The sequence below is a fragment of the Solea solea genome, chromosome 21 (genome assembly GCF_958295425.1).
Source record: "Solea solea chromosome 21, fSolSol10.1, whole genome shotgun sequence".
In the NCBI taxonomy this organism is placed as follows: Eukaryota; Metazoa; Chordata; class Actinopteri; order Pleuronectiformes; family Soleidae; genus Solea; species Solea solea.
Window position 1 is genome coordinate 2,135,733 of NC_081154.1, and position 279,421 is coordinate 2,415,153.

Sequence of the window (279,421 nt, forward strand, 5' to 3'; positions counted from 1 at the left end):
CAGCTCTCGATGTTTTTCTTAAATAGAATCACACATAGTTTCATCGCCATAAAGAGAGATGGTAGGAATGGGTTTGAGAATTTAAAAAAGTGACAATAAAGTACAAATTCTGCTTTTCTGATGTATAAATAAAGTTGTAAAAAGAGGAATATCCATAAAAAATGATCCAAATTTACCAAGAAAATTCAATAATACAAGAGAGAATGCCTAATAAGTGTGACTTTTTCCTTTAAAATGTATGCACGCTCCTTGATTTCTTCAACTGCAACTAAAGAACTGAATCCTGTGTGTACACTGTTCACACTTGTACATATATAAACGTTTTTATTCAGTGCGTCGTGCAGTTTCCTGTCCCCAAATGACGCTGTGAAGTCGAGGCCAAACGAGCGTCCGTCTCCTGTCGTGATCTGCGTGAAAATCAAAAGCTCTAAACACACAATAATGCGACGTTAAATCTTTGTTCTGTGCTAATCAAACACAACGAGCACTCTTTCCTGACAGTGGAAAGCACAGCAAAGCTATTGCAGACATTTCAACAAGGTCCAGAGGACAGATGATAATCTGTCTCTGCTGCAGACATCCTGTCTTTATTAAGGCACACAAAAAAGACACTTGACTTCAAAACCTAACCTAACATAACATTACATTAAAACACTGGTTCATGGCAACAAGGCCAAAGAAACAACGTCATTTCTCCACAAATGTGACGGATAAAGTACCTGTGGTGACATACGTACCAGCTTCGGTGTGTCACAGTTTGGACAGACGGCCGTACACCGTGTACTCTGTCCACTTCAGGCTGCTCTGCAGATCAGAATCAGAACGGCGAGTCCGCAGAGTACATTTCACCCAAATCAGCAGCGTATATAATTAGCCCTATGCAATATCAAGCACTTTTTTTTTTTTTTGCACAGAGCCCTACACTTAGCCTACCTACCATTTAAGCATCTTCATTTATGTAGATATAAATAGAGCAGCTCTGTCTACTGGACACATTTTTTTGACCAACTGCTTTGACTGCTTCGCACACAGTGTCCATTACATCGTTCTATGCATCATATTTCCAGCCGGTGGAGGTATATAAGCTGGGCAGTGTGACCGAGGAGGTTCACTGCAGTGAGTAAATCCATTTGAACAAATCGTCTCTCTCTAGTCCTAGAGATCACCCCCAAAAAGGTGAGTGTGACTGGAGAGCCGCAGACCTTTAGACGAGTGTCTTGGGGCTTTAACTTCATGCAGTGGGACACAGATGGAGGAAAGGGCCAGATTCTGAACATCAGAGTTTAATTTCGGGATCCGACCGAGGAACTAAATGGGGGAAAAAAATGATCTCTTTGTCAACCGACAAGAGCTGCAAAGGATTTTTTGATCTTTTAGCCTTGGAGGAAAAAAAAAAATTGGACTACCTTTTCTGATCCTTTGGAATACTCAAATCAAAGAGGATCTGTGAAACTCAGTGTTCATGTAGCTTTGTAGTGTTTGGTTGTTATGCAAAGTTAAAAAGATTTGCTGCACGTGAAATGATGATCTGACGACTTGTCCTCTGCTCTCCTCCCTCAGGCAAAAATGGCAATGGTAAAACTTCTGGGTGAGGCTAACATCACTGCAGCCCTTGATGCTTGCAAAGGTAAACAAAACTACACAACTGCTGCTGTTTTCACTCAAGAGATCTTAGCTGTGTGTGTGTACAAGACCATCTGCTGAGAAAGACGAGGACTTTAGGTGTCTCCTCCACTCCAGAGGCTCTCTGGCTAAATGTGCTGCTGCAGGATGAAGGTGTTGATGCAGTGTCACCACATTAAGAGTGTAGTGTATCACAGCCGGTGAGAAGGTGTCTCCTCCTGCATCTTCACCGCAGCAAGGTCACAGACACAGAATGTGATTCAGAAGTCACTTAAGAGACTTAAGAGACAAACAAAGAGTGAGCTGTCCCTTTAGAAACATACATTTGAAAAGACAGGAAGACATTTCTCTTTGTGTATGTGTGTATGTGTGTGTGTGACATGCTCTCTGTCTCCTCTCAGCTGAAGGCTCCTTCACACACACAGCCTTCTTTTCCAAGATCGGCCTGTCTGGCAAGTCTGACAAAGACATCAGTGAGGCTTTCGGCATCATTGACCAGGACCAGAGTGGCTTCATTGAGGAGGAGGAGCTCAAGTAGGCATCCTTTATCTATTTCTCTCTCTCTTCACACTGGGATTAACTTCGTCCCTCACTGGGGATTCAGAATGATATCAGTGAATCTGAGTGTGCCGGGGACTGCCGGGCATCACTTCTCTCTCTGCTCTCTCTTCCCTTGTTCTAATATTTTATTTGTATATACGCATATATTGGATTTGAGAGTGAGGACTCAAACATGAGCTTTCATGATATGCAGACGACATGCTACTCTTACTTGAAGTCCAGCTACTTCCTCACCAGACTTCTTTGCGCTATTTAAAATCTTCTGTCTATTTTCCGGAGGCATAACTTCACTTGACCATTTTAGCTATCCTGGTATAGGTGTCACAAGAGAATTGAAACACCTATTTAATTGCTTTCGTTAACAAACTAAGGTTATCTAAGTGATAAAGCCAGAGTATTTAAGCTGCTTTTTGTCTATATTACTATGTTAGGCTCCGAGAGTGTGCAATATAGAGCGTCTTATACCCTCACCCAACTATATAAACACACCTGAGCCAAGAAAAAGTACTGGGGAGTTGAATACCAATGAAAAGATTGTAAGTAATGATGAAAGTTGAAACGCGATCTCAAAGCATGATGAACCTCGGGTACCTTTAGGGTGTTGCTCAGTCATCTTCTACTTTTATTTGGAGGTCAAACTCTTTAGTTAAACCTCACTCAAAGCACACAAATCAGTTTTTACAGACCCGTGTTTCTCATTCTAACTTATTTCACATTTAAAAAAGTGTTGTGTGGCATGTTGCTGCACTTCCACAGCAGACGATATTCATCGGCCTAAATCTTCTCTCTCCCTCGCTCTTCCTCTCCAGACTGTTCCTGCAGAACTTTTGCGCCAGTGCCAGAGTTCTGAACGATGCTGAGACCAAGGCTTTCCTCACAGCCGGTGACAGCGATGGTGATGGCAAGATCGGAATCGATGGTGAGTTGTTGTTTTTTTTGTGTCCCCTCATTCAACCGGAAAAAAACAGCATTCATCACCTTAAGTGAAAAAAAGTGCAGGTTTTTATTCTGCTTTGAGTTGATATTTCCAAATATTTGGCTGCTTTGTCCTGGTTCAGGGTACAAAGCAGACCCAGATGACCTTAGTGGTCTGGATGGTTCATCGTGAGCCACTGGGTTTAGAAAGTGTGTTTTCGGGCCTAAACCATTGATCCTTATTTACTATCAGTGATAGTTTAAAATCAGTTCCTTGGCAGAACTTACATGAGGGAGTGGCTGTTGATCTAACTCCTTGTCTCCTTGTCTCCTTGTCTCCTTGTCTCCTCGTCTCCTCGTCGTGCAGAGTTCACCGCCCTGATCAAGCACTGAATGAACTGACCAACATCTTACTTCACTACTCTAACGGAACAACAACATGAGCCAAGACGTACTCTTCTAATCTCTTCTTCCCACCTACTCTCTCTCTCTCTAAACTCTCCACACTACTTTTATACAATTGACGCTTCACCTCCCCCGATGAACATAGACACCCTGACTCTCCCCCCTTCTCCTCCCCCACCTCCCTCCCCTCCCTCCCCCCCCTCTCTCTCTCTCTGTCTGTGCTCACCCCTTGGCTGTCCACGATGAATGTACCAGACTAAGTGTATAGCATGGTTGACGTTGTGTCTCTCTCTCTCTCTTTTTTTTTTCTCTCTCTCTCTATATCTCTCTCTCTCACTCACTACTGTCATCGTTTTAATTATGTGAGATTTGCTTACTGTGAGATCGGTGATGATGCACTTTTATGGGAAACGGACGGATGATGAGAAAACAATAAAGGTTCTTTTTCAATAACACAAGTCTGGTGTTGGGTTTTTTCACAGAAAAGACATTTACGCTGTTTTTTGGGGTTTTTTAACAGTAAAGAAGCCAAATCTTTTTATCCAAGTGAAGTTGTCTAAATGATCATTTTTGAAAGATCTATGCATTATATCGGTCATTTCGTCTGAGTATAACTTGGATTATACAAGTAAACCAGTTCAGTTACTTTAGTTTTTAAAACCATGTGCACATGTGCACCAAATGAGCAAATCTTAAACTCCGAAATAAAACCAAATCATTTAAGATAATAATATTTAGATATCTGAAGATGTCTAGATTTCTTAAATATGTCAAATCATTGAGATAAGAATGACTAAAACTAGAATTAAAAACATTTATAGTGGTGGTTTTTAACAGTAAAGAAGCCAAATCTTGGGAAAATAAATCAGCTTTTAACCAAGTGAAGTTGTCTAAATCATCATTTTAAAGATCCATGTTCTGTAGTTTCATACTGAAATACTATACTAAAGACGTTGACCAGATTAATGACTTTGCTGTTTAAAAAGATTTATATAATATGTTAAATCATTGAGATAAAAACGACTATAACTAGAATTAGGGACCAGAATTTAAATATGAGAATAAAATCCATCATAAATATTGACTAAAAGTGGTGTTAACAGTTGGTTTGTGTTCATCCAGCTGTTCTCTGTCATCTACAGTGAAGGGTAACAGCCACAAGGTGGCGCCATACAGCTGTCATAGTCGAGGAAGGATGGACATCCTGTATGCTGCTTTTAGTGGATTTAATTCTCATTTCCTACAATTAAATCCTCTAAAATGATATTATTTCTACTTAGATCTTATAGGTGAATGTTAATAAAATGACATAAAATGTCAATTTTAATGGAAAATCATTTTTGCAGAGGTCTCTTTGAAATGTAGTTTTGTGTTTGTATTGAAATGAGAGCAGTGACGCTGGAGGATAATGACATTTATTCCCTTGGTTCTTGTTACAAAAATCGACCCTTAATGTCATTAGTGCTGACTGGATTCACCAGAGACGCACGCTGCTGCTGTGTCAGGTGGCTGTCCTGATTGGACGGTTGTCACGGCGACCGAGTGAAACTTCAACGTCGTCCTCACCTCACACACGCCGCCAGTATCTGCAACCGTTCCACGTGGAACGGCTGCACTTATAATGTGTGGAAATGTCTCTTAAGGCCATGGTTCTCAAACTGCGGTGCGTGAACCACCAGTGGTATGTGGGCTTCCTCTGGTGGTACTAGCCCCAGTTATGTTTATGTTCACCTCAGTCTTCAAGATTATTTATATGCAATACATGGTCCACGATACCAGGAATATCACCATACATAATATATTGCGAGACATCGTGAAATCTGTCTAACTGAAGAAAAACCAAAACGTTAAAAGTTAAAAGTGTACGATTGTTTATTCACAACATTGAGGACAAAGGTCAAAGGTCATAAAGTCTATGTATTGAACGTGGATGGAGCGTTTCTTAACGTAGCTTTTCTCCACAATTTTCGGCTAATTTCGACCATTTACCATGAAACAGGAAGTTCCCTGTAATTTCTTCATACATTTGCCGATCTGCTCTAAATTTTCTTGGTTTTCTAAACGAGTCGTTTGGTCCAGAAAATGTCAAAAATAACGACGTTCTATTGTTCACTTTTCAGGTTGTTGTTTTTTATGATTTCTTTGTGACTTGGAGCGAAGAAACCAAAAATATGAAGCTGGAAAAAACCAACAGCTTGTTTAATTATTTAAAAAACAACAATGAATGAACCACATTTTACTGCAGATATTCATGATCCCCCGAGAATGAATTTGCCATTCAAAAAGAATCTTAGGTGGCAGGAATATAAACAACAAACAAATCCTAATCCATATTTTGACCCACCTCTCTATATGACCTGCTGTTTGCTGTGGTAATCTGAAGTTAGGAGATTACTCAACAAAACCAAAGAGAAACAGAGAGAGAGAGAGGGTGGGTGATTAAATTTGAGCTGTCATGAGTTCTCACAAGCACCTGCAGGGGAGGAGGGAGTGCGAGGTGGAGCAGATGATTGGATATCATCCACCATACACATTTATTACAACACTGAGCACAGGAGACGAGGCAGCAGCAGCAGCAGCAGCAGCAGCAGCAGCAGTGGATTTACACAGTGTAGGTTAATTGGGCAGGTGAACAGGTGAACAGGTGAGACGCAACCTGAGAAGGAGGAGACAGACTGCAGGAAAACTCGATCCTCGCTCGTCTGTCAACGCGTCCAGACCTGAGCATAAAAGACTGAGCAGCTGAGTCTTATCGTCATCATCATCGTCGTCATCTTCACCTGCTGCTGCCGCTGCTCTGGACTTGAACTTGAACTGAGAGGAGACAACATCAGTGGTGAGTCCCACAGCTGCTCCCAGGTGTTGGACAGATGTTCTTCTCCCTGTGGAATCAGACATGAAGCCTTTATTCACTGTTGCATGGATTTAATTATGTTTTATACATGTTTAGCCTTATTTTTACCGCCAAAGTCGTCCATATTATCAACAACTAATTGAGCAGATTTAACCAGATTTAAAAATGTATTATTTGGCTTTTAGGTTTAGGGAACTAATTATCAAAATGTTCACTGTTTAAGTTTAAAAATATTACTTTAATTGTTCACAGTTATATCTTTACTTTAGTTTGAATGAACTTAATTCATTCCGGTGTAATATTTTTAATGTAAATGGAAATTTCTGTTGGTTTATTATTCTTAGTCTTTCTACTTTTGTTATTTTATACTTTGCTCTACAGTTTTTGTTCTAATTTATTCTTGTTTTGTTCTATTTCTATATTTTCGATTGTGTTGTATATCTATTCTCTGTCCTTTAACTGCTACAACGTATGAATTTCCCCAAATCTAATCTAATCTAATCTTTACATTTTTAGAATGTATATATAAAAAAAACTACCAGGCTTTCGGGAATTTATTTTTTATTTTATTGTTTTTGCTCAAACAATGTCTAAGTTTATTGAGTGAAAAGTATGTAAGAAATTATGCTTTTGTTTTACTTAGTTTTTTACACACTTTGTGTCCAAAAAAGATAGTAATAAAAGAAGTGCAAAGAAAAGTGAAATAAAATAAGATATGGTAAAATAAGCCAGGACTAGAAAAGAAAATATAGGAAAAGATAATATATGACTGTAAATATTGTATAACATACAATATTTACAGTCATATACAGTATGTGTATAATAGTGCAAACAGTGCATTGTGTAAACATTAAAATAACAGCCAAGTGTTGAGTGTATGAGCTGCAGCTTGGTTATAATAAAAAATAATGTCACTGTATAGGGGTTGTTGTTTCTCAATGAGGTGGATTATTTTAAATTTTAAAATAATCCACCCCCCCCATTCTCCTCTCCACGCTCAATTAACCGTGTAATCCGGTTAACTCACACAGTTAACCCTATTTAGCCAATTAAACTGCAAAGGCCATGTCATTAATCCATGCCACCGGGGGAAATCTGATCGTGACCACAAGGAATCAAGAATGAATCCTGACATAGTTAATTATTACTGTACAGAAACACGTTTACATGCATCTTTATTTTATTTTGTCCTGAAATAGCCAGTTTATTTACCAGTGAACGTGGACAAAAGAGAGAAAGAAAGTGTGTGTGTGTGTTAATAATAATTCTTTTTTGTATCCCCAGCAGCACCAACATGTCGCTCACCTCCATCCTCTCAGCTGAGGACATTGAAAATGCCATAAAGGAATGTCAAGGTACGACTGTGTTCACTGACCTCTGTGTAGCTCCTAAAATGTGGGACATAATCTCTTGGTGATGAAATCTGATTTTAAAAAGGATTGTTCTTAATCTTGTTGTTTTTTTATATATTGGAGGCATGTGTCTGGTGTCCTTAGAGGAGGATTTTTTTTGTTTTAGAAAATGAGTTGGGAAATCTCCTACCTGGACGTCAGCCACGGGAGAATTTAATCTCCATGAGTGAGTGGAGCCTCACACGTCAACTTAACTGTCTCCCTGTTAGATTTTGAAGGACCAATTAGATTGTTTTGTGATTGGTAGGTGATCACCCACGTGTGTAACATAAAATATCATATATCTGTCAAAACTCATCAAATTTTAATGAAATTTGGTATTTGTATGTAGAATCAGACACTCTACCAACATACTAAATTTCAACCCATTGTCACCTACCATCTCCATTATCCTAACCCTAATCCTGTAAATTTGTCCTACTTTTAGCAACTTCCTGTATTCAGTTTTTGACAAGTCAGTGTGATTTTAGGTGATTGTGATTGGTAGGTGATCACCCAAGTTTGTTCCCGTTACAATTTTGGTAAGAAACTACCCACTGATGACATCACAAAAAATTATACAATTTTCAAAACTCATCAGATTTAAATTAAATTTGGTGTTTGTATGTAGAATCAGACACTCTACCAACATACAAAATTTCACCCTGCCATCACTTACCATCTCCATAAACCGAATCATAATCCTGTAAATTTGTCCTTTGTTAAGTAACGTATGTGATCACCCAAGAATCTACCCACTGATAATCTCGGATTTGAACGAAATTTGGTGTGTGTATGTCTACTGTCGGACTAAATTTCATCCAGATTACAGATTTGGCCGCAATCTTAATGTGACATGGGTCAGTCCATTGAACAACTTCAATGAAAGGATCAGAATGATGACTAGGTGACAAAGTGTTTAACGCAGCATTCTTTTTACGGAACTGGGAACAGGGAGTGACATCATCGCCACATGGAGCCAAACATAGCTCAGACTAGCCGTTGCTAATAATGCTAGTCAATAGCAATGTTTATGGTTCTTAAGTGTACGACAGAAGTTCTATTAACAGATGTTCCTCAGAGTTCTTGAGTTGGAAATCGGTGTGAGGAACATGACCTCCATGATTGGAAATTTTGAGATCTCACTACAAAATGGAACGCATCATATGCCTTGGCGGAGGTGGGCGCTCTCTCTGACTTGTTTCATTCTGCGTTTCCAGCTCCAGACTCGTTCTGCCACAAGAAGTTCTTCCAGCTGTGTGGACTCTCCTCAAAGACGGCCCAGGAGATCAAAGATGTCTTCCAGATCCTTGACGTGGACAACAGTGGCTACATCGAGGAGTCTGAGCTCAAGTGTGTGAACGTGACCCACTTTTCACCAAGAAGCTTTTTGCAAGCCATATTTATTGTACTTAACCTAAAGGAATATTCCTTGTTTCTGCAAAATGGCATTGTGTGTGTGTGTGCGTGTGTGTGTGTGTGTGTGTGTGTGTGTAGGTACTTCCTGCAGCGGTTTGTCCCCGGGGCTCGGACACTGACCGAGGCAGAAACTAAGAAACTCGTCTCAGCAGCTGATGATAACAGTGATGGCAAAATTGGAGCAGAGGGTCAGTATCTGATTTCTCTTATTTCGCAGAAATAATATCCGCGGTTGGATTAAATCTCAGTAGCTTATTGCAGTTTAGGGAACTTTTAGTTCACTGAGGAAAATGATCTGTTGCCGTTGTCATTTATTTATTCAGTCGGACGTCTAAATTCAAACTGTGCAAATAAAGTTGTTTGTTTTGTCAAACATCTTCAAACTATTTGTTTTGGTATAGAAAGAACTTTAAATCCCAAAACCACTTTGTCTTCAACTAAATGCCAGGACTCTTTTTTTCTTGAAGTAAATGAATAAAAACTTAATTTGTGCAGGTTGTTTAAAACATATAGACATAAACCTTAGGTCAAAGTTTGGGAAAATCTTTTGGGGGGGACCCAAAAAATATCTTCTGCGACCCCTGTGTGGACCTCGACCCGGTCTTTGGGCGACACTGCTTTAAATGATATTGTGGTATTGAAAGTATTTTTTTGTTCTTTGATAATAGAAGTCATATTTGTGTGTCCCAGATTAACCCTTCATCCAGTCACCAGTGATTCTGATCTTAACTGTCCCACATAAACAGATGAAGGATTTCAAAGAGATTATATTAGTCTGTGTCTCTTTATTTTCCACTTTTCACTGTGCGTCTTCATTTTGGCTTCTTTTGTCCCCTTAGAATTCCAGGCTATGGTCCTGTCCTGAGTTTTTCCAGCGATTCCTGTCTCCAGGTCTTCAGTCGCTTCCTTGTCTCTGGAGTCCCTGATTCTGATTCCCTGGAGGCAATTTCTACTCAATTCTGTGTGTAAATTCAAAGACAACAGACTTTTAACCTGTTTTTTTCCAAAGTGTTGGTCTGTGTTTTCTTGTCTGTGCACTTCCCACCTCTGACAATGAATGAGATGAATAAACACATGGAAATATACGTGGTCTTTTTCTGCATATCTCTTTATTTGTGATGTAATATTTGAGTCATACCTGAAAATAGAGCTAATGTTTCTGTGGTACATGTAGTATTTTTACATGAAGTTGACATTTGTGTGACATGTGACATTTAGATTTTACTATGACATGAATTCTCGTACAAAATTCTAAATAAACAGCCCAAGTAGAAATAAGGCAAATAATGATTTAAATTAAAATGTTCTTGTTTTCGAAAAATAATGTGCAAATGGGATGAGCAAATTTAACTTGAATATTTAAGATGAGATAAGATAAAAGACTTGGACTGTCAATTTCAAGGAGGAATATTTGGAAAAACTGGCCAAAAACTAGACGAAACTAGGCAAAATTTAAGAAAGTTGTGACAGGATTGTGACAAGTTGTACTTGTCACAATCCTTCTTTATAATTTATACCTCAGAATGTCTTATATCTGCACACACACCATCTGTGATAGTAACTTTTACTTATATACTACTGGTTTTCCTGTAAACCATTGTTTTAGCGTGTCACTGGTAATTTAAAGATTAAAGTATGCTGTAATATCTTACGATTTTTAAAAAAAGATTCTTCTTTTTAGGCAAAATACATTTCAGAATGTTTGTGTTTTATTATTAGATTCAATCCATATCAATACAAACACGTTTATTTTAATATTGAGTGAAAAATCATCATAAATATTATTATTTCGATGTGTTTTTCTAAAAAAAAACTTGAGCGACCCCTTGCTGACCAAACCCCTGACCCCTGAGGGTAAAACTGTTTTAAAGGGACTAGGAACCTTTTGTCAGTTCGGGGACTAGTTTCACCCGAGCACTTGTACTTGTTACACCGCGCTGTCTAAATCAGGAAGTTAAGGATGTAAAGTATGCGGCGTCTCTTCTCATTTATCGCATTTCTTCGTTATTTTTTATTCTTATTTACGCATTTTGCCACGACAAGCCCCGTGACGTGTTAGCGGAGTTTCCTGGCAGGTGAGTGCGTGATAGCGTGGTGTTTTTCTTCCTCTGTATCGTATAGCTAGTTAGCCTGTTAGCTGCTTGTTGACACCGTGAATGACTAGTATTTGCACTCGTGAACGCGCAGAGCCGTGTTTATTTAAATGATTATACATTGAACAGCTGGTTTTACACGAGTCCGCCTCACAGAGACTTCACTAGCTAAATATATAAGGAGGTCAATTGTTTTTTAAAGCTGTAAAGCCATGGTTCTCAAACTGGAGTACGTGTACTACCAGTGGTACTTGAGCTTCCTCTGGTATATTAACTCACATATACCAGGGTATGTGATCAGAGAGGAGCTGAGGAAGTTTGACCAGATGTGTAGAAAATTAAACTAATTACAAATAAATAATAATTAGGGTCATCTAATCTCTTGCTCCATCTCAATCTAATTTAACTTTATCAGTGTGTGAAATATATGTGAGGAACAGGAGGAGGAGGAGGAGGATGATGATGATGATGATGAGAGAGAGCAAATTATCTTATTGAGAATAAATCTGCCTCCTGTAAAAAGTCCATAGCTGATTTTGCTCAGTGTTAAAAGTGTAGTGTTTTTTTTTTGGCATAAGTACAAACCCCATGATTGTATTAACTAGGGTTGAAGTAATGACTCCATTATTAATTGATTACTAAAGTAATCGTCAAATATTTTCATCACAGATTAATTGATGAAATGATTAATTAATTGAAATGTGAACATTTTCTGGCTGTTTTTGCTCCATGTAATAAATAAATCATTAAAACTGAATAACTTTGGTTTGTAGGCAAAGCAAGACATTTGAAAATTTATTCAAATACATACAATAACGTTACTGAGTAGTAGATCGCAGTGTGACAACATATCCTTTTTGTTCAGATGTTCTTATTTTGTTAATTCTAATGTAAAATGCAGAACAACAGATGGTAGAAAAAGGTTTTATTCCTTTTAATTGTATGAGCAATGTTTGTACCATATATGAAGGAGTACATGTACAGAATCAATGACTCCTGAACTCTGTATGTTTCTCCCTGACAAGTTCATGATATCGTGTAAACAGTGGATATTTCCTGCATTGATCTTGGTCTTTGTGTTTTCTCATGTGGCCTTGACTACAACACTAGCTGACTCATCCGTTGCAAGTCAGTATTTCAGATTTGTCACTTCTCGATGTGATTTTTCTTATCGTCTTATTTGTGCAGGAACACGGCATGCTAACCAAACTGTCCTTGGACCAAAGGAAATCCAGACACACGTTACACTAATGCTGATGATAAGGTAAAGACGAGCAAACATCAAGGAGATTGAATATCTTCATCATCATCATCATATCTCTCTTTGTGTCTGATTCAGTCCCAGAATGGCTTCAGGAATGCAAGAGAAACATTACACGCCATGTCTGCTTAATTTTTTCATCTACAATCCTACATTTGGACCGCGAGAAGGAGAGGTGAGCCTGACCATCAAAGCCAAATTATTATATAAGGGTGTTGTGTGTTGCTCATGCAAAGGCTCTCATTATGTTTTAGGAGGAGAAGAAGATTTTATTCTACCACCCCAGTGATGTTGAGAAGAACGAGAAGATCCGAAATGTCGGCCTCTGTGAAGCCATTGTACAGTTTACCAGGTAAAGTTCTCAGTACTGCTGTATTCCCTGCTAATTAACAAGGTAATCATACTGTTAATTACCTTGAGCTCAAAAGTGGTGTAAATATTGTTCATGTAGCTAAATTTGAATGTTTGTCTCTTTGCCTTTTTTCTTCCAGAACATTCTGTCCGACCAAACCGGCAGAATCCTTGCACACACAGAAGAACCGTCAGTTTTTCTTTGAGCCCGAGGACAATTTCTGGATAGTCATGGTATCTGAACAGTGTATTCTGATTTTTCAGCACAACCACATGCAGTTAAAGTGCTGCAACTAACAATAGCAAGAACCTGTGGAAAAATCTCAATTAATTCTGCTGCTGCTTCTTTATTTGTTCGGAAGGTGGTTCGGAACCCAATGATAGAGAAACCAAACAAAGACGGTAAACCCCCCACAGTAGAATATCAGGAGGAGGAAGTACTTGTGAGTACTGCTTCAAAGTCATGCTTCAAAATGCCTTCTTTTTTTCTGCTGATGAGATTGTTTACCATGTCCTCTTTCTCTCTGTAGGACACTGTTTACGGTGCAGTTGTAAGACAATGCTACAGTATGTACAAGGTCAGTTCCTGTGTGTTATAAAATGCTATCAGCTGCTATGTTTTTAAATGTAAATGAAGTGAGGAGGTGTTTTGAATAGATCAATGTTTGTAGGGGTGCTTGAATGTGTTTTAATTTTAATGTTGTGGTTTACCAGTTTGAAAAGTGCTTGGATTTTGAATAAAGCACTTAAAAATACCTGAATAAATTACTGTATTCCCTTAGCAACAAGTAGCCATCTGATTTAATAGTTTGCTCATTAGATGGAAGAATAAAATAAGCTGAAGAGACCTTGAAAGTGCTTGAAAAGTGCTTGTATTTGACCTTGAAGCTGTTTGAACCTGAAAGTCACCCTTTTTACAAACCATATAGTGTTTCTGATAATAATCCCTTTTTAACATGATTTTTGTCGTAGCTCTTCAATGGCACGTTTGGCAGAGCAATGGAAGCCGGCGGAGTGGAGCTGCTCATTCAGAAGCTGGAAAAGTTCTTTTACAGGGTAAAAAAAAACAGTTGGGAAAAGAATCATCTGCAGTCATGCCTGATTTTTTCCACATTAGCCTTCTTCATTTCATGTCACTTTGCTGGAACAGCACACTACAGCTGTCAAGAAATTAATTTCAGATGAGGGAATGCCCTTCTTAAGTGAACACAGGCTTCCCTCACCGCCATGTAACTCAAAGACAGTGAGAAAGAGAGAGGCTGCGGGGACTGAATGTCACCCGACTGAGTGAGTGAGTGAGGCGAGCGTCTGTGCAGGGGCATCAATCACAGAGTTTCTCATTCCACTTTCCTTATTGCTGTGTAAGGAGGCACTCAGTAAACTAATCCCTCGCTCCTGTCTTTGTGTGTGTGTGTTGTGGTTTCCAGTATCTGCAGACTCTCCACTTGCAGTCCTGCGACCTGCTGGATGTATTTGGGGGCATCAGCTTCTTCCCACTGGATAAGATGACCTACCTGAAGATCCAATCCTTTGTCAACAGAGTGGAGGAGAGTCTCAGCCTGATCAAATACACGGCCTTCCTCTACAACGACCAGCTTATCTGGTACGATTGATTAATTATTGAGCATTTCTCTCTCAACTGTGTGTCCATTTCGCCAACAACCACTATTTGTAAGATTTAATGGCTACTACAGTGTCAGGCTACATCTGTTCTACTTTGTTTTCAGCCGTCCACATTACCCAGGTTATTTAGAGTCCAAAAATAACAGGAGTTTGAAGACATTGCTGGCTTGTTTTGAAAATTGCACGTCTGTGTTCTTGTCCAGAAAGGCAAAAACATAGAACTTTGGAAACAATGACACAGGTGTCCACATTTTACTTCCGGGTTGGCTGTTTCTAGCCATCATCAGTTCTTACTGAGACTAAGTAGAAACAACAGCAGAGGAGAGAAGAGCTTCCTGTTCACTTCAGCATGCGCAGGCCCAGTTAACCAGTGTGCTTAATCGTGATTACACACAAAAATCAAACCAACGATACGGGGTCTCAAGACATATGATCAGATTGGATCACACATTTGTGCATCAGTTCATTCTGAAACTTAATAAGAAACTTTAATCTGAATCAAATACACAGTGAAATGATAGCTGCAGTGTCATGCTACTGTATAAACGGGTGGCTTCATACATCACGTGTAATCCTCTCATTGACATGTCATTTTAACAGCCCAGTGAACACACACACACACACAGGGATTACGTAATGAATGAGAGCTGTGTGATGTTTCATTTCAAACTAATTACTGTCCATTTTAAGTGGCTGCATCGTGTGCTTTCACACTCTGCTCTGGAGTATTCACTGAAGCATGTTTACGAGCACTGTTCACCTTTAATTAGCGTCCAGCGACACTTGGTTGAACATCCAGGAGCTCACAGATCATAATGATACAGAAATACTCACTCACACATTAATGTTTTACTTTGGTTTTTGCCCGCAGGAGTGGACTGGAACAAGAGGACATGCGTATCCTGTACAAGTACCTGACCACTTCACTGTTCCCCAGACATTCTGAACCTGAGGTGAGCAGATAACTTACTGTCGTTTTCTACGTCAAACATACAGAAGGTTTTATATACAATTCTTATGGCTCTACTTTGCTTGTCTTGAATAAGAGTGTCATTTCTAGTGCAGTGTCCCACGTTCTCACTCGAAACCTTCTGTCTTTCTCGTTGCGTTTGTCCCCTGATAGTTGGCCGGCAGGGACTCTCCTCTGAGACCAGAGGTTGCTGGGAATTTGTTGCACTATGGAAGGTAAGTCACAGTATCAGTATATCTTGCTCTCCACAGGATAGTATCAAAAATAAAAATAGAATCCTTGATTTTAGTAGAAGATCAACCACTGAAAGTTGCATTTTAGACTGTTTCTGACCACTGCTCTCTACCAAACTCAATTTAAGACTTTAATCGATTTGTTTTCCTGCTTAAAAATACTATTAACTACTGCTTGTGGCAGTGCACAGTTAAGTAACATGCTCTTGATATGTGCTCAAACATTTACATAAGGCGTGTGTTCAAGGACTTTTGTATGTAGCCAATCAAGTGTGATGTGGAGGTTACTCCCTTGGCTAACACAGGAGCTCAAGAGTTTGAGTGTCAATATGTAACATGTCAAAGTTTGCTGCTGCTGCTGCTGCTGCTGATGATGATGATGAAGAAGTATCTGCTCTGTGTGGCTCAGGACTTAAAAAAAGCCCTGTTTGCATTGTTTGCACTATTTCCCTGACATTTAATTTCAATTCAGTTAATTAACGAGTAAATATACTAAAAAGTTATCAAATTCATTGAAATTGAGTTTGTTTTGTTTTTTTACAAATATCCTCATTTCCTTTTTGCCCAAAAAGCTCCTTTAAGACACCTAAAGTGCAAACATTGACATACTTAACGTGACAATAATTACATACTGATGCTTTATGGGTATAATATTCACCCTGTTCGTCTTGTTTTTGAGTAAAAATTGTAATTTCCATGGTTGAACTAGACGTCATTGAGAGTCATCCCTTCAGGGCCACAACAAATGCCTGGAAACCGATCCAACTAATGTTAAGAAATTTTATTTTAAATCACAATTTTTTATCCTTTTGAAAGATTCACATTTTCTGCTCTCAAGTGGATAAACTGAAGTTTTTAATCACCACACTGTGGCCGCTTCCTCCGGTCATGTCATCATTTAAATTATGATCATTATTATGATCATAATTATTGAATATTTCCTCCGCACTCCATACCTGTTTTTTCCAGGTTTTTGACGGGACCGAACAACCTCAAAGATCCTGAGGCCAAATTCAGATTTCCCAAAATCTTTGTCAGCACACAAGACGGCTACGAGGAGCTGCATCTGATAGTTTATAAGGTATGAACGAGTGAAAGTGAATGAGAATGAATCCCTTCACTCACTCATAATGTATTAAAACAGGGGGGAGGTGTTTTACTGCTTTATTGAAGGATATGGATTTATTTTGGGGATTAAACAGCTGAGTTTTAAAATGATGAAAATCTCCCACGTATGTTTATCATCACTTTGAAGTGTGACCTTTAACCTGCGCTGATCTGCTCTTTTCCAGGCGATGAGCGCCGCCGCTTGTTTTATGATCAGTGGTGAGTGACTTCCCCACCTGCTTTTATCATGAAGTCACTTTTATTGTTTTTATTCATTGTAATTATTATTGGGGGCTGAATGATTATTTTCACAAGTAATTCATTTGTCGATGATTTCTTTAGATATTCAGTATTTTAAACGTCATATTTGTCCATTTTGCTGCGCATATAAAGCTAAATCATAAACATTTGCTGTGATATTTATTCTTATTATTATCATATTCTTGTTTCTTGTCTTTTCAGCGTCTGTGGAGATGACGAGAGACTTCTGTGAGCAGCTGGACGGTTTGGTGGGACCTCAGCTCACGCTGCTGGCGTCTGACATATGTGAACAGTTCACCGTTAACCGCAGGATATCTGGGTCAGTTTCAAAACGTGGGAATAGTCTATTTTTAATTTCATAGACAATTATTAGTGCTTTTAGAGTGTTTTTTTCCTTTTCCTGTCCCACCCATAGGTGGTGCTCTAATTGAGAGTCATTAAGATATAAATTGGCCAAAAAATCTAATCAAATGAAGCACATAGAAGACAACAAATATTATCATAAATGACAAGCTTTATACCTTTATGAAAATTTTGGATATAAGGCCGAAACATTCGATTAATCAATTATTTACAAAAAAAAGAATCTTCAAGATTAAAGGGTTTGAGTGTTTTTTTTAAAGAATTAAAACAAGATTCTATGATTTTTCAGCTTCTTAAATGTGAATATATTTTCTGGTTTCTTTGCTCCATAACAAACAAAGAACAAATAAATCCTTTAAAATGAATACATTTTGGTTTGTGGACATAATTTACAGGTTTGGTCATCACTGACCAACATTTTCTGCACCAAACAAGTCCTCGATTAATCAAGAGAATGACAGATTCATCGATTATTTCCCATAATAATGATTGTTCTGTCTCAGCTCACTGTGGTTCATTCATCTTGTGGTGTGTGTTCCCTTCAGGCCAGAGAAGGAGCCTCAGTTTAAGTTCATCTACTTCAACCACATGAACCTGGCGGAGAAGAGCACCATCCACATGAGGAAGACGGCCAGCGTCTGTCTCACCTCCGTCCATCCAGACCTCATGAAGATCCTGGGAGACATCAATTGTGACTTTGCCAGGTACAGCGGAGAGGAGTTCAGCGTCATCTTTGTTTTGTTTTTTTTTGATATTTGAGTTAGTGTGGTGTTATAGATCAGTGTTGTTTCACTTCACGTCAGTGCTGAGTGAGGCTTGTTATCTTATCTTTGGCTCTTTGTTTTAAAGCAGTCATGACAATCTGATCATGTCATGTAACACTGACATTTACATTGAAACTAATGTCAACATGAGTTCCTGTTGATGTGCAGATGGTGTAGGAGCTGCATGTCATCACATCTTATCACTTTGAACCCATCCCTATCTATACCTTTATCTATATCTCCCTATGTCTCTATATCTATCTATACCTATATCTATATCTCTCTATCTATATCTCTATCTATTCATAAATGTGAATATTTTCACAGTTTTGTTTTTTTTTGCTCTGTTTTGCTAATTAATTGAGAAAATACTCAACAGATTTATAGATTATGAAAAACAATATTGTATATACACTTAAATACCAGCTCTAAATGTATTATTTTCCTTTTCCCAGGGTTGATGAAGATGAAGAGATTATTGTCAAAGCGATGACAGATTACTGGGTCGTTGGCAAGAAGTCTGACCAGAGAGAACTGTATGTGATCCTGAATCAGAAGAACGCCAATCTGATCGAAGTCAATGGTGCGTTTCCTCTAAATCTGACAAAATCTGCCTCTGTATTTAATCCGCACTTCATCCTCTTTTATCTTTGTCTCTTTGTTTTGTTTTTTTTAAACAGAGGAGGTTAAGAAGCTTTGTGCAACGCAGTTCAACAACATTTTTTTCCTGGACTGAAGAAGCAGAGACTTTTCCACTTTCAGTGATATCATCAGCGTAATGCAATAAAAAAAGAAAAGAAAAAGCATTATGATGTTTTTTTAATTTGATCTACAAAATATCATTTTGTAATTATAATGTAATTATGTTTTTTTTGTTGTACATACATGTTTATTTGGATTTCTTTCTTTCTAATAAAAAAAATGTATTCATGCATTTTTTTTAATGATCACGCTAATTTAAAAAAACTGACATTTTTTTTTAAAGTTTTCTCTATTCTTGGTCATCGGCACGGCAGTGGTTTTCAAGATGTCATTATATCTTAAGTATTATGTTTGTAAAAAAGAAATAAACAACTAACTTTAAATAAATTATAAGAATGAATTTTACCCAGTGTGTCTTTGATTTCTACTGTCTCTAATTCATAATTCATGATTGTTTGTATCATAAATCTGAAGGACAAGTATTTCATGTATTATTATCTATTTTGATCATTGGTTTGAGGTTTGTTTTTTAAGAAAACAAGTTTTCTTCAAAGTTTCAGCGCCTTAAATGTGAATATTTTCAGGTGTCTTTGCTCCATATAATAAAAAAATCGTTAACATGTATTTTGTTGCAACCCCTCAACAAATGTTCATGTCACAAAAACTAAAATGGACACTGACGGAGACGTCAACTTTACCATTTTATGTCAAGGATCAATCAAGTGTGGCTTATCTGATGCTGGGAATTTACATAATCTTTCATGTAAAATGGTTTCAGACAAGAAGTCATTTTACAATTAACTAATAAAGAGCAAGAAAAGTCAATTAATTACTAATAATTAGCATTTTAGAAGCCCAATTGTATCACTGCCAGTGAATCCCTAAGCTTGTGATTCACTTTTAATGATTGGTAATCAATAACAGGTAAATAAATAAATTAAAAAAATACAAGAGTAAAATTTACCTCCTGTGTCGCAGGCCAAAGACGGCTGATTTGAATCTGGACAGTTCTCTCTTTTGCCCCAAAAAGTAAAATATAGTGTGTTTAAAAACTAAGAATTTAAAAAGCACAGCTTTGTTAAAACAAAAGGAAATAAAAGAAAAGGTGACACTAATAATTTCTAAAACTGTTAACAAGATTTTTATCAATGTATTTTCTTCATTATAAATGAATATTAAAGACATATATACTGTATATATGTATGTATATAAATATATATATGTATATATATATATATATGTATACCTATATAGATGGAGCATATAGATGGAGCACTCACATAATTATGCAGTTAACAAAAAATTGTGTTAAACAAACCAGAATATGTTTTTATATTTTGGATTTTCAGTCTTTTCCTGTATTTGTAGTAAAAAAGTACCGCCTCCACACCAGTGTGTGGCAGTAGTGCACCGAACGTACTCAGTCTGTCGGAAAATCATTTAAAGTTGTTGGTTGGACGTGTTAAATGTGACATTGTGCGCAGTTTTGTTTACTTTAACTTTTTTTTTTTTTTTTTTTTAAACTTGCTGATTTACAAAAAAACCCGCTGTCACGCGCTGACTTTTATCATGTTATACTCCAGAGCAGTAGGTGGCGATACATCTTAGGTAGCGATTAAGATGAGCCAAAGAAGAAGAAAATGAAAATAACCAATCAGAGCTCACGTTTGAATCTGACCAGCAGCCAATCAGCGTCACCGTAGATGTATTTTAAAACAAGTCGCCCGCCATTATTGTTGATGTGTTTTCGTCTAGATGGAGTCTTTCCGTTGTGTTTAGTTTTTAGTTTTTTCCACAATAACGTCTCAAAAGTGGGTTTTTGTACTGGTGCTGATTAAAAAAAACAAAAACAAGATAAGGTAAGACATTAATGTCATAGCAAACTGTGGGAATTGCAGTTTGTTACGCATTTAGTTGCTAATCAGTTACATTATTTCGTGGCTACGTGACTTCGTGTTGCTAACTCTGGGAGCTAACGCCTTAAAATGCTTTTCATGGACCTTAGAAGTGTGTGTGTGTCGTGATTTATTAGAATCATTTTAGCTCAACTTAAACTAATCTTAGCTTAACTTTTGTTCCACTTCATTAAGCGAATTAAATGTTGTTTGTGTTGGTGCGTTGTTGGCATGTCTCGTTAGCTAAATGTCACAATTCTTCTTCTTGCTTTTGCGGTTTATTTTACTATTTTCATTGACACAGTCGTATTTTCCCCTTTTTGTTTTTAAATTGGGTGGATATTTAGCAAGCAGATGGTTAAGTGTTGTTTGGAATGATCCAGGCTTTACTGGTTTATTATAATCAACTTATTTTGTAAATTTTCAATATTATTTCTCCTACTATACCTGACAATATATTTGTTTATATACACTGTTGCACTGATTTACGTTGTGTTGAATTCAATCCTAAAAGTTTGGATTAACACCTATGATCACATTTATATTTGCCCTGAAACTAAAGAGTTTAATCAAATGTACTTAAACTATTCAATTTAAACATGTGTTCCACTTTTTTAATGTTTGAAACACCTTTTTGTAATATCCAAAAGATATTTTTTTAGTTTTGGATTGATTGTGCTATAGCAGACAATTAAAACAACATTGTATAGTGTGTAAATGTATAGTGAAGTAAAATAAATAAATACGGTAAAACATTTACACAGCTGTACAAAAATACAATTTTAAGTGTGCAATCAGAACATACACTATAGCAATAGAGAGCAAAGGAAGAAGAATTTGAATAATTTGAGCAATGTAAGTGAATAATCTAGGCTTTCAAGAATGAATCCCTAGTTGCTCATATGTTGCTTTTACATAACAAGCGGTTTAATTTTTCAGTATCTTAAATCTGAATATGTTCTGGTTTCTTTGGTCCATAAAACAAATAAATCATTAAAACTGATTTTTTTTTGTTTGACATAACAAGACATTTGAGAAAATCATAATTTTACATCTAGGTAACGCTGAACATTTAGTTTGACATTTTATACATGCATCCCCTTTGTCATTATTCCAGAAAAAAAAATGGACACTCGATTTGCTCACCTGCGCCAGCGGGACACCAGTGTGTCCATGCTGAGGGTAAAGATGTCCCGCAGAAGGTCTCAGTCCCAGAAGGAGAATCGTGACCGGGTCGTGAACACGCGCAGACAGCTGGACAAACTCCCAGAGATGGACGCCTCCATCGCGATGGCCAACTTGTCCACCATTAGGGAGAAGACGCAGAACAATGCACAGCCTGCTAAAAGTAAAAACCTGGCCTCAAATGTATTCCCTGTGCTTTAGTAGGACACAGTGTCAAGACTTCTGTGGTCACCAGGCTGCCCTGACTATTTTTTTGTGGTTCAGGTACAGCTGTAGAAGAAAGGTTGAAACAACTGGAGCGCTGGAAGGAGCGTAAAGCTCTTGAGAAGGAGAAAGAAAAGCGAGACAAGGAGCACAAAGGCGTTTTTAAGACCGGCTTGTATCATCCTAAGGACGCCTTTATTGTCCCCGCTCTGCCTGTGGTCCCTGCTGCCACAAAAAGATCCAAGGAGGTGAGTGAAGGCTCGACAGTGGACATTTTAGCTATATGTGAATGTAAATTATTCCTTAACTTTGCTCTTTTTATTGGTTGTGAGTAAATGAGTTGGTGTCGGTACGATGATGAATGACTTGTCTTTCAGACAAAAATGAACACGACTTTATCCCAGAGCACCAGAGTGACTCGCTCAATGAAACAGCAGCAGCAAGTGCAGCAGGTGCTTCATTCACTCCTTAACCTTGAACGTGTTTTTCACAAAATGAAAAATATTTTCCCCCACTTTAATGCCTAATTTTTCCCCCCAAATTCTCTACAGCCTCTGAAGACACGCGACCACAATGCTCTGGCAAAGAAAGGTAAAGCAAATGCAAAAATCTTATTCATTCAAAAAGATCCTTTTTGAATAAATGCCTGAGTGCCTGAGGCAGATTTCCACAATGACTCATTTGCACCATTTACTTTTTAAAAAGTAAACGGTAGTATAAGGCATGAAAAATAATATAACTGACATTCAAATATTAATAGTTAGGGGCATTAAAGGTTAGATTAACCTTAAATGATCTCACATAAGGGAAATTCATGTGCAGGTAGAATGAGGTAAGCTGTCAAATAAATAGTGAAAATAAGAATATTAGAGAAACATTTATTTACTTTGTGTATACAACATACACGTTTTGATACGGGATTATTGCACAGATTAATACAGTAATACTTGTAATTTACGAAAATTGACACAGACCCATGAATCAGGCTGATATTTGCTGTTTTATAACAATTAGCCAATGGAAATGTTTTTCTACCAAAAGTTTATCTGTAAAGTTTAGTTTTTTAATGACCTTTTTCATGGTGCTTAATCCTTAGTTTAATACTATTTTATTTAAAACCGCAGATTGTGGAGACAGTCCAGAAGAAGTGTTGTTCATTTTATTTTTATTGTGGTGATGCAGTTTTGTGAATCATTGGTTGGTATAAAAGTAAGTTTCATCAGATGGAGGAAAGTTGTCCAAAATCAAAATCAGAAAAAAAACAAAAACTTACTGTTTGAACTCTACTGAGTGGTAATTTCACAGCTGTGCTCTTGCTCCTCCTTTCAGCTCCACCCGCCGTGGAAAGATCAACCAGGACCCGCGTCGCTCCAGTGAAACTGACACCAGCTCCGACCAAAGTCTGCGCCGGTAACTAATGAGGAAAAATAAATCTGTGCACGTGCACTCACTGGAGCTTTCAGACGAGACCGCTATCATGTTGGTTTTGACCCTCTTGTGTTTCCTCACTGGCATCTCGCTCTGTGTCTCTCTGTGTCTCTCTGTGTCTCTCTGTGTCTCTCTGTGTCTCTCTGTAGTGGAGCCCGTCGTCGCCAACAGGCCTCCTGTTACAGCAGCGCCCGCCGTGAAAGACAAACCCAAGCACAAAGCTGCAGGTACAATCTGAGCCAAGGCCACAGTTTAACCTGGCTTTTTATTCTCTTTTATGCTGCTGTTGTACTGGTGTTCATTACGATGCCACGACTACTGAAGCAACACTTGTATGTTTTGGTGGTAGAGTTATTGTTTTAGGAGGGGGAAAAAAATCATGATTTTAAAATGCCTTACTTTTACAGCAAAAAGATGAAAACCACTAAATATTTCTCCTAAACCTCTTCAGATGTCAGGAGCACAAGAAGTAGAGGCATTGCCAACCCTGTGGCGCCCCCTACTGTCAAAGAGAGTAACTGCAATGGTATTTTTTTTAAATACACTACATTTTAAAGCTGCTGGTCTTCTTAAAACTGTTTCATCTTACTTTTCTAGTGTGAAAATGAGCCATTAAAGAAATTGTTTGTGTTTTTTAATGTTGCAGCGACTGTGGACATCACAGCTGAGCCTCCTGTCCCCACGGTACGCACTTCTTTTTCATTTCTTCATTTTATTTTCACTCGTCATGTCCGGGTTGATCACGTATTATTGATGTTTCTGTCTTGTGAAGGAGCCAGAGCAAAAGGAGGTGGAAGACATGGTGGTGGACCACGAGTCAGCTGACTCCATCCCTGCTGTGGAGGCGTCTTCATTTGCTCCACAGAATTTTGTCTTCCAGGCTCCCGTTGGTCTGTCGGACTTCAAGTTTGATCCTCTCACTCCTCGCTCGGCAGACGCCTTCCTCACTCCAACGTATGTCTGCTCTTTTTTTATTATTATTATTTTTTGTTTACATAACATAAATTTGTGGTTTCAAAAAAAACAAACTTGGTGCAAGATCTTAAAGAAAGATTATAATCTATATTCTGTGTTCTCCAGCTTCAGTCTTCCACCAGTTCCTTTGTTCAACATTGAGCCTCTGACTGAACTAAGTGAACCTTCTCCAGCCAAGTCTCCCCGCCGCTCTCCACCTCCTCCATCTCTCACTGTGGCTCGTCAAACTCCAGGCAGCCCCGCGGAACCAAAGCATGACGTACTGTACTTCAGGTGCGCTTTTTTTGTAACTTCCTTAATGTCTGATGTGGTTTATGTTTGCTAAATTCACCATTTCTCTTTTTAGATCAGAGATTGTGAATGAGACAGACCATCTTTCGACTCTGTGCGTCCAGTGGGAGTCTAAAGTGGAGGATGAGTCCATTCCAGAAGAGAGTGAGTGATTTACAGCGGAGTATAAAATGCAGCTTTTCCAGACAGAATGACTTAAATTCAGTGTCTCCCTTTGTGTGAGACAGTGAGGGACCGCATGCGCACCGCTGTCGGTCAAGCCAGGCTGTTGATGAAAGAGCGTTTCCACCAGTTCAGTGGTCTGGTGGACGACTGCGAGCTCGGCCGTGGGGAGAAGATCACCACCTGCACTGACCTGCAGGGATTCTGGGACATGGTTTATTACCAGGTGAGGAACAGTGCACAGTGTTTCAGTCGCTAAAGAAATAACTAAAGAAATGTACGCAGATGTTTTATTTAATAATAAAAAAAAAACTCTTTTCAGGTAGAGGATGTCAAGAAGAAGTTTGAGGCTCTCAGAGAGGCAGAGGGTCGAGGCTGGGTGGAGGAACACAAGCCTCCACCACGACAGAGGAAAGTAGTGAAGGTAAAAAATAAATAAATAAAATAACCGTAAATTTATTTTACTGACACCGTCGTGGCAACATTTTGTTTTAGTATACTTGATTAAGTTTCTATAAAATCTTTTACTCTGAAGGTTAAAAGTTGGCTCAAAATAAATGGGAGCTGTACGAATTTTAGGTCAACTTATTTGTGTATAGTTTATGTGCACTGTGATGTTTTTTATTGAGTTGCATTGTCATGTATCTGTAGTTCTTTTAATCATGTAATTTACATATAAAAGCCCAAATAATGTCTTGGGGCTACATTTTGTTTATGTGAATTTGATTTGACTGTTGAGCACAGTAAAGTGATTTAGAAATTAAGTATTAGTAGAATATGTTAAACTGCTTTCTATTCATTCATTCATTAAATAAATACATCTATATATTCAAGTGCATAACATAACACTTCCTACACTATAATAAATAACAATATTCCAGAAATGACCCATTTCACAGCTACATTTTCTCCTTTTTTTTTTAATGCCTTTTATACAGTAAATATTGAGCACGTGTTCATCAGTGGTTGTATTTTTCCCATCAGAAGACAGTAACTGCTCCTGCAAAGCCAGCAGCTACCAAAGCGGGAGGAGCCAAGTCTCGCCTGGCTGCGGCCAAAGCAGCGATGAAAGCCCGACATCAGGCGGCCGAGGCAGAGAGAGCTGCAGAAGATGTCGTATGTAGAAGTGAGGATGTTCCCACCCTGGACGCTCAGGATCCACAGCCTCAGGCAGACGCTCCAAACACGGACACCGTGGTTTTCGACGGAGGCTTCTTCCAGGTGGAGAGTCCAGCCAAAGGATCAGGTACGAAACATGCAGGACAATATGGAAACATAGGACTGGAAACAAAAGTTCCACATCCTCGGAAGTTGGAACGTATCTCAAGTAAATATCTCTGATAAATACAAGTACTATGTGTACGACTGAGCCCAAAATTCAAATATCCCTTTGTATTTAGAGGGTAAGTTTGAAGCCTAGCCTGGCCTGCATCTATGTCCTCTTTGACAACAGAGATGTGATGTCCTTTTACTGCGACTATCGTGGACACAAGCTGAACTGTCCTGTCGAGACACAAAAGTGACATCTGGAAGTATTCTGCTGAGTCAGTTAACAGTGTGTGCTCATATTGTGAGTTTATTCATAATTATTTTGTGAAAATCTGGACTCTGACTAGCTGAGCACTAAGTTTGTCTTCTGTATTGTTGTCTCCGTAGGTTCAGTGAGGAGGTCCAGTCGTCTGAGTGTTGCCGCGCCGCCTCCGGCGTCCCCCACGTCCAACTATCTCACACCGAGGAGGATGACGCGGCGGTCCCTGGCTCTGGCACAGACCCCGGTCCAGAGCGCTCCCTCTCCCGCTCGCTCCGCCCTCACTCCCGCCGCCCTGCGCCTCACCCTCGATGACGCTCCAGAGTCTCGGCAGGAGAGAGAGCCCGCTGTAAATGTCTCTCTGTGTTTCTCACCCGTCAAAGAAGTGACCTCAGAAGACGGAAGTCCAGAACCACAGACGGAAACAAGCCCGGCCTCTGCTCCTGAACCAAGCACAGACAAACCCGTTCATTCAATTCCATCCATCTGTGTTGTGGAGGATGAAGACCAACCAGATGAGGAGGCCGACCTTGTCCTGCCCGGCTCTCGGAGACTGTCCCTCTCCCCGTGCAAATCGCCCTCAATGAGTTTCACACTGTCGCCCTGTGTGAGTCCCAGTGAGCCTCCCACCACCTCCTCGTCTCCTCCTGCTGCTCCTGCTGAGCAGAGCCTCACTGAGGCCACGCCCTCGAGGTGTCAAACACCAGAAAACTCAGCTATTGAGGTAAAACTCACTTTCAGACTTCATTAGACTCGAAGGTCCAGTGTTTAACAGAAACTTAAAATATAACCAATAATTCCCCACTGGTCAAAGAAACAGTTTAAATCCAAATGTAAACAATCTGCAGTCTCACCACTAGATGTCACTACTTGTTACACACTGAACCGGATGTTAATGTTTTGAACTTGACATTAAAAACCTATCGTGTAACTTCAGGAAATCCCCGGGTTGGACTTTGAGCGTTACTTCCAGCCGTCGCAGAGGTGCAGCCTGTCACCGCCGCGGGAGACAGTCGCCATGGAGACGACGTCTTTGTTATCGTCACCCGTGGCAGTGGACATCGACATGGAGAGTCCCACAGGTCTGTGTCGATCTGTTTATGTCACTGTGGAAGCACAACACTCTGGGGTTCACGTGGGCTGTTACTTTAAATCAATTAAAGCTGCAGTAGGTGTTTTTCGGGGTTGGGATCCAAAAATAACAAAGTCTTGTCCATTTGTTTATTTTAGCATCTACACATGGATTACTATATGAATCAACTATTTTGATTATCGATTTGTTGCTTGTGTGCATTTTTCTTATATGATTAACTGAAATGATCAGGTTTTTCAGCTCTTTAAATGCGTTACAGTTTCTTTGCTCTTTTTACTGATAAAACAAGACATTTAATTACAACAATTTTGTTTGACATTTAATGGACCAAATAACTCCTCCACTAACAAATAAATGTTAAATACAGGGTTAATTATTAACCAAAACAATATGAAGATATAGGTGCTGTCGCCGTATTATATTCACCCCAACCCTAAATCAACGTGTACTGAATTAGATTTTTGTGGAAGGAAAGAATTAAGAAAACTCAAAGGTTTTGAGCTTGAGTCTCAAACTTGCCTACTGCATCTTTAATTAGAAAGCGCTGTGACGACACTTGAGGTTTCATTTTCATTCCGGCTGATGTTCAACTATCTAACTACTCGTGTCACGCTTGTATGGTTTATTGTCTCACTGTCACAGCACTGCCAGCGGTGTCTTCAGTCTTAACGCTTCACTCACCACAGGTTTACTGCTTTATTTTTTCACTTTATAAAGAACAACAATTATCTTAACTTGTACTTTTAGGTCTTTCTCTTCACTAATCATTATTCCCGTCTTTATCTTATTTTTTTTAAGATCCGGACAGCCGAGTGTGACCTGCTTCTCTTCACCCCGGACCTGAAGGACAGAATACGTCAGTCCGTTTGTCCAAATGACCTCATGGTCTTCACTCCTCCCACTTAATATGTAAACAAACACCTTTCTCCTTGTATTTTATATATATATATGTTTTATTATAACACGTTTTGTACCACTGTTCTTTTAGAGAGAGTGAAAAAAAGTGTCAGATTTTGAACTTGTATTTTTAGGGGAATGGAAAATAGTTTTGTCTTATACAACGTGATTTAATTAAAGATTTGAGTTAATACAAGGAAAAATATCTCACCACTCATTTACTCAGAGGCACAAATCAGTGATGTATAAATGTTTTTTATTACTTTACTGTACATGGATATTTTTTAGACTTTATATAAAAACCTGACAGTCTTGTAGTTTCCTTCTGATTCCAACCATGAAATAAGAATGAATATCAGAATTTTGCACAAATTTAAGTGCAATAACAAAATAAAGCACATACACAACCAGGGCTGCAACTAAATTAATCACCAACTAGATTAAATTATGATTTTATTTTTTTCTTGCTCCATATAACATTAAATATATAATTAAAGGTGAATAATTTCAAGAATTAACTAAATTATTGGTTTAAAAATGTATGATTGGATATCAGCAGACATGCTGCTACCTCCTTGACTATTTTACACAGTGAAGAAAATGCTATATCTACATCTGCTGCTACATAAATATGTTAATATGCCTAATACAGACCTAAGTGTTTAAAAAAAACAAACAACATACTTTAAAAGTACAATTAAGCTTTTTTTGTTTTTTTTAATGAAATACATCAAAGTACAAAAAAACCTACTCTAAATATTGCGATATTTCACAACTATTTTGTTTTTTGTCTTTGGATCACGTAGAACATGGACCATAAAGTCAACATTTTCACACAAGTTATTTCTATGATTTTAGATGATTAAGATTAGATCTTTGGTTGTAACAAAACAAGACATTTGAGAACATCGTTTCCAAACACTGATCGACATTTTGCAGACCAAACAAGAATCAATTATGAAAATAATGGTTAGTTGCAGCCCTGTAGTTGACAACATTTAAAAAAATAATGACACTTTACATAGAAAGTAATGCAGTAAACGCAGCCTTTCCTTGAGTGTTGTGCTTCACTGAGGCCCACTGCTGCTCTTCCTCTCCCTCGTCACCTTCTCCTCCTCCATGAACGCAGTGATGGACTGATAATGGTCCACAGCAGGGAAGAAAACCTGGTTGAAGAACTCGTGTAGAGCCTGGACTTTAGCATCTGGTGCCCTCTCTTGTTCTTCGTTGTCTTCTACGAGAAACGGTTTTTGTTTTAGTTTTTTTTACACGACACATTGTGTTTGACGTGGAAGGTAAAAAAACAGAAAACAAACCTGCAGACTGACTTCGACGTCTGACTTGAGTCCTGACGTTGCGTCGACTCTTGCCCACGACCGTTGTTCGGGGAACCCTTGGCGAGTTGCTCGGTTTCCTTTCCTAATGCGAGAGGAAGATTTCATCAGAACAGAACAGTGTACTGATTAAAATGTGGAATATTTGATATCTTTGATTCGTTTTATACAGGTATTACCATGACTGCACCAATTACTCAATTGGTGCAATTTCTTTTTAAATTAAAACACTTTTCTGAGTTTCTTAAATGTGAACATTTTATGGTTCCTTTACTCATTGAACAAAAAAGTATATTTTAAAACTGAATCATTTTGGTTTATTACATATTAGAGGACATCATTATTTGTGATGTGGTGTGTGTCTCACCTTGGACTGGTCTCTGGTCTCAGAGTCCGATCTGGACAGTAAGCGCTTCTTCCTCTGACATTTGACCTCGGCACAGCACAGGAGAACCTCGTAAAACTCCAGGAAGGAAATCTGCAGCAAGGAACATGGCACATGTGAAGCAGAAAAGGTAAATGAACACGCAGAAGAGTTTAGGGTTCATGAACGAATGAACGTGTGAACTGCTGTGACCCCGGGGCTGACCTCCATCTTCAGGCAGGCCATGTCGCTGGGGTCTAAGCTCTCTGCAGTGATGAACTTCATTAACCACACGCTTGTCAGCTTGTTGTCCAACAGGTGGAGATCCTGCAGGAGTTTAGCAAAAAGAATCAACGGAACGTTAATATAGTGGAGAACATAAGTGTCGTTTGATGCCCAAATATCGTCAGTACCCACTTTACTGGTCAAACTGCCGATTTAACTGCAATATCTCACTGTTACGACCCAAGACTTGTGTAATTTCACTCTCTCACACCAAAGTCCATGAAGAAATCAGCGATTTTTACATCACAGCACATGTAACAAGTTAATCCACAGCCATGACAAAAAGCTCCTGAAGAAGGCATCAGTCGACCAGTACCTCCTGTGTCCCCGTCAGCTAAAAACACACATTTTCTCTATGGACTTTGGTGTGGAGGATTGAGCGGTTTACAAACTTAGATTTTTAAGGTGTCGTAGATGTGGATTTGATTAGTTGAGTCTTTTTGTGACTAAAATCTATTTTTTTACCACATGTTTAATACACATGAAATCTTGTTGTACCTTGAACATCCACAGCAGCTGTCTGTAGGTCATGCTCTTCTCCTCCTCCTCCTCCTCCTCCTCGTCGTCGGTGGGAGCTGAATGGACCCTACAGAACATCCGATAGGCTTCCCAGCTCCTCTGAATATAGATCATAGCCACGGCTGAAAGCCCAGACTGTCCAAACAGGAAACCTGGAGAAACACGGCTTATAGTGAGCGGATTTCTGCACTGTTACCTCCTGCAGGTTGGTTGTCTCTGACAAAACATGTTAAAAACTGAGGAAAGAACCTGTTTCGGTACCTTTTACATTCTTGGCGTGAGGAAGGATGTCGCCTGCTAGCAGTTTGGTGACGCAGGCAGCCAGAACGTAGCGCTGTGATCTGTGAAAAGAGAGAAAAGCTCTTGTTTTCTGATGTTTTTTAATTCAAAAATCACTGTCCCGTGTTTGCGATTTGGGTAAAAACGACATCTTTTCTGGTAAGTGAAGGCCACCGTAGTTACCTGACGCACTTGATGAGTCCCCTGATTGTTACAATCATCAATTCTTATTCACTGAAGATTTAATGTTCTTAAAATTAGACGTTTAACTGCAACGTGTAACTTTTGTTGTCATCAACACATTATTCTGCCTCCGTTTAGTCTTCGTTAACAGACACAATAAAACATAGTTGCTCTGTCAGGCAAATCTATCAGACCTGACTGAGGGAGCGCTTGTGTGTATACAGCAATAGCGCAGGGGCGGGTGGAGACATGAAGAATGCATATACTGTTATAAACTGCTGCAAGAAAATGTTTTCTGGACACTTTCTGGATGTGTTTTCAGTGTTTGCGGTCGCCTGGCTTTACTTACGCAATGTTGCTGTTGCCTCCGTCTTTTTTGTAATGACTTAAGTTTGTTTGTTTTATTCCTTACTGCATGTCTTGACTGTAGATGTGATAGGCCACGATGACGAGGCAACTCAAGAGTCCACACAGAGGAATGGAGGAGAAAGGTGAGAGACTCTCTGTCGTGGTGGTATGACCTGAGACGCACAAAGACATCCAGTAATACTGTGGTCATACTGCGGTCATACTGTGGGCATACTGTGGTCATACTGTGGTCATACTGTGGGCATACTGCGGTCATACTGCGGTGATACTGTGGTGATACTGTGGTCATACTGTGGTCATACTGCGGTCATACTGTGGGCATACTGTGGTCATACTGTGGTGATACTGTGGTCATACTGTGGGCATACTGTGGTCATACTGTGGTCATACTGTGGTCATACTGTGGTGATACAGTCGGTGGAACGTTCCACTCACCTTTGATGAAATGGTTGATCTGTGTCAGAGTGACGTGGTGGTGGTGGAGGTAACAGTCTTTGAGCAGACGCCACAGCTGCAGGCGCGACAGCAGGTAGATGTTGTCTAGAGAGCCGGCGGAGCCGAGTCTGCTGTAGAAGCTGTAGATAGAGCGCAGCTCTGCGTTGTTCCTCAACAGCGCAAATTCCACCTGGAAGGAAACAAGGGAAGAACGTCAGGATGCAGAATAAAAAAAAAAAATCTTGTGAAAGGGTTTTTATGGCAGTGATTCCAAAGCTTTCTATATTTAAAGATGGCAAACTATTCCCCAATTCTCCAACCTTGTCTTTTCCTCGAAGCCCCTCTTGCTAGCGTCTTAAGACAAAACAAACCAAAACCCCGGTCCACAAAAACTGTCCTGTGCTTCCATCAAATCAAAACCAAGGTAACATGTTTTCTCTTTGGTACTTTTTTATGTTTCTCAGACATTAGATTTTGTTCTGACGACAGAACAAACAGCCGCTAACTGACATGTTGAGACTAGTAAACTATTTAACTAGTTCATTAAAACTAAAAGGTGGTGCATGTTATTTAAATCTTGATTTAAAAAGGTTGGGGTGGTAGACTTTATACCTGCTTGCGCTCAATGTTTCGCCTTTTCTCAGGAAATAAATCCAGAAGACTGTCAATGTTCAAGGCCAAGTCTGGTCCTAAGATGGAGGACGGGGCACTTCCTGACAGAAGACACACGCCTGTGACGGGAGACAAAAAATGGTAAGATTGTTTCTGTGGTTTTACTTTTATACGAGTTAAACGACTAAGACGTAGTAGAGTAAAGCCAGAGCAATGACTTATGACATAATGCTGTAAACATCTGCTACAGAAGATTCTGCACAACCATCTTGGCATGTCGAAGGTTTCAGCTTGGTGGGTGCCACAGTTTGTGACCAGACTGCTTGTGTCACAGGAGAACTTGAAGCAGATCTGGATGAGGGCTTCTATACCAAGAGCATCCACCAGTGGTAGATGGACTACGTTGAAATTCAACCGTTGCATCACAGTCAGCCTACACATTTCCCAGCCCACCCTCGTACATGGATCTAATGTATCGTAGGTGTTTACCACACAGAGGAGTGAGAGATCTGTTCCCAAACACATCGGGTGTTATCATCTGATCGTCCTTGAACTCTCCTTCAACGACATGCCCGTCCTTAAAGGTGAATTTCCCCTATGAAACACAGTCAGTCACTATACGTCGTCTTGTGTTGACATAGTGAAGAAAACGTTTGTTACTGGTTGTCTTTGATTTTACCTTCCCATGTTTCTTATTGCTCCTCCATTCCCCTTCATAGGTGGCGCCGCCGGCGTAGAAGAACGTTCCCTGTCCGTGTCTCTGACCCTGAACGAAATCCCCCGTGTACCGGTTGCTTCTGCAATATTGGGATATATCCGTCCGCCTCAGGATCCACACGTGAGTTCCTTTTCCGTGCTGCCAAAGAAATCATGTGATTCACAAACAAGTTGAAGTTTAAAGGAGAATGTTCTTGAAATCATTTAAAAACGTTTGTTGATGACAATTATCTGGGACAAAACAACAGCTACTACTACTACTGTGTACTGTACGCCGCTTTCCATTTACTTTGGATGTCAGAATTGGGAGTTAGGTCACCTCCAAGTTGACCGTGTTTTAGTTCAGAAGTTGGGGGAAGAAAAATCACAATGGAGGAAATCCCTTTTATTCCTACTCAGTTTGTGGCTCTCTGTCTTGACAAGACGTCAATGGACCGAAACACATGGGACATGCAAGGGTTTTTCTGTCGCCCCAAATCAGTCATTTTACTCTGGTACCCCAAGGTTGGGGTTATTTTGGTTTGTACCAAATGTAAAATGAACCAAACCAAAACCAAACTGTTCCACTCGATGGAAACACAGGTAATGCCTCACCCTCAAACATGTCTTCATACCTGGATTCCATCCTGCCATGTCCCAACATACTCCTGGCCCAGATTCAGCCACTTCATGGAGCCTTCTCCGTGCTTCAGGTTGTCCTTCCACTCCCCAAAGTAAACGTTACCAGAGGGGTAGCTGTAATATAGTTCATTTAGTGAATTATAAATCTAAGTCAGGCTTACATGATGACGCTGTACATACCGCCTCACTCCATATCCCACTCTGTTGTTCTTCTCCCAGTCTCCTTTGTACCACGAGGTCTTATCCTCATTAAAATACATCACACCCTAACAGGAGGACAACCGATTAAAATACTGTCGCAGAATTAATATATGTGTAAATAAATATACACACACATGTGTACACCTCACAATAAATGTGGTGTTTGGTACCTGTCCGTGCCTCTTGCTGTAATTCCACTGCCCCGTGTACTTGACACCGTTGTCGGCACATTGGTACGTTCCAATTCCGTGTCGTATTGCCTTGTAAATCTCTCCCGTGTAGGAGCTGCCACTTGGCCACGTGATGGTGCCATAGCCGCTGGGGAGGTTGTTGACAAAGTCTCCCTGTTGATTTAACTCAAATTCAACTTTACTCACATAAAAAAACACCAATCAACCCGTTACCAGATTTCTTTTTTCCATCATCATACAGTTTAACTTTAACTTGACTTGAATCAAATTTGAAGTAAATAAAACACATTTCTATCAATTATCTTATAAACGATGTGTATAATAATAAAACCGTGTTAGTTATAGTCACAGTATCGTTGTTGTACCTCATATTTCATTCCGTCAGCCCATGTGAAGATACCACGTCCGTGCATTACTCCTTTGGTAAACGTGCCCTTCACAAAAGCAAATGATGGTATTACGTAGTCTTATTAATTCTGCTTTAAATTTGAATTTTGTTTTTAGTGGTGTAGGTTTATTTAGTGCTGCACCTTGTACGTGTGATCTCCTTCAAAACAAGCCTCTCCTTCTCCATGGTAGAGATCTTTTAATGTTTCTCCTTCGTGGCTGTCAACAAGATGGCAAAAAAAGAAATGCAGAAGTGGTAGAATATTCCAAAACCCATAAATGTTAAATGTACAAATCAAAATCCTAAAGTAGCTCAATGTTTTTTTGAGACCAGAACGGTTGAAATTAGACAAACGCTTACCTCCATTCATTTTCAATGGCAAAAAAAAGCTAAAAAAAAAGCTTAATATTTCAAAACCTATAAATCCAAATAAATGTTCTAAACCAGCTAAATATTTTGGTTGAAATTAAACCAAAGTCTGTAAAATATGAACCAAACCCATGGGCGACGGCTCCCTCCATTCATTATCAATGGCAAAAAGACAGAAAAAGTTGAATATTTCATAACCTATAAATGTTCAACATACAAAAGAAAAGTCCTAAACTAGCTGAACGTTTTAATACCAGAATGGTTGAAATTGGACAAAGTGTGCAGAAATAGCTAAAAGACATAAATGACATCCCACCTCCATTCATGATCAATGGCAAAAAAATATGCTGAAAAAGTTGAATATTTCAAAATCTGTTCAACATACAAATCAAAGTCCTAAACTAGCTGAACATTTTAATACCAGAATGGTTGACATTGGGTAAAGTGTGCAGAATAAGCTACACATGAAAAGACGTACCTTTAAAACCTGTAAACAACGCCCACCTCCATTCATTATTAACGGCAAAAGGTAAATATACCATATACATATACACATATATGTATATGTATATGTATATACATACATATACATATATGTGTATATGTATATATGTATATATATATATATATATATATATATATATATATATATATATATATACCTCAATGGCTTGTGATTTGGACGTTTTGATTCCAGAATGGTTGAACAATTGCAAAAAAGGCAGAAAAACCCCCACAAAGATGGACACAAATATACAGTAGTTGGTAATGACATAAAAGTTAAGAGTGATGCTTTTTACCTCTCTATAGTTAATCTCATTAATGTTGGTAGATGACATTCTTCATCGTCGCGGACACGACGGCGTTTGCGTTTGCTTTGACTGTTCTTCACATTTTCGGCAGAATTTTCCGCGAAACCGTTGATTGACGGGTTATCGTCTCCGTCTTCTTCCGCCTCAGACATGTCACTGATGTCGCTTGTTACCGTACGTTCCTCCGTGTCTTGGTGTTTTGTTTTCGTTCGTCTTCTTTGCTCTGCTACGTCCCTTTTTTCCGTGTTTGGGGTCACGCGACATCAAAGGATGAGTGTGGTTCGTTAACCTGCTGCAGGTGTGCGAATGTTTCTGCTCAGCAAACTTCACTGGGGCGCAAACATGACCTTATCACCATGGCAACGGCATAAAGGACAACTACGGCAGCCTCACTCAGTCAAAAAAGCCTAAAGTAGCTTCTAGAAAGGTATGGAATCCGCCACACTAGCACTAGCAAGAACAATCATTTTTTGCTTAATCATATTCTTTCAACTTGCGATAGTTTATTGTTCTTACATTAAACAACAAACAATAATCTTGTCAAGTTACTGTATATAGCAAAACATACGTGTATTGTTTGGACAATGCACTCCATTTCACGTTATTATACGATATACTTTTTGCGTTATTATGCATAGTGTATATTGATTTAGCAAAAGCTATGACATTATAACACAACATATATTGCTTTAACAACTTATAACGTGAAACATATATTGTTCTAACAATAAACTATCAAGTTATAACGTGAAGCGTATTATTGTTTATCAATAAACTATACTTTTCGCGTTATGTGTTTATTAAGACAATTAACCATTGCTATTACAATATATACGTATACTGTTTTAATGTAACGTAATTTAAGTGAAAAATTAAAAGGTCACTCAAGAAAAAACACAGATCAAATGTATTTTCTTTATTTCCTACAAGAATAAAAAAACATACGAATATAAAAACACAAACAATCAACATCTACAATCTGAACTGTACAAATATCAACTGAAACGATAGTGTCGTAGATTAAGTGTCTCCAGTGTGTCTCTGTTTGCTGCTTCTTTGCTCTGATTAATCTGGTGAGATGATGTCCAGGTTGGCGAGGTGTCTCATGGTGGGCCTGCCGTGGGGACAGTTCCACGGATGCTCGATTTCGCCCATATGACCCACCAGCTTCTTCATCTCGCCGACGCTGAGTGCCGTGCCGATCATCACCTGAACATCAGACAGACGCAAAAACAATCCATCATCTATAATAATAATCTCAATTCAGCAGAACGGTTCTTCATTTGATGCAATCTGATCAGTTGTAGTCTGACCTCTGGTGGTCAAAGTAATGACGACAGTATAAACTCACAGATTTCCGACAAGCTCTGGAGGCAAACATCTGTCTGACTCTGGACGGTCGACACATGACACCCGGACTGTCGCTCAACATGAAGATCAGCTCCTCGATATCAGCTGGACCGAACGTCCAGTTCTTACTCGTGGGCAGAGAAACCAGCTTCACCCTCTCCATCATCTGAGCTACAATCACGATTAAACATAAATAAATAAATAAATGAATAAATAAAATAGATAGTGTATGTCGTAACCTAACCCATTTAAGTGATAATAGAAAAGTAAAAGTTTGTACCTTCCTCGTCGATCAGAAATTCAAAGCCGTTTTTCCTGAAAATCTCAATGTTCTCCATGAGGACGTTCTCACTGACAGCAGTGAGGTGAAGTTTCTGTGGGCTGTCAACATAAAGAAAAACAACAAACAATTGAAAGCGATACATTGCAACTTATTACCTTTTTCAACTAGGTATGTGGTAAGTAGATCAATCAAGAAAATAGTCATTAGTTTAGATTCTTACACGATGAGTTTCTGTCCCTGAAGCGCCGAGTGCTGCTGCAGCATCTCAAAGTTGTACTTCTCATCTGTGGCGTGTTGGTCGATCATGAAGATGTCCGAGTTGAGTTTGGTGATGATGAAGCCCAGGTTGAACTGACCGATGATCTCCATCTCTTTGAACATGTCTTTACTGTAAAAGATCGACATTAAGGACATTTGAAACTGCTAATTTCAGCCGGGATTATTACGAGTATGATTATTACGAGAACTCTACCTGATCTCCTTCTTCAGCTCTTCCTCCGCACTCTGGTTTTCTCCAGGGTTGATCTTGGCCCTGAAACGTCTGAAGAGTAACTCGTCACTGGGCTTCTGTTGCTCCTTCAACCTCCTCATTTTCCCTTCCAGCTCTTGTAAGGAGAACTTCAGAGTCACTGTCCTCTTCTGTAAGGAAACTGGAGCATCTACTTTAGTGGAAGATGATCCATCAGAATTATTTAAGAAAGAATAAGATTTGTGTTCTGTGGGGAGATGTGGATAATCTTTCCTGGCCCGTTTGGCGTCTGGACTCATGCTCCCGTCCTCTTTTGTAGTGCATGGTTCAGCTTTTATCTCTGGCACTTCAGGAACAGTCTGACTATAGTCTGATGTTTCTTCAAACTCTTCATCTTTTACTCTTTGGGTGTCAGTGACTGGTTGAGGAGAACTTATCTCCACACGATCTGGATCTGTATCATCACACGACTCATTTCTGTATTTGAATCCATCCAACACAGATTTTCCCACTGGGGAACATTTAGCGAGGTCTTTCCCACATTTCAGAGGTGATTTACTGCTCGAGTTGGAGGCAGAAGATTTGTCAGAACCCTTAAAAAAGGACTGCAGTGTCTTCTGTGCTGGACCATTGCTGCTGCTACCCACAGCCTTTGATGAGCCTGATTTGCTCCCAAGACCAGAGCTGTTCTGACTTGAGAAGGCAGCTTTTAGACCGGCCAAGTTCAGTGAGATCTTTGGGCTCTGCATCGTTGCTGGTTCCACAGCGTCTCCAGGTTCTGGCATGTTCTTACTGGACGGGACAACCCGACACGTGACACCTAAAGACAGAAATGTCAACTTAAGAGCACTGTAATGGAAAATTATGAGTAGAAAATCTCTAAAAACTGCAGTGTGTAACTTTTACTGATTATTATGATGGACATAAGACATTTAAATCTTGATGAAACTGATATGGAAGCTAAATATAACGCGTGTCCTTACTGGAGGTTGCCATATGCATATAGTTCAGGCTGATTTTATTGACTCCAGCCTCGTACATGCTGATGAGCGAGGTCTTCAGAGTAGCAAGCAAGAGTTTCTCCTCCTGAAGTAAAATCTGTCGTTTGTCCGGGGTCACGTTCACATCAACACAGTCTGAGACAAAAAAAACAAAATCATGATGTAAACAAAGCCAATTGTGTATTTCATGTACATAATTCTACATAATTCATTTTTCTCACCTGATGCGACAGCTATGTTCAAAGCAACAAATGGATACTGGTGTCTGTTGTACATGTGATACACTTCGTTTACAATTTTGGTTACCTGCAGGTTAGAGGTCAGAGGTCAGATTATTACGTTATTATTATCAGCTTTAAATCCTCTGCACGTGTTTGACCTTGAGTGGATCACATGGTCGGTTGTTGATGAAAAAGAACTGTCTGTCCGTGGCACTTCTCCCCACACCGTGATCCGAGCGTGACACAAAACCTGTGATACTGCAAAACACCGTTTTTAAGACCAAAAAAAAGTAATTGACTTATTGTGCAGAAAGGAGAATATAGAGAGTGACACTTACGTGAAAAGCTGTTTGGGCAGATCAGTGTCATTCAGTCCGTACTCTTCAATGATACTGCCTGAAGGGGAGACTTGTTGAAAAGGCAGGAGGCTCTGTAGCTGCAAGAGAAACCGTCCCAGAAAATGGTTCCAGAAACCCTTTAACTGTGTAAGGTTCTTCAAAATAGATTCCAACCTGTTTTGGGCCAAATATGGCTCCGATGTTGTCTCTCATACTCTGGCTGCCATTGGTGCCGAGGACCGTGCTGCGCTTTCCCTTCTCATTTTGGTTTGAGCAGGTGATTCTCACGCCGGTAGAGATGATACAGTACGCCTGCAGGACGTGGAGCATTTTGGTGTATTCCTGAAAATACAAAACAATAATTTAATACAACACATATCTGTCTCTGAACTGTTGAAATCAAACAATAACAAAGGAAAATACCAGAAAAAGACCTACACATATGACTGCAAGTGATATTTTGAGAATTTTGTAAAGTTTGTATGTACATACATGTACCTTTACCGTTATCTTTTTTTCCGACAAAAGTTTCCCCCCCACACACGCTCTACTTCTGATGGACCTGTTAAAAGACTGACCTTCTTTATGTTGCGTTGGAACTCTTTGTGTCTCACAGGCAGAGTGGAGAAGAGCTGCTGCAGACTGACTGTGGTGCCCTGCTGACGGGGATGAGGTGACCGCTGCACCATGTGACCTCTGTGGTCAAACACCAGCTTGGTGCCCACCTGACTGGACTCATGACAGGTCACCACGCTCAGGTCACTGGGAAAAGGAGATGAGGTACAAATGAAGTGGCGGGTGATTTGAGTTTGAAGTGCGTTGAAGTTTTTAATTTTTTACCTCAGAGCACATAAAGAACTGAGTGCTTCACCTCTGAAGCCAAACGTTTCCACGTGGGTGAGATCGGAGAACTCTCTGAGCTTTGACGTGTGATGCTTGAGTGCTTTGGAGCAAACAAACAGACCAGGCTTTACTTTTACTTTACCAAAACAATCATATATGGCCCTGCGTTGTCTAACCGAGCGTATTCACTGACCACAGACACTTACTCAGTCCTTCAAAGTTGGCCTCATCGACACCTTTGCCGTTGTCTGACACTTCCACAAGCTCAACTCCACATTCCTTCAGCTTCACATCTGCAACATTAAGTAACGTTATGTCACACATGACCAGATTTAAAAGTGGAATCCAGGAAGTAGGACAGAAATTAGTAGTATTTCACCATTTAAATGTCATTTCTATGTCATATTCTTCTTTTTGTTGCATTAGTGGCAGGCTACATTGTGTCACACTGGTATGGCATCCATATAAACTGTAAATATAAAACAGATGTAGCCTTCCAGCAGGGCTGTAACTTGCAATATTTTTTTCAAACTGTATCAATTGTTTGTTTCAGAAAATGCAAAAAAAAGAAAGAAAGAATGGAATGATGTAGTAGCAATTAGCCTCCGGGGGAGAGTGTGCTGGTTTTAACCGCTAATTCCAGCTCTTCTTCAATAGAACATGATGTCTATTTTGTAAATTAGGTTCCTATTTAGAGGAAAATAGACAATAATATGAGTGGACACCAGTAGAACTGTGAGATTCTGGTTGCAAAAACTGACATAGCGCTGGTCAAATTACAAATATCGCAGCTCAGTAATGAAATCAACAGGTCATTTTAATATACGGTCTATGTGTGTAACACAGCACGGATGAGCAATCTTATGCAGATAGATCATTTAAAGTCATTAGATGAGGTCTTGTCTGCCACTTACCAATGTTGGTGGCTCCTGCGTCAATGCCGTTCTCCACCAGCTCTTTGACAGCTGTGGATAAAGTCAGCACCACCTGTCCTGAGCAGATCTGATGCACTGAGGTCTTGTCAATGGCCTTGATGGCTCCTGCAGGTTCATAACTACAGAGAACGAAACAAAAAAAACAAGGCACTATATGTTGATTTATATGTTATTAACAACAATAATAATAATGATAATGTCACTTTTGCTGCATAAATACAGCAGAAACAAAATGTACCCTGCACTCTTTAAGCTGTGTATGAGGCCTTTGGAATTTATCTGAAGGCTCTGGTCAATTTGAACTAGTGCTGCAAAGATTCATTATTAATTGATTAATAAATCAATCCTCAACTATTTTAATAATCTATTTTAATCATTAAAACTTCTTACATGTGAAGCACTTCCGGTTTCTTTGTGATCAAAACTGATTAATTTGGGGTTTGGGAAACTGATCAACATTTCTGACATTTTGTGCACCACTTGATTAATCCAGAAAATAATCGACAGATTCATTTTTGTATTTTATTTTTTTTAATCGATATTTTCGGACAAGGCTTAAGGGCTTTTCTAAAAAAAATATTCGAATATCTGATGGTACTATTCTTAAATTCTGATAACAAAAAAAACACGTAATCATGGATTGTGTGTTGTGTTTTTTAATTGCACGACAAGGAAAGGAAATAAGTAAATAACTTAAAGAAACATTTGCATGGCATTTACATGCCATATTTACATATAAATACAAAATATAATGGTAGGTAAACGTACCAGGGGTCGGACATCTTCAAAGCCCGAGAAACGCCAGGAGGAATTAAATCAAATAACTCCGTATGACTTAATCTACAGTGGAGACATTAAAAGACGCGAACGACTATGTTGTCATTTGTGCAAAGTATAAAACTTTCTCTTATGAAGTGTGAGAGATAAACGCTGTTCCACCATCGTGTTTTGGGTCGTAGATACTGAAGTTGAGGCTGTACCGCGCAGTCCGGACAGAGTGTTCGCGAGCGTCACTTCTGCGCAAAACTGCGCAATTTTCTTCCAAATGAATCATATAAAAATATTTTTTGTGTGGTTGTTTTTTTTTTTTTTGTTTTGTTTTTTTAAAGCAACCCCACGCAATACAGCTGAGAAAATTAGAACCGGTGTACACGAACGAATATTATCGAACCGTTTCCCCAAAATGTGAAGGATTTCATCACCGAACCCTCCGTGAACTATAACCCTTATGTGACGTTAGGGCGCGTGTGCAAATACCTCATGTTGTAACAAAACGAATAATTTGCTTTTATGTTGGCGAGTCATTGTCAGTATTGTAAGTGTGTGGACTTCCTTTACTACCAAAACGTAACATTAATGATTATGTGACGCTGAAAATACAATTATTAGGATATCTTGTGTTTTATTGACAGTGCGGGTTACGCGCATGAATTTTCAGACGAGCCCTATGCGTCTGCATAATCCTGTAACGTCCTCTTATGGCATGGTGAAGGGACTTTAGGGATGGTTTGGCTCATGTTGTGACAGCTGCTTAAGCTGGGGCGTTTTTAATTGGACTTTTAAAACATCTCATTGCAAATATGGGTTAGCCCCTGTGCGATGTTTCCGACTAAAACAATTTTAATTCAGGCGAAGTCATCGTTATTGGCGTACGAAACATGTACAATACGTCATGTAACAGCGGTGTGCTGCGGTCGGAGGAATGTTCCAGTGATGTTAGTAGTAACATTTGGCACTTCAACAACCTTAAATCCACCAGGAGGCACGAGGCTAGTTCTAGCCTGCTAAGTTTAGCCACTGAGGACGACGAGGATGTCCATTTTGACAGTAAGCAGCTTTTAACTCTCCTCGTGTTTCTTTAAAGTTGCTGCCGATCGTTGCGTCACTGCTCTCTCATTCACATTGTGTAAACACAATAGTGTTAACATAATTTGAGGCATTTCTTCCTGTAGCAAAGCATCTGGTGTTACATTTAAAGCGGTATTTTTTGATCAGGCAGGGCCCTGGTTACACATAATGTAAACACCCATCTACAGCCCATCATGCCGTTACTGTACATACTTTACACAGCAACAAGTTAGACAGGGATTGAGCCAATACGTTAATATGAGTGTCAGTATCGGTCCGATACTGGTGGCTAATGCTAGATTTGTATATTGTATAAAGAAAAATGTAGTAGACAACATTTTAACTGAAGTATGTCATGGGTTGTTTGTTACATATTCGAGAAATTATGTTTTTGAGCAGGCTAGCATATATTACATGTTACCTATTGGTTAGCGTATATACTTACTGTACATGGGACTCACACAAACACTGCTACTTTTACTGTCAGTAGGCCTTCTGTCTTATTTGTTTCAAAATGCAAAACCCAAGTCCATTTGTCCCCCATTTGTGTGTCACGATGGCGGCCTCCATAAAGCAAGACCCTTATCCCTGAAAAGTTACATTTGCAAACTACTTTGCTTGTGAACTAAAACCCTCAACACTAAGAATTTGTTAACTTATTGGTTAGAGAGTGGGGTTCTTGGTGGCGGTTAGTAAATGTGACTGTTGAACTGCACAGTCTGGTAGTTTATTGCTAAATGTCGTATGAATATGGTGAAAAGTAAGTGTTGGGTCACACAGTTCCCACGTTTCCTTCTTCGTCCAATAGGCTGATCCCTAAGAGGCTCAATGCTCCCCTCTACAGTTCAAAATATCCAATCACGTTTTGAATTCGGTAATCACAGTTCCCCCACGTTTCTTGAAGGAAACATAATCATGGATGTTGACATTGTGACACTTGTCATTCATGATTCCACCCCATCTCCCACATGTCACATTTGGGTCAAATAAGTGAAACTGGAAAAAAAGTGATCTGAAAATGAAAAAATACCTGAAAGTGAAAAAAATAAAATAGGAAATTCAATATTGAAGAAAAAAAACACTTTTCAAGCACTTTATATTCAAAGTTGGCCCAAGTCACGTGTTTACTACTGTAGGTGGAGGAGGCGGGTGTCCACTGGACCAGGCAGATAAGCATTACTGATGGCCTCGCCCCCTTATGTAAAATGAAGATGAGCTTATTTTGTATCTTGGAGGTGAATAGGATTAAGATTATTTCAGCTCCAAGTGCTTAACATTGAAACAAAAGGGTTTTTTAATACAGAAAAATGGAACTACGAGAAAAAAGCATTGTTGAAATGATTGCAAAAGTAATTGAAGAAGGTAAGACTGTTGTAATTATTGACACATCTAAACCTTGACTGTATTCAAATTTTGACAAAATCGTATCTAACAAAAAAATTTTTTGTGCTATTTTATTCAGTTTGAGCCTTGTAAAGGACCAGTGTGTAACATTTGGGAGGCTCTATTGGCAGAAATCGAATGTGCTGTTTTAATTCTGTACATACAATTATTGTTGACATTCTTGAACTACATTATATGTAATATGTCCAATTTTTTGTGCTATTTTATTCAGTTCGGGCGTTTTTAAACGTCCAGTGTGTAACCTTTGGGAGACTTTATTGGCAGAAATTGAAAGTACTGTTGTAATTTTGTATCTAAAATTATTGTTGACATGTCTAAACTTGATTATATTTGAATTTTAAGAAAATCATATCTAATACAAATCATTTTTTGTGCTATTTTATTCAGTTTGGGCCTTTTTAAAGGTCCAGTGTGTAACATTTGGAAGGCTTTTGTTGGCAGACTGTTGTCTGTTGTTGTACGGTTGTAATTCTATACAATAATTATTGTTGACATACTTCAACTACATTATATGTAACGTATCAATTTTTCTGTGCTAATTTATTCAGTTTGGGCCTTTTAAATGTCCAGTGTGTATCATTTAGGAGGATTTATTGGCAGAAGCACAAGCTTTAAAAGCAAATGAAGACGAATGACAGCGTTTGTGGTATGCGAAGGCCACCGTAGTTCCACTGTAGTTTGTGGCTATCTGCAGTCTCACCATTAGATGTCACTAATTCTCACACACTTGATCTTTAAGGGGTTGATTTTCTTTTTTTTTCTTTTCTTGTCTGCTCAGCCTCGGACTCAGATAATAACCATGAGCTGTTAATGGCAAGTAGACATTACCCATCCATCCAGGAGTTTGCCTCAGCCATTCCCAACCACCTGCTCCTGGGGTCACTGCTGGAGCACCTATGCTTCGTCTACGAGAGTAACCCGGCACGTGCACATGTGCTGTTTAAAGGTAATCACTACGATGGATCATGTTAAGTATCTCTAGAGTGGTGTTTGTCGAGAATTAAACGTAGTGTTGTCGTCCCTCTGACAGTCATTGGCCAGCGTTTAGCAGCCATGAACCTCCTCTCACCGCTGGCCATAAGTGATGAGTTCAGCACCGTCAGACTGCAGCACAACCGGGCCTTCACAGAGCTGCTCAACGCTGCCACCTCCTCATTGTACCCACAGGTAAATAAATTAATTTTTTCATGTAAAATTAAATAAAATATCAAAAAAGTATTATTTTCGTAAATAAGAGCAGCTTACTGTTTTGGAAAGAAGGTAATGGTTTTTGTTACATAACTAGGGGCTTGAATTCTCTCTTGTTTTTGCTTTGATTGTTATTTTGTTCTTTTACAAGAAGTTTATTTCTGTAGCACATTTAAAAATGACCTCAGTTAATACAAATAACAGAAATTATTCAGAACTAAGATAAATAATGAAAACATTAAAAATAGAAAAACAACACACAGAAGTGCCTATTCAGGGACTTGATATTCTCAATCCAAGAGGAGGTCAGGCATTTTGAATTTTGTTTTCAGTTTGTATAAAAGGCTGAAGAGGAAGTAGTTCCATCTTCCTCATCATCCGATTTCCTTTGGTTGTCGCAGTACATGGCCACATTGGTCACCACCATAATCAGAATTGGGTTTATTGCCAGTTACACAATAGGAGGAATTTGTTCTTGTCATTCTGCAAAAAAAGTGCAAAAGACAAATAAAAAAGGGAAATAAAGAGTCCAGTGCAATTGTTTACAAAAGAAAATCCAGTGTGTGCACCCTGACAAATCTTACAGCTTTAATTTGTGATAATACCTTGTTCCTCTGCTTTATTTAGTTTTAATTGTTATATCCACCCTTTATTCACCCTTTAATCCACCCTTCTCTTTTGCAGAGTCTTAGCACAAACGCACACAATCCTTCTGTAAGGTAAGGTACACTTATTATTTCTTATTTCTAAGGAAGGAAGAGGATTTTGGTTTTATTTTTATTTATAAATTAAAATGTCTTTTACCTCCCCACAGGCCTAAGGAGGGACTTTTTCAGGCGCAGACGTCACGGTATCTCAGCGAGTTTGAAGAAACCTGCCGACTTGGGAAAGGATCATATGGGAACGTTTTTAAGGTATTTACCCTTTTTTCGAATCCTGTCTATGTCCTGTCCATGACGACATGTCTCAGTCATGTGATTGTGTCGATGTTGCAGGTTATGAATAAACTTGACGGACAGTATTACGCCGTGAAGAAGATTCTCATCAAAAAAGTCTCAAAGGACGACTGTATGAAGGTAGGCCGTGCCTGTGTGTTACATCGTTAGATCCTTTAAAGGCCCAGTTACGGAAATATATGGACTAATTCGCCTTTTTTTTTTTGCTCCAGGTCCTCAGAGAAGTGAAAGTGTTGTCCAGCCTGCAGCATGTTAATGTTGTGGGATATCACACTGCATGGATGGAACATGTTCAGCCAGTGTCATGTGAGTATTTAAATACATCTTTGTCTGTGAGCTTTATCTAGCCGTGTTTACACCAAGGCGAAAGGTTTGGTTTGGTAGTATGGTATGGTATTTTTGGTACTAGTACCAAAATAATTACCAACCATTCAGTTATTTGGCACCCTTCCCTTGAGATGTGATGGGATGATACAATCAGCTGATTGGGCAACAGAAAAGCCTTGAGATTGGTGTAGATATCCCATGGAAGTTGAGGCAAATGCCCGCAGTCTATTATCGTACAACGCTTGACGTCTTTGGCGAGACAAACAAAGCTACAAACAAAAGTTCTGTACCCAACCGTACAATACCAAGATGGAAACACAGCATAATACACTACTATAAATTATTACAGACCCTACAGAGCCTCTACTTCCTGCACTGAAGTCACCTGGACAACTGGACAGGTAAGATCATACAAAGACAGTCAAAGTATCTCCTTCTATGCCGATGACTCTTTGAAATATGTGTCCAATAATTGTATTTTTGCAGTTCTGATGAGAGTTCCAACAGCAGCAACCACAGCTCCTCCATCATCTTTCAAAGCCTCAGTCAAGAAGCAGCTGCATGTGTCAAAGACTCTCCAAAAGAGGACCAGTCCGTCAAAGCTTTAGTTCCAGCTCAAGACATGGGCCAGGCAATGTGTCCCAAGAGCATGCATCGCATCCCTGAGAACTATGTTCCCTGCGTGTTCCTGGGACAGCGGCTTACCCCAAATGGCTCCAAATGTCCTGCCATGGGTTTGGACAGCTCGGTTCTGTTTGAGGATGGGTCCAGCGGGAGCAGCATTGAGCTGAACAACAACTTCTGTATCGACAAAGAGTGTAAGCCGTGGACGGATAAACACACAACAAATTCTTCTAAAGAGGTACATCCTTCAGGCTCATACACACGAGAGAACAGGTTAAGGAGAATCTGCAAAAAATAACTTTTATCTTATTGGCTTTTTATCCATATGGAACTGGCTTTTTGGGAGCTTTTCCTTCTTTGTACACAATTTGCTAGCTTTGTGGACATGCTCCACGTCTTCCTCTCCATTTTTGGTGTATTTTTGTGGCAGCACTACAGTGCCACATACAGTCTGACATTAATACTACAGTTTTTAACTCACACTATACATAGATGAATCTTGATTTAGCTCGGTTTTATCTCTCTCTCTTTAGTTGTTAAATTTCTTGTTCTTCTTTTTCATCATCTGTCATTTTCCTGTTTGGTTTTCACCAGCCTACTTCTCTGTTGATTTGGATCTAATCTGGGCCATGTCTTTAAATATTCCACAGTTAGCAACTGTGAATCACCCACTGATTTGGGGCAAATAGCTATAACTTAACAAATGTTGCTGGCAGGCGGATTATCTGCATGAAATATAAACATTTCTTTATACTCCAGTACAAATATCTATCAAAAGAAGAAGTGTGATGTGCAGTGAAAACATTTCAGTCCCACTTCCTGTGTTTGTGCAGGTTCAGTTTCACCTGATGCTCTACATCCAGATGCAGCTGTGTGAGCGTTCACTGAAGGACTGGATCACAGAGAGAAACGCCAAGCCCAGAGATGAACAAACTTCAAAAGGTAAACTAGTCACAGGATTTCCTTGAAATCCTTGAAAATTTGTGAATTTGAAGAACCATTTTCAAGGCCCTTAAAAGTTTTTGAAAATCATCATAAATAGACAGAATTTTCTTCAAGAAAGAAGTTAAGCTGACATTTTTCCGCTGTTGACATGAGCAATGAGTGAGTAACGTTAATAAGGAAGCGAAAGCAAATGACGACGTGATGCCTGCGAAATGAAAATTCCAAGATCTCTGTCTCACCAAAGAAAATTACAAAGACTGACTTTGACCAAGATCCCAAGGACAATCACTTGTCCAGTTGCAGAGCTTGCTGCAAATCAATAAAAATGGACAACATTCTGGCCTTGAATCTGAGGGAATTGGTCCTGGGAAATCCTTAAAAAGCCCTTGATTTTTATTTCAACCAAGGTGTGGGAACTCTGTGGTTAACACACCAAACAGTACATAAAAAAAATATAAAATTATATTCCAGCACAGCCTTCGCTGTGGATCCCCAGTGTTTTTAAAAGAACACACAGTCAGCCACTCAACTGGGTCCAAAATAAAGAATATTTATTCCCAAATGATGACATAATAATGCATTTTGACTAGCAGCTGGTAAAATGTGCAATGTTGAGAGTTTGTCATAGTTAGAACAAGATAATCATACTGTATATTTGTAACACTGTTAAAGGATAACTGAACATCTCTCTTTGAACAATACATTATTCTTTGTTGTCGGATATCCAATCCAGTGACTTTAACCAATATCGGAACAATACTGATACTGAAGTTGTGTCAAATCTTTTAACACTCCTGGGATCCACTTGCAGGTCCGTATGGATGTGTTGATGTCGAACACACACTCAGACTGTTGAGAAACATACTTGAAGGGGTGGACTACATTCACTCCAGAGGAATCATGCATCGAGACCTGAAGGTAACAGACGCTGCCCTTACATAGTATTTGGTTAGTTTGTGTCGTATCTGAGGTCTCAGCTCGGAGTACCTTCAAATATGTGACTCAAAGAGTCTTGTTCATCTTCACTCACAAAGGAGATGTCGTGAATGTTCTCCCAGCAGGTGAAGACAAAGTCATACAGCCTCTCTGGCAGCATTTCTTTCAACTCCCCTCCCTCATCTCGGACATGTTTCAGATAAATATGTCTCTTACAAATATCCTGAAGTCTCCGCGGCTGCTGGCTGAGCTTCAGTAGCTGCTCTCGCTGCTTGAAGAAACAGGGCAGTGTCAGTGTTGACGGCAGGTGACCGTTGTGGTTGTAGAGGGTGAGCGGAGATGTCAGGCTGAGGAGTTTGACCAGCAGCGAGCTGTTGCTCACGTTAGGCCTGTGGTTCAGGAACAGAAACAGACAGTTCTCCCCCGCACGGCTGGGCTTATCGATGTTGGCTCCGTATCTGAGCAGCAGGTCCACCAGCTCCTTGTTGCCCATGCTGCACACCTCGTGTACGGGTGTAAGCCCGGCCTTGTTCTCGGTGTTGGGCTCGGCTCCGTGTTCCAGCAGCGCAGAGATACAGCTGTTGTCGTTTTCCAGTGTGTTGGTGGTTTTCATAGCTGTGGCCACAGCAGCAAGGTGCAGGGCAGTGTTTCCAGTGTGCTCCACTGCCTTAAAAAAACAGACAGATTTACATTAAAGATGTAACAAAATTAAACATTAGATATTGGCTGAAAAACGCACCTTTTGTGTGTAAAATCTAAATTTGCATGGAATATTTAAGCATTTTTTTATGGCAAGATAGTCTTTAAAACAGAAAATATATGCCAATTTATTTAATAATTTAAGTGTTAATTTATCTAATTGTGAAAATACAAGCAATATCATACTTCATACTTATTAGTTTTTATTTGTTTTATTGGATTTATGGTGTTTTTTCATATTGATTAAATTTTATAGCTGTTTTTTAAGCACATTTTGATACTTCATGTGATGATTTTGTTTAAATTTAACTTACCTGGGTTTAATTATTATGTTAAACACTTGGTAACATTGTTTGAAAAAAAGTGCTTTATCAATTAAGTTTATTATTAGTGTATTGTTATAGGAAAAAATACCTTGTTGATGTCTGCTCCCTGCTTGATTAAGCTGCCTATAATGTCCTTATGGAGGGTCCCGGCGGCCATATGCAGGGGCGTCATCCCACTCTTGTCCACCGCGTTGACATTGGCACCGTAGCTGGTGAGAATCTGGACGGCAGACTGTGCGGCGCAACGTACTGAGAGGTGGAGAGCCGTCTCCTCGCGATTTCCCTCCACCTGAAGGGATCAACGAAAAGAAGCCACCCTTTAGATAGAAAGTGGCTAAAAAAACAGTGGCTCCCAAACAGTGGGTCGGGACCCACAGATGAGTCGCAGGAGATCTTTTTTTGGGTCCCCAAACAAATTTCCCCCAACCTTTTTTGTTAAGATTTATATGTACATGTTTTAAATAACGTGTATAAACTTGAGTTTCTATAGGAAATAATGGACCAATTCAAAATGATATTTGGTGTTACATATATGGCTGTAAATTTCACCCTATAGAAAGTTTGGGAAATGCTGGACTAGAGGGTTTGTGCTCTCTGGGTGCTTTCGCTATGACTTCTCTCTTCACACACAGCAGTACAACTTTCTTGTTAAACATTGGTCGCCTGTAATGTAACAGAGTTAAAAACTCTGGCCTTTCACCTTTGCGCTGATGTCGACACCATGTTCACAGAGGAGCCGTAAACAGGCCTCCGCATTCCCATGCATGGTGTTGATCGCAGCGGGCTGCAACTTGGAATGCGGTTTGGGCGAAGTCTTGGGGATCCTCGGCCAGCTGGTGATCACCAGGTGTAACGTGGTTCGACCAAGCTGGTCCCTGTGTCAGAGACATAGAGTTAAACTGGATTTAAAAAAAAACAAAAAACAGTGGCAGTGACGGGTATATAGTCAGTTTGTGTTAAGTGAGCGAACCACGCCAGCTGCTGTATAATTAATTGTCCTATGTTCTGTTTTCCGGGTAAAGAATAGTAACTCATACATGTTGGGAACTGTTCATATCTTTTGAATCTTCTCATGTCTTCTCAGTAGTTCATATTTTGATGGTGTCCATGTGTTTTAATTGGATTTATTTACTCCAAATTGTTCAGCCATAGTTTGCACGAGTTGAATTTAAGGTCCAGTGTGTAAGAATGAGTGACATCTAATGGTGAGATTGCAGATTGCGACTCCTGCGCTCACCGCTCCATGTGAAGTGGGAAGTACGGTGGCCTTTTGCATACCATAAAAGATGAGTTTGTCGTTAATGTCCGCTGTAATTGCATAACCTATTTTGTCCATTTGACGCTGTTTTCCCCAAGCATGTCAGGGAACTACGGTGGCCTTCACGCACCAGAAAGGATGTCATTCTTCTATATTTGCTAGGTTAGCTTTCCTCTTTAAAATGCATGCTCTGGATAGTTTGTCCATTCAGGTTCAGAAACCTGAATGGCCCTTGCCTCAAGTGGATGTAAGAGGCCACATAACAGTATTTTATTTTAAAGCGATTAAACATTCTCCTGAGTAGTATAACCTTCAGCTAACTTCCTGAGTTACAGCCTGCTGTAAGCATTTCCCTCCCTCTGTCGCCTCACGATCATGTTTGGCAAAGGAGGTGGGGCATTTCCTCACCAAGACACTGCTTAACCTCACAAGCAGTGAGCTCCGCCCCTTTGAGGTTTTTCTGGCTCCTGAACAAATAAAGACTGAGACGCTTGTATAATGTAATAATGTCATAAATTTACTTTTTAACTGGTGTTTGTCACTTACAGCTGCTTTAAGTCGCCATAATACGAAACTACTGTTTCACAAGTGACAGGGTTGAGTCACAAGTGACTCAAGTTCTCTCATTCAACAAAAAAAAACATGCAACCCTGTGGTTTCTGATATTGCTTGTGATGCTACATGTAGGTGTGTTAGTGTTGAGCCATATTAGTAAGAGTATCAGTGTGTGTGTACTTGTTTATCTGTCTTTGTGGGGTCATTTTGTCTGGGCCCCACAACTTTAAAGGGGCTTTTTCAGGGTTAAGACCTGGTTTTAGTGGTTAGAATTAGGGTTAGTTGTGATGCTTAAGGTTAGGGAACGCTTCATGTCAATGATCAAGTTTGTGTGTGTGTGTGTGTGTGTGTGTGCGCATGTGTTTGCGCACACCTCACTTCAGGGTCGGCTCCTGATGACAGGAGGCTCTGCATGCTCTTCACTTGTCGGTAACAGGCAGCCAGGTGAAGAGGGAGGATCTTCAGGCCCTGGGGCAAGACAAGTCAGGACAAACTGAAGAACTGACAAATATTTTTACACGGCTCCTTCTGTGCATTTATTGTGGTACAATATACAAGATGCTGCATTTATTTTATTTATTTATTTAAAACACAAGTTTTAACATAATGCAACTCAGTATTTTTAAGACTTTTGCATCACTGCGTTGTTACCTTGAAAAAAATCCTCCCGCGTGCTCCGCGTCGTACCTGGATGCAAATGTTGCTCCCATGCTTTTCTGACAGATCCTCGATACGCTCCAAGTCCTCGTCCATGATGGCACTATAGAACTCATCGTCAAAGTGAATATGGTTATCGCTCCTGTTGTCATGTTCTTCCTGCTCCTCCAGCATGACAGGACATCATCACAGCTTCTCCCTGCTGCTCTGTGTGTGTGTGTGTGTGTGTGTGTGTGTATATTTGGTTTTACCAGGCAGGGGAGTGGTTCACAGTTTCTGGTTATTCAAGTTTTTGTCTTGCACAGGAATTATATCTCAAACCGATCACTTCCAGTCGGTTCATTTGAACACAAGACAGAATTTTGACGACTTCCCTTTTCCCCCACACCCGTGTGCATGTTTGGTGTTTTCAGGGGTTACTTCTGGTTTCCTGTGTTAGGTGTTTTTTAATTCTGTGCGCGATTTCATCATCTTAGGTTTTGAGTTGCGTGTCTAAATTTGGTGTGCAGCCTTCCTGCCACAGCTGATAACTTGTTGCGTACGGGGGGCGTATGACAGGGACCAGTAGGTAACTGGTTTCTCCAGTGTTTGTGGCACTTAAATGTTTTACTTTAAACAAACAAAGAATTTTGTCTATGTAAAAGGCTGCAGGACATTCCATCCATCCATCCCTGCCCCCTCTCCCCTTTGCAGTGCAGAGCTACACAGTGAATTTTTAGTGAAGCAGTTTTTTTTGTGCTGAATCACTTCCCATTTCTATAACGGATTAGATTTAAGATTATTACTGTCATGGCAGTTAGACAAGTACAAACGTTAGAAAAATGTGTTGCTATGCTCCCTTTTTAGATGGAAAACCAAAAAAATATACAGATATGGCATGTACATGTTGCACATGTTATTGTACATGTAGCATACAACAAACAGACAAGTTATTAGAAGAAATAAAACACAACATAATAAAAAACAATAAAATGAATGTAAAAGAATGATCAGAAGTCTTAGGTAATAAAGAATAATAAATAATAAAATAGAAATAAAATAGATTAAGAACTTAAGTAAAACTAAGAATATGTTATGGATATAGGTTTTCTGATTTTTTTAAGCTTCTTAAATGTGTAAATTATCTGGTTTCTTTGCTCCATAATAATCATTAGTTGCAGCCCTAATATAAACTATTTACACAATTTTCTCACCAGAGCCATTTTGGACAAAAAGTAGATTTATTTTAATCATGCCTTCAATGATTTTTAAGAAACACTGTGTTAAAATTCTTTGTAATTTATTTGTTTTTCAAACAGCCAAGGAACATTTTCCTCCACGCTCAGGATTGTCACGTTCGAATCGGAGACTTTGGTTTGGCCTGTAGCAAAATAATCACAGAAGGTCATAAAAGCACCACATCTCCCATCAGTGGTAAATAACCAGTCATACTATATTTTAATGAATGACCTGATAGAACCAGTAGATGGTGCTGTTTCCTCATTGTTTTATGTTGTTTGCTTTTGCAGATTCCTCACTCACCACTGGTGTTGGAACATTTGTGTATGCTGCCCCGGAACAAATGAACGGCTCCCATTACGATTCGAAGGTTAATACTTATACTTGTTTTTTTTTTTTTTTGCAACTTGTATCATCATAGTCTTAACTTTGTGTTGTTGTTGTTCCTCCAGTCGGACATGTATAGCGTCGGAGTGCTGGCTCTGGAGCTGTTCCAGCCCTTTGGGACGGAGATGGAGCGAGTGCGGACGCTCGGAGACGTGAAAGACGGGAAAATCCCTGACTCGTTCTGCCAAAGGTGGCCGGTCCTGGCAAAATACATCACGAGGCTCACGAGTAAAGATCCAAGTGTTCGTCCAACAGCCGGGCAGCTTCTACAGAGCAAACTGTTCTGCAGCAAAGACACGGTACGCACTGTTTTTATTAAGTGGCGTAAAAGTTTTGTTGACAACGCTCGTATTAACAAGAATAATTATTTTCCTGCCCTGCAGGTGATCCATGGTTTGCAGAGGAAGGTTGAAGAGCAGGAGGAGGAGATCATGCAGCTGAGGCGACAGATCAGTCAGCTCCAGACCTCACAAGTCACAGTTCATTTCTCAGACTCGGACAAAACCTGAGCCTCACAGACCTTAAAAATCTGGGACTGTTAAAACTTGCCTTATTCAAGTGTGTGTGGTGTATGCGTGCGTGTGTGTAAACATTTAGGTGTGTCTTATACACCTGGATGTGAAGGTGCATTTATTTATCTTCAAAATAAAACCACGTTGTCCAGTGGGATCTGTTAAGAATCTGTATGTAGTTCTAATTTACTTCAACAAGGAACCACGTCCTTGTGTTTGTTTGTTAGTAACTCAAAAAGAAAAGGATGGATTTTTGAGAAACTTTCTTGTGATGTAGGTTATGGCCAATACAATTAATAATTAAAAAAATGTGTGTGCATTGGTTAAATAAATAAATAAATAAATAATAAGTAATAATATGCGATTATATTAGGTTGGATCTGGGTTGGAAATACCCACTACATTGCTATTACATAGGTATTAAATTGGAAATAAGAAATAAGAAAATCCTATGTTCTTATTATGTTAGTTACTACTGAACTGTTAAAAACTCTTATAACTGTGAACGTAAGTTTCAATTTGACACATCGTAGTAACTGATAAAATAATATCCTGTTTTTCTAGATGAGGGTTTTTTAAGGTGGGGGAAGCGTGTAATGTGTCTACTATGGCCATAGTAGAGGAAATATTTTGTCATCAAGCCTAAACTTTCTTATTTTCCCCTTCATTTTACTTTTATTTTGTGATTGTCTCATTTTTTGCCTCACAATACTTTTATATTCATTCTGTTGACTCATTTATTTTTTTTGCAGTGTCTATTATTAGTACCATGTTTGTATATATGAATATGTTTTTACCATTTGAAAAGAAAGACGTTTCAACATAAGAACACACAGTTCTTCGAAACACGTTCCTCGCAAAGGAACGGCCCGCCCGAGCCAATCAGAGAGCTCGTTTCATTGCAGGTACCCGGATGTACCCGTGGGGCAATTAGCTACGTCATTGTTCACCGCCGGACACCCGCTGGATATGAGGAATGGATTTACAGTCCATATTAACGTGTTCGTAACAGATTACAGGTGAGTGCGCTGTTACTATTGTGATCAGGGGACACTTTATCTGTGCCGCGGCGGCATTTCGGTGGCCCTAAACCGCTGGGATTTGCTGTATTAGCCGTACACCGGTCCTCTGTCATGTCGGGAGTGAGGGGCGCAATGAGCACACACAACCGCCGGTGTCGAGCCCCTCCTTTCTCTGCGAGCTGGACGGACCGTTATTCGGACTTACATATACTCATTCATAATGTAACCGAATTATTTCGAAGTGGGAGCAGAAGGCTGCTGTTATGAGTTTAAAGGAAATGGCTGCGTTTGTCTCCGCCATGTCGGAGAGCGTCTGCCGCGCCGAGCGAGCTAGCAGCGTTAGCAGGCGCCGCCGCCGCACGAGTAATGCCGCCGCACGTAAGCCACGGAGTCCGTGCCCTGTCGTCACTTTTCCCGCTCTTTATTCGGCTTACACTCTGTGCTGATGGAGGTTGGGAGTTTTATATTGGCGTGTTCCGTCTTCTATCAGGGTCAACGGAACCCTTTCTGTGTGTTTTGTTGGAGTTTAGCGGTGCTGCGTGTGAAAGGCCTAGCCGCCGTTGGTTAGCTAACGTAAGCCAGTGTGTGCTGCCCGCTGTCGGAGGAGCAGGTGGGAGGGAACAGCTGCTGCTTTTAAAAAACGTGCTTCCGACCAGGAAATTCTCTCCGCTGGGCTTTTAAACAGAAATATCACGTTAAAACTGCTGATATTTTTTATTTTTTTACGAGGTGCTCGTGGATTTATAGTCGTTCAAAGTGCAAATGAATGTCTTTGGCAGGGTTTCCGATGTTTGTGTTATACCACTGAATACTCGTTACCAAGGCGACTGAATGTGACGAACGCGCTACTATTGAATCTTACAACGAGGAGTACAACTAACTTAGATTTCCCTAACCGATTAATGTGCGTATGATTATACATTTTATTTAACTAGGGTAAAAAACACATTGAGATTAAAATACGTTATTTTTCAATACGTTATTTTTCAAGTGTGTCCTGGCCAGGACAGGACAGACAGCAGTAACAAGCCAGACGTACTATACAAACAATAATCAAATGTGCAATTGTGCAAAATGTGCAAAAACCCATAAGTCAGTAATAAAATATGCAGTTAGACGTGTCTGCCTCCAAGTCGTCCAGCATTCTCCTAAAAACATTAATCCATTTTAAGGTACATTTGTCAGAAAAAGGTGGAAAGTATTGATTTGTTGTCCCAGATCTTTAAATGGCCACCTTCGTTACTGTCGACCCAAAGCAAAGAAACCAGAGATTATTCACATTTAAGAATATGAATCACCTATCTTAAGTTTTTTTATTTCTTAATAACACCCAAAAGACAAATTTCATGTTAAAGAATATTGTTATATTTCATCAATTCGTAACAGCCCTTTTCTTTTAACAACCTGAGTTTAGGTATGTTGTTGGTGTGAATGCTGAATCAACATCCACACTGTTATTTTCAGTTCTATATTTTTCAATTTTGTCCCTTCAAGTATTGACATTTTTCCTTTGTCTAGAAGCCGTTTGAAAATTCTCTAAGTTCTTCTCTGGTGTTTTACGGCAGGCAGCAGTCATAATGTTTCTGTACTGCTTCCTCTGTCCTTTTCTTTATCGTATTTTATCCACACAGAAACAGCATTTTGGGAGTCCTGAAACGGCACTTGCATTCACAAATGTCGGTTGTGTTTGAAGATTGTTTGGTCTTTTTCGCAAAAGCGTTTAGAGTTCTTTTTCATAGTGATAAACATATGGTTTATGTTTTGTTCTGTTTCTGTTGGATAGGGCCTAAATCATCCTTTTCTGATAGTAATCTCTGGCAGGCTGTACACCAAGATGTGCAATGGTGCCCTCTACACTTCATAGTTCTTCATCCCAGTTCAAAGTTCTTTATCCTTCTTAAATCTATTCCTCTCATCGTCAGCCTTTGATCTGACATGGTAGGGAATTTTTAACTGCCTTTGATTTGCGCAAGTGTTCAACAGACTGTTTCAACATTCACCCGAAGTGATAGCGACTGAGTAGATGCTAGAGGATGGTAGAAATGAAGAGCTGGAATCCCGGAGGCAGAAATGTAACTCTACGGATTCTACCTGCCGTAAAACGCCACCACCAAGTGTCCAGCCAACAAATGCTGCATAAATGTAGAGGTCTTTTGTTGTGTGTTGTAGGACATCCCTTAAAACTGTGAGTTAACCCAGGTTCGTACTGAGAGATTAATTCATCACATATATTATGGATTCTGACTGCTATTTAATACCACAAAGTAACCCCTTACCTTACTCACTAGTGCCTGATGAGATGAGATAAAAGCAAAAACTAATATTCATTGGGCTTCTTCTTCCTCTTCCACCAGAATTTTGCTGCGAAACTTGTCCCGCAGTTTTGAGAAAACTGCCCACACGTCATACATCATTATGTGCAGGTTTGACTGGGAATGGTGTGCTATGGCTTTTCTAAGCATTTTGCACAACCGTGGTGAAGAAAATCCTGAAAACCTGCACAAAACAAATCCAAAACAATGAAGGCAGATGAAATTCCATTTCCCCGGTGACCCTCTTGCACAGATCAAATGATGTGCACCAAATCAGCAGGCATGTTTAGCATTTCTCATGAGAATTTTTTGTAGTATTAACAGGCTGCATCCACACTACTACTTTTTCGTAGTACTACAACAAATACCTGCTGTCCATATTATTCTGGTATTCTAAAGCCCCCTGAAATGGCAAAGCTTAAAAATGCTGCTTCATCTGAAAACTCCCGGACTCTGTTTTAGCATAGACGGACAAAAACAGAGACTGCTGGATGTTGGTGAACAAACAAGCTTGAAAACAAAAACACTTTCAGTTTCACTTCGTTGTCGTCTCATAAGATAAATCCATTTTACTTCTTTTCATTTTGCCATCGTTGTTTCTCATAAGTAATTGTCTCTGAAACTAAAGAAAACAACAACTTCCTGTTTACACCTGCATTTACCTAAATAGTCACATTAGCTAATGCTAGTCTTGACACGGATCCCTTTTAAATGAAAACGTAGTAGTATTGATGTAGCCTACGGTTGTTAGCGGTAGATGACAGCAAAATGTTAATTTAAGGGTTTGTTGTGCTTTGGCTGTAGTTTGCTTTTGCTAATCTGTGAAACAGTGATACTTGGCGGTTAGAGTTTTTATGATTTCCATGGCATTTATTGTAAGTGGGTCCATGAACCGTGCACTGTGTGTTCCACTCTTTGTATCCTCTTAATAAGACATTTAAGATGTGTCATGATCATCTAAAGCAACAAAACGGATCAATATCATCTTGTGCTGGTGTTTTAAATCAATAAATGTCTACATATATGTAGAGAGAGAGAGTCTCCGCTGCTCCTAACGTATTCTTGCGTTTCTGCCTCTCCCTCACAGCAATGAACAATGACCATAGTTGACAGAGCTTCAGAGAAGTCTGACCACGAGTCAGTCGGGTGTAAGCGAACCCCGTTCAACAGTGGAGACGCGGGGATGGACGGCAGCTGTTCCAGCAGCTGGGCAGTGGGCTCCACCATGTCCACTGACTCTCAGAGGCTGAAAGCTCCAGCCGGTTGTCTGGGCCCGACGCCTGGAGCTGCTGTCTACAACAGTTCTCCCTCCTCTGTGGAGCGGCAAAAGGAGCAAAGTAAGGAGCAAACACACACACAAACACAAATACAGTACATAATTTAGTCAAGTATGGGATAACATATCTAACACTAACCCAGAAAACTATTATCCATAAATAATACACAAGCAGTACAACATTCAAGTGTAACATGGTCTATTATTAAGTGTGACCCAACTGCTTTTGTGGGTGTTTTGATGCTGCTTCCACTTACTTTTCATTCATTCACTCACCCAGTTGCATAATCAGGCCAGTTTTAAAAGCAAGAACATGTTGGGTATTTTGATATTTAGAGCAGCAGCCTGAATTGCTTAGTGTAAACAAACAAACACAGGATTGTCATTCTTCCACCTATGACAATAAAGGCTCCCTTTACTGTTTTTCAGCGTATGCCTATTTATACATGTATTTCATATAAGGACACACATGGTCCATTTTCTAACAATTCTTACTCCTCAATAAGATCTTTATTCATTTTATTCATTCATTTCTTTTTTCATCATACTGTATGTTGTGTGTGATGTCTAAGCTACTGGACCTTGAATTTCCCCTTGGGGATCAATAAAGTTTTTTGAATTGAATTTAAATTATCATGGTGTTCTCTCCTTGACTCCTCTCTTATATTAGTTAGAATCATAGCTTAAATGAAATCATATTTAGACTTGTAGAATGTAGTTGCTAGACTTCTTACAGAAACAAAAAAGACTGTACATCGCTTTTTTTTAAATGGATGAATCAGATACAGAATTAACATCAAAATTTGATATTTGTCTTCAAATCTCTTCATGTTAGTTCATTTCCTCCTAACCCCATAGTGAGCTCCTGGACAACAGCAGTTCCTGTTAGTCCTAATCTTGTTTAAAACCCAAAGATGATGGATGCTTCTAAGCTTTGGAGTAGTCCCACAGAAAGTTGTCTCTGACGCTGATGTTTTCAAATCCAATTAAAAGTCTTACCTTCTCAGGTTCGCTTCTGATTGTATGTTATTGCTGTTGATTTTGTTGCTATATTAATACATTTAACTTGACTTAACCCTCCCCCCCCCCCCCCGTATGCTCAGTGATAAACAGTGGCGATGGCATTGAGTCACCCCAGAGGGTCCTGTTTCCTCTGGAGAAGCTCAACCTGAAATGGACCCAGGTCCACCGCGCCGGTGCCGGCCTTCAGAATATGGGGAACACCTGCTTCCTCAACTCAGCCCTGCAGTGTCTCACCTACATCCCACCGTTTACCAACTACATGCTGACACGGGAGCATTCAAAAACATGTGAGCGAGTGGTTGATGTTTTCATGTTATTTGTCTTTGTTGTAATATGTGTCACGTCCATCATTTTCATCTTTTTGCCCATCTCTCTGCCACAGGTCGTGAGCCGGGTTTCTGTATGATGTGCACCATGCAAAACCACATCATTCAAGTTTTCGCCAACTCTGGGAACGTCATTAAGCCGATCGGTGTGCTCAATGAGCTCAAAAGTAAGGGAATGGACACTGAAATTTTGCCTGTATACAAATGCATTTACCTAAAGTGAAGGACAGGGGGCGCTGTGTGACTGTTTACCCTTTCATTTTGGAGGGAAAAAACTTCTGTTGTTAAATCTGTTGTTGGATATATATAGCATGCTTGTCTTATGGCTTTGTCTGTGTGCTTATTTTCCTTACACAGGAATAGCAAAGCACTTCCGCTATGGAAGCCAAGAGGATGCCCACGAGTTCCTACGGTACACAGTGGATGCTATGCAAAAGTCCTGCTTGCCTGGACCTAAGTAAGTTCACTTATATTTTCATCACTTTTAAAATCTCTTCTCTCTTCAAATATTTATTTGATAAAAGTGAGATGCATGGCTTCAGCAGGAAACTTGACATATTGAAGTATTCCTTTATATGACTGAAATATATGAATTTAATGCAGAGCTATGAATCCTCCATATATTCTGAGCTGTAAAATAAGGGAAGGTCTTATTTAATAGATTCATCACTGGCCATGAATCTCAGGAGATACTTAAAAAGTAATTTCAAATTAAGTTGGTTCTTATTTTGTACCACTAGGTGGCCTCTTAACTCTTGCTCAAATCCACTCCTTCTCTATGGGACTGTCATATTTCAGTCAATCGCTGTTTACTGTATGAATAAGGCAGATATAATGGTTCATAATATTTTATTTATTCCTGACAGGTTGGACAGGCAAACACAGGCAACCACTTTCATCCATCAAGTGTTCGGCGGGTACCTGAGGTCCAGAGGTAATTGATCCATTTTGGTTTTTTTGACTTTCCTCTTTAAACCTCTTTGTGTCATGTTTTTCCATCTACTCAAGCTAATGTTTTTTTATGTTGTTGTATTTTTCAGTTAAATGTTTAAACTGCAAAGCAGTCTCGGACACATTTGACCCTTTTCTGGACATTGCTCTGGAAATCAAGGTAATGAAACAGAAAGTAAAAGTCTCTTGTGAGTTTGAAATGTCATGTTGTTTTACTGCAATTTTTACAGGTACAGGAATATTTTATTTCAGTTTTGCAGCATGACTTATTTAAATAAATATGGAGCTTGTTCATGAAGCCCTATTTTCAAAAATGCTAATTTGTTTTTCTCAGGTCTTAAGTGTTTCTAAGGTTTTTAGTATTGTATGTGTTGTAGTAATTAGAGTTTTATGCTGAAATGTGAATAAAAATAATATATAGTGTCGGCACATGTGTCTAGATCAATAGTTTAAATTACTTAAGAAATTGCTTTTAATGTTTCAAAAAGAAAATCAACTTTTTTATGCCCTTTTTGAAATCTTTGAATCCATAATTCTGTGAGAATGACTCTTGTTTTTGTCCACACAGACGGTTCCGAGCGTCTCTAAGGCTCTAGAGCAGTTTGTTGAGCCAGAGGAGCTGGATGGTGAAAATGCCTACAAATGCACCAAGTGAGTCGTCGTCATCGTCGTTTTTTTTAAATATGACAAGTTGATTTATTTGGTTTATTTACTTTTTTAGGTCAGTTTGTTCTAACTGCTGAACATCTTGTTCCCCCTTAGGTGCAAAAAAATGGTCACGGCCTCAAAGAGATTCACCATCCACCGCAACCCTAACGTGCTCACCCTCTCACTCAAACGCTTCGCAAACTTCACCGGAGGCAAGATTACAAAGGTACTGTGTCTTGGACAAAACTTTAAACTGCGCTGTAAAGTAGAAATGTTGATTCTGCTTCAGTACTAATCCGTTGTTCTGTGGCCAAACAGGATGTGAAATATGCAGAATATCTCGACCTGCGGCCGTTCATGTCTCAGTCTCAAGGAGAGTCCCAGGTTTACGCGCTGTGTGCTGTGCTGGTCCACTCTGGATTCAGCTGTCACGCTGGACACTACTTCTGCTATATTAAGGTACTGAGACTGCTGCAGTTGTCACGATAGTGTTTTCCTAATATGTCTTCAAACCTCGTTTTTAATTGAAGCTTTTGGGAATATTTCATTTGCAGAGACTTTGAGTGTTATAATGTGTTTACTTTTACTTTTCACTTTATTTAAATCAACTGCTTGTTTGCTTGTGAATTAGTTTTGTTTTACTACTTCTGGTTAAGCATTGTATTTAGCTTACTTGGTTTTAATGCAGAGGCCAAGATCTTAACACAGGAAAAAAAAATTATATTATGATTTTATACTTTCAGTGCTTACAAAATCATACATTAAAATATTCTGTTCTGTTGTAATATGTCTCACAGCACATTTTATATATGTTATTTACTTACTATATTTAAGAGATCCTACCAAGTAAAGTTCTGATGTAGTGCAGACAAAAGCTATTGTGTCAAACCTGCTAAGTGTTGTGTTGTGTGTGACAGGCAAGTAGTGGTCAGTGGTATCAGATGAACGACTCCTCCGTGTCTGTCAGCGACATCAGGTCTGTTCTGAACTGTTCTGAGCAGGCCTACGTCCTTTTCTACGTCAGGTGAGTAAATACAAGTTCAAATACAATTACCTTTATCATTTAATGTTGTAAAACTGGGCCCTTGTTCACACACAAGCAGATAAAGAAATGTGTCTTTCGCTTAAATGTTTCTGTTTTACAAATTGACCTTCTCTTTTTTGCATCCTCAGGTCCAGTGATGTGAAAAAAACAGGGGACTACGGTCACGTGAACCATAACCCTGGAGTTCCCGGTCACTCGTCTCCACGACCTGTGGTGACACCACGCATCAACACCACCGTCCACCACAACAACAACAACAACGCCGGCTTCATAGGTCCACAGCTGCCCCCACACATGACCAAGGTACTGCACACGTGATTAAAGCTGTAGAAAGTAACTTCTGTTGCCCGGGTAACTACTCCTTCTTGCCTCTGAAAGTCGTGACATAAAATGAATCACTTCCTGTGTGCAGCATGGGCAGCTGCGTTAATATAACATTGTTTTTTTTATTTAAAAGTTACACACTGCTGCTTTAAATGTAACTCCCGGTGGTTAATGTATTTTCATGTTAATAATTAAGTTTGACTTAAAGACTTGACACGTTCTTCCCTTTATCTCAGAGCGCTCTCCATGTCAATGGGAATGGATCTCTGAGGGACTATCCTACAAGCTCCAAGCCCAGTAACAGCAGCAGTGTTGCGGGGAAATCTAGCCATGGCCTGGCCTCTTCCTCTTCCTCTTCCATCTCCCACTCAATGAGCCGGCCCACAGTGATCCCTGACCAAGACAAACGCCAGAAGCTTTCATTCTTTATTGGACAGAACAAACAGAACCGCCCATCATCCTCTTCTTCTTCCTCCTCCTCTTCCTCCTCTTCGTCCTCTTACAGCCAACCGCCCTCAGCCAGCAGCAGCAGCAGCTCCTCCTCCTCCTCCTCCTCCTCCAGCTCTTTATCCTCCTCACAGTCTACCTCAGATGTCCGGTTTGTTCCACGCCAGCTGAACCGCGTTAACGGCATGTCTTGCAGTAACGGGGGTCACTACGCCGGCGGCAACGGAGCAGCTTCGTTCCTGGTGCCGTACGGCCAAGAGTCTTCGGAGGAGTCGGATCAGGAGAACAGCGGAACCTTGGACAACGGATGCTCGGGCAAGTCTCACCTCAACGGAAATGACAGGACGGCAGGAATCTGTGAAAAGTCCTCGCAGGCCATAAACGGAGAGTCAGGGGTGCATCATAATGGAAACGGGATGAACGGTTCAACCAATGGCGTCTCCAAAGCAGGCCAAAATGGACACCATTATGGGCAACAAAAAGTCAACGGACACAGCACCTCAGAAAAGGTAAATTATGTCCTTTTGTGTTTTTTCTTTCCAGGTAAATTATATTTGTAATTAGTGAGACATTGTAATGTTGTGTGCTTTTTCAGATCTCTGGCAGCAATAATGTATGTTCAGCTTCAGCGGCTCCTGTCGCTTCTAACGGACTAGACGGTGATCACAGTGAACCAAGGTAAGGCAGAATTTTAAACTAGAGCTGAAAAACAACATGTTATAGTTGGACAATATTTATTTAAGTAGAGTCCAAACAATCACATCACCCCCCTTTCTTTGAAAGGTCGAAGGCTGTCTGAAGGCAAAGTTTTAGGGCCCATGCTTTGAGTGTAACTGGTGTCTCAGTTTTATGAATTATGTGAACATCAAACCTCCACTTCTTCACCTGTGCCGTAGAGAGCCAGGAGGAGGGTTTGTTTTTTTCCGACAGCTCAGACAGGTCAAAGTGGCGTTGCATTGCACACGCCACGATGTTCCCATAACACAGCTGTTCAATGACTCAGCATCTGTGTGAAGCCACACCCACACATGAGCATGAGAGCAGAGAAGAAGAAAGGGAGGGGGTGAGAGAAAGGATAGTGAATCATGAAAGGCTGAAATCAGGCATTTTTGGTGATTTTGATGACCTGTTTCATGTATTTATACATTACTCTCATTAAAAATGAAATGGTTACTGAAGTTTTTATATTATTTGTTATCATTAAACATTTATCTAAATATTTGGCAGTAAAATAGGTCATCCTCTACTCTAGTTTTAAGTGTTTTACGTGGTTGTCTTCTACAAAGGTAATTGAATCAGTAGCTACTGGACATTCTTGATGACGTGTTTGTCTCTTTTTCTTTTGTTCCAGTAACGAGGCACACAATTCAGCCTCGTCTCAGAGCAGTTCCTCTCAGAACACCCACCCCGCTGCAGAGGAAAGCCAGCAACCCTCCACTCTCAACACAAGGGCTAAAACCGTGTCTGAACCGCTGCCTCAGCATACAGCATCCTCCGCTGCTAGCATTCCACCTCCAGCTACTGCTGCAAACACCCATCCTGTCCCGACTGCTTCCTCTTCAGCAGACAACGGCAACTCTGCGGCCTTATCCACCCCACCTGACTGCCGAGACTCCCACAGCAGAGGCGAGGCGTCTCCCACTGCTCCACAAATGGTTGGCGTATGTGGGGATGAAGCCAAGGATCTACCACAGAAGAATGGACCATCAGCGGGGACTGATGCACACACAGATGCTAAGGAGCAGCACCAGTCCAAGCCCAGTTCTAGAGGCAGCGAGAGACAATATTCCCGAGAGAGGGACAGAGATGGGGACAGACTGCACTCTGACAGGAGCAGAGACAGAGACAGACACTACAGGGACAGGAGTTACGACAGAGAAAGTGACAGTGATCGTCACCGGTACAGGCGGGACTCCCGGGATCACCGCCACCACCATCGCTCATACAGGGATCACGACAGGTACTACAGGGACTCGGAGCATCGCTACGAGCGGACTCTCTACCACCCCAGGGAGCGTGATCGCGACAGGTGCGCTCACCATTACCACCACCATCACCGGTCCAGAGACAACTGGGACAGTGAGCGGAGTGGACGTGGTTATTCCTACCGCGAGGACTCTCGCAGTCGCTGGCGGTGGCAGCAGGACAGTAGAGAGTCCCGGGCGGCAAGGGACCGCAGCAACGGCAGGGAGAGGAACTCTTACCCTTCAAAAGAAGAGACTTCTTTTTCTGCCACGGCACCGGAAGGATCCGCAAAGACTTCTCCCTCTGCGTCCAGGTCAGCGCCAAACATGGAGGATGAGAATCACAAGAGGACTCATCTGAGCAAGGAGAGAGAAGACAGTTCAGAGACTCGTCACTCCAAAAAACACAAGAAGAGCAAGAAAAAGAAGTCAAAGGATAAAGACAGACACCGTGACAGCGGGTGAGTGATTCTACTAATGATCCATCTATTGTTTTATCAATATTAAGTTGTAAAAAAGTACTCACATTTTTTACTTATTTTGTCAGACCGATACTGAAACTGATCGAACCTCTTTACTCAAGTCAAAGTAAGAAACTACAGTTTTCGAAATGTGCTGAAGTACTCAAGCACGTAAAAGTAAAAAGTAAACATGGATTTTTAACTTCTGTAATACACAATATCTATAAATGCTTGGAACTTCTGTCTCTTAATCACGTAGCTGTCCAATGTTTTCGAGGCTTCAAACACTGAAATATTAAAATGTGAAATGACTATTGCACTAGTCTCTTTTGAGGGCTCTCGGTAGCAGAATATTTATTTATGAACAACCTGCTGTTTCAGTGTTGTTGGCTTCAGTGTGTTCATCCATGTCACTCTGCCTTCTCCCTCTCTGCGTTACATCTTGTTGTCTCTAAAATGTGCTATCAGATATCGGCAAACAAATATCCTCTGATATGACTAAAAAGAGTAGGCTGAATAAGCTCCTACATCCTTGACTTCTATGCTTGCTTCTTTGGCAACTTTCTTTTTTTAATGTTTATTTTTGCATTCCCAGTCTTGATGTGTAGGTGGCATGAAGAGACCTTCCCCCCTCACATGTGTTAACATTACAAGCCTGTTAAAATGTAAGGAGTTTCAAAAAAAATACAGATATTTGTGTGAAAAAGGTGTAAACTTGTTTAACACTGAAGTAAAATACAGTTAACTGAAAAATTGACTCAACTTTCTGACAGTAAATAAACATGTGTCCTCAGTTTTTACAGTTTACAAGTTTTATGATAAATTATTCATTGATCTCCAACTGTTTTGATGACACATTAATCATCTTTAGTGTTTATTTTATAATTAAAACAAGTTTCTCTGATTTTAAATATATATTTGTTGACAAAACTAAATGTTTGACAACATAATCAATGTTTTTTCAACATTTTCTGACATTTTATGGACCAAAGAACTAATTGATGATGAAAAGAATCATTTGTTGCAGCCCTAAAAGTGACTAAGATGTGTTCCAACATTATCAGTCTTCAGCTGATGACAGAGTCTGCCATTACCGTGTGTTTTCTGCTTCCCCAAAGCAGCTCTGACGTCGATTCAGACAAAGCTACTGCGGTGAAAAAGAAGAAGAAAAGCAGCAGACAGCGAGACAGCGACAGTCCGCGAGGTGATCACAAGAACAGGAGCAGCGAGGAGAGGGAGGGTGGCAAGAGACGTTACCATGATAACAGTGACACTAAACACAACTACGGTTTTTCACCGGCTAAACGGCGGCACACGGACTACACTGATGACGGCGCTGACCATCTACCCGCCTCCCATCACACATTACTAACAAACAGTTCAAGTCACCGCCATCTCAATGGATACACAGGTATGACACACACACACATTCAGAGTCAGCACTGCTGTTGTAGATTCAGTAGGTTAACGGCTCTTCTCCTGTTTTGTAGGAAACGGTTACAGTCGGACTAACGGTGACTCCCACGGAATCTCCAGTGGACTGAAACACTGACTCTGAGTGGGTGGGTGTCAATTCAAATGTTTCTTTGCGGAGAGTTAACGTGTGTGTGTGCTGACCAACATTCATGGTAACTGTTTAGTACTTACATTTTGTCCACACTGGAGCTTTTACTGACACAGTGAAAGTGCTCAGAAAGACCAAGGTGTTTTTTTTAACATTTTTATATATAATCCAATACCAATAACAAAATCATCCGTCCATCTAGACATCCATGTAGCTGGCTAGCAGCCGTTTATCTATCTATTCATCTGTCTATCTAGTTAGCTAGCTTACCTTGGTATCTATCTTGCGGTGTCCAGCTATTTTGCTCTCTAGCTATTTATCCATCTAGCAATCCAAATATCTGTCTTGCTGTCTAGCTAGCCAAATAGCTGTCTAGCTACCAAACTATTTATCTAACTATCCAAATATCTGTCTAGCTTTCCAACTAGCTTTCCAAATATCTGTCTAGCTATCCAACTTTCTGGCTATCCAACTAGCTATTGAGGTATCCAACTATCTGTCTAGATATCTAGCTATCCAAATATCTGTCTAGTTATCCAACTAGCTATTGAGCTATGCTATGCTACTATCTAGCTATCCAATTAGCTGTCTTACTGTATATCTTGACATCTTGCTATCTAGCTAGCCAGCCTCCTATTTTTTTTCTATCTATATATATATATATATATTTTTTTTTATATATCTATCTAAACAGAAACAACTGAAACCATTTCACCAGAGCATTGAAATTGAAATGTTGCAGGATTTGTGGAGCTATAATTATAAATAAATGTCATTTTACCATCAGTGGTTTTAATAAACAGCAGCCGCTGATCTTTCAGTTCATACTTTAAAAGCAAAACTGAATAAATTCTTCTTTGTCATTTCAGGCTTTTTCAATACCATTTTAACAGCAGCAGAGGAATGAGATCAACTTTTTTGACATGGTGCTTCTCCATTGGGAATATATTGTGTTTTTATCGCAAGTGAAGTGTTTTAATAATGTTCTTTTTTTTTTTTTTTTTTTTTTCCCCTTTCAAAGGCGATTTATTTGCCCGTAACTCTCTTAACTATGGTTATACAAAAGAAACTGTCACCTTGTTGAACATTTATGGTAAAAAAAAGAAAAGAAAGAATAAAAATTAATATATATATATACTTGTAATGAACACAAACAAAAAAGCCTGGAGCTTAAAACATCTCAGCTGCTGCTCAGTGGAACTCAGGACTCGAAGAACTTGTTAAAAACAAAACACATCCATCACAGATTTCCACCTGCTTTCAGACCAGAGAGAAAACAAAGAAGGGAAACTGAAAGTTGAATAGTTTTTACTCCCATCTCACGGAGGAGGAGGAGGAGGAGGTGGTGGTGGAGGAGGACATTCATGGATGAGGCTTAGCTGACTGATACCTCCACTTTAACCCTGGACAGACTTGAGGACATTTTTTCAACTTATCTTCTTTTTACTCCGTTTGTCTGTTTCCGTTTTTGCTCCGAAGCCTAAGATTCACACTCAGTCATTTAAAAAAAAAAAAATTTCCTCTCCATCTCACCCTTCTCTCTCTCTCTCTCTCTCTCTCTCTCTCTCTCCCCCTCTCTCTCTTTCGCTCTCGTTCTCCTCACAACATTCTTTTTTTATTTTAAATGTTCAAAAAGGAAAAAAAGAAACAAAAACATCAAGCATTTATCATAGCTGTGGACCATTTGTGTTTTTGCTTTTTAAAGAGCAAGAAGAAAAAAAACAGTTTGTCTTCTAGCATCATAAAAAATACTGTGAATTTAATTTTTGAACTGTACTATCAGTTATTTTTTATATGTAAAACTCCTGTATCAGGATCAGCAGTAGGTGTTTGTTCTTTTTTTCGTTTTGCTTTCTTTGTTTTTTCTTTTTTCTTTAAGGAAAACACTCGATGATTTTGACCATACTCTCGGGGGGGCGACGACGAGTACGGTTGTTTTTGTTGTTTTTGTTTTGTTTTTCAACTTTAGACAGACGTTGGAAGACTGCTGTTCTACTTTTTAGTTTAGCATGTGAGAATTTATACATTGTATAAGGTTTAAGAAAAACAAACAAAAAAAGCCTTAAAATACATTTGTTAACGTCGGCAATTGTAACTTGTTGTTGGTCTTTGACGTTGTTTACAGGCCGGGGGACGAGACGCCAGAGTCAACACTCCCTCCCCTCTCCGTCCGCCTTTTACGTGGTAACACACACACACACGCGCAGTCAGAGCGGAAAAACATGAAGATATAAATACAGCGAGAATGAACTGACACTGATGACACTGCTCCTCATTCAGGTTTCATTAAAGGTCCAGTACATAAGAAAAATAGTGACATCTAATGGCGAGACTGCACATTTCCACTCCCCCAAGCACATCAGGGAACTACGGTGGCCTTTGCATACCAGAAAGGATGTCATTCTTTGTGTCGTAACCTTTTGCTCAATCAATCCGTCAATTAATCTGCATCACCTTATTGTTATGTATTACGAACTACGTATTCTCAGAAAGCCGCTAAAATTATAGTTTTTTTTTCATCTGGAAGTAATTTTTATTTAGGGTTTTATTTAGAACCTGTTTCATGTGGTTTGTTGTTTTTTAAGTATATTATTTTTTGCTTGGAAATATTGTATATTATTGCGCTGCAGTGACGACATGAACGTATATGTCGCAGAGACACGGCATTAGTGTTGATCAATAACTGATCAAAATGGAGAAAAACAAGAAAAGCTTTTGTCCATAGAAAAACCCATATCAGACCTTTACTTTAAAATGTTGTGGTGGGTTTGTCCATTTAGGATCCTGGAGAAAAGTACATATGTTGCTGTAAAGTACATGTGCTGGCTTATGTCTTAGCAGACATGGTAAAGCCTGATTGAATCACAGCTCTTAGCTGCTGATTTGATTCATACTGCAGTTATTTTCCTTCGTTACACACTGGCCATTTAAATATCACCTCATGTATTCTTAATTCACACACACTCCGATCAACTTGTACGTTTTTATTCAAAGTATTCAGGAGCAGTTCCCCCCCCCCCCCAAAAAAAAACCACTACCAAACCAAAAAAAACGTCTGACGTCTTGTCCATTCAATCGGGATGCTTCCACAGATTCCAGTCACATGATTTAAGTTAATTTTCCTGGGTGCTCTCTCAGCCAATAATGTCACGTCATCTGATCCTCGAGTGAAAACGTGGCGCGAGGATGTCTCGCCGCTCGACACCAGGTTGTCCTTCATTCCCCTGGATTGTAAACGGTGGTTCGTGAACGGGTAAAAAAAGAAAAGAAGCTATGGTTGTTATGATTTACATGCTACATTAACACAACAAATAAAAATAAACAAACTTATGTACATTATATAATATTATACATGCATAATGTAAGTCGTGGGGGGGAGGGGCTGCCTCTTTTAACAATAAGCAAATAAATACAAAAGAACTGACTTTAAATCACAGATGTGGATCTTCAATACACAACAGTACAAAACAAATATATATATATATATATATATATATAATGCATGTATGGTGTATGATTGTAGCTTAAAAGGGTCAAACCACTAAATATGTTTGGCTTTATTTCACCAAACAAGTTAAAATAAGAAGTGTTTGCATATACAGATAAAGTCATTAATAATCAGACCAGCTGATTTAAATAATTAAAAATGAGGTTTTTCTGCAGTTAGAGGACAGAACATAGCAACTGTTGAAGGACATGATGTTGAAATGAAAGGAAATGCCATACGAGCAGAGAGATTGGTTTCCCTGTCAAATTTTGTAGTGCCCCACTTTTAATTCTTCGTGTATCCAGCAGAGGGCAGCATTGCCTCAGTCACAGTTTACCAAAAAGAAACGTCCTCTAAGTTCCAGTCATGGCTGCTCATCCTGTCGTCCGTAGACGGAGCGGTTTCATCCTCTTCTCCTCTGTTCCACGTCACAGTTTCAAAGTCTTCACATTCACATCATCAGGCGTCCACAAAAAACTTCACACGTAGAAAACAAAACTCCGTCCATGACAACCTGCTCGTCACGGAAACTCGAGTGTGGATGAAGACGTCAAATCACTTTTTATTTGCTATCCTCCTCTTCCTGGTGGCCAGCATGTCATAGAAGGGGTCTCTGCTGATGCTCGCTCTGTGGACAGACACACGGACAGGAAGGAGAACATCAGTGAAGGTTCGTGATCCTACTCACAACTCTTTAAGTTTTTATTTGTGATGCGACTATTGTGTCCAAAACTGGCCCTGATTAATGCGATTAAAAAATATCTCCATGACTTTGTCACCCCCATGGGAAAATGTGTTACGAAACCACTTAGCCAAATTTGAATGATTAAAAATGACTACTGATATCACAACCTCGAGTACATAAATTATTTTACACCCTCTACTACAAACTACAAAGCTGTTAAAAACACATTTGAGCTGATTCATTTACCACCTGCAGTCTTTTCAAGCTTTTTCCAAGTCTTAATTTCCCGACTGTGTGACAAATATCCTTCCCCCAGGCTGTTTATTTTCATATTCAATGAATCTCTCGATTAATCTAGTACGTGTTTGGTCCGTAAAATTTTAGAAGATGTTGAAAAATGTTGATCATTGTTTGGCAAACCTAGAAAAGATATTGATTTATTTGTCAAAGGGAGCAAAGAAACCAAAAAAAATTCACATTTAAAAGCTGAAAAATCAGAGAAACTTGTTTTAATTAGGAGAAATATGCAGCCCACAACATGACTCAGCTAAAAATGCTGTTGCTGTTTTTATTTACATTATTATAATACTCCATAAAGAAGCATGCAAGTTTTTGCGTTGCGATTACATTTTCTATAACCCAGTACAGCAATTTTGACCTGTATTGGACTAATACCGATACTATCAACTCATTCCTGTAAAATTCAGCATATTTAAAAAAACATCCAGTCCTACTCTCTTGCTCTCTGAGGAGTTTTAAATAAAGTAGCAGAGCTTCCCTGCGTATTATTGCATTAGAAACCCATTTTCAGACATTCAGACACATAGCTGCTCTACTACAAAAGCGTTTCTCAAACTTCCAATATGGGGAACCACAGTTTAAAATTGACAAAACTGTTGTGACCCAAAATCGCACTATAATTCATCTAAATCTATAATTGTTTTCGCAGAATGTAGCGACTAATTTACAGCCATATCTGTAACGATTCATTTCACTACCCTAACCCAAATGAATTAAAACTTGATTTTCTCAGTGTTATTTAAAACAATTACATGACACGAAGTTAGGGGACCTAAAATAAATCTACCGTGACCCATCTATGGGTCACCACCCAGTCTTTGGGAACAGCTTAAAAACCCAAAGGACAGGGAGGAGTGAGACCTTTACTACTTGACTTCTGTTTGTTGCAGTCTCACCATTAGATGTCACTTATTTTTAGTCTCCTTTTGGTTTCCATGAAATACAAAATAAAAAAAAGACATTTAAAACACTTCCTTGACCTGAAGGAGGTGAATTTGTTTGTCCTATTGACAGGAAGAGGCTGAGTAATCTGCTCTCTTCCCAGCAGCAGCAGCAGCAGCAGCAGCAGCAGGGCAGTGGACGTGCTGAGACGTCTTGTCCCACACACACGTGTCTGTTTTCACAGAAATCTCACCACAAGACCATTTTTCCAGCCTGCGGATGAGTCAGGTGTGGATGTCATATGTGTGCGTTTGTGTGTTTGTGTGAATCTGCTGACCACAGGACAGACTGCTGAGTCAGGTGAGGGTGTGAATGTGGACCAACACTTCTCACTCTGTCTCTGATGCATGAAAACTGTTGTAGAATTGTTCTACTTTAGCTGCTTAAGTCAGTCAGAGAAGCTTGTTAATTCTACACTGTTGCTCTTATGGTAAAGGAATCATGTCACATGAGCGTCGCTAACCAGCCGTGGTGACGCCATGGCAGATTAGAACCAATCTACAAGTATACATGGGTAACGTGTCCACACTGAGGCTACGTCCACAAAAAAAAAACTGCCTAAAAACGTTCAGTATATCACAAACCAGACGTGTGCTCATATAAACTGAAAGTGATTGTGAACAGAGTTTTTTTGTAAGCACTTGAGAGTAAAGTTGCGGTCGATATTAATCAATCAGGAAGTTTCTAGCTGCGTTATATTGTTTCCTGAAGGGCTCAGTTTTTGCCAGTTCACACATTAATGCAGCCCTGCAGTATTCAAACAAAAACAAAGAAAGTAGCGTTTTAGAACTCAGTTTTGGGGATGTTGAAACACAGGCTAGTGTGGACGGCAGGTGTATCCAAAGCAGAGATAATGTATTTTCTAAAAGAAAACACAGTAGTGTGGACATAGCCTAAATAAAAGGCAGGCAGTGCAGCAGTTTTCAAACTAAAAAGAAGGCAGCATTATTTTCAAACTTCTACATTTTCTGAGAACTAAAAAATTAGAATTTTCTAAGTATTGTCGTGGAGGAGGAGGAGCTGCATAGTAGTGTGGATGAGGGCTGTTGCTTTTTTTCATTCCAAATTAGGATATCTGAAAGCTCAAACTATCCTTGTTCAGACCTGAACATGTGACAGCTCTAGTGTGGACGTAGCCATCATCATTTTAACGATCATATGAGGAAAAAAAGCCTTGTTTTCACTCTGTAGAATGAACGCCGTCCAGGAGAAACACAATCTCCTCTCTTCTCCTTCGTCCGATCACTTTAACGGCTTAGAAGGAGCAACTGAGCTTTCACTTTCTTTTAACAGCCACACATCCATCCACACTGAGTGGATTTTTAATATCATTACAGCGCTGAAGGAGTGTGTAATGTGATTTATTTCTGCTCAGATATTGATCGTATTTGCCAGTGAGTGGATAATAACCAGTCACCTGATCAATAACCCAACGGGGCCAATTTAGCGCAGCACCTTCAGTCTCCTCACTGGATCATACGCCCGCGTTTGGGTTTGATAAATTGGGTGAAACGTCGGCCAAAACATTCTTAAAGAGACAGTGTCTGCGTAAAGACTCTTTCACACTAAAATTAACAGGTAAATGTGGGTTTTTTAAAGCTGAGTTAAGGTGATAAATGTTTTGTAGTTTCAGTCTCGCTGTAAATGTAATCATTAACTTAAGGGGTTAATCTCAAATGAGCTCAGGGGCATATCTCACCGAATTTCAAAGTAAAAGTGTTTCTTTTGATATGGAATTGAGTGTACTTGCAAAATTAATCTTTTAATGTCAAAAACAAAGAAAAAGACTAAACAAGCTTGAAGTTACTATTATGAAAATATTGCTGTATATTTAGCTCTGCTTTGGCCAAATGTGCTGTGTTTTAAAGGAAGAGGACCATGTTTTTATTATTGTAACATGATATTAACGGGTGGGCCGCATGATTTAGATGAAATAAATGATATTTAGTGCTGTTACAAGTTTTAAATGGTAAGAAGTGCGACAAAATGAATGGTAACAGACAAAATACTGAATGCATGTTGTAGCTTTGCGTCTTAAATTAAGCGTAGCTGGCAAAGATAAAAGACGAACAAAACAAAACAAAAAATGTTTAATTCTGAGTTTCAATGGTTAAAAAAAGCCCTATTTAAACCTTGGTTTAATCTGTTTTTTCCCCAGTGAGAATGTGTGTGTTATTCTTTGCTCAGCACTAATCAAGAGGAAGTGAGATTATCCAGCAGAGTAGAGCTCACCTCTGAGGGTTATCTGTATGGAAGTGTGAGAAACACACTCACATTTAGTCACCAGTGTGTGTGGAAGTGTGTGTCGGTTTCTCACAGTCAAGGTCAGACATGAGAACGTCCCACATGGGACCGGGCCAGCGTTGGCTAAGTGCCCTCTCGGTGTAAATGGATCCACGCTAACTTAACGAGCGGACGCCTCTTACTTGATGGATTTGATCCACTCCTCCTTCTCCTCCGGCGTGGGGGCTGATATCCTGTACACGACGTGGTTGCCCTCGACGACTCTTCCGTCCGCCTCCGTCTTGCAGGCCTTGATCACCTGACCTTTGTGGTTTGGGTTGTAGAGCTCAAAGCAGTTCTGGGGAAAGAAAATACATAAGGAAATATAAATATCATTTTTATCTGGAGTCTTTGTTAGATGATGACAGGGTTCCCACACCTTTGGTTGACATTAAATTCAAGGACCAATTCCCCTCACAGTTCAAGGACAGAATATGCTGACACAGCGTAAGATGGGAGGGCGACTTCGCCCATGATCGCCTGCAAGTGATTGTCCTTGGGATCTCCCTTTTTTTTAACGTTATTTGCTTGTTCTGCGTTAAATCTCACGTCAACAACAGATAGACAGTGTACAGTAATTATGAATCAATGTTGGTAGGTGGCGTCTTTAACAGACAAGGGAGACCTTGTCTAAATATCAACTTAACTTCTTTCTTGTGCAAAATTCAATTCAAGCATTTTCAATGACCCATGTTTTTCTAGGATTTCAAGGACCTGTGGGAACCCTGTGACGATGTATGGATAAGACAGTGTCAGGAGTTTCTTCTTACAGGTTTCCTGGGCTCGTCCACTTCTCTGATGCTGAGGTTCTCCAGAGGAATAATCCCACGAGGCTCTTTGTCCTGGAGACACACAGGTGAAGACACAAAACCCCAGCGTCAACATACTGTGTCAGAACATATACTGTACACATGTCTTTACCTGAAAACCTCCAGAAGCTCCATGCGTCATGTAATTAGCACCAGGAAATAAGGTTGAGTATTTTAACTTTTTATTAATTGTAATCGCATAAAATTGTCGTTGTGTGAGGAACTGACACATAATCGGTTAGTGTGCAGGAAATGGAAGTTAGTAAACAGCTCATGCTTCCACACCAAAGTCCATAGAGAAAATCAGCGTTTTGATCTCACTGGGCCACATTAGCTGCTGTTTTACTGCTGCCTTGTTAAGGCCCGTTTGTGCCACTTAGCTACGTCCCAACTGAGTATTTAAAACACAGAATTCAAAGAAATCGCCCATTTAAACTTATTCATGGAGGCAGCGGTGGATCGTCCTCCCCCTGTGTGTTGTGATGTAAAATCGCTGATTTTCTCTATGGAGTTTGGTGTGTGGAGTGACCGGTTTACAACGTGACACAGTCTAATGGGGGAGATAAAGCAGCACAACATGTTCCTAATATGTCGCAGACTTTAGCAAAAGCAGATTTTATGAGAGGAGTGTTTTGTTTTTGATTCCTGGCTACAGCGGCACGCAAGTTGAAATCAGCTGTGATCATGTGTCAGAACTTTACACAACTACATTTTTAAAAAACAAACAAACCCTGAACTATCCCTTTTTATTCATCCTGGTCATGTAGGGGACAACACCCGGGGGAGACACAACCCTGCTCTCTCCCCGTCCTCCAGCAACTGCTCTTGTGTTTGTGGGGCCAGATGTGAAGTGTGTGTGTGTGTGTTGGAGGGGGGAGAGACCTTGAGGAACAGCCTCATGTCCTGCTTGTCATCTTCCTCCTAACGAGGTGAGTGCAGCAGGGGGAGGAAGTGCTCATAGACGACTGCTCACAGCTGGCCCTGTGTGTGTGTGTGTGTGTGTGTGTGTGTGTGTGTGTGTGTGTGTGTGTGTGTGTGTGTGTGTGTGTGTGTGTGTGTGTGTGTGTGTGTGTGTGTGTGTGTGTGTGTGTGTGTGTGTGTGTGTGTGTGTGTGTGTGTGTGTGTGTGTGTGTGTGTGTGTGTGTGTGTGTGTGTGTGTGTGTGTGTGTGTGTGTGTGTGTGTGTGTGTGTTCTCAGTATCAGGGATGCCGGGTTGCCGCGGGGTGATGTGTGGGGGTGACTCTCTCAGCACTTGGTTTATGGCATAGCGGCGTCCAGATGTGTGCCATGGCTCTACAGATGTTTCCCATGATGCCTCATGTTAATTGCTGGAGTGAGGATTATTTGAGTCAAAGGGGCGACATCTGTTAAACGCAGAGCTGGAAGGTCTGTGTCTGTAAATCTGCGCGTGTGTGACGATTAAATACGATCACTATTGTACTTTGTCAGTCTATACGAGACTTATTTTAACATTTGGACTGAATAAAGGTCCAGAGTTTAACATTTAGGAAGGTTTATTGTCAGGAATTGAAAATACTACCTCACGTGAGTTTGAATTTAAGAGTATAAATACTTTAGAATTAATATTTTGTATGGTTTTTGTAGCCTAAAGCCTGCCACACGCAAGAGGAATCTACAAATCTGACCTGATTTTAAAAACACGGTTGGTGTAGTGATTAGACCCAGATTGAATTTATGAAATACCTCACAGTTCCCTTGGCTTGTTTTTATGAACAAATATAAAAGAAAAACAGTCTATTTTGTGACTTCTGTACAATTATCACTAACTCCCAGTTTTTCTTTTAAATATGCGATATAAAATGAATCATAACTTTGACTCACCAACACATAAGAAGAGGAAAAAAATGCCTTTTCTAAAGCCTGAAGATGTGATTTTGGTATTTGTGCAACAGAAAACCACACAAAAAAAACCCACACGTGTCAACTTACTGTTGTGTATTCAAAGTAGTAAAGGCAGTTGTCGGTGAGGATGAACCACCGTCTCTTCCACGTCTTCACTCGACCGCCTGCGGAGAGAAAACACAGCACGTTTCATTTCAGAGAGGTGACACCGTGTGTTTGTGCAGGCTGAGGTTTTTTAACCACGTGCCACATCTGGCCCTGATCATCATCTGTCTGCATTATTAGACCCAATCAGAGAGGCTGGATTCTGCCTCCACTAACCGCTCCCAGTCCCCAGAGTTTGACTGATGCCTGCAGGCCGACAAAGAGCAGGAGGAGGAGGAGGAGGAGGAGGAAGAAGCTGAGAAAACAGTTGAACCCAGTGTTACTTTCCAGGAGAAATGCCAGACATGTTCACACCACGTACAGAGTATGTGACGGTGAAGGCCACATCCACACGGAAACGTCACTATCTTTTTGTTTGACGTTTTCGAAAAGTTCCCCGAAAACATGACGTGTTTCAGGAAATATCTCCAATCATAATTGATGCACAAAGAAGCTGGTGATTCAGATTAAGGCTGTAAAGATTAATCAATTACTAAATTAATCTACTAAGTATTTGAGTGTTTTTTTTATCTCCTTATACTTGAATATTTTCTCATTTCTTTGCTCCATATAGGAAAGAAAAACACGAGGACAAAACAAGAACGTCATCATTTCGAGGTTTGGGACATTGTTTTTCAACATTTTCTGACGTTTTATGGCCCGAGAAATGATCGACAGATGCACAGATTATGAAAATACTCAATAGTTGCCACATTTAAACCAATTATTTTGCTGTTAAACTGCTAAAATGTCTCCTCTTGATAGACAAAGTCTGTCCATCTGTTTTAATTATTGGATTATCAGGATTAGGAGATTTTTCCGTTGATTACACCATCGCTGATGTCACATGTTATTTACCATAATAAAAACATAATGTGGATGATGTCATATTACGTGCAGCATAATAAAATAATTTGCTGAGTGAGCAGAACAAGCAGCTGTTACTGTTCTTATCAATAATGTAAAGTTCTCCTGACCCACATTTTCATTCTACACTGCTCACACAAGTCAAATACAACATTTTTTATGACTTTAAATTGCAGCCACTGAATTTTTACCCTTTGAAAGTGGGATTATCATCTAAAATATAGCATATTCTTAATTAATTTAAATATGTTTATTTTGTGTTTATTCAACAAACACAAAATAAACATATTTAATTTAACCAATCAAGCATAAAATTAGCTCTTAATCCATGTTTGCCATAATGTTTATTTTATATGCTCAAAATGCAGATTTGTCTATTTTTCGTGAAGGTTATCGCAGACACCGTTGACCGTTAATTTATAAATTAAAAATAAAAACACTGCTGTTGTCATGGTGACAGCCAGGTTTGGGGAGTAAATAACCACTCGCATGTTAGGCTCGAAGAAGAAGAAGACGAAGCAGTAATTCTTAAAATTGAAATGATGCACAATAAATATTAACAGTACAAGTACGCGTCTCTACACACATTTGAAGTACAGACAAAGGGTTAGTTGGTAATAAATGAGCCTTTATAGAGTTTGTCCATGTGTGTCACGTCTCTTCACTGTGAGAACAGATGACGAACAGAGCGCGCAGTGTTTTTCTGGCTCCTCCCACAGTTAGTAGACACTAGAAAAATATCCCTAACAATGTCTACATTTTATTTTTACCATGCTGGATGATGATGATGATGATAGATTCAGGCACACAGCGGCTCAGGCTCAGTTAGCAGCGTACTGCAGGTTGTTACGAGAGCTGGTGGAGTTTTCACAGCTGTGTGTCAGACTGAAAATCTTCTCCTCATTAAGCAGGTGCTGCCACGATGGAGCTAAAATTAACGTGGGATTCACTAACGAGGGGAATCATTTGAAATCCAAAAATGATCTGGCAAGTGCAGCAAGTGGAATGTAGAGCAGGAAACAAAGAGGGAGGGGTCCATGAAGGTCATAGAGGGGTCAAATATGGAAAAGTGGCATCCTTTATTTGACTGCAGGCCCAGACAACGCAGCGACACGTACATGTATGTATGCATTCAAGCAGCTCATTCACTGAAGCTCGGGCAGGACTAAAGGTTGTGGCAGCAGACGCTGAGTGACACACAGGACTCGTCTCAGATGGGACAGAAAGTGACAGAATTTTTTTTTTCTTTCTTTCTTTGTGTCGTAAATTTCCACCTCAAAACTACTTTGTCCATTTGGGCTACTGTAGAAACACGTGGCACAAGATGGTGGCGTCCGTAAGGCAAGGCCCTTGCCTAAAGAACATGTAAAAGGCTTGAAATAAATATTACATACAAATTTATGGCTAATATGTTAGATTTTTTGCCAATAAACTGTCCTAAATGTTACACACTGGACCTGTAACTTGTTTGGTTAGCATAGCGATGGAGGTACGTGGTTTCCCTGTTTCACAGAGGGTTTGGTCTGGTTTGGTTAAACCAAATGAGACGAGCCCTAAGTGTCATCCAGCCTCCTTTAGAGCCAGAAAATAAGGGAATGCAGCCGGTCCCCATGCCTAACTACTACAGGATCACTGACCTCCAACTCACCTTAGCCTTAAATTGAAATAACTCAGCACCTCATAATGCTGTGACTTATTTGCCCAGTTAACAGGAAACCAATTACAGGAGATGGCTTAACATGTGCCGGGGCCCGGTGTGCTAAAGGGATAATGACTGCCAGAGCCGGGTATGAGGGCAGACTTTGATGGAGCAGAAGGACAGAGGAGGACAGAGGAGGAAGGAGCGTACCTACCTCCTGTGACAGAGAGTTAAGACGGAACAGCCACCACAGAAAAGAACAGAACGACAGAACAAATCACAGGGAGTGAGGAACAAAAAAATAAAGACAGCAAGCAACAAAATTCACCATGACAGAGAGACTTAGACCCCGTTCACACCTGGTTTTTAACATCCGTCCTCTGTGATCCCAACACGGCCGGAGTTCCAGTTGTCGTACGAAGTCGGAATTTCCGAGTTAAGTGGGCGTTCCTTTAACTGAAGTTGGATTTCCAACTCCAATAACGCCCCACATTTTCACAGTAGTGAAAAAAACTCTGCTACTTTTACTGCGAACTGCACTTTTGTCGTATTTGTTTGATATTAAATAAGTCGAGACGATGTTTGTGACTGCGAGATACCGTGTAGCTAGCCCCCGAGTTACCTTTGCGTCCTGGAATGTGGTAAACGCTGTTCAAGTTCCGACTTCTGTCTTCCAATGTAAATGCAACGCACTATAAATGAATGAAATAAATCCTCTAATCCGATCACAGAAACCACATTTGGAGACATTGTTTCGGTGAGGACATTTTTCCTAAAGACGCGTTAGAGACTCCGCCCTCCTCAGCTGACGTCCTCAGGTCAACACTTGTTTCACAAAATACGTTAATTTACTTGTAAACGTTTTGATCTCTTTTCTCTCTCTCTGTCTCATACACAGTCTGGTGTCCATGTCTTCAGAGGACATTAACATGTAGGACATTTCCTTTCTCTAACCTTAACCTTAACTAACACAGGCCTTCACCTCACCCTAACCATACAGCATGTCTTCACCCATAAAATGTAATCATTAACGTATTTGGGACTTGATTATTGAACAGTCAGTGACGTCAGTGTTTATTTGAATCATATGTGATCACAGGAGACGCATCCAGGACACATTTTAATGCCAGATGTGCACAGACACACTTAGACTTAGATCACTGAGGACAGATGTTAACACCAGGTCTGAACAGAGAAGACGCTGAAATCACAAGGAGGAGGAAGAAGACGACAGTTGGGGAAACACTTAAAGAGCAGAGGTTATGAGATGAAGTACGGACGCAAAAATGGGTGTGTATGCTCACACCCATTTTTTTATGTTAGCCAATCATAGCTTTACATGTCTGGTGACATAGCTGTTTCCAGATTATCTTGTTGAATGAATTTATGGCTCAATCTGTGATTTACACTGACAAAATAAAAGGTTTTATTTAAAAGATGCGTCATAAATTCCCAGTAAATGTGTCACGGTTTGGACAAACGAACACATTCTCCATTTATAATCCAGTCACACACACACACACAGCAGTAAAAAAATAGATACAATTTAACATAATCTAGGGTGTCTTTTGTAAGTGAGTGCACATACCGAGCTTCAGGAGCCAGCCCTCTCTGTCGGGGTTAAAGAACGTGTGCGTCAGATCGTTCCCATCATCCTCGGGGATTTTGAAGGGCTCGTTTTTGATGCTGTCGTAAAGGTTCTGCAGACGAGGAGAGGAAACGCATTCATCAAACGCGTGTGTGTGTGTGTGTGTGTGTGTGTGGGGGTAACAAAAAAGGCTTATTGGTATGGAGCGGGTGTAATAGAACGATCACAGAGATCAGTCACACGTGACGGGGAAATCCTTACCCTGAGAAGCTCCTCTGGCAGATCTCCTCCTTCATTAATGCCTCTGTTCATGGAGATAAAGCGCTCCACGGGGGGCTTGTCCCTGACGTTGGGGTTGTGTAGGCTGGTGTTCAGCATGATGATCGCAAATGACAGCACGTAGCAGGTGTCTGAGGGCAACAAGGAGGGAAATTAATCGGTTTTTGAAAGTGTGTGTGTGTCAAGCCACAGACGCATATTAACACCTGGTTTACACCTGGTACTAATACATGCTTTGTATCCGTCTGTACAGCTACGTTACGCTACGTTATCTGTATTTCTACCACAGCTAAACTTCATATATGATGCAGGATACTCTATATTTAGAACAGACAATTTAAGACCAGCTAAAAGTCACTGTTTTATTGTATAACGTTTGTGTAAATATAACAGGATATCATCAGCGTATATGTCGACTTCATTATTGTCTTTGGAACAACAGTTGTTTTGCTACAATATTTCTGTGTTTTAGTCTCAGTTTTACTATTTTTCTATTTCTAGTTGGAGGAGCTGTAATGAAACCCAATTTCCACCCCCAAGGAACAATAAGGTATTTCTGATTCTAATTATGTGTGTTCCTACAGAATAATAAGATATCATCTGCATACATGTTGATTTTATTATCATCTCTTGCATTTCAGGGCCTTGTTTTTGAATAATTTGGTGTATATTTTCCATACATTAATCTCTGCTGTACTACTGTACACACAAGGCTGTTTGTTCTACATTTGTGCAAAGAAAACAACCAAATGTGTGTGTGCATGTGTGCGGGGTGGGGGGTGCAGGAGCGTCCTCACTCTACTGTGTGTTAATGTTCAGACTCACACGGGCCACTGGCTGCCTGTAAATGATTCATTCACTCCACTCTGTCTGTCTGTCTGTCTGTCTGTCTGTCTGCTCACACTGACACACTTTTGTCCTGCTCTAGCTCGATGTCTGCCACACATTTTAAAAAAGAGGAACATGAGGAGGTGATGATGGGGGTGGTAACTGCAAGAAGAACGTCGGTGTCTTTAAGAATTAATGATGTCGATGATTACGGTGAGGGGAAATGGGCGAGTGTGACCCCTGTAATTAAAGAGCTGCGCGATTGTTTTATGTTTTTTATGGGCTCGGCGTAGGATGTGTTACTGTTACACACATGTTCCTGGGCTGACCGTCTGCCCACAACTGTCTCACACGCAAACACACACACACACACACACAGGAAGAGGAAGCACGTTTAACCATAAAACAGTCTGATTCTGACACTACTTTTATACTGGATATACAGTATTAAATGTGTTAGGTTACCCTTCACACAGTAGCATCTAAATTTACTCCCAAATGCAAATAATAATATAAAACATGTACTGTACTGTACGTCCCTATACACAGATTCATATTCCACATCATTTGTCACCTATATGGTGATATATTAGCATCACAGACATGTTTATTCATCGTCTGGATTAAGGCTGAGCCATAAGGTTTTCAATTAATATCTAATATTTGTAGACTAGGTCCAAATATACAAGATATAGCTCGATATAAAGGTGGACACAGGCTGTTTCTCTCTCATGAAACGTGATGCGTGGCAATGCGTAGAAAATAATGATTTAAGATAAAATAAGATAAGATAAGACTTTATTAGTACCACATTGGAGACAGTCAAATTAAAGGTAATAAATTATAATTTTGCCAATTGTTGTTATTATATTTATGTCTTTGGCTGTTTAATGTTTAATGAAGGATATTTATGAGTAAAACACAATAGAATTGCCTCAAAAATGCACATTTTCTGCTATAACACAAATAATGAGGCTTGAAATTGAATTACATTTTCTTATATCATTTTATGTCCATAAATATAACATTTTATTTCAAGTACTTTTAATGTAATGTCATGAACATCATAATATTTGGTTAAAAGTCTCTGCAACAGCTTTTAAAACCAGAATAAGACAATCTAAGATATAATAATATAATATTGATATATTAATTATTATACGTTATTATTATAACGTAAAGGGTTACGCAGATAATCGATGAACTGAATCTCAAAAATCAACATGTGAGCACTCACATTCTGAATAAATCTTGAACAAACACAAAAGGTTTGTTGAATAATTGACAGTCTGATGTATTTGTAGAGACACAAAATCACTTAGTGAATGTCACGTCCTCCTGAATAATAAATGTCTCCATGTTAGTTGGTGGTTGTTCACTGTGGTTTCATGCGGTCGACTGAAATCCTCGTCCAGCCTCACTTACTGTAATTTATGTTTTAATGATTATTTGAAACGCATTAGAACCAAAAAACAGGCCATCACTCAGTTAAAGAGCCTCAGGCAGCATTTACTTACTGTACTGTGTACTGACACACATACTGTACCAGGACACAGAACCAGGAGACCTTCCTGTCTGCTGCTGCTTTATTTGATCTTTTTCTCACTTTTATTCTCTTATTTTAACTTTTAGTTGATTATCTTTATTTATTCTCTGTGAGAGTCTACACAGATATTTCTTCATGTCGTTTGACTTACTGAAAGTTTGACATTTTTACTCTTCTTTTACAACTTACTGTTATTTTAAATGATTTGAATGTGTTTTTATTGTGGTTTGTAGTGTAATCAGTGTTGTTTTACACCTCCATTTATTCTATTCTTTAAAAGAAACATTTTTCAATCATTGTGGATGGATCATGTGGATGCAATGTGTGTTTGTTTTTAACAAAAATGAAGAGGTGTGTGGATACAGCCAGAGAATTGCCAATTAATCTAACCTCAATCCCTCAAGTCTTTTTGTGTGGGATTGTGGGAGAAAACCATAGTTCCTGGAGAAAACCCACACACACACTCACACATGGGCAGAACATGCAAACTCCAAAATAACCCTCTTGCTGTGACTCATTAGTGCTAACTACCATTACAATGTTGAAATAGTTTGATAAAATAATGGGTAAACTATTTAAAAAAAACTTACTGTAATGCGTCAGTTGGTTAAAGATCATAATGTTAAATTTCTGCATTAAAACTTAAAGTAGAAAGTAGAAAATGACAGGAATAATGTTTTGAAAAGTGTACCAAAAGTAGGACTTTTAAATCCATAGAAAGCAGTATTTCTATTCAAGGTAACAGACTGGTTAATATAAAAAATCTGCATAAATAAACTTTTAAATGCTCTAAATGCTCCTCTGTAGTCAATAAAAGTGCTTTTACTTTGAAACGGGAACAGGAAATACTTATATAGGTACGCAATTTTAAAAAGACAGAGAGGATGAGTCACTTCATCAGGAAGTGAGCTGAAGCTCGTGATCATGATTTGTGCAGATCTGTGAGAAACAAAGATGTCTGTAGATCAAGACAATAATTCAGCCAAAATTATATTTTTGCTTTAACAAATATTACGCCTCCTGCAATTTGAACATAGCAGAAGGCTGTATTTGTGATTTGGATACAATTTTTATTAACTGTTGCGGCCCTGGTGTGTACGTGTGGTGTGTTCTTGTCCTTTGTCTCCCTTCCTCTCCTCTCTCCTCCACCATTTTCCCCTTTCACCCCAACCTGTCTAAGCAGATAGCCGCACATCTTTGAGTCTGGTTCTGTTTCTCTTCTCTCTATGATGTTGTGAAAGTTTTTGCCTTCACGATGATCAGTTCCCTGAGATAATGTATGTTGTGTGTGTCTCACCTGTCGACTGGAAAACCCCTGGGTTGCACTGACAGTACCGCGAGGCGAACGCCTCCATCATCCGGTCGATCTTCTGGGCTTCACCTGGTAAACGGAAGCTCCACAGGAACTGCCTACAAGACGGACACACAGAGAGGAAGGAGGAGGAGTCAGTGAGTCAGTGAGGGCGAAGATGGCGGGAATATTTCAGATTTGAGTCACTCTGCTGACCTCAGCGCTTGAACCAGGTTGAGATCGGCGAACTCGTGCAGCTCCACAAACGCCTGCAGAACCTTGATGTTGAAGTCGTCTCTGGTGGTGGGGAAGAAAACAGAAGAATAAGTTTTCCAGTATTGTTCCGTGTCCAGACACTTTTTTATCACTTTTGTTTCTCAAAGAAAATGAAACCTCCCCAGGGTTCCCCTGAACGCAGCGTGAGGCCAGAAGTCAGGGGTGGAGGAAAAAACATATTTCCTCCATGAAAGCATTTTCCTCCACCTGAATTCCTTCTCTTCAGCATTCCTGCCGTGTCTGTGGCCTGAGTCATACCTTCACACACACAGAGCACAGAGTCTGGACTCAATAGACACAGCTGGACAGAGCCGCACTGTGTCTCCAACACAGAACACGAGACGAGGGAGGAAACCGTGTGTTTGACTGATGAGAAACACAAAAAACCTTCAGAGGTTTGTTTGAGAGGAAGAAAGAATCCACAGCTGCTCTGCGGCTGCTGCGGTCGCCGCTCCTCTGATGGAGTTTGTCGTACATCCCCGGATCGCCTCTTTGTTTCGTGTAACTGTTTGCGTAAATCGAACCAGGACTTCTTTCAGACTTAGTGTTTTGTGTTTTGTCCAGAGACGCAGTGGAAACGTTGAGAACAGAGAGAGGGAAACAAACAACAAACTTGTGTTGCAATAACAATCTTGTGTGATCTGAATGACGAATGAGGGATTTTCTTCCTCCACGGAGAGTCTGTGACTGTCCTGTGAGGTTTATGAGGGTTATTGCTGTAGATTAATGTATCACAGAGGAATGTATACGCTTGAGAATGAGGACGGAAGGTGATTGAAGAGACTTTGAATGCACAACCATCTCTAAATTTTGCAGAGAATGGTTTGAAAATTCAATTTAATTCAAATTATAACATAGTCTCAAGGCACTTTGCATTGGCCCCACCCACACGGAAATATAAACAATCTTTTTCTTGGTCATTTTGAAATGGTTTTCCATAAACACAGCATAGTTTCAGTCCACATGAACCAGCCCAAATTGACTCTGAATGCTGTAGTGTCATTATCAGGCCTGTATGTGGCGCTGTGACAGTGCCACACCAAAAACAAGGAGAAGACATTGAACGTGCTTATAAAGCGTATATGGCCAGAGACGATTGAAGTGCTGCTTTTTCAGGATCTGAGATTTAAGGAGCTCCAAACAAGACATGAGGGGGAAGAAAACTCTAATTCGTAGCCACTTTAATCTCAGAATTCTGGGATTAAAGTCAGAGTTCTGAGGAAAAAGTCAAGATTCTGAGAATAACGGAGCCCCAGACATGTGAGAAAAAAAACTAAAGTGTAATACACAGCCTCTAATCTCAGAATTCTGGGATTAAAGTCAATTTCGGAGAAAAAAAAAAATCAGGATTGTGAGATTTACGCAGCCCCAGAGATGACATAGGAGAAAAAAACTCTAATTCGCAACCACTTTAATCTCAGAATTCTGCGTTTCAGTTGATTCCGAGATTTTTTATAAAAAAATCCAAATTCTGAGATTTGAGTCATACTTCTGAGAAAAAACAAAAAAGTGAGAATTCTGTGCAAAAATCAAAAATGAAGCTTTATTGTGTGAGTCCCCAGAATGAATCCATGGGATAGTAATTTGACTCCCAATCTCAATTTCTGGGTGTATTAGTCTGACTTGAGTCTTGAGAAACTCAGTTCAGTGCAGTTTCAGACGTGTGTTTACCTATTTATTAAAAGTCCAGATTTAGTCAGACTAACACTAATATTATATATTTCTAGTTCTAACGTCATGTTGTGTGTGTGTGTGTGTGTGTGTGTGAGTGTGACGACAGTGAACGCACAGTCTGTGCTGAACAGAGCTGAATTATGCAAAATGGCTGCTGCTGGTGTAATTTAAGAGCTCACTCAGCCTCAAACATCTTCCTCTCTATCTGTTTTCCTTTTAGATACTTCCGCTCGCTCACTGTTACCCCTGATCCCACCATCCCCCCAAACACACACACACACACAGCGCTCAGCTCTTAACCACAGGTTCCTGCTCCTTGCATAAGCTTAATTAGTGATGATGAGTGAGTGCAAACCTCCGAGCCCGTGTTTACTGTGATTAACGCAGAATAGGTCGACTCTTTGATGATTCCACATGAATAAAGAGGAGTCCCCCGAGCCGCTGCACCACCACGCCCCCCCCCCCCCCCCAACCTTCATTCAAGCCCTTGTTCTTTGTGCATGTGCAAGCTTCATTGTTTCAGCTACAGTGTCACAATCAGCACAGTCAGCACCTTTACCATAATGTCTTAAAACACCTTAAACTTACTCTGTAATGCTTACAATTCAAGTTATATGTTTTACACTGAATTTTAAATCCTTGTTTTTGAGGAAAAACTAAATAAATTCACCTAATTCTCTAAAACTTTTTTTTTTTTCTTAAATGCCTACATTTTATTTTGAAAAGCATACAATTAAATCAGTTTGTTTTTCACTGAATTTAAATTCTTGTTTTTGAGGGAAAAAACCCTAAATAAAATCACCAAATGTGTTGACTTTCATCACCACCACAAAACAGCTGTGAGCCAAATGTCACTCATGGTTGCTCATATTATGGGAATTCTATTTTTAGTTTTTAATGGTTAGATCGTGTTTGTGAGGAGCTTGTGAGTCAAGGAACAGGGGAAAAAAAGGATTTCCTCAATGAAAATCCATCACTTTTGACAGAAATATTACAATCACTTCCTTTTTAAAACAAAACTCTCTCTTTAAAAGAAACAGAACAGCAAATACAAGGACTGATTAAAGGCTGAAGCATTGAATTGTTTGTAAAATGGATTTACTTTAATTTAACATTTACACCTTTTAGACCAAAATGTATAACCAGACTCCTGTTTTGCCTCATAGTGATTTCATTCACTTTAAAACACATTTTACTCTTCTACCCAGAGTGAGACGATGTTTTTGTGTTTTTTATTGTTTTTATTGTATGACTTGTTTTATACTTGTTTAAGGTTTATTAAGTCTCATGTTTCTATATTTTAATTGTTATATTCATCTCCGATGTACAGCACTTTGTTTCAGCTGTTGTTGGTTGGATCGCACTGATTTAATTGTATTTATTCTTAGTGTTTAAACCTTTTTTCATGTTACTAAGTTTGTTTTGCAGCAAAATCACTCAAATTCATTCTGTGTGAAAACCTTCTTGGTCATAAACCAGATTCTGATTCAGATTCCTGCGCTAGAACCTTTCCATAATCCTGGATTTGACAGAGATGTGAGGAGCTTCCTGACCCTTTTTATTCGCAGCTGGACTCTGACGACTGCCTCAAAGATTCATGTTTGGGAGGGTTTGAAGTTTTGAAATTAATTAATCCAGCCCGTAATTCTCTCTCTCTCTCTCTCTCTCTCTCTAATCACAGAGGAGCTGTAAATCTCACGTGAGGAGGACAACAACGTCCGGGACTCACCGTTCACCTAAGTAGTCCCCGATCACCGTCTTGTTCAGGCCCTCGCCTTTGTAGAGGAACTGTGCGATGTCTTCTGGAGTGTGTTGGAGGAGGTCGTTCTCCAGCAGGAACTGGATTCCCTGGAGACGGAGAAGACAAAAGACGGAGAAAAAAGAGGACGGCTGTTCATCTCAATGGAGGACAAAGTGTCACCGCTAAGTGAGTGATTCATCCCGTTTTCTTTAAGGCTGCAGAGAGAGAGAGAGAGAGAGAAGAATGAATCGTACCTTCTTTGGATCCATGTTGAATTTCTTCCTGCCCATGGCAATCTGTTTGTTTCTCTGGGAGGTTTTACTGGAACACAAATGTAGACTTTTCATTAGGAACTTCATGGATATTAAACAAAAAATGGAATTAGTGATTTGCAAAAGCTGCAGTTTATTGCAAATTCAGCCGTAAGTGAATGACCTACTTATCTCAATGTCACATAATTGTTTACAGCAAGGCCCAACACTTCATTTATTTAAGTTAAGTCATTATTTTACTGCTTATTTTAACGACTTTTGTGATGAATGTTTGATTGTTGCATGTTCTATAGCAATGAAATAAATGCAAATGTTATAAAAAGGCTGATCGGTGTGGGCCGAACAAAGAAATAATGATTTCTTTGTTACACGGAGCAAAGAAACCAGATAATATTCACATTTATGAAGCTGAGAAATCAGAAAACTTTACAAAATAGTTGACAATTAATTACGTAATGGATTAATAATCAAGTAATTGTTAAATGTAAAGTGATAAAAATGATCTCTTCTGACTTTGTCACCCCACCTGACTAACTTTATCATCATTAGAGTGTAAATTACAAATAACAAATCATCAACAAAGTCATTCAGTGTCTAAAAATAAGGTTTAAAATCATGTAAAATTCAAATATGACATGATAAACTTCAGTGTCTCACCTTTCTCCAACGCACGTCAGCTGCTCGATCTCCGTCATGACCTCTGCGATCTCGAACTTTAACCTCTGAGAGAGGAGAAGAACGACACGGTCAGTTTCTGTCTTTAGGTTTCAGCGAAGCTCACAAACATAAACCGTGGGCTCATTTGCATCACTTACATCAGCATGCAAATAGATATGACGTGCTGATAAAAAAATGAACTGCTGTTGCTCCATTTGCATAGATTTCTACGTTTTTAACCTTCAGGTCGTCTTCAAGATGGAGGCAGAAGCGTCAGGTAAACATGTGACTTTTATTCTCAGTCACCAATCAGCATCTCCTTTTTTCCACTATAAATAAATGAACTGCTAACTTCCTTTCACAGAAAGTTTTGCATAAAAAGAACACCAGTGTTTTTCCAGTGTATAATTTGTATATATGTGCAAAGACACACCTCAATGTCATCCAGCAGCTCTCTCTTCCTGCGTCGGATGTTGGACAGCTCGTCCCTCTCCTCCAGGGACAGATCCTCAGGAACTGAAACACGAGAGAGGAAAGAAAACGGCTCACATTCAGAATTTAGATTCAGGTTTATTGCCGAGTAAAGTAAAGTCGCAATACAAGTCTTGTTTGCATCCTGCATAACAAAACCATTGGACAGTTGTGTGATTAACAGATTAACAGATTAACAGATGGGTGACATTTTCTCGCATTGTTACCGATATCTCTTACGTTTCTGGTCCAAACCACATCAAAGTCGGCATTAAACACACCGGCGCTTTTATTAAGCCGCCGAAACCTTTGGACAGTTATGTGACTAACAGAGAGATGTTCACTGAATCCATTTCTCAAAGAGATGCAAAGACAGATTCATCCATTCACATACAGTGAAGTGACACAGTGACGCTGCATTAGGTAATTCATAATTATTCATTCATGTTAAAAGATTAGAAATAAGAAAATGTAAAACATTTTCAAGGATTGTGATAAAAAAAAGTACGTAATTGCGCTAAACATACGTTTTCCGACGTTCGTCGCAGAGAGAATTTACATTTATGAATGAAAGACATGTTTTTTAACAGTTATATCACAAAAATCAGGTCAGTATTATTCAATTCTGCCTCCCCTGCACGTTCACTTTAACTGCAGAGAGAAAGGAGGATCTTAATGATTCCTCTGCAGAGTGTTTCCCTCCTCCTTTATTTGGCTCAGGTGGGGAATTCTATTTAAAAAAAAAAACAAAAAAAACAGTTTTCTTTAATTACATCTGAGTTTAGTGATTTCACTCAGCTCTAATCCCTAATCACATGCAGGAAAGCAGGGATGACTCTCTCTCTCTCTCTCTCCCTCACTCTTGTTTTCCAATCTTTATTAAAATCTCTGTTTCATTCTCCCACACACTCACTTCACATCTTTATTTTCCCGTGCACAGCCTGTGCAGTCCCGTGTCATTAAGCCAGCTTAGAGGCAGAGGCAGAGGGAGCTTGTATCGTCTTCTCCTCCTCTCTATGTGCTGCCAAAGGAGAGAAACTACGTACATACATATATATATATATATATATAAATATATATATATAAAACAGTCATCTCGTTATCTCGCCTCGCAGGAGTGAATGTGCACCAGTTAAAGGAAGAAGACGGTCACTGATGCTCAGGAGGGAAGCGTTCATCCCCCCACTTTGTGCTTCCATAGCTTTCTCAAAGAGTCACGTTCAGGGAAGTTTTGAGTGTTGTTGTACACGTTACTCCAATTAACAATGAGTCAAAAGAAGAAAAAGGAAAAAGCACTTCCTGACCTAGTTATGTAATCTCTGAAACACGGTGTGTTAAACAGCAGGAGCAACAGCTGAGGGATTTGGTTTGTGGGCCCTGGTTTTTCTTTTAATAGACAACAGAGGAGGATATAAAGTATGGAAATAGAGACATTAATTAGTGTTACTCACCCCTGGCTAAATGACAGCACTTCAGCAGTAGTGTTGGGAATGTAGCTTACAAGTCAATTAGAGGCAGTAAAATGTTTTCCATGTTGTTGTTAAAAAAAAACCCTAAGCGATGTTTTGTTCTTCCTTTTTTTGACCTAAAAATTAAACTGACATAGTTTCTCTGATTTTTTTCATCTTCTCAAATGTGAATATTATCAAGTTTCTTTGCTCCAAGCGACAAATAAATCATTAAAACTGAATCATTTTGCTTTGTGGACACTTTACGGCCGAAATAAGTCCTTGATTAATCCACAACGTCGTTTCTAATTTGCATTAGAAAAAGTAGTTTAAAACGATAAAAGTGGCTGTTTTTGAAGGCATTTGCGCTGGTGCTCTTTTTTGTGACGGGTTAGAGTGAGCTGAACTCCACATGCTCCAGCACAGCAGCACACCAGGCATCACAGGACCAGCCCACGGTGGCATGAAACTTTTGAGTGCTTCTCTGTTGCTTGTTGTTATTGACAAGTTTTTATTTCCTTGCAAATAAAAAGGTCCGTCTGCACACTCTCAACAGCCTGACCCACAATCCACAGCGAGTTTAGAGGACAATCTCAGAGCTGAAGATGCTGAGATTTCCAGGGCAGGAGAAGAAATGAGAATATTGGAGGAACAGCTCAGGTTGAACGGTTTGGAGATAACGGAAGAGGTTGAGATGGTTTTGCAAAGCAGGGACAGTGATTGTCTTGGACAAAAGATGCTGAAGATGTAGCTGCCGGGCAGGAGTAAATGAAGAGGAAGACCACGGCTCAGGTTCATGAGGACAAGATAGAGGCAGATGATCTGCTGTGGCGAAGATCCCGTTTCCTTGCCCAGAGGAAGATAAAGAGCATGCAGCAGGAGACAACGTCAGGGTTTTTGTCCTCAGGCCATGCATTAGCTAATCAAGATATACCCGGACTGCAACTGTGTGTGTGCACGATTACAATCTTCATTCATTACTAATCTAATGAGACGATGTAGTCGCACACACTAATAAAAGCCCCTGACGCCGCTAATGGAGACGCATCGCCATCGTCCTCCACCTCCTCCAGCTGAATCATTTACAGAGTGACTTCTTAAAAACGCACATTTTATACATTTAAACACGACTAATGTCTTCTGGTTCTGTGGGTAATCTGGTTTAGTGATGGTGATGGTGGGGGTTCATCTGCAGCGGTGCTCCACCAATTACATTATTAACACACACACACACAGATATCCGTGACCTTTTATGACTGATTCAGGAAACGAGTTTAGTGTCGAGCACAGAGGGAAACACGGCCACGACTTTTAAGACCAAACACGGCCACGCTACGACAACAATAACCCACTCACATCAATTACAGTGTGAGTCACTGCGTCATCGTAAACACATGACCTCAGGTCACACTGTCCAGTAGAGGAGAGGACAAACAACTGTGTTGACACACATTTGAAAGGGATTTAAAGATTTTTTTTGAGTAGGAACTGAGAAGATATTCAAACTGTACGTTAGAGTTTCTTTTCTTTTCTAAACAGAATGCTTACACTTTTCCTAAATAAAAATCCAAAACATTTTTTTTCTAGACCTTGACTTTACGTAGTTTAATGCTTGCGCACTGACTTTTTTGTTGAGATTGTACCTGTTGTGTTTAATAGAAAACACACATATTCAGTACTTTCTGTCAACACCAGCACATTTACTGTTTGTGCCCATGTAGTGAAATCATATCATATATGACAGATTTAAAAATTCCAGACTTTTTCCAGACTTTCACGCAAAATTCCAGTGCGATAATGTTTAAATTGTCTGACGCTACAAACACGTCTATAGTGAGAGAGAATAGAGTTGTGTGTGTTAACAGAGAGTTGTCGTAGTTACATCTACGTCCTTACGTCAACGTTGATGACAAAAACCTGTGGTGAACACAAAATATTTCCACACCAGTGATTTCGGAGAAGCGGGAGGGGGTTAGGGTTCAGTCGATGTGTCGCGCAAATCAGCAGTTGCCATGGTTACTAGTTATTAAATGCACTTATTGTAAGTCGCTTTGGATAAAAGCGTCTGCTAAATGACATGTAATGTAATGTAATGTTATTAGTTGGCAGCAGCTTTGGTTTAGCGGGAGGAGCTAACGTGTAGTCGTGCTACAGCGGCTATAACAACAACACTGTGTGGCCGAGATATTCGATTTACAATCGCGATGGTGACGCCCCCAATAATTCTCCAGATAATTAAAGATGAAGTTTTGCTCCTGAGTGAAAGATGAATGAATTTTGCCTTTTGTTTTTGTTTTTTAGGGAACAATCTCTTCACTGCACATCTCGTTAAGTCTCTCTGAGGAAGACGAGCTGCAGTGCTGCACCATCATGAACTACGGAAGCCCAAGGGCAAGTTAAGGAGAAATCCATTTGCCTAAACAACAAACTGAATTGAATTCCTTAATTAATTACTTAATTAATGAAGTAAATTAGCTGCTCAGCCCTAAGTAGAATCTACCTGCATGTAACTGAAGAGAGAGAGAAAAGAACTGTTCATTCATCGCAGTTGTGCAGGAGAAGCAGCGACACACATGGAGCTCAGAGTGAAAAATCCCACGCTCACTTAACTCTGGCTGCAGACCCACTTTTCACCAGCTGTGTGTGTGTGTGTGTGTGTGAGAGAGGATTTAACGGCTATAATATCTTTTAAAGTGGATGAGCTTTAAGTAGAGCACATGCACGGACACAGGGAGTCAGAACCTTCAGCTGGATCCAGAGTCTAATCTGAGCACTGTCACCTCTGACCCCTCTGACTGTAGATGAAGACACGGCTCTGAATGACAGCTGAGGTCAGACAAACAGGCACACAGAGAGACAGACAGTTGGCTGTAATCCCACGCACTCAGCCCTCACCGCCGCTGTTTAAGCTCAGTGCGAGTGAGACGTATGACAGCGGCATTCAAAAAAAACGCAGGTTTTCACAAGTCTGACTTGAACCTGCTCTGCCTCAGTGATGCTGAGTAAAATCATGTGTGTGAAGTGAACGTGTCCCTTTAATGACATGCAGGGCTGCAACCATTAGGCAATTCATTCAGGAATTAACAGCTATTTCTGAAGGGGGGGGGTCACGATTCTGCAAAATCCACGATTCAATTTGATTCTCCATTCTTTTATCACAGGTGGTTCTGCCATCTTCAGACTAGTTTATTCTAGGAAAAATCCAGGTATTTAAACCTGCGAAAGCTGAAACGAGACAGGTTCTAACAGCTTTCAGAGGCTAAATACCAGGACTTGTACATAAAGTTGTCAAGCTGATGAGGTTTGGAGCTCCGGAATTTGACATATTGTCCAGATTTATCCAGTAAATTTGAGTTATTATAAATGTATTTCAGACACTAGGGGTATCTCTCGCTCTCTCTCTCTCAGACAGGGAGCAGCGTGCGATCATGAGCTTGAGCTGCTTTCCTAATTAATCCAGTAATAAAATAATACAACTGGATTTTAAACTGGTATTGCTCCTAACCTATCAACACTCAGGTCTTCTAGAAAGAGACTTTAGTGTCTGTGGAACAGCATTCATGAAAACCTGAGGGCAGAATAAAGTGTTAAAGGTGTTTATTTACAGTAGTGCCTTAAGATAATGTATGTTATGATTTGGCGCTATACAATTAAATTGAATTGAATTGAATTGACAGTGGTTCTCATCGGTTCAAACTTGATTATGTATCAGGAAAAGGGGAAAAAAGTCCATCCGACACGGATCCTAAGACTGAACTTGGTATATCAGCTAATTCCTAGTTTTATTGAGCTGCTTTTAAATTGTTGGTCTGAATTGAAATAATTGAGGAGCAACAATTTGTCCCTTTGCGTGAGGAGACACTTGAGGGAGTTGATATCGTGTTTAATTATGAACTAACCTCTTGGATCATGAGGAGAATGTGGGGCTCGAGGAGCTGAAGAGCTTTCACACTGATTGCTCTGGTTAATCTGCAGTTTTGAGAGCGAGACCCCCTGCTGTGAGTGCAGTGGTTTGCATCTGAGGTGGTCTCTGCACTCCGTGTCCTAACTCGTACGACACATCTGCTCAGCATCAGCCCTGTGTCAATATTTGATTCAGCATTGCCAGTAGAATCTGCGGGGGGGCGGAGAGAGCCTTCTACTGCCATATGCTGGCAGCCAAAGTAACTATCATCTAATGATTTGATCAGCCTGAGAGTGAACTTCAGGGATGCATCCAGGCAACAATTAGGGGGGTATTTCACAGAGTCAGCGCAGTTTGTTTTTAAATCCTTGTCAAATGAAATCACTACAGCATCATTTGAGATCTCGGCCGACAGGAGTGGAAGAAACAGAGGTGAGAGAAGAATAAATTATTTCCAGACACCTCTGCTGCGCTGCTTCCTGCAGGAGTCAGGTGCTGCTGTATGTGCCTGAATTTCTGTGCTGCAGATTTGTAGCGTGGGAGCCATTTTAAATGTTCAAATTCATGCATGAGAATCAACGAGAGCAAATGAGTCTCTGACAAAAAAAAAAATGTGCAAAAAGCCAGCAGGAAGCAGGAGACTGGAGCGACTGGAGCGACTGTACGACTGTTCGGTGCAGCGCCGGCGCCGCTGTGTGATGGTCTCCATCCTGATGTTTCCAGGATGTTCCTGTGATGCTTGTGCGTCTGCCTGCAATAACAACCCAGTTTGGCACAAAACAATGAATCCCATTCTCATCACACTTGATCAGAAACAACAGCGACGGGAGCCACACACAACGCTTTTGGTCTCTCTCTTCTATTGGTTCCAGGTTCACTAGAGTTCCCTAAAGTTAAATATCAACCTGATCCACGACGACCTGCTGCTGGTTTCAAGACCTTCCATGAAAAGCAGATGGAGTTGTGTTTGAAACAGAAGAGTAGAAATACAAAAAAAGGGGGGGGGGACAGGAAATGAAGCAACAGAGCGCCAGGACGTTTTATGAAGGTGAGAATGAGCTGGGTGTGGGTGTCTTTCTCCATTTGTGTCAAGACAGAAGCCAAGAAATACACGCCTGTAGCCTGCAGCCACTCTGAACCTGTATGGTCAGCTGGAGCCTGTTTGCCGCGCATTACTCCGACGCAGTACGTCTCTGCGATCCTTAACGTCCCTCACAGTTTCCTCCCTGTCTCCCACTCATTTCATTTGTCCGGCCTTTTGTCTCCCATCTGCTCTCCGTCTCACGCTTCGGGATCTTCCCCTCCTGACAGCTCCAAGCTATAACTCCAGGCAAAGCAAAACATTTTATTCACAACAGAGATGTTGTCTCACTAAAAGCTACAATGCCTTGCTTCCCCCCCCCACACACACACACACAAACTGCCATGGAGATGGGAACATGTCGGAAAAGCCTCCTCAGTCTCTCTCCTAATCAAGTCCATATGTAGTCTCTCAACACTCGGGTTTGTTACGAGCTCAGACAAAGCTCTGCTACGAGTCTGTGTTTGTGTGTTTGTCTTGTTGCATGTGGTGGTATAATGTTCCCCACGTTTAATCTTCTAACACTGTGCCACAAAAACCCATAATCTTGGCAGTCAAAATGAATTTGTGCTCCCTCCAGGTCTCCATCTCGAACGCAGCCAGACGACGTTGTAAAAGAGAGAGCACTTTTTTAACACGTAGTTTGGCATCTGTGTCAACACAGGGAAGAGTAATGTGTTTCACCATGAAACACTGCTGACGCTCACTCCACTCTACGAGCATTCAAATAAACCGAGCCCACTCTCCCCTTCCTCTCCCCTGTCCCCCATTTTTCCTTTCACCCCAACCTGTCTAGGCAGATGCCGCACATCTTTGAGTCTGGTTCTTCCAGAGATTTCTTCCAGTATGTTGTGATTTGGCGTTTTACAAATAAAATTGAATTGAATTGCTTTATTTTAACAGAAAATGTGTTCAGTAGCCTGATTGTTCAAGTAAGAATAAATGTTTAAAAATGGTAATTTTAGTAGCTGGTTTCCATTCAAATGTTAGCCGTCAAATATCGATATATCGTCGACCTTCCTCGTGCAATACAATATCGATACACCCTAGCATATATAATATATAACATTATATATAATATATTATATAATAATATAACCATTAAACTGGAATTACCACAGTCAATACCAGTCTTGTATAAAGTCCCTTAAAGGGATAGTTGAGTAAAAGTATGTTAGCAGAAAATGACTTTGGTTGAAGTTGAAGTCACATTTTTATATTACTTAAGTAAAAGTCTTAAAGTTGATGACATTTACTGTACTTAAGTAGCAAAAGAAATATAAAATGTACTTTTTAGTTTCAGAAGTAAAAGTATTTAAAAAGTAAGAAAGATGGTGGCTCAGTGGGAGGACAAGTTGTCTTTCAACTAGACGGTTGTGGGTTCAATTCCTGGCTCTTGTAGTCTATATGTATCCTTGAGCAAGACACCTAATCCCATGTATAAATATAGACCATTACCAATGCTTCCTCTGATTTTATTTGATAGTAACAAAGATAGTTATAGGAAATGTAGTGGAGTAAAAGTACACAATTTTTGTTGTTGTGACTTTTAAAGCTTTGAAGCTTGATTTAAAAAGTAAAATTGTGAATCAAATTGGAATAAACTTGAGGAAAATTAGACTTGAATTGAATATTTTACCCAAATCTCTGAGCCCTACATCAAACACTTAATCAACCATGAAAATGGATGCTGATTAATTCTCTTCTAATCATAAATTAGACTCATTATTTCAGCTCGGATGCGTTTTTTACTCGAGCCATACGTGAAGCACCTCTCCAGAGAGTGACATTAGACAGATGTAGCCTGCAGATGCAGAGAGAGGGAAACAGATGTGTGAGCTCCGTTTCATCGCTGTCCAGCCATTCAGCACCAAACACTTACGTTAATCCAGCCAGACGCCCTGGGAGAAGTACAGAGCTGCAGAGCTGCAGAGCTGCAGAGCTGCAAGCCCATACTTTCCCCAAGTGACTATCTGATGTCCTCCCACACACTCCGCTACAGCCACAACAAAGACCAAACCTTAATCACACCAACTTCCACTTCTTACCAAATAATCCCACTCACTGCTACGAGCCTAGACGTCAAGAAACAATACGTACAGTGAAGGGATTTTTTAAAACAGGTTGGGTTTCATGTCTGGTCTGGTGAATGTGATATGCAATAACACGCTTAAGTCTACGCTTGTACAGGGGCGGAAGATTCCTGGTAAATTTTAGTCTGGGGATTTTAGAAATATTCCATATTGGAAACTTTCCATGGGAAATTTAAAGAAAGTGTGTCATGTACAAATATATTGTTTTGCCCTAATCAGACATTCACGCTGAATGATACAATTAAAAAGCGTGACGCAGATTTATCATGATATTCTCATGATTTTTAAGTCATGATACCATATTATCATATTTAAGTCAGGATACGATATAATCGCAGTACGATATTATCATGATATTTAAGTCAGGATACTATATAGTCACGGTACGATATAATCATGATATTTAAGTCAGGATACGATATAATCGCGGTACGATATTATCATGATATTTAAGTCAGGATACGATATAATCGCGGTACGATATATTCATGATATTTAAGTCAGGATACGATATAATCGCGGTACGATATTATCATGATATTTAAGTCAGGATACGATATAATCGCGGTACGATATATTCATGATATTTAAGTCAGGATACGATATAATTGCGGTACGATATTATCATGATATTTAAGTCAGGATACGATATAATCGCAGTACGATATTATCATGATATTTAAGTCAGGATACTATATAGTCACGGTACGATATAATCATGATATTTAAGTCAGGATACGATATAATCGCGGTACGATATTATCATGATATTTAAGTCAGGATACGATATAATCGCGGTACGATATTATCATGATATTTAAGTCAGGATACGATATAATCGCGGTACGATATTATTATGATATTTAAGTCAGGATACGATATAATCGCGGTACGATATATTCATGATATTTAAGTCAGGATACGATATAATTGCGGTACGATATTATCATGATATTTAAGTCAGGATACCATATTATTGCGATACGATATTATCATGATATTTAAGTCATGATACAATATTATCGCGATATTGCGACATACTGTGTGTCTGCAAAATCATTTGTTGCGATAAACTTGCACAACAGCTTTTGAACTTTTGAAAAGTCCAGGTATTTTGCAACCCCAGTAAACTCAGACGTAAAAATGTTAAGTTTTCCATCATTTCTTTGAAAGGGAGATACTTAGGGTAGACCAGTCAGAGAGCGGAGACGTGTAATCAGTGTTCAGCAAACAGACCCGGACCCTGAACGCACCATTAAAACCTTCTCACAGACAAAACAAAGTCACTAATTGTTGTTTTCGCACACACATTCACACTTACAGTGCGGAGAGAATAGAAGAATGGAAGGAAAGGCCTTTCCCTTTTTTCCCACGGTCAGATAGAGAGAAGAGTGTCGATTGACACGGCGAGGTTATCGTGGCACTCACACAGGAAATGTGCTCCGGGAAACCTCGCAGGGACTCCATGAGCAAACTTTTCTGCACATTTTCATTCACGCTGTTAAGGTGAATTGTATTCGTTTCAACGATTTAATACCCCTGACACTAAAAAACAGCTATTTACTCAGCCCGTTAATCCCTCGACTGGAGCGCCGTGGAGCCGCTCTAAAGAAGAGAAAAACGCCAAAAAAGTCAAGTGTTAAAATTCATGGCCTCCCTCCAGCCATTCAGCGAGGCCGTTTCTGCTTCTGTGTTCTTTCCACTTCTCATTCCAGCGATACAATGACGCTAAAAATAGACACATGACTAATAAAAAAACACTTCTTGGAGCCTGTTGCTGATTCTCAGGCACTCTGAGGTTCAGACTCTGTCTGCGCGAGCAGAGGAGCGCCCACTGTGATTAACGAGCACAGTAAACTCGCACTAATGAATTCCATGCTACAGCTGAGTCCCACAAATAACACACAGTGGCACAGTTTATGTAGAAGGGATGAGCCCATACCATTCTCTGGTGGTCAGCAACCGGCGGCTCGTGGGCCAAAACTGGCCCGCTAGAATTAATATCCAGCCCGCTAGATTAATCCAAAAATGATTGAGTTTTTAAAGATGTATAAAGAAACCTTTTTTGAACCAACACATCTCTTAAATGAACAATTATTGTACAGGATTGAATAGTTTAGATATGAAAAAAATTGGCTCTTGTGCTGAAACTGGCCAAAATCACTTTTGGCCAGATCAGATATCGGAAAAAGAAAAAAGTCAAATCTTATATAATCTGCAAAACTGTAGAGTAAAAGCAGCTTTGAGTGGTCATCAAGACTACAAAAGTTTAATATAAATACGAGGGCCCTATGATTTCTTAATCTCGCAGAATTTGTCAAAATGAGGTTCATGCACAATCTGACTAAGCTTGTACATGCAGGAGAAATCAGATTATGAATCGCCATATCAAGGTATGTTAGTCAGACTAAGACTATAAACCAAATTATTGTCTTATTCTGACTAAAATCGGACTCTTAACATGTAGTATGTACATATATGTAGTATGTAGTATTAAAGAACAATGACAGCTACAGATTCAGGGCGAGAATTTGTCCAGAATTTAAGAAAAAGGGGCCACACGGTTGGTGTAGGAGTGGCCTTTGCAGCAAGAAGACCCTGAGTTTGCAACTCGGTCGGAACAAGGCACTTTCTGCATGGAGTTTGCATGTTCTCTAGTTTCCAAAAAAACAAAAAAACATGCACATTTTCGGGCAAATTGGACACTCACAATTGACTGTAGGTGCGAGAGTGTGATTGGCACCATCGCCCCCTCATGTGGAGGATAAAGCAGTAGAAGATGAGTGAGTTTTTTATAAAGGCTCCACGTTAACCATATTGATTTCCATGGCAGTTCTTAATCTTAGTGTATAATGGCATAATGGTGTGGAGCAAATGAAAGCCTCATCTTTGACCACATGTGGCACACACACACACACACACACTGTACTGTACGCGCAGCCATGAGGTCACTCACGCGGTGATAATGAGCACATGTGTGGGTATGAATGCCGTGAATAGCTTGGACATCATCAGCCTTTCATCCCTCCAGGCCGGTGTTGTGATATCAAGGTGAGCGTGTGAACAATGTTAAGTGATGCGAGCCAGACGTCGCAGGAGTGTGAGAGAGTGTGAACCAGAGCTCGGGCTTGATTGGTTTTTAACATTTATGGTAAGTTATTTTAATGATCCACATTCTGATCAGGTGACGCTCTGACATCCTGTCCCAGGATTCAGTGACGGACAGCGTAGACTCATCGGTGAGGGTGGACGTGCGCTGATTTGTGAGGGGATGACATTTACGGCCAAATACGAGACGTCACGGTTAAAGTTACAGAGTAGATAAAGGTCAAAACCTAAATAACTAAAATGTCCCGCCGCCCTCAAACACGCACGAAGAAGTAGAGGTTTATAGGCATAAAAAGATGACATTTCAGCCACATAAGTGCCCAAAATACAAATGAATTATCATAATTTATATTTAATGTAGTTTAAAACACAATAAAAGTTAAATCTCATGAAGGAAAATGTTAAGTTGAACACAAAAAACTAACAAATATAAGTTAAGCTCAATGAAACAAGACACAATGTCAAGGTTTTGGAAACACTGATCAATATTGTTTAACATTTTCTGAACCACACAACTAAAAATGAATTAAGAAAATAATGGAAAGATGATCGATATAGTATTTTATAGGTTTTTTGTATGTATTTACATATTTTTACTACTTGCTGCTATTACTCTATGATAAAAACAATATATGACATACTATGTAATATAATGCTTATATTTTAAATATATTTAAAAATGATTGATTTGTTTGAATATAATATATTCAAACAAATCAATCATTTTTAAATCGAAATCACAGTTGAAATCAATGCAATTATCAAATCGCAAACGCTGCAGTTGAATTATTCTATATTTGATTGTTCTGTGCCTCCATACAATCTCATACAATATCTTAAAGTAAAGCATCTTTGCATTACAGTATAACAATTCATATTTTTCATGGTGATGATTTGTCACTAAAACAATTATTGCACTCAAATTAAACTAGAAAAATCACACAGAGAGTGGAGGACAAGTAGGACAAGGTGAGGGAGGGTAAAATGTGGAAGTCGAGACGATGAGGGTCTCTGTTCATCTGCAACAGTTTAACTGACAAACTCTTATCAGACCTGTATTTACACACCACACACACACACACACACACACACACACACCACCTTCCAGGTCTTTTGAGTCCACACGGCGGTTTGGATTATCTGGTCAGGAACATGTGTGTGTGTGTCTGTGTGTTCTTGTATATGTTACTTTGTGAGGACCAAAATTGTATATAAACCAGGACATTTTCCATTTTCTTTAAGACTTGGTTTTAGGGTTAGAGTTGGGAATATATTATGTCTATGATGTGTCCTCACTATGAATGAAGTGCAAACATGTGTGTGTGGTCTTGTATTTGTCATCACACGAGGACGTTTTCTGGTGTCAAACACTGACCTTGTCAGGACCTGTAGTCCTCATGGAGACCAAAACCTAATGAGGTCCTAATGAGGCAGAACCTCATTTCTGAGGAACTAAGATTTGAATTGTTGGTTTGATGAAGGTAAAGGTTAATGGTTAAGGTTAGGGATAAGGTTTTGTTTAGTCTGTCCAAATGAATGGAAGTCAGTGAAGTGTCCTTAAAAGGATAGCTATGTGATCCTGTGTGTTTGTGTGTGTGTGCGTTTCACCCACTATCACATGATAATAAACCTGCAGCCACCGTGAGAGCAGTAATCATGGCGGGACATGCAGCTGCTCTGGATCAGTTCATTCACCTTTATCTCAAAACGACACCAACTACAGCCTGTACCTTCACCTACAGTATCACTACACAGTACCATCAGTACTTAGTGCTATTAAATAATAAGTTCAAGTAATGTCTGTGTTATAAATTTGACGAATGAAAGAGCCAATTTAATCCATGAACGTGACAAACGTTTGGTTCTGGACTGAAGATCAGGCAAATAAACAGAACATAAAGATGCCACCTTATACTAAATATAATCTAAATCATCTTAAATGTTACATACTGGACCTTTAATGAACGTACTAGGGGTACTGTGAAGTATTGCGATATTTCACAGTACCCCTAGTACGTTCAATTAAAGCCGAAAAATGACCTTAAATGTTACAAACTGGAGCTTTAAAATCTGAAAACTCGTTTAAATGTTACATACTGGAGCTTTAAAATCTGAAAACTCGTTTAAATGTTACATACTGGAGCTTTAAAATCTGAAAAATCGTTTAAATGTTACATACTGGAGCTTTAAAATCTGAAAACTCGTTTAAATGTTACAAACTGGAGCTTTAAAATCTGAAAAATCGTTTAAATGTTACATACTGGAGCTTTAAAATCTGAAAACTCGTTTAAATGTTACAAACTGGAGCTTTAAAATCTGAAAAATCGTTTAAATGTTACATACTGGAGCTTTAAAATCTGAAAAATCGTTTAAATGTTACATACTGGAGCTTTAAAATCTGAAAACTCGTTTAAATGTTACATACTGGAGCTTTAATGAATGTGCAGACTGTCTCACGTGAGCATAATTACCTGCCTGTTCCTTTATGAACAGGTGTAACCACTGAGTTTACGTTGTTGTGTTGTGTGTTTGTGTGTTACAGTGAGACAACAAAAACAACATGTTGGAGCAGATACACATCCATCTGCTCACATCCATCCACACCGTGTGTTCTCCTCTTCCTCCCATCCATCCATTCATGCACGGGGGACAGGAAAACTGCGTGGCGTGGGTCATAAAAATAACAATAATAATAATAATAATAATAATAATAACAGTCTTACCGTGATTGTCCTCGTCCATCTTCCACGAGAAGGTAAAACCTGTGAAGGTGTTGGTTCTTTTCTTCTTTTTTTTACCCTCCGCTGTCAAATAGACATTCGAAGCCGGTGTTGTGTTGACGGACAGGCGGGTTGAAGGCGCGCGTGTCAGCGGCGGAATTAACGAGCAAAGACACAAATAAAACAGGGGAAGTGTCCGCGTTTTTACACTAGAAGATGGTCAATGAGTGTAGATGTGATATTTGAGTCTGAGGGAGACACAGCAGCGGCTCTTCTCTCCTCCTCTGCTGCTGCCTCCTTCTCCTCCTCCTCCTGCTTTCACATTAGCGACGCCGCTACCGCTGTGACGTCATCAAACCACGCCCACCACACACACACACACAGTTGAACACTGTTTGACAATTCCCCAGCAGCTGCCCACTAGTGGTCCTTAGTGGTATTGCTGCTGGACATCAGGCCTGAGTTTGCCATTTACACAGTATATACTTTGTTTCTATAGAAAATATACTGTATATATACATATATATGTATACAGTATATACATGTATTTGTTTTTTTGTAAAAAAAAAAAAAATATATCATACATATAACAGAAACTAATCTGATCTATATAATAAAATATTTCAAATCTATGATATAAATGTCATAATCTCTGTATAATAATGATATCATATGTTTTTAAAGTAATATTGAACGGCTTTAACTTGGACAGTGAAGTGACTGCTCAGTCCCTGCACCAAAGTCCATAGAGAAAATCACTGACTTTACGTCATGGCACACAGGAGTTGTTGATCCACTGCTGCCTCCATCCTTAAGTTCAAATGTGTTGGGGGTTTTTTTAAATTCGGCATTTATATTTTCTTCATTTGGATTTACCTAAGTGACACACTGGCATCAGTAGACCAGCGTCTCCTATGTCCCCCTGAGCTAAAAACACTGATTTTCTCTATGGAATTTGATCAAGAGAATGAGCAGCTTACAAAATGTCAGAAAAGGCAACATTCCAAACGTAGACTTTATTTTGTTAAGTGGCTTGAATCTGTTTTATCCTTATGCCCTCGCAGGAAATACATACAACCATGCTTTTAAAGACCTGAACTATCCCTTCCCTAACCTTACCTTGACATAACCTTGGTTTATGGGGATGTTTTTGTCCTCCTCAGGAAGAGACGTCTATAATGTAGGCACTTAAAGGCAGTTAGGTCCCCACAACATGAGTAATACCTATAGACCACACACAGTGAATGCAGGCTTGAGGATTCAAAAAATGACTTAATTGATAGCTGGCACTCTGCAATGTTTATAAGAGATTAAAAGTGTAATCTGTAGGTGACAAATGTTCACAAGGTCTTTTTCATGAAGTAAGAGTGGTTACATGAAGCAACCGTGTAAAATATCTGCGTCTGACCTCAAACATCCGCCACACATCATCGTCATTTCACTGATGTCAGCGTGGTCACACCTTTAAAGGCTCATGGCCAACATGGCCCAGCCTTTCCCCGTCTGTCCCCGCCCCATGCCCATGCATGTGCACTCATTAGTCACTGAGGCTTTTCCAGGGAAGAACCCGGCCACACCAAGAGTGATGTACTGACAGGAAGAGCACACAAAAGCAGGACCCAGCATGGAGTCCAGAGTTCAGGAAGGGAGTTGTGTTGAGGGACACTTTGTGTAGCACTACAGGGGGACAATGGAAGAAAGTTACAGCAGAGGAAGTGATGTGATGGCCCACCCACCCTCCATCACCCTCCTTCATCACCCTCCTCCACCCTCACGGTGTTTTGAAATCTGATCCGAACTGTGTCAAGGGTCAGAAATTGGCTTTTGGTCCCTTGTTGACCCCCCACATGCTGCACATGCTTGTTTATCTAACCCATATATACTCCATGTTACAACGTACATGTATTAGGGCCAAACTGAAGAGAAAAAAAATATTGTATTTGTTCAAAAATAAAATCCTGACAGAAAAATGTCATGATATTATAAGAAAAAGTCATAATTTATGAGAAAAAAGTCATAATTTACGAGAATAAAGTCATAACTTTACGATTAAAAAGTCACAATTTTACGAGAATAAGGTCATAATTTTACAAGAGTAAAGTCATCATTTTATGAGATTTTCAAGAACTGTCTCCGTATTTTGTGCCTCAACATTAATAGTTTCATGACACGTTCCAGTTTTAGTCAGAAGTCGGATTTTACAAATGTTCTATTCTATGTAGCTTTGTTGTCCATTGTTTGTCCAACTCTGAGGTGATGTTTCTCTCTACAATAGTAGTATGATGCTAATAAATCTAATAACCATCTGTTTTTACCGATGTTTTCGTAACTGAAATGCTTTAATTTCCATTTGGCAAGTCTTGACTGTACAAAGAGACGGGAAAGCGTCACTACTCTTTGGCCAAAATAGTGTCGTAACTGCAAATTCACACATATTGCAATGTTTCTGACTATTTTACTGCCATCTTTCCCTGCTTTTATATACATTTATTCCCATAAATGTACTAAATGTTACCCTTTTTACTATACTGTGAATTACACAGTTGTTTTTTTTGGGAAAATGTCCAGTTTTTCTTCTCTCCATTAAAACCCCGGCCTTTGATACAGTGAATATGGAAAGCTGTGCAGTTCTCCCGCCCTCAGTTTCCCTTTCATGGCACAAACACAGTACAGTTCTCTTTTACTTTGAAGGCTCACCTGCTGGCCGTGCAGCCAACATGATGTAACACAGACTCTTGTGTCCATTGTCTGAAACGGCAGTAATTACTTCAGTGTTACTGGAAATGACTGAGCACAGATACAAAGGGCAGAAATTAAACACATTTCCAGTCTATGAAACAATGTTAATGAGAAAATAGCACAATCTTTTTTCTTCAGCATTACATTATGAACAATTCAATGCAATAATTCAAATTTTTATTCACAAAAAAATTACTTTATTACTTCTTTTATCATCAAAAAAAGCACATTTCTCCATGTTAATTAAAACTGTATGAGCCTTTTCTAAGCGAAACCTCTTGGTTCCATGCTTAAACTCCCAATACATGTGTCACAACAACTTTCCACTCTGTGCTATAAATAGAAAGTTAATGGTTTCCCTTGTTTTTCCCCCTCAGAGGCTCGAGGCATAAACATTATACTGAATCCACAGCGTTGGCAGTTACAATTAATTTTCAGCATGTTCCCATAGATGCCTCCCCACACTCTCCCAGAGGCTCGTCTGCAGGAAGGAACCCAATATTCTGCATTTCATACAGCGTGATTCTTCACAAAAGACTCAACATGCACCTGGAGTTAAAAGACTTTTGCATCAGGGAAAAGGAAAAAGCCGTCACTGTTGGGAATAATATTGTAAATGCAGACGTCCGGAGCAGCACAGGAAGAGGCTCCATTTCCAGTTTTTATGGCACTAAAATGGAGGAGTCCTGCTCAATTCAATCATTTCCTCCAAATCAATGAAACACTTAAGTTAATTTATCTTTTGCTCATAATGTACATGGTATTTCAGGATTAAAAGCATTTTTCTAAATGAATTGGGTCTTGTTAGAAAACATCTAAAGAGTCTATAGCAGAGGACATCTGATCTCAGTTTCAGCCTCTTTTATTCATCTTTAAAACCATGAAAAATTAGCTCAGGCACAAGGTTATTATAGTTAACGAAACATGAGTATTTTCTCCTTCTTCTCTCTTTATTTTGCTTAGGACGTGCTACATGAACACAGTTTTTGGATTTTAAGCTCGGTACTCTTTTCTTTTCTTTTTCACACATTAAAGCTTCATTCAAACGTCATTCAAAAGCCCTGAACTTTTGTTGCACTCATCAAGGAAACGACCCTGTGCCGAGTGGAACCGGATTCATCCAGTAAATCCTTGGTCACAGTCGTGCGACAGTGAGTAAGCTGCTTCATGACCCATATTGTTTTAATGAGGAACCATTAAACCATGTGAGTTTTTAATTGTTCACTTTAATTAGGACTCACTGGTTAAAATCAAATGTTGTCTGTTCTTGGGTATTACCAGAGGTGGAAAGAGTACTAAAATATTCTACTCAAGTAAAAGTACCAGTATCATAAAATTTGACTTACGTGCAAATACTGCTCTAAAAATGCACTCAAGTTAAAGTAAAAAAGTAGCTTGTTTAAAATGTACTCAGAGTAAAAGTTACTGAATGAATTGTTTTTAATTAAGGGAAAACCTTTACAAAATAAACACGGCTCAAAGGTCAAAAATGCTTTAACTTTCTCACTCACTCAGGGACCTTAATTACTGCCAATTCACTCATTATTCATTTACCTGTCCTCAACATTCATTTACCTGTCCTCAACACTCACCGTTCCTCATCATTCACCGCCAATGTTTCCGATTATTTTATATATGTGTATATATATATATATATATATATATATACATATATATATATATAAATGTTTTACTCAGTAACGGATGTCATTTAAATGTAGCAAAGTACAGTACTTCCAAAAATCTCACTTGAATAAAAGTAACATTACACATTTTTAAAAAATACTTTAAAAGCACAAAAACCTACGCAATTACAGTAACGCAAGTAATATATATAGTATGTATATGTATACATATAAACGCATATATATATATATATATTTGTGTTTGAACCTGGTGACTTTCTTAGAAATTCCTGACGCCTGTGAAAACCATCTGCACCGTGCCATCCCATCCCACACACTCACACACACATTCCTGCTAAGACAAACACACAAGAAATGTGACACACTTCCTGTCTCACACAGGTCAGCAGAAAGTGTGTGGAAAAGAAGAGTGGAGGAAGAGACACACGGAGAGACTTTAAAGAGAGAACACATGGTGGGACAGTGGGACAGTGGGACAGTGGGACATCTTTCCACAGCAGCATGTGACTCAACACTGAATCTGCATCCGGCTGCTGCAGCGATTACTCACGTCGGCCGACTGATTGATAGAGAAAGAGCTTTGTAGGGCAGACATGGACTGTTGACAGAGTGAGGAATTCTTCAAAAGCGCTGTTTATTTACATGTTTATCTCGTACACACACACACACACACACAGTGATGCCCTGGGGGGCGGCAATAAACAAGCTGCACAGATTTGTCTGCATCCTCCTGCTCACAGCTCAGGTTAGGTGGTGGGAGATTTCACAGGCAGTTTGTGGCTTTTAAATTATAAAATAAACATGTTATTATGCGGAATTTTTGTCTGTTCTGCAACCGTGCAATACAGTAAACACTATGTACCAAATTCACATCAGATAAATTCATTTATAAAGCACATTTGAAACAACAGAGTTGCACCAAAGTGCTGTACAGTGTCAAATCTGTACATACATAGTGCGAGCATAAAACATAAAAACATACAATAAAAAAGCTTTAATGAAATCTAATGTGTCAAATATGTAAGCTTTTGTAATATTTGTACAATTCAATTGTTAAAATTGCTAAATATAACCATTGTTTATTCAGGGAAAATTGACTGATTGACTTGTTTTTTTACAGGGTAATACAACACTTGAAACAATGATAAAATGACAAAAAGACAAATATGACAAATATTACAAGGCAATCAAGTCTGAAAAAATGTATACAATAATAATGTGGGATGCAAATTTAAAGAGATTAGGTCTCAAAAATGTACCAGATGACCTGCTGGATGATTCACAGTAACGTCAGTTATCTATAGGATCATGTTACTGCAGCATATATACATATATATATATATGCTCATATTGATCATGTGGGAGCAGAAATAGCAGCAGCTCAAATACAAAAGCCTCAGTTTGACTGGACTTCCTGCTTCTCTGTGAACATTTCAAACTGAATCGATTAAAAATCTCCCCTCATTTTTCATCTTTCACTACGACAAACTCTGTGGACATGCTGTGAACTCTGGTGTGTGTGTGTGTGTGAGACTGTGACTCCAATGCTAATGAGAGCACACGGTGACACGGCTCATTACATCCCTGTGATTATTTAGAGAACTAATGGGTGAACATAATGACGTGGTGAAATGTCTCTGCATGTTTATGGACTGAGGCTGAAGAGGAGATGACTACATTACATTTACAGTGTGGCACATGCAGGACACAGGCTTTCACAGGCTTTTAACAGTGATATTTCACAATAAAATACTGTATTGTGGTGTTTTATTGTGAAATTGAAGCAGATAAATGCAGTAATTATACAGGAAAATATTTAAAAAATCACACTATATGACATAATTACTGTGTGAATTAAAGTAAAAGTAAATAAGCCAGGAAAACCAACAAACACTGTCCAAGTGTCTAGAAAAGAAGAAGCAAAGAACCAGTGGTTGTGTGACTAACTCATTGGAGATACTTTGTACAGTATGTTTTCTGTCTAATGTCTTGTCTCAGTTTGACGTCCTCATGTCCTGCTGTGTGTTTTACAGCCTCCCTGATGTTCCAGCCACACGCCTGTTTATCCTTCATTAATCTCTCTCTGCTGCTTTTACCCTCTCACCCACATAATGGTGCCGTTTATTCTGTTAATATGTTGCTGGCTGGAAAAAAAACCTGCAACATAATCCAAAGTCAAGTCTGCGTGTGTGTGTGTGTGTGTGTGTGTGTGTGTGGTTGCTATGGCGATGAATTGATGAAGAAATAAAACCATTACTGAGATGATGATGAAAGTGTGTGTGTGGGGGGATAGTAATAGTGAAATAAATTCACTATTATACACTGTTACACTACTGCCTCCTTGTGATCAAAGACTGAACTCGAAACAATGAACAATAATTGAACACGAAACAGCCACAGTTTTACCTCAAATATTAAATAAATCACTGCCATAATGTCAGTTATGTTCAACAAGACGACACTAAACAAACAAAAACAAGGAGTATATACATTAAACATATAAACATATAAATGTACACTCTGAGGGTGTAGCAAAGCATATATTTTGTTACGGTATTGAGAATATACATTAATATAACTATAACACCACTAACATTAAGAATAATTATTATCATATCATTATTATTAGTAGTAGAAGTAGTGGTAGTAGTAGTAGTAGTCGTTTTTGTAGTATATTTTTGTAGTAGTAGTAGTTTTAGTTGTAGCAGTAGTAGTAGTAGATTTCCAGTAGTTTTATGGTAATAATAGTACTGTAGTTTTGTAGTCGGGCGTGATTGTAGTTTGTGTGTTGCTGTGGTATCCGTAGTAACCGGTAGAGGGCGCGCCTTTCGGACCGGATATGACGTAAGGGCTCTCGGAGCCGCAGCCTCACAAACTGTGGGCGTTTTTTTTCTTTTTTTTTTAATCTCAATCTTGACCATCTTGACTCCAAAGTTTTTTTCCCCTGACCTGGGTGTTGCCTCCCTGGCTTACGACTCTGGAGCTTCCCGGGAGTGTCGCTCGCTGACAAAAGAGGACGAGTCAAACCGGAATAGTTTGTGAAACGACGCCATTTTTTTGAAGTTAAATTCCTTGTTCCCGTGTATTTGTTCCTGTTTGTGCCATACTTTGAAGGCCACACGGGGCTGGCATTATTTTAGCCGCTGTTAGCTTAGAGCTTAGCTAAGCTAACCGATATCAATCCGCTGTAACGTTGCCAGAGGGAGAGAAGTCCGATGCAGGCCATTAAGTGTGTGGTGGTGGGGGACGGGTGAGTTAAAATGGCTTTTATGTCTTCACTTTTCTGTCGCTTTAAACGGTCGAGTTTGGCTCACACGGCAGCGCTTTAATTGGCAACTCACTCGCGACTGTGCTCGTTGACCCAGTTAGCAACAGTTGGCTAGGCTCTGCTAACATGCTAACGTGAGCGACAGCTGCTGCTGTGGTGTCCCCGCTCCGCAGTCCAGCTGGGTCAGGCACATTTGTCTACGTGCTCCGCTGAGGTGTGACTCAGGCTGCCGTGTCCTCGCAGCCACTTTCGGATAATCCCATTACAATAAAGTTGGGGGGTGAAACTTGAGTTTGTGTTGTGTATGGGTATGGACGGTATGAGCTAAGCGTTCAGGGTGGGAATCACAGCGATTCCCTCTCGATACATGCTCCACACGATGCTAATAATATCGCGGTACAACAATTCCATGATCATCAATATATTGCCAAACAATTATAGAATGATACATCACAATATCTGCGTAACTAAATAAAGCAAAACGTCTGTAAATAGTTAAAAGCGCGGTATTTATTTATTCACAACATAGAGAACAAAGTGCTTAAAGTCTATATATTAAACGTGAATGGGGCTTTAATTCAAGATTTCTTTATTGTCATTCCAACACACATTAAGACATGAGGTCAGTCTCTCCAGAACCCGGTCAGCCCAGCAATAAAAAGAAAGAAAGAAAAGAACCAACAGTTTAACTTAAAAAATATAAATTTAAACTTTAAAACCTCTGGAGGTAAGGTGCTGTGTGATTAAGAAGGTGGTAGTGTATAATAAAGTAAAGTAAAAATAATAAAGTAAAGTAATGTAGCTTTTCTCTGACATTATCCCACTTTAAACTCCCTCTCCAAGTGTCCTTCATTCATTTGAGCAGCACCACCACAAGGAGACATAAAGTAGCAACGCCTGACAAGTGAAATTGGCAGGGTGGGTTTATTTTAGAGCACCTTCATTTATTAGTTGAAATATCGATATTTGACTTGGCATATCGTTAATTGACCCAACCCTACAAAATGTGTATTTGTGATTTAAAAAAACCAAAAAAAAAACTAATTGCAATTTATTTGAAATACAACATTTCATGCTCTAAAAATACAATTGTTCAGTTCTATGTTGTTTTTCCTTTAATCATCCATTCATAGTTTTTAGTTTCATATCTCATCAATTAAGCTCTGTACCATTTGTCTATATAACAGCAATAAAAATCGCCAGTTTGTATAAATATGAAGTGGGAGTATGTAGTCCAAATGTGTTTTATTATCATTGACAAAAATACAGCATTTCCTGGATACATATATACAACATATTCAACTTACCATCAGTAAGTAAATGTAATAAATAACCAAAGCTTTCTTAATTTCATTCACCTTTTATTATTGTTTGACTTTTCCATTATCACATGGAGCAGTGGTTCCCACAGAATGGATCACAGGAGTTTTTTTGAGGTTACCACACACATTTTCAGAATTTTTCCAACTTGTTTAATTACAATTTATGTGTGTATGTTTCAGATAACATGTGTAAAATTGAGTGTTATTTACCAAACGTCTCTTGGAAATGATTTGTTTACCAATTCAAAGTGACATATGGTTGTAAATGAGTCGCTAAATTATGAACAAATATGCTCTTGTCTTTTATATATTTATATATTGTTTGTCCTCGTCTAAAAGTGGTTTCCCCTTTTATAGAACATTTGGTAAACACTGACATGGAGCGCATTATCATTCCAGGAAGAGAATACATTTCAGCTATTGACAGACGGACGACTTTATTGATCCCTTTGGGAGGTTCCCTCGGGGAAATTAACAATTATTTGATTTTTAAAAACAATTAATTGTTTGTGATTTATGGTTATGTCACTTTGAAATATATTTTCAGATACATAAATATACATTCTTATTGGTTTTACTACGAAACGTAAGCATTCAAGTCCTTATTTTCTAACTTGTGATTTAAAACTGCTGCTAAATGACATGTAATGTAAATACTGAAAATGTCCATCAGAACTAGTTTGATATACTGTAGATGACGAGCATTTATACTGACTCATAAAAGGATACAATCAAACACTGTACCAACACCCTTGTGTTATACACCTTTATCTATTTTACTGGAACCTCTTATCTGTTCTAAAACGATTATAAAAATACTCTTAGTTGCCGCTGTAATATAATGGGCCGGAGGAAACCAATGGATCACCTCTATGGCATAAGCACATTATGACGTATGTAATGATAGGTCACAGCTATGTTAAGAATGAAAATGAATGTTTGTTTCCTTGTTGAGGAAAGGTTTCGTCTCGCATGACTTGATAAACCTGTTTGGTGAGACGGGTTATAAATTACAGCACACTCAACATAGTTTTAATATCACAGAAGAATAGTATTCTGTAATTAGTCAAATTGAAAATATATTAGCGATGATCACAGGTTTGTCTTAATTTACTGTCCTGTGTCTTTCCAGAGCTGTGGGTAAAACATGTCTGCTCATCAGCTACACCACCAACGCCTTCCCTGGAGAGTACATCCCCACAGTGTAAGAAACACTCACACACACAGCTCACATGAACTGACACATGTTGAGTGTTTAAAAATCTTTAATTTTGACCTTCATTTCCCACAGCTTCGACAACTACTCTGCCAATGTGATGGTTGATGGGAAACCGGTGAACCTGGGTCTGTGGGACACAGCAGGACAGGAGGACTACGACAGACTCAGGCCTCTGTCCTACCCACAGACGGTATGTACATGATTCTAAAGCGATTAATGCGTTCATTTTTTATTATTGTATTGACTTCCTTTGGTGTTTATTGACATTAAAATGGAATAACAACAACCAGAAACCATGGAAATAAACACAAATCTAAATCCTTTGCAAAAAGGCTGTTTGTGAACATTTTGAAAAGAATTGTGATGTGATTCGTGATATATTTTTACATCATTCGAAAAACATATTTAAAATTATAACGGTGTAATATTTGTGCAGATCTTTGAGCAGATCTTTTGAGTTCTCTACACTCTGTAGAATAAAGATGTGTATAGACAATCATTAATCTAAAATGATATTTTGACAGACATTTTAGCTTACTTTAGCTTAATACTTCCTCTAGAGGGCACTGCCAGGTTGCAGGCATCAACAATCATGACGACTATTGAAGAGGTTATTTATTGAACTCCAACCGAAATAGACAGAAACGCAGGAGGATTTCACCGTCTTGAATGGGAGCTTTTGTCTCATGTAGGCTCTTTGTCTGTTTTCTGACTGATTGGACTAGTGACTCTATACTGCCCCCACAATTTCCTGTGGTATTGCTGAATTTTGCCCGTCTTTGAGTATAAATGGGCCATATTGGACTCAGTGACTCAAACGTTGGGCGTCTGTACTTCCAACAGGCAGTTGATTCAAACAAGCACAGTCTTATAACACTAAGTTTTTATTTATTTCTCTGGATTATTCTCTTGGCTTTTTCATAATCATCTTAAGAGAAACTAGAGGATTTCTCCCACCTCTAATTCACGCAACTAATGGCCGTCTCTGTCCACTGTCCATCAGCCAGACAATGTTAGCATGCACTCTTGTGTCCACTCTGCCAGCACTGATTGGGAGTTATTCACTGCCCTGTAATTCTTAAGACGAGAGTCAGTGCGTTCAGCGGAGTAGAGCGGAGTAGAGCGGAGTAGAGCCATGTATCCACAGTACCTATACACAGTGTCTGAAGCTCGGCTAGAGGAAGTGAAAGGGAGCTTTTGTTTGCCGTCTTTGTCCTCACACCAACAGACTGGTCTCTGTGCCAGAGACTCGCAGGGAGCTGAAAGTAGCTGTGTGTTTAGAAAACCAACCTCAGTGCATAGTGAGATTTGTGGGTCTCGTTTAATTAGTTTATTTATGGGTTTATTTGACATGGACAATGTACATGGCCTGATGTTTTAATTAGCTCCCTGCAAAACAATTGTGTACTTAAAGTTTCAACTTTGAATCTTTGGTAAAACGTTGAACCTTAATAAAAGATGGTCAAGTAAACAATCGGGAGTAATGACGTAACTTAAAAGCACTTAAACAAAATCATCGGCATCTTTTGATAATGTTTAATGTTGTATTGAAAGCTCTTTTGTCTCTCTTTTCCCTCCTCAGGATGTGTTCCTGATTTGCTTTTCACTCGTCAGTCCAGCTTCTTTTGAAAACGTCCGTGCCAAGGTGAGAACTCTTTTTTTTACTTTTGCTTTTAATAGTAATGTTTGTAATGGGTTAGGTTTTGTTGTCTGATTGATTGATTTGCCCTTTTAAACCAACTCCCAATCATTATTTAGGGGGTGGAAATGCACATACCCTCACTTTTTGTTTCACAGAATTTTATACTTTTTTATAATGAATTTTCCGTTGAATACAGTTCAATCAAAATCTAGCTAGTGTCATAAATAAAGGATGACCATCTCATAGTGAATGTCCTGCTATGACCAAGTACACCAACAGTGTTTTATCTTATTTACGAAATGGCTCCTTAGCCTATGATTATTCACTAGCTGTCATCACAAAGTTTACATTTGTGCTGCAGCTAGTGATTGTTTTCATAATTGATTAATCTGTCTATTATTTACGTGATCCCATGAGAAGCCATTTTTCCTTTTTAAGTTGTTTGACAAAATTTCGTCAACTTTCATGTTCTCAAATGACTTGTTTTTGTCCACAAACCATGAGTTTGAGTGTTTTAATTCTTAAACAAAATAGATTTAATTATCAAAATAGACTATTTTAATAATTGATTAATCTTGGCAGCCCTTGTCTACATATTGCACATAAGTTTGCATCACTTATGTCGCACAGTGTGATTTCTTAGAATCAAGATTTCTGAAATCAGTCTGTACGGGGCGTACCAGGATTTCAGTATATCTTGCAAAACTGATTATGAATGAGTTTCTGTTTGACACGCAACTAAGGGACTGTCCACAACCTTTTGTCCAAAGTTTGAAAATAAACAGTCTAGGTCTCGTTGATTTGGACATTTCATTGTGGAAAATGTCATATTTCTTTTTCTTCTTTTTTTGTTTTATATAAATTGAAGAATTGATTGGTTCAGTGTTGGAGAAAGTTTCGTTTCTGAGTTCCTTAACAGCCACATCATGCTGAAGTTGGACAACAACCAGGAAACTGAGAAACAAATCCATTCTTTTGGCAACGCACCCACATTCCACACAGTCTTCCGTGTTCATATCCATCTGCTTCCTGCTGCCGCTCACACAGACACTCACTCTGTCTTCCTCCTCCTTCTCTTTCTGCAGTGGTATCCCGAAGTGAGACACCACTGCCCCAACACGCCCATCATCCTGGTGGGTACCAAGCTGGATCTGAGAGACGACAAGGACACCATCGAGAAGCTGAGGGAAAAGAAACTCGCTCCCATCACCTACCCTCAGGGACTGGCCATGGCCAAAGAAATAAGTCAGTTCAAGCTCATTCACGTATTATTCTTTAATATCTATCTATATAATACATTAGTGTCATCTGTTTAAGTTGTGAGTTGAAAGCCATTTTGGAAGTATTTTGGCATTTTACCTAAGCTACTTACACTCATGACTAGAACTGTTTGGTATGGTATGCATATTTTGCGCTTCCATTAGGAATAGTACCAATATAACCAGCCCCAACTGTTCCATTCTTTTGGTGCCCTTTCCGTTCGGGTACCAGAGTCATGGTACAGTATGGTATAGTATGGGTGGAGCTAGACCCCCGACAGTGATCTGATTGGGCGACAGAAAAAGGTGACTTCCATCAGGCACAGCGCACACCCCGCCTACCAAGTAAAGATAGGGTTCTCAGTCGAGGCGCAGGCCTAACCGAGGGTTTTACTGCTCCATACCATACTGTACAAAACTGAACTATACCATGATGGAAACGTGGTCCACTGGCTAACGCCTAACTAATTGAGTTTCATGCGAATATTTCATTGAAATAGTTTGTTTCAGGAACTTTTTGTGTCTATAGTAACTGAAGTTATGTAATATTTCTGCACAGTATGATCCTGTAATTAAATGTACTACATCTCTGTTTTTCTCTCCTCCTATCACCACCAGGTGCAGTGAAGTATCAGGAGTGCTCAGCTTTGACACAGCGCGGCCTTAAGACAGTGTTCGACGAAGCCATCCGGGCGGTGTTGTGCCCCCTGCCCATGAAGAAGAAGGGCAAGAGGTGCAAATTACTGTAGAGGAGGTTCACAGAGGAACGCTGACACAATTTAAAGATAAATAAATAAATTAACGGTTTCAGTCAGACCTTTCCTACTAAGAGGGGGGAAGGTAGATGGTGGTATTTGGGCTCCCTAAATATCTGCACACTTCATGCTTACAGAGAGAAGCTCTGGTAGCTCAGACTTCCACCTGAAAGAACTGCACAGATTAATGCAGACTACGAGGCTACGTTCAGATTACCAGGCAGATTGTTTTTTATTTTTTAGATCAGATGAGAACACTTAAATAAGAATTCATGCTGCTTGTCGCCTCCACGCATGTGCCCGAGATTTGACGTCATCGACCTGCACCACAGAGTCGTGGGGAAATCAAATGAAAAAAAGAGGAGAGTGTCGTCCTCTAACGCTAAATCTCGCCTCCACTAATCTGCCGGCGACGGCTTCCGTTTTGAGTTTCCTCTACTGGGATCAATAAAGGTACATTCCATCTTATCTTTTCCCGCTGCAACACTACATGGTCGTTTTCTCTGTCATTGTTAATGACGCGTGCAAGAAAGGTTTTAGTGCGACAAATCTGATCTGGTAATCTGAACGTAGTCCCCCGAGTGTCTGTCTGGTCCTTTCAGATTGACAGGAAACACCATAACTTTGCTAAAGCCTTTTTCGGGGGCGGGGGGAATTTTAAGGTTAAAGGGTTTCAGTTTTTTGACATTGTGTCATTTATCGTAGAGAAACACTACTTTAAAATGATAAATAAATAAACGTGAGTTTATCATAGATTTTACTCTTTTTAAAAAAAAAAGAAGAAAACTGAAGGTGGTCTTGCACTGCGCTCTTTCCCTCACTCACACAAAATATTCCTGCTGCCTTGATTCAAATTTAAAACTTTCTTTTCTTTTTTTAGAAGCTCAAATCTCTTTTCTTTTTTTTTTATTGTCAGCTGTTGTTTTGTTTACACGAGTCGTAGTCGCTCCATGAACACTAACCCTCCATCGATGCAGTCCCGGAGAAATGGTATAACACTTAAATCACTGAATTGACTTGTTTTGCAGCAGCTGATGAGTAAAAGAATTAAATAAAAATATCTGATAGTTAAACTGTATAACAGGTAGTTATTATCTCTTTTTTGTTAATTAATCACTTTATCATGCTTTTTTTTGTCACTGTTTTAAATTAATACAGTGTTTTATGACTGTCAGGCGTGTAAAGGTGCAGTGCAGCCAAAGTTGTACTGGCTTTGTCTTTTTTTGTTTTCTTTTAAAGATTTATACCCTTCATTTCAAATTTTTACTCTTTTCTTTCCTCTTTAAAAAAACAAAAGTGCTTTGAATAATCAGGCATTTTATTCAGTATGTGCTACTATTGTTAACAGTATATATAACCATTCAATAATTATTACACCCCCCTTACCCTCTCATCTATTACTGTTTTCTGAAGTCTGCGAGCCAGTGAATGAGTGATTGTAAACTCATTTGTACAATATGACCTTTAGCAGCGACGGTGGATTCTTTGTTTATTTGAAATGAGCGGTGATCAAAAAAATGGCTCCGGTGCTCGGGGGGGTGGGCGGGGGGAAATCACTGTAAATCTGGACTCATGTTTATCAGTGTTTTTCGACGGCACGGAAGAAGTGCGCACACCAATTTCCTGCTAAATGTGGTTTCATTTTCATATAGTAATATGCTGATTTTTTTTTTTTTTTTAAACAAATAAATTCATTGAAAATTCTCCTCATTTCTTTTTTGTATCTTCTGCCCAAACACATAATAGCCTGCAAATATTTATATTATTTAGCGTAGCATGTAAAATACAGTGTATAGCTAAATCACAACATATATTATTTTCATGTGAACATGGGGATACAAAAACTCAGATTAATAATCTGTCCACTTGACTTTATCTTTCAACACATTTGAAAGGTTTAGCTTCACAACAAAGTCTGTAATTATCCATCAACACAAGTAACAATTTACAATGTATTAAAATGAACAAATTTCTATATATTAATCACAACATAAAACACATAATTTAAACACCATGGCTTTGTTTTAGTATGTATCGTACATATTTTACAGCAATTTATAACTTAAACATTTATATTCCAGTCCACCTGCACTGTGGGAATCGTTGCATTAAAGGTTATATGCTGGGGCTGTGCTACATTAGAATGACAGCACTAACTTTAACAAATTGCGAGATTTGTTGCTTGAAGACATGGAACCACTATTGACTTCCACAACACTGTTTCTGATTTAAATCTTAACTTTCTCTCCCTCATCTCTGTCTCGGAGACGTGTCAAATTCATCAGTTTTTTTCTGGTAGCATTTCTCGTTCAGATTGCGTCCAGAAAACTACAGTTTGACAGGAGGAGAACACATTTTCAATATCAAACTATTGTGAGACGCAGAAATTGGGATGTAGATTTATAGTTAGCCATAGAATTGACTTCAAAAACTTTGTCATGGTTTATTGGTGTCTTCAGCCACAGAAGCTGTTTTTTAAGTCTTTAGGTTTAATAGTAGTGACTCCTTAATCTCCTTCTAATCTAATGTGACCTAGTGGTCACACCGAGAAGTGCAGTGTAAAGAAGGGAAGGTCCACACAGCAACCATTTAAATAAACAGGACATTTATTAGTCACAATTGAACACAAGTCAAATTCAAACGCGATTAGTCAATAATTAAACGAATGTCTGTTGTTGTACGTGAAGACAAAGGTCTAAGCTAACATGAACAAACATGCTAACATGAGGCAGTCACAAAAAAACCAACCTGAGATTAAAGGTTACCTTGTGGTTTAGTCATAATGTAACATAAGCTAAATTCAAACATCATAGTCAATAATTAAATGAATGTCAGTTATATGTGAAGACAAAGTTAGAAGCTAACATGAGCAAACTTGCTAACCACTGAAATTAAAGGTTACATTGTGGTTTTACTGTGTTACAATCTAACAAGTCAAATTCAAACATGACTAGTCAATAACTAAACCAATGTCAGTTGCATGTGAGGACAAAATTAGAAGCTAATGTAAACAAAAGTGATCACAGTCCAGTTCATTAAAGCACCTAATGTCACCTGAAATGTGTGTGTTGTAGTAAAAACCTTTTATTGATGTTTTAAAGTGCACCGTGTATATATGAAATCCTTGCAGCTGAATCTATTCTTATCTAAATCATTCTTATGTTATAACAGTTATGTAGTGGCCATAAAAAAGAAGCTGATATTAGAGGCCACTTTGTGGGTTGCTGTTTTTGTCTTTCCATTGATCGAATACAACCTTTGCAGATGCTGCGTCCTCAACTCCCATTCCTGGTTTTAAAAAGACAAATCAATTCAAACTTAAAGAGAAACCCATAAAAAACAATGTTTAATGTACTGAGCTGGAAATATTTCATAGTTCCTGTATGATATGGATTTATAGATCCGGGTAGCTCTTACCAAGGGATTTGAACACAGTCGTCTTCTCTCTCTGTGCAGGTTTAGTCCCATTAATAACTTCTCCAAGCTCTGCAAACACCTCCGCCTGAAAACAATCACAGAAAAATATCTTTGAATTGTGCAGAATTTTCAGTTTTCTTATCATCAAAAGTTGACAGACTGACCCCAGAGAGGATGACATCACCAGACTCCTTCATCGCGCCGTCTCTGCTGTCCACATAGACGACCGACTCCTTCATTAACGCGTCATCCAGCTCCCTCCAGTCCGGCCTGCAGGCTCCTACTGCTGCTCGGCAACAGGAAGAAGGAAACCATGTGACGTCACTGGTTTTATTTACTGACTGAGTCACAACATCCACTCACACTCAGGACATCACATCAGGTTTGGGGCTTTTTGTGTGTGGAGACAATTTCTCTTCAGCCTTGTGTCCAGGATTTGAGTACGGTTTTACTGCCCAAGTGAAGCTCTCACAAGACAATGAATTTGTTTTGGTCATTAGCCGAGAGCAAAAACTGTATGAATGAGAATAAATAAACATAATAAGAAACTTAAGACCACAGTGCAGTTGAAAAGCAGTGTAAAATCTACTTGTCTTTGGTTTGTCTTACCTGGATGTAAAGACACACAGAAAAGCTCTGACACTTGTTAAAATTGCTAAAGACGAGGAAATAAAGTAGAGAAGAAGAACAGACTCCTGTCCGCAGGACTGGCTAAACTGGCTTTGTTTGTTTGTGTACAGTAAACTGGGTTAAAAATGGTGAAAATGTTAATAACATTCTATACACATGCTGCTTAGCAGCTGCTTTGGTCCCCACTTACGGTATATGTGTGTTTTCATCTCCTCCAGTTTGATTTGAAACCCAATATTTAAACACCAAACCACTTTTTTAATTGTTTCAATCTGGCAAGTTGGTTCCTAACACATTTTCATATGGGGTGACAAAATCAGACAACTTTGTTTTTTTTTTAATTTCCCACCTGCTATGTGGGCTCCTGGTTTGACCCACTGACCGAGGAGCACTGGCTCAGTACTCCTGGTCACCGTCACTATGGCGTCCGCTCCCTTCACCGCCTCTTCCACTGAGGCACACACCATCACAGGACCGCAAACGGATCTGCTGAAGATCTCTGCTCTCTCTCTGGACCTGCTCCACACACGCACCTGAGGTGAAGTATGTATTGTTATAACTAAATAACCTGATACTGGATTATTTTCTCCCCTTTGTGAGACCAACACGTGTCTGTATTTACCTCTTTAAAGGAGAATATTTCAGTGAAGACGTTGTAATGACTCAGAGCCTGTTTGCCAGTGCCCAAGATGGTCAGCACCTCTGCATCTGGACGCATCAACAGCTGCACAACAAAAATACTATAAAGGATAAATAACCTGAAAGATTTTGTTTCATTTTTCAGACATGAATAGGAATAATCCACATATGGCTGCTGCGATGTGAAAATATACAGTACCTTGGCAGAGATAGCAGAGACCGCGGCCGTTCTCATGGCTGTGATGGCCTCACCATCCATGACCTGCAGGTTAGAAAAATCATCATTCTGAACCATTTTCATTGTTTGACATAGCTGTAGTTTTCTTGGTAATCCAGCAGGTAGCAGTGTTGAATTATAAATGGCTAGTTTAAGCCTATTCAGTTTTTTATTGTAAAACTGCAAAAATCTGTGACAGAACCCAGACTAAGCTACCTGCCTTAATAAACCTTACCATTGTATAGTGTATGGAAAATATAGCAAATTTTGTGGATTAAAAATTGTGTAATTGCATTTGAAAACTGGCATTTAATGGGTTAAAATGCAAAAAACAAACAAACATTTTTTATATTAAAAATATGCATTTTAATTGAGTGCACATTTTTGGACTTAAGGTGAAGAATGTTACTTTTTTTTGGTATGCACCAGATTTACTTACAGCCTTTACGTTACCATACTCAGGATCCAGCAGCACCACGGTGGCTTGAGTGGCTGGTAAAGTGGAACCAGGCTCTCTGTTGTAGAAACACACCATCTTTGTGCTCAGGACCCCATCGTTCTCCATGTAGGCCGGCATCAGCCCCATGAACCTGGACATGTAAAACAAGGTCAGACGTCAGTGCTATTATCAGACTTTTAAAGCCATTGTTAAGGTTTTTTGACGAGGGCTTGTATGAGGCAGAGTGTTGCTATCGAGAATAAGAGGAACTGCTTATGCTTATTATATGACACACCCATAATAACAAGCTCAGTGCAGTCAGTGCACATTGCAACAGATATGTGTCACAACTGCAATCATCTCATGTGAGTATAACGCGCATCTCTATTTAAGCTACTCTGTTAGGGTGCACGTGTGAAGGTCCCTTCTATGATTAGGGCCTTCTACAAAATATTTCCATCCCCACAGATGAATGTGAAAATGGACAGATGACTCAGCATTTTCTCTGGTGTCCCTTTGTTCCACTTCTTATGTCTCCCTCTCCAAGCTGACAGTGGATTGAACCGTAGTACTCTGAATGAGTTGCGGAGATTTTCCAGTTAAGTCCAACTTCCAATATTTAAGTAAACATGCTTTTTTTTAATTTGGTAACAAAGATAGTTTGTAGGAGTGAGTAAAAGTAAAAGTTGTTGCACTACAACACTGCATGGATTGCACAATAAGTGCCTCATACATGAACCACCCCTTTAAAGAGCACTTCCAGGAGCCTACCTGCTGTGTTTCCAGATTGACACCCAGATATAATAAAATGCTTATATTAGATTTGAATGGAAGTGAGATCAAAAAAATGCAGTTTGAATGGATTTCACTTGTTTGTACACAGTGTATTTTAGCCTTACTGTAGGCACTATACTTAAGTACAGCAACAAAATATTTGTACTTAATTACATTACAACAGCACATGGAGCGCACAATAAGTACCTCATACAACCCCCATCTCAAAACCCCCTGAACTAGTGTACTTCCAGGAGCCTACCCGCGGTGTTTGCTCAGCGGCACTGTGGTGCGCACAGGCTGCAGCACTTCAGCTCTGTCTCCTGCGGAGAATTTAGCCAGAGCTTCTTCCAAACGCGGGATCAGCGCGGTGTAAGTCAGCAGCTCCTCCACTTCAGAGCCCCACAGGAGAACCGGAGGCTCCGCCATGACTCAACCCAGACAAGAGGAGTAGAAAACGGAGTGACGCGTCCAATGGTCGATCCGCAGAGAGAGCGAAAGAGATATGAGAGCGAGAGGGAGAGAAATGGGGAGGAGCGACACAGAAGACACTGAACTTTCTAACTTCAGGCAAAGTGCACGCGAACTTCAGAGCAGACTGAGGTCAACACTCACAACTCAAGTCGTAATCGGTTTTAAGACAAGTGGAATATATTCATCTAAAAAATCTTTTTTCCCCCACATACATCTGACCTAATTATTATGGAAGAGTATTAGGGACACATGTGAAAAAAACACATTTTGAGTGAAAGTAAAAAAAAATTAAACAGCGTATTGTGAGAAAAACGTGAGAATTCTGAGATTAAGAGAAAATTAAGAGAAATTCTGAGATTAGTCAGAATTCTGATTTAAATCGCAGAATTCTGACTTTATTCTCAGAATTCGTGGTTTTATTTATTTTTTCTTTCTTTTAATTTTTCTTTTCATGTGGACCTAATACTCTTGTGTAAATTATTGATATCAAATACAAATTCATTTGGAAAGATTTTAACCCTTTAATTAATTCAATAATTACATAATTCATTCACGTAATAGTATATAATATAATACTGTATATGCCTACATCGTCTTTGGTATAGTGACATGCAATAGGTACTTATCTTTAGTTACCATATATAATATGTTTTTTGTAAAAAGAGGTAAATATATAGGGTATATTTTTATCTTTCAACATTGTGCTGCTGACAAGAATTCCCTAGTTTTGGTTCTAAAATCAATATGTATTTTATTTATTATCAGAAATGTGTGAAACAATAATTTTTCGATAATAAAAATATATAATTTTTTTATATTTTAGAATAAGGTTTAAGTAGATGAATTATGGGTATTAATGTGTTATGTTAGAAACAAAAGGCAACAATCGGGAGAACAATCTCATCAAAACCATGGACCCTCATGTGGAGGATAAAGCGGTAGAAAATGGATGGATGTTTGCTTTATTTCCAGTTTGAGAACTAGTGAAATTAAATTTTAACCAGATAGATTAAACCTTCTTTTTTTTACCATGTTGTTGCCCTGGAAACTTAAAGCATCTTGAGATGAGAAATTACAGGACTACAGAAATGATGAGGTTATTATATACAGTATATTATAAAAAAAGTTTATTTTGAATCAAATGATTCCATTCCAAACAAATTAAAACAGCTTTTTAATTATTTTCCATGCAAAAAAACAAAACAAAACTGTTTTTAATCAAACAGAACATAGAATTATTTTCAAAATGGAATCTGTTGTCTCTTTCCTTTTCCAGGAGACGTTTTGTCACATCAGTGCAGCAAAAACTCACACCAGCAGTCTCTCAATAGCCATCTGCACAGACTGAATCTGCGGCTTGAGCTGAGATCCCTCCTTTATGGTGACAGAGGTAGCGATGACGGGGCGCGACACCCCGCAGGCCCGGCCCAGGGCCTGCTTGGACCGGACAAACACGTACGGCACGTTCTTGTCCTCGCAGAGCAGCGGCAGGTGGAGGATGATCTCCAGAGGCTCAGCGTCTGCGGCCATCACAATGAATTCAGAGATGCCTCTGTTCAGGGTTTTGGTGGCTGGGAAAGAGCGAGAGATGAACATTTTACTACAAATGACAAAGCAGTATGTTGATTTTTGCTGAATTTAACAGCGCAGAAAGATTGATTTTATTAGACACATCAAAACTTTTCAATCATAAAATAGAGGTAAAAGACAGTTACTTCTTTTCCGCTGTTTACTTTTGAGAAAAAATACATTTTAAAACTAATTTAATTTGGTCTGTGGACAAAACAAGGGGACTTTAACATTGAGTAACTTCTTTGGATAATATCAGATCTAGGGCTGCATCTAACAATTGCTTTCCATAACAAAGATGATCTGTTTTTGTCCACAAACAGAAATTACTCAGTTTTAAAAAGAAACCATGAAATATTTACTTTTAAGAAACTGAAAACTTCACGAGGGTTAAATCAAATAAGATTTTAAATAACTTTCCTGATATTTGGATACTAATTCTGCAACTGACAATCATTTTCGTAATCAATTAATCATTTTCTCGATTCATCAGTAATCATTTGATCCATAAAATGTTGTGTTTTGTCCACAAACCAAACATTATTCTTTGTTATATGGAGTAACTGTAAGAACCCAAAAAAAAAATCTGAGAACTACTTTTTAGTTTTTCCAATATTTGACCATCCCTAAACAATAATGACAGACTCGTCACTTTATCAAAATAACGGTTCTTTACCCTCGTTCGCTCCCTTCCTCAGCTGCTTGTAGTTGGACGCTTGTTGCACCAGGTCCAGGATGGTTTTGGTGAGCGTGGCGTCAGCCAGCGGGTAGGCCTTCGGATTCACCTGAGCTTCAGTCTGAACACGGAAACACACAACACACGTTTTAACATCATGAACCAAACACAAAATAAATACTGAAAAACAAAATGCAGCGTAAATGAGGTTATTTTAAAAATAAAAGTAGATTCGCTGCGCAGTCTTTAGCTCGCTAACAGTGAGCTAGCTGGTTAGCGTGTTCAGAACTCACCATTGTGAGCTGTGTTGTGCTATTTCTGACCCTCTCGGCGAAAAGCTTCACGGAGGAGTTCTTCTTCTTCCTTTAGCGAGGTTTGAAAAGAGCAAGAAAATAAGAGCTTTTTTTCTCTTTTTACTCGAAAGTTATACTTTGTTTATCTATTGAGCTGAGTCTCAGAGGGAGAGAACTGTGGAACACGCAGCGAGTCCAAAACGTTTGTAACACGTGTGAGGTTCTGCGCACGCGCAGTCAGTGGGCGGGACAACACAGCTAAAAAAACAACCGGAAATACCGCTTAAAAAAAACCCAACTAAATAAATACATAAAAAAATTAAATAAAATCAAAACTACGGGCCTGTAATCAGAGAATTCTAGGTATGATTAATAAACACTGACTAAAATGCAAATGTATTTACTGAATCAGCCAATAATAAAATATAGTATGTATAAGGATTTAAATGAATTAATGAATTCATTTAAATCAAAAAGACAAATAAAAAAATGGAAAAATACAAGACAAAAATCATTTAAAAAAAGGGATATAAATCAGAAAAACAAACAGATCTAAACTATGTTAAAACAGGAAATATAACAACAAAACACACACAATTCTTCATAATGTGTTATTATATGTAATATATTTAAAAATATGTGATTATAAATTAGAATTCTCTACTATATTGTTGGTATAGTTCAGGGCTACAACGATTATTCGATTATTTATTAACATAAACATTTATGACTAAATGAATCGTCACCTATTTTGATAATCGATTAATCGGTTTTAGAGTTTTTTTTTTTAACAGTTTCAGCTTCTTAAATGTGAATATTTTCTGCTTTCTTTGCTCCATTTGACAACAAAAATAATTATAACTGAAAACATCATGATTTTCAGGTTTGGTAAAGATTACAGATTACTCGATTCTAAAAAATAATCGTTAGTTGCAGCTCTATGATAGTTTGATCCAGTTTACATTACGTATTATGCGTCATTTGAGGTTGTTCCCCTCCGGGCCAGCAGAGGGCGCGCTCTCTCTGCTACGTTTGTCAGACAGGAGGAACACGCACGCTGTGCATTCTGGGTAGGGCACTTTGAGTGGCGGCCATATTGCTTCTCGGCGCTAGTTGAAGGAGAGAGGGTAAAAGATGAAGGGGATCCGGGGAATCAGTCATTTAACAGTAAGATTTCACTACAAATCCACGTTATTCGTGTGTAATTATATGTAGACACATCTTTCGACTCCGCAGCCGCATGTTGTCAGTCTGTTTGTTTAGAAGGAAGGCGTTAATATTCAGGGTAATTTCAGGACAAGACGCGAGAGAAGGAAGCGGTCAAACTGAGTCGTAACTGACGTAACTCTGTGTTTAACCAATATCAACATCAAGCAACATCTAAAATGATTAAATAAAAACACGTCGTCCTAACACTTATAAGAATAGAACACTCATATATGTGTAACCCAGTCTCACTTAATAAACCAGGACCTCACCCATTTGGCTGCTAGTTCAACCTTCAAGCATACATGAGAGCTTAGCTTCTCGTTTTAGCATCCGCTAATGTTGTTCTTTTATCTGACATTTCTATTTATTATCCGTTAAACTCAGCTTTAGTGTGAAACTGAACTTGGACATTTTCATTTACCGTTTTTCAATTAAACAACCATAAGAAAAGCAGTGCTTTCTGTTACAATAGTGAACCGGTGGGGGAAATACAACACCAGAGCTTCGTCATAGCCTTTTGTCATATTTTATAATATATTACTGTATTGTGTTAATTAATTCACCTACAAATACGTATTTACTCCATGTACTAGTATAAACCTTTTAAAAAAAGCAATTTAACTTTGTGCATTTGCTGGAAATGTATTGAGAGCACATCACATAGACTTATCACTATGTAGCTGCTCTGAACATTGATTTTTTCCAATGTATTTCAGGAGTGGATGGTGTGCGTTTTGTTAAGGGCTGCAACTAATGATTATTTTAATTAATTAATTTAATTTATCCACCTGTCGATTATTTTCCAGATGAATTGAGTACTTGTTTGGTCCATACAATGTCAGAAAATGTTGAAAATGTTGTTGTTTTTTCTCAAACCAGGAAACGACGATGTTCCCAAATGTCTTATCAAAAATTATATATATTAACAAGCAAAGAAGCTGAAACGGAAAATATTCACTTTTAAAAAGCTGAAAAATCTGAGAAAGTTGTCTTAATCATTGAATAAACACTGAAACCAATAAATCCATTATCTAAATAGTTCACAATTTACTCGTATATTAGAGCAATAATTAAATAGTCGTTGCCTTAATTGTGTTATCAAAATGAGAAGAATCTTTATTACGTGGTTGGATAATTATGTCTTAGAAATAGGTTGAAATGGCACAAATATTTTGTTAACAGCTTCATTGTTTAAAGGGTCTGACTCATCGATGTCAGCAAAGACTCAAGTTTGTGATGTCAGTATTGGACACAAAAAAATGGTATCATGCCATCCCTAATTAAAATGCACAGTAGTTGTTTAGTGTGAGGATTCCTGAGTTAACTCTGAATGAAGATCAAGTGATGTAACTGAAATCTCCAGAACAGATTGTAAAAGTATTGGTAAAATTATTTTTGTCAGTTGTTTAAACATAAGTCTTAAGTGTGGTTTTCTGTCAAAAGCTATTGCACAATTTCACAATACCCACTGCCTCTGATTTCCTGCTTTCTCTCATTGTCTTTGTACAAGTAAACACCAAGCAACACATAATGTTCCATCTGTCTATATTGTGTGTTTCCCAGACGAGGCTTTATGCTGCCCAGGCTGCCCGTAAGGTGGAATCCACTGGGGCTGCCGGACACGTAAAGTTTCACCCTCAGGATGTGCAGGTCAGTGGTGGTTTACTTGTCTTTCTCCTCCACAGAAACGCTACTATGCGGCTGCCAGAACGGGCCAGTCCCTTGTCCAGCCCTTAGCTGGCCTCAAGCTCTCTCCTGTGGCTGCGCACTCTTACCTGGATGTGCATGTATGTGATGAGAGTCACTGTCTAGTCTAGTTTGGTTTAGGGTGTGGCACTGAAGAGATGACCTATAAACATCTATAATCTTCCTTTGTCTCATATCTTATAATACTAAAAATATAATGTCATTTGAGAAATCTAACTGATCTTAGCAACTCTCTGTCCAGGTGACCAGACTGCCCAGTGGACTGGTGATCGCCTCACTTGAGAACTACTCCCCAGCTTCCAAGATCGGAGTAGTTGTCAGGGCCGGCTGTCGCTATGAGACTCCAGAGAACCAGGGGGTCACTCATCTCCTCCGACTCGCTTCCAACCTGGTATGACACTTACAGAACAGGCCTGTTGTCCTTTTATTGTCCAAAAAACTGTTTGTAGAAATCAAACTACATCATTGTACCTCATTGACAAAAATGGGTGATGTTATTGTTCATCTTGTTATTTTTGCAGACAACCAAAGGAGCTTCAGCGTTTAAGATATGCCGTGGTGTCGAGGCAGTGGGAGGCAGCCTGAGGTCAATAACCATGAGAGAAAGAATGGTCATCACAAAGTGCTGTGAATGAGTGTCTAAATGTTTTCATCTCTCTCTGCAGCGTGACTTCAACCAGAGAGGATATGACGTACACCGTCGACTGCTTGAGAGATGACGTGTAAGTCTTTGTGATGCTACTGTATGGAAATGAATCAGACGTGAGAGAGGCTGGGGCCACACTGGACATCGTCATTTGGTCCGTAAAATCATAAATGTCGAAAAATGTCAATAACTCTTTCTCAAACCTGGAAATGACGGATGTTCTCGAATGTCCTGAACCAAAACTATTCAGTTTTAACTATTTCTTTGCTAAATAGAGCAAATAATCCACACTGCTTTGCTGCCTTTGTTGGCAATAATTTGTGAAAATTATCCTTGACCATAGGTTCTATGTCTGTATCTTTGTAATAGTCACATATATGTCCTGCAGCCCTTTCAAAGTAAAAGCACTTAGGTATTTCAGTTACATGTATTCATTCATTCTTTAAAAAAAAAAAGGCTTTTGTTATGAAATATTTGTATACCCTGTGGATTCACAGCTTCAAACTGTAGAGTGTTGACAGTTGGTTGAGTACAGAGAAGTGTTTAAATGTATGTAATGTATGTAAATGTATATAAATTAAGACAATCTCTACTATAAGTAAAAGTTCAGCTGCTTGTTAATGTGTTTTTTTTTATCTCCTCATCTTTATTATTGATCTGCAGTGACACAGTGATGGAGTATTTGATCAACGTTACGACAGCCCCAGAGTTCCGTCCATGGGAGGTGTCCGACCTCACGCCCAGAGTGAAGCTTGACAAAGCCATCGCTGCCCATAACACTCAGATAGGTAGATGGATATAATGGTTTTATTACTCAACAAAAAAACAGAAAAATGGTTTATGATCATCCCTCATTCTTTCTTTCTTCCAGTTGTGCTCGAAGCTCTGCATGAAGCGGCCTACAAGAACGCCCTGTGCAACTCTCTGTACTGTCCAGACCACATGGTTGGCAAGATCCAGTCTGAACACGTGAGTTGTTTTTCACTGATTCTTCTTGGACTTGTGGCGTTAGCTGTGTTTTTCTAATGTTTTTATTTTTCCTGCAGCTGCACCAGTTTGTCCAGAACAACTTCACAAGTGCACGGATGGCTCTCGTAGGACTCGGTAAGAGGATTATCTTATGGCAGTGGATGATATGAAGTATGCGTGAAAAGATCATGAAGTTGATTTGTTCGTGTTTACTCCAGGTGTTGACCATGCTGTGCTGAAGCAAGTTGGAGAGCAGTTCCTCAACATCCGCAGTGGAGCAGGAACCACAGGAGCCACAGCTCAGTATCGTGGAGGTGAGTTGGACCCGCATCATGAAAAATGTTTATACTATTCTGTGGACCTGCCTGTGAGCAGCATCAGGTTTGGACAGATAAACAAATGTCTCACTTAATAAAATCTTCTCTTATTTCAGTCTCTGCTTTTGCTCGCTGTTAGTCGCTGTTGTCCAGCTTGAAACTAAAGTTTAGAAACCGCTTACTCTCTTGCACCAAAGTCCATAGAGAAAATGTACAATTTCAGTGTATGTGGACACAGGTGTTGCTCATCTACTGCTGCCTCGTTACATCACTTACGTAAATCAGAACAGAGGATTTCAACCATACAAGTCACAAAATAACATTGGAAATTTCTAACAGAGACAGCATTGGATCAATAACAGCCATGTGCTGTGATTTAAAATGTGCTGATTTTCTCTATGGACTTTTGTGTGGGAGTTGGCGGCTTACAAACTTAATTTTTCAGCGGGAAAAGGCCGTCTAACAATGAGAAAAAGCAACAAACATTTTCATGAGATGAGCCTTTATTTGAACGGTTAAACCCGAACTATCCTTTTTAAGCCTTGTTCTCCTCCCGCTCGTCTTCAGGTGAGGCCCGTCTGGCCAGCACCGGCAGCAGCCTGCTCCACTCAGCTGTGGTGAGTCAGTCAGCAGCAGTGGGCAGCAGCGAGGCTCTGGCCTTCAGTGTCCTGCAGCACGTCCTGGGAGCTGGTCCACATGTCAAGAGAGGCTCCAGCACCACCAACAAACTGGTCCAGGGGGTTTCCAAGGCAACCACTGATCCATTTGATGTGAGTGGCTGTCGGTCCATAGTAAAGACTTGCTTTTCCTGGCTCGCTATAGCAGTGTGTGACCATGTTTATCATAAAACATGAAATTGTTTCTTTTTCTCTTTTTTTGCAGGTCAGTGCTTTCAACACGAGCTACTCTGACTCTGGTCTGTTTGGCATTTACACCATTTCCCAGGCTGCAGCTGTTGGTGATGTGAGTTTCCTTCAGTCAGCACATTAACCAGTTGATCACCACAGTTTTAACAAATGACTTCCTCTGTCCAGGTGCTAAAGGCCGCTCTTGCTGAGGTGAAAGCTGTCGCTGATGGTGGAGTCACAGCTGCTGACCTCACTCGAGCCAAGTAAGACTTGTTTCACTTCACACAAAATAGACAAACATCACAGAAACAGTATAAATGATGAATAAACAATGTGATGCATTACTAATTACTACAGACATTTTTGGTGATTTTGGACAACATGAAAATATGACTTTTGTGAGTGATTTTGGACGACATACTAAACTATGACTTTTTTGTCACAATTTGGATGACATGCTATGTCATAATACTATGACATTTTTTTTAGTAAGAGTCAGAACTCTGTATGAAAACTCACCTACACTCGGCTAATAATCTGTAGCAGAACAGTCCATCTCAGACTTGAATCTTTTTCACCTTTCCTTAAATGTTTTCCAATGATTTTCACACCATCGTGTCTTACCGTGAGCATTTCTTTGTCTCTCGTCCAGGGCCCAGCTGAAGGGACAGTTGCTGATGTCTCTGGAGACCCCAGAGGCTTTGCTGGAGGCCATGGCCACTCAGGCACTGACTGCTGGTTCATACACGTCACCAGAGGAAATCACCAAAAACATCGACAATGTCTCCCTGACTGACGTTGCTAACGTAAGACATTTGATTGTTCGAACAAGGGCTGGGAGATATATACTGTAGATATTATCACCTATTTATAGTACTCTCTAATGTATTTTTTTTTTATTTTAACAGATTTAATACAATTGTCTAGATTAGTATTTTTAATCAATACCCAGCCCTTATTTGGTCAATTATTAATTGGATTATTCTTGCAATCCAATTAAAGGTATGCTTTGTAATATTAAATGTTTTACATGTATCTATATATATTTCCAGGCTGCCAGCAAATTTGTGTCCGGAAAAAAGACCATGGCGTCCTGCGGCAACCTCGTGAAGACGCCTTTTGTGGACGAGATCTGAAGCTCCTCCCAATTCTTCTAACTTAAAAAGGGCAAAGCAGATTTTGTCCCTTCCGACATTTTTGTCAAAAAGACACCAGAGATCATCATCATCACCTTTTATCCTATACTTCTTTTCTAAACAAAACAAAGTCATGACACCACTGTGTCTTTATCTGTGTTGTAACAGTGACGCTCCCTCCTGAGACGTCACATCATGACGTTGTGTTCCACTCACATTTACTGTATAGCTGATGTAAAATAATGAATAAAATCTATCAAACTTACACAGTTGTGTTTTGAGTTTTACCTCAAATTGATGCATTATTGACTGTGTCCAAAATTTAACAAAAAAGTCATAGGGTAGTATGTCGTCCAAAACTTGACAAAAGGGTCATAGGTTAGTATTTCGTCCAAAATTTGACAAAAAAATCAGTATAGCATGTCGTCCAAAATATGTCAAAAATATCATAGGTTAGTATGTCGTCCAAAAAAACGTAAAAAAGTCATAGGTTAGTATGTCGTCCAAAATCAGTCAAAAAAGTCATAGGTTAGTATGTCGTCCAAAATCAGTCAAAACAGTCATAGTATAGTATGTGGTCCAAAATCGGTCCAAAACGTCATAGTATAGTATGTGGTCCAAAATCGGTCAAAAACGTCATAGTATAGTATGTCGTCCAAAATCGGTCAAAAACGTCAGTATAGCATGTCGTCCAAAATATGTCAAAAATAGCATTGGTTAGTATTTCGTCCAAAATCAGTCAAAAACGTCATAGTATAGTATGTCGTCCAAAATCGGTCAAAAACGTCAGTATAGCATGTCGTCCAAAATATGTCAAAAATAGCATTGGTTAGTATTTCGTCCAAAATCAGTAAAAAAAGTCATAGGTTAGTATGTCGTCCAAAATCAGTAAAAAAAGTCATAGGTTAGTATGTCGTCCAAAATCGGTCAAAAACGTCATAGTATAGTATGTCGTCCAAAATCGTTCAAAAACGTCATAGTATAGCATGTCGTCCAAAATCGGTCAAAAACGTCATAGTATAGTATGTCGTCCAAAATCGGTCAAAAACGTCATAGTATAGTATGTCGTCCAAAATCGGTCAAAAACGTCATAGTATAGTATGTCGTCCAAAATCGATCAAAAACGTCATAGTATATAGTATGTCGTCCAAAATCGGTCCAAAACGTCATAGTATAGTATGTCGTCCAAAATCGATCAAAAACGTCATAGTATAGTATGTCGTCCAAAATCAGTCAAAAATGTCATAGTATAGCATGTCGTCCAAAATCGGTCAAAAAACGTCATAGTATAGTATGTCGTCCAAAATCGGTCCAAAACGTCATAGTATAGTATGTCGTCCAAAATCGGTCAAAAACGTCATAGTATAGTATGTGGTCCAAAATCGGTCAAAAACGTCATAGTATAGTATGTCGTCCAAAATCGGTCAAAAACGTCATAGTATAGTATGTCGTCCAAAATCGATCAAAAACGTCATAGTATAGTATGTCGTCCCAAAATCGGTCAAAAAACGTCATAGTATAGTATGTGGTCCAAAAACAGTCAAAACAGTCATAGGTTAGTATGTCGTCCAAAAACAGTCAAAAAAGTCATAGTATAGTATGTCGTCCAAAATCAGTCAAAAAAGTCATAGGTTAGTTTGTCGTCCAAAATCAGTCAAAAAAGTCATAGTATAGTATGTCGTCCAAAATCAGTCAAAACAGTCATAGTATAGTATGTCGTCCAAAATCGGTCAAAAACGTCATAGTATAGTATGTCGTCCAAAATCGGTCAAAAACGTCATAGTATAGTATGTCGTCCAAAATTGGTAAAAAAAAGTCAGAGTAAAGTATGTCGTCCAAAATCGGTCCAAAACGTCATAGTATAGTATGTCGTCCAAAATCGTTCAAAAACGTCATAGTATAGCATGTCGTCCAAAATTGGTCGAAAACGTCATAGTATAGTATGTCGTCCAAAATCGGTCAAAAACGTCATAGTATAGTATGTCGTCCCAAAATCGGTCAAAAACGTCATAGTATAGTATGTCGTCCAAAATCGGTCAAAAACGTCATAGTATAGTATGTCGTCCAAAATCGGTCAAAAACGTCATAGTATAGTATGTCATCCAAAAACGGTCAAAAACGTCATAGTATAGTATATCATCCAAAAACGGTCAAAAACGTCATAGTATAGTATGTCATCCAAAAACGGTCAAAAACGTCATAGTATAGTATATCATCCAAAAACGGTCAAAAACGTCATAGTATAGTATGTCGTCCAAAATCGGTCAAAAACGTCATAGTATAGTATGTCGTCCAAAATCGATCAAAAACGTCATAGTATAGTATGTCGTCCGAAAATCAGTCCAAAACATCATAGTATAGAATGTCGTCCAAAATCGGTCCAAAACGTCATAGTATAGTATGTCGTCCAAAATCGATCAAAAACGTCATAGTATAGTATGTCGTCCAAAATCAGTCCAAAACGTCATAGTATAGCATGTCGTCCAAAATTGGTCGAAAACGTCATAGTACAGTATGTCGTCCAAAATCGGTCAAAAACGTCATAGTGTAGTATGTCGTCCAAAATCGGTCCAAAACGTCATAGTATAGTATGTGGTCCAAAATCGGTCCAAAACGTCATAGTATAGTATGTGGTCCAAAATCGGTCCAAAACGTCATAGTATAGTATGTCGTCCAAAAACGGTCAAAAACGTCATAGTATAGTATGTCGTCCAAAATCGGTCAAAAACGTCATAGTATAGTATGTCGTCCAAAAACGGTCAAAAACGTCATAGTATAGTATATCATCCAAAAACGGTCAAAAACGTCATAGTATAGTATGTCGTCCAAAATCGGTCAAAAACATCATAGTATAGTATGTCGTCCAAAATCGATCAAAAACGTCATAGTATAGTATGTCGTCCGAAAATCAGTCCAAAACATCATAGTATAGTATGTCGTCCAAAATCGGTCCAAAACGTCATAGTATAGTATGTCGTCCAAAATCGATCAAAAACGTCATAGTATAGTATGTCGTCCAAAATCAGTCAAAAACGTCATAGTATAGTATGTCGTCCAAAATCGGTCCAAAATGTCATAGTATAGTATGTGGTCCAAAATCGGTCAAAAACGTCATAGTAAAGTATGTCGTCCAAAATCGGTCCAAAACGTCATAGTATAGTATGTCGTCCAAAAACAGTCCAAAACGTCATAGTATAGTATGTGGTCCAAAATCGGTCCAAAACGTCATAGTATAGTATGTGGTCCAAAATCGGTCCAAAACGTCATAGTATAGTATGTCGTCCAAAAACGGTCAAAAACGTCATAGTATAGTATGTCGTCCAAAAACGGTCAAAAACGTCATAGTATAGTATATCATCCAAAAACGGTCAAAAACGTCATAGTATAGTATGTCGTCCAAAATCGGTCAAAAACATCATAGTATAGTATGTCGTCCAAAATCGATCAAAAACGTCATAGTATAGTATGTCGTCCGAAAATCAGTCCAAAACATCATAGTATAGTATGTCGTCCAAAATCGGTCCAAAACGTCATAGTATAGTATGTCGTCCAAAATCGATCAAAAACGTCATAGTATAGTATGTCGTCCAAAATCAGTCAAAAACGTCATAGTATAGTATGTCGTCCAAAATCGGTCCAAAATGTCATAGTATAGTATGTGGTCCAAAATCGGTCAAAAACGTCATAGTAAAGTATGTCGTCCAAAATCGGTCCAAAACGTCATAGTATAGTATGTCGTCCAAAAACAGTCAAAAACGTCATAGTATAGTATGTCGTCCAAAATCGGTCAAAAACGTCATAGTATAGTATGTCTTCCAAAATCGATCAAAAACGTCATAGTATAGTATGTCGTCCAAAATCTATCAAAAACGTCATAGTATAGTATGTCGTCCAAAATCTATCAAAAACGTCACAGTATAGTATGTCGTCCAAAATCGGTCAAAAACGTCATAGTATAGTATGTCGTCCAAAATCGGTCCAAAACGTCATAGTATAGTATGTCATCCAAAAACGGTCAAAAACGTCATAGTATAGTATATCGTCCAAAAACGGTCAAAAACGTCATAGTATAGTATGTCGTCCAAAATCGATCAAAAACGTCATAGTATAGTATGTCGTCCAAAATCGGTCAAAAACGTCATAGTATAGTATGTCGTCCAAAATCGGACCAAAACGTCATAGTATATATAGTATGTGGTCCAAAATCGGTCAAAAACGTCATAGTATAGTATGTCGTCCAAAATCGGTCCAAAACGTCATAGTATAGTATGTCGTCCAAAAACGGTCAAAAACATCATAGTATAGTATGTCGTCCAAAATCGGTCAAAAACGTCATAGTATAGTATGTCGTCCAAAATCGATCAAAAACGTCATAGTATAGTATGTCGTCCAAAATCTATCAAAAACGTCATAGTATAGTATATCATCCAAAAACGGTCAAAAACGTCATAGTATAGTATGTCGTCCAAAATCTATCAAAAACGTCATAGTATAGTATGTCGTCCAAAATCTATCAAAAACGTCACAGTATAGTATGTCGTCCAAAATCGATCAAAAACGTCATAGTATAGTATGTCGTCCAAAATCGGTCCAAAACGTCATAGTATAGTATGTCGTCCAAAATCGGTCAAAAACGTCATAGTATAGTATGTCGTCCAAAATCGGTCCAAAACGTCATAGTATAGTATGTCATCCAAAAACGGTCAAAAACGTCATAGTATAGTATATCATCCAAAAACGGTCAAAAACGTCATAGTATAGTATATCGTCCAAAAACGGTCAAAAACGTCATAGTATAGTATGTCGTCCAAAATCGATCAAAAACGTCATAGTATAGTATGTCGTCCAAAATCAGTCAAAACAGTCATAGGTTAGTATGTCGTCCAAAATCGGTCCAAAACGTCATAGTATAGTATGTCGTCCAAAATCGGTCAAAAACGTCATAGTATAGTATGTCGTCCAAAATCGGTCCAAAACGTCATAGTATAGTATGTCGTCCAAAATCGGTCAAAAACGTCATTGTATAGTATGTTGTCCAAAATCGGTCAAAAACGTCATTGTATAGTATGTCATCCAAAAACGGTCAAAAACGTCATAGTATAGTATATCGTCCAAAAACGGTCAAAAACGTCATAGTATAGTATATCGTCCAAAAACGGTCAAAAACGTCATAGTATAGTATGTCGTCCAAAATCTATCAAAAACGTCATAGTATAGTATGTCGTCCAAAATCTATCAAAAACGTCACAGTATAGTATGTCGTCCAAAATCGATCAAAAACGTCATAGTATAGTATGTCGTCCAAAATCGGTCCAAAACGTCATAGTATAGTATGTCGTCCAAAATCGGTCAAAAACGTCATAGTATAGTATGTCGTCCAAAATCGGTCCAAAACGTCATAGTATAGTTTGTCGTCCAAAATCGGTCAAAAACGTCATTGTATAGTATGTCGTCCAAAATCGGTCCAAAACGTCATAGTATAGTATATCATCCAAAAACGGTCAAAAACGTCATAGTATAGTATGTCGTCCAAAATCGGTCAAAAACGTCATAGTATAGTATGTCGTCCAAAATCGGTCAAAAACGTCATCGTATAGTATGTCGTCCAAAATCGATCAAAAACGTCATAGTATAGTATGTCGTCCAAAATCGATCAAAAACGTCATAGTATAGTATGTCGTCCAAAATCGGTCAAAAACGTCATAGTATAGTATGTCGTCCAAAATCGGTCCAAAACGTCATAGTATAGTATGTCGTCCAAAATCGGTCAAAAACGTCATAGTATAGTATGTCGTCCAAAATCGGTCCAAAACGTCATAGTATAGTATGTCGTCCAAAAACGGTCAAAAACGTCATAGTATAGTATGTCGTCCAAAAACGGTCAAAAACGTCATAGTATAGTATGTCGTCCAAAATCGGTCAAAAACGTCACAGTATAGTATGTCGTCCAAAATCAGTCAAAACAGTCATAGTATAGTATGTCGTCCAAAATCGGTCAAAAACGTCATAGTATAGTATGTCGTCCTAAATCGGTTAAAAACGTCATAGTATAGTATGTCGTCCAAAAACGGTCAAAAACGTCATAGTATAGTATATCGTCCAAAAACGGTCAAAAACGTCATAGTATAGTATGTCGTCCAAAATCGGTCAAAAACGTCATAGTATAGTATGTCGTCCAAAATCGATCAAAAACGTCATAGTATAGTATGTCGTCCGAAAATCAGTCCAAAACATCATAGTATAGTATGTCGTCCAAAATCGGTCCAAAACGTCATAGTATAGTATGTCGTCCAAAATCGATCAAAAACGTCATAGTATAGTATGTCGTCCAAAATCAGTCAAAACAGTCATAGTATAGTATGTCGTCCAAAATCAGTCAAAACAGTCATAGGTTAGTATGTCGTCCAAAATCGATCAAAAAAGTCAAAGGTTAGTATGTCGTCCAAAATCAGTCAAAACAGTCATAGTATAGTATGTCGTCCAAAATCGGTCAAAAAAGGTCATAGTATAGTATGTTGTCCAAAATCGATCAAAAACGTCATAGTATAGTATGTCGTCCAAAATCAGTCCAAAACGTCATAGTATAGTATGTCGTCCAAAATCGGTCACAAAAGTCATAGTATAGCATGTCGTCCAAAATTGGTCGAAAACGTCATAGTATAGTATGTCGTCCAAAATCGGTCAAAAACGTCATAGTATAGTATGTCGTCCCAAAATCAGTCCAAAACGTCATAGTATAGTATGTCGTCCAAAATCGATCAAAAACGTCATAGTATAGTATGTCGTCCAAAATCGGTCCAAAACGTCATAGTATAGTATGTCGTCCAAAATCGATCAAAAACGTCATAGTATAGTATGTCGTCCAAAATCAGTTATAACAGTCATAGTATAGTATGTTGTCCAAAATCAGTTATAACAGTCATAGTATAGTATGTCGTCCAAAATCTATCAAAAACGTCATAGTATAGTATGTCGTCCAAAATCGGTCCAAAACGTCATAGTATAGCATGTCGTCCAAAATCGATCAAAAACATCATAGTATAGTATGTCGTCCAAAATCAGTCCAAAACGTCATAGTATAGTATGTCGTCCAACATCAGTCAAAACAGTCATAGGTTAGTATGTCGTCCAAAATCGATCAAAAAAGTCAAAGGTTAGTATGTCGTCCAAAATCAGTCAAAACAGTCATAGTATAGTATGTCGTCCAAAATCGGTCAAAAACGTCATAGTATAGTATGTCGTCCAAAATCAGTCAAAACAGTCATAGTATTGTATGTCGTCCAAAATCAGTTAAAAAAGTCATAGTATAGTATGTCGTCCAAAATCAGTCAAAACAGTCATAGTATAGTATGTCGTCCAAAATCAGTTATAACAGTCATTGTATAGTATGTTGTCCAAAATCAGTCAAAAAAGTCATAGTATAGCATGTCGTCCAAAATCAGTCAAAAAAGTCATAGTATAGTATGTCGTCCAAAATCAGTCAAAAAAGTCATATTTTAGCATGTCGTTCAAAATAAGGCAAAAAAGTCATAGGTTAGTATGTCGTCCAAAATCAGTCAAAACAGTCATAGTATAGTTTGTTGTCCAAAATCAGTTAAAAAAAGTCATAGGTTAGTATGTTGTCCAAAATCAGTCAAAAAAGTCATAGTATAGCATGTCGTCCAAAATCTGTCAAAAATATCATAGGTTAGTATGTCGTCCAAAATCACGTAAAAAAGTCATAGGTTAGTATGTCGTCCAATATCACATAAAAAAGTCATAGTATAGCATGTCGTCCAAAATCAGTCAAAAAAGTCATAGGTTAGTATGTCGTCCAAAATCAGTCAAAAAAGTCATAGTATAGCATGTCGTCCAAAATCTGTCAAAAATATCATAGGATAGTATGTCGTCCAATATCACATAAAAAAGTCATAGGTTAGTATGTCGTCCAAAATCTGTCAAAAAAGTCATAGGTTAGTATGTCATCCAAAATCAGTCAAAAAGTCATAGTATAGCATGTCGTCCAAAATCAGTCCAAAACATCATAGTATAGTATGTCGTCCAAAATTGGTCCAAAACGTCATAGTATAGTATGTCGTCCAAAATCGATCAAAAACGTCATAGTATAGTATGTCGTCCAAAATCAGTCAAAACAGTCATAGTATAGTATGTCGTCCAAAATCAGTCAAAACAGTCATAGGTTAGTATGTCGTCCAAAATCGATCAAAAAAGTCAAAGGTTAGTATGTCGTCCAAAATCAGTCAAAACAGTCATAGTATAGTATGTCGTCCAAAAACGGTCAAAAACGTCATAGTATAGTATGTCGTCCAAAAACGGTCAAAAACGTCATAGTATAGTATGTCGTCCAAAATCGGTCAAAAACGTCACAGTATAGTATGTCGTCCAAAATCAGTCAAAACAGTCATAGTATAGTATGTCGTCCAAAATCGGTCAAAAACGTCATAGTATAGTATGTCGTCCAAAATCGGTTAAAAACGTCATAGTATAGTATGTCGTCCAAAAACGGTCAAAAACGTCATAGTATAGTATATCGTCCAAAAACGGTCAAAAACGTCATAGTATAGTTTGTCGTCCAAAATCGGTCAAAAACGTCATAGTATAGTATGTCGTCCAAAATCGATCAAAAACGTCATAGTATAGTATGTCGTCCGAAAATCAGTCCAAAACATCATAGTATAGTATGTCGTCCAAAATCGGTCCAAAACGTCATAGTATAGTATGTCGTCCAAAATCGATCAAAAACGTCATAGTATAGTATGTCGTCCAAAATCAGTCAAAACAGTCATAGTATAGTATGTCGTCCAAAATCAGTCAAAACAGTCATAGGTTAGTATGTCGTCCAAAATCGATCAAAAAAGTCAAAGGTTAGTATGTCGTCCAAAATCAGTCAAAACAGTCATAGTATAGTATGTCGTCCAAAATCGGTCAAAAAAGGTCATAGTATAGTATGTCGTCCAAAATCAGTCCAAAACGTCATAGTATAGTATGTCGTCCAAAATCGGTCACAAAAGTCATAGTATAGCATGTCGTCCAAAATTGGTCGAAAACGTCATAGTATAGTATGTCGTCCTAAATCGGTCAAAAACGTCATAGTATAGTATGTCGTCCCAAAATCAGTCCAAAACGTCATAGTATAGTATGTCGTCCAAAATCGATCAAAAACGTCATAGTATAGTATGTCGTCCAAAATCGATCAAAAACGTCATAGTATAGTATGTCGTCCAAAATCGATCAAAAACGTCATAGTATAGTATGTCGTCCAAAATCAGTTATAACAGTCATAGTATAGTATGTTGTCCAAAATCAGTTATAACAGTCATAGTATAGTATGTCGTCCAAAATCGGTCAAAAACGTCATAGTATAGTATGTCGTCCAAAATCGGTCAAAAACTTCATAGTATAGTATGTCGTCCAAAATCGGTCCAAAACGTCATAGTATAGTATGTCGTCCAAAAACGGTCAAAAACGTCATAGTATAGTATGTCGTCCAAAAACGGTCAAAAACGTCATAGTATAGTATGTCGTCCAAAATCGGTCAAAAACGTCACAGTATAGTATGTTGTCCAAAATCAGTCAAAACAGTCATAGTATAGTATGTCGTCCAAAATCGGTCAAAAACGTCATAGTATAGTATGTCGTCCAAAATCGGTTAAAAACGTCATAGTATAGTATGTCGTCCAAAAACGGTCAAAAACTTCATAGTATAGTATATCGTCCAAAAACGGTCAAAAACGTCATAGTATAGTATGTCGTCCAAAATCGGTCGAAAACGTCATAGTATAGTATGTCGTCCAAAATCGGTCAAAAACGTCATAGTATAGTATGTCGTCCCAAAATCAGTCCAAAACGTCATAGTATAGTATGTCGTCCAAAATCGATCAAAAACGTCATAGTATAGTATGTCGTCCAAAATCGATCAAAAACGTCATAGTATAGTATGTCGTCCAAAATCGATCAAAAACGTCATAGTATAGTATGTCGTCCAAAATCAGTTATAACAGTCATAGTATAGTATGTTGTCCAAAATCAGTTATAACAGTCATAGTATAGTATGTCGTCCAAAATCGGTCAAAAACGTCATAGTATAGTATGTCGTCCAAAATCGGTCAAAAACGTCATAGTATAGTATGTCGTCCAAAATCGGTCCAAAACGTCATAGTATAGTATGTCGTCCAAAAACGGTCAAAAACGTCATAGTATAGTATGTCGTCCAAAAACGGTCAAAAACGTCATAGTATAGTATGTCGTCCAAAATCGGTCAAAAACGTCACAGTATAGTATGTTGTCCAAAATCAGTCAAAACAGTCATAGTATAGTATGTCGTCCAAAATCGGTCAAAAACGTCATAGTATAGTATGTCGTCCAAAATCGGTTAAAAACGTCATAGTATAGTATGTCGTCCAAAAACGGTCAAAAACTTCATAGTATAGTATATCGTCCAAAAACGGTCAAAAACGTCATAGTATAGTATGTCGTCCAAAATCGGTCAAAAACGTCATAGTATAGTATGTCGTCCAAAATCGATCAAAAACGTCATAGTATAGTATGTCGTCCGAAAATCAGTCCAAAACATCATAGTATAGTATGTCGTCCAAAATCGGTCCAAAACGTCATAGTATAGTATGTCGTCCAAAATCGATCAAAAACGTCATAGTATAGTATGTTGTCCAAAATCAGTCAAAACAGTCATAGTATAGTATGTCGTCCAAAATCAGTCAAAACAGTCATAGGTTAGTATGTCGTCCAAAATCGATCAAAAAAGTCAAAGGTTAGTATGTCGTCCAAAATCAGTCAAAACAGTCATAGTATAGTATGTCGTCCAAAATCGGTCAAAAAAGGTCATAGTATAGTATGTTGTCCAAAATCGATCAAAAACGTCATAGTATAGTATGTCGTCCAAAATCAGTCCAAAACGTCATAGTATAGTATGTCGTCCAAAATCGGTCACAAAAGTCATAGTATAGCATGTCGTCCAAAATTGGTCGAAAACGTCATAGTATAGTATGTCGTCCAAAATCGGTCAAAAACGTCATAGTATAGTATGTCGTCCCAAAATCAGTCCAAAACGTCATAGTATAGTATGTGGTCCAAAATCGATCAAAAACGTCATAGTATAGTATGTCGTCCAAAATCGGTCCAAAACGTCATAGTATAGTATGTCGTCCAAAATCGATCAAAAACGTCATAGTATAGTATGTCGTCCAAAAACGGTCAAAAACGTCATAGTATAGTATGTCGTCCAAAAACGGTCAAAAACGTCATAGTATAGTATGTCGTCCAAAAACGGTCAAAAACGTCACAGTATAGTATGTCGTCCAAAATCAGTCAAAACAGTCATAGTATAGTATGTCGTCCAAAATCGGTCAAAAACGTCATAGTATAGTATGTCGTCCAAAATCGGTTAAAAACGTCATAGTATAGTATGTCGTCCAAAAACGGTCAAAAACGTCATAGTATAGTATATCGTCCAAAAACGGTCAAAAACGTCATAGTATAGTATGTCGTCCAAAATCGGTCAAAAACGTCATAGTATAGTATGTCGTCCAAAATCGATCAAAAACGTCATAGTATAGTATGTCGTCCGAAAATCAGTCCAAAACATCATAGTATAGTATGTCGTCCAAAATCGGTCCAAAACGTCATAGTATAGTATGTCGTCCAAAATCGGTCAAAAACGTCACAGTATAGTATGTCGTCCAAAATCAGTCAAAACAGTCATAGTATAGTATGTCGTCCAAAATCGGTCAAAAACGTCATAGTATAGTATGTCGTCCAAAATCGGTTAAAAACGTCATAGTATAGTATGTCGTCCAAAAACGGTCAAAAACGTCATAGTATAGTATATCGTCCAAAAACGGTCAAAAACGTCATAGTATAGTATGTCGTCCAAAATCGGTCAAAAACGTCATAGTATAGTATGTCGTCCAAAATCGATCAAAAACGTCATAGTATAGTATGTCGTCCGAAAATCAGTCCAAAACATCATAGTATAGTATGTCGTCCAAAATCGGTCCAAAACGTCATAGTATAGTATGTCGTCCAAAATCGATCAAAAACGTCATAGTATAGTATGTCGTCCAAAATCAGTCAAAACAGTCATAGTATAGTATGTCGTCCAAAATCAGTCAAAACAGTCATAGGTTAGTATGTCGTCCAAAATCGATCAAAAAAGTCAAAGGTTAGTATGTCGTCCAAAATCAGTCAAAACAGTCATAGTATAGTATGTCGTCCAAAATCGGTCAAAAAAGGTCATAGTATAGTATGTTGTCCAAAATCGATCAAAAACGTCAAAGTATAGTATGTCGTCCAAAATCAGTCCAAAACGTCATAGTATAGTATGTCGTCCAAAATCGGTCACAAAAGTCATAGTATAGTATGTCGTCCAAAATCGATCAAAAACGTCATAGTATAGTATGTCGTCCAAAATCGGTCCAAAACGTCATAGTATAGTATGTCGTCCAAAATCGATCAAAAACGTCATAGTATAGTATGTCGTCCAAAATCAGTTATAACAGTCATAGTATAGTATGTTGTCCAAAATCAGTTATAACAGTCATAGTATAGTATGTCGTCCAAAATCTATCAAAAACGTCATAGTATAGTATGTCGTCCAAAATCGGTCCAAAACGTCATAGTATAGCATGTCGTCCAAAATCGATCAAAAACATCATAGTATAGTATGTCGTCCAAAATCAGTCCAAAACGTCATAGTATAGTATGTCGTCCAACATCAGTCAAAACAGTCATAGGTTAGTATGTCGTCCAAAATCGATCAAAAAAGTCAAAGGTTAGTATGTCGTCCAAAATCAGTCAAAACAGTCATAGTATAGTATGTCGTCCAAAATCGGTCAAAAACGTCATAGTATAGTATGTCGTCCAAAATCAGTCAAAACAGTCATAGTATTGTATGTCGTCCAAAATCAGTTAAAAAAGTCATAGTATAGTATGTCGTCCAAAATCAGTCAAAACAGTCATAGTATAGTATGTCGTCCAAAATCAGTTATAACAGTCATTGTATAGTATGTTGTCCAAAATCAGTCAAAAAAGTCATAGTATAGCATGTCGTCCAAAATCAGTCAAAAAAGTCATAGTATAGTATGTCGTCCAAAATCAGTCAAAAAAGTCATATTTTAGCATGTCGTTCAAAATAAGGCAAAAAAGTCATAGGTTAGTATGTCGTCCAAAATCAGTCAAAACAGTCATAGTATAGTTTGTTGTCCAAAATCAGTCAAAAAAGTCATAGGTTAGTATGTTGTCCAAAATCAGTCAAAAAAGTCATAGTATAGCATGTCGTCCAAAATCTGTCAAAAATATCATAGGTTAGTATGTCGTCCAAAATCACGTAAAAAAGTCATAGGTTAGTATGTCGTCCAATATCACATAAAAAAGTCATAGTATAGCATGTCGTCCAAAATCAGTCAAAAAAGTCATAGGTTAGTATGTCGTCCAAAATCAGTCAAAAAAGTCATAGTATAGCATGTCGTCCAAAATCTGTCAAAAATATCATAGGATAGTATGTCGTCCAATATCACATAAAAAAGTCATAGGTTAGTATGTCGTCCAAAATCTGTCAAAAAAGTCATAGGTTAGTATGTCATCCAAAATCAGTCAAAAAGTCATAGTATAGCATGTCGTCCAAAATCAGTCCAAAACATCATAGTATAGTATGTCGTCCAAAATTGGTCCAAAACGTCATAGTATAGTATGTCGTCCAAAATCGATCAAAAACGTCATAGTATAGTATGTCGTCCAAAATCAGTCAAAACAGTCATAGTATAGTATGTCGTCCAAAATCAGTCAAAACAGTCATAGGTTAGTATGTCGTCCAAAATCGATCAAAAAAGTCAAAGGTTAGTATGTCGTCCAAAATCAGTCAAAACAGTCATAGTATAGTATGTCGTCCAAAAACGGTCAAAAACGTCATAGTATAGTATGTCGTCCAAAAACGGTCAAAAACGTCATAGTATAGTATGTCGTCCAAAATCGGTCAAAAACGTCACAGTATAGTATGTCGTCCAAAATCAGTCAAAACAGTCATAGTATAGTATGTCGTCCAAAATCGGTCAAAAACGTCATAGTATAGTATGTCGTCCAAAATCGGTCCAAAACGTCATAGTATAGTATGTCGTCCAAAATCGATCAAAAACGTCATAGTATAGTATGTTGTCCAAAATCAGTCAAAACAGTCATAGTATAGTATGTCGTCCAAAATCAGTCAAAACAGTCATAGGTTAGTATGTCGTCCAAAATCGATCAAAAAAGTCAAAGGTTAGTATGTCGTCCAAAATCAGTCAAAACAGTCATAGTATAGTATGTCGTCCAAAATCGGTCAAAAAAGGTCATAGTATAGTATGTTGTCCAAAATCGATCAAAAACGTCATAGTATAGTATGTCGTCCAAAATCAGTCCAAAACGTCATAGTATAGTATGTCGTCCAAAATCGGTCACAAAAGTCATAGTATAGCATGTCGTCCAAAATTGGTCGAAAACGTCATAGTATAGTATGTCGTCCAAAATCGGTCAAAAACGTCATAGTATAGTATGTCGTCCCAAAATCAGTCCAAAACGTCATAGTATAGTATGTCGTCCAAAATCGATCAAAAACGTCATAGTATAGTATGTCGTCCAAAATCGGTCCAAAACGTCATAGTATAGTATGTCGTCCAAAATCGATCAAAAACGTCATAGTATAGTATGTCGTCCAAAAACGGTCAAAAACGTCATAGTATAGTATGTCGTCCAAAAACGGTCTAAAACGTCATAGTATAGTATGTCGTCCAAAATCGGTCAAAAACGTCACAGTATAGTATGTCGTCCAAAATCAGTCCAAACAGTCATAGTATAGTATGTCGTCCAAAATCGGTCAAAAACGTCATAGTATAGTATGTCGTCCAAAATCGGTTAAAAACGTCATAGTATAGTATGTCGTCCAAAAACGGTCAAAAACGTCATAGTATAGTATATCGTCCAAAAACGGTCAAAAACGTCATAGTATAGTATGTCGTCCAAAATCGGTCAAAAACGTCATAGTATAGTATGTCGTCCAAAATCGATCAAAAACGTCATAGTATAGTATGTCGTCCGAAAATCAGTCCAAAACATCATAGTATAGTATGTCGTCCAAAATCGGTCCAAAACGTCATAGTATAGTATGTCGTCCAAAATCGATCAAAAACGTCATAGTATAGTATGTCGTCCAAAATCAGTCAAAACAGTCATAGTATAGTATGTCGTCCAAAATCAGTCAAAACAGTCATAGGTTAGTATGTCGTCCAAAATCGATCAAAAAAGTCAAAGGTTAGTATGTCGTCCAAAATCAGTCAAAACAGTCATAGTATAGCATGTCGTCCAAAATCTGTCAAAAAAGTCATAGGTTAGTATGTCATCCAAAATCAGTCAAAAAAGTCATAGGTTAGTATGTCGTCCAAAATCAGTGAAAAAAGTCATAGTATAGTATGTCGTCCAAAATCACGTGAAAAAGTCATAGTATAGTATGTCGTCCAAAATCAGTCGAAAAGTCATAGTATAGTATGTCGTCCAAAATCAGTCGAAAAGTCATAGTATAGTATGTCGTCCAAAATCAGTCAAAAAAGTTATAGTATACTAAGTCGTCCAAAATCAGTCCAAAAAGTCATAGGTTAGTATGTTGTCCAAAATCAGTCAAAAAGTCATAGTATAGGATGTGGTCCAAAATCAGTCAAAAAATCATAGTATAGGATGTGGTCCAAAATCAGTCATAGGTAACTATGTCATCCAAAACTTGACAAAAAACTCATACTTTAGTATGTCGTCTAAAATTTGATAAAAAGTCATAGGTTGATGCTGTTAATTGCAATGCAACTTTGGTGCTTCATAATTCAATGGATGCATAGATGTCAGGTTTGTTTATAATTAAAGGTAACTGTTTTAGTATCTTGTAATATACAGTAGGTTAATATTTAATAGGGATGTCCCGATACAACTTTTCATTTCTGATACGATACCGTTATTGCAGCCTGGAGTATTGGCCGCTACCGATATTGATCGAATACCGATATCGGCACGAATCACACATACTTTAATTACATATTATGTAGTGTGGAATGTTAGAATAGGCTTAATCAAGTAATATTACTTAAACAGAGAACAATAGTCAGTAACAGAAGGTATGAGAAAAACTTTTTGGCTGATATAGGAGCGATATCCGATATCAATATCGGATCGGGACATCCCTAGTATTTCATAAATATGTCTATTCAGTTGATCTTGTGTTAAATGATATGTGGAACATAGATGGGAAGCTCTCAATAACTATTTTAAAAATGTTTGATATTCATGCAAAAAAAACAAGTGTTAAAAATCAAATAAAAGGTGTATCCATTTTTTTGGTGTGAATACTTTCCTTCACCAGACACAGTCACGTTTCCAACAATTGACACCATGAGCTGTTATTGTGTTGTGATAATGCTGGATTTCCAATAAGCAGCAGAGTTGTTTTCATACTTGGTATCTCTTTAATGATAAGCATAATAGTCAGAAACACAACAAAATCAAAGTACAAGGGTTTGAAGAGGGACAAATGAAAATGGAACCAGGCAATTATGTTATTAACATATCTACATTTAATACAGTTTCTCAAGCTCTAGGATTTCTCAAGAAAAAGGAAAAAAAGAAACCTATTTTTTGTAAAGAAATAAAATCTGAGATACACAAGCAAACTATTTACAGAGCCTGCACCCCGGACACAAGCCAGACAGGCCCAACTCATCATAGACACACATTCAGCCTAAAGAACCTGTAAACTAATGGGATGGAACGGAAAAAAGCGAACCAGTGTGCACGCAAGTTGGACTGAGGTATGGATAAGATGGTCGTCACTCTTCCAGCATTTTAAATAAGAGGTTAGTACAGTGATGCTAGTGAACCTCGGATCCTTGTAACAGGACATATAAAAAACATACACGAGCAGATACAACCATTGTCTCTAGAACTGTGACACTGAGAGAAGGTGCTTAAACTTGACAGCGAAAAAAAGGTGACGGAAGTGACAACCACCCTCTTTTTTTTTTGCAACCACCCTCTTGGTTTTTTTTTTGCAAAAAAGGGGAAAAGGAAAATTCACCTCATGCTCAATGTAAGCATCCACACTGATCTTCCCGGGGGCAAACTGAAGGAGCAAAAAAAAGCATGGTTTTGTTTCTTTAAAACGACACAGACAGCACAGACCATTCTGCAAACATGTCAACATTATTCAATAATTATCCAGCAACGTTAAAACTACTTTTTTTCTACGCAGCAGTCCGTCCTTGCCATTCTTTTTTTTTTTTTTTTTATTAGATCCCATTCCGAGGCTGCTTTTCGTGAAAATCTCACATCGTTGTGTGTTATTGTTTGTGCATACATTCAGATTATTTTTAATTGTCTGTAAATGGGGTGTGATTGATATGCAAAAGGGGAAATACCATAAGTTTAGTCTTACAGTATGGTGCCATGTTCATGCTAGTCGACTCACAACATGTTAAAATGACCAACGACAAACTTATTGTTGATTATATTTCAATTATAATTGTGTAAAACTAGCATACAGACTAGTCTCCCTTGCTGAAAATAGTGTTTTGGCATTTTTGTTGCCACTTCAGCAAATGTACATTATGAAGTGCTCCTTTCTTCTTCTTCTTCTTCATCAAAAAAAAAAGACTATGAAATACTGGAGTAAACACCACATAAAAGGCCAATGTTTCCATTAATTCCACCAATCGTTCTTCTTTTTTAAATATTGGTGGAATCTGTGAAACACCGGTGTGCAATGCTGATGCTTTCCAAAGATTGTGGCACTCAGAGAAAAAAGGGGACAGATATATAGAGGGCAAGCAGGAAGAGACCTGAGAACATGGCCCCTTGTTTTAAGTTAAAGAGAAGAGTCAGGCCTTTAATACTAGAAACAGCACGGCAGGGAGTGGGGTCGATGTTTACCGAAATGTAGAAAAAACGTTGGATGAATAAGGAGGGCATTAAAGGGAGCAGCAGGCCATGAACACTGAGCCTCAGAGAGTGGGAGCAGGAGGTTTTACAGCAAAGATAAAATGTGGGGAGGAGAGAAGAGGAGAGGAGGGGAGAGGAGAGGAGAGGCAGACCAAGACACATGGCTGCCCTTCGGTAGTCCATGGTGTGGCTTTTCCCACTTGTTTAAAGTACATATCGAGGCAAGGGGGGAGCAATCCGTTCCCTAAAGTCTTGAGTCTTCCAGGTGTTGTGTTGAATAATGGGGGGGTATTTTGGAGTAAAAGGAAGTGGGTGTTTTTCCCTCAGTAGTCCTCCACCCAGCCGTTCTCCTGGATAAAGGCATCGATGACCTCCTTCATGGCCAAGTTTGGGATCAGCTGGTCCTGGGTCAGAGGACTCCTGGTAACGGGGTCAAAGTGACCCACCCGCTGTGCAAAGAGGAAATTAAATGTTTCACTGTTAGCGTCTGCAGATATTTATTCAGAATACAATATTTTATATTTGTGATTTTCTGATGTTGTTGGTGTCATTATTCTGCCTCTGTTTTGGTATGACATATGTGACACAGTGTGATAAATCCAAACAGGTTTTCTGTATTACTCATTTTAATACATATTTCCATAATTAGTGCTTACATCAGATGCTACTGGACAGAAGCATCTATATTAGAAGATTCAGGAGTTATTCATTTTACCTGTAGGTGCTCTTCAATGTCCTTGCGGTCATAGGTGATGCCACTGGGTGTGATGCAGGGCTCTCTCATCAGCTCAAAGCTGATCTTCCCACACAGGTAATCTGGGATCTCCCGCTTCTGAGCAGACAACAAAACACAGCAAGAGTCACACTGATGTACACTTTGTTTTTCTAGTGTTATCTCGCAATCATTTCCACATTAATGTCTCCTTTGTTCCAGAGAGAGCAGCCAGCCTAAGTTTAGATTAAACACTTAAACACTAAAAATATCATTACATTGTTCAGGGTGCATCACTGACTGTATTAAAATAATCTTCAGCTCTAGTGCCAGTTACATGACAACTACCACATTCGCGTCAACAACCATCTATAGGTTGGTTAATTAATCTCTACAAACAGAGACAGTTACCATAGCAACAACCGGGGCTGGAAATAACATGCACATTGATCTTCATAACAGGTGAATGTACAACAGGAATAAAGCCGAGAGAGAGGATTCACTCACACAGAGCAAACTGTTTTTGAGATGCACCTACACATACTGTGCACACGTTAGAAAGTGTGTGTGTGTGTGTGTGTGTGTGTCTATTTCTGTTGTTGCTATGTCAACAGTGATAATGAGAAGTAGGTGTACACTTGTGAGCAGAGTGTGCATTTTAGCTGGTTAAATGTGATGAAAATGTGCCAAGTCTATTTGTCACATTCCATCCACAGCCATGGATGTGATTGACTTGTGACACGTCCAGGCCTTTAGCTCAACGCAGTGATGGGATCATTTCTGGTCCTCTCCAGTGGCGTGAATGAATGAAAGAATGAATGAAAGAATGAAGAAGTGAACGGCAGTAAAATGTCACACATACTTTTCTTTTCTCGTCCACTTGAGAGAAGAGCTCGTCCATGTCCATTAGGTACTTGTCCTGAGCATGAGACATTTCAAAATGTTAATACAGTTTAACATAGAATCCAAATGTTAAGACATTAATTCAAATATACAATTAACGTACATGTTTATTCAATGCACTGTGGCTAAGGTAACGATGTGGAAAAACGTACATGTTTTGATGCAATCTTGGCAGTTTCACCCTCATTTTGATTGTCATCCTGCTTTTCTTTGTATTCTTCAAGTTCACTGCTCAAAAGCATAAAGTTATGAAAATTACAGCACTGTTTAAATCATCATGACAGTTTCTTTTTTACAGCTGATGTAATGTGTATGTGTGACTGCTCCCCTGCTTCCCAGTCTCACCGTTCCTTCTCAGCCAGTATGAGTTTGGTCAAATAAGCGTGCAACTCGTTCTCTTGGTTAATGCGCTTCTCCTCAATGCTGTTCCAGCGTTTCTTCTTGGCAATGCGCAAGGCACTGGGGATGTCGTCTCCGAAATTCAGCCTCTGCTCCTTTGCCAGATTATATGCTGTCAAAGCAGAAACATCATTACAGCACAGCAACAATGGACAGCGTTATAAACTGCTTCCTTTGAACAAGAGACATCTGTCAATGGTGCATGTACAAAACGTCCTGTGCATGATGAAATTACGCCAGCAATGTATACTTTACGTTAATGCAGCTCAACACTGAACTGAAAAGAACTCAGCAGCTTTGATATCACCACAACACATGGAAAGGCTTCACAGTTACTTAGAAAGTCATAATTACCTTTCTGCAGATTGCCAATGGCTTCATCATAGTTCTCCAGCTCCAGGTGACACTGGCCCAAGAAGAAGTGGGCCTTGACTGACTGGCTGTCCAGCTCCAGAGCATGCTTACAATCTGCCAGAGCTTTGTCATGCTGCTGCAGCTTCACATGGCAGAGAGCCCTGTTGGTGTAGTACACTGCCACAGACGGATTACGGTTCTGGGAGACAAAACACGTGCATGGTAACAATCACAGCAGTGGCGACAAGGCTTCACATGTACACATACTGCAGTTATTTATGTAATGCAATGAATAAGGAGTCATCCTATCAATGATATTATTTGAGGTAGAGTGACAGTTACTCACAATTGCTTTGCTGTAGCATGTAGCAGCCTCCTGGTACTTGCGACAGAGGAACAGCCGGTTCCCCTGCTCTTTCAGCTCCTGCGCGGTTGAACTCTTCTCCGGGCTGCCGGCCATTTTCTCCGCCGGCTCCGCGGGGCCCGCCTCGCCCTGCTTCCCTATCCTGTTCCCCGTCTCTTCGGCTGGCTAGCTGACAGGTCCAAGAATGCCCTGTCCCTCCTGGATGGCACGCACTACACCGGAGACAAAGTCCATGTACAATAAAGGCAACGTTCACCCATGTGCATTTGCTGCAATGCAACTGCAATGCGCGTCTGGTGCGAATCCGTTGCGCTTCCCGTTGCCATCCAAACGAGCATCAGACTATAATTCGCTGACTATGCTCACCGCTGTAAAATAAGGCGAGGTGGCCAGACTGCCATCACTTTAACTATTCATGTGACTGACATCAGCTGTATCGACACAGGCAGCAGCAGCACAGCTAGCTCACTAACTAGCTATCCAGCTAACAGGGAAGCGCACACTCTCGCTCTCCGAGAATTTATATAACGACACACAAACACGGCGGCAGTCAAACGCTGTAAACACAGAAAGTCAAAAATATTCTTCGACCACAGAGACAACGCTGACAGCGTCGCTGACTGAGGTTAACAGCGATAAAGAGGGTGGTGGTCAGACATTAGCCATTTAGCTGAGCGAGCGTACTAAGCTACGTTGTCCGTAATCGCTTTTCCATGTGTTCTCCATTAAAAAGAATCTCCGTCTACTCTTTGGTCAAATAACTATGAATATAATCAATTACCCCCTTTAGTGCATATATTAACGAGCTGTAAACAATTGTACAAATGCATTTAAATCAAAGCAGCTAGAACCTCGAACCTAAAACCCCCCACAAAGTGGCTAATGCTAGTTTAGCCTGTTTGCTAAATAGCCTAAAATGTCCTTTCATTTCAACTCGTGTCATAACGGTTTGTTTGTGCGACGCATGGTTTTCAGCGCTTACCTTTTGGAGGGTATGTTACATACAGGTGAAAGGGATTATGAAATACTTCGATGTTAAATCTAAAAACCGATTATTTTTTCCCTTTCATGACAGGTTGTTGTTATGCTGACGTCAATAGCCTATGCGACGTCTACGGAAGCCCGAAAGGACGCGTTTTCTCGACCCTTGGTTATGGTTATGTGACACATGATCCATATTATGACATACATTAATTCACAGTTAAATACCACATGCATGCATACGTGGAACACTTTTAAAATGATGTGATTTTATAGAACTAAAATAAAATAAATAACACCATGCTGAAAGTGTTTGTTTAATGGTTCACTTTTCGTTTTTTGTTATTTTGCACTGATTCAGTCTTCTTGGCAGACATTGATTTTTTAAAATGTATTTTTTTATGTTTAATACTTTTTTTGCACACATTGTCTTCAATTCTATGTTTTATACAATGTTCTGGTGTTATATTATTTTTTTATTTTTAGGTTTTATAATTCCTCCTTTCATTGAGCTTACAATTTTCCTCACTGACAGTTACACTGTTTATGTTTTTTTTTGTTTTTTTTACTGATGATCCTGCACTTGTAGAATAATGTAAGGAACAGAAAATAACAGCCACCAGATGGCGCTCTCTTATCAAAGTTTTCTTCAAACCTCAAAACTGAAACAAGTGCAAATGATCACTCTTCACAGCCTAGATACAGTATGATAGATAGATAGATAGATAGATAGATAGATAGATAGATAGATAGATAGATAGATAGATAGATAGATAGATAGATAGATAGATAGATAGATAGAAATAAACATAAAATAAAACACTGACACTTTGAGACTTTTCTGACTTTTCTGCCTGAAACTCAAGTTGCACAAATATTTTTCCATGTCACTGGTAAGAGTTTTTGGCCTGATACTCTGTGACAATAGTCCTTTCACCGGTGGGAGGCCTTTTTCAGAGAAACATCAGATTATGATCAAGAATTTAGAATATATTACCAGAGCCATCCCACCCACAGAGAAATCCAGCCCCATGTGGATATAAATCCATAGATGACCCCGGAGGCCTTTTAGTAAAAACATTCAAGTTTAGCTGTGGAGGAATTAGTGAGGCTGTGACAGTGGATAGGGTCACTTTCATCCCAGCCTGTTGGGCCTCTGCGAAGGCCCCCGCTCACTGATCAACGTGTGAAGATTAGGGAACATCCCCTGAGCAAACACACTGATAAATGAATGAAGGGGCTACTGAGCTGCAGAGCCACTAGCACTGTGTGTCCCCAGCTGTGTTTACCTATTTCCTCTAGTCTGGTCCTCTGATCCTCTTTGGAACAACCACCCATCCACCCAACCGTCCAACCAACCAGCCCCCAGTCCCATCATGTGAAAGACGACATTTTTGACCACAGATACACACTAATGAGGACACACACCATGCAAAGATGAGGAGGAGCTTAAAGCAGCTTTAGAAACAATGTTTTAACAATTACTTAAGGTCCAGTGTGTGAGCTGTAGATAAATAGGATGTAAAATAATGATACAGATATTTTTCTTCTTGAGTTTACAATAACCTGAATGTATGAATTGTTGTTTTCATGACTACAGAATTAAATCTACATTTTTTTTTTGAATTGGATTGGATTGGAAAATCACACAAAATGCACAAATACACAGAAACATATTCAGAGTACATACATGTATAAAAACATGGCTAAATAAAGGATGATGAAAAAAGTCAGAAAAAAGCAAATGATGGTACAAATGACCCAAATTTAGGTGGAAAGATTAATATTCAGATTAGATTAGATACTTATCATTGTGAGAAAATCCAACAAAATGCAGGTGCACTGTCAGGATATGAACTCAGTACATTATACAATACATTACATAAAATAAATAATAAATATATCCATTCACACGCTCCGACATGCATTCATTTAACCCCACAAACATTCATGTGTGCGTTTGAGAGAGGAATTAATGTTCAAAATATCCATTTCACTTTAAAATAACAATATATTGCACAATAACACTGCAGGTGATGTATTGTCTGGTGTAGGCAGGTTTTTGAGTTGTGGTTCTGGGGCAAAAACTGTTCAGAAATTATTTTTTGCCAGACTATTAAATAAACAACTATGCCGATGAGATTTTAAACTGCAGTATATAGAGACATCATAAAAGTTGGAACAAACCAGGTCTACTGACGTTATCATATCAGTTCATCAACCTGCTGAAAAATCTGAGCAAAAACTATAAATGACTATATTATTAAAAATAATGTAAACTGTGAGGAATTCTGAGACAACGTGGTTTGATGAACCTGTTGCTTACATTTAAACTTCCTCTCCCTCATTCACCAGATCTGTGCCCACTCCTCCTGTCCAGTATCCCGACCGTTATCCCCCTCATTAAATCCAACCGCTGCCCGCAGCACCAGCTGGCTGAGCTTCCAGTCACCTTGGCAACAAGACCAGGAAGTTGCCCGGCTCCTCTGGCACAGCTGAAAAGCTGCCACTTCCTGATTGATTCTGGTCTTTCTCTCTGCCTGTGTAGTCGTTTTCCCATTTGGCAGTGGTCGCCACTGTTCAGCGCCAAAGACCCTGAAAAGTGAAAAAGGGTGGACACACTCCCCTCGGCATTAAGGGATACCTCGGGTTCAAATGGGTGAAACAAAAGCCGTATTTATCCACAGTGGTGGGTATTTGTTTGGAGGCTTTGGACATTTTTAAAGAAGGGGAAAGACTCATAGACTCTCTGCAGTTCGTCCGACAAAGCTCTGAATGAAAAAAGTAAAAAGAAATGTTCTCCTGTTTAAACTGTTATAAAGATGTGGAGCTAAAAAGGACCTGCACACCTACCTACATTTACACACTCTGACGTTATAGCCGTCTCACTGTGACACCATAGAAAACTGCACACACACACACATGCCAAGCTGTCAGTCATAATTGTTCTCCCTTTTCATTCACTCACTCACGCCTCTAATCTGCTCTTGTTCCAGCACAAAATGGTAAACTTAAATGTCCATCATGATTTCATAGCTCCTGGATGCCATATTCAGGGGCCGTCCAGGTGGCTCCGCATTCAGAAATGTATTCTTCTACTAAAATAACTAACATGCAACTAGTCTCTACTTTTCTTCTAGCAATTAACATCACAAAAAGAAATCACTGCCTCAGTTTTCCAAGTTTTTCCAACAGAAATACATGTTAAAATCACAGATGACAAAGGAGGATTAACCTATACCGCCAATGACTTTCATCGTCTTACTTGGAGCCAGTGTCCTGAACTGAATCTTCAGGATTGCACTTTGCACAGGACGCACATACTCTAATCCTTGATGTCGATGTGTTAGACACACGTGGACTTTGTCCAGATAAATGAGAGAAACATTCACTAAAGAAGAAGACGTTGGAGGTCAATGCATGTTACAATGTGAGAAATTATTTATTTTATAAGGTTCTGAAAAGAAAATTAATCTGACCTACTTTTAAAATCCTGTATGTTGTGGGTTTTTTGTGTAAAAGCAGAAATTTCTCAAAATATTACAATATTATAGTAATTAGGTGTAAGAAAGTTAGTAACAGAGGTTATATCGCAATACTGCTGTCCTTCAATCATCTTAAATACCATGAATAGAGAACTGTTCTTCCTCTCATTAAGACTAAGACTTCATCAATCATTTATATCCTCGTGAACAAACGACTGAGTAAATTTGCTTTATGTGCACATGCCTCAGCTCTGTTTTGCCAGAGGGGGATTTCTTGGTTAAGAATTAAATGAGGGACATCCTGACGCTAACCTAAAGGCAAGTAAAGAGAAAAGGCACAGATACCCAAAAAAGGTCATAGGTCACACCCACACCTCTACAAACCCCGATTAAGCTTCCTGACAAAAGGGAGGGGGTGGAATAACTCATCTTTAAATGATGCATCCGTGTTCTTTATTTGGATCTTACACACGCACAAATGGAGCCGACAAAATGTAGACATGAAGTTTAAGCAGTTTCATATAGGATCTTAGGAGATGTTATGATCAGCAGAGGCTAAAATTGCACACGTGCGTTGAGTTATTTATGGGCTGAACGATCTGGGATTAGATTTTATGGTGATTTTTCAAACATTTACGATATAACTACAAATAGAATAATAGCCTTTGTGATTTGCTAAAAACAAATATGACTTTCTCAGCCCTATAAAGTACAGCATGTTCTTCTCAGACTGGGTTCAAATGACAGAACATCTGTTTGACACCAAAGTAGAGCTTGAGTAAACCAAAGTCATGGAGTTTGTTTTCGAAACTTGCCGTGTTAGTCCAGAAATCCTTTACACCCTGGGGGGTTAACAGCACTCTGACTGAGACACCCCCCCCACTTCCCAAAACACACACACACACACACACACCCAGCACAGCACCATGGATTGATGTGTGACGGCTGGGGGTGGACGTGGCTGCTGAGTAGCTTGTGAAAAGTGTTGGGGGAGAAGTTTTACAATGAAGGTTTTGGAGGGAAATCAAAACTCCTGCGTCTTACCAATTCAGAGATTTCGGAGGGAAACTCGTCTTTCCCTCCTTCACCACTTCATCTCCATATATGAGTTAACCATTACCACAACTGACTAGTTACTCCAGATGGAAACCAGTTGTTGAGCGCAGGCCGCATAATAGACGACCCAGTTGTTGTTTTTTTATAATTATAATGAGCTTTGTTTTAATTGCACTGCGTCACATTATCAATTCAAAAGCACTTGTTCTACTGAAGCTCTTGCACTTTGCCAGCATTGACTGATTAGTGTGTTTTTCCACTGAAAACAAATCAATGGGGATCTTCACAGGAGAGAAGTGAACCAGCAGGGGCACCAAGAAGTGACTTTCCCTCCATGGAGTCCGACGCCCCCCATCCCCCCCTGTCACTACTGCTGCTCCCCCAACAACTCCTCGAATGTCCCTGCAGGTCATGCTCTCCAGGGTCAGCGGCCCCCTCCTGCCCTCCCTCCCTCTGCCCCCCCCCAGCACAAGCTACAGGCTAATTGTGTGTGTGTGTTTTGAGTGTTGGCCAGACAGTAATAACAGTCTATAACAATTTCAGACATAATGTGAATGATGGCTCTTCAGCAACATAAAGCAAGCACATGTATAGTGGGTTCAAAGTTGCAAAGTTAACAAACGTGTGAGTGTTGTAGCTGTGCAGAATCATGATCTTTGTGTTTTTGATGAAATAAATCCATGCAAAAAGTTCATCTTAGCAAGAGGAAACATAGGTGATGCTGACTGACAGTTAACAAGCACGCTCTGAGGGAGGGGGAAGGGAGGAAGTTTCCCTGTAGTAAGAAAAAAAAACCCTCCACCAGCTTTAAAGCTTCTATCTGGGTAAATATTCCTGAGTTCTTCTTCTGCCACCATACAGCAAATATTCCTCACATTACCCATATTCAATCTATCAATTCATGATAACTCCATGCGGGGTTAGTTTGTTAAAAATCACAAATATTCAAATTTCAAAACCATATTTACCATATTTGTGTTTATAACACGTTAAAATCAGTTCATATATCTCGTCTTCATTGGTGAGAATATACCAGCTATACTTTTGCCACTACACTGTTCTGGACTTGAATAAATACAGACATACTTTGATGAACACAGACAAGTTCTGTGCGGGATAACATTGAGACATGTTTATTTTGGATGGTTAATCTGCTAATTCATCTCCCTTCACATAATCCTCTAGTGTCTCTGACCCATGATTCAGTGAGAAATGTGGAGATATCTGGGATGGTTTTTGCCCAGTTCTTCCTTCCGTTACCACGGTTGCTAAGACACTGCCTGTCAAAGTTTGAGTTGTTCATCCCAAAGACAAAAATAAATAGTCGTCCTCCACAACAATCCAGCTATTTGTTGTCCGGTAAAGTCGCTGAATGCGGTTTGTCTTGATCCCAAAAGTGTGTAGTCGGCAGATCCTAAATTGGACGGTAATCAGATCAGTGTTTGACAAATGACCAGTGATAAGCGCTGGACCCTGGAGGATGGGCGGGTTTGCCAGAGGTCAAGGCTGAGGGTCAGAGGTGGGCTTTTCAGAACCGCTCAATCGAAGGGCCATTAAATCCCATCTTTGTGTGATTTCTCAGTGAGGCGCGTCGGTTCCATGAGATGTCCCCCCTCGTCTGTGCACTATGTGCCCAGTGAAAGCTACATGTCCTGGGCTCCAGTGGTGAGGGAATGATGAGGCTGACGTGACGCATTCTCCACTGGACCATATGGAGTCAGGGGGAAATTCACCCAGTCCGGGTACATGATGTTAGAAAACCACTAATTATTGTGTTAGTCCCACTTTTAAAACACATGAAAACACGTTTCTGCGACCAAAATTGTACTAAATTGAATTTCTTAAAGTCAGGCTAATGGTACTCAACTACAGCTACATTCAGTTGGATTTAAACTGGCCTGGGCGCTCTGCACATGCTCCAAAGTTGCCCACCCCGGCTAATATGACAAATAATGAAGCAGGTGCATTTTTGGAGGTTCATAATGGAGGAATGGCGCTTGTCATGCTAACAACTAGCTGCTAGCTTGATTTGTTTTGGTCCATGATGTAATAAGTCAACCAGGAAACGCCTAAAGACAGAGAGACGAAGAGTCAATATTCCAATCAGTCAGAATCTGTGGTGTTATCCCGAGAAGCAAGTTGTTGCGGCGGACATATGGAAATACTGAAAATGCAGCTCGTCATCGGCAACACCAACGAGTAATATCCCCCGTTAATGGGATGACTTCCATTTAGTGGTCTAACATTCCAACTCAAAAGACGCACAGAGGTTTGTAGAGTTATGACGGAGATAACGTTTGGAACAGATGGAAAACGGACAAAATTATATATAAAAGAGTATAAATGGAGCTTTATACAAGCTGAAAACGTCATATTGCCACATAATTAAACCTAATCTAAAATAGGATAAATGAAATTTCAAGCTAACTAACTGAACTAACTAACCTTGGGTGTTAGGTATTCAACTGAAGCTTTTTCTAATCTTGTGTCTATACTTTACAAAGTAGCTTTTCTACATCATCCATCATAATCAGCTCCACAGACAAAATCCAAATATTCTCTTATTATTCCAGGAAATTGTCTGAAATGACCGAACTCTCCATCAGTAATATAAATGAGAATGGCTTTGTTGTCCCATTTTAAGATTGTTCTGGGTCTAACTCTTCAGTGTGTGTGTTATCTCATGTGTAAAGTATGTCGTCTCTGGGGCGTCGTGTCTCTCCAGCTTTGTTTTCCTACGCCTGCCGTCCAAATTTCCATCACAAACATCTCACCCTGAGTGACCCTGTGCTTTCTGCCTGTGGAGAGGCCCTGATTAGCCTGCATACATGTGCAGATAGGTCCAAAATCCTTCCACTGTGTATGAATGTGTGTTGTCATGTGTGTGTGTGTGTGTGTGTGTGTGTGTTGCACAGAGGGAAAACCGTATATTTATATATATGTGCTCATGCATGTGTGTGTGTGTGTGTGCAGGCAATACAGAACTCTGCTCCATGCTCTAGTTATTCAGCAAGTTCTCTTGTCTGCTCTTACTCTGGTTTCTCACTCGTCTGCACGACGACACAGTTCACTGCAGAAAGAAACAACCTCCATTGAAGAGCCACTCAGTCCGCGGACAGACTCCGTTTTGTCTGTCCTCCTTGTCCCCCTCTATCAGCTTCCCCCTGTTCACCAGTTGTGGGTCAGATGATGGAAATTAAGCCAGACAACCGCACACAGAGCTGGGAGATAAATGTTTATCGAATCATTCAATATATGCAGACATAAAAGCAATATCTAACTGTCTGAATCATGCCACAAAGATTTTAGAAAAAAGTTGGAATACTGAGATTAAAGTCGAGAAAAAAGTCAGAATTCTGAGATGAAAGAATACAAGAATTCTAGACTTTAATCTTGAATTCTGACTTGAATCTCAGAATTATAATTTTAATCTCAAAAACTCTGACTTTAATCTAAAGAATTCTGACTTCAATCTAAAGAATTCTGACTTTACTCTTAGAATTCTGACTTCAATCTCAGAATTCTAACTTCCAGACTTTAATCTCAGAATTCATGCGGTTTTATTTTCTTTACTTTCTTTGGAAAAATATTTATGGAAAAAGTCAGAAGATTACAGTGAGAATTCTGACTTTAATCCGTTTATAAAATAAAAGTAAAGCTGACAAACAGCCACAGACCTTTTTAAAACATTCATCCCACCTGTTGTGTACATTCAAATACACCTGTTATCATGAGAACATCCAGCCTTGCACACCACTATACCCTAAGGGTTAGGTGATATGATACGCCTGAAGTAGGAGGTGTGTATGTTTGTGTGTGTGTGTGTGTGTGTGTGTGGTGGGGGGGTTTAGAGAAGCTGGGGGGTTGGGGTTTTACTCAATGATGGAGCCAGGGAGACACCCAGTTTTTGGCGGTCCCCTCAAGGGTTTCCCTCCTAACAAAGGCTTCCTCATTTGCAACAGACGTATACGTTTTTAAAAGACAGGTTCCACTGATGAACTGGGGGGGCGGGGGGGGGGACTGAAATCCAGGTGTTGAGAGGGCAAAGGGCTTGCATGCAATTGCAATTTAAAAAAAGACTAGATCAAAACGGGAGCTCGGGGCCAAGCTGCAGGTCACCACTGAGTCTGAATGGAGTCGATGAGAGACGGTGGAGGAGAGAGAAAGAGGCTCTGGGTTTAGATTTGGAGTGTAATTATGGTCCCATTGAGTCTCCATTCAGAGAGTTCAATGGTCATCTGGGGACTGAGATATAAAGATTCTCTCATTAAAGTTTGAAGTTTGATGTTGTAGATTTGAAGTTTATGATGAAGCTGCAGAAGTTTATTCACTCAAAAACACGACCACGTCCTGATTTAAGCTCCTGACTCTTAGTGGTTTGTAGCACAGCTTTGAAACTGTAACACGTTATTAAACCTGATACTCTGAAGCGATGCCGTGTGTCATTTTGACCACAAGCCCCGATTTCACATCGCCACCATAACGGCCAAGACTCAGCACCTGTTAGAAGCTCTTTATTATTATTTCTACAAAAATGATGTGAAATGTGATATGTGTAAAAAAAAAAAAAGTGTAATCTTATCAGTGTCATTATTCTGCTGAGTGAGCCGGGCGGAGGAGGATTTGAGGATGGACAGGGAGTTTTGTGTGCATGGGGGTGATAGCCGAGGGGCTCACAGTATTGGCATGTGTCTATTGTGTGAGCGGCCCATTGTGTGCAGGGGTTTAAAGTTTAAAGTCTCTATGCGTGAGTATGTGTGTAGGCAGACTAATTATATTCTGCACAGCCACGGACGATCAGGCAGAGAAGGAGGAGGTGACTGAATGGAGTCAGTGAGCAAAAAAACCATTTAACTTTGTAGCACTTCAGAGTTTATGTGACTTTAAAAACATGATCAGCAGGAGTTATATTAAGATTAAGTCATTTTTAAGGATTAAGGTTGGATTTTGCATTGAAATGTCATCAGTATGAAATTCTAATGGAAACGAGTCATTTAGTATAGTAGGAATTTATATGAATACATGCAGAATTTGGGCCATATGTAAAAAAAAAAATTGGAAGAAAAAATAAATAAAACAGCATGAATTCTGAGATTAAAGTCAGAATTCTGAGATTGAAGTCGGAATTATGACTTCAGTCAGAAAGTTGGAATTCTGACTTTGATCTCAGAATTCTGACTTTAGTCTTGAATTCTGACTTTAATCTCAGAATTCAGACGTTTTTCATCAGAATTCAGACGTTTTTCATCAGAATTCTTTTTCTCAGACGATACGTTGCATCACTGCAATTCCACAACGGTTTATGCTATCGGAAAAAAAAAATCCAACGGTTTCTGAAAGGTGAGAAGTTGCACGCACATCAAAACCAACGTGTGGTTATTACGAATCAGCCGGCGAATCAGCGTCTTTGTCACCAGAGAGGAGAGAGTTGGAAATAAACCTGTACATGAGTTTCCATTTTTTTAAGAGAGAGACAAAGAAACATTGAGAGGCTCCACAAATGTTATTGTAAATATGTTTTAGTGTTAAAACAGTATTTTAACATGCAGATGTTGGCCATAATTTGGAAGTTATTCTGAAAAAATGGGCAAGAGCACTTAGTTACGGGACATTTTCTGGTGCTTCTATGGTTAAAATAAGATAAAAAAAGAAGTCCTGACATTTTGAGGGTTAAAATTATACCAAAATGGGACTTAGTCTTGAGTTCAAACCTAAACTCTCCACAGCATCAAAAACTACGAGACTTCAAGAACATGGTCCCGACGTCTTGACCACCAACATTATGCATTTGTCTGACCGCCAAAATTTAGCCTCTTTGTACCCCCCCCCCCTCCATTGTATCTAAATAAAGCTATTCAAATGTGGATGTGGTCGAGAGCGGCAACATCTGTCTTTCCTGTGGACATATGTAAAACACTATACCTATTGTCAATTTTGGAGGGATCCTGCTTCTTCTTGTTAAACTTTCCCTCCAAATTGACTCAGCCAATTAGAAGCAGCGCGTGGGGGAGGGAGCGCTGCGGGTAAGACAGACAGCGGAGAACCTCTGTCTGACCTCCAGCTGGGCCCCAACATCACTGTCTATCAAAACTGACCAGCGTTAGCATAGCACCACTGGGCCACTGATAACAATACTCTCATCTGGATTACGAGTAGTGGGACGGGGGAGAAGCAGCTAATTGCACCTATAATGAGAGTCATAAATGTGAAGTGAAAGGGCTTGGAGACGCCGTTTGCCCTCCAAAAAAACCCCAAGACGGGACCAAACCATTCACTGTGGTAATTCCGCTCACATTACCACACTCTAATGAGGGAACGCCGCATTCACGGAGGAGCACGGCACACATGTGTGCCTCAATCTGGCGACAATTAAATGCTGCGGCATCTAAATTTACCCTTAAAGCTCCGTGTACCACATGAAACTTCCTGTGGATTCTGCACAACTGACTGTGACGTGTCTCACTTTTGCAAAATCCCACTGCAAGAAGAAGTACTTTAAAAAAGAGGCCGGCCTGTTTACCCTGCAGCTAAACTGTTCCCTCGTGTGCTTCTGAACAACGGAGGAATGTGAGGATCAACGCAGGAGACACATCAAGGTCGTGTGCACTGTTGACGCTGTCGCTGTGTAAAGTCACTCTCAGTTCAATGACACCGTCATTATCTTCTTTTAAAAACCCAGATAAGAGATAAGACCTAATTGTTCAGTCATTGAAGGAACAGAGTAATTATAAAGCTTTAAGGATGATCAGTACTGAGCAGCACTGTGTCATTTCTGCTGGATCTGCTGTTGCTGTAGCAAACACAACCGATCTTTGATGGAATCTTCTTTATTTGTTTGACTGACCTCAGTTCAGCATTAGTGTTGAACTTGGTGAGCAAAATAAAAGCGATATTTCTAAAAGAATTCGAAAAAAGTACAATTGTTACTTGCAGATGTTTCCAAAATAAAGTAAAAAAGTTTTGCGATAAACTTTTATATCAACATCTAAAAAAAAACCTCATGAGAGCATACATTTTTTTTAGCGATTTTTCGAAATAACCAGTTTTTTAAATTGCGATATTAAGGTTTTGTGCATTTTTAATGGCCCTTTTCCACTACCGGCCCGCTCACCACGGCACGGCACGGCACGGTTTAGGTTGCATTTCCACTACAAAAAAAGTACCTACTCAACGTGGGCGGAGTCATCTCTGCACGGCTGCATGAAACTGCGGTGACTTTGTTTTATACACACACACACACACACACAAACGTGTGACTAGTGACTTATAAAGCAGTTGTTTTCAGTGTAGCTGAATCACTAGAGTCAGTTAATTAAACATATTTGTTAGACTCCGTCTGACACTGGACTGAAATACAGTGGCAGGGTTTGCAGGTTCTAAAAAAAGTACCTGGTACCAGGTATTATGCTAGTGGAAACGGATCTTAACCGTGCCGTGCCGTGGCAAGGTGAGTAGAGCCGGTGGAAACACGCCATAGGGGGAATGGAAACCCAACTACTGACTGCTTTTTTTTATTTTATACCCACTGCATGATGTAATTGTAGTATTTAGAGATGAAGCTTTATGTATAATGACTTTATACAGCGTTGGTAAGTTTAGTGCTTTTTGTTGAGCTAATTACAAGCTTTGAATGAAAAGTAACTTCAGAAATCAAACGTGGTTTCACTACACAGTCATTTAAATTTCACATAATGCATATTTTGATGTTAAAATGTATGTTTTGTTGCAAACACAAAGCACACAATTGCACAAATTGTGTCTTTGAATGGGGACTGGAAAAAGTCTGACTATAATTCACGAGCTGATACAATAGATAGAGAGGTCCATTTAAAACACCTGCAGCCTCTTCCCTCCATTTTTGCTAATGAAACGTCCCCAGGGCTCCCAGCTGTGACCTCTGACTCCAGACACTATAATTAGGTTATATTTGGAGCTGCTGAATGCAACAACAAAAAAAGAGTGAATAGTCCAAGTGTGGAGCCATAAAGAAGAAGAAGAAGAAGACGTCCAAACATCCTCAAAGCACTTAAAAAACAAAATAGAAATGTTTAAAAAAGCGCCGTAAAGACGCGCAAACAGTGACGACAATGACGGACGAGGTAAAACAAGACCACCGCACGAGTGAGTGTGAGATAGAAGAAACTCTCATGACTTTCATTGCGACTCAATCACGAGAGATAACTGCGTGCAAAACGAGAGCACACACATGAGTGTTGTGACAGTGCAGCTAAGTGATCTATTACATGTTTGGAAAAGCCTTAAAGATGCATTCTCATGGCGTCTCTGCGTGTTTTCCAGCTGCGTTTGCTATCAACCCCTCCCTCTCTCTGTTTATCTGGTATAGGGCCTTCTTGTATTCAGTTTCCCACTGGGCTTTACACACACACACACACACACACACACACACACACACACACACTTCACAGACTGAGATGAGAGGCACGGGAGCAGTGAATTTTACTGTCGTACAAACAAACACGCGCACAATCAGGATCCTGAGAAAGTGCAGGGAGAGAGCAGGTGTCAGTTTTCACATGAGCTTCTCATGGGGGCTCGGAGGGTGGACTTTTGCCGAGCTCCCAGAGTTTTTGGTCCCTTCTCACAGACTCCACTGCACCGCCATCCGAGTCGACCCGGGAGCCTCCTCGCCTGCGCGCCGAGGTGGGAAAGCGTCAACGTCACTGCTCTCACCGACTCATCACAACCCAAAACTACACTTTACTGCCTGTGATGCTTTGTGGAGTGCGGCGCTGCACTGTAATTACAGATTATGTGTGAAAATGAAACGTAAAGGACAACAAAACCTTAAGTTTATGCCGCATACCAGCTCACTAATCCAAGCTTGATAAATAAACTAATAGCTGCATATAATAAGGTTTTGTGACCTTGATTCCACAGGTACTCTGACGTGGTTTCCCATGACTCTACGGAAACTAACCAGAAAAACCATCCACAGCACAATCCAGTGGCGGGAAGGTACATAATATGCTTCCCTGAGCGTGTGGGCTGATTATCAGAGTATCCCGTCAAGGTGTGAGATCTCATTACCAGCAGATAGACGACACTGTGCAGGAAAACAAACAAGCAGCGATGTCAGATCAACCCGGATTAGCACAGCCGTGCCATGGGAAGCTCGCGAGAAGAGTCTGGGAACGAGGGTACACCTCCACTTCTCAACCTGGGACCGGGTCATGCTCTGAACACGCAGAAGAACACGCAGCTGCTACACCAAACATGTTTGAATAATGCAGCCTTGTGCTGTACTGTGTGTGGTGTCCGGCTCAGCGACGCCTTCATTCTGCTGCACAATCACAGACCTTGCAGCAGCGACCACAGGGTTTTTAGAAGTGTTTATAAGCCTTGAATTAGGTTTAAATCTAAGATGAATTCAATACTGTATGTTCACATGCGGCGGGGCTAACCCTGTATTTTGACCTTCCTTTTCTGAATTGAGGGCCTTAGAATAAGAATCATTGGTGTAAAGCTCATTTTAGTTCAGGGGCCACACACAGCACAGTTTGATCTTCGAGTTTGTTTCCTTTGTTTTATGTTTAATGAAGTTTCTTTTCTAAAAACAGGACATTTCCCGGGAATAATAAAGTGCAATTTCAACTATTTTATGCTTTATGTAGATCACAGTGGATCTATAAACACACAAACATTTAGTCACAGGTATCTGGAAGTGAAAATTGTAGTATTTTCTATCATGATTAGATACTAATTCATAATTGTGGGCCAGATTGGACCCTCTGTTGAGCCAGTTCTGGCCCGTGTGCATTATGTTTGACACCCCTGGGATAGATAATGCTCCTTCATGTACAGATTTTTAATTCAAATTTGAATTAAAACTGTTTATTTAATCCCGTACTAACAAGATCATGTAAGGAATCTGTATTCAAGAATAACATTTGCATAAAGAGGATTTCCTGAAATTCTCATTACTCACGTAAAACCATGTCAGCACACGTGGTTGGTACGTGTGAACGTTTGAAAAGAGGCTCTTTGTGTTTCTGTAACAGAGACAAGAGAAAACAGTTACACACAGAGTCAAGGTCCAATAAACAGCAGTAACACCACACTGTCACTACATCCTGTCTGTTTGCACACACACACACACACACACACACATAGAGGTATCCAGTACAACAAGTAAATAGACACGGCTCCTGACCGGCGCGTACGCATACAACAGTTTGCACGTGAACACCGGCGCCTCTCCTGGACAGGTCGGCGAGAACGCAGATGGTTGTGGAGGATGAATCTGGTTCAGTATGAGAACAGAGGAGCTGTGTTTGTGCATGGTGACGCACAACAGTGGTTCTCACACTCACACTCACAACAACTGTTTGAATGCAGAGTCAGAATTAGTCACGTTACATTTTATTTCACTTTAATCTAAACACAGTTTCATATGTGGTCACATCATGTGAAGAATGCAATGTGCTACATATACACACTTAAGAAGACACACAAAAAAGTGGCAGCAAGGCCCAACTGCTGCTGTAGCCCAGTTTTGACGTAGTGTGTATTTAAAGAGTTGTTATTTGAGTAGTGCGTTTACATGGGCGTTAAAAGTCCGACATTAGTCGGACTAAGACGATAATTCCGTTTTCTTAATGCAGTGTGACTAAAATCAAGCTAGTACCCGGATAATACGAGTCATAGTCTGACTACTCCTGCGTGTATGTACGCTTAGTCGGACTGGAGTCGGACTTGGCGTTCTGTGTTTGCACCAAACTTTCCTCCCCAGTGTTTGACCCGGAAGTAGATTAACGTACAGAACCACAACATTATCCATCTCACCGTTTGCTGTTTTTCCTCCGTAAGCATTCGGACTCAGCAAGATTGTCTTAGTCAGACTATGGCCTTAGTCTGATTAAACACATTTTAACTCACTCACTGTGAATGCATTATTCTCGTATAAGGTATCTACTTTGTGAAGAGTCCCATAGACTGACTTTCCTTCTTGTGTATGATCTAATGCAGGGGTGTCAAACGTACGGTCCACGGGCCAGAACTGGCCCACCGGTGAGTCCAATCCGGCCCCTGGGATGGATTTGTGAAAATGTTTACATGGTGTTTATGGTTTTTCAGTTACAGGCGCCTGCAAATGCTTAACTTAAACATGATATTGTTATTTTTCTCAAGAAATGTCAGGTTGTTATGTAATATGTTTTTTAAAAAAGATATACTTTAATTTAATGTAAAATAAAGGGAAACATTTTGAGTGCTCGTCTCATATTCCATGAAGTTTGTGGATGACGAAAACTCTCAGTAGGACAAACAATTACAGTCACGCAGACTGAGGCGGGATGAGACTGTGGATCAGGTCAAACCGGGGTCACAATGACTGTGCGCTTTTGTTTTAATGGACACGTGTATGAACACACACACACACACACACACACACACACTGATGGGTTTGACAAAGTGCGTACATTTGAGTGATTTAACCGTGCACACGTGGACGCTGTGACACATTTCTGAAGTAGCTGAGGTTGGTCACTATTATGTATTCATGTTTTTTTACCTTCCACCCACACACACACACACACACACACACACTCCCCTCCTCCTCTGCCTTGTAGAAAACAAAAGTCTGTCCTGCTGCAGACAATATAGCAGCTGGATTTCTGCACATGTGCCTTTGTGTCGGTCTGAGGGCTTGTCATAACTCCATCGGAGACTTTCATCGCGCACACACAGGCTGCAGCACACACGCACACATGCAGAAAAGTCACTGACTCGATGGGGAGATGCATGGCAATGTCAGCACAAAAGAATATTTGATTTGGTTCTAAATACCACGACATGAAAGACAAGCACAGCGGGGTAAAGGTCAGAGGGCGCGACAACCAGAGGAGGTGAGATCTTCGCCATCGTCGTCATCATCACTGTCATACACAGTCTGACCATCACGTTAGCTTTTGTGTCTGTGACCAATGACTTTAGGACTGTGTAACATTTCAGCAGACAGGCTGAAAGCAGCCAACTGATCAAATACTTTTATTTTTATGAGCAAGTTGAGCAGAAATGATGTTGAACGAGGAAATGACAAGTGTGTGAGAAGACAAAGGTGTTTTCTGTGCATGTGTATGATCAACCATGACTTTAAGTGAATGTAAGCGTGAAAGACAACTGTGCTGATACAATCTCCAGGATCACAAAGCAGCAACTGCACTTTAAAACTGTGTCTTTAAAGTTCACCCCCTTAAAGGAAATCCAGTGTTTTGTGTGCACCAGACTTTGTGGTGCAAAGAAAACCAGAAAATATTCACATTTAAGAAGCCACAAAAAAAAGAAAAAACTTTTCTTAAAAATTCTTAAAAAAACCCACACAAAACCGACTAACTCATCAAAATAGTTGATGATGCATTTAGTAATAGCATGATTATACATGTTTTAAGATACCAAAAACCAGTTTGGAAACAAATGCATACTTCATCTATAACAGTTTTGTGTAAACTTGAAATGGAGCCCATTTATTTAAAGTGAGAAATGACTTCACTGCAGTGAACGAGCTGAAATAACCCTGGAAAAAAACATCATGGGGCTTTTAAACTGTTCTCATTAATCACTGATTCCGCTGCAGACATGTGCAACACAAAAGTGTCTGAACTGTCACACACACACACACACACACACAGACACACACCTCCCCCTCCCTCCCTCCCTCCCTCCGCTGAGTGAGTGGTTTAAAGTTTCTCTTGTCGCTCTCTGATTGGCCTGTGAAGTTTTTCTGAGGGCTGGATAAAGTTCAGAGCTGTGCGCTCCTTGACGCACAGCAGCAGCAGCAGCAGCGAGACTGCGCCAAAAACTGTCGCTCCTCTCATCTCACAGCACAGAGTGAAGAGGAAACGCAGCTCTAAAGATGCCCAAAGACAGATCGAGGCTGCTTTTATAAAGGTTTAGGACGACGCGAGTGCGGAATAATCTCCTGACGGTTTTTTTCTGTCTATTTTTGCATCAACCGCAGTTGAAAATGTCTGCGCCGGTTGTTTGGATTAACGCAATTTGGATTTTAATTTTTGCCATTTGTGAAATGGCTCTTTCCAACTATTCTGAGGACCAGTGCAGCTGGAGAGGAAGGCAAGTGTTTCTACTTTAATCTGTGCCGCTTCACACTGTGTATTTGGCTCTACTATTGAAATAGTAGGTTATGTTAAATAAAATAAAATAAAATAAAATAAAATAAGCGCTGAGGGAGGAGTCTATGTTACTTACTGATGTTTCTATTGTGTTTGTTTGCTTGTTTGTTTAAAGAGCGGCTGCTAAAGGTCAGTGATTGTTTGAATGCAACATGTGGAGACTTGTCATTAGGGCGCAATTAAAATGTTTCTGCAGCTCTGCTGCGGCTGCGCCTGCGGGTAAATGTGCAGGAGGCAGAGAGAGATCCAGACAAACAGGAGACACTGATACACGAGGAAACAGAATGAGGTGCAAAGAATATTTTGCAAAAATCTAAAATTGTTTTGGAGCTAATTAAGATTTTTGGCCCCTGCTTCCTCAAAGCAGCCCATAGGGGGCGCCTGCTCTAAATGTGTCCACCACTGGTGGTGTTAGGTTTGAGATGATGGAGGACATGAAGCTGCACAGTGACAGTGAGTGCGTGTTACTCATCGTCTCTTTTCTCCTCCCTGCAGTGGTTTGTCGCAGCAGCAGGGCAGCGTGGAGCAGATCTCCCTCCACTGCTCTGAGGGGACCCTGGACTGGCTGTACCCCAAAGGCGCCCTGCGTCTCACCCTCTCACCTCGCCTCCCCTCTGTGGCCGTGGGGCCCGGCGCCGGCAGCAGCTCGGGCCTCATCACCGCCTGCGTCAAGCCCTCGGAGGAGTTCCACGGGGCCCAGCTCTACCTGGAGAGGGACGGGGTCCTGGAGCTGCTGGTCGGGGACCGCCTCGAGACCTCGCCCCCGCCCAGGGTCCGGTGTTTCAGCCGCTTGCCCGGCGAGAAGGTGGCGCTGTTCCTGCAAGCTACGCCCCACCAGGACATCAGCAGGCGGATCGCGTCCTTCCGCTATGAGCTGAGAGGGGACTGGACCGCCCGCCTGGCACTGGACTCCAACACCATCAGCAGTGAAGGTGAAGCAGCGATTAGACATCTCACTACCAGAGTTTGTTTAGGTTTTATATTCTTCATCATCATCATCATCATCATACCAGGCTCTCCAAGGCCCTGAGTGCAGAGAGGAGGAAGTGGTCAAACTTTCCCTAGAGGCATGCAGGGTTTGGAGTAGGAGTAGGGGGAGCTGTAGAGTGTGGAGGAGGGGAGGAAGGGAGGAGGAGGGGGGGGGGGGGGACAAAAGCACAGTATGTGGGGGCTTTCTCCAGAGTCCAGAGCCCTTTGAATGGGTGCCGCATGAGTATTCTGGGATTACTGCTGTCGCCTAGGAGACGGGGAGGCCTCTGCCCAGCTGAGATGCTCACCTCTTTTGTTGAGCTGCCTCTCTGTGGGGAGACTTGTCTGTAGGAGTGCACCCCCCCCCCCCCTCCCATGTCACACACACACACACACACACACACACACTAGTTTGGAAGGGGGTTTGCTGTGGACTAGAGAGAGGAAGGAATCTCATTTATCAAGGGGTTTCCACTAAAGAAGAGAATGTGTGGGGTGGGCGAGGGGCCTCCAAAGAACCACAAGGAGAACTTTAAAAAATGCCAGGACTTTTTTTTTGTGCCCCTCTCTCACCACAATTCAGTCTCATCAGACAGCGAGGGCCTTGCTGCTTTAGTTTTTTGTTTTTTTTCATCTTCTCGTGACCATCTGTAAATCCTGCTGTGAATTTCACCAAAGTTCTCATTTTTAAAGAACATTTATCAGGACTTGGGTGAAAGGAAGTGGGGACTGCACTTCTTTTGAAGTCTTGTCCCCGCTCCCTTACCCCAGCCCCTTCTTGGTGGCTTTGATGAGGTGTGACTGTAGACACCCTAAACGGCTTTGGAGGGGGGGGGGGGGGTCTTTTTGGCCTTCAGATTGTCCCACCTTAGAGCTCCAGTCCTCCTCTAGCAACTGTAAAAGTAGCAGCTGTCTGTTATAACTCAGCGGCCGCTCTCTCCTTCTCCTTTGTCTATGCATCAAGTTTTTCAGAATTCTCACATTCGTGTGCATGTGATCTCAGTGTAAATGTTAGCATATAGATGTTTCTGAGCAGGTTTTCATGTCACTAACTGACTCTCTCTTCTTGTTTTGTCTCCATGTAGATGCCTGCAGACCCTGCAACAACACCGAGATTCTGATGGCTGTGTGCACCAGTGACTTTGGTAAGTTTTTTTAACCCAAGCCAATCAACAAATAACATCCTTCTGTATAATTATAGGAGCAGATTGTGATAGCACGATGATAGCAGCAGAACAAAATGATTTCTGGCCAGAATCTAACAGATCAGAGTCAGCATCCCCTGAGAATGAGCAGTGAGCTAATCTTCAGAGCTGTAAATGAAACTGATGAGAAGTTCAGCTGGTAACACATGTTAGAGGGATTAGTGAGCAGCCGTCCTTAGCCTTAGAAAAACACAAATGCAGTGTTGAAATGAATCTTTCTTCTTTCTCGGTCCACAGTGGTGCGTGGTAACATCCAGTCGGTGGAGGAAGACGAGAACTTGAAGGCCGCCGTGATCAAAGTCAGCGCCACGCGCGTCTTCCGTCAGAAGTACGCGCTGTTCACCGGCAACAGCCGCCTCACCAGCAAAGGCGAGATCAGGACTCTGCTGCACTGTGGCGTCAAACCGGGACCCGGCAGCTTCCTGTTCACCGGCCGGGTCCACTTTGGCGAGGCGTGGCTGGGCTGCGCGCCGCGCTACAAAGACTTCCAGAGGGCGTACACGATAGCCAAAGCAGCCCAGCAGATTCCCTGTGAACTGCCCATCGACTGAGTGAAATCTGCGCAGGTGTTTATCTGTCACGCAGAGCCAAGTCAAAGTCAGGCCAAACTCAGCCCTGCTCCATGTCCCGGGAAGAAGCCGCGACGCGCGCTCAACTGTCGCCGTGACGCGCGCTCAACTGTCGCCGCGACGCGCGCTCAACTGTCGCCGCGGCGCCACCGACGGAAACTCCCAAAGGACTGCGGAGTGAAATGGTCTCCCCACCCGCCGCCCGCCCCCCCCGACACCATTTCAGTGCAATATGCAGTCACCTGGTCCAGAGGACCGGGCGGAGTCGCAACACGAGGGACGTGGAGATTAAAAGTGTGTGATTTCCAACTGTGATGCCTTCATGCTGCGTTCACAGAAAATCTTATAAAGTCTAGACATGAAATCAGGCCTCGCACACTCATCACTCAGAAACTCAGGAACATTTCAAATCAGCATGTGATATCCTGGTGAGGATACACCAGAAAATCGTGTAGGATCAGTGATGTGTTACGATTAATAAAGTCCTGACAAAAGGAAATGTTAAAGAAATATTTGCACTGATTTACGAGAGACAAAAAAAAAAGGGAATTATCTGGAGAGAGTGACGCTGTAAGCACTGAAAACCAAATATATATATATAAAAAAAGCAACTATATGTAGCATAGTGGAGCGATGAAGTATTTTTAATATATGTACAGACAATGTGAGCACATACAGGAAGTAGTTTTCACGTGCTGCTGCCGGCACTTTCATACTCACGCCAACTCAGAGATTTTTGTGCTTGTGAAAAGCTCATTATTTTGTCGGACTTCATCTTTGTTTCACGTTTAAGTCGCGAGAAAGTATTGCAACTGGACCGCGTTTGGGTCCATAATATTATTTAAAGATTTCAAATTTGGTAGCGGGAGTTTCACCAGAGCAGGCGCAACGTTCCACTCCACTGCTTTCTCCTGAGTTTGTGTTAGAAATGGATTCTAAATGAAAGGTTAAAAGATATTTTTTAAGGTTTTTTTTGGTTGAAACCAGCTACATCGTAACAGAAGTCAGGTGTTATGTAATATTAAATCTACAAACCAAATGACCACGACGTGCTGATGTCTTTAATGCGTACACTGCCATTTTTGTTGCTGTTTGTTGTTGTTTTTCCATGTGAATTTATGTTTATATCAATGTGAATGTAAATAATGTGAATAAGAAAGAAATTCTAGACAAAAAATGCCTATGGAAGAAAGAACTCTTGTCTATGTGCTGTGGATTATTTCTACGTTTGTCTTTGTTATTAAAATGTACTGTTTTTAAAAACACTCCTGCTGTATTTTCTGCTCTTCTTAAAGCCTCATTGTCCTTAAACCTACACTCAGAGTATGTGGCTCCAGTGCTTTCTACCACGGTGAACCTTTCTCAGACATAAGTCACTTCAAGTACCCATGAATCACGTCCCTGAAGGCCCAGAACAAACGCAGCGCCGCAGAGAGCGAGAGGCCTGAAAGGCAACAGAGAGATTTAGGGAGTGTTTAGGACCCTGAGGGCATTCGGATGGGAAGGGAGGTGGAAAACAGCGGCTGGAATTCTGTTGTCCTCGGCCTTCCATGTGCAGGATTCAGGAAGCAATAAATTGCCATTAAGGGAGCGGCGCGGCAGACTCGGTGCCACACAGTCGCTCACTTCATCCTGACCATGTGCACGCGAGGACACAATCAAACTAAATGTGTTTTCCACTGCGCTCGAGCTCACTCACTTTCATTTTCCTTACATGATAGACACTATAGGCAACATTACTGTAGATCACTTGATCTCTATGATAAATTCACCACCTGTTTTTTCTCGTGCGACACAAACACACACCCCGAGAGAAAACCTCCATTTACTACATGCAGTAAATCAGCTGGGGACTTAACATGCGTGTTTGGGGTTAAATGGGAAAAGAATCACGAAAGCAACGACATGCCGCTCATATCTGGACGACACTTTCTTACCCCTGCATGAGCCGTTCATGTAAGTGACTATTTACTGCCTCAGTGCTCCTTTAAAAACATCCCCGAGCTGCTGGACCCTGCACACAGACACTCCTCTGACCCCTCCCCTCTTTTAGGTAAGTGCTGCGGGGCTGATAAGCCCAAACAAAAGAGCACTCAAATTATTCTCCCTCAGCGAATACATCATGTGACATTTAGTGACAAAGCTCGACGTGCGGAATTGTTGTCACGTCTTTGTGACCCCAGTGTGAACCCTGATAAAGTGTAGCATTAAAACTATTGTTGTTGTCCTCCGTCTAAAAATAGGATCTTTATGATCTAAATGAAGGAGCATCACAGCAGCAGATTGACCTTCTGAAAGTTTCAGTCTCACTCTAACCTGTTTGCAGCCGTCTCACTTTACTAACTCCACGTTGCCGGTTACTGTCTTGACATAAAACCAGTCACAAGTACAAATACTTTGTTCATGTATCTGTACTTTTACTCCACTACATTTCCTCTGCACTATCTGTGTTACTACCAAATACAATCAGAGGAAGAAGAGTTGGTATTATGGTCTGTATTTATCTCGAGCTAGTCTCTAGTCTCCATGAGCTGCTTTACACTACAGTTTTCACCCATTCACACCATGGGGTGAAGTGCCTTGCTCAAGGACACATATAGACTAGCAGACCACAGGAATTTAACCCACAACCTACTCGCCCTACTGATCTACAGTGACTCAATCCTAACTCCTCACTTTTTTAAGACTTTTACTTAACACTTAAGTACATTTTATATCAGAAAATGACTTTTAAATACTTAAGTACAGTAAGTGTCATATACTTTAAGACTTTTACTTAAGTGATATAATAAAAAAAGTGACGTCAACTTCTACCAAAGTCATTTTCTGGTAAGACACTTGTACTTTTTACACAAGTATCACCTTAAAGGTACTTTATACCAGACGGGTGCACCAACACAGTCTCTAAACTCCAAACACCGAGCGGTGAGTGAAGGTGATTGTCTGAGTCAGCATTGTGTGAACTCATTTGACCATGGATTGAATGTAACACACTTGTTTTTGTTCAAACGTTACGCACTTGTTATGATGACCCAGCGACACAGTTTCAAAAACCATCACGGACAGAATGAAAAGTTATTCTTAAACAACTTTGCCAATGATCATTTCTATTATACACTGGTAATAAGGCATGTCCTCCTTCATTGCTGAGGGATTTGTCCCTGGTTTGTAGCAAACCCTCCTCCTCCTCCTCCTCCTCCTCCTCCTCCTCCTCCTCCCCCTCCTCCCCCATCCAACCAACAAACTCCTCTCTTTATTCTGTCCTGCTGTGTGGCCGAGGTGAGGTCTGGACACGCCAGAGCAGGAAACACTCAGGAAAGAAAATCCAAAGCAGTGGGACAGAGTCATTAGGTGTGGACTTCCGTCACTCCTGGGGGGGAAGTGACCAGAGACAAAGCTCCAGAGATGAGAGTGAACACAGGGGCAAAGAGCTGCTGGACACTCCCTCGCTCGCAGTGCAGCACAACAACACCCGTGTGTGTGTGTGTGTGTGTGTGTGTGTACTAGTATTGGTCAACTCTTTAGGCCTTTTATGGACGATTTTGTCCCTGTGGAGACAACCTGGTCCTGTACAGCTAAGATTTGAATTGTGGTTAGGTTAAAGTTAGGGTTAGGCATTAACTGGTTATGGTTAAGGTTAGAGATAATGCTCTGCTAAGGTCGTCTGAAAGTCAACAGAGTGTCCTAAGAAGAAGAAGAGCTGCACAGACATGTGTGTGTGTGTGTGTGTGTGTGTGTGTGTTCTTGTATGAGAATGTTTGTGAGGACCAAAAAACTTATAAACCTAAGGAAGTGAGGTCATTTTGGCCGCCCTCTTTTGGTCACCCTTTAAAAGGACTTTATGAGGGTTAAGGCTTGGTTTAAGGGTTAGTGTAAGGGTTAGGCATTCAGTTGTGACAGTTAAGGTTAAGTTAAGGGGCTAGGGAATGCAATTTGTGTCCTCACTACGACTGCTGCACCAACCCGTGTGTGTGTGTGTGTGTGTGTGTGTGTGTGCTCCATTGTCCTGGATGCCTGAAAACCTTTTTGTTAAGGCATGATTTATGTTTTTGTTTTTATCTTGTTATCAGGAAAAAACATTCGGCAATAAAAATGTTTTCACTCTAAATAAAAATGGCTGAGTTTGTCCTGATGGACACAAACCAGCAAAACACAGGAGGCTGCACAAATGTTCTAGTGTCGCTCATCTGGAGGAAAGAAGGTGGAGGGAAAAGTTGTCAGAGCTAATTCTGTTCAACGTGAATGTGATGGAGAGTTGTTCAACATGAGCTTAAATGTGATGTTTAGTAGTTTTAAAGATAACGATATAGTGTGTTAAAGGTTAAAGGCAGGTTATCATTGGTTCCACCTCTACACAGCATTTATCCAAACCATTCATAATGTTTGACCTCATACGAGAACCATGTACACACATGTACGCCTTCAAAGAACTTATAATGTTATGGTCATTTGCAGGGTTGTTTCAAGGAACTCTGAGGGCCCAAGGCAAACTGTTTTTGAGGGGCCCCATATCACACCAAACCCCTGGCATACCGTTATCTCATTATGTCTTTCATATTTAAATATGATCATATTAATATTATTTCAATCTGTCCAACAGCAACTCTGCAGTTTAGTAATCTCTTCATTTCTTCATACTCTACGCTCTCATCTCTCTCACAGCCTCATACACCTGATTCTCTCTCCACTGGAATTGCTTTTTTCTCGCGGCTTCACCATCAAATGTTTCCCACACCACGGTCCACAGCTGCTCACTCAAGTATCGCGCTGTTGTGGAATCAAAACAGTGGTTGCGAAGCTCTGACACACACACACACACACACACAAATTCCAAGTCTCTCACCTTGTGCCAGAAGATACTCAGAGATTATAAATGACTGAATCACCGTAGCTTATTTTTCCCAGCAATCGTCTGGTGAAAAAGAGTTATTTTACATATTTGGTACGTAACTATCTTCATGCACGTCCCAATGTTTTAATTGAAAAGCTGTGACCTGTGCTAATATAAGAAAACGTGAAGATCTATTGATCGTGGGCGTGCATGGGTTGCGACGATGGTTTGTTGTTGCGTGTAAAAAATTTAAGGAAATCTGTCCAGATGAGTATGAAGTCATGTGGAACCAGCTGTGGATCATTATGGGGTTTATTTTCCACATAAACAAGTCCAGTAATCCAACTCTCTGCGACCAAACATTAGTGGTTGTGAATCCTGCTGCTTCTCCATCAGCTTAGCACCAGCTGAGCAAGAGAGAGAGCGTGCATGAGGTTCATGACCACACTCTGGCATCCCAGATTCCCAGCTGACAATATCTTATTCCCATAACACCCTCGCACAGCTGGGAGCGATGACTCCCAAATGGAAACTGTGAATGTTCAGGTTTGAGAACACACTCAGACGAGAGTTCTGACTCTTCCTCGCTGCTAAGAATGAGGAGTAAACTTCGCGTTGGACGCAATTAGTGTAACTGCGATTTATGGAGCAGCGTGACACGGGGGGGGGGCTTTAATGTGGAGTGGGCAGTTTGGGTGGGTTAAGAGGTCAAGGTGGAAAAGAGAACAAGGGTTGAGTGGTGCAAGAGCATGTTTATCTGGCCATGTTATCCCTCTGAAGTAGTGAAGGGTGGAGCGCGAGGAGCCCCCTTTGTTCCTCAAGAGCCTGCAGATGGCTGTAATCCCCTCCAAAATGTGCACTGAAAATCAATCAAGACAGGGTGGACATGGTGTATGAGTGTGCAGGCGGGCAACACTTTTCTCAGGGAGGGGGTCAAACAAGTGTCTTTGGTGCTTTCCCGCCAAAATAAATGTATTGTAAGGAATGAATCGCGGCCCCATTTCAATGAAGGCCTGCACAGCTGCCATCGTCCTCGCGGTGACAGTTCACCTGCAGGGAGGAAGACTCTCCAAACACTGACACTGATACGGCGGCTGTCATGTCCCCGGTGAACTGTCGTCAGAATGTTGGAAAGGTATGATGGGTATCCTGGGGGAGACGGCACTTCATAACAGCATGCACAGCGGGAGGACGGGGGTCGATGGGTGTGTTTATGAAAACTGTATTCAGTTCCACAGGTATCGCTTAATGCAGCGTAAAGCAGGTACATGACAGCTACTGAGACATCCACACATGCAGGGTGAAGGACACGCAGGCTGAACAGACTGGCCACCATCACTATAGTGAAAAGCAAATTAATCTGGCTGTACAAAATGTTATTATAGTTAGCAACCAACCAACATATGACCGAGGATGGCAATTCTGTTTTTAAATGCTTAATATCAATGAAAGATCCAGGGTGTAAGAATTATGGTGCCCTAGTCCCGCCTCAGCATGGCTCGACTCTCAACGTGGGCGGAGTCATCACTGCACGGCTGCATGAAACTGCTGTGACTTTGTTTTGACACACACACACACACTGATGAGTGACTGGTGACTTGTAAAGCAGTTGTTTTCAGTGTAACTGAATCATTAGAATCGGTTCATTTGTTCACATAATCGTTTTAGTACTTCCTGCATGACCGAGCAAAGGCTCCAGAGATTCCAGACATTTCCTTTGCTAAACGTCAGGGATTAACGTTCGTTTTCGGGGATTTTGAAGTCTTTTAAGCTGATTTACAGGTCGGCATCGTTTGCTTTGATTCTTGTGTCGGACGTCGCTCATGACATTTTAGTATCAGTTCAGCTCGCTTGGATCCCGCCAGAGCAGGTACTAAAACTAGTACCAGGTACTATCACTAATGGAAAACCAAAAAAAGCCGTGCCGAGGCGAGCTGGGGCCACGTAGTGGAAAAGCAGCATTAGTGACATCTAATGGTGAGACTCCTCCACCCACTGCACCCTTACCCGAGCACATCAGAGAACTTCAGTGACCTTCACGTACCAGGACACATGTCATTCCTGGGAAAGCTCCTGCTTTGAATCTTCTGTTGGCTTCTGTAAGGCCCTTAAGTCTTAAGTACAAATAAAAAGGCTTATTCTCACCCGTAGAATACACAGGCTTCAAATCTTGGGTGACAAACACCAAACAATGTTTATTTGTATAAACATTGAGGTGAAGTCATTTCCATTGAGCAGAATTTGATAAATGAAGATAAAACAATCATATAATTATGACCCCATTGTATTAATTGTTGTGTTTCATTACCCAGGAGATGTTGGGATATTCAGCTGCAACACGCTGTACCTTTATAAATGTATACACACACATATTATGGGTTATAGATTCAGTTACATACTGAGCCTTTAATATTGTAATAATTGTATTATTACACAGTAGTTTTAGCAGTTTTTCTCACTCTAAAGTGAACTCCTTTTATAAAACATGACATCATCCTTCTGGACACTTAACCTCTCTCTCAGGAGCACATCTGTCCCTGGAAGGGCCCTCGAACCCTCGCTAATGAACCAGCGCAGGATTATGGTTCACTGAAAAAAACAGTCTGATTATCTGCACAAAGGGGAGAAACTTTTCGTCAGATCAGTTCATTTCTTCTCTCACTAAACCTCTCTGTTCCTGCAGTCTAATCCTGCAGCACTGAAGTATTGAAGCACACACACACACACACACACACACACACACACACACACTGCCTCCTCCGCTCTTGTACCTGTTTTGTGTTTCTTCCTTGAACAGGTGGTGTCAGGTTTCGTCCTCAGAGACATATTTGCCAGTTGCGTATTGTTGGGAATGATTATTAATGAAAGGGTTAGGCAGGAACGAAACTGCCACTCACACTGCTTTTTGTTATGTTACTAGTATCTGCTTGCTTTTTTTTTTCTTCTGCTGCATTTTGCACCTTCGGGGTAAATTCAGTCAACAGATACTGCTGTCGTGCTGCGGCGCTGCAGAATGTATGGAAATGTCCAATGTCTTCCTTCATGACTTCCCCAAATTAATTTCATCAATAATCTAGAATAATGGGTTAAATGAAGAACAATGTCTGGTAACCAATAAGCACATCATACACTGATGTATCCTTGTAGTTTTATGACTCTAATGCCCACAAATGTGCTGTCGGTGAAGTTGATTTAAGGTCTGCTGTGTTTTTCCTTGTATAAATGTTGAATATGTAACAAAATGCTGGGTCGACAAATATAATCATTAAAAACTAATAATATTATAACACGATGTCATATTCTCCACGTTTGGAACTAAAGACACACAATCCAAATGTTTTGGATTGTATCAGATTCATCTGTCCGATATCCAATCCAGTGAATTTGACCAACATCTGACCGTATCTGTTTGTCAATGTGGTGTTTAGTTTAGTTGATCTATTTCATTCATTCATTCATTCATTCATTGACAAAAGGAAAGAACATAAATAATTAAATAACATCACATTTGTTTTCCATATTCTGAAGGAACGGGAGCAGAAAGAAGAAGAATCTCACTAAATACTTTACAAAGATAAAATATCTTAAATAAAGATCCTATAACCTTAGCACATTGAATGAGGTATTCCTGACCTGACTTCTCAGGTTAAGGGGAGAAGTTGCTCCCCTTTAACACGGTGGGAATGTTTTAGGTTTTTGGGTTTTTTTCACTTCTACACGTTATGAAATGAAACTTTTCAGTTCAGTCCTGTCAGAATGTGACTGAGCGATGGCTAAGTGGCAGCTAAGAGCACTTTTCATGCTGGATGGACTGAAGGGGGGGGGGGGGGAGTAAACAACAGGAGAAAGTTGGTGAGTTTTCTGTGCGTGTGATGTGCCTGCATGTTTATACTCCAGCAAAGTGCACTCACACACACACACACGCACTGCTGCTGCTGCTGCTGCTGCTGCTGCTGCTGCTGCTGTGGTCCGTCTGATGTGTCAGGGGCTCCCGAGCTTTCCCCTGCGCTCATTCCAGTTGAACATGTGCGCTGGAATTCTCCCCCAATTAAGACAGGGATTAGCCGGGTCCACTGTGGGAACCAGCCGAGTGTGGGAACGCCGAGGGTCTGTCCCTCTCTCCTTCCCTCACGAGCATTCAGCCTCATTTTAAACCCACCCTCGTTCATCAAGCTGCCTCCCTCCTCCCCTGTGTCTTTCTCACCCTTACTGTAACTCTTCCGTCCCTCTTTTCTCACACTATATTCGGCCTTTTCTCCTCACTCCATTTTCATCACTCTTTTTTAACCTCTCAGTATCTCACTCTGTTAACCCTCACCCCAAGATTCCATTTTCCTTTGTTTCCCCATTCATCTTTTATAATTATGCACACTGATCCCCTTTATTTTTTTCTTCTTCTTTTCATTCTATTTTCCCCCTTTTCTCGTAGCCACCCACCATCTCCATAGCTTTCAGTCTTAATTCTTCAAGGTTTTCTGAAGTGCACGGTTCTCCTGCCCCTTCCTCCCTCCTCCCCCCTTAATACCTCTCTCCAGCCTTCACGCTGAAAGCTTGTCTGGAGAGAAGTAGCTGGGGACTCTCACCATGAATAGTCTGAGACTGAGAGCAGGGGAGCGGGAAGACAGCTCATCAGAAAAAGAAAAGACAGGTGTCTCTTACAACGCAGTTACAGTGACAGATTATTCTGGTAACGCTGCATTCACTCATTCATTCATTCATTCATATCCAACACAGGAAAAATGTATTTAAAGACCATATATGTAAAATATGCATAACAGTGTTTGAAAGAGACAGCACAGTTTAATCGAGCTAAGGCAATTGGACAACTTGCTACGCGGAGGAAAGAATTCATTTATTGGCAGTGTACGTTTGACTCCGCCCCCGTAGGTGGCACTGTATCTCTTTATAAGCGAGTGGGTATTGAATCAGTTTCCTGTTGACCTTTATGTCACAGACAACAACCACGGTGACAACAATTACTGCCGTTTATACGTCGTATGCATGCACAGAACGCCGAGTCTGACTCCAGTCCGACTAAGCGTACACACGCAGGAGTAATCAGACTATGAATTGTTAGTCCGACTAAGACTAGCTCGTTTTTAGTTCTAACCAAAATTATTGTCTTAGTCCGACTAAAATCCTGCTTTTAACATACATGTAAACACACGGAGCCACTGCGGTTACCGAAAGTGAAACTGTGTCTGTGTGAGAGATAAGAGGAGACGACAAAGGCCTTATATACGTTAATCTGTTAATCTGTTAATCTGTTAAAACTGATAAATTGTATGAGAGAAACCTTAGAGATAAAGTTCTCTGTCTTTCTTCTCCTCTGGTTGAGACGTTTTTGAGAGAGGTTGGCCGTGGATGACGCAGCAAAAATCACAAATGAAAAAGTACTTTGTGAACAAACTAACTGTTTCCTTCCATTTCTCACATACAGCGTGTGTTTATCTGACGTAATGCAGCGAGTTACATGAGCTAAACATCCATGGGAACATCCTGGCTCTACTTTTTCATGATCACTATTCATGCAGAACTGCAACAGTCCGACCATCACACCAGATTCCTCTCCCACTGCCTGTACATTCCTACCCACTGTCACCTTTTCTTCCTGGTTCCCACTCTCCCTCTGCTTTCCCCTTGTGTTCCCATAAACCTTTGCCTGTGCACTCCTCCACACAAGGCCTGTCTGTTCCAATTATGGCAGGGCCGCCGCGGCCCCGGCTCACACACTCTGCACACACAGCTCGCTCTCATTAAGCCTTTATCAATTAGGCATTAACCTCCTAAAACAAAGGGCCTCTTGACGAGCAGCCCATCGCGGGCCATGTGAGGTACTTCCTCTGCATCGGTCCGCCATGCTTCCCATCCGCAGGGCGACACATTCATCCAGCCCTTTTTTTTTTACCCCACTGTGTCCATCACAAAACAAATCTGAGCCCAAACGCGACAACAAAACACTGAAGAATGAAGAATCTGAACAAGCTTCAAATGTTTACTGGCACTTGTGATGTCGATTAGGTCAAAGGTTCAATGTGTAACTGATGAGTCATTTCATTTAAAGAGACGAGAACAGAATTTAGTTTCAGTCTTTCTGAAATCTATTTTTTTGCTCATATCTGAAATATTATTTCCTTTCGGACATTTCCAGTAGAATCCGATGCGTTCCAAAAATCCTATCTATACAGTAAATATCCTATATCACATGCTTCACTGTGCACAGACTGTAAAAAAAAAGAAAAAGTCAATTAAAATCAGCAAAAAGCATTTTAGCTGAGTCATGTTTTGGGGCTGTTTATTTCTGCTTTTTGAGAGAACAATATTTGTTACACAGTTGGAGAATTGTGTCTTTGAAATGACTCAGCAAAAATGTGTTGTTCACAGGTTCATACGTTCATAAATGGTCTAAAATGACAGTTATCGGACTAATATCGATGTCGGTAGATACTCAAAAGATACTTCAAAAACAACAATTTTTCAGAATGAAAAAGGGAAAAAGGTCCTTAGATTAATATTGTCTTAGTGAAAAATACTGAAAAATAAGGTGAGTTTCTAAAAGGACAAGTTTTACAAAGTTGTAAACTGCCTCATGTGAAAGGAATAACAGCAACTTTGGGTTATTAAAAACAACACTTCAGTATTTCTGAATGATAACATGTCTTTTGTATAAAGAGTAAACAAGTAAATAGATTATACAGAAAGAAAATGAGATGCATAATATATATGGTATGTAAAGACAGAATAATCAATGTTTTACCAACAAACAAAGAGAGTGTGTGTCAGATTGAACTCTTGCTACAGCAAGTGTTTTGTTGTGTTGTGCTTGTAGAGGCAGAAAAATAAAAGTGTCTCCACTTGACAGAGGAGCAGAAAGTTGATAAACTGGTTGGACTGAAGAGATGAAGAGAGGAAAAACAAACTGCTTATCCTTCAAAGTACATATAATGTGTGTTACAATCCTGATTTAGCAGCATGAGCTTATGTTAATAATCCATTATTGCATCATATTATCCATCTTTTTGATTTGGGGATTTGTAGTTAAACATTTGAATCTCACACCCACGACCATTTTAAAGTCTTGTCACAGTTCATTAATATCTTCATCGTGAAATAGTTAAAAGTATGTTTCTGTGGCAGATGAAAGCGACAGAGCGAGGGTTTTGTGATCTTGAAGCAGGACTTCACTGTGCAAACAAAGAACGACAACATCCACCTCCCTGCTATACGAAGGCGGAGACCGTTTACATGCGTGTTAAAAGTCCGATTTTTAGTCGGACTAAGGCAATAATTTGGTTTTCTGAATGTCACATAAACACGTTGTAGTCCGACTAAAATCGAGCTAGTCTTAATCGGACTAACATACCTGGATAATGCGAATCATAGTCCGACATATAAGCGGCAGTATTGTTGCCACATCTTGCCACCACAGCAAGATCCATCTCACCTTTCGTTTTTCTGTGACGTAAAGATCAACAGGAAACACACAGCACCACCTACGGAGGCGGAGTCAGACGTACACAGGTTGTCTTAGTCAGACTACGGCCTTAGCCTGATTATACTGTGCATGTAAACGTACTGACTGTTAGATGTCACTAATTCCTTCACATTAATCTGAAGTGCTCATTGTCATTGTTTTTGTTATTTACATGATAATAGTGACTCCATGGTCCGCGGTCACTGTCTGGTCACAGTGAGTGACCCCAAGTTGAGAAGCAAATCTTTGGCGCTATGCCTTGAGGACCAGCTGTGGTGTAGACGATCTTACACGACACTGCAACGTTAAACTTTCTACCAACTCTTTTTGTTTACTCAGACCACATTTCATTTGTACAAGTTTCCCGGGGCGGGGGAGGGGGGGGAGGGGGGCGTGTCTCTCTCATCTTTGTCGGCGGAGCAGCAAAGAACAACCTGGTTTTGATTTTTCCCACAGATCTGCCGGTGAGAGGAGAGGAGTTCTCCCCAGCACCCGGCGCTTTGGCACAGTGACTATGTTGGCACAGACCCAAGCTGAACACCCCACCACCACAGCCCCCACCCCTTTTCCCAGGGTCCCTGGGAGTGTAATACATTACGAACAAAATCCCACTTCCCATTCCTCTCAGACTTTCACACCCCTGTAACCCCGCCTCCCTCCCATGACTGGCATGCCCCCCTGAAAAGGGGATGGGGGTGACATGCCTATGACTCTTTCCATATCCTCCACTTTTCCCATCGTCCCCCTGAGTATTTTCTTCACTCTTTTTCCAACATAAATTTTGTTTTACTTGTATATTTATACATAGAACACTTACAATAGTGACACTTATAATCAAACTCTTTCATTTTATCCCACATTTAGACTCTCTATTTTTAAAGTTATGTCAGCTGTCGGCTACGGCATGAAACCCAGCTACCAAAACACATTAGGGAAAAACAGCAGAGCCTTACACTGGTTAAAGGGATTGAAAGGGAACAGTTGCCTATTCAAAGCAACACTGAGGTTATAAATATGAACCCTCATCCTGGAGAAAAAGGGCCTGGCTTGTTGTTTGTGCCACAGTTCTCAGCGCGCGGGCAGGCGGCACTGAGGGGGGAAAGTATTCACAGTGTCTGGGTAACATGTAATGACATTATTCTCACCAGGGTGACCCCTCGCTGTCACCGCGCTTTCTTCTCCCCAATCTCGTGAAATTGACATAAGCTTTACAAACATTCCAGGCATTTTTTTCTCAAGGCTGGGGGGAAGGGGAGGGGGGGGGGCTTTCATGGAGACAGAAGCACCAGTGTGAGCAGCACCACCTAGTGCTGGCACTGAACACACCAAGGATTCACACTCGTCATTTATCTCCATGTTAAAATTAGGGTAGGAAGTGGATGTCAGATTTCTCTTTTCTTAAAAACAATCATTTTTCTACATATATTTAAAGTTATTGTTAGTGTAAGTGTGTATATACCTGATGGTGACAGTTGTCTTTCTCCAGCTGGACAATAAAGTTCTAGTCTATTCATGGAGAGCTGAATTAGCGCTTTGGCAACAACGTCCTGCCTCCTTTTTCCCATGCCGTCTGCGCAGATGTGCGATCTCTTGTTTATACCTGTAGGGAATGGTTAAGGTTGTAAGTTGAAAGTAAACACATATCACATGACTCACGCACACTGACGTGACCTCCTGACCTGCCCAGGTGGTTGTCAATGTAGTCCTGCAGCTCTGACACCTGCGCCTCCGCCACCGCTGCCCTGGTGAGGAGAAGCGCTCGCTCCTTCTCGGAGTTCACCTGTGACAAGATTGTAAGAGCATGTAAATAAAGTTCTGCATTTTATAAAAATCCTTTTAAAAGAACATGAAAGTGGAGGAGATGTTTTACTAGTGTCGAGGCTGTGATCTCCTTCAGCTGCGTCCTGATGTTCGAACACGACTCCTCACTCATCTGCTCCAGTTTTGCTGCCGGTCTGTCAACGTGACACATTCTGTACTCACTGCACACTTTACACTTTTGTCATTTGATGAACTATAAAAAAAAAAAAAAGACACCCACTCTTGACCGCTGATATTAGGAACAGGCAACTTTATGGCGGCCACCTGGAATAAACGTATGAAGATACATACACAGATTATGGTCTGATTTTATACAACAGCTGCAACTAGTAATTACAAAATATAAAAGTTTTTATAATCAAATAATTGTATGAATGATTATAAAAAACAGCTTTTCAACTTTTCCACATGCAGCTCTTTTTAATTTTTTTTTATTTTGCATCATAAAAAATTTATTTATTGTGAATCATGTGTCATTGTGCATCAAAACAAACACTTTTATTTTGAAATTAAACCAAAATATTGTCCCAAATGTTGCGATATAAATGCAATACCATGATGGAATACTATGATATAATTTTAAGCTACCCCACAAGGTTGGACTTTTCTTCACTTGAGCGCCCCCTACTGACCAGACTTGACAGCATGTGGCCCCCAGGTCATTTGACATGGAGTCCCCTGCTCTAAGGCTTTCAGTGCCAGTCTATTTTGTCTTGTCTGGAGCAGTTTTTGTGCTTTACTGTTTCTTTATAGAGAAAACTACTAATCCTTTAATCACGGATCACGGATCAATCAAATCAATCAGAAATGAAAGTAATCATTAGTTACACCACTGTTAGTACAAAGAAAGTCAAACTATTAATGTCCTAAAATGTATCTAAAATAAAGAACACTATGTTTAACCTGTTTATATTTAATATAAACACATATCACATCCATCAGTTGCAGTTCGAGGATCCTCCGTTCTCCTCTGCAACAGTTTTTGTTTCTTTCATGTCTCCAGTTCACCACTCACAGAACAAATCATCGACACAAAGAACAATCTCCACAGACCAGAATGAAAGGATTCACCCGACAGAACAAAAGCACATTGATCCACATCAAAACAGTTCCTCTCTCTCTCTCTCCTCTCTCTCTGCTCTCTACCTGCTCCCGGGCGGCCTGCAGCTGAACCTCCAGCCTCGCCTTGTCCTCACGGAGTTGATGAAGCTCCCTCTCAGTTTCATCTCTCAGCTCAATGAGCTCCGGGTTGAAAGAGGCCTCTGGAGGTCCAGGGTCAAAGCTGCTGTCTGCTCTGGACAAGATCTGCTCCCTCTGAACCCTGATATCAGTGTTTATGGATACAGTAGGTGGAGAGGTAGATAGGTTAAGGATTTTTTAAAATCTTTTGTTAACTATAAACTGTCCAGTGCATTTGAAGAAGCAGACTCTAAAACTTCAAGGATTGAAAAAAGAGAAAGCAAACAGAAACCTCCACCCCGGCCTCTCCTATCTCAGAAGGTTAAGAAAGGTTTTAAAATCATCCTTAATCCAGATTACCACTAAAAATCTAATAACTTCTTCAACCTAAATGCCCAGAAAAACAATCCAAACTTCAATCACATTTCCTCAGTTCCATACTTATGTAGAAGTAGGCAGGTTTAGTGAAGCCCAGACATACTCTAAGTGTCACCTGTATGCCATGAGCACAGCCTGATGGGTCCTGGTGATCTTCTGCAGTCTCTTTTTATAGGAGCGAGCCGCAGACGCCAGCTGTTCTTCTCTGACCCTGTAAGACAAACGCACGTCCCGCAGCATGTTTTCCACAGACTCCCTCATCTTAGCTCCTCCTGGAGTTTGACCGTCTCCTAGTCCATCGATGTACAGCTGGATTAAAAATTCACAAATAACGAGTGAGACGCTGAGCTCATTGTATCTTACATTTCAGGTGCATTGTGTCCACATGCTGCTGCTGCTGCTCACAGCTAAGTCCTGGATGTAGCACACCAGTCGTGCACGATACTCCTCGTTTAGCTCTTTGACTTGAAGCTGCAGCTTTGAGTTCTCGTCTTCTACCTCCTTCACTTGGCTCTGAGAGAACATCAGGGCCTATAGGTGGAGATTTATGCTGAGATTTACACATCTGAATAATGGGGGAATCAGAGTCAAAGTTCACACACTGATGTGCACACACTGAGGCTGATTCTGATGCACTCTCTCATTCATACTCACTGATTTCTGCTCAGAGAGTTTCTGTTGGCTCTGACGGATCACGATCCTGCTCTCCTGGTGCTCTTTACCCACCGCCGCCCTGATGACCAAACACAAGCTCAACCACAAGAGAGCAAGCGACCAACAATCCACAGTCAACCACATCACAGGAGGAAGCGGAGAGACCACATCACATGCAGTAAACAAAACCACAGCTCAGAGCCCAAATCAAAGAAGGAACCACAGAGCAGATGCATGTGGGATGAACACTGGGACAAACACAGCTCATCCTAACATGGGTTTGGCTGTTTGATGACTGGAAATGGAAAGATTAACCATGTTTCATGTGAATTAGGCTTGTGCACGAGGGACAGGACAAACATTCGCCGGCCCTCACACTTTCTCCTCCAGTTTCTTCTGCTGCTCCTGGTGAACACGCCTCATTTTCTCCAGCATTTCTTTGATCTCGTCTTGGTTTCCGAGAAGCTACGTGATAAAAGACGAGCGACAGAAGTTACAGTGACGGAAAACGGTGAAAAATGGTCTGTATCCAGTCCAAGTTTATTTAAAAGCACTTTAAAAAACAACAAGATAAAAACACACGAAAAAAAATCTCACATTAAAATAAAAGCCAAGAAAACAGCAAATAGTATAGAAGTGTTACTATCATATTATATATTCAGCCTTTCATTATATATATGTTAAGACTTTCTTTCAATATATTGCATGCCATAATATGTATGTATATGTATATGTATATGTATATGTATATATACATATACATATAAGTTTTACTATGTGATATAGAAATACTCACAGTTTTTTGCTCCTTGTCCAAAGCTGCCAAATCCTCAGGCTGTTCAATCAAACACATACAAGCAGAGAGTCAGCAATAATTCAATAAAATTAAATAAATTTGAAGCACAACAACAACAACAACAACACAAACAAACACTGGCTCACCTTGACCCTGTTCCAGGACATGCGACTAATCAGTGCTCGGACCCTCTCCAGCTCTCCATGAAGGCCCTCTGTGGTGGTGTCGACACTCCGCTGCTGTTCCTTCAGCTGCCTGCGGAGGGCGTCCTGGGCCCGGGCCAGTGCCAGCAGCTCAGCGCCCAGTTGCTCACTCTGGCTCAGCTCTATATTGTGGGCCTCAGCCAGAACCTGGTAGCTCTTCCTCAGAGTGGCGTACTCCTCTGTCAGGTCCTGACCGCTCTTCTCTCCCACCTTCAGACGAGCGTGAGCCGACTGAAGCTCCTGAGATAACTTGTCTCGCTCCATTTCCAGCTCTGTTATCACGCTGTCTTGGTTCAATACCTTACAAAGAAGGAAAGACAGTGAGATGAATACAGACTTGTAGAGAATAGTTGATATGCAAAAGCTTTTTTTTTTTTAATGTGTCTGTTGTAAAAGACACAGAGATTTATCTGCCCCCCCCCCAAAAAAAATCCCCCACAACCTATCTATGCACATCCTGCTGATCTGCTGAGTATTAAACATTTCTGTTATACTGGTCAAATCATTGATTCACCTTGTTTTTCAGCTCAAAGGTCTCTTGTTCAAAGTGCTCTCTCATCTTGTTGCTTTGGATTTTCTCGTCCACAAGCTCCTTCGATATCTGGAGGGTGAGACAGAAAACAGTAAAGACCCTCGGGTGCTATACTGGAAGCCTGACACAGTGAATGTACTCATCAAACCTTGAGTTTGTCCTCTTGGCTGTGGACCAGCCTGCAGGACAGGTCTGTGTTAGAGCTGGCCAGGTGGCCCAGTCTGCCCTCCAGGTAGCCCACTTTGGCAAAGAGGCGTTCATTTCTGTCACACAGTTGAAGCTGAAAGGAGGTAAATCAGTTATTTTCAAACATTCATTTCATATGAGGACGTGTATTCATCCCAGAAATAAACAGTAAAAGTGAGAAGAACGACTGCACTTTAAGATTCTCGTGTGTTTTACTCACATTTTCTTCTTTGAGAGCTTGAAGTCGTGTCTGAGGTGCATCTGAAGTTGGCTGGTGACTCTGAGAGTCCATCTTTATTCAGTGTATTCAGTGGCAGCAGATTTCATTGTGACTCTCACTGTATCCACATAGCAACAACACATTGCTATGGTTAAACAAACACAAACAAACACTCAGTCATCATAAATACTTTTATTTTGTTAACTATTCATCGTTCCATATCAAAACAAACACTTTTAGTTTGAAATTATGTGAAATATCATCATAAATGTTATTTTTATATCTTTTTCTCAAAAAGTTTGACTTTTTTCACTCTTCTGAAGAAACACACCTGATTAAGACAATGTTGTATTTATACATGACTCGACACAAAAGATAAGACGCTTAGATTCATGTCATTAATCACACTTGTGTATCTATTTCATGTAAAAATTGGCAAAATGGAAAAAGGTCTATAGCGCCCTCTTGTGGCAAGCTGATCTCAAATTGACTTGTCAGTCTCTACATTATCGATAAAAATAGCACCAAACATAGTCTTCACTAAAAGGGATACTTGAGTAATAGTACAAGTTTGTTACCAGATGTCTTTGGTATAATATTACTTAAGTAAAAGTCTTAAAGTATATGACATTTATTTCACTTAAGTATCAAATTCTTTCAACTGGAAGGTTGTGGGTTCAATTCCTGGCTCTGCTAGTCTATGTTTCCTTGAGCAAGACACATAGCCCCATGTTGCAGTGTGTGAATGAATGAAAACTGTAGTGTAAAGACTAGAAAAGCTCTATATAAATACAGACCATAATACCAACTCTTCTTCTTCTGCTGATTTTATTTGGTAGTAGCGAGCAACAAAGACAGTTAGAGGAAGTGTAGTGGAGTAAAAGTTGACGTTGCTAGAAATACAAATAACAAAGTGAAGTACAGATACATGAATTTTGTACTGTAACTGTAAGTATTAGTACTTGTGACATTACAACACTATAAAGAAATGTAGTGAATGACATAAAAGAGCTGCAAAAATACTTTGGGTATGACACTAATATTTACAAAGAAGTCATGATTTGAATAAAGCGAAGTGTGGGTAGATTTAAATGTCTAAGGAAACCTGAAAGCACTGACTTAAGTACATTTTATATCAGAAAATGACGTTTAAATACAGTAAATGTTATATACTTTAAGACTTTTACTTAAGTAATATTATAAAAAAAGTGACTTCAACTTCTACCTATTCATTTTCTGGTAACAAACTTGTACTCTTAACTCAAGTATCACGTTTAAGGTACTTTATATTATACTGCTGACTCTACACAACTATGATATTGTGTTTTCTGGTGACATTTCTTATTTTAATCACACGTCCACATTTAGAGTTGCCACCTCTTGCTCCATAGCCACAATAATAATGCACTTTAGCAACTTGGTGGATATGGTGCTTTATCGCCCCCCTGTGGTGTGATTCAGCATTAGCTCAGCCATTCAGAAAAAACCACATTCAGAAGTGACAAACCATGTGGTAGAGAGATAGTTTTTTTTATCGCATTTTTGTTGTTTGACATCATCATGACCATTAAAGATTGTGACCAGGTGATAAGACGCTGCTCTGTTACCTGTAATGTGTCATCCTGGAGCATCCTGGGTACTTTGGCATGTGTCCGTCTAAATGATCAGAACTGTAACAAAAAAAAGTAAGACGTAAGTGAGATTAAATTCCATATTACTGTGGCTTGTTTTTTAATATAAATCAAATCCAATCATGTGCAACAATGCCAGGTATTTGGCATAACTGGTGGTACAGATGGATACAAACAATCAACCATCTTCAAATAGGTTCTGTTACTGGTAGAAATTGTTTAGAATGCCATAGCATAGCATGGACAAGACCTTTACAACTTTTGATAGAAAGATAAATGCATTAATGTAGGTTTGGAAAGTCCCATAATCTTAATATGCCTTAATATGAGGAGCAGTTTTACATATTTATCCACATTATCCACTTCATTTTCTTTAGTCTTTCTCATATATGGTATTTGAACACGCATATCACATCCAGCCAGCCCGTTTTTACACACATCCTGACCGTGTTTTCTCCCACACATCACTTTACTTTACTGCAGAGAAAAGAGAAATGCTCTGTTTACAAGACGAAGAAGGTCTCACTGGCATTTTAATATTCAACAATGCAGACTAAACCTCAGAAAGTGTGGTATTTATAATGAGTACAATGTTTAGTATACGCTTACAGTTTGTATTTTTTACCCCATGTGTCAGTATGTGTGGAAACTATTGTGAAAACTGAGACAAATAAACATAAAGTTTTGTGTTTATCCGGTCAAAACCTACTACGATCCCCATGCACAAGAGCATTCATACAAGTGTAAGCACTAAAACTGAAAACAAGAGCGATGGTATTCTGTATTTCCCCCTTTTTTTTTCCCCTTTCCTTGCTGACGTAAATCTGCCCCCTGTTCCTTTCCTCCATTTCCAAATTTAAGATTCCACAGCCATCTGGTCTCTATTTGCAGCCCGTCCCTCCTCCCCGTTCCTTACTTAGGCTGATACAGATGTGGGCTGTTTATTAAAGTTAAGCAACAGGAAATACCCCAAATCTTTAGGGGCCCCGCTTTAAGAAAGGGAGAACGGAGGCCGAGTGAAGTGAAACAAGAAAGAGAGCCAGACTGTATATGGTGAGAAAAATGTCAACCTTGACAGTGGAAAAAATGCAGAGAGTGTTGCACACACAGAGCGGCGAGATCTAGAGAGCCAGAAAAGGAAAGACAAGAGAAGGGACAGGTCTACATTTGGCCTCTCTTCCCATCCTCTTTTCCTCTCAGGAAACACATCCTGTTGCTGGTCGACTGCGGCGGCCAATATGTTTGTTGCACACGCGAGAGAATGAGAGGGAGAGAGAGGACTTTAGCGAACGCCCCCTGGGCTCCAGACAAAAGAATACACAACGGTGACGTCTGACAGGAGTCTTTTGGACATTCTCTCTCCCACAAACACACTCACACACACACACACATTTGGAGTGTTGGTGGAGGAGGGGGCCGTCTGTTTAAAGCTTGCTGCTGCATGTGTGAACTGATGTCTTGGACGATGACGAACAGCAACTCCCCCACAGTTCAACTCTGACCTCAAGGATTGCAGGGAAAGAGTGAGTGAGAGAGAAGCAGAAGGAGGTGGGCCGGAGGACGTCTCGTTCCAGGCTCTTCAAGTCGAGAGTCAACTGTTCCTGAAGGATCTCTGCTTTCTTTGCATTCGCTGTACTCACTGAGGAGGAAAGTGCCTACACAGAGAGTCCTGATGCACATGCACAAGTCAGACAAGTAAAGAAGTAAAGGAAAAAGAAGAAGAAAAGGTGTGAGATCCCAGGGTCAAGCTGCAGCCAGACAGAGCCAGTGGAATGGACCAAGGTGCCAGTTGGATTAATCCTGGTGTTCCTGCACTGCTATCAGAGGAGGAAGGCTGAGGACCTGCTGCCACGACTGCAAGCCCCTGAATGACGATGAATGGAGATGTTCTTTAGCTAAATCTCAAGGAAAACACTCAAGCACACCTCTGCGTGAGTCAGGGGGGGACACAGGCCAACAGCTGGAGGAGGACGTGGTGGTAGAGGAGGTGGAGGAGAGGAGCCAGGGGGCCCAGAGCACCACTGGTGCCACTGACCCCGAGGAGAGACACGGGAGCGGGCAGGACATTGAGGAGGGACAGGGTCCACAGGAGGGCCCCGAGGGAGAGGGCGAGGTGGCGGGCGGCGGGCGGCGCATGGCCGTGCAGAGGTTGGTGGTGGCGGCGGTGGTAGTGGCCCTGCTGTCCCTGGTCCTGAATAACGTTGCCGCCTTCACCCCCAGCTGGGTCCTGCAAGCGCTGGAGGACGGACGCAAGCGGAGCGTGGGACTGTGGAGGATGTGCCCCACTGGGGTGGAGAGAGGCCGGGATGACCTTCAGGCTGGGAAGAGGGGGCAAGGGACACAGAGGCAGTGTGAAGGTCTGGGATGGGGCTCAGAGTACGCAGGGTACCAGGAGTCCCGCAGCACTGTCAAATGTAAGTTTTGAACTGTAGATTTTAAATGTAACAGTGTCAGACTCATGTGTGTGTCTGTGACTTTGCAGAAGGCTCAGCTGACTGTTGACAAACCGCATTTTCTGCTGCTACAACTTAAATCCGCAGCATAGTTGATGGATTCAACGTCACACAGTCTCAGCCACCAAGTATTTATAGCTTCTAAAATAATCAAGCTTTTTGGCTGCAAACGACTGCCATGGGTCTTCTTCAGGAGGGAGGGGGGTTTCCAACCCCTCTCAGATGGGGCCCCAGGCATGTAGCATCGCCCCCTGTTGGTAAGTGCAGGATACAGCAGCAGTTTGGGGGTATTTCTGTGTCTACTGTCTAGTGTTGTGTCAATTTTTGTGGTTCTACATTTTAAAAATATCCTTATGAGTCACTAGAGAAATAAAGTCTGTATTACAGTGGTGAAAAGGTTAAATATGGGAAACAATGAAGTCACTGGATTATAATTACAACACATTATAATGTGACACCAAAGAAGAAATCTACCCTACTTTAAGTTGACTTTTTCTAAATGTAATAGTATGAACATTATTCCATGGCAGTCTTTTTCAGTAGGCTTAGTGCAGTGCCGGCCCGAGCCTTTAGGGGGTCCTAAGCAGATTTTGATTTGGCCCCCCCCCCCCCGCCACAAAGCGGAGTCAAATTCTGAATCTGGTAGATGTGATTTCCTGTATTCTGGTGCATTTTTGAGATGGCCAGCTGGAGAAGGGCAACACCTAAATGTGTTCAGATTCACAGCCGTTTGCTCTTTGACTTATTGAGGTAGTGACTCAGGCTTCAGGGCCCTAACACTTGACCTCTTGGGCCCAGTCGACTCATTCAGAAATCCATCCTTGCTCACATGCCAAACATGTTTTGGGGCTCCCCTCTAGACGTCTTTGCCCTTGATAGACCCCTGTATTAACACACCAAACCAGACATCTTTTAACCTTAGAGGGCACAGAGTTATTTTAAACTTGAATATTCAAAGTGAAGCACTAAGTGTGGTTTGTAAAAACAAAAACAAAAACCACTAGATTGGGGGCCCCCTGGTGGCCAGGGCCCTGGTTTATTGTAAACTAGTGCGGAAGAACTTTAAGGCACTGTATGTTCTCCATTGAGAAACATTCCCATTCAAGAATAAGTCGAGGAAACGCTGGACGGACGGCAGCTCACCAGCCTCACTTGGCACAATGGGGCAACACTGCCCAGCAAAGATATGCTGCACCATTCATGATAACAAAGCTTTCATGACGATCTTTAATTCATGCTTGTGAATCATAAGTGTATTAAGATCACATGACACTCACATGAAAACTCTTCTCCCGCTCACTCCAGTGCAGTTCGACATGATGCGAGCCTGCAACCTGATGGCGACCGTGGCCCTGACTGCCGGTCAGCTGATCTTCCTCCTCGGCCTGATGGAGCTGCCGTTCATCACGCAGGAATCCCAGTGGTGGGAGGAAGCCATCGCTGCACTCTTCCAGTTAGCCAGTGAGTACCAGTGCTGCCAAAGATCTAAACCATGTTATACTGTTATATATAGATCATTCTAGAGAGAGAGACAAGTCTAAAAGTGTTCAGAGACAAAGAAATGAATCAAGAAAGCAAACAAACTGGGGGGGAGTAGCAAAGTATATGATCTTTGTGGACATGACTTTGTGTTGTCATGGTAACAAAAACCTCTCATTCACACACATCCATCCCACTGTGCCATTTTAAAGATTTGGCCAGCGTGGCCTGTCCCAGTGCCCCCGCTGAGGAAGTGTGTTGTGCTGTACGCTGTGGTCGCTCTGCCACTCGGTGTCTTTGTGTGGCAGAGCAGAATGAAGTAGTGGTCTCTGTTCTGGGTCTAAATTTAGTCCCCGTCCAGAATCCATGGGCCGGAGCAGCAGCAGCGGCGGCAGCAGCAGCAGCAGCAGCAGCAGCAGCAGCGGCAGCAGCAGCAGCAGTGGGCCAGGGAGCGACTGTCAGGCGCCAGGATATCCCTGTGCAGGACGAGGAAATGTCTGTGACTACCTGTTATGCAAACTCCCGAGCTGAAGAAGGAAAAATAAAAAAGGGGGGGGGGGGGGGAATAAACGGGAAAGACAGTTTCGACAGGGACTATGTGTTTGTGTCTGCACTGGCATTATGCTCATGCATGTTTACAGTTTGTTTTAGTAGAGTGTTTCACTGGATTAGCGTTAATGAGAGAGTAGCAGCAAATCATTACACTGCAGCAGGGCTGAGGGGTTTTATTCTTTACTTTAGGCTTCAGGTTTGTCCTGGGTAATAAATCAGTAAATACCTGTTGCATTCTTTGAGACTTTAAATGAAAATAAGTGACTTTAAATCACATTTTAAGTAAGAATAAGTGGGATAAACCTTATTCTTATTCTTTCTTATTCTTATTCTTATTCTACAGTAATGGAAAACCGAGTATATTTGCGCCGAGTTGTGCTACAACTGTATAGTGTAAAAGCGCCAATAGTCAGTGTTGACCTCTGAGACACATACACACCCTCACACTGAGAACATGGCTGCCAGTGGAGACACAAGGAAAAAGTTTAGTCACTTAACTAAAGACTCACCTGATATAAAATGTTTGCCCGCTCAATTTTATGATAGCTTAACTGAACCGTCCTAAACCTGAACTATCCCTTTAATGCTAGCCTACTTAGCTAATGCTAAAGATGCTAACACCAAATGCAGCAAGGATACTGTGTTGATATCTGGTTAAAAATGTTATGACAAAGAGTTCAGACATTTCCTTTCCCTATAGTCTCTAATATTTAGGACTTTAGCCGTTTACCTTTTCTCATATTGAACGTAAGCCGTTCAGTCGGCTAAAACAAACTCAAGTAGCAGGACACTACCTCTGCTACAGGACAAGTCTACCTCGACCCTGCTTCTCCTTTTAATATTTAAATGATCATTAATGGCCTCATTTCCCGGTGTACGTCCAGTCTAATCCACTCTTTTATAACCTTTCCCCGCCTGCTCTGTGAATGAGCTCGTTCTGCATGAATGGAGATATTTTTACCCATCAGCCTCTTTCTCAGGAATGTTTTCATTTTCAGACGTGCCAAAATGTGCAGCTATTGCGAGCAGATTGTGGAATAACAACAATATCCAGTTCAGTTCCATTCAGTAACAGTTCACAGCAGGTTCCAGGACCTAAAACAGTGACCGGTTCAAATGTGGGTTTATATTTTATCGGAGTGCTCACAGCTGCCATTTATTTCATCAGATTATTCTTTTTTACTTTGAGGTATCAGACTTTTTTTTTCCCTCAAATGTCAAGTCAAGATATCAAAATGTATATTTTTAATCCACCACTTTTGGTCTACCACGTCACTAAGGTTGATGGGTTGTCGTGTTATTTGGTTCAGATGAAGGACCTCCGTCATGTCACATTTTTACCCACATTTATCCATTACTTCCTCAAATGTCATCTCCAGATTTTGGGCTAAAGACTCAGAGGTCAACAATTCATTCTAATCAAGTTTGTGCCCTTTAAGAAAGAAGCAGGACATTCATTACTTGAAGGGGGGAAACAAATGAGCTTCATGGATTTCCAAGACGTGGCCTCTACTGTAGATAAGACCTGCCTGGATTTCTTTGTATGTGTCACAGATCATGTCAACTGTCCTGCAAACACTGTATATTAACCTTGAAGGGTTAGGGTGTGGAGATGAGGGAAGGAAGGAAGGATGGAAAGAGGAAGAAAGGGAAGGAAGTTTGGGAGATAAGTCCGCGCCAGAAAAGAGGTTCACACAGCCCACCCTGGTTGGTTGGAACCTGCAACAGATTATTCATTTTCTTGGATAAGGGGCCAGACACGTTAAACATGAAGAGAGTGAGCAAACTGTGTGCAGTGCAGTAGACACGCAAAGATACACAGATACAATTGTTCACATCCTCACTAAGAACAATGACAGCCATCTTGATGTAGAGAGGTAGAGAAAAGAAATATAAATGAACCCGCGCCGCCCGGAGCCACTGACTGCTTCAGGAAACTGACTGATTCATATCCTAAAACAACGACATCCCTGTTCCAGAGATTATTTTTGGGTGCTGTATTTATACTGCCGTGGATGAGCTCACATATGAATTTCTGTGGAACTATCAAACGACTCCAGACTACTCTGGAATGTGGTATATCAGGTGACGTGGACTTGATAATACTTCCATGTACATACAGAAGAGGAAAAGGTGTGCGCGATATGGAGACCCTTATAAAGTTGATAAAACAAATTGCAGATCAAAGAAACAGCATGGAATGGAACGCTGCGTCTTTACAAGTTCTATTTCCTCATTGCGTGAGTCAAAAACGACCAAGAATCAAAGAAACCAGGAGATAAAAGTTCTCCAGTGCTTTTCTGAGCAAAAAAACAGCTACTTAGAACTTTGATCTTGAGATCTTAGATGGTCTTCCTAAGAGGAAACAGATTTTCACAAATTCAAAGACCCCACACGGAGCTACTGTTGGATTATAAAAATGGATGTGTTATTATTTCACAAAGCCACCCAAGTTGTTGTGCTCTAGATCTACTGTACTGGCCCCACAGTCAGCGAGTGTATACTGTGCTTTTAATAGTCACTCTGAAGATCAGAGATGGTGGAAGACAAGTAGAAATATACAGTAGCCTAAAGAAAACCTTAGTCTGCTTTTCTCTGTGACAAAAGCAGCCCCTCAGTTGATTAGGATATCTAAGAAAATATTACATGGAAGACAAAGAAAATGGGGATTTTTTTGACCAATAACTTTTCATCTACCACTTTCTGTGTTATTGGGAACTGGCGTAAGATCTAATAAAACAGCTAATACCTTATCCTCAAATACAATCACACCATCAAGTCTAATTCTTTATTTACCCATTACTTGACTTTATGATCAATAACACTGTCTGTGTTTAGGGCTCTCTGACACATGTTAATCTCTGTTGGTTATTCTTTAAAGGGCAAGTTGGATTAAATTTGACCATTTTTTTTATTTATTTGATTTTTCAGGTCTTTTACTTTTAACATTTGACAGAAACACAGTAAAGAGCAGTGTTTTCTTTGAAGGAAGTGACTCTGACGACTACTTTTTGTCAATTTTATAAATGTTTTACAATTCCAATGTCCACATTTATCTCTGGAAATGAGTTAAAAAACAACATTTGTGTGGCCCTTTAAAGGAATCCTGTACTGATTTGCATTTAGCTTTGTATCACGAGAATAGGGGTCGTATTTGTGGAAAATTGGGCTTCCCAACCTCAGTTTCCCCCGGGACCTCATTCCCAGAATGTAAACAGTGTCTGCCATCTTTGCTAACAGTTACGCTAACAGGACCAAGTGTCACTGGTGGGCACGTAACAATAAAAAAAGAATGAAGATATTTCTCAACTCAGGGGAAACTGATGTTGGGAAGCACAATTTTTTAAAAATACTACCTCTATTCTAGTAATACAAAGCTAAATGCAAATCGGTGAAGTATTCCTTTAAAGAATGATCTTATTTGTTAAAGAATGAAGCGCAAAAGACCAACTTGGTCATCCTTAACTAACACAGACAGCTTCAGCAAATGCACTCTCATGAGTCAGCTGAAACCCTGAGTTTCCATGCACTTCACGTTCACTGATTTGCGCCTCTCTTTGCTCCCGAGCAGGTTTCGTGCTGGTGATTGGACTCGTGACCTTCTACAGGATCGGGCCCTACACGCACCTTTCCTACTCCTGCTACTTGGACATCGCCGCCTGCCTGCTGGCCACGATGGCCGCGGCCATGCTCATCTGGAACATTTTACACCGCCGCGACGACTGCCTCGCACCTCGAGTCATCATCATCAGCCGCTCGCTGGCGTCGCCTTTCCACCCGCGGCTGGACAATGACTATGTGGAGTCGCCATGTTGAGCCGAGTCAGTGAGAAGAGGACACTCCTGTGGACGACATATACCTGCAATTCTATACTTCACAATTCTTCCCACCATAAACCCCGAGATGTCAAACTTGTTTTTGCTGCTTCGTGCCTAAAAGAAAATGTATAAATGTCCTAAATTTACAAACAGATCATATACTATATTAATCCAGAGCTAAACATGGAATTTGGACTTGGACTCTTCCGAAAAGATCAAGCTGGAACTTGACCTACTTTGTTTTACATATGTGAACTTGTTCAATGGCCTCCTGCATCATTATTAATTGGAAATATGAAAGATGTTACCAGAATACCTCATATTTGTTTTTTCTCATTTTAAAGCTTATTACAACTTTAATACATAGTGATGTTAATTATATATATATATATATTGCAAGTAAGGTGGTAAACCAGCAAGGTGAAAGCAGAAGACACCTTTTCATTGGGCTCAGTTCAAATCAGTGGCAATATTTAAATCTAAATAATAGAGTCATCGACTCTATAACTCCCCTCTACCAAAACAGAAAATTCAAAAAAGACAAGCACTATGCTAATTATGGGATGGAATTTGATTTACAAATCTTGAAGCATTGTTTGTTAAACTGGTCATATAATGCATTTCATTTTTCAAAATGGCACATTTGAACACTTGCATGAAATTTTCTTTCCTTATGAATCTCTGCTCGCTTGTGGTACATACTGTATACTTAAATTAATATAACACAGTTGTGTATCATTAGTAGTTTTATTGTTGTTGTTGTGACCATATCATTCTTTCGGCAAAGAAACTCCAGGAGGTCTGTGGGTCTTTCCACACTGCTAAACATAGGGGCACATTAAAATAATAATATATCATATGAAATAAAATTCAATAAATTTATTGGTAAATGTTCAGTGTTGTTGTTGATATTGTTTTGGTGTCAAACATGCATTGTACAGGAAGTCTCCTCTGACTTTGGCATTGAGTTCCACCGAATTTCCCAAAACTTGAAAGATGTTATAGACCAAAACAAAGAAAAAAGTCGACCGTGACCATGGCTTCAACTCAACAGGAAGTCGCCCATTTGGAATTTAACGAAACGTTAAATTCGTTAAACCCAAACAAAAAGTGGTCTGAAGGTTTTGGCGGATTCAAAAGTACGGTCAGGGAACTGCTGCACTAACCCGACTTGCGTGGGACACAAGCGAGGGCCCTATCATGTCTGCGTGCAGTCCTAGTTTTAAATTATAATACTGCCAGTATCCTGTGACGAGATAAAAGGACAACTGTAAATAGTCCCGTGCAGTGAATTGCAAACTTTCCAATGACAAGTGACTTAAACTAATGGCGCATTTCCACCGGCTCTACTCGTCTCGCCACGGCAAGGTTTAAGTACTACTAGCATAGTACTTGCTCAGGCGAGGTTCCAAAAGTGCGCTGAGTAAGTACTATGCGATGATTGGTCAGACTGCCGAACAGCGCCGAACTGTAGATCACTTAAAACTACTTAACAATCCTAAAAATGTGGGTTAATCTCCAACAACTACAGAAGTCTGGTGTAAAGTCACTAGTCACTCGTGTGTGTGTGTGTGTGTGTGTGTGTGTGTGTGTGTGTGTGGCGCATATAAAGCAAAGTCACCGCAGTTCCACTCAGCCGTGCAGTGATGACTCCGCCCACGTCCAGTAGGTAATTTTTTTTTAGTGGAGATGCGACCTAATCGTGTCGTGTCATGCCGTGCCGAGGCGAGTAGAGCCAGTGGAAATACGCCATAAGAGCACTAGGTTGACGTGACTCAGGGAAACATGAAGAAACTACATAAACCATACACTAATCTGGGTTTCATGGTTTACATTTTTGTGTTCCTTACAAAAAAGGGGAAGTTTTTCTGATAAGTGGCAAAATGTGGTGAAGAGAAAGGGAAAGGAGGCCTTCATTCATGTGGACAGACACTAATCCTGCATGTCACTTTAAGTCAAGGACAACAGGATTGAGAGGAAGCAACACAATCTTGATTTTCACACAGAGAAAATGCAACCTTTTTTAAACACAGAACATATTGCTTACTTTCTCCTTTACTCAACTTAATACATGTGTAAAACGTCTCTCATGTCACCTCATAATACTCACACACACCAGACGGGTTTGTCTCCTTGTCTCCAGCCAGTCTCTGACTTAGGTATGGGAACCTTTGTCTACGCCACAAGGACAAGTCCCAGAAGATCCAGGTCACCGCTGCAGGAAATGCACAATTCTGTGGGTGGACATATGTGAGAATCAAGTACAATGTCGCTCTTTAGTAGTAAAAATAGTCATCACCGAGCAACATTAGTAAAGCTGTCATCAGGCCTATTAAAGTCTTTGGAATATCCGGACAGTGGGGTGTGCTGCTTCCCCATTTGCGTAGTGTTTATACAACAGAATTTTACACCCTGAATGTGCCCTGAATCACGTACTCTGCCAAGGGTATTGTCACATCTTTGATTCAGTCTCATATACGCTAAGTTTACACTTAACACATCCTTTTGGTGCACTAATTCAGTGTTCTTTGGAATCAAGCTGGCAGGGCACTTCATACGTGTGTGTGTGTGTGTGTGTGTGTGAGTCACAGTGTGTTTAGAAAAGCACATCCCCTCAGTACACACACATACACACTCACAAAAAAAAAAGTCCCTTATTATGTCCCGTCTTTCTCGTCTCCTTAACTGATCCAGTAAAAGTTCACCATACAACACAAATGTATATTACTGTAAGTGAAGTACTTACGTGAAAAGACGGCGCTCTTGTTTTCTGTGTTGCTGGTTTGGTCTCTGCTACGTCTTGTATAGAAGAAACTTTTTCCAATATAAATTATGATCAACTAAAGTAAAATAATCCTTAATTAGTCCCACAAACCAGGGGATTTTAAGTTATTACGGCAGCCAAGACAGTCAAAAATCATGTATAGTAAATACATTTCAAGTTCTATAAACACATAATATAGAAACTTTAAAAAAATTTAAAAAGACAGTGAATAACCAGAATATATACAGCATTGTCTTAATATTTACAGTGAAAACATTTCATTCCCACCACACAGTAAATGAATGTCTTAACTGTCTGTTCATGAGGTAAAGTATGGATTATGGAAGGGGAATGCTAACAGCAGCAGCTAACAGCTAACGGCAGCAGCTAACAGGAAGTTAGCTGCCAAAATTAGCGACTATGACATTACTGACCTCAGCTTTAAATTGAAATATACAGTAGTTATTCACTGACATGTAAAATGTGTCTTGTTTAAAATGCTAGTAAGATAATGCTAGGTCAGGTGATCAAGTGTCAAGCTTAAGGGAAACTTATGGCAGTTAAGTGCACACAGTAGGTTATTTTTGACCGTGGGGCATCTCTCTCTTAAAACACTAACACAATAAGTAATAAGCTGATGATGTCATGAGTGAGGTGAACTGTTGAATGAGGACACACAGACAATGCTAACGAAGAGTCGCGCTCCATCGCTGTTTTTGTCAAAAGTTCTAAAAGTTCAAAAGAGGGGTTTTCCTGGTTAAAAAGAAGGTTAAATAAATAACGAGACAAAACACTGGCAAGAATAATTAAGGAGAAGGACTGAATATTTCCTTCCTCTTTCTAATGTTAAAGTTTTTGTGTACAAATGTGGTTGCAAATTTATTTACTTTCATTTTATAAGTGGCACAGGATATTTGAGTGTGTGTCATTTAATTAAAATGTTCTATAAAGCCTCCATGGAAGGACAGGAAGAGTGGATGACGTCAATCAAAGGTAACCACAATGAAATCAGTCAGTTACCTTGAATATAAATATGCGTACTTCTATGGATTTTATGGACTTCTATGCCTTCAAAATGTACACAAATACAGACCAAACAGGTAAATGGTTGAAAACATAGGAGAAGGCATTTTGTGGCTTCTCCCTTTCTAGCGGCCGCCACAGCAGAACACCTGCTTTCAAAGTGATCTACGTATTTGACAATGCAGACATTTTTATACAGTGTATACAGAGTACACTGGAAGTGTCCAATTAACCCAGTCAATGGAGGACAAAGGGGTTTAGGTACCATGTTCAGATGTCCCCCAACTTCCCTTTCCACTGAAAGCCACACAGCCTCTTCACACACTTAAATAAAGAAACAACATACATACGGTATAATCTGCTAAATATTTTTAAAAAGATAAATGTAAGACATTTCTTGATAAATCTGTGTATTGTCTTTTTTGTTCCAAAGGGCATACAAAATAAAAAAAAAATAAAAATCAGTAAACATAACAGGCACATCGACAACAAGGTCACATGTAGGCGTCTGATGACCTTGAAGGAAGTAAGGCACATTTCTGCAGTTTACAAAGTATTATTTCTCATTATAGTGGATAGAAATGAAAGAGAATTCATAGATACAGATATAAATATACAGTATGTACATATATTCCCTTTGAACACAAGTACAAATGTACATGCATGTGTGTATATATACATACTTACATAAAACGCTCCCACCTTTAACAACCTGTATTGCAGTTAATGAGATGACAGGGTGAAAAAATAAAAGACTTGTGGTTCTTTCATGCGTTTAGTTTAAAGATAAACATAATATACGGATGTTTAAGGCATGTCTAAATCCTCCTCTACTTCATCCTCCTCCTCCTTCACAATGTGCCTGGTGTCACCTCGCTCTAAGGACACGCCCAAACTCTTCTGCAGGGCTGCGAGACTCGCCTGGCTAATGTAGTACCTAACGTTCTGGGATGGCAGCAGCTTCTGGAGCTCCTCCAGCTTTTTGTAGGCCTGGACAGGAACAAGAATAAAGACAGGTCGGCGTTCAAGAAACTCATTGAGGTTTAGAATCAGATCTCGCTGCAACCACCAACGTGTAGAATATCACTTCAAAATGACAGTTACCAATTGGAAGTTGCCTTGTTGACAGTGGTGTTCCACCAGGAAACCAAACGCATCTCCAATCCTGACAGCGGGGTCTAACTCCGGCTCGTCCAGCAGAGCTTCACATATCTGCACAGCCTCGCCAGGATTCTCCGCGTACAACCTGCAAAAATGACAACGTCAAATTTCAAATGTTCACAGTCAGTCGACGCCAAATCAGAGGACCGTGTGAATGAGCGATACTCCGAACCTGCGTGCATGGACAAACTTCTTGACGAGGACGACCTTATGCTGCAGGTCAGCCAGTCGTACTTCATGCTGTCCTTGTGAGGAGTCCTTTGATTTTGACAGACACTTGGCAGCTTCGGTGAGAGCGTCTAACGCCTTTTCATAGTTCTGGTAATCGTCGATCTCCACCTGAACAAAGGAAACGAGGAAAAAAAGCTCTTAGTGATTCACTGTAGGCCCTTTTCCACTATGGTCTCGCCTCGCCTCGTCTCAGCACGGCACGGTTTAGAGTTAGGTTTTGTTTTCCACTACAAAAAAAGTACCTACTCAACGTGGGCGGAGTCATCACTGCGGTAACTTTGTTTTACACACACACGCGACACACACACACACACACACACACACACACACACACACACACACACACACGCAAATACTTTCACCACAAACTCCCATTTCTCTTGGATTTAAAATGACTGCAATGAAACTGACATACATTTATTCAGTTATTATATTATCACTAATATTCATACCATGCTAAATCACTATATATACTATCAAATGAGAGAGAGTTGGACACATTTTTCCATACCTGAGCACAGGCTTCATAGAAGCCAGCGAGCAGGTCCGGTGCCCTGCCTTTAGTGTAAAAACTAATGATAGTCTTCAAGATTTCTGGATCTTTACGCCAGTCCAGAGACTGCAGATAGTTGGCAGCCATGATGAAAAGCTCCTTCTGACGACAAACGTTGGCAAAGAAGATGATTTTCTCTGTGTCGCCTGACTTCAGGAGTGACCTCATGGCCTGTGAACACAATAAAACCAAGGATTAGCTTCCCGTCTCATAATAAAACACATTCATTGCACTTTTGCCTGACACCTCAGAGATTATCATTACCTTGGGCTTGTTGCCGGCCTGTGTGTACTTCTTGGTAGCCAGGTGGTAATTGCCCTGACGCATGCAGCAGTCAGCGATCCTCTCCAGCAGGTCCTTGCGGGCGTCTTCAGACAAATCCTTTGAATCGGTCACAGTCATTCTCTCGGCCAGCTCCTCTGTGATCGTCAGGTTCTGGGCCACGCACAGCTCCAGGGCTTGAGGGTACTGAGTACATGTGCATGGACAAATTAAATGAAAGGTTTAAGTACATATATAGAGAGATATGTCACCATGTGAATGAGGTAACCGTGTACCTTCTTAGCCGTGACCAGTAACTCCACAGCCTTCTCATACTTTGAATGTGTAATGAAGAAGTCTGAGCAGCGTTCCAGGAGAGCCGGGTCTGCTTTCTCGTTCAGATCCTCGGCGATCGACTGAAGTGCAGCAAACTGTTGTGTGGTGAAGGCCAACTCCAGAGCTTTGGACACATAACCAGCCTGGAGAAGTGGAGAAATGAACACAAACACACATCTGTAACAAAGACACATCAATAAATGGCACAATAGCTCCCCCTGTGGTGGGATGGCACCAAAAACCACTCAGAGGTGACGCACCTTGTGGTAGAGGGCGACAGCTCGGTCCATGTGGGTGCCCTTCTCTTCGTAGTAGCAGGCGGCCTCCATCATGTCCTCTGGGTTACTGAGCAGAGCCAGGTTCATCAGCTGGTCGTCCAGACCGTTCTCCTGCTCACACACACAATACAAGAAGATAGCAGACGCCAGTTAAAGAGAGTGAGAGCGTGAGAGTGAGAGTGAGAGAGAGAGAGAGAAGAAACAGGTCACACATTTAATAGCAGTTATGAGTATTTGCACAGTGCATAAATATATATATATATATATACATACACTGTAAAACAAATGGAAGCATTGCTCTAATTCTAATGAAGATTATAATTATCTCCTTAAGAATAGAAAAGCATGTGTTTCCGTGCCTTTAATTCCATGTATGTTTTACTTTTGTATGTTTTTATGCGTGGCAACAAACTAAATTCTCATTGAGTGAGTATAAATCTGACGTATTATGACGTACAGTTCCTTATCTGCTTTTTAAAAGACTGTAAATGTAAAAATCCATGGTGGATGGCACAAAATCAAATAAATAAATCCACCAAAAAGACATACTGTACAAGTTGTTTACCTTACAAAGCCGGATGGCATTGTTGTACGCCTGTGCTCGTGTGTAGAAGTGGACGGCCTGTTTAATATCATCATGACCCTCGTAGTTTCTGGCCAGGTGGTACGACGCCGCTCTGTCGCCGGTGTTATTAGCGATCTCAGACGCCTGCAAGAGAGATGAAACCACTTTCAAACGTGTAGATTTAACTAAACCATGTGTATGTCTGAGGCTTTCTTTCAGCCCTGTAATTAAAATGAACAAAAACAATAGGTGATACAGTAATAACATGTCATAGCCAGGTAATGACTCAACATTCCTAATTATCATATTATAAAGTTGAAATTCATCCCCTTATGTCCCACACACATGTTCTATTGATATTACCAAGCAACTGCTTTAAATATAAGATGCATTAGTATAATAGTACTTCTCTAACTGCCATATCATTAGCATATAGCTGATAAATACAGTGTCGTCATGAGTCACCTTCTGGATGTTGCCCATGTAGCAGTGGACTCGGACCAGAGAGAGATAATCCTGAGCACATTCATAATAATGCAGCGCTGAGTCCATGTCGGACTGGCTCTCCAAATACTGGGCCCACCACTTGTAGATGCTCCTAGAGTGAAAACAGGGAACTTCATCACGTATGGATGCTATAGATGCTATAGATGCTATAGATGCTACATGACAAACATAACTTCTATGTAGTTCAAATGCCACTGAGGGAAAGTGTCGCCTTACTTGTCTTTCATTTTGTTTACATAAATCTCCAGAGACGACACGTCTTCCTGGAGCATTCTGGGTACTTCAGCCCTGTGTGTGTCTGAATTCTCATAGCTGCAACAACAAGGTAGGAAAGTAAGAGAGAGATTAGATTCCAAATGAATGGACTTTTACACATAAAGTGATTGTATCTTACTATGCAATAGCCAGACTCTTGTTGCCGATGGACTCCAGGTATTTGGCGTAACTGTAGTAGGTGGTGCGCAGGTGGATGCGGTCGTGGATTTCCGCCGTCTCTAGTGCTTTCTGCCACTGACCAGAGGCCTGGTAGAAATTGTTCAGAAGGTCGCAGCGCTGACAGGACTTGTACAACTTTTCAGCGTCTTCCTGTTGGACGACAGGCAAAGACGATGGGACGAAGGTGAAGTGGAAAAGATGTAAACACTTTACAGTAACATACAGTGTCAGGGTCGTATCTCACCAGCATGCCGAGCTGAATGGCCAACATTGCCACTTGTGCTTCTGGCTCAGGCTCAGTCTCCGCCTCCCGTAGTGCTTTTGCTGCCCTGGCGTTTCCCATATTCCCGAGGCACACGTGTGCCACATCCAGTCGGCAGGTTTTCACACACATCCGGGCCATGTTTTCCCATACTGCTTTGCTACAGAAGAAAAAGAGGAAAAAGCACGTGTACCAAGGCTGTAGGAACAATGCCGTCCCTGTGGTCACTCCACGAAAAAGCCACGGTAGAAACTATTGTTACGGTGACAAATATGGACTCTCCTACCTCTTGATGAGCTTGATGGACTTGAAAGCTTCGTCCATGTCTCCGATGGTGAGGTAGAAGCTGAAGTTGAGCATGGCGTCGCGCGTGGCCTTCTCACAGTTCTCCAGGCCCACAAAGTCCCTGAGAGCTCTCCTAGACACCATGTGAGGGGACGACGCCGATCCTCCCTGCGACGGCTGCGTCTGACGCTGAGGTGCTGCAACCTCTGGTTCCCGCTCACCAGGCTGAGCGGATCAGAGCATCGTCGTGTCAGTCACGTATGAAAATCATCACTCAGAGGCAGTAATAAATGAAGAATGTTCTGGAGGAGGGCTCGAAACAATAAAACCAGCACTGAGTCAAACACGGAGCAAAACAAGAAAAATCACAAACTAAATCTATTCATCATAGTTTCATAGCAGCACGAGGCACACAGAATCACGGCTGTTGAAAGTCGGGAGTCACGAATACTTAAGGTTTCTGGACTGAAGGGGACATGTACTTACTTCTGGGAGAAAGACACCAGCCCTCCAAAATAAAAGCTGGAGTGTATTAAACCAAACAGATCAATAAGAACAGGAAAAGAGGGCAGAAAGTGTGTTTTTTGACACTGTGGCAAAGGTTTGTCTTCAAATTTCCACAAAGACCACATGAACAGACACCAGACCACACCCACCCACGCACGACTCTGTCCGTCATGCTCACCTTGCAGCTGAAATAATAGTAAGGCACATCTAGAGCGAGGAAGGCCTGCAGTCCTGCGGGTTTGGGATAGCAGTCCTGAAGGAGCAGCCCATGCTCCTGTGTACAGAAGAGTGTCACCACAGACACGTCCACCTACACAAAACACAATGATGAGGCTCGAGTGAATCACAGGAGACACGCCTCGTCCACAGAGCCGCACGCCGACTGCTTCAAAGCTAAAACACAAGGCGTTACCATATCCACAGAGCTGGGCGATGTCGATTCAGAGCCGACTGGCACCGTTTCACACACAAACAGACGAGGTTCACTCTCGTCCCAGTAATGTGACACGGGGCAGCGGCCGCTGAGCTCCGTCCCCTGGAACAGCTGCCTACAACACCGACAGGGACATCCATGAGTGGGAAGAATATAAACACATACAGGCAAGAGAGAGGTGAAGAAGAGAGGACAGACCACAGAGAAGCTTCATGGATGTTGTGAAGGAGGACATGAGGACAGTTGGTCGAGGAGAAGAGGAGAAGGAGAAGAAGAAGAAGAAAAACCCCAGGTACCTTTCACTGTCTTCGAGATGTGACAGGCCACTCGATGGTCTGCCAGTGAAGAAGTCAAAGTGCGTCACCGTGTCCATTTCTACGTCATAGAAGTACACTTTCTGGTCCGGTCGCCCATTAACCTGAGAATCATAGTCATATGAAAGACAAACCCTCTGGCTTTCACTTCAAATATGAAGAGTTTTTATTCACGAGAGAGACTTTTGTTTCCTCTCACCTGAGAGATTAAGATGCTGACTTGGCTGCCGTTGGCGTTACACTTGACTGACCTCAGTGCACCCAGGTTGGCAATCTGGTCCGCCAGATTCTTAGTGCTGCAGTGAGCTTTGGCATCTCTGTGAAAACACGAAACAATGATCCGGTCTGATCTTTACGCTCATTATCCAACTGAAGTCACAGTCATGTCACACCTGCGCGAGAGGTCAAAGACTCTGATGTGTGCCGTGTCTGTGCCGACCACCAGGTACGACTGGCACACACTCAGCAGCACAGGGTTTCCCTCTGCCTTGGAGAAAGTCAACAGTTGCTTCACGGTGCCCTGAAGAAAACCAAAGAAAAGGAGAGTCCACAATTGACTAAATGTACTGACATGGCAGTTGCAGAGAGGTCTTATGAACACGCAAACATGTCAGTGAATAAGAGTAAAGCAGACCTGTGGAGTGCGGATCTGTACCCGGTTAGGCTCAACAGTGTAGAGGTTCTCGTCGTGTGCAGCCACGACGTGAGAGTCACATGGAAACGATCCTGGGAAAATCAGCCGGAGAAAAGGACTGAGATTACAGGACACAATGTGTGGGTCCTCGTGTTGTGGGTCAGCGCTGTACCTGTGTGGCGTAGCGCCGTCCCTGAAAGCTCATAGACGACGACCTGCTTGCCGCTCCACACCGTCACCGAGTCCTGTTGGTGTGAAACACACGAGCACAAACATGACATCACACTGAGATGGACTCTACACGTCCCCCTCCATTCTTACCTTAGTCACACACACTCCCTTGATGTGTATGTCAGCCTGCAGAGCCAGGTGTGTCCCCGTGGTGAACTGACTGATGCTGAGCTGGGTCGGGGTAAGTTGCACCGCTGCCAGCTGCTGGCTGAAGTGCGCCGACATCACATGCTCGCACAGGATGAGCACCGTGTTGGAGTTGTTGGCGGCCAAGAGATTCAGGCTGGAGCCCCACTGCAACGGAGGACTGCTGTTATATAACGTCGATTTATAAAATAGTACCTGAGTAAATGAGGCAGTACCTGTAACTGAGTGACGTTTCCCTGTATTTCTGTGGGCGTCTGTAGTTTCCACTGGACGCCGGTGTCCCCTCTGGTGCTGCTCGGCTGAGCCACCGTCCTCCACACAGCTATACGTCCACGGCTCGTGCCGGCTGACAGGACCGCTGAGGCCGGGACGTTAAAAACAATCACAATTAGGATTTTTCAGGCTTGAATTTGAGGTATAAAAGGTCCAGTGTGTAACATTGAGGAGGATTTATTGGCAGATAGTATGTTTGTATAAGTGTAGGATCACATAGTTTGGTTTTCGTCGTCTTTGAATGAGCCTTTTAATTTAGGCGAAGGCGTTTTCACTCATTCCACCAGAGAGCTTTGAAAGAACATTTAGTGGAGGTGCAGTCTCGTCATCAGACGTCACTCATTCTTAAAGAATGTGATGAAGTAAACTATATATATATATATATAAACTCAGTTTGTAGTTACCTTTTCCTGCACAGTATGACACACAGTTGATCAGCTCTCCCTTCTCGAACCCCAGCGTTTCGTCCAGGGACAAAACGTAGTTTTCATCTCGCTCCAGGTCCCACAGCCTTAAGAACCACAGGGACAGAACATGGTTTGGGTTTCTTTGTCCATGTTTGTTTGCATGTGTGTACAAAGCGTACATTCAGTAAATACTGTACCTGATGATGTGTTCGCCCGTCGCTGTGACGAGGAGACTGTGATCTGTCCACACGATGTCCACATTCTGTCCAGTCTTGCTGCTCAACTTCACCTGTCATGAAACAAGAGGGAATATTAAATATGAAAGAATGAAAGGCATTAATATCATAAATGAATACTATCAGGCTTTTTATATGTACCACCTCCAATGATAATCTGAATATTTTACCATATTTATTTTTAAACATCTGAAAAGAATTCAAAGAAGTTACAGAGTCAACGATCTTAATATACCTTCATTAACTCCTGGGCTCCTCCCTCAGGTCTCAGGGTGTACTGTGACAGCGTCAGAGTGTCTGTGATCACAGCGAGCGCCTCTTTCTTATCGAGGTAGAACAGTTTCTTGATTGCACCCTCGACACTGAGAAGTGTGCTGGTCTTACAATGCTCATCCACACTGTGGACCGTGCCTACAGAAAAGAATTCAAAGACAGGGTTTTATACATCTATAGTAGTGCTTTACATGCTTTAAAATAACCTTACAGACTCTTACCGTCAATAGTGCTGACGTAAAACCCCAGTCCCTCTTGTGGGCCGATCTTGAGCGGCGCTCCCTTCCAGCTAAACATGTCCAGAGCGTTTTCGTCTCCACTCACTGACAGTCGCGCTAACATTGCTACATCACTGTTAAACAAAGAGAGGGCAACACATCGCTCAGAGTGAAATATAAGCTTCAAAGAGAGAAGAACAGAATAACTGACTACTTACACCCCAGGTGAGACAGGTCTGAAGATGCAGCAGGTTAAAGGTTTGTGGTATTCGTGCTTTACGAGATGGTTTCCTTGAAATCTTCCTCTGGCGTCGACCTTCCATACGGCCAGAGCTCCAGCCTGTCCATAAAATAATGAGACTTCATAATGGACATTTAAATATTCAGAGTGCATCACTCATGTCTATCAGACGTGTGTGGAGCTGATAGTCACCTGACAATGGTTTGATTTGTTTATATGTAATAGTTCATCATCATACAGTTCATGGACGTGCCAGTGTCTCACATACCTGATCCCCGGTCACTAAGCGGCTGCCAAAGCTGCTCCACTCCAGCAGTGTGACGCAGGCTGCGTGAATGCTCGGCAGAACGGTTTGATCTCCTGATGGGTGAGTCAGCAGCAGGACCTCTCCGTTCTCCCAGCCCAGCGCCAACACCGGCTTTGTGGGATGCCAGCGCAGCACCGTGGGCTGGTGTGGACGTTGGACGTGGCAGATCTCCACATGTTCACCCTGCACGTGGACAACAATTACCACACACTGAATATACAGTATATACTGTACACACACACCAGCCTCTTTATTAGCTGTATTCATGGGTTTCTTTCACATTCCCAGGAGAGAATACTGGTCCATACTGACATAAGAGCATCACACAGTTGCTGCAGATTAGTCTGCAAAACCCAGAAATGCTTGTGCATGAAGTCCCTTAGACCAGGGATCCTGAATCCTGGTCCTGAGGACCTGCTGCCCTGCATGTGTTAGATGTTTCCCTGACGCCTGATAACATCCCATGTAGACTTGAATCTGGTGTGTTTGAGCAAGGACACTTTTAAAAAAACCCTGTGATGCTCAGATTGAACTCCAGCAGGTTTGAGTCACCCTGTGATTGACCGATGGGGTTGAAGCATGATCCCTTTCCCTGTGTCACTGCATCTTCACAGGTGTTTACCTGCTGCAGATAGAGGTCTACGTTGCCTCCAGTCGTGGGGCTGCTTGAGGCCACAGCGAGCACAGGAAGAGCCGGGTGCCAGGTCAAGTGAGAGGGCACAGCACTGCTTTCAGGAGCCTCAATGCGGTGGTCAAAATACACCGCCATGTCCTCGGCGCTCCTCTCTAAATGTAAAAGACAATCAGACGTGGTTGTTGTTATTATTATATTATTATTATATTTCACATGTTAGTCATCACTGCACCGATGCTTAGCTTTAGCCGCTAACGTTAGCTGCGCTAGCCCAAAGTTAGCATTCCCTGTTAACCCGTAGAACCGCAGTAAAAGGTTGGCGCTTTCGTTGTATTACACTCACGTCACCGTCGTCTCCTTCACTCTAAGGCTGAGTTCAGTTTTCGGAACCAGAAACACTTTAAAACACCGACCGTAACTTAGAGTGCGGCCATGTAACCAACACCGTAAGCGTAAAGCGTCTCTTTTAGTTGCCCCTGACAACCTCTACGACTGGACAGGAAGAGGGATTACGGAAAACAACGAGCACATGCCGAGTTGTGTCGAAACTCCTGTTGGAACTGAACAAGGCCGAAAACATCTGAAAATGACATTAATATGGTTAATGTTTTCGATTTCTTATTACAATTACAAAAAATATACATTTTGATTCCACAGATACACAATTGTTGTACAAAGTTTGTACTGTGTGCAGATAATTGTTTTCAAGCTTATACCTGACCAACAATTTTGGAGCAGATTAAATGTAATTCTTAATTAATATTTTATACAAGCCGCTCACTGAAAGTAAAACGTGTTTTTATCTATAACTAGGTCATTTAAATCCTCACCTAGATTATTCCTACTTTAAAAAATAAAAAAAGTATAAACAAATGCCTATTTCAAAATGTTCCCGTGCTTGAGAACACACAGGTGAGCACATTCATTTCACAAGAGGAAGCGGTGGTAGTAGTAGTATTTCTGTTATTTCTGGATGCACGTGAACATTCTCAGGATGTCCTTTGCAAACAAACAGAGGGAGAGTTGTGTCAGGACAGGAAAGAGGACAAACGGATATCCTCAATATGTACCATTTTATTTGTGGCATAAAACGGCAACCTATTATCCATTGATTCAATGTTTTAGAAGACACAGATGATCTGTGCCCTGAGCTTAAAGAACACCTTCAGCCCTCCTTCCTGCAAGTATTATTTCCATCGGGGCCCTGAACTCGTCTTCTCAGGCTCTGTGAGTCCCCGTGCAGATGTGGGGTAAGGTGAACCTCCACTAGCATCACAGACACGACAGTGTTTCATTGTTTATTCTTGACGTTGTGATCACGATTCCGGACCAAGCGCTTGTGGATCTTGTAGCTGTTTTTTGAGGCTTTTGTCGAGCAGCACCAGACTCTGCACGGCCAGACTGCGGCAGTCGGCGTCGGGGTCTCCTTCAGCAACATCTGTGAATCCAAACAACACAAAAACACCTTAGTCCTGGCCTTTTCCATAAGAGGTCACTTTTATTCTCAGAGGGGGGGGGGGGAAAATTCAGCTGACGACGAGCCAATCACGTCACGGATGGTCCATGTAGGACAGGACATCCTGGTTCATCGTCTTCTTCCCAGAAATGTCGAGTCCAGCTGTGTGTTTGTGTGTGTGTGGATATGAGTAAGTCAGGGAACATCCTGACCTGATGCAGGTGTGAGTTCCATTTACAAGAATCCTGCCTTTTTGGCTCCATCTATTATTAGTAGCATATACATTTACTTTTTGTTTTATCCATGTACAAATTCTCATGTTTGAAATTGTCATCCTGAAATAAGTGTGCTATACAAGCGCTCTTAAAGCTGCAGTGTGTAACTTTTAGTGTTTTGTACTTTTGTATCTTGAGCAGTAACTTTTTGTGGGTTTCCATTTAGACTCCAGTTTGCTGCTGTTACTCTTTACGCCTTCGTCTTCATAGAAAACAAATCCCTATTTGCAGCGTGGGAATGTTGCTGCAGACACGTTACACTGACACAAACAGAGAGAATCATGTGGAGCTGGTCGACGTGATCAGCATTGTGAGTTGACTTTAACACACATTTGTTTGTATTTCAAAGTTACACACTAACGTGTAAACTTTGAGAGTACAGACTAATGGGCAGCAGTGGATCAGTGGTCTACACAGACTCTTACTGATGTTCCTGCTATTCACTTCAGATTCCATGAAGAAAAGAACAGATTTCTCATCTCATTTTTTTACCTGCCAGCCAAGTTCTGGTCTCAAACAACTGATCACTGAGGTCCGTCAGCATGTTCTGACTGGGCATGCTCAGAAACACACAGCACACAGCGAAGAGGACGCCTCGTCTCACCACCCTTTAAAAACAGACAGTTACACATTCAGACTGAAATAAGAAAACACAACATTTCAACTCTACTGTTATTTCTTTGACTGTGCTCATTTGACATGAAAAGCACCGGGTAAGATATTGTAATATAGACGTGTGTTATATACTCACTGGTCAGTGTGATAACGCACAGCCCACACAAAGTCAAGCAACGCACGACCCATCTGTGCAGCTATCTGAATAAGAAGAAAGTGCACAGGGTTAACAACTGCAATACTATGTTATTATGTTTTTTAAGTTAAATTGCCCTTAAGTTTAATTGGATTCCAATGAGAGATTTTTTAAATTTAATTTAATTTTTTAATGTAAATTGCCCTTAAGTTTAATTGGATTCCAATGAGAGATTTTTTAAATTTAATTTAATTTAATTTTTTAATGTAAATTGCCCTTAAGTTTAATTGGATTCCAATGAGAGATTTTTTAAATTTAATTTAATTTAATTTTTTAAAGTAAATTGCCCTTAAGTTTCCCCTTAACTGCCGACTCCAACCTGAATATACTTAAATGTACACTGATCATACTTTGTACAGAAAACAATTAAAACTTGTTATTTTAAATCACTTTGACAATAGCTGACATTTATGTGTGTGTGTGTGTGACGACTCATTCCTGAAATAGTTCCACACTAATAATATTAGTATCAAGCTCTATATTTAGGTAATTCGATGAGGTCATCAAGGCATGGACAATTACTGGTGCATTGACTGCCAAATGCATGAAGAGGCCCAGGGTGTGGATCATCCTGCCCAGAACCAAGTGGTCACCGCCCAGCAGGTCAAACGTCATTTGAGGCCTAGCAGGAAACAATCGTATTTTAGGAAATAACACAAATGTTTAAATGTTTGGAGTTGGCAGAGAGGAATAAACATACTTGTCATAATTCCTGAGCAGTGGAAAAAAGAAGTGTCCCGCGACAGGTGCAAAGCGGTTAGGGGCGGCTTTAGCTGAAGGTTGAGTGCTGCCCTTTTGAAAGATATAGGAACATGTAAAGGTTCAGGTTTAATCAGAGTTTAGTCAAACACTGAAATGCGAGTCCTGTTTCATTACCTTACTGCGGCGTTTGGTCTTGCTTTGAATCCTTTTGTCCACTACTTGTCGCCAGTGGAGAGGGTTGTCACCAGTCATCAAATCCGTGCTGTCAGCCGCGCACACGGGTGAATCTCTCCTTTCAGCGAGTGGCTTAGAAAGTTCCTGAGCTGCCAGAGCAAGGACCTAATGAAGCAACAAGGAATTGAACGAGATCAAAACAATCACAGACATGATCAAAGGAAATAAAGCGGTTATTTTTACCTCCAACATATCCAGACGCTGGCGAAGACTGTAGTTCAGGGAATAAAACTCTGTCGTCAAATACTGAGTCACCTTTCATCAAGTAGGACGAGATAAAGAAAGAAAGAAAGTGTGATTAGAAACTGAGATGAAAGCATTATGGGTAAACAGTGCAGTAAGTCGAGTGTGTGGTCATACAGGGACGCAGTCACTGGCAGTGAGAGCCACCATAGTCGCCTGTCTGAGACTCAGGAAGCCGGTTATGTTGTATTTATCCTCCATGTGAAGCAGGACTTTGGTGAGCTGGACACTGATCTGGAAATGGCACGATTAATAAATGTGTGATACTGTCTCGTAGAAACGCTGCATTGACAGTAGCGTCAGAAATGTTTCACACCTCTCTGGTCGCAAAGACGTTTTTCCTCACAAGACTCTCTGCCACCTTCAAACTGAGCTCCACACGCACCGAGTCTTCAGACGACATCAGGGCTGGACAAGATGAGAGGGACGGAAACAGAGAATAATTTAAAACAGCTGCAAAAATGATCGTTTGAGTCAAAGACGTTAGATCTGTGAAGCCGTACTTTCCAGACAGTCGCGAAGGTAGCAAGGCGGGGATGCTTGGTTCATCTCTCGATCTCCGGACATATCATACGGAGTCAGCTCATCGTCACTGGGTCAAAAATAATATAAGTTATCCATTCATGACACATAAAAATGAAAAAATACTTAATAAAAAGCAATATCCCCTCACTTATGCAGAACTCACCTATCCAGCTCAGAGTCTGGATCGTTCTGTGGCGACTGAGGTTCCGCTTTAAACGGAGATGATTTATTCTGAGTCCTTTGAGGAGAATCAACTCTGCAAATGACAGAATCCATGAAATATAAAATCAATACCAACAGATACAGGGACTAGAATGTGTTTCTTTGTTTTAACACCCACTCCTTCACAGGCCCAGGTTCCGGTTCGTCACTGCTGTCGACAGGAGTCATGACGGCAAGCAGCTCTCGAGTTTCCTCATCGTGATCATACTACACACAATACAAAGTCAGGTATTATAACAATAATAATAATAATAATAATAATAATAATAATAATGATCATTTACGTCATGAATCCAGTCAAAGTCTGTACCTCAAACTTGAGCTTGGTTCCATTGATATTCATCCGGGTACTCAGGCACTCTCCCACAACCATGCCCACACGCCTTATTTGCACCACGTTGCTGTCCAGGTGACTCTGCATGCCACCGAGCATACACTGAAGCAACTCTGAGAAAACAACACACAACACACAACACAACAATAATGTAGAAAAACACTCATTTCATTTACAGAATGGTTTTACACCAATTTCCTAAAACCATACTAGTGAAAACCCAATAACTGAGCTGCCAGAATCCTACCTGAGCGTAGCCCCTGAAGCTCAGAGTCACTCAGCAGACTCACACTCAACAATAAGGCCTTGCTAACATACAGCTGTTGCTCCAGAGGCGTGTGCTTCACTGCGCTGGGATTAGCCCAGGCCTGGGACACGGAGCGCAGCACCTTAAAAACAACAAACACAACAGAAAACATGTAAAATATTAAAATATTAAAAATATACTTTATTTATATCAGGTTCTTGAACAGATCATGAACTCACCTGCATGAGCAGCGGCCTCCGCTCTCTGTCTGCTGCCAGGTAACCCAGAATAATTCTTAAGACTTGAGTCTGAGGGACAAAACAAACACTTGACTGTATTCACAAGCTGCACATGTGATTTCCTGCAAGTCGTGTCTTACCTTATATTTATACTGTAGCAGGAGCAGTTTATGAGTGATGACAAACTGCGCCTTCTTATTTGTTAACACCAAATTTCCGATAATCCGTCCCAGAGCGTCAGGCCTGAAAAAACCCCACAGAGGAGACTTGAATCACAACAGGCGGTCGAGCTGACAGCTGGAGGTCAGACAACCTGCTGTGAAAAGTCTACAGACACCTTACCCACTGACAGCCTGCACCAGTCCAGTGAGCACACTCTCCATCCAACGCTGCGGAACGTTCCCCAGCATCTTCCAGCAAACCCTCTGCCACACCATGTCTGAGCGCGTGCAGGCAGACAGCTGAGGAGCCACAACGGCCAAGACCACATCTGAGAGGACAAAAGCAAAACGGATTCTCTGCCACTGACACACACACAAAAAACAGTGTTCCCTTTCAATTCCCAGAGAACTAGTGAAAGAAAATGTCTCTTATTTTCTCACTGGTCAAACACATTTTCATGGTAGCAATAAAACAACAGTCATACATTACAATCACAGTTTGCCAGAACTCAACGTGACATCTTCCTGAATGCAAACACAACATAATATAAAGTATAATCTAATAGTTTAGACAAAAACCTAATACACGTTTGCATTGATTGATTATCAAAAATAGCTGGTGATTATCTTTCAGAATAACACACTGTATAAATATCATTTGACTGAAAAACATGATACAGAAAAAAGCTAGTTCAAATGAACATTTGTAGACACATAATAAATAAACTTACCACCGTGTCCATGGATGCACACTTTTCCAAGTATCTGAGCCACAAAAATTGAGGAGCAGTCTGTGCCATCTGTCACCAAACAAACAAATAGATTTATTACAGTTTACCCTGACACATAATCCCGTCATTATTGCTTGGAGTTTATCAGATGTTTCCTCACTCTTGAGGGCCAGACAGGTTCTCTCCAGGGCAGTGAGCATCTCTGTGGCAAGTAACCGATAGTACTGCTGAGGAAGAAAGAGGGGCTTGTTCTTGAGACGTAATCTGTTGGCTGTGAGGTCCGGCAGCGCCACTATACGCCCCAGCAGAGTCTCGCGGAGCTGGGGGGAGTCAGAGGGAGCCGTCTCCAAACAGTGTGACCATAGCAGGTCAGCAAGGCGGCCCCTTTGAAGGAACTTCTCTGTGATGGTGATCAGGTGGTCCAGATTCACGCTGGGTCTGCAAAGAAGAGACGATCACAGTAAACAACTCGTATACAAAATGATTTGAAGCATTGGATCCTTCTTCCAATAGCAGCACCCACCTTAGCGCTCCTATTCCCTCCATTAACACAAGCAGAGCCTGCTCTGGAGGGCCACAGAGGAACAAGCGGTCCCATAACTCTGTGTTCTGTGCTGCTCTCAGGCTGTGCAGCCAATCTGCCTGCACGTTACTGACCAAGAAGTGAAGAGTGCGAGTGTAGTGAGCTCTCTGGAACTCGTCCCGCTGAGCTGAAGTGGTTGTGCTCGCCGGTCCATCGTCCAAGTATGAGTTGAGTGTTTGAAGAACAGCAGTAATGTCTTTGTCATGTGTGGATGTGGTGAGTGTCTGAAAACACTGGGAGACCATTAGACGGACCTCAGTGTTAGGAGTGAGGGACTCCATCTTTATCTCCTAAAAAAAACACAAACAGCAGACAGAACAATCTGAGAGGTTAAAACAATGTGTTATTGTTAAAAAACATGACATTCACCATGCTTATAGCTAAACTGAAGCTGAACTAAACGGCTTTTTACAAAGCCCAGAGATGCACTAAACGCACCAAAAACATAAAGAAACAAACTAGAAGAAGAAGATTTGAAAACAAAGTAAATAAAACCCAAAATAAGAACTGGCAGTTTAATGTAGATGCTAATTTTCATCAACGAAACGTTCACACATGAACACACGCACCGCTACTGGAATTAGCTTAAACTATTCTCCTGTCAAAAATGAAACGCACAAACCTTTCAAAGATGAAATCATGGATGTATGAAAGCATCAAATATGTTTTATAAGTTATTATAATACAGATATGAATGATATTCGCATTCACGTTGAATTAGGTACCGCTGTGTCGCCACATGTCCTCCGTCAAAATACGTCCGTGGTGAGTAACGATGGGACGTTATGGTTCCGGACACATTCGATCCGGCTGTGGTATTCTATAACTTCCGCCATAAGAAAAGAGTCAAACAATAAAGTCTAGTTTTACAATAAGATGAAAAATAATCGTTGAATACCGAGGTGTAAAGTTTAGGTAGGTTAATCGACAAACACTCACTTAGGGACTATCCACATTCCCCGGTTTACAAACGTGACACATTTGAAGGTTTTTACGGTAACGCTTCCGATCCAATGCGTCAAACAGATTTGTAAGGACATCGACATCCGGTTTTCAAAATAAAAACACTGCGCGCACCATTATATTAGAGTGCGCGTTTGAAAGCACATTTATGAATGAGAAAATTATGAAGAACCCTAACCCTCGCAGCTATGTTTCAGAGACCATATAACTAGACTTTCAAAGATGCGCTTTCTAACGTGTACTTTGAAGGCACGGCGTTTAATGTTTTATCTTGTAAACCGGATGTTAATGTCCTTACAAATCGGCCTGGGTCAGTGGATCACAGGCTCTTTATTTTTCTTTTACCGTAAAGGCCGTTGTAAGGAGGACGTTAAAGATTTAGCGTCAGACAGTTTGACCGCAGAAAATAAAAGATGGAGTAAATCTGATAAAAAACAAAACAATATTGTAATATTCGGCATTAATTTAGGGTCAGTGTGTCATGTGATATGGAAAAACAATAATATATATCCATATAAAATACCATTAAGAACCATAAGAACCATTCCCATACAGGAGGCTTGGAGTAATTGAGTCAAATATTACACACAATATGCAAACACGTGGTAAAATAAAGACAAAACACACAATCCTTTTTTATTTCCATTTATTTTTCTAATCTTGATTTCACCGCTTACCTTTAAATGTTCTCTTTTTTACAGTGACTGAAATTCTATTTTCCCCAGATATCAATTATGATTAGGTCATTAGGGGATTTTCCAAAAAATAATATACAGCTGTAAACAATACCATTATAATTTATACATTTATCTCTGAAAATAGGAATTAATTTAAACTCTTATACGTCTCTTTTCTACAATGTTCTCTTTCGATCTTCCCATGTCACGCGAGGGCAAAGCCATGCACTACTCGAGTAGTGACGTCTGTGCCTTGAGCAAACTTTCTTTGGACACACCGCGGAAGTGACCGTGAGAGAGAGGAGGAGGGAAAAGAAAGAAAAAGTACACTCAATTATTTATATTTACAGTTTAGTCTTCATTGTTATAATTTAAACAAACTGACAGTCACGTGGTCAGTGCTGTTGTAAGGGCTCATCATCAGGTAAGTTGGAGGCAAAGTTTGAGACACAGAGGCACAGTGTTTGGACTAGCAGGCAACTTTCCTCCTTATTTTCCGTTTAGGGAACGCTGAGAGTCTTTTTGAGAGTCAATTTGGTGATTTTTGAACAGGAACATGCTCCTAGAAAAGTGTGATGATGGACCCTGACGGATAAAATCAGTATTAGTATTATTAACACTTGTCTTTGGTCATTTTTGAAAGTGGATCTGGTTAGTGCAATCGCCTTCAGCCCCCGCTAGAAGGGAAGGTGTGTTTAGCTCTGTGCTCTCTCATGTGTTAGTCCTCAAACTAAATGTCTAAAAGATGACAATAACAACATGGACCAGGGAGAGGATTACCTCTAATCTAATCTAATCTGCTGTGTTCAGGGGCAAACTTCCAGTTCTACTAAAAGGCAGGATACTGAACTAATAAGCAAACCTGGATACGAGGTTCTCCTTGTTGTACATTATTACGTGTAACAATGCACAACTGATGGATTTTAAAGCAATCAATCAATCAATCAATTTATCAGTCAAAACAGGCCAAAGATCTGAATCAGAGAAGAACAATAATAATAATAATCTATTTCCATGCAGTACCTGACTCCCGGGAAGACAACGGTATAAAATGCAAAAATCTGCCACATATCTGAGGTCACGACCCTGAAGAGGCTCGGTCGCGTCTGCGTCGTGGAAAAGTGTGACCATTTCGAGCAGGTTGACATTCGTCTCTTCATTCAATCAATTCTCTCACTGTGAACTCGTGCTCTCTCTCTCTCTCTCTCTCTCTCTCTCCCTCCCCTCGTGGAATTCAAAAAAATGTACAAATCTATTTTCCAGCAGAACGAATCACCAAAGTGTGAAGTTGTTTGTGTTGAATGACGAATAAATATCTGCATGTGATTTCAAAACAAGAAATAAAAGAGAAAAAAGAAGAGATACTGTACACGCTACATGCTCGAGAAGAATACATCTGACAGCCATCTCTCAGCATAAGACAAGAAAAAGAAATCTTTTTCTTTCCTCGCTATAAAAATACCTAGAATCTAGAGTGAGTGTAGAAAAACTTTTACATGTACAAGTCATTTACATCCAAGGCCATTTTTCCCCATGGAGTGAAGAAGAGAAGTGAGATATATCATTTCAAAGGTGAACAGGGTGAAAAATGACAAAAAAACAACTGGTGTCCATTTTCCCTCAGAAAGACGTGTCCAAAAAGTACTGAGGCTGCACAGCACCGGTACACAGCATCAGTCTTTGAAAATGCAGATGTTTCTTAAGGAGAGCAAATAAAGACCTACTTCCTGCCAGTGTCCACTTTCTTGTCAAGCATTATTGCTGCCAAACGTCTGCCTGTCGTCAATATTGCAGCTCAGGTCTGGAAAACAATAAAACTGATCAACAGTCGGGAGGAAAAGCTCAAAACTCGTGGTCTCATGAAACTTCTCATGGCTATATGGCATTGTTATGGAAACAGTGTTTGTTTTTTCTCTGTACATATGGGTGCTACGTCTACGACGCACCAGTCTGGAGCAACAAATCCGATATACTTTCATCTTCATACGGGGCCTTAAAATATATTCCATTTTTTTTTACATTTGATCCCTTCATAATAAAACAGTTTTATGAACAACAACAAAAAAATGTAGTGCAAAGTACAACCAATCATTTGATTCTTCACAAACAACCTCCCAAATGTCAGCGTTTTTTCAGTCATAAACTCCACTGTTACCGGCAGCAAACAAACAAACAAACAAACAAACAAACAAACATTGATCACCTGAATCAGCTTTGCTCTCCGTCACTTTCACTCAGCGAGAGAACACTCGGGGTCAGGTGGGCCGAGCTTTTCCCACGATCGCTCGTCAGTTTCCCTTCATGCCTAATTCAAGTGTTTACAGAGCGACGAGGTAAAAGTACATATACAGTGTACTTTGTCCGTTACAACCCGGCCCACCTGAGCTCTGGGACCCTGTTTCATTGTAAAAATAAATGAGATGAAGCACATTATGAACCATTTCTGACAAAAACCACTTGGTCATTTAGTGTCACAGAGCAAAAAAAAACAAAAAAACACAAACAAACGCTCAAACACACAATTGACCCTCCGGGCATTTCTTAAAACCCCCGAGAAACGTCCCTCACTTGGGTTCACTGGGAAAAACAGGGCACAGTGTAATTATAGGGACTGTGAGGCAGCACAGCAAGACTTGAACTCTTTAAAGACGACTCCTGACCACAGCTTCATACGAATCTGTCTCAAAGGGATAAAAACACAACTCAGCTTGGATCAGGAGCCGCAGCACACTCTGCAATAATCACCTTTCATTTAAGGCCTTTTAAGGTACAACTGTTCACTGTATCATTGTTGTGTTTCAGCTCAATCGTACACTGACACTGTTTCTACTCTGACCACTTGTTCACAGTCATTCTCAGGTTCCTCTGGCCAAATACATGGGAGTCACCAGAACCCAAGTGTTTAAGGAGGGCACACACACACACACACACACACACACACAACCCGAACAAGCAAGAACACACTTGAGGGATCCCCAACTGAATATAGCTTATGTTTCACTGACGTCCACGGAGTTCATGTTTGTTTGGAGTGTTTGGTGGAAGATTTTGGGTGCGCTGTTGATGTTTTGATTTGATTTTTTAGTTGTTTTTTTTTACATGGTCTCTGGTTAGTTTTCTCCAGTATATGTATGTCTCCAGCCTGGATGAACGGCGTCTATTTGACCTCGAGAATGCAGGGGTTGGACTCCATGATGGCCACTATGATTTTGTCAATGTAGTCCTGGAGTCTGTAGTTGATCTCCTCCTGTTTGTGGACCGCCTCCATGAGCTGGAAACAGGGATGAGTGGAGATATAAAAAACAACAACAACAACAACACACACACAAAACACAGTAAGCCTCGTCAATCCTTTTCCTTTTCTTACCTCTGTGCGAGATACAGAGTTGATCTCAGCTGCCAGGGAGTCTGAGAAAGGGGCCGACATCAGGCTCTTGGCTCCCTGGATGCTCAGGTTGATAATCTGCCCGTTTAACTCGTCGTTCTGCTCTTTCAGGCTGCGGTTGTCCTGAAGGAGTCAAGTAAAATGGATCGTTAAAGACTGAAAACACTTGATCATCCAGTCTTCTGTTCAGGACACCTCACAGTCACAGTGAGAGTAACTCCTCCTCATACGCTGCAACGACATGAAAAACCCTCAGCGCTCTATATTAGCGATTCACCCGTTCACTCGTGAGTCACCTGCACCTGCTCCTTCCTACATCACTGCATTTGGTTTGCTTTATTTAAGATTTATACTTTATTAATCCCCTTAGGGAAATAGTTTCTCTGCATTTGACCCATCCTAGAATTGATCCTCCTAGATGAAGAAATGAAGTCAAAGAAGGTGAGAAAGAAAAGACTGGACTGTGTTTGTGAAACAAGTGTCTGTGTTTATATTCTATACAAACACTAATGACCAGCAACATACACCTCAAGTGTGTATGCATCAGTCAGTGTGTGTGTGTGTGTGTGTGTGTGTGTGTTTACAGGTGGCAGACACGCCTCCAGCGTTTAGAGTTGCTGAATTTTACACAATTTAAAAGCTAATTTTCAACACTGAGAGACTTTGTTAATGACTCACAGTTGTTAAGGGGTTAGTGACACATTTTTCTGTGAGGTAATATATTTGACATTGCTTTGCACACTCGTTAACTACTGCAGGCTAGAGGCTCAACACCGTGTGATCAGAGTGACAGAATGAGAAAGAAAGAAAGAAAGGAGGCAGCGGTACCTGTTTGAGTCGCCTGATCTCCTGCTCCAGCTCGGCTTCACGTGTGCGGGCCTGATACTCCTGCAGTCCCGCTCCGGGTGTGCGTCCTCTCTTCGACTCGGCATCCAACTTGTACAGTTGTAGGTGCTCAAGCTGTTTACGTAGGTCTTCAATGAGCTGAGTGTCAGAAAGCAAACAAGCGACGTCAGTTTATGAAGTCACCGGGTATCGTAGAAAACGAGAGGTTAAAGGGCACAAAACACTTCACCTCCTGCATGCACTCCTTCTCCTTCTGGCTTTGGTGGCGCTCGTGGCTCAGCTTGTCACTCATCTTCCTGCGGGACTCCGTCTCGTCGTTTAGCCTGTCACACATGGCCTCTGTCTCATCTTGCAGCTTCCTCTTTTCCTGGATATGAAAAAGAAGTGAGTATTGTTTTCCAGACCTGAAACCAGACTGAGGAAAGATAAGATACTATTGTTCTGACCTCCTCTAATCTCTCGATGTTTGCTCGTAGACAGGGAACACAGGACCGGAGCTCGCTGTTCTCCTCGTCCAGCTGCTGCAGCCTGAGAAACACCAACAGATACAAAATACTCAACAGAACCAACACAAAGAAACTACTGCTGTAAAGTACACATACACTGCATGCTTGTGTTGGACCAATTAAAATAGCTTATACTCAGTGGCAGATAATGCCAGTAGGTGGCAGTATGGAAGCATTTTCCTGCCAACAAACAATATGTTGGCCACTGAGACTACCTGTGACTATAAAACAAACACACCAAACACCAACTACATGCTGGTTTTGGACATTTTTGCCGTCTAAATGTCTCGTGACGAACACATTTTATACAATAAACACACATTGATTGACACCAAAGACTCACCTGGCCTGCAGGTATTCCAGCTCCATTCCTCTGTCCCTCTCCAGTTTGCTCACGGCCTCTTTGTGGCGCCGCGTCTCCTGCTGCAGCTGTTCATCCGTGTGGACCTCCTGCTCCTTCAGCTGCTCCTCCAGGGCATTGGCCCGGTGCACCAGGTGAAGGTTCTCCTGGCGCAGCCGCGAATGCTGCTCTCCCGAGGCCTCGGACTCCTTCTCCAGCTCTGCCACTCGACGCTCAAGGAGGAGCACCTGGAAGAAAAAAGTGAGCGCGTTATGATTGGCAGAGAAACGATAGAATATGAGACAAAGCTCCGTCCATTACAGGTAAACACTGACAGCTCTAGGAGACACAGGAACGGCACAGGCAGGTGTTTCTGAGTTAACTCTGTCACCTTGTCCGTGATGTCATTGTCAGCCATCTCCAAGATGTCCCGCGTTAGGTCGCTCATGGTGTCCAGAGTCATCGAGCTGTTCTGCAGGAGATGTCTGACACAAGAGCACAGGGAAAAAAACACATGTGACCTCGTGCCAAACACAACTACTGCGTTGGAACTGGCAATATGAGAGAAATCAGAGCGACTGTTTATTTTACCTTGCTACTTTCTTGCTGGACAGCCTCTTGCCAGCACTGGACGAGGAGCAAAAACAACAGGAAAGATGATTAGGAAGAGAAAGAGGACCTTTTATCCACCCCAGTCCCTCCCTCTCTCGTACTGGGTTCTACAGCAACGTTTATACAACGTAAACATACAAAAATACTGATCTGGGATTACGTGAGCTAGATTATTGTTAACTGATTGCATTACAGAAATGCATAACGGACGAAATCGGATTTCAGATTTAAAAAAGTTTTTGTAATAGAGCTACTGGTCAGTAATCCTGGATCAGCAAGTTTGTTCCAAAAGCTTTAAAAAGCTTTACTCCACTACAAGCTGGCAGTTTTACACCTGGAATGAAGCATGGAGGTCATGACATGAAGAAGAGAAACAATACTGAACATCACTCACCTGTGATACCTTTAAAAAAAACAACCATTTTCATACATGCATGGATAAATGATTGAGGGACACATCATGAGTTCAGAAGCAGCCGAACTTCCTTTTCATCTAGAAATGCGATATTCTAACACTGCAACTCACACGCCAATGAAAGAAGAACAGGCAACAATGTGAAGAATGAATGTCTCAAACAAAAAGACACTGTAATGTATGTGCGCTTGCATGTATTCTATAAAACACACACACACACACACACACACACACCATGTTGTTGCTACGCCAACACAGCATGCACACACGAGGAGAACAACGACGACACACTGCAAACTCACTCACACACACACACACGCGCGCGCGTTACCTAGTCATCTCTAGGAAATTGAGACGAGTGGAGAGGTCCTCCAGACGACTTATTTGTTTGTGACACTGGCTACAGAAAAAGTCCAGCGCCTCCTCCCTGAGGAAGCTCTGAAAGCGGTCAGGGAGAGGAGCAGGTGTGCTGGAAAGAGGAGGAGAGGAGGAAGAGGAGGAGGAGGAAGAAGTGGTGAGTGCTGGAGAAGAAAGGGGGGACGTGGGGGTGCACCCGTGTGGGAGAGTAAACTTCTGAGGCCTCTGTTCGCACCTGGTATTAATACACTAATGTGTCTTCAGTGACCTCGTGACTAATTGTGATATTTAGCGCGACTATAGAGCGCCAATCGATGGATGATGTCACGCAATCCCATCATGGAACGTTCCACCACTTTGGCATGAAGCCACAGACCTACGTTACATACCGGGCTAAATGCCAGGGGAGCTTGTCCTTTCACTTGTCTGTTTCCATTAAAAGTGGAAATGGAGGACGGCTGTTGTCCCACGGGAGGACAAAAACAGTCGAGGACGAGCAGACGTTTTTACAGGATTACCAAAGACCCAGAGACACGGCAGAATTGGATCACTGCCGATGGAGAGGTTGGGAAACCCCACGCAATCTCAGGTAGAGAATTCAATACTAATTCACTTTTTCATATCGTGCTCATTTTACAATTTCATTGCCATGTGTAGACGACGTTCTCGGGAGTTTACCTCAGGTCTCCTGGGCAGCATTCTAAGGGTCAGATCAGTTCAGTCTGATTGCTCAATCTGGGCAGATCTTAAGCATGCAGTCGTCTCTGACGGCTCAAAAACCGGCACTGGTGGAGTTCACACACCGAGTCGTGTGACTTGAGATGCAGAGAGCTTCTCTTCTCTTTTATGCATCCCAGACCACATCTGAACGCAGTTCGACTGGGCTGCGTTCACACCTGCACTCAACTAAGGCGGATGTATTAATACCATGTCTAAACAGAGGCTGCAGGTGCACACGGTGTTGGTAGAATCCACAGAGGAGTTTGACACAGTGTGAGTGAAACAGACGTGAAACAGACAGTGTGTGCCAGTGTGGCTGTGGTGTGATTTAAGGACAGTGGAAAGAAACACAACATTCTAAAAAGGGAATGTGTTGATCTCTCTCTTGTGTGCTGATAAGATTCGTTTCCCAGCTTCCAAGCGATCTCGTCTGTTTTATCTTTGCAGACGGCTCAAACAACCTACAGGACTATTTCATTAGATATATATACATTTCCACATTTGTTAGAATAACTGAAAAACCAAAAATCTGTCACATACAGCAAATTAAAATAATTGTATGTAAATGTATGTACATTTAACCTCCACTTACTTGAAGGTCTCATTTACTATTTGCAAATGAGAATCAGAATTAATTAATTAATTATTAAATAATTAAATAATTAATTAATTAATTAATTAATTAATCGTTAGGAGTTTTTTCATGATTAAAACAAGATTTCTGATCGCTTTAGCTTCTTAAATGTGAATATCTTCTGGTTTCTTTGCTCCACATAACAAAGAAATCGTTAAAAACTGAAAGACATTCGAGAATGTCATCATTTCCAGGTTTGACAAACACTGATCAACATTTTTCAGCATTTTATCGACAGATTAATCGATTATGAAAATAATCGTTAGTTGCAGCTCTAATATTCTAGTGTGTTAGTGTCCCTGTAATGATAAAAATGACTCCTACAAAACAGTGAGGCTGTACTCCAATAATCAAGTTATTTCCATATAGTCAACAGACAGAAGTTGGCTGTACAGAACTTCCTGGCACAGCAAATGACAGAAACATCACCCAAGTGGGAATTGCCCATTATTCTGCATTGAGTATCTGATTAAAACAGAGGAGCGGGGAGTAAAGATGATGACGGGGAAAGAATTACACAGGGAACGTGCCACAAAGAGGAGAGAGTGTTGGCCGCGTGCTGTTGTTGGATAGACAGTCTGAGTCTGTACTATCACAAGTCAGGAAAAGCTTCTTTAAACACTCTGCAAAGATATTTGAGCGAATGCAACAAAACATGGACAGCAGTTTTTCTGACGTCAGCACGCCAGTGAGAAAGCCACAGAGATGTACTTCATTTATCTTGCCCTTCACTGAGAAAAGGACGTCCTTCACATAGCTCTTATCATTGCTGACCTCTGTTGCCTTTTGTTAAAAGAGAAACATTTTCTCTGAGCTAACGCAAACAACGGCACTTACAGCCTGGACCACGCAGCTGAGAGTGTAACAGTCGCACACTCTTATCGGGAAGCGTGCGCTGCAGTCTGGAGCAACTCATATTTGTATTCATGTCAATTAAAAGACCTTCAGGCTGTGGAGTTTTGTTAGGAGGGAAAAAAGTCACTTCTGAAATCAAGAGAGCAACATACGAGTGACACGCTCATACCTGGGAGACAGAAGCGAGGAGCCATTGACCTGCTCCAGGGGCTGCACGAGAGGGGAGTCGCCCTCCCCCGCCGTCCCATCCACGCTGCTCTCCAGCAGCAACTCCGATGTGTTACTTTCACCAAAATCCTCAAAGTGCTCCTCCTCTCCTCCGATGACTGTCACCAGGGAGTGGTTGTGGAGCTCAGAGTTCAGGGAAAACCTGAGGGAGGCAAGAATGGATCACACTCTCAGTATGTGTGTTCACTTTTCACAGTAACCTTCAGGACTAAGCCAACCTTTCTAGGTAACAGGCTTTAAAAAGGCTGGCTGAGAGTTGGGCTTTTTGACCTAGAAGCTTTTATATGACAAGTAAATCCCACAGAGGTACAATTAATCTCCCCACCGGAAGAACAGGTGTCTGGACACGTTTCTCACTTGTCTTTAAAAGGTAATCTGTTAATTCATATGAATCCCAAATGCTGCTCTGACAGAAATGAAATATCCATGATGGCAACAAATGTGCCGTTTCTGTGAAGAACTCCAATGATTTGATCTCCATTGAACAGGAAAACTAACTTTTCCTGTTCAATGTCCAACAGGATATATTAGATGTCTTAAGCGCACACACAGGATGAGGATGTTCAAATCAGCAGAAAACTTTTGCTTTCTCAGCTCACAATGACAACGTCCATTCAGTCTGTTTACAAGAAATATGGTTTCCATCGGACTAATCCACGGCTTTAAATTACAACCTGAGAGGCTAAAAAAATCCCTGTCCAAGAAAAATAAGCAATCGCACTTTACACGCCGCCTTATTGAATCAGAGAACATTGCCGTCTCAGCAACAATTACTCTATGTCACGACCAAACTGCTTACAATTCTAGAACAGCCATTTTTGTAGCCACTTACCCTTTAGCTAAGTTCTTACTGCACTGTCCCACACTGACGTCCCTCAAACAGAGCGACGGCGAAGAGCGAGAACGCATCTTGAAACGGCCTCTGCTGCCCTGGCGTACAAGCCGTGGAGCAGCAGGAGTCAAAACCCCAGACAACCAGAGTGGAATCCTGAAGTTTCACCGGTTGCACCAGGTTAAAACAAAAAACCAGACACTCTCTTGGGTACTTGGGTATTAACAAAATGTTTTTTTTGGTCCTAAGGAGCTGCTGATCTGCAAGGCCACATGACTAACGGTCCGCGCCACCCAAAAAGACTCAAGGCAGCACAACAAAGGGTTGACTTGGAGGGGGTTAATCAGATTTGAGGCTAAGCAATGGCCAACAGACAGTCCTGCTGACGCTCCACGAAGCAAATATGTGCGGGCACACGGGTAAGACAGAGGAGGGCGGGGGAACTTAATCCTGTTAGATTCTTAATCCTCACTTCAGTGCATATTCTCCAACATAGACTAACCAGTATGGGGCTACATGTTTTATTTAGCTGAGCAGGCTCTAGGAAAGAAAACTTAGTAAGTTTAGGTGCATTACAACTCACAAGTTGTCTGGCATGATGTTTTTGAAGTGAGAGAACATAAAGGTCAGAGTCATACAGTAAGTGTGTTAGGTTCCAGTCAGCAGCAGACTTAGGAGAGCAATGGCATGACTAACTATAACAAAGGGAGAGGGTCAGATTAGACCATTGCAACAGAAAGGGGGGGGAAACAGGGAAAACAACACAAAAAAAAGTGCCAACTCAACACTTCCTGGAATTCAAGGATCAGTCATGGAATGGGAAGTCCAAACACATCCATGTCGAGCAGACTGCGCCAATCGGTCATCGAGCGGGAGAGACAGGTCACGCAGTCAGCAGATAAGGTTGCTCTGTTCTACGTTTCCTCTCCTGAGTTTGCACTAAAGGCCATTTCGACAAGAACACTCGTGGACCTCATCAGCAGCAGCTGCCATTCAAATCCCCCAAAAGAAGCTCATTTATTTAACTAATCATTTACTCGTTTATTTAATTAATTAATTAATTAATTAATTAATTAAATAAATAAATAAATAAATAAATAAATAAATAAATAATTAATTAATTAATTAATTAATTAAATAAATACATACTGGTACATCAACAGGGTCTGATGTACACTATTAAACCTTTCTGTTCTACCTTTGATAACCATGATAATCAAAACCTACTGTTCACTGTGCTCATAATCACGTCTACAGAGAGTAATTCATACTAAACTAAATATACATGCATAAAGTAAATATAACACCACTTAAAAAGCCTTGACTTCTGGCAATAAGTGGAAAAAAACCCAACTATTTCTGACGTAAAATAGAATAAGTGGCCACTTTCCTTAACAAACCCCAAAGGATCCTAGAAGTCAGTCCAAAGCAAACGTAACCTGAACATCCAGACAAAGTGTGAAGCTCTCAAGTCTCTTTTCAGTCGCTACAAAACAACATCCACTTTGAAACAAAACAAGGAAGAATGGGGGAAGGACTCAGTTTTCAAGGTTTCTCGTGCTTACGCCGTGCACATATCAAGTCTACCCTGAACGAGCGTTCCTGTTCAGCTGCACAGAAAATGTGCCAAGTGTAACCAGGTCCACATTGTGTCTGATTGAATTGTAAATGCATCATTTGTTTCCAAAAGAATTCAAGACACTGGGTCGATAAAGTTGTACCTGTCTGCTGCTTCAGTTTAATCGGCCTGTCTGCTGACCTAAATAGATTTAGAATGATCCAGCCCAGCACACAAGACTAATGAACCATGTGATCTGTGTGAAAGGCCATTTTAGGGCACATACAGTACACGCTACACTTTACGGTAAATTCTGTAGCGAATAGCAACTTCCCGACAGCATTACAGCATTGATCTGGTTCTCATGACGAGTGGATTACAACTGATGAAGTATGACATAGTTAATCCAGGGTCACAAACAAGTCTTTCCCTCACTAAATGTGAGCAGATGACGTACAGTACTGCTCCAAGATGTACGAGCACATTGGTCAAACCTGACAAGAGTCCAGTTTACACGCACCTGTTTCCACCGTCCTCGGGGTCGTGTAGCGTGGCTTCAATGCCGCTGTCCGTCTCCACGTCCTCATGCATCTCGGGGGGTACGAGTGCCCCCGTGTCCTCATCAGTGAAGGTCTCGCACTCACTGTACGTGCTCTCGGAGCCCAGGTACGCGCTGTCAGTCACCTCATTTTGCTGCGGTGACAGAAACAGAAAAATTATAATACACAGAGAGAAGAATGTCCTTCGTGCTGTGACTGTACAATCAATGCTGATTTCAATAGTCCACCAAAGCAGGGCTGCAACTTGTGATTATTTTTTATAATTGATCACACAATTGGTTCATAAATTGTTTTTCTCTAATCTCAGAATGAATCTCAAATGTAAACCAAAATTCATCAGATATAATGATTTTTTTGTCAGACGAAGCAAAGAAAGCAGAAAATATTCACATCTGAGAAGCTGACAAATCAGAGAATATGTTTTAAATATAAAAAACAATCAAACTGATTAAACAATTATCAGAATAGTTGACCATTATTTTAGTAATGACTGATAATTGATTACTCCGCCCTACACCAAAGTAAAAAAAGTACTATATACAAACTATAGTGGCTGCAGTTAGTACTGGATTGTCACATTCAAATAATAACATGGTTTTAAATACATATGCAATAATAATGCAAATAGATGGCGGTGACCTTCAAAGAGTTGTTACCACCACTGTAAAAAACAAACAAGATCATAAACTCAAAGTATACTTTCAAAAAGGTGTCTGAAGAAAGGAGCCATTTTAAAGACGCTCTATTTTCATTCTTCATGTCAGGGCAGCTGGTGGTGATGCCATTGCACCAACCCACAACAACCAAACAGAGCACAGAGCATAAACAGACCTTAGGGACAATCTGTTGTGATTCAGATGGCTGAAGAACCTGCTGTATAAACACCTCCAAGCAACAAGTTCAGATAAAATAAGCACAAAACACCAAATGTTCCAACACAAAGACTTGCCAAAGAACAACATCTCAAGCGATCAGCGACTGGGGACAACGTGTGTTGGACTATAAAGCAGCAGCAGCAGCAGCAAAAAAGACAGGTGAGTCATACTGGAAATCATACCATTATAAATGAAGCAGCAGGAGTTGCAGGGCCCAGCAGGCTGTCCAACATGCCCAGAACCATTCTCTATGTCTGGACTCACTGACAGGAAAGCTGGCCTGTCATGAGAGCCTCCTAATAATGACTACAAATGCTTCCTCACACACAGAGAGAGGGGGAGAGAGAGGGAGAGAGGGAGAGAGAGAGCAAGTGAGGGTATATTGAAAAAGTGAAAAATACTCCCAACACCATGTTTAGCTTCACTGGGTGGTCAGAGGGGTGGAGACACACGAAAAGTCCAAAGAGTAACAAGAAGTCGGCTGTACTGCTCAATCAGCTACTGCCCTTAAAGTTAAAACGGCACACCATCAGCTGAGTAACTGCTTAATCTTTCCTGGCTCCTGGGAGCTCAACGTATAAATCATTAAGCCATCTTCTACATGTCCCCGGCTGCACGGTCAACAAGGCTGCACTGTACATCACAACATCCTGCCATAACTGACACAGACTGTGTGCCAGCAGAGAGCTAACGTGCTGTTATGCTGTAAAACTGTCAGAGTCAGTGCAAGCACATGTTTGACTTTTGGGTAGAACAATAAAAACATTGGTGATAACAAGTGGAGAGGCTGCCGTTACAGGCATTAAGTCTGAGATGAAAATATGAATGTCAGCAAACGGTTGAAAATATTTAACTAAGAGGGGGGGAAAGTGGGCATTGCTTTTCTCTTATGCCTTGCCTCAGCTCCACAGCCTGTCCTCGCCTGTTTTGAAAGCAAACAGGGCTCGAACAGCACAGCCTTTGACAGAGAGGAACCCTTTTCTGCCAGAAAACGCAAAGGGGAAAAACAAGGCAATGGACACAGGTGTGGCAACTACTTCAAACACACTCAAACTTTCCCAAACCGATGTGTATGGGTTCCAGTAAACAGCAGTTACAGCAACTAGACAATAAATAATAAATGTACATTATCTTAGTGGGAAAAAATATAATAAACAAGTTTATGATACTCTTTCTACAATAAACACCTGGAAATGTTGTTTTCTCTCTAGGTTCCAACACCTTTTAACAAGGTCTGCCTTTATGAGCTGCATTTATTAATATGTAGCACAGCACTTACAACCTACACCAAGAGAGGGTGCTAGTGCTGTGCAATGTACCACCCAAAAACAGCAGCAGCAGTAGGCTGATGTACTCTGAGTGCATACAAGTGCTGAGAAGTGCGGAGGCCAGCAACAATGACAGTTTAAAAATACAAGTTTGCGTGCACAAGAGGAGGCAAGAATTCCATATACGCCGACCACAACAAGTCCACACACTCGTGTAAAACTCCAGGCACATTCCAGCTGATCCAATATTTGTGAAAGAACACTCGGAATTGTAGCCTGCCAGATGCTACTCAGTGTCAGCCAAACCAGGGTGTTCAGTCAGTGAAACATTCACAGAGAGGTAATGATAGCTCTGCGAGCCACTCGCTGAATTACAGTGGGAAGAGTTAAGAGTGCACATGGAGTTCAGTCCGTGACCTCCACGCTGTACCGTTGTTTGCACCACTGGGAACTGGAGGCACAACAACTGGGAGAAACACACAACTAAGAGAGGGAGAGAGAGCAAGAGAGTGAAATGTGCCTCACCTCGTCGTATTCCTCGGGACAGCCCACGGCTCCATCCCCTGGACTGTAGTTCACACTGTAGAGCTGTGGCTCCGGACCTGCAGATGTGAAAGAAAGAAGACGGCTTTAGTATTTGCACAATAAACACAAAGCCAAACAGCAAAAGGAGGGAGGCTGAACAAATACACGGCTGGTGTGTCCTATGCAAACAAGCGTCCTCGTTTGAATTTCACAGTCCATTTAACGTTCTTTAAATATCTATTTTAATTATACTTGCATACCTGGTTTTCATTGTTACATTTAACAGTGTAAAATACAAATGTCCATGAACAAATAAACAGAAAGTGAGACAGCTAGGTGAATGATTCAACAAAAATCTATTTCACAGGTACATTTTCAGAGAGATTGGGTTTCTGTTTACTTGTGTGACATTCAACGGATAATAAATAGGTAAATCATTAAAAATGTATGCTTAAAATCAAGTCCTTCATTCTTTATAATGCTTTTTGATGACTACTCATATAAACTGTGGTGAGTGTAGTGTAGAATTTTTAAATTAGATAAACATTTGTTTTTTTGTAATTTCATTTTGCAAATATTCATGTTTGACAAACTGATATATCATTTATGATATAGTCCTGTACAGATATAAAATGTGTCCTAACTGCTGTTTGCCTTGTGCCTTTAAGCAACCTGAGCATGAGGAAACAATAACATTATGTAACCTTTAAACTCAAGGGTTATCACATTCAATTCAAGAAGGAAATGGACAAAATAAAAATATAAAATGTGTCACTGTGCTGACAGCACTTATAGATGAGCAGTGTAACCTGAGACAGGCAAACAAGATGGAGTCCCATCAGCCACCACGGCTCCTGTGTCTAGTAAACAGAGCTGTGAATCGCAGCCCACTGAGAGACTGGAACACAAACAGTGTTCTCCAAAGCTGCCAGTAGACCCAAGGGTTTTTTAATCCCCATGCCCACTGCTATTGTGTCAAAGACACACCGCACGCAAAGGAAAGCTGGCCTCTGTTTGAAGACACACCTGCAGTTTTCTGGCACGCCCACAACATTTAAAAGGACGCATTTTTTCGAGGAGCAATTCTGTTTTTTTGTTCCAGGACATGCCGGAGCCACTACAGGGGACAAGGCATTTCCATAGCTGGCAGGCCTGTTTTTATTAAAATGCTTTCACAGACAAACACGGCCAGAAGGAAAAAAAAATAAGATGAGGGTGCTACCGACAATGAACATCCAGCAATAGAAAACAGCCAGAAGAGTCAAGCAAAAATGTTACACAAACACTGGGCTGGACATGACACCATGGTCACATGATTTGCGCATGAGCCAAACAAGCCACCAAAACAACTTTGCTGACATGATACAAGACTAATGTAGTCATTTATTTCCCGTCTGTGAAGTCACTTCATTTGAGATTGGGCCAATTGTGTTTGCAAGATTGATGGTGTTATGCAGTGCAAGCCTGCTTAGCCTGTTTGACAACACATGATTACGTGTTTTGTTAATTTGATAACAGAGTGTTGAAACTAGTGACCTACAGAGGAAAGAGAGAGGACATGGCAGAGCGAGGACAGTAAATAATTCAGCTGAATAGGACCCTCCGTCCAATCCCATTCCTCCGTCACTCCTACAGTGAAACCTCGCCAATCGGCCCATCTCATGCTTTCCAGTGCATGACTTATTAATGGTCTGAGAAATTGGAGCTGCACAACCCAGAAAGCCTCAGTGAAAGAGTTTCACAAATCAATCATGTCGTAGTGACATCACCACAACCTGTTCAGAATGACAACCCCGCCTCAGCAAAACTATAGATGCGAACACAGAATGTGTTAATGAATAACTGAGGTGTCATGGGTTTACTGGTATAACAATAACAATAAAAAGGTGAGGTTATGTGTGATATACCAAGAAAAATGACACATTTCTTTGTTTTATATAAGTTCATATGATGATTTTACCTCCATTGCTGATTGCAGAAATTCCCCGGTGGAAGTCTTCAAAGCTGATCACGCCCAGGCCACTGGGATCCAGAAACTTGGTCAGATCCTTTACCTGAGAGGATAAAAGAAACACAACAATCAAATCTAATTTCCTCACAGTCACAGGATAAAATAAAATAGGCTTTAGATGACGTAAGGGCAAGTTTTCGTGATGTTTGCATACAGAATAAGGTCATTTAATTCCGGTGACAGTCCCAAGTGTTACATGATGAACTTGAAGGATTTTGATTCGACAGCAAAAGTTCACCAATAAAACACTTCAGCAGAAAAAGAGCTTTTGCAGATGTCAACTGTTTCTTACTTTATTGGATTCAGGGCAATAGTGGGTTTACAAGGGTTTAAAAGTGTATTAGAGGGTAGTGGCGTCTTTATACTTTATACTGTGTGATACAGAAACAGTATGAGGATGAAAAATCCTGAATGCACATTCAGAAATATGGAGCAAATATCACAGAAATGCTGCTGTGCTCAAGTGTTAAACGTGTTACATAAGTACACCTACATATTGTATATTTCTACTGCCAGTAACCTGGCAACAAGATAGTATGGGCTTCAGTAACTGCAGGGAAATTAAGACTGAAAATTGTCTCCTTGTGTTTGTGAAAATATATCCAATCTAATCAGTACACGGAGAGTGTTCACACATTAAGATTCCTTGCATATTATTGCACCAGTTAATGCTTACTATTTTGATAGCTGGCTCTCTTAAGACCTCACCTGTAAAACAAATAACTGTGTGTGTAGCTGCAGAATTACTGGTGACGCCATGCAAACAATTTCTATTTACACAAATAATAGACCGAGTCAAATACCGTCCATCACAATTTTATACTAACCCATTATTACAGTATAATTTCAGGGGTGTGTGTGTAACACAAAAAACTAGCTGGGAGGGATCCTGGGAGTATGTGGGGTGAGGTTTCTGTGGTGTCGGCTCACTTACTCCTTGGGAAAGCAAGCACACAATGCAAACATAGTCATTTTACTGAGACTTGTCTCTCTCTTCTGGACTCCTGTTTATATCGGTAACATGTAAAAACAAGTCAATTTGAATTAAAAATGCCGATCTTCGACTCTGCGAGTTGACTGCGAGAACTGAAACTCCGACTTAACTGAAACTGTGAAAACCCCTGTGAGTTATGATGTGGTGAGATGAGGGGGGAAAAGCTGATGTCACTGAACGGTGGTTAACACTGACATGGTAAGTTTAGCGTGTGGAAACAAGGTACCTCCAACTCCCCACGTATGCCACAGAAAAAGCTCTCTATACGGCCAATGTGTGATAATACTCTATGCTGAAGGAAGACAGAAGTGGAAAGAAATGGGAGGTTTCTGTTCCACAGAGCAGCATAACGGCATACAGGAAATATATTTGTTCCTTGCAGATACTCACAAACACCTCTGCTGAGAGAAGTGAGAAGAAGGAGTGTGAATGAGGAATCAACTGAGCATCTGTGGTCCTGATGATATTTCTACTCCACCGATAATGATAAGCAATAATAATAAGGGTTGCTTAAAACAACACAATGGCGGCAAATTCAATATTTTTCCCTTTTTCCATTAGTTTTATGTTCTATGCCAATTAAAATGCCAAATATAAATGTTGGAAACTGTGTTTCATCGTCATCCTTGCATTAGAGAGATTTACTATTTTGCCAATGTAGCGTGCGAATGCTCTTCTTTTAGATCTATGACGCAGTAGATATTGTACTAGAATCGTGAAAAAAGTGGACAATAAATTCAATAAATCACAGGTACATACTCTGACATCCAAAGACAATCATATCAGTAAAAATCCACTGTACTGTAGAAGCGATCCATGGCCTATATCAGAACTGCTGTACTGTCTGTACAGCAGTGGCAGGCCCTCAGTTCTTGTGAGCAGAGGCTGTTGGCTATTTCTAGGTCTGACCTAAATCTAAAGGTGACTTTAATGTCAGTTGATTCAATTATTTAGCCCCAACAACCCGTAGAAGTGTCAGTTAAACAGCGTGCATAGCTGCTCAACTCACAAACAAAGAAAATGACCCAACACCTGCTGATGCTTTAAGTTTTTACCCTTTTGAGTTTGAAAATACAGCTCAATGTTATCATTGACGATGCACTGTGCAATCATATGCAAAGTTAAACTTAACTGTCAGTTCTTCTGCTTAGCGGAGCAGTGAAGGCACTGTGGTTTTTCTGTTTCCTCTATTTGTGTCTAATTAGTGCCGGGGCACGCCTGACTGCCTCCACACAGACCACTGTTGTGCATCACCCCATGGAGAAGAATACCCTCTGGAGAGGTAGTTTTATCCTGGAGAGAATTTCTCAATTGCTCCTTAACAAAACTCCCATAGCCATGATCATAAACTTGGTGGGTTGGCAAAAAGAGGGCAAGAAAAAAAGACTGGATGATCTTTGAAAATAGGATATTAAATTACACTAAAGTGAACTCGAAAGCTAATCTTTCAGGGAATGGGGCATTCCATTATGGAAGGGCAGTACATGCAAGCAGCGGGTGAGGGGTGAGAGGGTCGACTGACAAGAGAGAGACTGAACCACAATGCAGTTCAGATTAGCTTTTGTGAATCAGGGTCAAAAACCAGCGGTCGTTAGAAAGGGCTTTTCATAACTTTGGTGCAAACCTGCAGGGCATTTCACTTAACATCATAGTCAAGCTTTGGTTGAATCTTGACTACGCTGTTAAATTTCATTACTGCCTTGGTTTCAGCTCGTTAGTATTATTTCTGGCTTAGCATACGGCTAGCTGTTTAGGTATAAAGTAGGTCTTCCTACCATCCACTAAATATCCAGTTCTTTAAGCTGATAGAACATAACATCAGTCACCTTGTCAGTCCAAAAGAATTTACTCAGGCAGAGCACCCAAGCCAGCTTGAGTTGCTGTAGCTGTAGCTCGACTGCCAATCTTATTAAATGGGCAAGCCTGACTTTGAGGAATTTGATTCATTACAATTTTAGCCATGCTAAGATATTTACGTCTGGTTTTAGTCTGACTTTTTTGTTCTTGTGTCATATTAATGACATAGATGACCACCATAGCCACCATGTTGGATGTATACAAAAGCTGCTACTTTTCTGTCGAGACCGCGTCAAGCTCGTCTCTAACACACCAGGTGGCTTCTTTCCCCAAAAAGCCATTATGGTTGCTCTTTGAAATAAAATTCATACACTGCATTTTGTCATATGTGGCCCTGTGACACCGCCTATCGCTCCAATGTCAAGATTTGCATGCTACAAGCACCAGCAAAACATGCAAATTCATCATCTTCAATACTGGTCTCCGACAGGTTTTCTGGGACATTTGCCAGGTGTTAAAGAACAACATGCGTACAAGGCATGCTAATAGCCATATAACATCATAACAATACAAACACAAAGGCTTACTTAGAAATACACAGTGAACACAATCTGCTAACCCTTATATACACATTATATAGTTTACACTCCTACAAGCACAGTCTGACCTGTGGATGTCATTTTAATCATTATAACTTAAATTATAAGTTAAATGAGTGTTTTTTCCACCCACACTGCTAAAATACCACTATGGTCCTTATTAAAATGTCTCTAATCAGAGCCACTCATGCATGAAGGTTATTCAAAACTCTATTATCTCAAGATGCCTGAAACACAAGGACAGATGATGACAACACTTATTCAAATGTGAAAAGCACATTCATGTGTGTGTTCCAAAATGATATGAGAGGAGAAAAGCATTCGCTACCTCAACATTACGGGCAGGCCTCGTTAGATCAGCCCCGATTTTTCCACTGATCCTTGACTGCAGCTAATGGAAGCTAAATCCTCTGAGATGTTATAAGTAGTATTATATAACACTCCAGAAAAATTCTGAAGAACAGACTGACGGCAGCCTTTTCATTTATTGTACTGTAATTTAGAAGAGGACAAAAATCTGAGAAGACATTCCCGTAAGGACACAAATTAGCTTCTACAGTTCCTGTAATCTGATAGCTAAACACAAAGGAACAAGCAGAAGTAATCAATCTGTACAATTTGGTTAACAATTCAAGACACCTTAAAAGAAACTGCTTGAATCTTGACTATTCAGAGGAGAAGTCCACCGGATACCACAGAGCAAATGAATAACAGTAAAACAGACCACACCTACACAACAAAATCTAAACCCAATATCATGTAAATCTACCACTTTCACTGCTGCCTAGCCAAACAACAGGTGGAATTGATTTACATGAAACTAAACATGACAAAAGACACGCTCTCTCCCTCAAAACAAGGTCACGGGCAGTCGGTGGAAGGCACCCAAACCATGAAGTCCCTCTGAGTCAGGGAAATACATTTTACTCTTAATCCCTCAAAATTCCCTGTCTGGGAGCCACAGATATCTATGACCAGACAGTGGACAGATCGGGGGAATAGAGGCGCTTTGAACTGGGGGGAGAGGGGATTAAAAGCATTAGCGGGGCCAGCACCATGCTCTGTGTGTGTGAGAGCGGCAACAAGTACCTATACTTTCAGAGTTTCACACAAATCATTAAATACACAGGTTAATATTTTTCCAAATTCCTTATGTTGACTGAATCTACCTCCCACAGAGATTTAAAAAAGAGATACATAAGTTGTTTATGAATACTTAGGGCTTACTGAAGTAAGAGATAAAAGATATTGAAAAGAATAGGCAAAGCATGCTCTTAGAAGCACAGTTGTCAGCTACACAGCTACGCTTATTTCTTTTTCCAGTTAGGTGACATTATTGTTTGCATCCATTCCTCTATTTGCATAGGGTGTGTTTAAATTGGATGGGAAAAGAAACTACTTTTGACTACTTTTTTGAAGTAAGGGTTTTACAAATTATTAAAATGGCTGATGGCATTATGATGATTATTAGAATATTCTTTTTTATTGTTATTATTATTATTAGTATTATTGATTGCCAGTAAATTTAATTATTTTACAAAACTGCTTCATTGACTCTGAAGCACCGCACCACCCCTTCTCTGTCATCAACACTGATGTCTTAAACAATGTTCTGCCTGCAGCACTTTCTGACTGGTTTCAAGCCAAGCGTAAACGCTGATCAACACTGAAAGCTACTGTGTACACAGGTAAGTATTTGAGAACTTAATGTGACGCAGCTTCAGTGCACGAGCCGAGCACTGAAGCACTATCAAAAATACTCAACTCTGAAGTTTTATTTATTGCCAATACACGTAGGTTAAAACCATTGATTACCAACCCCCTTGATTACTAATAATTAGTGTCACTCTTGAAATTGATTGATCAATGGCCTTTATATATTTAATTTTAAATTTTGGATTTAACTTGGGGTTCAAACCAAGATCTAAATGTGTTGTTTTACATGGGTGAGGGTCACACAGCATCTCACAAAAGATGACCCCCAAAGCACCGGATATGCAAATGTGTTCACATACCTAGTACCAGGCCTAACAGAAAGCTCAATATGCTTGACAGACACTACAGTCTGGCAACCCAAACTCTTGAACACTCACCAAATACAGCTCAGTCAATTCCAGGTATGAATTTGACAGTTTGCAGTTTGTATTAGTCAAATAAATTAAACTAAATGTTCACATTAAGGCAGAATACCTCAAACTCAAACTTTCAGCAAAGTTTAATAAAAAGAAGATACCAATATTGCTTCTCTATATGAAAACTTAAGGCGTTCCACCGTGATCTGTCACTTGAAATTACATTTTGCTAATTTCTGACCGTGTTTTGGGGTTCAAATGGGTTTTAGAATAATGTTATGTACTTCAAAGTGACACCAACCAGATGAATTTCACTTGATTGAATTATTCAGACTCCTTTCAGGGAGCACTCTAAGTTTCAGCAGAAAATCATCTATAAATCATTTACACGTATGGAGCTTTATATGGTTTTACATAGCACTTCACTCAGCATGCATTACGCAGTTACTGCCCACTCTAAAGTAGGAAGGCGAGAAGAAAAGCAAGAGATCTCACCTGATCGGCTCCATAAGCAGCAGCAAACTCCATAAACTCCTCAATCCGAACAAAGCCATCTCCATCTTGGTCTAAAGCGTCGAATACGGCTTTTAGTGGGGAGACATCTTCCTCGCTTGTATTCTCTGCTGAAACCATTGGCAGTGAGTCATCTACCACCATCTTAGAGAGAGAGAGTGTCTCCACATTTTGCTCACTAGTCCATCCAGCCTGCGGAGAACTGTTTAAGTCGTGAACTGAAAATTCAAAAGAGGTTATTTCATGACAGTCTGATCCATCGCGCTGGTTTGTGTCGATCACACTGCTGTCCTCCTCCCTCTGTTCAGCTGCTGAATCAGGAACACTTCCACTTTCTAAATCCTCCTGTGGCTTCAAGTCCCAGGTTCCCTCTTCATTGACCTCATCAGCAGTGAAGCCCAAATCCAAAGCCATCGCCTCATTCTCTTGATGTGTTGCTTCTGAACCAATTCTGTCCTCCATCAAATCCTTAGACGCATTCTCCACAGAGTAACACTCACTGCTGAGATCACCCTGAATAAACACATCTTCAGCCAGAGACACAGTCAGGGATGAGGGTTCAGCAGACAACACCAGAGCAAATGAGTCATTCTCACCTTGATGCTCAGATGTCAGATTTCTACTGACACCACCCTCTGCTTGTTCCACCTCTGATTCCTCTTTTGATAAATGTAAAGATGTACCTGTGGAGTCCACAGAGGCAGGACTGGCTGGGCACAGGCTCGGACTGCTGTCACAATCTGGAACCTCAAAATCCAACAAAGGCACACATCCTGCGTAACACTCCAGTGGTGTGCTCATGTGGTTTTCTTTGAAGCAGCTCTCAGGCAAACTTTGCACAGTAGTGCTACTGGTTACAAGCAGGTCAGTCACTTGATCAGGGAATAAACCTTTGTCTCTGGTTTCAGGTGACCATGTGTCCCTGCTCTGCGAGGGAGGGAGGCCTGCCTGCTCCACTTGTGACAGATCTAACAGCTCCTCAGTGACACCCTGTGGGTCCAACTCACCTGAAGACTCAGTGTTGAGACAAGTGGGTTCATTAGAAAGGAGATCCAGCAACAAAAGAGAATCCCCCGTGTTGGTCTCGGGAGTCTGTACGGAAATCTTGGATGGTGAGGCAGGTTCACTGAGGCTTATTAGGTCACCGTCACCAGTTGTGGCATTTGAGCCCTGAAACAGTTCATCCTGTGTCAAATCTGGGTCCACACAGGCAGAGTTATTTTCAACCACAGGAGTGAGGTTGGGAGAAAATAACCACGATAAGGTACAGTCACTGATTTCATCAGGTTCAGCAGTTTTTTCTATGTAAGACAACTCCTCTAGATGAGTACTATCGAGAGAAGCTTTAGAAAGTGTGGGCTGGTCAGCGTCAAACTGGAAAAATCCATGGGAGAAATCAGAGATATTCATGAAGTTGCCCAACTCAACTGTGTCCTGAGAAACCTTTGCCTCCTCACTCTGATGGGATGTTTGCTCCCGGTCACTGTCTCTAAAATCCAAACCTGTCTGGCCACTCTTGTTTTGACAGAGAACACCTCTGTTGTCTGAATCCAGGGTGTGAAATCCAAGAGGAAATGTCTGCTCTGTCTCCCACTGAGTGTGCCCCAAAGGGCCAGACAGAACTGTCGGCTCCATCTGTCCCTGGTATAAACTTTTGAGAAAAATGATGATGATGTCTTATCTCACGGCTGTTGTCAAGACCCAGCGCTTCACTCTTAATGCCATGTTGTTAAATGGCACTACACCTTTTTGGTGGAATCTTAAAATGAATGTGTGTAAATACTACAGGCATTTTTAAGCACTGATTCTAAAACAGGCTGAAACTTGACAACATTAAGGTATAGTTTGATGTATAATTTCTGATAGAGACACTACCAACGCCAATTAACACGTTGTATTTGTTCTTTTTACCTCAGTGGCTGCCTTCCACATGTCCAAAATCACGTCTAAACACTAAAAGTCAGATGAAGTCGTGACTCACTATGTCCCTCTCTGTCACGGCAGATCCACTCCCGGTTGATGTCAAATGTTTGAGCTTCGCCACATCCAGCGTCAATAACATGCTCCACTCCAGCCTGACTGTTGGGCAAATCATCCAAATAAAATCCCAGAACTGAACTGACAAACACGGACGGCGGCACCTCCGCCACTTAATCCAAATTTACACGGCACAAATTAAAGAGTTTAAGTCGCCGGTGTTTGTCAACATTAGCTTCCTTAGCCGATTATCCCCATCTCATCCGCGGCGAGTTAATTTGACGAGGCGAGGAAAAGCCAGTGTGCTGTGAAACGTCCACCTCCGCGGCTGTAACATGAATGTTTATTCTCTCCTCACAGTGCGGTTACTTAAAATATCACCAAATGTGTCTCCTCGAATTAAATTAAGACCAGCAACCGAGGTTAGCTCCTCCTCTGAGCATCCCACTTCTCCCGTATCATTAGCCTGTTAGGGGAGTCTGCTAACAGGCTAGCTAGCGAAATTAGCCTATTAGCTAGCTAACACCCCCTCCCCTTTTCCAGTCAAATCAAACCGAGCGTTAACGTCACTGCTCCGCCGCTTAAGATGTATTTACACGGACAGTCGCTTCTGTGGTTGTCCAGTGTTGTGTCCTCATTTCGGTGCCGCTTTCCGGCATATAATCCACCTGTGTCAGTGACAGGACAGGCCAGACGGGGGACGACACGAAACGTCAAAATTCCTCCGTTATCCTCTTCTCAAACACGCACCTGTCTCACATCGTCCGCACCCTTTGTGGCGAAGTACGCGGTATTAGATTCGATCGGCAGACTCCATCGTGTTGCAGTTAGTCCACCGCTGTTGATCACAGTCAAGAAAGGCTCTCGCATCAGCATCAGCAGTGACCCATCCTCCTCCTCCTCCTCCCCCTCCCCGTCCTCCTCCTCCACATCATCCGCCTCCTCCTCCTCTTCCAGCCGCATACACTCCACTGACGTCTCACGCAAGCGTACTAAACAGGCCGCAGTATCATTTTCGGTGTCATAGTTGCTAACAGCTGCCTTAGGATGTGTGTTTCCGTGCATATAAACAAAACAACAATATTCTCCCCGTGTTTGTGAGGCAGAGAAACGCAAGGAAGTCATCGAAGTTCAGGCTGAGCTGTGAAATAGATGCATGTGGATGTGGATTCATGTGGGGGGAAAGTTACTTTTGATGTTACATATAAACCGGTGTTATATTTCCCACAGTTCATATGGACAACGGAGAATCAACATTTGTCAGTAAACAGAAATTGTTCCATAGATGAAAGTGTAATGTTTTGGCGCCCCCATCTGACCGGTAATGGTATTGCTTAACCTCAGACTTGAAAATATGGCTCACATTTTACACTTTATTACCCATAGGTTTATGTTTTATTGTCTTTCTTTATCTTATCCATATCACAGGTTATATTTTCACAATTTCACAAGGTAAAAACAAAAGAGGTCAGATGGGTATCGCTGAATTTAAATCAGCTGCTTTATCCAAAGGTACAGGCACAGCCAAATAAAATTGGATGTTCTTATCACCAAACAATACACAATACATTAGTAAAAGAAAAATGACTTTGTAATGCAACAGAACAGGCAAACTCTTCTTCCATCATTGAGTTTTATTAGTTATTGAAAGGCACTTGAATATGCATTTCATATGCAAAGAATGTAGTGTAAAATGATATCATAATACAGTTGTATACTATGTTTATTAGTATTAATAATCTATAATTATCTCAAACATGTAAGTGTGACAAATATATACAAATAAAAGAAATGACAAGGGTGCAAACACTGTCCATGTAGCATATCTGTGCTGCAGCCTGGTCCCCGGAGAACTCCTTTCTTTTCCATATTTACTTGTCTCTTTTCTTTTCAGATGACCAAACACCTGAAAGAAAACAAGAAAAGATAACGCGATAACACAATACTTCATTCTCAGTCATACTGTCTCTCCACATGGACCTCCTCCTACACACCTGGGTCAGGAGGAGAACAGGAGAGCCCATGTTCAGAGTTTAGCAGATTTAGAGGTGGCTATACCCAGCATCATGGAGACGTCATTGGCCGAGGTCAACCAAGACCCGCCGTCAGCCACCAGGATGGCTCCGGTCACATAGGAGGACACCCGGCTGGCGAGGAAGAGCGTGCAGTGGGCCATCTCTGTCTTGTTACCTGCTCGCTGCAAAGGAATGGAGTTGAAGTGACCGGCAGCCTCCCCTCTTGGGCCACCTACGATTTAAAGTGAACAAAAAACAACTCCTTATTTAACGGTCATGCTATAATGTACATCTGTATATGAGCTTCAACTCAACAGTTATAGATTAAAAACCTGACGTACGATTACCACATTAGACAAAATCCCTGCAAAACATGTTCATTCTTTTTTATTAAGGCACATAAAACTCACTTATTAATTGCTCAGCCCTAGTTTGCATTAAGTTAGCATATGTATTATTTACCAGTTTAAATGTCAATGGTTCACCATCGATCAAGTCTATATGAATATATTTCTCTCTATCAGCTATTCCTATGGTATCTGCTTCCATGAGTCATTTATGTATAATCACTTTAGTGAATGATTAAATGTTCATTTTACCCAGTCTGCGGAATCCCTCTGTGCCAGAGACCGGACCTGGAGCCAGCGCATTGACCCTCACACCACTGGGCCCCCACTCCACAGCCAGGTGCTTGGTCATAGCATCTGGAGACGAAGGTCATCGTCAAATACCAAACATTCATTAGCAGCATAAACGTGCTACCTGGGTGTGGTAAAAAGTAGTGTCTCAGGTTTTGTCAACTTGTCTAACGTTAAAAAAAAAAAATGCTCACCATTTGCAGCCTTAGCAGAGCCAGCGTGCACCTGGAGGCCCTGCCCCCGGTATCCAAGGGTTGCAGAGATGTTTACTATGTTGCCACCGTGATCCTGCACAGGGCAAATGAACGCTTTTCAATGTAAATAAATATCCACTACTTTCAAATGGCAACAAAAGCAGTGTTTTGGCAACAGAAGTTACACACAGGAGCTAAAATCACATTCAGGGGATCTTTAGTGCCATCTTTTGGTGATTAAGAGGAACTGCAGAATGTGACTGATCAACACCACAATTCTTTCTCCTGACGGCACAGTGTTGTCATTTATGTGATGAAGAGTGGCAAACAAATGACTTCAAGCTATGTCATGTGACGTTAAGAAAATAAATACCTTGAACCACTTCTCATAAACCACCTTGCTGGTGTTGAATGTACCCATCGTGTCAATCTCCATTACTGTCTTGAAAGCGTTGAAGGAGAGTGCGGAGGCCGGGCAGAGGAAGTTTCCGGCAGCATCTGTCAAAAACAATGTCACTGATGAGCAAAATAAAATAACAACCTCCCAACGCAAGGCACGCACACCAGTTGACATTTTGAATGCATGATTTTTGACGACATTATTATTACGACATGCATTATTTATGAAGTCCATAAATAGAACATCGATTGCCACGCTTTTGATACGACACCTAATCTTCTTGCAGTGATGTAATAGGGAGCAAAGATAGAAGATAAAGAGTCGTGCAGCATCAGAAAAGTTGATGATTAAACCAAAACCCTTCACACTTGACTTTGTTCAAAGTGCATTCCCACATACCCACCGCTATAGACACCACACGGCGTACAGCATGTGCACTTCTGTTAGCGACATGCATCGTAACAGAGGGAACCTACTATTAATAAGGACGTCAATACGACCAAACTCTTTCAGAGTCTCATCCACTGCTGCAGAGATGCTCTCAGGCTGCCTCACGTCGATACAAAGGGGGACACAGCGGCGTCCGGATGCAGCAGAGAGCTTTTGTGCTGCCTAGGAAGACACACACACACACACACACACATTATTGTCATATATTACACAACACAAACATTGAGCTTGTAGGGCTGCAGCCATTAATCCATTACCAAATTAATCAAGCTAAAACAAGCTCTGATTTTGCAGCTTCCGTCTCTGAATGATCTGCTCCATATGACAAAGAAAAGCTGAATCATATCATCATAACATCATTTTGAGTTTATGAATATACTCTCTGAGTGTTGGTTTAACATAAGTCTTTTATGGACGCTGTGCGAGGGGGAATCACCTCTTTCAGCTTGTCCAAGTTCCTACTGGCAATCACTGTGTCACAGCCATGCCTGAGAGATGCAGAGGAAACAAAGTCGACATAATGAAACAAACACTTGCATAGGTTTGTATCTACAGGGAGAGACAGAGTGGAGTTGAGTAATAAGTAGGATAAAGGGTGAGAAAAGGAAACAGAGAACACAAGGTCAAAAAGATGATAGAGGTCAATGTCAAAGTTCACAAATCTGGCTGCCAGTGCTATAAATATCCAGGATACAAGGTCAGGTCAAACATATGGAGAACAATATCGCATGATATCATAATATTAGTCAAATTCACCCACATACAATCCCATGAATATTTTAAAAACAGCACTTATATGTTGAGGAAAAAAACATCATACATTCAACACTCAAGGAGAAACAAACACCTTCTCACCTCATGAAGATTTCAGCAATCCTGAGTCCAATTCCAGATCCACCGCCTGTAATAAAAGCAACTTGATCCCTGAAAATTAGAGTGCATAATCATTCCAGGTGACTTGCAACAGACAGATTATATATTAAAAAAAACAATTATGCACAAAAGCCAACGACACACCGCTGTGTCTTATTAAATAAATCGATAACAGTGAAGGAAAATGCTTCTCTAATGCTCACTTTAGTAAATCTGGACTGAAGACGTGTGTGTATGCAGTCAGGCAGTCATCCATATCCACATCTTCGGGCAGCGGCTCTCCTTTTCTCTGTGGCTCTGCCATCCTGGGAAATCATACATGTCAAATAGATGCCGTTACACACACATATACATATATATATATATATATATATATATATATATAGATTTGGATTTTTAGTTTCTTAAACTCAAATAAAAGCTTGAGTTCAATTATTCTTATTTTATGTTGGTGTTTGTGTGCACATTCTGCAGCAACCAATTCAAAGTAAATCACAGTAACAGTTGGAGAAGCTGTAAATTAACGTGAGCGTTAATGATTGTGTCTACATATACATACATGTTGTGATATACTGAGTGGATGAAAAGAGAATATTAGTCTACATTTGACACTGTTTTATCAACAGTATTTGCTGATAAAAGAATGAGATCAAATCAGAATAAGCAATAATCAGATATCTTTTATTACTATGGATTATGGGTGTTGACAGCATTAGACGTGCACATACAGTGTAATGTAGATGTGTGTCACAGTTAGAGACAGAATGATAAGGGTTTTTATGTTGGTGGCTCATATTTGATGCTGTTTTTATTGCATTTTGGCTAAACTTGCTTCATTTTATCTGCACTGCATGTCAACATATGAATATAGATAATGTATAAACTATTACAGGTCATACAAAATACACTTTTGATTACAACACATTAAGCATACTTGACCGCAGTAATCATTATATTACCAAGTAAAAAAAATCAATCGTCTGATTAATTATATGAAAATCGAATGATGCCGATTATTGATACGTGGCAAAAAACGAACAGTAGTAATCCAGCTGTGCTCCTTGACACATAAACAAACATTGGACTGTTAGGCAGAATAACAGTGGGATTATGTTGTTCATGTACATTTACTGACGTGTCCAGCTGAACATACACAGACACTAATGGTTTAGTAAAGCACCGTCAACAGTGTTTAGTTACTGTGGTACCTCTTTAGCAAACAGCTAGTTTGTTTAATCAGGCTGTTGAAGCTGCAGTGGTCGTGTATCATTACCTGCTGAAGAAAACAAGCTAGGTTTTGTAGTCCTGGATTAAAAGAACCACTGGTCCCGAGACTCGATCTGCACGCGACACAAGTCTAAAGAAAGTGCATTTACGTAGATTTTTCTCGTGTCTTTTGCCTGCAGAGGTGTCAGTGTGTCGCTTCTTGCACCTTGAACCGAACTTGTTTCAACATCGTGCACTGATGCATGATGGGAAATGGAGTATTCATCCAAGGCAACGAGGAAAAGTAGTGTACTGACTGTGTGCGCGTGGCCGAGAGAATAAGTACTAACTTAACCAGTCTATGGCACATTTAGGAGGGTTTATTAATGAAAATGCCACTAGTACCCACAAGTGTCTTTGTTATTATAATTGTTTCATTTTAGCCTTTTATATATACTTAGTGTATATAGACAAACCGACCTTGCTTTATGAAAGCAGCCATCTTGTGCTGCCATTGTTTCTACAGAAGCCCAAAAGGACAAACCAGCCTGACATTTAAAATGAGAAAAACTAAAATAGAATGATATTTTCTCAACAAAATATGTCTTTTGATGAAATTAGTAAATGGAAGAATTATTACAGAAGCTACCAGAAAGCTGTGGAACCACAGTTTATGAAGCACCGTCACATTTAGTTGTATCTTGTACAATGTTTTTTTTTTTTTAAATTAAACCATTGACTTTAATAAACTTTCTCAGTAATTGCAAAAGCAGGTGTTGGTGATGCAGTATTACTTGAAATGTGTATTAGTTATCTCCGGTAACGCCCTGGAGTAACACTTTAAATGAGTAAGACAACGACATACATATTCATTTTATAGCACGATAAAGTTACTGTAAACCCAATCATTGCAAGGCTCCTCTCCAAAACCCATCATCTCCTAGGATGGCGGCAGCAAGGGCCCTCGCCAGTAAACACTGAAATAAAATGAGGCTAATCACTGAACAGTGGAGCAGAGGGTGGCCACTATTGATCGTATTCTGGGATTTAGAGTTGGAAAAAGCCCTATGCAATGGATCCCTGAAAGACTTAGTGGATGGATTTTCTTTTCTCCTCAGCACTTAGAGGCTCCATACGACTGCCAGATACACGCTCCAGAGTATCAGAATTCTAAGATGAGAGCTTTTGTAACCTGATTTGTTTTTTTCAACAGGACAGTGATAGGTGCACATTAAAATAATGCTTTGAAACAGAGTGACCATGCACACCAGCACACCCTACACTCATCATAACCACAAACCACCGTTGCTGGCAATTCTATATTTTGTATTTATTCTGCATGTGAACAGTTACTGGAGCAGAATTGAGCTCCAAGCCTCGACAAATGTATTTTTCCCAAGTTTAAAAAGACAAAAATCAATGTCTTCTCAGATGAAAAACAACAACAACAACTTTTAATGCTTCTCAACTCTCCAGCATTTTGTATTTCAAAGCTCGGCAGCCAGATGGCACGATGCATGTGTGTTCGCGTTTTCCTGCCTCAAACTATAAAAGTCATTCACAGCCGTTGAAATGTGAAACTTCAGTGGAGTAACTGCAAGAACAATGACTCCCACTGTTTATCTTTGTGGACTGAATTTACACATTTTCCTGTTGTCAAGTGTGTGTGAGACGTACTGTCTGTGCTCGTGTAACTGGATTTTGTTTTCGAAGTGAAAAGGCATAAAAAGAGAAGGGTTACTATTTTGTGGATTAACAGTTGCTTCATCTGCAGTTTCATGGTTTTTCTGCCACTTTAAAACAGCCATTTAAAGTGATACTAAAGTACTGAAGATCTGTCTAGTATTAATGATAATAATTCTCACCTTGTTATGTATCTGTTAGTTCTGTAGCTTCATTACAGTGAGCATTTCTTCTAGTGTTGTCCAAATCCAATCAATATCTGCTCTGAGACAAATAAGACACTTTGGAACAGTTTAACTTCACTTACTCATTTTATTTCGTGCACTTCCAGCAGCTCCACGCTGAGCTAAATCACAGCTCATCCTAAAGATACACAAGTCTCAAATCCTGATGCAGGAATATAATGTAGAAGATACTGACATTATAGCGACAAACCAAATTCACAGACTGAAATGGTTAAAGCTGCAGGAGGCAGGATATTTTTGGCATTATCGATTGAACATTTCCATCAAAACTGAAGCAAGCACTTGGAGAGACAGCTACACTGTGATGGGGGAAACTGACCAATCACAGACAGACAGAGAGAGAGAGAGAGAGAGAGAGGGAGAGGGAGGGAGAGAGAGGCTCATCAGATATGTGTCACTTCAGTGGAAAAGTCCCCATTTCCTCAGGTTTTCTCAGGTCAACTGTTATATGAGAATCTAGTGTGTCTGTGCAAGTGTGGGAGGAGCAGCTCAGGACAGTGCACAACATTAGTGCTGCCTCTTTCACACTAAAAACTAGATTTTTGAACCCAGATTCATGTCTTTCCCCTCTCTCAGTTAATTGCTCTGATTGCTGAAATAAATAAAAAAAAAAATACTTAGCACTGTTCAATGTTCTAAAAAATAAGCCAACATAAATTAAGCAGAAGCTAAAGAAATGAGTGCAAACAATCAACCTGCCGTCTGCAGCTCACGTGTTAAATATCCAGTATTCCCTGCTGCGTGAGAGGCCAGAGCAGCAGAACCTACAGCCTCACAGCACTGACTGTTGCTCCTGGGCTATGTCCATGTTTTTGTGCTGGCTCCGTCTGTGCAGCTTTGTTCTGGCCTTCTGCTGGAGCCTCCGACACGCCGGTCTGCCCGTCCTCGTCCAGACCCACCAGCTTGCTGCTGACCTCCCACAGCTTGCGAGCCACCTCCTCGTCCAGAGCCTGGGGCGCCGGTTCCTTTTCTGTCATGACATCATAGTAGTGTCCCGTCACGCCCTCCATCTCCTCAGACACGGTCAGGTAAACGCTGGCCTGGGCCCCGAGCTCTGGGCTCTTCACCAGGAGGGAGAAAAACGGGCCTGAACGGGAGTTTGCGGAGGCGACAGAGAGGTTTAATGGTGTGACGACTATATTCAATTCATTAATGCTGAGGGCAAATTCAAATACTAGTGTTATTGTGTGTGCGATATGACTAATGGAGACACTTCTAGCAACATATTGAGTTATTTTATGATCTTCTCCAGTGTCTGTAAACGATCTGGGTTGTTTATTACCCCAGAGTGCATCATGTAATTACAAATAAACCCTGTGCAGAGCAAAAGAAGCAGTTGCATCATTTTACTTTGGCTTTGATTATTTGTGTTTTATATGTATTTATATAGTAATTAATGCACACGATTGGCTTCACACGTCGACATAATTTCACTTGCATGAAATAATAAATTACAATACATTCCCTTGAAGACAATTCCACTACAGTTTGAGAGATATTTCAAATATACCTAAAGATATTTAGATACCAAAAATAAAACTATAATAACAATGACTCTAAATATGTCACCTTAATACTTATTAAACAAACATATGAAATATCATTAGTATTACTGTAAGTCAAACAGTCTTTTTACTTTTACTATTAAGAACATTTTAACACTTTTAAATGACTTTATAGGACTCTCTGTATACTTCATGACACAGTACACGATTAAGTTTGGAACTTTCTGTATGGGAATATTTCATAAGATAAATTGAATCGATCAGAATGGAGAGAGCATTGGGACTGACTGTTATAATGCATATGAATAAGGTCTATTGATTCCTCTGATACTCACCGAGCACAGAGCTCGAGAACTTTGATTGGTGGAGGTTGGTGTACCTCCCAAGCTGCGTGGCAACAACGCCTGGGTGCACAGCGTTCACTGTGACTCCTGTGCCTGTTACACACACACACACACACATATAATTGTTTAAAAATACATATCAAAATGGCCAATTACAAAGAAGAACACGGACGATGCTCCCGCCCACACATGCCCACATATGCAGCATGCAGTCGACTTGCCTTGCAAACGCTTGGCGAGCTCTCTGGTGAACAGAACGTTGGCAAGCTTGCTCTGACAATACGCCTGCTTGGTATTAAACTTCTTCTTCTCCCAGTGCAAGTCCTCGAAGTCCATCTCTCCAATGATGTGGGCGAGCGAGGCCAGGTTGATAACTCTGCTGGGGGCGGACTCCTTCAACTTATCCAGTAGAAGGTTTGTCAACAAGAAGTGGCCTAGAGGGGGGAGGGGGGGAGACTCTCAGAGTCAGGTAGTGATGGAGTAAGTTATAAGAGTAAAAAATAGTCAGTGTCAGAACTCACCTAAGTGATTAACTCCAAACTGCATGTCAAAGCCATCCTCTGTCTTCCACGCGGGACATCTCATGATGCCTGCGTTGTTGATCAGCACATCCACTCTCTGCTCCTCTACAAAACAAAAACACAAACTGTCACCGGCCTTCACCTGTCGTCACTGTTTCCGTTCCCGATTCTGCACACGATACACATTTTCCTCACCTTGTTTAATCTTCTCCGCAAACTCTCGGATGGATTTCGTTGAGGCCAGATCGAGGTGATGGGCGTACACATGAGGATTCAGCGTATTCCCTCGAATCTCTTTCGCGGCCGCCTCGCACTTCTCCATGTCCCGACATCCCATAATGATCCGTCCCCCTGATGATTTGCGATGGGAAAAAAGGAGTGAGTCATTGTGACTTATTTTCACATGGACTCAGAGTGACATAATGTTTAGTGCACACCTCTCTTGGCCAGCTCTCTGGCCGTCTCTTTGCCGATGCCCGTGTTGGCTCCTGTGATAACCACAGTCTTTCCAGGAATGACAGCTTTACTGGTGCACCGTCCTCCAGTCACATGGTTCCTGCAGGTTGAATTACAGGATTTAACTTAATCTAAGTGAAACATCAGGCACAAGAGCTCAATATCGAATGATATAATGGAATATGAAGGCATTGAAATGTTTGCCATTAGGCTCTTTTCACTGCAGATATTTTGACAGGGACAACATTAACGCGGGCGCTCTGTCCAGTTCATGTCAATTGTGACAGTTTGACAGTGAGCCGGCATGAGCTATGAAAGTCGAATGGCATTCAGCAATCATTACTTTTGACTATTTAAACCTCGGCTTTCACTGCCATGAAAATGGCCCACATTTTCTCTCTCTTCTCTATCAGTGTCAAATAAAATGATCCTTCCGTCTATAATAGAAACACTGGACAATCCAGCCGGCACTCCCACACTTTAATCTCTGCAGTGATTTGCTGGTGAACAAAGATCACAGGATTTCTTTGGGTCCATTCTCTGGGAATATCACAGTGGCAGCAGTTGTGTCTGGAATCATCAAAACATCCAAAACACATCTTTTAAAACACATTTTTACTCTTTGGCTTTTCGACCCAGTATGAGACGTTGGTTTTTATCCTTTTTATATTCTTATTGTATGACTTGTTCATTTGTGTTATATTTATATTTTCTACAGTATTTTATTGTTTAATTGTATGTTTTATTTGTTTTTAGGTCACACATTGTTATATTGTATTTGTTTTATTCATCTCTGACGTACAAGCACTTTGTTTCAGCTGTTTTTTTAAGTGCTTTATAAATAAAGTTGCATTGGATTGGACATTGAAAATCACTTGACTCACACCTTTGTCTCCCTAGTGTGATGCTGTCTTAAACCATGTGTTTAGTCGAGTATTTCTATTAACAATCATTTTAAGAGACGTACCAAAATATTTGGGCCTGTGTGCATCATTAGACTCTGCACTTGACTTTAAGTCAACATAAATGGCTCATGTCTACATAAATCATGTAAATTTAAAGAAAAAAAAACACTAGCACTATTAGATATGAATGGGTGAATAATATCAACAATCAAATAGAATGTTTATAAATGCTGCATTAGAGAAACACATGTTGTTAGCTAGCTGTGATACAGTTAAACAACCTGATAACACATTAATTCATGTTGATAACAACGTTAAACCAGTCCTGGACTATATGAAGTGTAGTATTATTCGTATAAACAGTGAATATAATGTAAAACACAAAGCCACTGACGTATATTTGCACTCACTTCAGTAAAACAGCGCAGCCAAGCACGGTCCCGAACGCAGACACGGGTAAAATATATTTACTCATGAATCCGGAATAATGTCTTAATATAATAACGACTTAATAAACCATGGAAATGTGTAAACAATCGCTTTTCTTCACAGATGACAAGAGAGAAAACTCATGTTCACTCTCTGTTGCACAAGGTGACGCGCGCGTAGTGTTGGCGTCATCAAGTCGTCGAAAAACCCAACGGCATTGTGGGAAATGTAGTCCCAAGTTGAAAACTGCCTTTAATCCGCAACACTTTTGTACTTTTTAGTTTAGTTTCTGCGATATTGTCGCATTGAATTCGAATGTAACATAGTCACACAGAGATCACTACTTTAAAGGGACATTTCAGGTTTTTCTCAAACTGTGGTACATGTACCACCAGCGGTACTACCTACAGTGAACCTCTTGTGATACTTGGAGGAACATCAGAAATGCTGCATAGAAAATGAAACAAATAACAATTAGAGTCACCTTAACTCTAATGTCTCTAACCATCTTAATCTAATGTCACTACACCAGTGTGTGAAGTATATGTGAGGAAGAGGAGGATGATGAGAGAGCCAATTATCAACCTACATATCGACCTCGACCTATTTACACCACTGTATTTTAACACTTAATGTGATAATCAATGTTTTCCCAGGTGGTACCTGGTATACAAAGTTTGAGAACCGCTGTCATAGACCAGATATGGGTCACACATTATAAAAACTGACCTCCCTGAGTGGACTAGGTCTTGGTGGTGGACACGCCCCCTCTCACTGATAACATGGCTGTACCAGCAGGGACAAAGGGAAGACCGTGATTTATGCCATTTAACAAAGAGGCCACTTAACAAAGGTCAGCCTATAAAACAAGATAACAGCATGTTTGCTGCTTTTTTCCTCACTGCTGACCATAGAGAGATGTTGTTATCATGGCACACAGGAGTAGTTAATCCATTGCTGCCTCATTGTTAAGTTCAAATGTGTTGTTTTGAGACTTGAGGGTTTGAAATCTGTAATCTGTAGACCAGCAGCTCCAGTCATGTCCCTCCAAACTACAAACACTGATTATCTCTATAGACTTTGGTTTAGTTGAGTTTAAAAGTATTAAAAAAAATACTTTCTAATGGTGTGAATGTGAGACCAAGTGTAGATTATATTTTCAAGTTATTGTAGAATTCACATGGTGCAGATTTTATTAGGTAGAGCCTTGTTTTAAGTGTAAAAATGTTCTTTCTTTCTTTCTTTCTTTCTTTTTTTCTTTCTTGTGTTAAACCTCAACTGAATTCTGTCATGCAGTCAAAACTAGATTCTTATGTATTATTCTTCGAACTTATTTGGACAATTGCACATTTCTGATTTATCTTTGGTTTCAGAAAATACAAATGTTGACATATAAGTCATTTAAATCATATTCATTTATTTATATCACATGGTTTTTCTTTTATTTGAGTCTCATCAGTCAGAGACCCTGACTGAGTCCCTGTGCATTCGCTCCTTCACTTCAATGACACTGCAGTTTAAGGAGCAGCTGGGATGGAAAGAAACAGAATGAACTCAAGAGCAGTGGGAAAAAAAAACAAGGCCACACTCTTGCAAGAGGAGATAGAAAACTTGAGGTGACACATAAAAAAAAAGTGAAAACTAGGACATGAGCGACGTCTGGAAAAGTTAGCCCCCGCTCTCTCTGTTCACAAGTCAGAGGTTTGTGTCCCTGGAGGGTTTGACCACCGGTGCTCTCGGCTGTCATCTAACAGTGCCTGACCTTCTGCGTGTGATTGATGACAGCTCTGTTCCCACGGTATCCTCCGAGGACATGTGCCGCATCATCGCCTGTTAGTGGAGAAATGTGCAGCGTGACACACCCAGGTGTCTTAGAGGAGCAGGACATGGAGCCATTTAATATCCACCACTGTCTTCTTTGACAATGATATAAAAAAAACACCCAGCAGGTCAAATCCTTTTGTTTCAGAAGACAGAAGGCTCATATTCCTGGTGCTTTCATTCACCCTGTCATCCATATACTGGGGCTGATGGAATAAAAAAAAAAGGCTCAGCTCAGATTTTTATTCTTGTTTCAGGATGGGAACACAGCCATGCCCTTGAATTTTAAGCAGTTTTGTTTAAGCGATTTCCAAATGACTTCACACAATGGTGATTAAGCCTATCAGCTCCACACGACTCACTCCATATTTGTCAGTAATCTCGTGTGGAAATCTCGTGCCTCCCAATGACTTTCATTCCCTGTGCACAGGAAGTGATTTGTTTTATGTGAAGACTGTTGGCACGTGGCTTAAACGTGCACGTTTTTAACTGAAAAACCGGATGTTCTGTTTGACAGGAACACATTATTCTTCCAACTGTGTAGTGGAGGAGAGGGGGTGTTTTGGTTATTACTCAAACGTTACACACAGGAGCTTCAAAGGAGAGAGTTGTAAAATAATTCCCGACCATTAGATGTCACTAATCATCACACGGAATCTTTTAAAAACAGAAATTGCCTCTTCATTCATTCTCTGCTGGTTGACATTAGCGGTCATATCCTGATCCCTCTGTTCATTGAGCTCCACTGGCCGCCCCATAGTCGTCTGCATCAAATTCAAACCACTGACGCTAACGTCATGTTTGAATTTTGAGATATGAGAGGAAACTTCTTCAACTTCTTCAACAAGTCCAAAACACAGCTGTGGGCCCCGCTAACTGAAACTACTCTAGCGCTCCCTTGTTGGCGCACAGACTGGGTCCCCAGCATCTTGGCACGATGTCAGCGAATCAGAGTGAGCCGCACCCAGTTTGGTCCCTCCTTTCCTTTCCAGCGGCAGCTTACATGCTTATTTTCTCGGTTAGTCTTGAGCATAAAGCAAATGTCAGTGTATTTAGAGTGCTAGTGTATAATATATATGTTCCCACACTAGCCTACAAAGTGCTCCATGCATCTGTTCCAACCTACTCAAATGCTCTCCTAAAGGCATGCGTCCCTGTCTGTCTCCAAGAAGCTCTTGAAGACCCAGCTCTTCCAAAAGCATCTTCTGTCCTAGCTCTTACCTTGAATCCACTTCTGCACTCTCACCCTCGGTCAGTCCCCTGTTCCTTGAGACTTAAGTCGCTTTGGATAAATGCGTAAATGTAAATGTCTTAAGTTTGAAGAAGCAGAAAGTACCACAAACCAAGCAGGGATCATCTTCATCTGCTGCTGAGTGCTCAGTGATGATGATGATGATGATGATGATGCTCTAAGGTTATCCCTGTTACGTCAACATCAACTCCTCTTTTTTTTTTGCTCCAATCTGTTCTGGTGGGCGGAGTCGTGTGGCAGGAGTCCTGCTGTCACATGTGTACAGTAAATAGTAGCCGCCATGCAGGACGGTGAATTCATTGAAAATCTCGCCTCGCTGCTGTTACCTCACAGAGAGACAGTTGCTCCATAAGCTGCTGAATTATGCAAAGGAGAGCGGGGGCAGCTCATTCTTTGACCTTTCTTTCTAGTGACCGTTGAATTCTGCCTTAATTCTGATGCAACTGGTTTTAACTGCTTTTACATGAACACGAAACCAAAAATCATCTTTTGAAACCATGAAACTATGTAGTGTGCCACCTAGTGGACAAAAAAAAGCTACAGTATATCTGTGGGGTCAATGTTGGGGTAAGATGGATGTGTGTATGTGGGTGTAACATAATATAGTCTTACCAATCAATTTCCTACAGACCGGGAACACCAAAGATTTGACTAAATTTAACAAACTAAAATTTCAATGAAAGTAATGATCAGTGAGTAACGAGGGGAAGCGTGTGAGATATGCAACTACAGTTTAAAATGGGTGCTGCCATTCCAGGAACCTTGACGAACCTTGAGGAACCTTGAGGAACCTTGAGGAACCAGTCCCTCATGAGCTGAAACTCAAATGACATGGGGGGGCCAATGAGGGTCCAGTCAGGTCATGAGGGGGTCGGTCTGCGTCATGATAACGCAATAAAATACAGAATTTCAAAGTAAAAGTGTTTGTTATGATGATATGAACGATGCAAAGTTCACAGTAAAAAAAACAAAAAAAAACATTTATAATGCAAATTGAATTTAAAAAAAATGAAATTACATATATGGACAACTGTAATAAAAACACTAAACATGCTCATATATAATATATATACTTTAAAAAAATATTGCTCACTGTCCATGACAATAGCCAACAATCATGTTTATTAATATTATATTCTGCCTATAATCTAGCTACAGGGCCAGTTGTCATTATAATGTGATTTAAGGGTCACGCAGGTCCACACGTGTGAGACCTGCGACCTAAACTCAAACATTTCTACACTATAGACATGAACAGACTAAATACAATAATAATGTAAATCAATGAATCATGGTCTTTTTATGACTCCATACGTTTCTTACATGTTAGGTACATTGAGCCTCACAGTATTGATGCCTCATCCACACTGGACCAACAAACACGTATTGACCGGCATTGACAGAGGAGGAGGAGTTAGTTCTCCCTGTGGAACTGTGGCGGACAACCTGTCTTTAAAGCTGAGCTGTAATTTCAGGCAGACTGGAGGAAACCAGGAAAGTTTAAAAAGCATGAATCAAAAGTGTTTTGTGTTTGGATGACGTGGTCACGCGCACAGCGTCCAGGCGCTAGGACCTGGGACACGTGAGCGTATTAGTTCGCCAGAGGGTGGAGACGGTGAACAATGAAGTGGCTGACTGCTGAGACCAGTGCACCCCCCACCCACTAACCCACCACCATCACCACCATCACCTCCATCCCGTCTCCCGTCTCACACAGAGTCCAGCTGGACCGACGGACCAACCCGACTGAGCGCGCACAGAGACTGCAGGACGCAGAGGGAACATGTGGCTTCATGCGCGCAGACTGCACACAGCGGAGCTTTGCTGTGGATGTGAATGAATGAATGGGCTCATCTCAGTGTGTGTGTGTGTGTGTGTGTGTGTGTGAGTGAGTGAGTGTGGTGCTGAAGTGGGTCATGCGGACCGCTGGAGGAGCAGCGAGAGATAAACACGCATGCTCCTCCCGCTGTTTGGCAGGTTGAGCTGGTGGAGGAGGGATTCCTGCCTGTGCCTGTGCCTGCGTCCTCGCCCCAGCCTCCAGCATCAGATGATGCTTCTCATTTAATCCTCCTCCAAAGAAAGTCACAAACTGCGGAGCGCCCTCCAAAAACAAACGCTTCTCCATGCAGGGGTTTTCCTCACCTATGAATCAGTGAGTTTTTCTTTTCTTTTCTTGGAAGGACCCGAGCTGTTTTCCCTCAGCAGCAGCAGCAGCAGCAGCTCATCATCATCACCATCATCATTATTATTATTATTATTGTTAAACTACCTTCAAACGCAGAGAGACAACCTCCAGCAGTTTCCCCTGCTGCAGACCGTTTAGAGCTCCGTGCTGAGCCGCGCGCAGAGGCTCTGCTGCACCGAGCGGATGCAGGACCATGGAGGAGAGAGACAGGTCGCCAGCAGGTGAGCGAGGAACACTTTTGATTCATCCTGGGGTTAAACTGAAACCGGGTCAGATGATGTGTGACCCTGTTAAAATAAAATAAAATAAAAAAGATAATAAACACAGGTAAAAATCTGACGCCTCCTGAGTATAGGGTTGGGCAATCATTCAGTAACAATATGTGTCCCAATATAACTTGAACCCTGTTTATTGTAACAAGAGGTGACATCTGTGTGGACATAATACGTGAATTCACGTGTAGTTCATTTAATACGTGAATTTAACAAGTAGTTAAAAAAAACAGAATTTCTCTGAAAAGCACAAAGCAAAAATCTGTGTTTTTTGCCACCACGTCATCCAACCCTTCAAATATGATCTGTCCAAACTACAACCCACTCTCAGTGAAGGCTGAAGCAACTCAAGCTTTGATTATCCACAAACTGCATTCAACATGTATGTGAGTTTTTGTATTTTCACATTTTCACAGAACCATAATCTCACAGATTATGGATCGATGAAAATATCACAAGTCATCAGAGGCCGTGGCTGTGTTCAATAAATAAAACAATTTCACCAAGAAATTCAACAGTCAAGTGTAAACACTGGGACAGTTGTGTGGTCTTTTACATCTGCTAATTATGCTAATTAAGTCTTCAGATTTGAATTGTTCAGCATAAACATTCATTCATTTTACAAAAAAAAATAAAAAATCAGTGAAAACAGTTTACTTTTCTAATTCAGCCCTTTGCTGAGGGCATCAAGGGCATTCCACCTTTAATGGACCCTTAATAATGTGTCTGGGGCAAACAGGTGATATCTCATCAATAATGCGGTGCCGTTTATCTCATGCATTTAAACGAGCAGCTGATTTCGATGGAGCAAAAACCCCCCGTCCGTAAAAAGCAAGCAAATCCTGGGCGGCTGCTAATGGACTCTGAGGGAAATACAGCAGCAGCAGCACAACACACACACACACACACATTCTATTTGTGGAAAGAAGCAAAAGTGGATCTCTGTCTTGACAGCACTGTGTTTCTTCAAAGGGAAGTCAGTGCTTTGTGCTGCAGAAATGAAATGAACACTGATCACTGTTTATTGTGACAGTGCTTCTGACAAATTCTAGGTCCCTTCTTACACAAAACAATGGGCATGTGCAATTAATAATAACATCTGAAAATACACGAGCAGTTATTAACATTCATATGAAGTGACACTGCTCAGCCTGGATTGAATAAACACGGCCCAGAGAGTTGGAATGACAACGTCTGTTACAGATAAAAACAGCTGCGGTACGAAGGTTTAACGTGAACCACTCCAACAGCTGGTACGCCGACGCCAACTAAGCCCGTCTTTGGTTACACAAAGTGACATCACTGTACTACACTACACTACACTACACTGCACTCAGTGTGACAGTAGTGAGCTCATGCAGGGAAAACAAGGGGGGGAAACAGGCTCAGCAGCCCGGAGTTGGGGCATAATTAAAGAAAACAAACATCGTCAATTAGGACACAAGGAGGACAGAAAAGCATTATTCCTCTCTTTCTCTCTCTCTCCATTTCCGTGACCTGCTGCGTGAAACGTAAAGAAATGACACGTGTGCCCACAGATTACGTGCTAATCTGTCATCATCTCAGCGGGGACAACAGCAGCTTAATGGCACCTTGATCACTCAGTCAGTGTTAGTGCTGCCTTCATGTACAGTACAGGATAGTGAGTCTGCACAAATGTCTATTGTGTGTTGAGTTACTTTCTCTTAATAATTATTAGGACCCGAACCGCTCCTGGCATGAATTTGTGCGAGGAACCTATCGTTATCCTTCAGATTATTATTATATCCGTGGCTTTGCGGCCATTTTTGAGGCGGTTCACCTGCATAAAAACTCTTGAAACTTGGCATATACGTCAGGTCTGGCGAAAATGCGATATTGGCAAAGTTCCTGGACTTGTGTGTTGCTCATGGGCGCTATAGCGCCCCCTGATGTGAAACGTGGATGAAGCACGCCAAGATTAAGTTGCACCCCATTTCCTCCATGTATTTGCGGTCATTTTTGAGGGCGTTAATGTGCATAAAATCTCTTGAATCTTGGCATGGAGGTCGGGTCTGGCGAAAATGCGATATTGGCATAGTTCCCGGACTCGTGCGTTGCTCAAGGGCTGAAGGTGAAAACAGAGGCGAAATTGAGTTCCACCGAATTTCCCCAAACTTGGTGGTAAGATGTCCTAGACCAAGACGAACAAGACAGTCGACCGTAACCATGGCCTCAACTCAACAGGGAGTCGGCCATTTTGAATTTTGGCGTCAATATTTGGCGATTTGCACCCTATGTAAATGAGCTAAAAGTTGTCGAAAGGTTTTGCGGATTCTAAAGTGTGGTCAGGGAACTGCGTGCATCTGGACGCGAGGGCCCTATCTTGACTGTGTGCAGTCCTAGTTTTATTTTAGCTTGTCTGTGGTTCATGTCTTTCACTTGGTCTTGCAATAATGGCTAAATATCTTTTTTATTGCAGCAGAGAGAGAGAGAGAGAGGGCGGGGGGTGTAGGGGTGTGTGTGGCGGGCTGCCTCAGCAATCAACATTAGTGCACTGATTGTAGTCAGAGGCAATTGTGTATATGAGCAGAAGCACAAATCACCATATACTGTTAGCATGCCTGACGTGGGGGGATGAAATGGCTTTGAATGGAAAGAAAAGAGCAAAAAAAAGGGGAAGCAATGTCCCCTTTAGCACTGATGTTACATCACTTAACCACGCCCCCATTTAGACCCCATTTCACTGAGCGGATATTAGAGTCAACACTTCCCCATGTAATTGACTTGAAAGGGATGCAGTCTTGAGTATGTGGTACAAAGGGAGGGGATTTCTTCATCGTTATAGAGTCTCATTGGATTTCCTCAATCCACTTAATGCTTAACATTAACCTCAATTCAAATCTTAGCCCTAAACTGTAACCACTTCTTTTAGAAATGAGGCTCCTGCCTCACCAGGACCAGGTTTTGGTCCACAAGGCAGTTTTGTTTATGCCAGAAAAGGTCCCCGAGTAGGTACTAAATACAAGTGTGCACACACACATGCACACACTATCGGAACTTGAGGCTATTGGATTGTGTCAGAGAGAGAAGGGCAAGGTACAGTATGTTCCCTTGGTAGCTGATTGAAGTGCTATTTCAGAGCTGAATGATTTCTATAGGATGACAATGCAATTGATTAGGTTCAAAGCCCTGTTATTAAACGAAGACATTGATGTCTTTCTTATGTTTGTACACTATGTTATCAAATGTCCTTGTAGTATCATCTCCCGCAACTAATCCCTGCTCTTATCCCGTCATTCTTTGAATCCATTCGACCTTCGCTGTCAGGTCTTAGGTCGTTCCAGCTGTAGTCCAGGGGTTGGCAGTGTTTTCACCGACACACCTTTTAAGAATGACACGAGCTCCATGTGAAATAAAAGTGGAGGGAGAGTGGGATGGTGAGAGGAGTGGAGTGCAGTGGAGAGACAGGTCTGCGATGGTGAGAGGAGTGGAGTGCAGTGGAGAGACAGGTCTGCGATGGTGAGAGGAGTGGAGTGCAGTGGAGAGACAGGTCTGCGATGGTGAGAGGAGTGGAGTGCAGTGGAGAGACAGGTCTGCGATGGTGAGAGGAGTGGAGTGCAGTGGAGAGACAGGTCTGCGATGGTGAGAGGAGTGGAGTGCAGTGGAGAGACAGGTCTGCGATGGTGAGAGGAGTGGAGTGCAGTGGAGAGACAGGTCTGCGATGGTGAGAGGAGTGGAGTGCAGTGGAGAGACAGGTCTGCGATGGTGAGAGGAGTGGAGTGCAGTGGAGAGACAGGTCTGCGATGGTGAGAGGAGTGGAGTGCAGTGGAGAGACAGGTCTGCGATGGTGAGAGGAGTGGAGTGCAGTGGAGAGACAGGTCTGCGATGGTGAGAGGGGTGGAGTGCAGTGGAGAGACAGGTCTGCGATGGGTCACACAGCAGGGATGTGGGCATCCGCGCGCCGGTGTGAGCGGGTGATTTGTCAGAGTGAGTGTCTGTGTCCTGGGCTGCTCGTTCGCCTATCACAGCACAGCGGGAGCTCCCTTCAGCCGTGTGCTGAGGTGTTGCACTAAACCCACCGACCCTGATGTTCCGTGCTGCTGAGGAAGGTGATTTTTAAGGAACAGATTGTCCTCAATGCAAATGAGCCTCACAAAGAAGCATTCATTCATCTTCTGCCCCTTTATCCTCCACAAAGGGGGTCACCTATGGTCAATTTAGAGCAAGGGGCGTCAAACTCAAATGACCGGAGGGCCAATGAGCGTCTAGCTTGACCCTTAGCCTAGAAGAAAGGTTGGTAACAAAACAACAACAAACAATACAAGATTTTATATAACACAATATTCCATATTGATATCACAATTAAGATATTCATGATGACATTGTATAATGTGTTAGCTGTATAAAAAACCCCTCATTTATCATGCAATAATAAATCTATTCATATCAAAAACAGAGAAGTAAATATAAAATTAAGTTAAATCATTTCATGGACAACTGTGTAATTAAAACACCAAATAAGCTTATGTACAGTATACTGTATGTAATTGAGTTTGACACCTCTGGTTTAGAGCATCCAATTTCCCCAAATCCCCAAATCTGCATATTTTTGGATTGTGGGAGGAAACCAGAGAACCCAGAGAGAATGCACACACACACACACACACACACACACACACACAGGGAGAACATGAAAACTCCACACTCCTTGTTCTGACCAGGTTGCAAACCCGGGTCTTCTCGCTGCAAAGGCAAGAGTGCTAACCACGACACCAAGTGTGTGGCCCGAGTCTCAAAGTCAGTTTCCACCAGTCAGAATGTACTGGCCTGGTATTTGCCCTTTTTCTCGCTTCTTCTTTTATTTCCAGGACAAAGCCCAGGGGTGGGAACTGGTGCAGCATGCATAGAGGGCTCAGATCAGCTGGCGTCCGATTGAACGTATAAATGTAATAGTAAATCACATTAATCCGACTTTGAGAAATAGGCTTAAGTAGTCAGACTAAAACTGGGGCCACGGTTGTGTCGTGGTTAGCACTTTTGCTTTTGCAGCAACAATACCTTGGTCGGAACAAAGGCCTTTCTGCGTGGAATTTTCATGTTCTCCGTGTGTGTATTTGTGTGTGTATGGGTTTTCGCTGGTTTACTCCCACAGCGCAAAAATGGGCCTAATCCCCCATGCAGATTTGGGGATTAGGCAAAGTGGACACTCTAAATTGGCCGTAAGAGTGAGAGTGGATGGTCATTTGTCTCTATGTGGCCCTGTGATGGACTGGCGACACCCTCATGTAGAGGATAAAGGGGTAGAAGATGGTAAACACACTGACTGAAACAACAGAAAATACTTTACTTAAATGTTTACCTTTAAGTAAATATACCTTTACCTTATATTAGATGATTTACTTAAGGGCCATGCCCTACTTAAAGTTGTTGAAGAAGAAGAAGAAGAAGAAGAAGAAGAAGTGTTCTCTCTGGGTACTTTGGCGTCCTGCAGTCCAAAAATTGGTGATTAGATCAATTGGACACTTGAAATCGACTGTAGGTGTGAATGTGAGAGCAGATGCTGACTTATTCACTGTGTTCCCCGCCTTTTGCCCCTATATCAGCTGGGATTGGCTATAGCCCCCCTCCCCCGCGCCCCCGCCCGCCCCTGGCACTCTTCATGTGGAGGATAAAGCGTTAGAAAATGAGTGAGTGGGCATTTTGACAGTAAATTGGACACAGGAGATCAGTCTTCATCCGTAATGACTCTTCTGCCGAGAGCAAGGCATCCAGTCCATTAGTATTAGAGACGTGAGGCAGGTTCAGCGATCTATTCATTTCTTTCATTAGCCCCTTGTTTCCATTTTTAGTGACAGTCGAGTGGAAAGCAGGAAGTGAGGAGGACAAACACTGCCTTTTTTTTAATCTCTTATGCTTAGCCTCACCTTCATGGAAGTAACTTTACGATAGAGGCCGTCATTTCAAGTCACTGCTATTGTAGCACAAGTTTGCAAAGAAAGAACCAAAAGCTCAGCTGTTGTCTCACCCCACCATTATATTATAAAACATCCCATATTCTGTGGTAAATATTGAACTGAAAGCTGCACTGCAACATTTGTTCATTCATTTTAAAACTCAAATTACACTTGAAATATCTCAATCAGACAGATTACCATCTTAGATTAGCATAAATTAGCAGGGAAATACAGGATGACGGGAGAGTCGTTAAATGACTCTACCAAATTACGAGGGGAAATTGAAATTCTAATGTGATGATAGGTTGTTTGGAAATGATTGTTGAGGAACCAGGACACGTGTGAGACAAGGAAAAGTCATGCAGGGCTAATCCTAACCTCGTGCAAGGCTGTTCATAGTTAAGATATTTCATTCTGCAGCGACTGGTGCAGTTAGTCGACACTTTGAGCTTCACTCACCTCCCAAGCTCTGAGGCTAGAGGAGGTAACATGGTCAGAGGAGGCCCGAGGCTGGAAAGAGAGTCTGTGTCAGGAGCACTAGATGCCAGTGGCATCACACGCTTCAACCCTGTTCTTAAATGTTTTATAGAAGAGAAGGTCAAATACTTTTGCAGTTTAATCTCGTGCAGACGTAGACTCTTGTTAAAGGCTTCTGAATTTTTAATTAAATGTCAGTAGACTTTCCGTCGCAATTAAGAATGGAATTCACAAATGTTGATGTTTTAACCCTGAAGGTAAATAATGCAACACAGTCAGTGGGCAACACAGTGGGGGGTTGTGACCCACATGTGAAGTGTGTTGATGCACCATAGAGGGCATTTTCACCCTTCATAGATTCATGCGTATAATTTCAATAAATAAATACTATAATCCTCCCCTCTAGCTCCGCCTCTGTCTATAAATGACACTGGCACTGGTGCATCACATGTAAACTCCACCTTCCTGTGTGTCAAATTCAAATTCAAATCAATTCTCAATCCAAATCTGGATCTGTGAAGTGTGTTCCAAAGTCAACTTTGTCATTAGCATGCCTGAGAGGACAGGAGAGGGGGGAGGGGACTATGAAGAATCAGGGTCTCCAGAGGTGAGACGCTCTCTCACAGCTGCTCCCTCTCACTCCGTATCAAAGTGCCACGGTGCGACTCCTCGTACACCTGCCACACACACACACACACACACACACACACTCTCACTCATTTGTGTCTCAGAAACCACAGAAGTTGGTCTCGACACCTCGGAGTTCTACTGCAGCTTGTGGTTCAACCATTTAGTGACGGGTTTCAGCTGGGCCTGATTCTCACTGACAGAGGCATAGAGAAAATTTTTTCTCCCTCTCTGTCTGTGCTTGTCAAATGTTTAGTCACCAAAACCAGAAGCACAGACTTGGTTTGGACAGAGTCCAGCTTTTGTTGGTTGGACTTGCCTCGGGCTGCACAGTGGGCACGCTCTGCATGAGTAGGAGCTACAGGAGTCATCATCGCTTATATAACTCTCTTTATGTTTAGGATAACAATCTGGGAGCATGCAGAGATTCAGAGTACATGATGTGATACACGGGCTCTCTTTCTATTTGCAGTGTTTATTTTTTTAATCCGACCAAAAAAAAACACTGAGCCAAGAACACAAGGCTGCAAATGGCTGCATCCTATTTTAGTTTTTTACAGTCTAACAGCTATATTTATCTCACTCTTCCCACATGATAGCTGAGGAACTTTCAGCGCCTTCACACCGTCGGAAACAAATTGTCCTCTTCCACGTCTTCAGCGGCCGTACATTATCTTTATACATTATCTTTATACATTATCTTTATACATTATCTATGTGAAATCAAGGCAACGCAGACCTTATTTAAAAACCTGTGTTTCCCCGGAAACTGAAGACGGGAGCAGGAGTGGTTGAATGATATATGACAAAGGCCATCAGTGGAATTGTTTTTGCTGATTTGATGCTTATTAGTTTGTGAGGCTGTGCGTGCTGTGCATGATTGGATGATTAAATTTGATTTTGTGTGTGTGTGTGTGTGTGTGTGGTGTGAGGAGGAGGAACTGAATGGAGAGCGAGACAATGGTAGTGATCATTAGTGTGATACGCATCATTTCATCAAAACAGCTATTTTGTTCAACCGATGCAGTGTGTTTCTTTAATGGCAGCCATCATTAGCTCAAACAGTGTAACAGGCAACAGTACATTTAGTGTAACTACAGTCAAAATGTAGGTTTTTTGACCCTTTTCTAAACATATGCTGTCGAAATTCAGCAATTTCAGGAATATGCATTTTTTCTTTCCTTATTTGTTTACAGTTACAACATATTAAACGTTTAGAATGTGGAGGTGAATGACCTTCAAAAGTGGCATTCTAACATTTGGGATGTTTTTAAATCTCTTCTTAAAACTCACCCCTTTTTATTGTGCTTTTGACACTATTTAAGTTGTTGATGTTATTTCCATTTAAGTCTGTTTTTGGTTTTTCTTATTTTATTTGATCTGTTTTTATTATGGTTTCTATCCACATTTCTTTTTTATGTCCTTTAATTTATTTGAGTTGTTTTAGATGCATGTTATAACCTCTTGTGAGCTATTATGCCTTTTATTTATTCTGTGTTTTATTTATTCTTCACTGTGTTCACTGTGGTTGTTTTAAAGGGCTTTACAACATATTAACCCTATGTGCTGTTGTACTTTCAATATCTGGCAGTTATTTACAATTTACTGCAAAAGA

General features: G+C 40.6%; 24 protein-coding genes and 5 long non-coding RNA genes across 44 annotated transcripts in view; 15 read left to right on the plus strand and 14 right to left on the minus strand.

The window, feature by feature from the left end:
• Positions 1 to 1,069: 1,069 nt before the first annotated feature.
• Positions 1,070 to 3,962, plus strand: LOC131448813 (parvalbumin beta-2-like). Its single transcript, XM_058621592.1, has 5 exons — positions 1,070 to 1,176; positions 1,561 to 1,627; positions 2,025 to 2,157; positions 2,994 to 3,103; positions 3,467 to 3,962. The coding sequence occupies exons 2-5, from the start codon at positions 1,567 to 1,569 to the stop codon at positions 3,490 to 3,492; spliced, it is 330 nt and encodes a 109-aa protein (XP_058477575.1). The 5' UTR covers positions 1,070 to 1,176; positions 1,561 to 1,566; the 3' UTR covers positions 3,493 to 3,962.
• A 2,103-nt stretch (positions 3,963 to 6,065) lies between these two features.
• On the plus strand, positions 6,066 to 10,253 carry pvalb9 (parvalbumin 9). 2 transcript variants are annotated; one of them, XM_058621232.1, is made up of 5 exons: positions 6,066 to 6,340; positions 7,643 to 7,713; positions 8,970 to 9,102; positions 9,247 to 9,356; positions 10,008 to 10,253. In XM_058621232.1, the coding sequence occupies exons 2-5, from the start codon at positions 7,653 to 7,655 to the stop codon at positions 10,031 to 10,033; spliced, it is 330 nt and encodes a 109-aa protein (XP_058477215.1). In that variant the 5' UTR covers positions 6,066 to 6,340; positions 7,643 to 7,652; the 3' UTR covers positions 10,034 to 10,253. The 2 variants fall into 2 exon arrangements, with proteins under 2 accessions (XP_058477215.1, XP_058477216.1); XM_058621233.1 differs by having other exon boundaries at positions 7,646 to 7,713.
• Positions 10,254 to 11,080: 827 nt separating this feature from the next.
• On the plus strand, positions 11,081 to 19,296 carry ccz1 (CCZ1 homolog, vacuolar protein trafficking and biogenesis associated). The gene is made up of 17 exons (XM_058620195.1): positions 11,081 to 11,243; positions 12,450 to 12,525; positions 12,601 to 12,697; positions 12,777 to 12,874; positions 13,014 to 13,107; positions 13,236 to 13,316; positions 13,404 to 13,451; positions 13,846 to 13,929; positions 14,301 to 14,476; positions 15,368 to 15,449; positions 15,620 to 15,681; positions 16,669 to 16,780; positions 16,992 to 17,025; positions 17,269 to 17,386; positions 17,976 to 18,134; positions 18,650 to 18,777; positions 18,875 to 19,296. The coding sequence occupies exons 2-17, from the start codon at positions 12,512 to 12,514 to the stop codon at positions 18,928 to 18,930; spliced, it is 1,443 nt and encodes a 480-aa protein (XP_058476178.1). The 5' UTR covers positions 11,081 to 11,243; positions 12,450 to 12,511; the 3' UTR covers positions 18,931 to 19,296.
• A 1,317-nt stretch (positions 19,297 to 20,613) lies between these two features.
• dlgap5 (discs, large (Drosophila) homolog-associated protein 5) lies at positions 20,614 to 28,757 on the plus strand. 3 transcript variants are annotated; one of them, XM_058620771.1, is made up of 19 exons: positions 20,614 to 20,755; positions 21,909 to 22,139; positions 22,241 to 22,428; positions 22,558 to 22,632; positions 22,732 to 22,771; positions 23,510 to 23,590; positions 23,758 to 23,835; positions 24,060 to 24,134; positions 24,255 to 24,292; positions 24,381 to 24,562; positions 24,689 to 24,856; positions 24,930 to 25,018; positions 25,102 to 25,262; positions 25,359 to 25,460; positions 26,021 to 26,282; positions 26,693 to 27,288; positions 27,502 to 27,646; positions 28,300 to 28,343; positions 28,456 to 28,757. In XM_058620771.1, the coding sequence occupies exons 2-19, from the start codon at positions 21,917 to 21,919 to the stop codon at positions 28,561 to 28,563; spliced, it is 2,655 nt and encodes an 884-aa protein (XP_058476754.1). In that variant the 5' UTR covers positions 20,614 to 20,755; positions 21,909 to 21,916; the 3' UTR covers positions 28,564 to 28,757. The 3 variants fall into 3 exon arrangements, with proteins under 3 accessions (XP_058476754.1, XP_058476755.1, XP_058476756.1); XM_058620772.1 differs by having other exon boundaries at positions 22,558 to 22,623; XM_058620773.1 differs by lacking the exon at positions 28,300 to 28,343.
• Positions 28,758 to 28,860: 103 nt separating this feature from the next.
• Positions 28,861 to 36,551, minus strand: rsph10b (radial spoke head 10 homolog B). The gene is made up of 17 exons (XM_058620775.1): positions 36,222 to 36,551; positions 35,195 to 35,270; positions 35,030 to 35,098; positions 34,644 to 34,817; positions 34,453 to 34,538; positions 34,266 to 34,386; positions 33,614 to 33,790; positions 33,424 to 33,529; positions 32,935 to 33,053; positions 32,323 to 32,512; positions 31,931 to 32,039; positions 31,318 to 31,397; positions 31,036 to 31,208; positions 30,478 to 30,579; positions 30,256 to 30,366; positions 29,871 to 29,973; positions 28,861 to 29,788 (listed from the first exon to the last, which is right to left on the minus strand). The coding sequence occupies exons 1-17, from the start codon at positions 36,383 to 36,385 to the stop codon at positions 29,622 to 29,624; spliced, it is 2,127 nt and encodes a 708-aa protein (XP_058476758.1). The 5' UTR covers positions 36,386 to 36,551; the 3' UTR covers positions 28,861 to 29,621.
• Positions 31,174 to 33,038, plus strand: LOC131448382 (uncharacterized). Its single transcript, XR_009234194.1, has 3 exons — positions 31,174 to 31,261; positions 31,949 to 32,009; positions 32,967 to 33,038. It is a non-coding gene; the product is annotated as an uncharacterized LOC131448382 (long non-coding RNA).
• Positions 33,436 to 40,602, plus strand: LOC131448381 (uncharacterized). The gene is made up of 3 exons (XR_009234193.1): positions 33,436 to 33,518; positions 33,654 to 33,772; positions 40,512 to 40,602. It is a non-coding gene; the product is annotated as an uncharacterized LOC131448381 (long non-coding RNA).
• pms2 (PMS1 homolog 2, mismatch repair system component) lies at positions 37,135 to 42,684 on the minus strand. The gene is made up of 15 exons (XM_058620774.1): positions 42,442 to 42,684; positions 41,653 to 41,792; positions 40,945 to 41,031; positions 40,736 to 40,838; positions 40,474 to 40,657; positions 40,070 to 40,237; positions 39,896 to 39,993; positions 39,716 to 39,815; positions 39,558 to 39,642; positions 39,319 to 39,471; positions 38,339 to 39,155; positions 38,087 to 38,254; positions 37,864 to 37,964; positions 37,585 to 37,754; positions 37,135 to 37,442 (listed from the first exon to the last, which is right to left on the minus strand). Exons 1-15 carry the CDS (start codon positions 42,453 to 42,455, stop codon positions 37,299 to 37,301), a joined length of 2,532 nt encoding a protein of 843 aa, XP_058476757.1. The 5' UTR covers positions 42,456 to 42,684; the 3' UTR covers positions 37,135 to 37,298.
• Positions 42,685 to 43,139: 455 nt separating this feature from the next.
• On the plus strand, positions 43,140 to 55,667 carry eif2ak1 (eukaryotic translation initiation factor 2-alpha kinase 1). Its single transcript, XM_058620778.1, has 15 exons — positions 43,140 to 43,500; positions 45,704 to 45,871; positions 45,956 to 46,092; positions 46,798 to 46,832; positions 46,928 to 47,027; positions 47,109 to 47,189; positions 47,282 to 47,375; positions 47,746 to 47,797; positions 47,883 to 48,258; positions 48,854 to 48,962; positions 49,777 to 49,883; positions 54,695 to 54,809; positions 54,905 to 54,984; positions 55,067 to 55,300; positions 55,385 to 55,667. Exons 1-15 carry the CDS (start codon positions 43,332 to 43,334, stop codon positions 55,508 to 55,510), a joined length of 1,983 nt encoding a protein of 660 aa, XP_058476761.1. The 5' UTR covers positions 43,140 to 43,331; the 3' UTR covers positions 55,511 to 55,667.
• On the minus strand, positions 49,550 to 54,354 carry LOC131448377 (ankyrin repeat domain-containing protein 61-like). Its single transcript, XM_058620776.1, has 5 exons — positions 53,391 to 54,354; positions 53,113 to 53,207; positions 51,627 to 51,801; positions 51,015 to 51,215; positions 49,550 to 50,568 (listed from the first exon to the last, which is right to left on the minus strand). Exons 1-5 carry the CDS (start codon positions 53,568 to 53,570, stop codon positions 49,939 to 49,941), a joined length of 1,281 nt encoding a protein of 426 aa, XP_058476759.1. The 5' UTR covers positions 53,571 to 54,354; the 3' UTR covers positions 49,550 to 49,938.
• A 730-nt stretch (positions 55,668 to 56,397) lies between the features above and the next one.
• usp42 (ubiquitin specific peptidase 42) lies at positions 56,398 to 70,961 on the plus strand. 8 transcript variants are annotated; one of them, XM_058620768.1, is made up of 19 exons: positions 56,402 to 56,532; positions 58,890 to 59,127; positions 59,935 to 60,184; positions 61,227 to 61,433; positions 61,529 to 61,639; positions 61,830 to 61,929; positions 62,339 to 62,406; positions 62,513 to 62,583; positions 62,992 to 63,074; positions 63,186 to 63,297; positions 63,390 to 63,530; positions 63,989 to 64,095; positions 64,245 to 64,419; positions 64,677 to 65,396; positions 65,483 to 65,565; positions 66,239 to 67,312; positions 68,431 to 68,723; positions 68,803 to 68,874; positions 69,746 to 70,961. In XM_058620768.1, exons 3-18 carry the CDS (start codon positions 59,944 to 59,946, stop codon positions 68,862 to 68,864), a joined length of 3,648 nt encoding a protein of 1,215 aa, XP_058476751.1. In that variant the 5' UTR covers positions 56,402 to 56,532; positions 58,890 to 59,127; positions 59,935 to 59,943; the 3' UTR covers positions 68,865 to 68,874; positions 69,746 to 70,961. The 8 variants fall into 8 exon arrangements, 6 of the variants coding, with proteins under 6 accessions (XP_058476751.1, XP_058476748.1, XP_058476753.1 ...); XM_058620767.1 differs by lacking the exon at positions 56,402 to 56,532 and adding an exon at positions 56,724 to 58,734; XM_058620766.1 differs by lacking the exon at positions 56,402 to 56,532 and adding an exon at positions 56,724 to 58,720.
• A 951-nt stretch (positions 70,962 to 71,912) lies between these two features.
• Positions 71,913 to 107,181, minus strand: cyth3a (cytohesin 3a). Its single transcript, XM_058620777.1, has 13 exons — positions 106,876 to 107,181; positions 92,481 to 92,563; positions 92,048 to 92,112; positions 91,373 to 91,439; positions 91,107 to 91,225; positions 87,644 to 87,724; positions 87,434 to 87,546; positions 83,745 to 83,893; positions 83,484 to 83,595; positions 79,333 to 79,409; positions 77,344 to 77,415; positions 76,717 to 76,871; positions 71,913 to 72,991 (listed from the first exon to the last, which is right to left on the minus strand). The coding sequence occupies exons 1-13, from the start codon at positions 106,892 to 106,894 to the stop codon at positions 72,919 to 72,921; spliced, it is 1,185 nt and encodes a 394-aa protein (XP_058476760.1). The 5' UTR covers positions 106,895 to 107,181; the 3' UTR covers positions 71,913 to 72,918.
• On the plus strand, positions 76,865 to 78,312 carry LOC131448384 (uncharacterized). Its single transcript, XR_009234196.1, has 2 exons — positions 76,865 to 77,429; positions 78,150 to 78,312. It is a non-coding gene; the product is annotated as an uncharacterized LOC131448384 (long non-coding RNA).
• On the plus strand, positions 84,230 to 96,352 carry LOC131448383 (uncharacterized). Its single transcript, XR_009234195.1, has 3 exons — positions 84,230 to 84,312; positions 91,059 to 91,304; positions 96,268 to 96,352. It is a non-coding gene; the product is annotated as an uncharacterized LOC131448383 (long non-coding RNA).
• Positions 107,182 to 114,154: 6,973 nt separating the features above from the next.
• Positions 114,155 to 122,426, plus strand: LOC131448634 (ras-related C3 botulinum toxin substrate 1-like). Its single transcript, XM_058621244.1, has 6 exons — positions 114,155 to 114,507; positions 116,980 to 117,051; positions 117,139 to 117,256; positions 118,649 to 118,711; positions 119,794 to 119,953; positions 120,586 to 122,426. The coding sequence occupies exons 1-6, from the start codon at positions 114,473 to 114,475 to the stop codon at positions 120,714 to 120,716; spliced, it is 579 nt and encodes a 192-aa protein (XP_058477227.1). The 5' UTR covers positions 114,155 to 114,472; the 3' UTR covers positions 120,717 to 122,426.
• An 884-nt stretch (positions 122,427 to 123,310) lies between these two features.
• On the minus strand, positions 123,311 to 127,358 carry crym (crystallin, mu). The gene is made up of 8 exons (XM_058621127.1): positions 127,101 to 127,358; positions 126,065 to 126,215; positions 125,608 to 125,670; positions 125,392 to 125,493; positions 125,119 to 125,302; positions 124,304 to 124,425; positions 124,140 to 124,224; positions 123,311 to 124,010 (listed from the first exon to the last, which is right to left on the minus strand). Exons 1-8 carry the CDS (start codon positions 127,265 to 127,267, stop codon positions 123,925 to 123,927), a joined length of 960 nt encoding a protein of 319 aa, XP_058477110.1. The 5' UTR covers positions 127,268 to 127,358; the 3' UTR covers positions 123,311 to 123,924.
• Positions 127,359 to 128,424: 1,066 nt separating this feature from the next.
• On the minus strand, positions 128,425 to 130,076 carry snu13b (SNU13 homolog, small nuclear ribonucleoprotein b (U4/U6.U5)). The gene is made up of 3 exons (XM_058621216.1): positions 129,851 to 130,076; positions 129,558 to 129,678; positions 128,425 to 128,883 (listed from the first exon to the last, which is right to left on the minus strand). Exons 1-3 carry the CDS (start codon positions 129,851 to 129,853, stop codon positions 128,621 to 128,623), a joined length of 387 nt encoding a protein of 128 aa, XP_058477199.1. The 5' UTR covers positions 129,854 to 130,076; the 3' UTR covers positions 128,425 to 128,620.
• An 819-nt stretch (positions 130,077 to 130,895) lies between these two features.
• LOC131448057 (cytochrome b-c1 complex subunit 2, mitochondrial) lies at positions 130,896 to 136,947 on the plus strand. 2 transcript variants are annotated; one of them, XM_058620129.1, is made up of 14 exons: positions 130,896 to 131,017; positions 132,623 to 132,709; positions 133,008 to 133,157; positions 133,288 to 133,352; positions 133,432 to 133,488; positions 134,076 to 134,200; positions 134,284 to 134,381; positions 134,459 to 134,516; positions 134,600 to 134,695; positions 135,266 to 135,468; positions 135,581 to 135,661; positions 135,733 to 135,809; positions 136,199 to 136,352; positions 136,599 to 136,947. In XM_058620129.1, exons 1-14 carry the CDS (start codon positions 130,985 to 130,987, stop codon positions 136,680 to 136,682), a joined length of 1,368 nt encoding a protein of 455 aa, XP_058476112.1. In that variant the 5' UTR covers positions 130,896 to 130,984; the 3' UTR covers positions 136,683 to 136,947. The 2 variants fall into 2 exon arrangements, with proteins under 2 accessions (XP_058476112.1, XP_058476111.1); XM_058620128.1 differs by lacking the exon at positions 132,623 to 132,709 and adding an exon at positions 132,745 to 132,846 and having other exon boundaries at positions 130,919 to 131,017.
• A 16,205-nt stretch (positions 136,948 to 153,152) lies between these two features.
• Positions 153,153 to 158,515, minus strand: stub1 (STIP1 homology and U-Box containing protein 1). The gene is made up of 8 exons (XM_058621674.1): positions 158,358 to 158,515; positions 157,358 to 157,587; positions 157,012 to 157,210; positions 156,604 to 156,769; positions 156,411 to 156,486; positions 156,218 to 156,274; positions 155,359 to 155,475; positions 153,153 to 155,092 (listed from the first exon to the last, which is right to left on the minus strand). The coding sequence occupies exons 2-8, from the start codon at positions 157,469 to 157,471 to the stop codon at positions 154,967 to 154,969; spliced, it is 855 nt and encodes a 284-aa protein (XP_058477657.1). The 5' UTR covers positions 157,472 to 157,587; positions 158,358 to 158,515; the 3' UTR covers positions 153,153 to 154,966.
• Positions 158,516 to 175,667: 17,152 nt separating this feature from the next.
• Positions 175,668 to 180,053, plus strand: metrn (meteorin, glial cell differentiation regulator). The gene is made up of 4 exons (XM_058621975.1): positions 175,668 to 175,986; positions 176,541 to 176,977; positions 178,100 to 178,159; positions 178,457 to 180,053. The coding sequence occupies exons 1-4, from the start codon at positions 175,880 to 175,882 to the stop codon at positions 178,768 to 178,770; spliced, it is 918 nt and encodes a 305-aa protein (XP_058477958.1). The 5' UTR covers positions 175,668 to 175,879; the 3' UTR covers positions 178,771 to 180,053.
• Positions 180,054 to 191,519: 11,466 nt separating this feature from the next.
• On the minus strand, positions 191,520 to 202,526 carry ccdc78 (coiled-coil domain containing 78). Its single transcript, XM_058620521.1, has 16 exons — positions 202,424 to 202,526; positions 198,670 to 198,732; positions 197,063 to 197,207; positions 196,805 to 196,936; positions 196,639 to 196,725; positions 196,068 to 196,424; positions 195,922 to 195,960; positions 195,502 to 195,590; positions 195,126 to 195,204; positions 194,877 to 195,002; positions 194,587 to 194,780; positions 194,061 to 194,235; positions 193,135 to 193,178; positions 192,964 to 193,048; positions 192,773 to 192,873; positions 191,520 to 192,693 (listed from the first exon to the last, which is right to left on the minus strand). Exons 3-16 carry the CDS (start codon positions 197,132 to 197,134, stop codon positions 192,600 to 192,602), a joined length of 1,674 nt encoding a protein of 557 aa, XP_058476504.1. The 5' UTR covers positions 197,135 to 197,207; positions 198,670 to 198,732; positions 202,424 to 202,526; the 3' UTR covers positions 191,520 to 192,599.
• Positions 199,835 to 207,889, plus strand: tmem204 (transmembrane protein 204). Its single transcript, XM_058620522.1, has 3 exons — positions 199,835 to 201,107; positions 202,452 to 202,607; positions 206,749 to 207,889. The coding sequence occupies exons 1-3, from the start codon at positions 200,828 to 200,830 to the stop codon at positions 206,991 to 206,993; spliced, it is 681 nt and encodes a 226-aa protein (XP_058476505.1). The 5' UTR covers positions 199,835 to 200,827; the 3' UTR covers positions 206,994 to 207,889.
• On the minus strand, positions 203,022 to 209,882 carry LOC131448243 (uncharacterized). Its single transcript, XR_009234182.1, has 3 exons — positions 209,742 to 209,882; positions 209,106 to 209,229; positions 203,022 to 203,101 (listed from the first exon to the last, which is right to left on the minus strand). It is a non-coding gene; the product is annotated as an uncharacterized LOC131448243 (long non-coding RNA).
• Positions 209,883 to 211,173: 1,291 nt separating this feature from the next.
• On the minus strand, positions 211,174 to 221,430 carry ift140 (intraflagellar transport 140 homolog (Chlamydomonas)). Its single transcript, XM_058620519.1, has 30 exons — positions 220,855 to 221,430; positions 220,500 to 220,663; positions 219,839 to 220,060; positions 219,548 to 219,669; positions 219,333 to 219,463; positions 219,074 to 219,249; positions 218,800 to 218,891; positions 218,600 to 218,706; positions 218,138 to 218,280; positions 217,866 to 218,069; positions 217,717 to 217,789; positions 217,545 to 217,636; positions 217,303 to 217,430; positions 217,110 to 217,227; positions 216,893 to 217,014; positions 216,576 to 216,711; positions 216,342 to 216,473; positions 215,658 to 215,881; positions 215,354 to 215,531; positions 215,069 to 215,259; positions 214,891 to 214,986; positions 214,633 to 214,765; positions 214,168 to 214,311; positions 213,585 to 213,713; positions 213,285 to 213,467; positions 212,992 to 213,195; positions 212,686 to 212,898; positions 212,116 to 212,282; positions 211,887 to 212,028; positions 211,174 to 211,772 (listed from the first exon to the last, which is right to left on the minus strand). The coding sequence occupies exons 2-30, from the start codon at positions 220,644 to 220,646 to the stop codon at positions 211,590 to 211,592; spliced, it is 4,332 nt and encodes a 1,443-aa protein (XP_058476502.1). The 5' UTR covers positions 220,647 to 220,663; positions 220,855 to 221,430; the 3' UTR covers positions 211,174 to 211,589.
• Positions 221,431 to 221,565: 135 nt separating this feature from the next.
• On the minus strand, positions 221,566 to 228,228 carry telo2 (TEL2, telomere maintenance 2, homolog (S. cerevisiae)). Of its 2 annotated transcripts, XM_058620520.1 has the most exons (21): positions 227,897 to 228,197; positions 227,215 to 227,564; positions 226,852 to 227,129; positions 226,692 to 226,760; positions 226,142 to 226,289; positions 225,940 to 226,042; positions 225,800 to 225,868; positions 225,561 to 225,702; positions 225,290 to 225,426; positions 225,098 to 225,186; positions 224,921 to 225,013; positions 224,736 to 224,824; positions 224,549 to 224,640; positions 224,350 to 224,466; positions 224,173 to 224,244; positions 223,930 to 224,094; positions 223,754 to 223,845; positions 223,576 to 223,675; positions 222,994 to 223,058; positions 222,735 to 222,850; positions 221,566 to 221,949 (listed from the first exon to the last, which is right to left on the minus strand). In XM_058620520.1, exons 2-21 carry the CDS (start codon positions 227,553 to 227,555, stop codon positions 221,828 to 221,830), a joined length of 2,499 nt encoding a protein of 832 aa, XP_058476503.1. In that variant the 5' UTR covers positions 227,556 to 227,564; positions 227,897 to 228,197; the 3' UTR covers positions 221,566 to 221,827. The 2 variants fall into 2 exon arrangements, 1 of the variants encoding a protein (XP_058476503.1); XR_009234181.1 differs by lacking the exons at positions 221,566 to 221,949; positions 222,735 to 222,850; positions 222,994 to 223,058 and adding an exon at positions 228,214 to 228,228 and having other exon boundaries at positions 223,577 to 223,675; positions 223,754 to 223,840; positions 227,897 to 228,100.
• A 638-nt stretch (positions 228,229 to 228,866) lies between these two features.
• On the minus strand, positions 228,867 to 254,297 carry rab11fip3 (RAB11 family interacting protein 3 (class II)). Of its 3 annotated transcripts, XM_058620495.1 has the most exons (14): positions 251,399 to 254,297; positions 245,391 to 245,484; positions 243,431 to 243,507; positions 240,723 to 240,895; positions 237,754 to 237,954; positions 235,350 to 235,487; positions 234,583 to 234,618; positions 234,383 to 234,476; positions 233,995 to 234,239; positions 233,592 to 233,673; positions 233,375 to 233,512; positions 233,128 to 233,283; positions 232,282 to 232,422; positions 228,867 to 232,185 (listed from the first exon to the last, which is right to left on the minus strand). In XM_058620495.1, exons 1-14 carry the CDS (start codon positions 253,049 to 253,051, stop codon positions 232,072 to 232,074), a joined length of 3,342 nt encoding a protein of 1,113 aa, XP_058476478.1. In that variant the 5' UTR covers positions 253,052 to 254,297; the 3' UTR covers positions 228,867 to 232,071. The 3 variants fall into 3 exon arrangements, with proteins under 3 accessions (XP_058476478.1, XP_058476479.1, XP_058476481.1); XM_058620496.1 differs by lacking the exon at positions 235,350 to 235,487; XM_058620498.1 differs by lacking the exons at positions 243,431 to 243,507; positions 245,391 to 245,484; positions 251,399 to 254,297 and adding an exon at positions 241,820 to 241,977.
• Positions 254,298 to 255,007: 710 nt separating this feature from the next.
• Positions 255,008 to 259,420, minus strand: decr2 (2,4-dienoyl CoA reductase 2, peroxisomal). 2 transcript variants are annotated; one of them, XM_058620499.1, is made up of 10 exons: positions 259,237 to 259,420; positions 258,167 to 258,268; positions 257,946 to 258,014; positions 257,527 to 257,578; positions 257,117 to 257,252; positions 256,614 to 256,738; positions 256,241 to 256,334; positions 256,008 to 256,112; positions 255,452 to 255,640; positions 255,008 to 255,299 (listed from the first exon to the last, which is right to left on the minus strand). In XM_058620499.1, exons 2-10 carry the CDS (start codon positions 258,265 to 258,267, stop codon positions 255,265 to 255,267), a joined length of 906 nt encoding a protein of 301 aa, XP_058476482.1. In that variant the 5' UTR covers position 258,268; positions 259,237 to 259,420; the 3' UTR covers positions 255,008 to 255,264. The 2 variants fall into 2 exon arrangements, with proteins under 2 accessions (XP_058476482.1, XP_058476483.1); XM_058620500.1 differs by having other exon boundaries at positions 255,388 to 255,640.
• A 1,730-nt stretch (positions 259,421 to 261,150) lies between these two features.
• Positions 261,151 to 265,439, minus strand: LOC131448544 (retinol dehydrogenase 13-like). The gene is made up of 7 exons (XM_058621112.1): positions 265,239 to 265,439; positions 263,905 to 264,023; positions 263,663 to 263,818; positions 263,468 to 263,572; positions 263,168 to 263,380; positions 262,938 to 263,039; positions 261,151 to 262,184 (listed from the first exon to the last, which is right to left on the minus strand). The coding sequence occupies exons 1-7, from the start codon at positions 265,301 to 265,303 to the stop codon at positions 261,862 to 261,864; spliced, it is 1,083 nt and encodes a 360-aa protein (XP_058477095.1). The 5' UTR covers positions 265,304 to 265,439; the 3' UTR covers positions 261,151 to 261,861.
• Positions 265,440 to 269,939: 4,500 nt separating this feature from the next.
• The window catches only part of sbk1 (SH3 domain binding kinase 1), a 14,319-nt gene continuing 4,837 nt past the window's right edge, over positions 269,940 to 279,421 (plus strand). The window contains exon 1 of the mRNA XM_058621111.1: positions 269,940 to 270,736. Within this exon, the coding sequence (XP_058477094.1) occupies positions 270,699 to 270,736 (38 nt within the window). The 5' untranslated portion in view covers positions 269,940 to 270,698. The remainder of the gene's footprint in view (positions 270,737 to 279,421) is intronic.

What these genes read in the sequence shown, in the direction of transcription:
- LOC131448813 (XM_058621592.1), top strand. Translation starts at nt 1,567, where the DNA reads ATGGCAATGGTAAAACTTCTGGGTGAGGCTAACATCACTGCAGCCCTT. An exon ending in AGCCCTTGATGCTTGCAAAG is followed by an intron (nt 1,628 to 2,024) that starts GTAAACAAAACT and finishes GTCTCCTCTCAG; the next exon opens with CTGAAGGCTCCTTCACACAC. An exon ending in ATTGAGGAGGAGGAGCTCAA is followed by an intron (nt 2,158 to 2,993) that starts GTAGGCATCCTT and finishes CTTCCTCTCCAG; the next exon opens with ACTGTTCCTGCAGAACTTTT.
- pvalb9 (XM_058621232.1), top strand. Translation starts at nt 7,653, where the DNA reads ATGTCGCTCACCTCCATCCTCTCAGCTGAGGACATTGAAAATGCCATA. An exon ending in TGCCATAAAGGAATGTCAAG is followed by an intron (nt 7,714 to 8,969) that starts GTACGACTGTGT and finishes CTGCGTTTCCAG; the next exon opens with CTCCAGACTCGTTCTGCCAC. An exon ending in TGGCAAAATTGGAGCAGAGG is followed by an intron (nt 9,357 to 10,007) that starts GTCAGTATCTGA and finishes TTGTCCCCTTAG; the next exon opens with AATTCCAGGCTATGGTCCTG.
- ccz1 (XM_058620195.1), top strand. An exon ending in ACAATTTCTGGATAGTCATG is followed by an intron (nt 13,108 to 13,235) that starts GTATCTGAACAG and finishes TTTGTTCGGAAG; the next exon opens with GTGGTTCGGAACCCAATGAT. An exon ending in AATTTGTTGCACTATGGAAG is followed by an intron (nt 15,682 to 16,668) that starts GTAAGTCACAGT and finishes TGTTTTTTCCAG; the next exon opens with GTTTTTGACGGGACCGAACA.
- dlgap5 (XM_058620771.1), top strand. Translation starts at nt 21,917, where the DNA reads ATGGACACTCGATTTGCTCACCTGCGCCAGCGGGACACCAGTGTGTCC. An exon ending in CAATGCTCTGGCAAAGAAAG is followed by an intron (nt 22,772 to 23,509) that starts GTAAAGCAAATG and finishes TCCTCCTTTCAG; the next exon opens with CTCCACCCGCCGTGGAAAGA. An exon ending in GGGACATGGTTTATTACCAG is followed by an intron (nt 25,263 to 25,358) that starts GTGAGGAACAGT and finishes AACTCTTTTCAG; the next exon opens with GTAGAGGATGTCAAGAAGAA.
- rsph10b (XM_058620775.1), bottom strand. Translation starts at nt 36,385, where the DNA reads ATGTCTGAGGCGGAAGAAGACGGAGACGATAACCCGTCAATCAACGGT. An exon ending in ACAGCAAGAGGCACGGACAG is followed by an intron (nt 34,539 to 34,643) that starts GTACCAAACACC and finishes TCCTCCTGTTAG; the next exon opens with GGTGTGATGTATTTTAATGA. An exon ending in AGCTGCTGTGGATGTTCAAG is followed by an intron (nt 30,580 to 31,035) that starts GTACAACAAGAT and finishes AAACTCCTGCAG; the next exon opens with GATCTCCACCTGTTGGACAA.
- pms2 (XM_058620774.1), bottom strand. An exon ending in AGTTCTTTATGTGCTCTGAG is followed by an intron (nt 40,658 to 40,735) that starts GTAAAAAATTAA and finishes TCCTTTTCCCAG; the next exon opens with TGACCTGAGCGTGGTGACCT. An exon ending in GAGCTGAAGAAGGAGATCAG is followed by an intron (nt 38,255 to 38,338) that starts GTAGAGTTCTCG and finishes GATCTTTTACAG; the next exon opens with TAAAGACATGTTCAAAGAGA.
- eif2ak1 (XM_058620778.1), top strand. Translation starts at nt 43,332, where the DNA reads ATGTACAATACGTCATGTAACAGCGGTGTGCTGCGGTCGGAGGAATGT. An exon ending in CATATGGGAACGTTTTTAAG is followed by an intron (nt 47,028 to 47,108) that starts GTATTTACCCTT and finishes TCGATGTTGCAG; the next exon opens with GTTATGAATAAACTTGACGG. An exon ending in CAAAGGACGACTGTATGAAG is followed by an intron (nt 47,190 to 47,281) that starts GTAGGCCGTGCC and finishes TTTTTGCTCCAG; the next exon opens with GTCCTCAGAGAAGTGAAAGT.
- LOC131448377 (XM_058620776.1), bottom strand. Translation starts at nt 53,570, where the DNA reads ATGCTGGAGGAGCAGGAAGAACATGACAACAGGAGCGATAACCATATT. An exon ending in GGAGCCGACCCTGAAGTGAG is followed by an intron (nt 51,802 to 53,112) that starts GTGTGCGCAAAC and finishes TCTCTGACACAG; the next exon opens with GGACCAGCTTGGTCGAACCA. An exon ending in GTGTCGACATCAGCGCAAAG is followed by an intron (nt 51,216 to 51,626) that starts GTGAAAGGCCAG and finishes TGATCCCTTCAG; the next exon opens with GTGGAGGGAAATCGCGAGGA.
- usp42 (XM_058620768.1), top strand. Translation starts at nt 59,944, where the DNA reads ATGACCATAGTTGACAGAGCTTCAGAGAAGTCTGACCACGAGTCAGTC. An exon ending in GGAGCGGCAAAAGGAGCAAA is followed by an intron (nt 60,185 to 61,226) that starts GTAAGGAGCAAA and finishes CCGTATGCTCAG; the next exon opens with TGATAAACAGTGGCGATGGC. An exon ending in GGTGATCACAGTGAACCAAG is followed by an intron (nt 65,566 to 66,238) that starts GTAAGGCAGAAT and finishes CTTTTGTTCCAG; the next exon opens with TAACGAGGCACACAATTCAG.
- cyth3a (XM_058620777.1), bottom strand. An exon ending in TCAACATGGATCCAAAGAAG is followed by an intron (nt 91,226 to 91,372) that starts GTACGATTCATT and finishes CTCCGTCTCCAG; the next exon opens with GGAATCCAGTTCCTGCTGGA. An exon ending in GGGCTGGCTCCTGAAGCTCG is followed by an intron (nt 79,410 to 83,483) that starts GTATGTGCACTC and finishes TTCTCTCCGCAG; the next exon opens with GCGGTCGAGTGAAGACGTGG.
- LOC131448634 (XM_058621244.1), top strand. Translation starts at nt 114,473, where the DNA reads ATGCAGGCCATTAAGTGTGTGGTGGTGGGGGACGG. An exon ending in CTCTGTCCTACCCACAGACG is followed by an intron (nt 117,257 to 118,648) that starts GTATGTACATGA and finishes TTCCCTCCTCAG; the next exon opens with GATGTGTTCCTGATTTGCTT. An exon ending in GGCCATGGCCAAAGAAATAA is followed by an intron (nt 119,954 to 120,585) that starts GTCAGTTCAAGC and finishes TATCACCACCAG; the next exon opens with GTGCAGTGAAGTATCAGGAG.
- crym (XM_058621127.1), bottom strand. Translation starts at nt 127,267, where the DNA reads ATGGCGGAGCCTCCGGTTCTCCTGTGGGGCTCTGAAGTGGAGGAGCTG. An exon ending in CCGCTGAGCAAACACCGCGG is followed by an intron (nt 126,216 to 127,100) that starts GTAGGCTCCTGG and finishes TTACATGTCCAG; the next exon opens with GTTCATGGGGCTGATGCCGG. An exon ending in AGTATGGTAACGTAAAGGCT is followed by an intron (nt 125,671 to 126,064) that starts GTAAGTAAATCT and finishes TCTAACCTGCAG; the next exon opens with GTCATGGATGGTGAGGCCAT.
- snu13b (XM_058621216.1), bottom strand. An exon ending in GAGGAAGGGAGCGAACGAGG is followed by an intron (nt 128,884 to 129,557) that starts GTAAAGAACCGT and finishes GCTCTTTCCCAG; the next exon opens with CCACCAAAACCCTGAACAGA.
- LOC131448057 (XM_058620128.1), top strand. Translation starts at nt 130,985, where the DNA reads ATGAAGGGGATCCGGGGAATCAGTCATTTAACA. An exon ending in GGGGAATCAGTCATTTAACA is followed by an intron (nt 131,018 to 132,744) that starts GTAAGATTTCAC and finishes TCTCCTCCACAG; the next exon opens with AAACGCTACTATGCGGCTGC. An exon ending in CAACCACTGATCCATTTGAT is followed by an intron (nt 135,469 to 135,580) that starts GTGAGTGGCTGT and finishes CTTTTTTTGCAG; the next exon opens with GTCAGTGCTTTCAACACGAG.
- stub1 (XM_058621674.1), bottom strand. Translation starts at nt 157,471, where the DNA reads ATGGCCGGCAGCCCGGAGAAGAGTTCAACCGCGCAGGAGCTGAAAGAG. An exon ending in CATTGGCAATCTGCAGAAAG is followed by an intron (nt 156,770 to 157,011) that starts GTAATTATGACT and finishes CTGCTTTGACAG; the next exon opens with CATATAATCTGGCAAAGGAG. An exon ending in ACATTGAAGAGCACCTACAG is followed by an intron (nt 155,093 to 155,358) that starts GTAAAATGAATA and finishes CTCTTTGCACAG; the next exon opens with CGGGTGGGTCACTTTGACCC.
- metrn (XM_058621975.1), top strand. Translation starts at nt 175,880, where the DNA reads ATGTCTGCGCCGGTTGTTTGGATTAACGCAATTTGGATTTTAATTTTT. An exon ending in CAGTGCAGCTGGAGAGGAAG is followed by an intron (nt 175,987 to 176,540) that starts GCAAGTGTTTCT and finishes TCCTCCCTGCAG; the next exon opens with TGGTTTGTCGCAGCAGCAGG. An exon ending in CAACACCATCAGCAGTGAAG is followed by an intron (nt 176,978 to 178,099) that starts GTGAAGCAGCGA and finishes GTCTCCATGTAG; the next exon opens with ATGCCTGCAGACCCTGCAAC.
- ccdc78 (XM_058620521.1), bottom strand. Translation starts at nt 197,134, where the DNA reads ATGGACTCTCAGAGTCACCAGCCAACTTCAGATGCACCTCAGACACGA. An exon ending in CCTTTGAGCTGAAAAACAAG is followed by an intron (nt 196,425 to 196,638) that starts GTGAATCAATGA and finishes CTTCTTTGTAAG; the next exon opens with GTATTGAACCAAGACAGCGT. An exon ending in GCTGTGCTCATGGCATACAG is followed by an intron (nt 194,236 to 194,586) that starts GTGACACTTAGA and finishes CACTGATATCAG; the next exon opens with GGTTCAGAGGGAGCAGATCT.
- tmem204 (XM_058620522.1), top strand. Translation starts at nt 200,828, where the DNA reads ATGGCCGTGCAGAGGTTGGTGGTGGCGGCGGTGGTAGTGGCCCTGCTG. An exon ending in GTCCCGCAGCACTGTCAAAT is followed by an intron (nt 201,108 to 202,451) that starts GTAAGTTTTGAA and finishes CGCTCACTCCAG; the next exon opens with TGCAGTTCGACATGATGCGA. An exon ending in TGCACTCTTCCAGTTAGCCA is followed by an intron (nt 202,608 to 206,748) that starts GTGAGTACCAGT and finishes GCTCCCGAGCAG; the next exon opens with GTTTCGTGCTGGTGATTGGA.
- ift140 (XM_058620519.1), bottom strand. Translation starts at nt 220,646, where the DNA reads ATGGCGGTGTATTTTGACCACCGCATTGAGGCTCCTGAAAGCAGTGCT. An exon ending in GAAACGTCACTCAGTTACAG is followed by an intron (nt 218,070 to 218,137) that starts GTACTGCCTCAT and finishes CCTCCGTTGCAG; the next exon opens with TGGGGCTCCAGCCTGAATCT. An exon ending in GTCTTTGACCTCTCGCGCAG is followed by an intron (nt 217,228 to 217,302) that starts GTGTGACATGAC and finishes GTGTTTTCACAG; the next exon opens with AGATGCCAAAGCTCACTGCA.
- telo2 (XM_058620520.1), bottom strand. Translation starts at nt 227,555, where the DNA reads ATGGAGTCCCTCACTCCTAACACTGAGGTCCGTCTAATGGTCTCCCAG. An exon ending in AGCGTCTGGATATGTTGGAG is followed by an intron (nt 224,095 to 224,172) that starts GTAAAAATAACC and finishes TTGCTTCATTAG; the next exon opens with GTCCTTGCTCTGGCAGCTCA. An exon ending in ATTTGGCAGTCAATGCACCA is followed by an intron (nt 223,059 to 223,575) that starts GTAATTGTCCAT and finishes CTTCTTATTCAG; the next exon opens with ATAGCTGCACAGATGGGTCG.
- rab11fip3 (XM_058620495.1), bottom strand. Translation starts at nt 253,051, where the DNA reads ATGGAGCCGACAGTTCTGTCTGGCCCTTTGGGGCACACTCAGTGGGAG. An exon ending in TCCTCGCTTCTGTCTCCCAG is followed by an intron (nt 235,488 to 237,753) that starts GTATGAGCGTGT and finishes TCCTCTTTCCAG; the next exon opens with CACACCTGCTCCTCTCCCTG. An exon ending in TCCAGCAAGAAAGTAGCAAG is followed by an intron (nt 234,477 to 234,582) that starts GTAAAATAAACA and finishes CTCTTGTGTCAG; the next exon opens with ACATCTCCTGCAGAACAGCT.
- decr2 (XM_058620499.1), bottom strand. Translation starts at nt 258,267, where the DNA reads ATGGCAGAGCCACAGAGAAAAGGAGAGCCGCTGCCCGAAGATGTGGAT. An exon ending in TATTGACGTCCTTATTAATA is followed by an intron (nt 256,739 to 257,116) that starts GTAGGTTCCCTC and finishes TGTTTTTGACAG; the next exon opens with ATGCTGCCGGAAACTTCCTC. An exon ending in CTCTGCTAAGGCTGCAAATG is followed by an intron (nt 256,113 to 256,240) that starts GTGAGCATTTTT and finishes CTTCGTCTCCAG; the next exon opens with ATGCTATGACCAAGCACCTG.
- LOC131448544 (XM_058621112.1), bottom strand. Translation starts at nt 265,303, where the DNA reads ATGAGTAAATATATTTTACCCGTGTCTGCGTTCGGGACCGTGCTTGGC. An exon ending in CAGAGAGCTGGCCAAGAGAG is followed by an intron (nt 263,819 to 263,904) that starts GTGTGCACTAAA and finishes GCAAATCATCAG; the next exon opens with GGGGACGGATCATTATGGGA. An exon ending in GCTCGCCAAGCGTTTGCAAG is followed by an intron (nt 263,040 to 263,167) that starts GCAAGTCGACTG and finishes TGTGTGTAACAG; the next exon opens with GCACAGGAGTCACAGTGAAC.